We start from the raw sequence: 208,991 nt of genomic DNA, 5'->3' as shown, positions 1-208,991 counted from the left end.
GTTACGTCCTTTTTTCTTCTGCTAATGACGAGGATCCCGGCCCTGTCCTCACAAAGGTGAGGGTTTGACTTGAGGTCACTGAAGTCCTGCTGCCCCTGCCCAGCAGCACCCAGCCCGCTGCCCACGAAGAGCTCTGAGATTTCCCTGAACTGCTGCGATAATTCCCGGGCAGTTCTTGCAAAGCTGGAAAATTGATGTTTTCCAGGCAAACTCTGGGCTCAGCACATGGGCTGTGTGTGGGAAAAGCCCTTCAGGTCCACACCGGGGTGGAATCGAGCACCCGGCACCTTCAGCTGCTGCTCAGCACCAGGTTCCCTGGGAAGGCAGAGTTTTGGGGATAGCAGGTCTTCTCCTTTCAGCATAACCAGCTGAACAGGAGCCAGATGATATATTTTAAAGTGTATAAAGGGGAAGTTACCGCATCTGAGGGTTCCCTGTTTTCCTGCATAACCCCAGACCTTACCAAGGCTCTTTCTCTCACATCCTTTCAACACCACTTAGGCAGATTGGTGGTTTCCCAGCTCAGCACCCAGGCTGGAAAGAAAGAAGCATTCTTCCACATTAAATCCACATGAAAAAAAATAAAAAGCAGCCACATTTGTGAAGGCAAAGACCCTGTTTAGCTAGCTGTGTGCTCATCTTCCCCTCCAGACATATCCACAGGGAATTGGAAGGCTTTCTTCCCCCCGAGCTGATGTCACCCAAGTGGCTGGGGATGTGAGGCACGCACAAATAGGGAAGTTTCCTCCCGTTCGACCAAAAACCCATCCCCCAGCACTTCCTCACCCCGTGAAATCTATGAGGAACTAAGAGCAGAGCAACAGCTCTTAATGGAACTTTTTAAACATTTAGCTGATGCCAGTTAATCCAGCCTTGTCCCCCACCCTTCCTCGGAAAACAGGTCTCTGGCAGGGGGTGTCGGTTTTGCCATGGCAGAGCCGTTTCATGGACCCAGCTGAACCTTCCCAGCATCCAGGTCCCTTGCCTTGTGTAAGACAGCAGCTTTTTTCTTTTTTTTTTGTTTTATTTTTTTCCTCAAAGTTTGCTTTAAAATACTTTGTCACAAAGCATTTCACTTTGACTTCCCCTCTCCCCCGTTTTTACCCAGCTCAGCTCAGTGCCGGCCCAAGCGTTCAACACGTTTGGTCACAGAAAGCTTATAAATAGGAGCTCGCAGCTGCATCTTTGCTGCAGTTAGAGGTGTGATTACCCCTGTGCAGACTCTGGCAGTGTTATTTTAGCCGTGGTTCAGATGCTCCAGCCCCTAAGGGTGGTCTCAGGAGCCTGGAGGGTCTCCCCGTGCCCCCCCAGCCAGCTCCACAGCTCGCTCCTGCTCCTGCCCGATGCTCTCGTGGGGTGGGCACGGGTTTAGCTGCACACTAAAGCTCGTTATCGCCAGCATCAAACAGCCCCAAGAGGATAAGGCTGAGGCAAGATATCTGAGGCTGCTGGAAATGGTGTGACCACATCCTGCCCGTGGGCTGGCAGCGGTAGCTGGAGCTCAGCGGGACGGGCAGGAGGGGCTCTTGTGGAAATGGGCGAGCATCAAACGGGGAGAGAGCCTGCATTAAGAGCTCACAACAAGGCCAGCAGCATCCCAATCTGCCAAAAAAACACCGGCAGGGACGTCAGCTGAGCTGCAGCCCGACATCATCTCCCTCACCTGCACGCGAGGCAGATATCTGAGCCCGATACCTTATCAGCAGCCGCACGTTTATCAGCGGGTGGTGGCCGAGATGTGCACAGCCAGCAGCGGTTTCCGTGCATCTCCCCGGAGGAGCACTCAGTGCAAAGCCTCTGGCTGTGTCACCGAGCCTGCGACTGCTCTTTAGGCTCAACCACTTGGGAACGGCAGGGCTACAACCCCCTGGCACCCTGCTTCTTACCCCTGGCTCTTTAGACGTGGCCAGAACCAGGCAAAAAAAAAACAGCCTCCCGACGAGGAAGCTGCCTCCAGCAAGATCGAGCCGGGCTCGCCTCTGGGCTGCCACGCGTCTGTGGCAGCAGGTGGCTGAGGTCTGTGCCGGGAGCCTGTGTGCTTGGAGAGATAACAGAGGCCGAACAATTCCTGGCCTCGTGCCACACGGGACCAGCTGCTCCGAATTTCCAGCTGCCCCGATGCGACGGGGAGATTTCCATCGAAGTGTCTTCACGCACCTGGGACTTCAACAGCTCGTGTCACTGTCCCCCATCCCTCGCAGCCGCTTCCCATTTCTCTGCTGCTCCTTCTACAACTGTTTTGCAACCTCCCATGCCCGGGACTGCTAACAAACACGGTTTAGACGCTGTTCCCCGGCTTTGTGTCAACAGCCCCAGGTGACACGTGCAGCGCGAGTTACAGCTTGCTCACTGTTGACACAAGAATTCCTGGACTGACTACAAACAGAAAGCAAGAAAACAACACAGGAGGGCTATTCAAAGGCTGATTGTGGATTTTCTGGCTATGAGGGACGTATTCTTTCCCCTCTTTCCTCCCTTCTACCCATTCTCCCCCCCCCCCAAAAAAAATAATAAAAAGATTAGGTGATAATAGCTCGTGCCATATCTCTAACAGAACTGGCATCACACTACCAGTACGCTGCCCTTTCATCAGTCCCTGCCAGGTGAATTTCTGCCAGCCTACACAAACGTGCACTCACACAACAGCTAGGACCACCCCATTCTTAGAGAAGCCAGGAATCACTCCAGAAGTAAGCTGCACTTACAGAGAAAAAAAAATAAAAATAAATATTTTCAGGTCCTTTACCAGTTACACAGAATATTTGATCACAAAGTTTTCCTTGCCAACCACTGCTGACTTTTCCATGGTGCCACTTGAGCGCGTTTGTTTAGCGATAACCAGCCTTTGTTATTAGCAGCTTACCCAAAGCCACAGGTAGGAAGAGATAAACTGTGGAAATAAAGGGGTATCACGCCGCCAGTGCTGCTGCTAAACCCGTACAAGGTACATTGTAAGCAGTCACAAAACATTTGAAATACAAAGATCCTACTCAAATCAACGAAATTCACCCCAGCACTGAGTTAACACGGGGGCCACTTCTGAGTCCCCAAATGGATTTTCTTGATGCCCAGGCCAGGAAGGGGCTGGCTGGGCAGGGAAGGGGAAGGTTTGTGGACCCGGTCCCAAGACAATAGGAACGGCCTGGTGATGGTGAGCGGCTTCAGAGCAGGTCTTGGTGCACCAGCTTTGGGAAGCTGAACACGGGGATGGCTGCAGAGACACCAAACCCTTCCTGTGGCAGTCGAGAGCTCTTCCCTCTGCAAATCTCAGCTACCACCTCCGAGGGACACAGCCTGCCAGGGTGCTGTTTTGGGAGAGGCCACATCCCTCCCTCCCTCCCTCCCCAGACCGATATTTCCCTGATGTTCTGCAGGTGGTGCTCACACAGCCCCTGATGCATTAAACACCCAACGGCAGGCAGGTGAAACAATAAAGACGTAAGACCGTGTAGAAAACAGCTCATGTATTTATTTTCTTGCTACAACAGGGCACCTCCCAGGCAATTCTAGATGGCAACAAGCTTTTTACATCTTCCTGGGTGCCTCACTTGCCAAGTGCCCGTCACGGTTTTACAGTTTCATTGCTAGCGAGATCAAGAAAGAGATAATTTATTGACCATTTGTCTGGACAATCACCAACGCAGCTCTCACTCGATTTGGGGCTTGTTACAGCATCCCTTCAATGTAAGAAAGCACATGCTTTGGATGGCCTGTGCCCAGATGCATGCAAATTTATGCAAACACATGCAAATATGTCTGCTCTTTTGTCAGAGGATGTTGGCAGGTTCGTCGACGTGATGTAGTGAGAAGCTGTAGCAAAACAGCAAGGAGGAGGGCTGGGGAAGTCAGAAGATCTCTAATCAGGATACCTGCCTTTCTTAAGAGCTTTTGTTCAAGCAGTTGTTTGAACAGACCGGGTTTGCATGACCCACAAGACCTTAAAACCTTCGTCTCTTTGAGTTAGCCAGATCAAGGAAATCACTGCAGTGATCTGAGAGATTTGCCCTTCGCCTCATTGTTCAGCCCTGTTAGAAGAAAAATAACTTGTGCAAGACTAAGAAAGCAGCAAAATTCAGAACGTGCACTGGAGATGAGGAACCCTCGGTGCAAGGGTTACCAAAACACAGCTTTCCCTCCCTGGAGGCATTTACCTCCACTCCTGTTGACCCGGCAGAGACTCCGCTGCCAGCTGATTGCACAGCAATTTACAAATCATTTCACAGAAAGAATAAGAGTTCACTAACATGCCCCCTTAGGCAGGAGTGGGAACAGGACAGCACTGGCCACGTTGCCCTCTGGCCCTCTGGGCAGCCCCACGTGCCTTAAAGGTTTTCTGCCCTGTCCCCCCCAGAAGCTGCTGCAGACCCCAGGGAAGGCTCCGTCTCCAGCACAGGCTTTATCTCCGGGGAGAGTTGAGCTTCTTGCCCCGAGGTGCTCTCACAACATTATTCTTTGCCATGCTGGGGTCGGATCAGACATCTCAGAGGCATCTCGTCCCCAGGAACCTGGAGCCACGCGGACCTGCCCTGCTCAGAACCTGCCCCAGGCGCTCACACTTCAGGCGTCTGCTTTCCTTTCTCAGGGTGGGGCGAGGAGCAGTGGCAGTGGCCAGCTGATTCAGCTTTCTTCCAAAGTGCTGAGAAACGGGATAGCAGCAGCTTGCAGGAACCCTCCCCTGGAGGCCTTGAGCTCAGACGCCTGCTCTTCAGGGGGAATACAGCTGTGCCATGCCGTGGAAAGCTCCCCGGGCTAGCTTGACCTCCTCCATCCAGTCCTTTCCCTCCCTCAGGTTCAGGATTCCCAGGCTAGCAGGAACAACCGAGGTAATTGCACATCACAAAGGCTTCAGCATTTCACCCGGTACCTCCGTACAGGAGCTAACAGAGGCACAGGGTGAGCGTGCCTTGGAGCAGCATTTCTCAACCTTTTACAGCCAAAGGACCACCTTGTGCTCTGCCACCACCACGGGGTTTCCACTGCCACCAAGCCAAAGAGTGGCCACACTCCAAATGTTTGTTAATTTGTGTAACGGGATTATTACAAACTAAACTTCTCAACCATTTCCAATTTCATCTCTGGGTATCTTACGTGCTACTCACGGTCCCCAGGCCACAGGTTGAGAAACGCTGTTGTCCCACTCGGGGTTAAAGATTTTAGGGGCACAGACACGTCGATTAACCGTCCTCACAGGGGTTTTTAAGAGGCTTTCTGCGATCAGGTGAAGTGGAAACCATTCCAGAAGGAGCAGGCAACCTAGGACCTGGCATTTCGGCGGCAGGAAATAAATGCAGATGCAATTTTCCCTTTCTTCAGCAAATGCCTGATCTGCCAAAAAAATGTAAAAGTTTATAGTGTACCGGGTGAAATTGTGGGGGGTGCACACATGGGCTGCGTGCAGACACCCAGATGCACATACACACACACTTACATACATGTATAGGAATACGTACACACATAAAAACATTTTGGAGACTAAAATGAGCTCCAGGAGCCTTTTCAGGCCTGTAGGCATGAAACTTGATCTTCATTTGAGTCTTGCTGCCATTGTGAAAGAACTATACATCGGTATCTCCCCAGGTGTGCTTGGAGTAGCTGCTAATGCCCACTTTGGGCTCCTTGATGAGGGATTTGGTGAAGTGGGAGCCCCCAGCCCACACCACCACAACTTCAGGCCCACGTCACACAGCTCGGCCAGGACATGCCCTCAGTTTCCCTGGGGACGTACCTGGTCCCCGGCCTTCCCAGGAGGAGCCATGTGGATGGGCTGATCGTTGTCCAAGTTTCGGATGCTCGGGTCCGCCCCGTGGTCGAGGAGCAGCTGGATGATCTCCTTCTGGTTCTTGTGGCAGTGCAGGGCAGCTGCCATGTGCAGAGCTGTGTTGCCATGAGCCTGATGCAAGGGGAGAAGAAGACCAAGTAAGAGAAGCCTTCTGAGAAGCTGTGCCGCCTGCTTACAACTGCCCTGGGAGCGAAGACTTGTGAAATGAGACGAAGAAACCTCACACCATTCCCTAACTGGAGGTGAGAGAGTGTCCCTGTTCTGTGTTCCCCACGTTTGGCTGCTCACAGAGGAAATTTAGGGATTTAGATTTGTGTGTGTGATGGAATAGTACAGCTTTCATCTTGGGTACAGCTGCTTGGCCACAGCAGCACCTCGGGGCCAACAAGCAGCCCCGTACCCGCTCCTGCTGACCTGTGCATCCCCAGGCATCCCCTTTGACCGTGCAAGCCCCCAATGTGCCCAGACCCCTGACATTACCCAGAGCTGCTCCGAGGGGTACCAGGCAAGGCTGAGGAGCAGCAGCCGTGTCCCCACATGGCCCTGTGCCCCAGGCCAGCTGCAGAGCCACCAGAGGGTTCAGGGCACCCCACGGGGGCTGCAGCTGGGGCACCCCAAACGCACACCCCTGCCCACTGGGGTATGACCCCTAACGGCTCTAAGCAAGGAAGAGCTCGCACGCAGACGCAGGAGGCGAGGTGTTTTTAGTTATTTTTAGCCTGCACCAGGTCTCGCTGCAGCAGCTGCGTGTTTTTTCCTCTCCGAGGTGATCACACGTTTCTCGTTGCCCTTGGAAGGGCTGGGCCCAACCTGCGCCCACAGTGCTGAAAGGGGTGCCCAGGGGTCCAGGGTCTGCTTCCCAGAGAGGTGGGGGGGACGTGGAAGCACCAAGCAAAACAGGACATTAGGATGGAAACCTTAACAACTATTCCCAGTCAAGGCATTTTTACAAGCCCTGAACAGGCAGATCCTTGTCGATTTTACCATCCCATAAAGTCCAGGGATAGTTTACAAACTCTTTATAGGATTTCTTATTAAAAAGGAAACATCTATTTTACTTTTTTTTTTTTTTTTTTTTTTGCCACATCTTTGTGGCAGAAGCATTTGATGGCTTCCAAATCCAAGCACGAGGCTAAGAAACCTCTAAGGGCAATCTGGCAATGCCTGATCTTTGAGCCTCTCCACTGACTATAATGGGCCTTACGTGAGACAACAGTTCAGAGCTTTAATATCTGGGCTCTAGAAACCTTTCAGGTGAAAAATACCTCAAAGCCCTCAGTGCCTTTCTCACTGTAAAATCCCCAAGGAACTGAATTTGGAATGAAACAACCACAGCAAGCAGAGGGTGAGCCAGGGAAGCCAAAACACAGCGTCCCTGTTTTCTTCTCCTTGTCATACTTGGAAGAGCTAAAACGCTGGGATGGGGACCGGCCAGCCTCGCTGTTACATTTCTCACTGTCCCAGGCATCTCAGCAGCAAGACTGGAGACTCCAAGCGATGCTATCGCAGCAGGGAGCTCTCACAGGACTGCGATCAAGAGACAAGAGCTCCCACGGACAAGATAGCACCTGCCTAGAGGGTCTTCAAAGATACAGCAGGAATGTAGTGAAAGACAGCGCAAGGCCTTTCACCTTGCAGAAAAGCAAAACCCCAGTGCAATTACCCCCACACAAAGCAAAACATGTTTCCTCTCCTCCAGCCCAACAGAAATCTGTAGGGGAAAAAAAAAACGTGAAGCTGCCCAGTTTCTGCTTCCCAGTAAAAACTGTGTCAGCAGCAAATGTTCGATTCCTCTCTGATGGACACAGGCGTGTGGATGCTCCAGGGACTGCAAGGCTGAGAGCCTGTGAAATTCTTGAAATGCAAAGCAAATGCACTGCCCCCTCAGCACGGGGAGCCCTGGCCTCCTCCTCTCCCTCTGCGCTCCCTGCTCAGGTTGGGTTTTCTGCCAGCAGCTCCCTCCCCATCCTGCTGCGGGGTCAGCTCAGCCTGGGTGCAGGTTGATGGCTGTACTGGGTCTGGCTCAGCCATGCCAGGATTTCTGCTCAGGACGGCTGCAGCTGATGCTACAAGATAGTGTCACTGCCTCCTGCTTGCTCCAAGGTGAAGTGGGGGGCAGCAGGGGTGGGAACAGCAGCGCTGGGAGGGCTTTGAGCTTGATTTCTGCAACCCGGGGATGGCTGAGCAGGGACACTGCACTCGGGGACTGACACTGAAAAATCTGCAGGTCTGGAAGTGGGGCTATGCAGAGTGCCTAAAGCCATGAATTTAGCATCCTGAGCTCTCAGAGCCAGAGATCTTTCACTTGCCACAGCACCCAGGCTCCTGCAGGCTCGGCAAGGGTCCTGCCTCCCTCTGGGGAGCTGATTTCTCAGCTGGCCCAGGTCAGCCCCCACCTTGCTGCCAGCAGCATCTGGCTGTCCTCCCTCACTGCTCCCGACAGCTGGTAGAGATCTGTGGGCCCTGTTTGGCTTCTCCCTGTTCAAACCTAGAGCCGTCACAATAAGCTGTCCGTGTTCCGGCACAGACAGAGCCAGAACACTTGCAAAGGAGGCAGAGAAGTCCCCATCTCCCTTCCCTGAAATCAGAGCTTGCTCATGGCCCCTCCGAGAGGAGAGGTCCTCGATGCACAGCCCTCAACAGCCATCCCTCAGTGTTGTTGTGCTGCCAGCAGCAAGCCATTGCATCACTGCAGATCTGTTTTCTCAGCCTAGCATAATGAAGTTCGCGCTCCTTCTCGAGTAACCACTTCCCACTCCCTCTCTTCCCTGCCTAGCTGCTCTCCTTCTGTCAGCTCTTGCTGCTGGCAGAGGTGCCTGCGTTTCACGGCAATTCAAGCACATTTCCAGGTGAGGTGCCTATTGACTGGAAAATGCAGTTTCAGGGCATAAAAAAAAAAAAAAAGCTCAGAAGCACGAGCTGTTGTTCTTTTCCCTCTAGAAAAATGAGTACAGGAAGAGAGTGTCTGGTTTCTGCAGGACCCCGAAGATCCCCCGATGGCTCCACATGCTTGCAGCCTCCCACTGCAGGCAGCTCGGTGCTCTCAGCACCTCCTCTGCCCAGACACTGGCACACAGACCTTGTCCAGGCAGCTCCTGACTCACCTTGCTGTTGACAAAATCCCTGGATTTGAAAGCGTTCAGCTCCAGGAAGTACCTAAGCAGGGAGATGTTCGCATCCTGGACTGTGTAATGCAGAACTGTCTTGTTGCTTTTCACATCCTAATTACAGACAGCGAAACAAAGCACAATGAACGTCCTGCAGAACAACTTAAAGCCATTATGTAAACCCAGCAGAAAGGCCTCCAGGCCAGCTCTGCAGCTCAGGGGCAGCACCGAGGTACCTCCTTCCCTGCAGCACCCATCTCAATCCCCAGCCTTTGGCTCAGGCTGCGGGGAAGCAACCCCAAAAGGCAGGAGCTGACTCTGCAACCAGTCCCTTGCGAGGGAAACAGGCTTGCTCCTCCTGCCAGCAGTCCATCCTCCTCCAATTTGATATTTTGAGTGCAGCACAAGTGTCAGAGTTCATACAAATGAACAGCACGGGGGTGACTGAGGGACAGACAGAAGCAATTCCCTACCCGGCTGTAGATGGAGGCTCCCGCCTGCACCAGGAGCTGGATGCAGCTCTCCAGCTCCTCGCTCTGGTGCTGGAGACCTTCCTGCTGCTCCTTCGTCACCCCTGGGTGCCCCTGCTCCCGCAGCAGGGCGTTGTGGGCCAGGACAGCACAGTGCAGGGGGGTATGGCCTGGAAAACAGGGAGGGAGGGAGGTGACGACAGCCCCAGGGAAGACAATGATGGAAAGAGAGGACATAAGTGCTTGCAGGGACAACATATATAAGTGTATTCTTAAGGCCCTAGATCCTTCTCTGATCCCTGATTATTATTTTTTTTTACCATCACGATAAAATATTTGTGCAAAGAGTCTCACCTTCAAAATTCTTCATTTCTAAATCAAGAGGAAAACCGAGTGACAGTATAACCTAGACGTGACAGAGAAATGGAAAAGGAGAATTTTAGTTCAGCAGAACATTGTCCAGGCTAAAAGCAGTTAGAACTAGCAGCAGCGGAGAGGGGGGTGGATGATCATATTTGCTAGGTCTCTCAAATCCATCAAAGTATGAGATCCTGTTAGATCCTATTAGATTCTCAACCCCTAGTAGTAAAACTCAGCTCAAGGGTGCTAGTCTCCCCACTTTCACCCTGGATTAAGCAAATGTATGCCTTCGTCACACCAATTCGTATTTCTTCTGAGTTATCCTTGGCAATGATAAATGAAAATCTCTCCCTGATACGTACAGTAAAACTTTATTACCTAAAAGTTTGCTGACGGTGGAAATTCACAGGCTGGGTTTGCTTTTCATTATTAATTTTTTAATGTGCGGCAGGCTGAAGCTGTAGCTTGTTACAGTGGCTGCTTGGGTTTTGCAGAGCGAAAAACTTGAAATCTCTAACTTAAAACCTTATAGATCTGGTGGGATGCAGCCAGGCCGCTCCTCGTCTAAATTATTACAGAGCAGCACTTTTTGCTCTTGAGTGAATCAAGCGAGCTGCTCGCATTGCAGCATCTTGGCTGAGGATGCAGCGCCGTGACTCATCCAGAGCCTCGGCAAGTTGGACAAGGTGCAGGAGGATTATCCAGGAACGTTAGGGCTTGTGCTCTCTTATCATAACAACAATATAATATATCCAGCTCAAATATTGACAAGTAGCTCTGGGCTGCCTGATGATTAGAGATTAGATGCTTAAGCCATTAGAAAACAAAACAAAACAAAAGAAACCCTGTAGCACTGCATGGCTTTGACCCCAGCGAGAAGCAAAGCTGTGTGTATTTTTCCTTGTTCTCTCTCATTCCCTTTCACAGGTATTAAAGAAAAAAAAAAAAAAGATGCATTTCTACCAGAAGGCACTCTGGGAGGCATTGATGGAATCATCTGAATGTAAAACACTTGTCCCCATTGAGCGAAACACCTGTTTTCCAAGGAACCCATGACGTTACACATTAACTGCCTGCTCGGGCTTCGGTGCAGCATGTGTGCCAGGCAGAGCTCATGAATGCTGGAGCAAACAGCCAGCGTGCCAGGGGACCTGCAGCACCTCCAGCGGCACCTTCCTCATCCTCAGAGGACCCCGTGCCCAGTGCCCAGCCCGCAGGTAAACCCCTCGGCAGCCCTGGGGCTGCCATGAAGCTCTGCAATGGGGCTGCCCTCAAGCAGCCCTGACACGAATCAAGGCAGTCACATTTTCTTAATGCTATTTTATGGCTAAAAACTACACAATGAAAAGACACACTCCAAAATGCTTAGCTATGCTGTGTAATCCCTCCCAAAAATGGCCCCAGTGCCTTTTCTACTGTGCCAAATTCCTCTTTGGGGCTATCAGAGCCCGGCTGGCACATTGCTTAGGTTTAGCCCCTGTCCGTGGAAAGATCTGGGGGGCTCTAAGGGTTACTCAGGATGATCATGGTCATATGTATGCCTCTCCCTCTGGTCAGATAGCTTGTGAAAGCTCTAGAAGATTCTGCCTGTACAGGAGCATCTGGTTTCTCCCATGCCCTGGCAAATCTTCCAGAACGACTCCTGGCTTTGCTTTAAATGTGAAAAATGTGCCCTATTATGTCCCTGCTCTGGCTCTGTCTTCACATCTGCTCTTCCTTCAGCTGGTTTGAACCCGGACACGGTTTGTTGCTCGCCTCTGGCTGGCACTGGACTCACAGAGAGGGTTTTGGCCTGGCATTAGTGCTTCTTCTCCCCACACCCCACAGCTGCCTGCAGCCCCTGGGGACCCTGCTCCAACACAGGCAGCAGGGCGCAAGCATAGCCCACTGTGCCTGGCCCCATCAGCAGACTGAGAGCCGTGGTGTGCAAAAAGAACTTATTCCCCCCCAATTAAGCTGGAGCTATTCCCTCCATAACAGGAGCTGATGTTAGCTGTGAGCATAATCCTAAATGAGGAATATCCTAGGAAGATAATCCCTAACACAGTGATGGAAATAGAGACTTCTGTGTGTCTTCATTGCTTACTGACACCTGAGATTGTTATTTAAAGACACTGCTATTGAGACTTTAGTGTAGGCTTATACTGCTAGCAATTAAAACCATAAGAGCTTTTCCTACCTGCAGGACCTGGGCGTACCCGTACGTTGCAGCGAGATGCAAGGCTGACTGCCCCTTGTTGTCTACAGCACTGACATCTGCTCCTGTCTGGATCAAATCATAGACAATAGCTGGCTGCCTGGCCGTGACAGCCACCAGCAGAGGAGTCTGAAAATAGCACAGCAGATAAACTGTGAGAGTCTAGAAGCAGAAGCATCATTAAAAAGAAAAAAAAAAAAAAAAGAGAGAGAGAGAGAGAAAGGGAGAGGCAGACTGGCTTGAATGCTATCTAGAAGGCCAAAGGTGCACAAGCCAAAGATTGCTCACAGGCAGATTCTGAATGCCATGTACTAGGACCCATGGTATCATAGCAGAGGGGACATTTCTCAGCTCCTCAGAGCTCCCTCTAGTGTGCTGCAGCCCTCATTTGGCTGACAACCCGAGCCCAGCATTTGCAAAACATTATTTATGCCAGGTGCAGCACTGCTGGCATAAACCTCCAGCCTCAGAGACTGCTGCCAACGTGCTGGCATCTTCCAGGACCAGTGTTATCTTAGATCACTCCGTGAAGCACGGGCTGAAAAGCCATAATGCCTATCCTCATCCCACCTAACCTGCAGAATCTGCCAGGGGCACCTCAGCAAGGCACGTCACTGCCCCAGGCTTCCTCTGCACTACAGAGGGGCCGAGGTGGATTTTTTTGTGGCATCGCTTTCCTCTCAGGCATGCAAAGTCTGTGCCCAACCCAAACGCTGCTGCTTGCAGGAGAAGATGGTGTGCGTTACCTTTCCTCGGTGTTCTTTGGCATCAAGTCTTCGCAGCTCTTTCATGCGCTCTGCAGCTGCCAACGCAAACGCCCTCATACCTTTAGCTGCATAAATATGTAGAATTCTAAGACAGTAAATAAAGACACTGATCACTGCTTGGCCCTGGGAGCAAACGGCTTTACAGGGTATCATTGCTGCTTTGGGGGGTTTATACCCAGAGGGCCCCAAAACCATGCCATAAAGCCCCAAGGGCTCGACACTGAAATCACCCACTCCCCGGGAAAGGGCCTCCTACCTCGAAATAAATGCTGCTTTCAAGAGCCCTTAGCACTCCTGAGCTTGGACACGCTGTCTCCTTTCCACTTCAGTGCTTTTGTGTGAGATTTGCCCCTGTGCCAGGGGGTTCCTGAGCCCTCCCCAAAGCCCTGTGCTGGGCCCCAGCGTGCCATATCACATGCCCCCACTTGTTTGGGGTGATGCACCGGTAGTATCTCACCACCCAGAGGTGCAAACAGCCCCTTCCCATCAGGGTATTTGTAAACGGAGCCAGTTAAACTCTATTAAAACTGCTGTTGGGTGGACCAGGTCCTTACCTTGTGCATAAGACACAGAGCTGTCACGTCCCAGAGCAGTGACAGGCTTGGTGGTGATGTGACAATGTGGGAAATGCTACGGCTGGTGCTGCAGAGCACTGCACAGAGCTACGTGCCACTTCCACCCCTCCATGGCCCATTTCCAGGGCACTGGGCAGGCCTGGCAGCACGGGGAGCTGTGCACTTCCCCTCTGCCCAGGGGAAAACAACGGGTGACTGTTTGGGGTGATTCCCCCGGGGTGATTTCATAGCCCAGAACCGTACCTTACAACTTTGGGAAGTAGAAAGGCAGCTCTCTGGCTGGTCTAGAGCTTTCAGTCAAGCTCAGCATCAGATCTGACTGCACACTCACATCCCCAGGGACACCGAGGGAGGGGACCAGGGATCAAACTACCACCCGAGCAGCAGGAGTGCTCGTGTGAGTAATGACTACGTGAGCAAATACTGCTTCCAAGCCACACTGGGGCCATGGGGTTCCTCTTTAGTCTGCCTTGATGTGCAAAATGAGCAGAAAGCCCAGCAGCTGATCTGTGGCTCTAGCCTCTGCGTAGTTGTTGAACTGACTAACTGCTGAACCAATGCTGGATTATGCTTTTGGACAGGAAATAAAACACTCTAGGCATGTGAAAGTTACCGTAGATCTTTATTGGCAAAGATTTTGTCTTTTTCTAAACCAGAACAACCCAGAAAGAAATTCTGAAACAGTTCATCTTTGTTTTATATCCACACACAGAATTTACATACATTGAAGTGAAAGAAATTTAAAAGCAATCTTAGCAACCACAGGCTTGGTTCACAGCTGCGTTACCCCAGCTTTACCTACTGAACGTCTCTGTGCTCATAAAGCTGGAGTAACCAGTGGTGAACCAAGCTCCTTCTGATTAATTTCTTTGCTGGGTTTTTCTGCAAATGTAAGCCACTAATGACAATGCGCCTCAACTACTGCTATTTCCAAATGACTTTACGATCACTTACATGATCTATTGCTCGTGTCTAGCAGATTTGTTAATATTAAACAATGAAATATGCTTACAAGTCCTCAAGACTTTTGTTGTGAGCTTGCAAACCTCACTCAGGCATAAACTGTAAAGTTACTTGAAATACTGCCTGGGTGGGAAGCGGAGTGCTGGGCACCAGGTAATAAACAGTGCAATAAATTATTTTGCATAGTCTTGCAAACACTAAAATCACCTACGGATCCTGGGCTTTAGAAAGCAGAAAAACCCAGAGAAATTGTGTTCATCAGTCAAGACTCCCTCATTTTTAAAGGAAACAATAAATGAAGTTAAACGGGGGTACATCTCCTGCAAGTCTGTTTGTTTGTGGCATGGCACTCCTGAACATCAGCAATAATATTTACAGTTGCGTCAGAGGAAAAGGTAAAGCTGCTCATTCTCCAGGAAAGAAAACCAGAAAGCCATAAAGCAAACGTGTGCACCTGTGAACCTGGGAAACTACAGCGGAGAAACTTTCCGTAGCGGTAAGGCACAAGAGAGGTCACTGAGGTCCCCTGTCTCAGCACATCACCAACTTCACGCTCAAATGCTACAGAAGAAATGAAAGCATTGCCAGCTAACAGTAATGCCATGAATTTGTTGTTAGACCGAAGGCCAGATTTTGGGAGACCCTGTCTTCTCAATCATCTCCTGACCTCGGGCCATGTCTTGCAATCCTGACTCAGGCAGAGCTCCCGGTGAGTTCAGTGGGCCCAGGACCTGTCCGTTGGATTTGACCAGGACTCCAAAGCACTGTCCCACACCTACGTGTCTGTCTCGCAGTTACACACAAGGTGAGACCTTCAAGTTTCACCTTCTGGTGAAACCAAACGTTTCACCTAGCCCACTTTGGGTTGCTCTGTGCACAGGGCTGTCCAGCTGCACTGACACTCAGTTCAACTGCATTGGCATCTTCAGACCGATGCATCTATCTGCACCAGTACACCAAATGTTCCCTTCATATTTTCTGGTTTTCCAAAGGGACAATTCAACTTAGACAAGAAAAATCTCTGTTTAGGCCCCCAAAATATTTTCTAGTTGCCTAAATGAGGAAGAGGTTCCTTCATGGACAGGGCGAAGACACATACAAGGCATTACACTGAGCTCTAGAAAGCAGTCCTCTGAAAAAGGTCTTGGAAATAATAATTAGAGGTGAGGTACCCTCACCAAACACTACAGCTGGCCATGGCTACACTACGGGTTATTGATTTTAGGCCGTGCCCTGTGCCTGAGGATGAAAGTCACCTCGTGCTGAGGCTGAGCACAAGAACTATGCAGCTTGGAAGCCTGCCTGGGAGAGGTGGCAGGAGCTGTGACAGCACAGACATCTTGTGCTGGGCCCCAGGACAAAGCGAGTTTCACTCTATGCATGTGCTAGAGGTGGACAACAAAATCCCAAGCCAAGTTCCCACCCCCACCCTCCCCGCCTGCTTTCCTCTCTACTCAAAACTCGCTGTGACGCCAAGGGGAGCATTGAGTAAGTGAGGACCAGGCCCCAGATGTGCAACTTAAAGCCCTTCAACAGAGAGAGCGTGGTTTAAAACATACGTATCATTGTCTTCGTCTTCTAGGAGCAGCTTCTCAATGGGCAGCGTGCCGATGACCCGTCGGGCGTCCTCCAGCTCCTGGGGGGCCGGCTCGGGGATGGAGATGGGCAAGGGCACAAACTGGGGCCCAGGGAGCGTGGAAGAAGCCGGCTGGTACTGCAAGGTGGAGGCTGGCAGCGCGGAGAGAGGCTGTGCCCATGGGAAGTACGTGAGGGGTGGCTGCTGCTCCGCCACCTCCAGCTGCGGCACCACGGCCGGGGTGGCACTTCGGGGCTGTTTGAGTGGGAGAGAAATTAAACGAGATCAAGTATTCGGTTAGGTGGGGCAGGGGGAGGACGCAAAACGAGGTGAAGGATGCTCAGTCTCGCTTTTAACATCCCTTTTTCCTGTCCCTCTGGGTAAAGCTTCACACCAGCGTGACACTTTTCCCACGCGGGCTCCCATGAGAGCGGTGGTTGTGGGTGTCCCAGGTGCTTGCGAGCAGCAGCTCACACTCACGGCAAGTTCCCTCGAGCTTTCTGTTCCCGCTCCCACCCTCAGGGTAAGCCCATGAGACAGCTACACCCTGTGCTGACAGCACCTCTTGCAAGGCAAACCCATGGGCACAAGAGTTGCTGCCATAGGGCTGAAGGAGGTTAATTCTGGCCTCCGTGAGCACCTGTCCTAAACAGCCCATCCATCAGCTAACACGGGGCCAGGTTTGAAACGACAGCCCTTCCCCAACAGCGAGGGCCACTGGCTGACTTGGGGTGCCTCGTTCAGCAGATGAGCTGAAACATTAAAGGGGAAAATAAAGCTGCTCGAGGTTGGTTGTCCGTCTCCCCTAATGAAGAAGGAATTATCTTGGGTCTGGTGGCCTTGCTCTTTCATCTTTAAATAGCAATTTTTGATAAACTTATCACCACATGATTTTCCTGGTCCACCCAGTGGATGCTTCCTAGAATTCCATTTACTTTGTTAAAAGTTTGGAATTAAATAGCAAAAAATCCCCTGAAAACCACTCAGATCTCTGGAGAGACTGCATCCCAAGTACTTGCCCAGACGACAGCATTTATCAGCTATTGAGTAAACCCAGTCAGAACAACTGCGTTCTCAGCAATTGCAAATCCAAGCTGAAATACACCTCCTCAGATTGGAATTGATGACAACAGTAAAAGCAACACATCTGATATTCCCCTACAGTAAATAACTGGTCGCAGAGCTGAACAAACTCAGGGCAGTGGCAGCCCTGCTGCTGACTTGATTGGAGAGGACTCATTTCCCAGGACAACAGCATGAACGGGCTCTGTGTTAATGACACAGAAAGTGCTGCAGGAGCACTCGAGAGAGCTGAGAAATGGCAGTGGGGTCTCTGATTTCAATACAACTGCAGCTTTTTGTCCCCCTCAAACCACTCCAATGCCCAGCTCAGTACAGAAGGGCCTACGCTATAACAGCTACGTGGCACGGATGCAAGAACAAATGACATTACAATAACTAAGTTACAGTAATTACATCCTAAACTCCCCGTGACATTTCTTGGAAGGTGGGGCCTTGGCCATCATTTATAGCTAGGGATGTTGGACTTACTGCAAAATTGGTGATCAGTGGCTGCGAAGTGTAAGTCAGAACTGACGAGGGTCCAACCAGCGTGTAACTGGGACACATCGGCTGCACGTACATGTCGGCGCTGTACGGACAGCTGACTGCTTCGTGGGACACGTAGTCAGGGTAAGGGGTCCACTGGGTTAAAGGCTGCAAGGATGTGGGAGAGGGCTGGGAGAGCCAGCCGGAACAGAGAGCTCCTTCATCTGTCACAGGCAGCGCCGGGGCAGCACCGTCCATATCGGCACAAGGCTGGCCTGAAAAACAGGAGAGGATCGCAACTCAGTCCAGTGTGGCTTTCCCTGCAGCAGTGCTGACAAACACTTAGAAAGGCAGGAAATCATTACCCATTGGTGAATAGGGAGGGAGCGTCTGATGGGGCAAAACAACCTAGAAAAGAAAAACATCCAGGGATTAAAACCATAAGCATTAAATTCAAGCCCTTCTCAGAAGGGCTGAGTGTGCTTAAATCCCAAGCCACCTTCTGTTTCTAGGAATTAGATCCTGCCAAGTGCAAAGCACTTTCCTCCTTCAGCTAAGTCAAAGATGATTGAAGCTGCTCAGCACCTTAAAGGTGAAAACATATTTATTTTATTTGCATTAAATGTATTTATAATATTTAATTGAAAATCTATTTAGTGGTATCTCCAGGCAACGTGAGGCTCCACTACCTCCAAGATTTCTTTCATTAATGAAGTATTGCCAGCTGGTGCCAGCGCTGGTCAATCACTTAGCTACCAAAGAAAAAATTTCCTCCTGAGTTTGTTTCTTCTCCTACCGTTGTAGCTGCTGTGGTACTGGTGTTGTGAACATTTCCCCGTTTCCTTTTCAATAGCTCCTTCACTGGCTCTTTGACGCGGACACCTTGGTAGGGGCGAGGCTGCGGTTGTTGTTCTGGAGCAGAAGCTGAAAAAAAAAAAAAAGAAAAAGATGCAGGTGACATTTATTTTCCTTTCCTGCCACTCAAAAGGCCAAAATCCCCATGGCAGCCCCTTGTCTGCAGGGTGCTCTCAACACGGCAGTGTACGTGCACATTTCTTAGCTCGTGATGTCTTTTTGCCAACAGATGAAGTCCGAGGTCTCCTCTCTGCCTCTGCTGCTCAGATGCTGCGACCACACAGATGGATCACGAGGACAACCCAACCTGAATTAAGTAAGCTTGCAGTTCCTTCCAGCTGTGAATTGGCTGTAGGAATACTGAGGGATTCAGCCTCTTTGTTGCCAAAGAGCATTCAGAAAGCAGAAGAGCTGGGGACGGTCTGGAAGCAGACTGCGGTGTCCCCACTGCACAGGCAGGTGTTGCCATGGTCTGCAGGAGCTGGGCCCCATCAGGTGCAGGGTGTGATGAACACGCTCTGATAATAAATAGCTGCATCACTCTAGACGTTTATGAAAGCCGGGGAGGATGTAGTGCACAGAAAGGGGATCACTTGCTCTGCAGAGGATAACGCTGCATTCCTAAAAGTGATGGCTATCAATAAACCCACACACCTCTACGTGGACACATTTCTTACACGTGTGAAACACGAGAGTGGTAGTAGTGAGCCACACGCTCTGAAGGGACATGCAAAAGGGTGTCCTTCTTCACAAGTTATCAACTAGCAGATTAAAATAAATAAGAGAGGGGCAATGAACAATCACTGTTACTCCTCAAACTGCCTCTAGACTGAACGTTTCATTCTGCTGTCTTCAGCGAGGTTGCAGTGTGTTCATTTTGATTTTCCACTTTGTTATTTTTTTTTTCCCCTTAACTCCTGAGCACGATATTCTGATTTCTTCAGGCTTCTGCCAAAAATAGCTTGCTTGTTTTACTCCTCCTGAGACTTCACTTTTGTGTATCTGCTTTACATTGCTTCAGTGCCACAGACTGGCTGCGCAGTGATTTACATCCACTTGAAGGACAGCTCAGACTGGCTTTATCTGACAGGCACATAATAACGATCAGTCAGCAGATACCCAGCATATTAAATAACCTAAATGCTGGCCAAGTAGATGCATAAATGAGTAGACAGTAGACGTTCAAGAGAAATACTTTATTGTTGCTGCTTAGAAGCAAGCTACAAACACAACCAAATCAGAGAAGCACCCTCATTTCGAAAGCCATTTAACCCATCACTAGTTTGATGACTGTACATCTATTTTTTGGGAGCAGGCGGGTGTACCTGTGCCTCTGCTCCACACAGAGCTGTGCTCACCGCCTGCCCAGCAGGTTTGTGGCCTGGCCAGCTGGGCCAGCACACAGCTTCATGGACAGCTGTACTGACAGCACCTCTCAGACCTCGACTTGAAAAGTAAAGCCCAGAGCCAGCTAAAAAGCCCTATCGCAAAGCCTTGCGGCAATGAAAGCAGAGGAAGCCCAGTTCTTCGTAAGCCGGTATTATTGAGCCATATTTTACATCAAGTATTCGGAGGCAGTTAATAGCAGGAGGCCAGAGGATAAAAAAGCTCAGGAAGGCCCCTTGTTTGTAAAACCACCGATAGCAGGACTTGCTACCTGCCCCTTTTAACTGCACTTTGATTTGTAAACATGCTGGTTGATAAGTCCCCATTCCTAAGGATCGCAACAGGCCTTTGGTCTATGAAGTGCAGCTGGATATCCGGCTCAAACCTTCAAATTCAAGCCTAATTCCACCCCAGAAGTATTTATTCAAATTTTCTGATTAAGATGTGGATGCTTTGCAGCACAGAACAAGAGGAATCGCTTTAATTCTGATCATCTCCTCCAGTTATATGCAGTCATATGCACACTTAGATATTTCCTTAACACCTTCCTGGAGGGCGAAAAACTGAGTCTAAATACAAATATTGCAAGTGAACCCCAAAATATTTAACAGAATAAACTTTTCTGCTTTACTTTCTTCCAAAAGTGAAGTACTTATTTCCCTTCAACTGTGCTGTACTGTTGAGTTTGCTCTTTCTGCCTCACTACATACCACTTAATCATGAAATCTTGAAAGGCCATTATAAATACCTTTGGTAGCAGATAACCCTACAATTATGTGTTGAACTGTTTTCTTTGTTTGTATGCTAAAATATGTTTAAGCGTATTGGGAAAATTCCATGCTTTAAAGCAGTAGCTGGAGGAGATGGCATTTCAGCCTCTGCATGAGCTGCATTTGCTTTCTCTGGACATTCCTGGTGGGACTTCATCTTGGGTTAGTTGCAGTCTCATAGAGCTTGTGGCTTTGGAAAAGCAGTGAGCAAAGGGAATGAAGGTCACTAATTCTGCACACAGGAATGCGCAAGGGTTTTTAACGCAGCTCACATTTTGCTTTTTAAATTTTAATTGATATTAATTTATCTGAGTGCTAATGAAGACAGTGCTAAAAAGTGCTGTGACATGAGCTGTACTGATAACTCTGAGAATGAGCTCAGGAGGTCTGAACTGAAGACCATCCTGAAGGTGCTTTCCTGGTCCTATAAGGGATTTATTTACATTTGGAAATGATTTATCTGTACTTTACTGAGAACATTTCAGAGTCAGACGATGCTAGTGCTGTTTATGCTGAGCAAAACCATCGACTCTGCCAAAGCAAATAGGAGCTACAGTGCAGCCTGCAGGGGAGGCAGAAGCGTCCCTCTCGGGCAGTGTCCTGTCCCTGAGTCATCGCACTGACTGCAGAGAGCCTCCTTGCAGAGTTAGGGTGGGGAGGGATGGCAGTTTCTGGCTCCAGGTTTGGGGGATGGGGAAGAAGAAATTTACTGTAAAAGCTGACAAATATACCTATTCAGAGTTTCCGGTGTAAGCAGAGTAACCAAAAAAAAAAAAAAAAAAAAAAGATAGAAAAAAGAAAAAAACCAAAGTCTGCAGAACATATTTCGGTTCCCCCCAAGCTGACCTCCAGAAATAAAAATAATGCTAGCACAGCTGCTTTTCCACTGTTAAATGTGTACCATGTCTGAGTATTACAGAAGAACCACAGCAAAATGACTTTGGGCTTCAGTGGACAATTTCTCATACAGCCAAAGAAATGTGATCTTTTAAAAATAAAGACATTTTGAGCAATAATAACCATTACAACAACCTTATAAAGAATGTACCTGGATTTAGTATTCCTCAACTTCTTACACCAGGGTTGGCATAGAATAAACTATTTTGCCTGTCTTGAACTGACTCGCATTAAAATCAGACGGGTACATTGTTATTTAAGTTATGAGCTGCAAATGCACCAACATCCGCATGCCCAGGTTCCATTCCGACAAATAAACAGCACCATTGTGTTTTGGTGCTCAAGTGCATGCTGTGCTCTGGCTTCTTTTACACTTTGTGCACCACAAAACAGCCACATGCCCTCCCTAACAGGCACCAGGGTTCGATTTGCAACCGCTCTCTGAAGCTGGAGCAGTACAAAGCATCAGGAGTCGAGAAAAAAGAGGGCAAATTTAATGCAGCCAGTAGGAAGCTTTGCAATAGTTTCTATGTGTAAATATGTTTTAATTCATTGCAATGCTTTTGTCAGGCCGCCTTACAAATCCACGGTGTGTGCACATGCTCAGGCTCCTTTCATCAGCGTTATCTCTCGCTGTATTTGCTGAACATCGACAAAAGCCTAGCACAAACCCTGAAGACTTCTGAGTAATCCTTCAAAGTGGCTGGATAACACTGCAGCTAATGAGAAATTCCGTACCACAGCAGTCCCCCAGCTCTATGTACCAAGTGACAACAGCAAAAGTCCTCAGTGATGGTTGGAGCCAGACCCCTGTGCCACCCAGCCTCTGCAGAGAGAAGCCTGCAGGGTGCCACTTTCAGTGGGCTCTGGCTGAAGATCTGACAACTGCATTGGTGTTGTTATTAATTTCAATACACTTCTCTCTCCAAATATTCTTAAAATTGGTTTGCACCTAGGAGAAAACGGAATTTTGTCCTGTGGGGCCAGCTCGTGCTGCATGCAGCAGGCAGTGCCAACAGGGACCTCACTGCTGGCCTTTTGGGGAACAGCTCCAGCCCCAGCTCATGGGCTGACAGGAGCTTCAGCAAGGTACTGTACAATACTTGCCCAAGGTGAGTAAAAAGCTGAGCAGGTTAGTGCTTTGGGCAGTAATTCTACAAACTCTGGCCTTCAGTTGCCTGCACGTTGGAGAACATAACCAAAACGTGTCCAATAGCATCAAGAGTACCTATGTTCAGACACAGGCTTTTAAAAGATGTCTTCTTCTAAATAACATCCAGGAAATGTTGGTCTGAGTAAAAGATCAGATAGAGAAAGCATGCAAAGACATTGCCAAACAATTAAACCAAGCACCTACAAAACGCTTCTTCCTCTACATTTGTATTTAACCATTGCCGAAATTGGAGGGAGGATAATGGCAAGCAGCTGTTGGAAGGCTACAAACATTGAAGCGTGACAAGTTTCAGATCACTAAACCTATTAGCACCGCTGGCCTTCACACCCCTGTGAACTGCAGATCAGTTTAAACCTTTCAAACAAGTCAGAACCATTTCCCATCAGGCCAATTTTCAGTTTGAAATACACTGCTAATCTTCCAGGGCTTGCATGACTGCCTGCCTGCCGCAGCAAGCGACGCACTTGCCACTGCCTCAGAAGATTTACTTTTTCTTTGCTCACACACTGGTGTGTGATAAGCTTATCAATTGATCAGTTACCAGTGCAAATAGTTTTCTCTTTTCCTCTTTCACCCCCAACATAATAAAATATTGAAAAGAAACACAATAGAAATCTTTTTTCTTCTTTACAGTAGCATCAAAAAGCAAACAGTTACCCTTGGATAACAAGAAAAAATTAGATTTCAATTAACAGGCTAGTGATTTTCTGACTTCGATCTCGAAGAGCAAATTACATAAGGCAGCTGCTGACACTTTTATTGTACACTGTGAACTTTGGATAATAAAAAGAAAAAAAAAGTGGCTTGGCTTTGGATACACTACTTGGATGCTTTGACTGCAATCAAACAAAACCGTTTTAGAATAAGACACCAATGCCCATTTAGCAATATTTAAGTGAGGGACTAAAAGTTGCATTGTATTTGTCCACATTTTATATTTAATTCAGACAAAGAATCCTTCAAAGATACTTTAAAAATATTTAAAAGTATTAACCTAATAATATTATTTTGAATCTGTTGCTTTGGAAATGAATCATGTGATCAGAGCTGACAGCAGAACTGAAACGGCTGCTTTTATGGTATTGATAATGTTCCAAAGTACATCATGGAGCACTGTGAAAAGTATTTTCCTTTGATAAAATGCAGCTCCTAGCAGCTAGCCAGGCAATCCCTCCTGTGTGTGTTATTTAACCAGCTCCCCTCGTATCGACGTGCAGCCTACCTGACTGTGCACAGCAGCAGACCAAGGAGGAGCAAGGAAACCTACGTGCAGTTCCTAGTGCTGCCAGGATCCCTGTACAAGGCTGAAAGGGTCACTGAAAGGTAGATCCCCACGCTGATCGGCTGCCCAAGGGGATGTGCGTTATACAAGTGGTAAAAGCACTTTCCAGTGGTTCTCAAACTCCTGGTAAAGGAGGGTCTGTAATTCTTAGGCAGTTAGATTCCCTTTGAAAACTCAGCTTGTTACAAACCTATACAACCAGGAGAAAACCAGCCCTTAGCCCGTTTGGCTTCCCTGGGCTTTCCTGGCTCCTGTAGCAGCACCCTGCCAGGCCCCCCCTGGGGTATTTCGGCACTGCAGTGCATGGCCCGAAGGCTCCAGCTCCATGCACAACCCCCATACCTGTTCATGCCAAGGAGAAAATGGTTCAATATTTGTTCAGGTCTCCGTGCTCCTTCGAGCACAGCCACCCAGCTGGGAGGCTTACAGTGCACTGGAGAATGAGGCTTCCCTTGTTACGGCCAGTGAAGACCACCCATCTTCATTTGCTCACTAATTAAATGGTTTCCTACAATATATCACTAGAAGTAAGAAAAAAAAATAGCGACCCTTCTTTGTCTTGGCTTGGTGATAAGTCCAGGGTAGGGAACCAAAGCACAGAAACCCCTTGAACTGCCCAGGATCCCGGATGGCAGCCAGACAAGGAGTCACCCAGACGAAAGGATCTTCACTTCACCTTCATCGCTAGCCCTCAGCATCCTCCAGGGCGTGTCCCTGTCCTAACCGATCAGAGCAGTCAAGAGTGAAGTTCCCTGAAGTGACCCACCTGCAACCCCATGCCTTTTCCTGCACCTTGAAAGGGAAACAAAAAGCAGAGTTATTGCTACCAAGACCCATTTTAGAGATGTGTTGGTGCTAACAGATCTGGGAGGCGAGTAGGTACCGGGGGGTAACGACTAACAGACCTCTCTGGCCAGCACTGAGATTGAATAACCTGCAAACTGTTCTCAGATACATAACCACGCGTGCATTGCCAAATAAATCACAAAACAATATAAAAAAAAATATCTGTATTGCATTCGATTATGCTTGTATTATTATCTTGTCAATGGCTTTTCCCTCTGAAATGACACGTCTCAGGACCCCATGCTTGCATGTCATCGTGCATTCAAAGGGCTGAGCACAGAGCACTTTGGGTATATGACACATCCCAGATCTCCTTTGAAGTGTTACTGTTTTATTTTTTAGACAGCCCTGACAAGGAGAACTGAACCAGAGTGGTTTTGTCACACTAAGGGTGGGTATTTCAAAAAAGATGTAGTTAAATGCAAAGCACTAAGCAAACATCTGATCGGAGAATGTGCTCTACACCAAGCAGAAGGACTCGGAGCAAGAGCAGAAGAGACAAGCAATGGTTCATTGCTCAGCATAAGGAAATGAACTCGGGAGGGTTCTTAGCATAATTAAATCAATAGACTAAATATTTCACCTGCTTACCAACAACTCGGTCCAGCATTTGGCCCGTTCTCTCTCTGCCCAGTTACACAGCACTGTACCCACCAAAGCGAAGCAGATTGGGCTGACAGTGGTGTATTTCAGCATTATGCCCAGCACCTTTATTTTCAGATGTTTATCTGCAGCTGGAAGATCTCCAAGACTAAAATTAACCCCGGATCCTCGCAGATCCATAGGCCGTTGTCCCTGCTTGGGTCATTCTTGTAAGCAAAGCGTGCATTTGCATGGGGTCCTCCTGAAGCAGCTCTCTTTCCTCCAAAAGACCTAAGTCAGGGGGGCACCGTGCAGAGCCTACCTTCTGCTCCAACACAAGGAAGATGTTGCAGATTGGCAAACAAACACAACTTTGTATTTTTTCCACCTGGATAGAATCAAAATCATGGGGACACTTGGGAACCCGTATGAAAGGGTGGTTAATCATCCCTACTGCTTCAGTTCTCCTGAGTGAAACAGAGCTTCCAAGTGCCCAGTAGAGGTGGCTGCGTTGGCCATGTAGTGGCAAGGCTACTAAAAATGATTGGTTTCAGAATAAGAGAACCCCTGCTACAAAGGGGAAGCTGAGATAGACAGAAAGTGTCTTAACCATAAGTCTCACCCGCACGTCCCAATTCCTCCCAGCCCATAATACTCTTTCCATTTTAGTAATGCAAGCTTTCCATTTAATTGCTTATGTGGTCATTCATAGAGCCTGACACCTGCTTTGTAAGGCATGGATGGACTCAGCTTTTGTACTATCCATCTTTCCCACTGGGGCTTTACCAAAATTAAGCCTCACAAGACGCAACATATTGCAGTTTCACCTCTCAGTCTCATTTTCTGATACTTTCAGAAGAGGTGTATAGAGCCCGACATCTGTTGCGGGCAGAAAAAGGCTTCAAGGACTTAAAAAGCATTTGGGAAGAGGTTCTCAAAGGTCCACATTGACATATCTCAGTTGCAGGGGAATCCAAGCAGTCGGTGGGACAGCTACGTAGCCGAACACCTGCCTCGTCTGCACAAGTCCCGTTGGAGCTCACGAAGAGCCGAGTGTCCAAAGCATTTTACCTTCACCAAAAACACCTCCAAAACGTGAAACGCTTTGAGAATTTCAACCTGCTTGCCTACCCTCTCATAACAGAAATCATTTGCATGGAAAGCACGCTCGTCGTGTCTCCAAAACACAACACGAGGTAACTTTCTGCATAAAGACACACAAGGGAAGAGAAGCCCACGGCGCCGTGCCTTCGAAATTTCCCAGCTCTGCGCGGCGGGCCGGCTTCCATTCAGCAGAATCCTGCCAAAAGCTGGGAAGCCCCTACCAGTCACTTCGCTCCTGCCGTGGGAGGGGATGCTTTCGGGCCCAGAGCCTCTCTGGGGTTTTGCTGAGCGGAAGCTCAGGGCCCCGCTCCTGCAGAGGGGTGCAGCGTGCCGTGACCCCGCGGGAAGGATTTCCAGCGTGCAGGAGCAGCCATGCGAGGCTCCCCGGAGGACGAGGGCCATGTGAGGGCCACAGCAGCTGGGGGCAAGGCTCACCAGCGGGCCTGCTGCCCCTGCAGGGCTTTCCACAGACAGTTCCCCTCCAGGAGGTGCCGGCGAGAAATGCCCTCCGAGGGGACACCTATTTAAATCAGCCTTCTTGTGTCACTCCGGTTTTCAGTTGGTTTGTGTTTCTGCTCTTTGGTTGCTTTGTTTTCGTTTACTGGGGAAAAGCATGGAAATGACAGCACTCTTTTGAAACCTCCTGTTGTGCCAAAGGACAGTTTTAATCCATACCAAGTTTTAATCCATACCAAGGCATCTTGGAAGAACTTCTCTTGAGTCTCCTTTCATGCAGGTACAGATGGAGCAAAGATTTCTGCCCCGACATTTACACTGAGGCTGGCACTGCCTGTGAGCTGAACTGCAATTACAGCTCTGGCTGGGTAACCAGCTATGCACGGCTAAGGCAGGACCGGGTCAGCATCCAGCAGGCCCTTTGCTCCCTCCAGCACCATAACAGTACACAACCTACATGGATCTGACATTCCCTACTCATCTTGTTGATTAAAATATGGTGTTTAAGCATGTAAAGCTGGACTTACTAATTGCTGTTTTCGCATCCAGCCTCCTCCAGAAACCAGAGACATACTCCAGGATTTGCAAAGAAGTTTTTGGAAGTTACATGCCCAACTCCAGTTGATTTTCACTGATGCTTGTTTGTGCCTCCTTTTGTTTTTCTTTTGGTTCAATTCGTCCAGCATCCTGCCGCCTCAGAACCCCAGTGGGATAAATTCTCTTTTCCTTGTGCACCTGTGGGTCCTACACCTACGAGCTATGCCCCTGTACCGTGGTTACTGCATAAAGCAGCAGCTTGAAGCCCAGAGAAGTCACTCACCTGCTGGTGAGCACTGTCAGACCCTGACATCCGTGCCTACAAGTGCATACCTAGGTGTGAGCCTGGGGCACATTTACCTGGCTCTTCAGCCACACGGTACCACAGGTCTGCAAACAGTTGCTCTTGCAAGGGATAAAGCCATCTGTTTCTAGACTGAACATGGGATGCTCCATCCAATATGTGGGGAAAGCTTCACCCACACCTCAGAAGCTACCTGCGGACTTATTGCCCATCTCTCCGGGATGCCCTTTTGCTAAAATACACAAATATCTCATTTTAAGACTAAGTATAATGAAACTCCCTCTGTGGCAGAGGAAAGCTCTCCCTATCTCCTAGGTGGGGAGCAGAGCAGGGCAGCGTTTTTACGCTATGACATTAGCCCAGGGCTCATGCAAGCAGACACCAAGCTCCCTGGGCACCCAGACTGCCTTTTTATTAACTGAAATCTAGAGCAAGCCAATGGCTTGCATGTGGGCACTGGGACTTGGTGTGGTCCCAGGTGGTTTGAGCCAGGTGGTGCAGGAAACTTGAGGCCACAGCTGGTCACACTGCCAGAGACCATAGGAGCACCAGAGAGACCACATGCAGACTCACAGAGCTACTGAGAAACCTGACTTCCACTGAAACTGCTGAGACCTGGCACGTGAATACCTGCACGGGCCTGAGCAATCTGCCTGCAGTCGCATAGGGAGTCTCCAGTGGAGTGGGTAACTGAAGTCAAAGTCATTATTAATGGTACAGGAAAGAAGCAAGATAATAGTTTAATGCCAGAAAAGCAATCCCGTCTTTAGGTTTAGCTAAAAAAAAAAACACTAAAGGTCCATGAGACTGAGGAAGCCCAACCATGCCATGACACAGCAGACAAAGACAGCAAAGACCAACAGCGGAGTCACCTAGACAGCCACCTACAGAAATTTCCCCTCAGCTCTGTCTGTGTCGTAGTAAACACACGGCCAGGCTGATCTAGCAAGCAGCCCAGGAGCCAGAGACAAGTCTGGCTGCTTCATCTGACTGACGTGAAAAGGCTTTCATCAGCAATAGAAGCCAAGTCTAGGCAGCTGCCGTGTCTCATGCAGTCTTTCACAACAGCAGAAAGCAGTGCTGTAACAGCCGGCTCTGGTCTTGAGAAGCTCAGAGGGCACAAGGGGACAGGCAGGTATGGGCAGTTGTTGTCTGGAAACTCTCACAGGGGAGATGGCTGACTTCAAAATACGGGGATTTTATCTCCTCTGATGCAGGCTTGTAATTTCTGCTTACCTTTGAAAGCACTGCATGTATCAAAGAAACAATGCAAAGGAAAAATATCGTATCAGTTACCAATTTGGTTCTACCTAAGACATCACTTTGTTAGTATTGCTTTGTCATTGCAGTAAAGAAAAAAAAATAATAAAGACTTATACACCTCTCAGATGGAAGATAACATCTGTATCTAATCATCTTGCAGTATGTTCCACATCATATACCTACCGATTCTGAAAACAGCCCAAGATAATAGGAAACAAGGTGTGTTGCCATAGCGCTCCCACTTGCTGCTTAATACTTGTCAGACAAATTGAAATGTGATTGAATAAGCACTCAGAGCTTCTTAATTCTGGATGTTAGACTGTACAACGTCATTTCACAAATAGACATTTGAGCTTCCAGTTTTCAAAGCAAAAACGTAACAGAAGTACATAGCAGAGAAAACTGGCTTTATAGTTAATAAGCTCAGAACAACACGCACAGTAAACCCATTGCTGGATAATTACAGGTTATTATATAAAGGAGAAGAATATTAATGTTAGTTCCATATTAGATAAGTCAATGGTAAATGTTTAAGAAATAAGCTTCTTCCGCTCAGATATATTATATATATATTATTTATATTCGAGGTTAACTGAACAGCATGGTGAAGTGCAAAGGACGGCAGCAGGGCTGCAGAAAGGCACATCTACAGATCCACGCAGTGAGAGCGAGAGTTGCACAAACAGGGCAAACACCTACCTGTATCAGGATCGGTAAACTACTCGAGCAAAGGTGGGCCAAGAGGTGTAAAATTATCTTGAAAACAAGAAAACTGATTTCCTGTAAACTCATAACTGTATTGCCTTCAACTGCATCGCTCTTTAGCTTTATTATTAGTTGAAAAAAAAAAAAAAGTACATATCAAAAAAGACACAGAAATAAGATTTCTCACAGGTTTCACTTTTAAAAAGGAAAATTCTCTGGTAAGTAACCACTATAACCTTTGATATAATACCTGCATCCTGTTATTGTTTTTATGAATCATAGTCTTCCACTTGATTCATAATGACGAATGCCAACAAAGCAGCGATGCTGCCCTGTCTTAATATCCCTGCTGGAAAATTAGCATCATGCCTTCTCATTTGCCTCTCTTGAGACATGCCGCTCTTCAAGAGTACTGTCTCCCGTGCTATGCTAATGCTCACTTATCCACTACAACCTTCATCTTTTACCGCAGTTAGGAAAAACAAAGGCAATCAGAGCTCACTTACATTTTTGCCAGTGCATATTCTGTGGCAGGACGGAGTCTTTTTTCTCTTTGATGAAGACAGTTGGGCTTTCTAATGGCTAACGTGTGTTTGACTCCTTTACGGGGGATGTGATAACTGACTGTCAGGATGTTTCTTTCAGCTTTTTAAAAGCCCCGTGTTCCCGCTGAAGTCTGTGATGTCATCACATCCTCCAACCACAACCACTTCTATATTTTCCCTTGCTCTGTGTTGTTCTTCATGACGCTGAACAGTTCCTCCAAGACCAGGGCGCTCTGGAAGATATTATGCATAAAACAGCACTTGCTATCACCAAAATTTATTTAAACAAACAATCAAGCCTGGAACCTGCCTCTCATGGGGTTTTTGCTGGAGATTTTTAAAAAAACAGGTCAAAGGGTTGCGCAGCAGAAAAAGCACGAGGGGCTTTTAACAGGATCGTGACCGTCTGTGGCACCAAGAACGGCCTCGTCTCACGTCGGACAGCACTCTCTGCTTCAGATGGCATAACTACAGGCTCCAGGCACCTCAGCGAGCCCAAACCTTTACGTACGCCAGGTCTGCATGTCCCTTTAAATGCTCAACACTTCTAAAACACAAAACTTGTGTGTTTGCCCTTGCCTTATGAGAATCTCAACTCCCTGGGGCCACTAAATTTGAACTTATGAGGAAACACCTGTAAACACTTCAAGCCTCATTAAACGAGGACGTCCTTCATTTAAAAAAGAAACCCCTTTTTTTTTCTGTTTTGTTTTTATCAAAATATGACGCTTCCTACTAGGGAAGAGCCGGCCCTTCCAAAGCAGCTTGTGGAGCTAAAGGGAGGCCGAGAGACTTGGCATAGGAGCTCAAGTAAGTTCTTAACATTAATTATAACAGGATCGTTGTACCTGACCTATTCACACCACTCCATGAGCACAGCCTCTTAAACCTCTTAACGTTGTTTCCTCTAAAATTCAGACCATCTCAGTGACTATTCTCAAGCAGCAGTGACTCAGGAGCTTCGTTCTCAGAAAAATATTTGTTGGGGGCTGCACAGCGGCTTTAGGACCCTGCCGATCCTATCTCCCAGCTGGTTTTTAATCAAGGAATTGCTGCGGCCCTGAAGTTTACTCTCTCGAATTTCTCTTCCTATAAAACAATTAAGATGGGGTCTGGACAGTCCTTTTGGCCAGGAGTCTCTCAAAAGGGTGCCAAACACCTCTCAGAAGCAGGTCCATACTGTGAACCATTTTGCAACCTAACATTGGCATTGCATTTAAAGAAAGAAAACAAAACCAAACAAAAAGCAGATTGATGAAACGAAGATGAAAGCTTAATTATTATATTCCCTTTGGTTCAAAGATTTGCCCCAAAACCACAAAGAGAAAACCTCCAAAACAAGCAGAGTGAAGAGAAATGAGGCATATTCAGCTCCCCACCGCTGCCCTCCGCGTTCCCAGGCGCGAGGGCATTGTTCTGCCACGCTTTGCATATCTGCATTAATGCTCACTACCAGCCACACATTGTAATATCCTCTCTGCTGTTAAAGTGCTTAGTAATAGCAGGCAGCCTGTTAGCTAACGCTGCACAGATGGACAGGTAAGTGTAAATCACAGCCCAGTGTAGCCGGATAAATTGGGGAAGAATATTGAAACTGGCTTCGGTGGCATTTCACTTACACCAAGGTAGGAAGAATTTGTGGACTCTCGTCTCTCTGATACAAATATAGTATCATGTTTCTCCTTAAAATAATGAAATAACAGAACTTCATCATTAAAAAAAAAAAAAAAGCAGCAGCCTCTTAACCTTGTAGAATTACAGGTAAATGTTTCTAACAACAGGAAATCTTTTCCTGACAAATGATGTTCTACAAAAACCAGGGCTCAAACATTTATTCAGATTTATTTAAGGCTTGTTGCACAAGGCAATATCAGGAAGTGCTGGGAGAACTTACAGGTCTTTGGCTTGAGTCAGTGCAAGAGACAACGTCAGAGCATCCAGCAGTGAGGTCTGCTGCAGTTTTCTGCTGGAAATGCCTATTTCTGACATCACAGAGCTACTGGGAAGCAGCACAGTGAACCAAGGCCTTGAGCAGGTCTCTGCCAGGAACAAGACCTCTATTTTTAAGTGTGAGAACACACCCTGCGTACATCTGTGTTCTCCAGAGCAGCAAAAGCACAGTCTGAGACTTGTACACAGCAGGCTGTGTGCATATGTGAAGGCAGACTGCATGACATTAAAGTAAATATGCAGTCTCATACTAACTTATAGACCCATCAGCTAACATGTAACTGTGCTTTAGTTATGCTTAGAAAAGATGAGGATAACACTGACTTACTCAGGATTAAGCTCTTTCTTAGTTTATATCAATACTTTAAAAGAGCAGGCAGATAAAGTCAGGTTGTAATAAATATCTAAAATGAGGAAGTTGCAAAAAAGGGGCATGTTTTCCACAGATAAAACAAGCAGCACTATTTTGGTGGCAGGTAATCATCCTTTTCCATATTTACCTACAGTTACTCAAAAAAATTTCAATGTATTAATGAAGAATCACACTCTCCAAAACAACTTTAGAGGTATACAAGGTAAGATATAAAGGAGCATGTGCGTAAGGTGAGCCAACATGCCAGGCAAAAGACAAACTGTCAAATGTGGTCCTCTTCTCATTTTATGTCTTTTACAGAGAAACTATTTGGTTAAGCACCATTTTACTAACAAAGTCCAAAGGAAGAGACTAAAGTAGAGCAAAAGATGAAAAAGATTGCTTAGCAAGTATCGTCTTCGCCTCTTCCTCGGCCAACTGTTTGCAAACCATGATTCAAGTCTATAACCACGGCGAGAGCTCAGCTACGGCTAGATGATCAAACAGCACCGACAGCAGGAAGGCTGCTTGTGGACAGCTGCTCCTTTAAGACACGCTCAGAAAATGAGCTGCAGCCTGTCTCGAGATGCAAACCCAGCTGCCTCCCAGTCATTCCTTGACCAGTTCACCACGAGACCAAAGCAACAAGCAGTAAAACCTTGGTTCGGCACGGAGCATCTCTGCGCTGAGTCGGGGTGCAATTTGTCATGTTCCTGGTGGCCACGCTGCGAGTTCACAGACCAAAAGGCAGCATTAAATTTTGTCTGACCGCCACCCACAGCTGCTCCACGGATAACTGGAAAAAAGCTGCAAAGCTCTACATTAGAGCACCCACGCACTGCACGCGGGGTAGAGCCAGAGCTGCAAGCAGATCCCAAGGATCCAAGCAATCGAACTCAGCAAGGATGGAAGAAGCACAAAGCAAGGATGACACAGACTGCATGTGCCTGATCCCCAGTTCCAGGCAAGGTGATGTGAAGCAAAGACGAGTGCCCAGCACCGGTCTTCCCTTTGTTAGGGCTTTGGGAGTGTGCACCCACCAGGCAGCGCCGGCTAGAAAAGCAGCACCGTGGCCACAGCACCCAGAGCTCCTGGCCAGGGCGAATAAAACCAAGCACTGCTCCTACTCTGTCTGCAGGGCTGGCAACAGCACAGCCCGGTAAAATTTTCAGCACACAAACTATATAAAATCATAAGGACATGTTGCATTTGACAGTCAGAACCTGAGCTTTACCTTAGAGATTATGAATTAGGCACTTCCTCCCCTCATCTCCTTATTATTGTTTTATTCCCAGGACAGGAGTTGAGATCATAGGTAATTTTCTTCCAAAACTGGATTACTGCTGTTGACGGATACCTTTTTTTTTTTTTTATTAAAAAAAAAGAAAGTGTCAATATTATCACTTTAATCCTACCATACAATGCGAGAAGTATGAATAAGCAGTAGTCTGACATTTCAGAAAGCTTTGTGGTCTGCAAATACAAACATTTGTCTTTGAGGATACAATAGCTAAATTAATAAGAGAATCTCTACCTCGGAGGTCTGAATGAGCTTAAAAGACAACCACATTTAGAAAATGTTCCTTTCTCATACTTCTTCCCTACTCAGCCAAGAGAGGGAACAGAGGAAACAAGAAGCTGAGCCTCATTTGAGGCAGTAACAACTGGCATCTGTCAGAGCCAGAACAGACTTTTCAGCCTACAAATTCTATGTCCCACATCTTTATTTTGTTGCATGACATTATATGTGAACACACAACAAAATAATCCAGGATCAAAGCCTACAGAGCATGAGGCCAGGATTCGTTCCAGAAAACTTATGTAAGCCAAGTCCTTCAGCTCAGGAGCATCCCTACCTCTGTTGAGCAACCTGGGCAGCACTGAAACAACCTCCAGAGACACGAGTCACTTTGTGGAGACACTCGGGTCTTTTTAGGAGACCGCAGAGCAGGACTAGTGCAACGAGCACCCTGATTCTGGTAGTTTGATTAGGCTTCAGAGGAGTGGGATGCATGAAGCTTTAACTTTGCACCTGAAGCCCTTCCCCGCAGCCTAAATCTTCACCAACAGCAAGGAGCTGACTGCCTTGAGAAGTATGAGAGATGCCAAAACTATGGTGAACAAGGGCAGAGGACACAGGCACCCAGCTGCATAGCTCAGCTCACTTGTGTGTCACTCACTGATGGCTCTGCAACCTTTTGAGCTGGCCCTGCCCAAGAAAGAGGAAGAACGGGGACAAATTTTCACTTTACTCCAAAACTCTCCCCTGTGATTACACCAAGGACTTTTGGAGTTTCTGGTTTGGTTTGGTTTGGTTTCCACAAAACATTTACACCACAGAAAAAAATCCTTCCTAACCAGGAACTTTCACCCTTCCCAATTGCCCCAGCCTAACAACCACAAAATAAACGCCTTGCTCTTGCACAAACACACCCAAAAAATCCCTCCAGGGGCTACGAACGCCTCAGGCTGTCCCCAGGTGAGCCACTTTTCGTGCTGTACCTGCTGTACATTTAGAGAACACTGGCAAATCCTCACACACTGCTAAAGCACGCTTGAAGCAAAACGTTACTTCAGTCGACAAGAAAAAAAAAATAAGTCAAAAAAGAAAAATAAAAGAAAGTTTCCCATTTTCAGCAGAAGCTGGTGCGAAGGTTACCAGGACTGCATGAGTCACAGCAGGAGGCAGATCACAAACAACCCGATCAGATAGGTTTACAAGGCAGGGCCAGAGAGACTCAATGAGTGCTGTAATAAATCTCATAAAGGCGCTCAGGATAATGCCAGAATTTACTATATGCCCCGCTGTGGAAAGGTCTAAAAGGAATGAAGACAAGTTTCTGATTCCACGCACTCAGGAAGTGTCTGATGCAGGTAGAAGATGGCATCTGCTGGCACGGCTGTTCCATCAGCTTTGGAGGTTACAGACTTGGAGAAACACAGAGACACACTCATTCTGCAGAAACCTTTCATCAATACCCACAAATGTGTTTGTTTTCCCTTGGAATTCTGCCCCTGTAAAGGCAGGTACACTGCAAGGCTGAGCCAGGAAGGGAGCTGAAGGAAGAGGAACACACACCTCTCCATGCTATGTCTCATTTCAGGATTTCCTTCTCTACCTATACAGCTCTAGTAATGCCGAGACCCCCATGAAAACAGCTTGCTGCAAAGTCAAGAGACAGAAGACAGCTGCTGTCTCCACAAATATACTTCCTAAACAAGGCAGAGAGGAGAAAAGAAAAACCGACAGTTCTTCTTGAAGGGAGAAACCGAGGCAGCAAAGGGAAGTTCAGTGCTTTGCTCAGGGTCACATCAGAAGTCTGTATCAGGGCTGGGAACTGAGCCCAGATTTTGGGGTTAAATTTACTCACAAGACCACTCACTCATTCTGTGCTTCCTTAGGACAACGTCACCTTTTTTATAATACTACACACATTAAAACAACTATAGCACAACAAACTCCAGGTATAGCAGGGTTCGGTAATATTTTTATTTTTTTATGCGAGCCTCACACCTCCCACTTCGTCCTCAGAAGCAAGTTCTGATTCATACCTCAGTTTTGATAAGGAACAAATGAGGCAGCCTTCATACACGTTCAGCACTAGCGATTAAGTGCTTGGGCAGTGTAAATCACCGTCACCCTCATGACCTCTCAGATGCTGAGGATCTGAACCTGGGACATTCCACATCCACTCCCTGGTTACTGCACACAGTTTTTTCACACTAGGAGATGTCCCGTGCTGCTCAGGCCTAAACATCAGGCACAAAGGAGAGTATGAAAGCCTTCAGAACTGCATGCAGGCACCTAAGGGGACCCATTTCCCTGTGTCCTCAAGAAAGTTCTGAATTTTAGGGTAGAAAGAAAGTATACATAAAAAAAAATGAGCCAACTCAGACCACTCTGCACTTGGAGACAGAGGTGAGTTCCCCATGAACAAGCACTTGCATTTACTGACACTCAAAAAGATCTGGAACAGACCTTTTTAGGATTTCTTTGTACTTTATACCCTTCAGAGATCATCTGGTCTGTTCCTGAGCTCCAAGATGCGATCCATTTCCTCTCCAAAGTTTTCCTGACTGCTGATACTTGTCTAACACAACTCCTTGAAGCTGAATACTCGAGCTGTTTGCAGCAGGTAGGCGCACAGACTGTTACAGCCCTCCTGTCCCTGCCTCTCCCTTCCTGCTGCTCACACATGCCACGCTCAGCACCAGCTGCTCGCAGCCTACCCGTTCTCCTCAAACGCTCAGGGTTTGGTCTGTGAACAAGCAGCAGTCACATTTAGTTCAGAAGTTTCCAGCGCTGAGTCAGGCAGGGGGAACAACAGCACGTAACACACACCGTGTCCGTGCTGCGGGCACGATGTGAACCAGCCTTGTCTGTGACAGCACCGTGACCAAGAACTGTGGCAGTGCTAAAAACGTGGGCTTCTGTGCTTGCTGGGACCACCACGGTGCAGCTGATGTGCACTGAAATGCCCGTCCCTGCAGCTGCTCTCTGCAGTTAGGTGCTGGAGGAGTTTGTGTAAGCCCATACATCTCGCAAGCTTGCCTCTGCCTGCGGTGCTGACTGGTGATCTCAGGTGAGCTAGGGTTGGCAGCAGTTGCACAGCCTTTCCCCTTTCCCGTGTCACAGTGGCTGATAAGGCAGCTGGTGGTAAGGGAGGAAAGGAGCAGGGCATCCTTGTAACTCCCCCACCTACAGCTACACCACCCTGCTGACTCGCTGGCTTCCAGGGTTGGCGCGCACCAACATGGTGAAAAACCACCCGTCCCATCTATCTGTTGAGAAATTACACACAGAACCATCCCCAAAATAAACCTGAAAATTGGCAGAAATCAGAAGAAGATCTCAAATGATTCACAAAGAGAAAATACAATCAAGAATGCCATTGAATGTTACTCACATGGATCGCATGACTAGCTCTGGAAGCTGGCAAGGTGAGGCAAGAAAGCTGGGGCTTTCACCAGTTACAAAAGCAATGCAGCAGAAAGGCTTGTCCCATGTTTCTACTGGAGTCTCAATGCAGTCTTAGGCAGTGGTCCAGCACAAAAGCCAGTAACGTGCTGCAGTAAAGACTTTGGTCCCTCTTTGTTGAGTCTGTTGAAGAAAAAACATTTTGTTAAGGAGCTCTCCTCACCAGCACATTTTCAAATAGCCTCTCTTTCACCCCACAGAAGCAAAACTAAAGGTCCACAGATGAACATGATAACAGTGATACTTCTTATGACCTATATTCACCATTTGTAAAAGTTGTTTTCATTCAAAACCCGTGTAAGTGTTGATGTGAATTTCAGATGAAACCCACTTTCTGAGAGTCTCTCATTTGACTGGAGGCAAATGAAAGCAAGTCCTAGAAAGGCGCCTTGCTCATTGCTCACAGACATGCTCTGCTCACACCATGGAAGGAACCCTTCCCAAACAGAATTATTAATGGCTAAAAAAGCCACATTCGGCCAAAACATGGGCCCGAGCTCAGCAGAGCAAGCCAGGGACTTCGACGCTTCCTTTCACATTCAGATTTTGGCCCAAGCTTGCCAAAACCTAAGTGACCAGCATTTATTTCTTCAGGTTAAGAGCTTCGAATGGGTGCCAGAAATTCTTATCTCAGCAGATCAGATCTGCCAGGAACCGCACCAGCAGGCTGGTTCACTGTGAACCTAGGCACTGTTACCAAGGGAAAGACTCGAGCCCAAACTGTGTCACAAGGAAAGTCAAATCACCTGGTCCCCTCTGGAAACCACTCACACCGAGAGCCCTCTCTGAGCACGTGTGGCCCCAGAGTTTCACAGAGAAACAGGACTCAGCAGCTTTGGCAGCATCCTCACCCTGAAACCCGCAACACACAGCTGCAGAGGAGTGGGTAGAGAGCTACAGAGAACAATAGGACTGAAGCAGGCTGTGAATCTACACAAAAGTTCCTACTGCTTCATTCAGCATTTACTTTTCCGTGGTCTCCTCCAAACACCTGGGAAACCCCCTCAGAGGTGCAGCTGCTTCTGAAATCTCAGGACGCTTGCTTGGGACGTGAAGAGCATGGGAGGCTGGACAGCTTTCTGTGCCACCTCCAGGACCACCTGCAGACCTCACCTCATCTCTCCATTAACTCCCTGCCCAGACTGAGAGAAAGGACCCCATTAGGAAGTCTAGGGAAAAATAATTAGGAAAGGGTTGGGGCAATTCCCTATCAACAACGTCCCGCAGGATTGTATCTTTGGCTCACTTCCAGACCATGCTTTTGAATACAGTTTTCCTCCCATCTTATTTGGATTCTTGCTTTTTTATTTCCCTTGGGAGCTTCTGTCAGATTTTAATGACACATTTAATAATTTCACCCTGACACTTTATCTTCAGTCCTTTGCCCCATTGTCAAAAATTCCTCCTCTTCACTGCTGGTCACTGATTTTGTATAAGGCCACTCATACCCCACTCAGTTTAATGACTTTAACTGTAAGTAGCATTTATTTGTCGCATTTATTTGTCCCTTTTCATCATCAACAGCAGGGATGGAGCTGTGTGACCCACCTCCAGAGCTACCAATGGGACCCTGGGATAGTAGAAACACACAAAAAAGAAAGCTTTGAACCCAGTTCAGAAAAGGAAACCTGTTGCATCTTCATTTGGCCCTCCTGTTTAAGAGAGGGCACAAGATGTTCAAACTGATTTTATATCTAGATAAAGAAAAAGGAACTAAAACCCACCCCTTTACCTTATCAGCTCTGGTTCCTGGCCAGGCCATGCTCAGAAAATCTGACTTTCAGTTTGCAAAACTGCACTGTGGGGCCTGCAAGGAGAATTTCTGCCTAATTGACAACTGATTAGACAGAATGGGAAAACAAAAAACAACCAAAACAAACAAACAAAAACCAGACTGAAATGCAGAAATAAAAGCTTGGTAAGTGGAACCATGACAGTCCCCATAAAACAAATGTGTAGAGGTGAAAGTGCTGCACTGGAAGGTAAATTATGAATGTTGATTGTGGTCAGCAGGAACAGAAGAAATTGGGATTTCTGGTCAGTGCCAAGGGAGCAACAACCAGCATGTGTTCTGAAGTGAGGTGAAACTCTAGGATTGACTGTTGGGATTCTTTCTGTGTCCTTGTGCAGAATTGCCTGCAGGAACCGACCCTGGATTCTCTGTAACCAGGAGCTCAAGCCTCTGCTACAAGCAGACCACCCTAGAACTGCCTCTGTGGGGTTTTATTATCTCCACTGGAAACACGGGGCTCCCAGTCACCCTAAGACAAGGTTCCTGGCATGACTTTTTCTCAAGTCTACTCATTTCACTATTATTTTAATTCCCAAATAGCAACAAGATTAAAGGCTGGTTTAAAAACATCATACCTCAAACTAGAGAAATCCTGAAGACTGAAACACTCCTAGGAGAAGGCACATTTATCTGGCAGCTGAGGAAGTTGAGAGTTATTAATTACATGCTCCAGGAATCTGGATCCGTATCCAGGACATTGTTGTGTGTCACTAAACAGGCAAATCAAGGCTCAAAAGGGAGTGTAATTATAAGACCCAAAGGCTCACACTCTCCTCTTTCCACCCCATATTCTCCTTGCAACACTTAATACTACACTCGCTGTTCTCCACACATATACCCTTTCATTTTTAGTGTTATTATGACAGTAAAAAATCAGAAAAGCAAACTGTTGGCATTAAGAAGGGCTATGTCAGAAAGCGTGAGCGACAATTTTTTCTGCCGTCACGCAGTTAGTGAGATAAGGGCTTCATGTCATGAAACAAACCTGCCTTTTTCTGATTAAAAACACATCACTTTGGGAAGAACACTGTGGTTGCAGCTCTCTTTCAGGACTCAGTACGACACAGATGTCATCTTGCAGCCTCTGCAACTCAGTGGAAAGATTTCCACTTTCAGAGAGATACCCAAATGTGCACTAGTCTTTAGACCCAGAGGTATCTACCAAATATTTCTTGTTTGTTGAAGGGAAACAATCCCTGTGATGCAATTCCCGAGCAATTCTCCTCTGAATGCAAACCACAGCACTGCGTTTGAGTCCAACACCGCTCTCCTGGCTCCAGCAGGAGCTGTGTCTGCCACTTTCTGGCAGCGCTCCTTGTCTGAAACTGTCATCAACAGCATCCAAAGGGGCAGTGCAGCACAAGCAAAAGCTGGAATTTAGGTAAAACCAGAACCCAGCTCGTGCAGTTGGTGGTTCCCCTGGAGGTGCTGCCGGTGCTATTCGCTGGGTGAAGCTGCCACCTGCCGGGCAGCTCCTCTCCTCCTCGGGGCTCGAAGGGGGCTGGCAGGGCAAGGAGGAGATTTGCAAATGCAGGCACCAACTCTTGCAGCTCAGCCTCAGCAATGTGCTCCCTAACACTCACCGCAGCCAGCACTCAAGTGACAGCCCAAGGGGAAGAGAGCACCTTGCCTGCCAGCCTGCCCCAACTCCTCCAGTCTTCTGGTGCCAGGGTGGTATCAGGAAAAACATCCCCAAAGGCAGGTAAGAAAATAAGAATGTCTGGAAACAGAGCAGAGGAACCGAAGTTACCAGCAATTACACGCCTCAGGACAGTATGATGGGTGTTGCTGTTCAGGAAAGGATGATGAAAATAGCACAGCTGCTGTGACTGTGAGCACTGTACATCTCATGATGGATTGAATTAAGGAGAGAGAAGAAAAAAGGAAAAAAAATGCACTCATAATAGTTCTCAGGGAAAATGCAATGCCTTCAGCTCGACGTTTCAGGCATGGCTTCCCACAGGCAAGGCCCTCACCAGATTTTACAGCACAGAAACTGTAGGATGTGAGAAGGCCACATAGCCCTTGCATGCTCAGCTGCTTTCATGAATTACTGTACATTTTACAGCTCCTTGCTGTCCTGCAGGGGGAAGGGGTTCAAAAGAGACAAAGCCATGCCAGGCGTATGGTTTGGGCAGCCGCACACCTCCGGCAGGGCTGGCAGCTCGCAGCTCACGTAGCTGAGAGCCAACGACAGCTCCAGGGCCAGCCAGCAGCTGAGAACAACGGCCACTCTGTATGGGGCACGGCAAGAAAAGGGCTTCTCACAAGGGAATGAGCTGGGAACGCATTGGAGACACGGCATGTGCAGCGAGGAAGCCAATCCACCCTTGGCAAGTGAGAATTTCTGAATGGTTTCAGAACCCCTCAGGCACGGGAGATTTTCCATGAGTCGCACAGGCTGCTGCCAACACGTCGGTGAGGGGAACAATACGGCCCATTGCTGCGGCTCACGCGCTGAAATCCAGGAACAAGCTCAGATTCAAGTTCGGAGATAGCCTCTTTTGTCTCCCCAGATCCTGTACTGTACATGTGTTAGGATTTGAAGCCATTTCCAAGGCGAAGCAATGCAGCAGCAGGCTTAGCCAAACGCGGGTATGACAGCGGCAGCATTCTCAGGCAAACTTCTTTGATGTTCTGCTCTGATTTCTGTTGAGAGCAGTCAGCTAAACAGCTGTCTCCAGGCAGATTTATGGCACGCTGCTATGAAACAGAAAAACTATTTGCAGCCCTGAATTTTCCGGTATCCATCTCTGTCTATAAACCTTTTATTTAACCCTGATAAAAATGGCGATTTAAAATACAGCAGATGTTTAGAAATTTCATCAGCATAAGTCATGTAAGCAACATAGCAGCAGCACTCAAAGAATGCATCTAACAAGAAATGCTCAAGCCACACATTTTCATTTATAATACAGCACTGACTGCCATCTGATCATCTATGCTACGCATTTTTGAGTAATCCCTCACCCATAGCAGTGCAGAATGATGGGCCATTTTCTTTTACTCCAGCTGTACAGAATGCATTTAATTAATATTGGCAGTTTCCTGGAAATTCAGGGACTTTCCTTCTGTAGGGCTCAGCTGTGAAAACTGCCCGCTTTTTTCCAACTCTCACTGCATGGCCTTTTATTGTATTAAATGCAAGTGCCAAACCAGCAATTATTGTGCTCGAGGATTCTTGTGTAAATACCAATAGCAGCACCTAAGTTTCCACTTTACCCTCTCCATCATTTCTCTTTCACTTACCTGTCCATAGTTTTGCCCTCACTATCTTTACAGCTTATTTTAAACACGATTTCACCTCTAGGTACACTTTGAGCCAGGCAAAGACAAATGCTGAACGTTTGCCACGTGAGGAACTCAGTCCTGAGGAATCCTCATCCATAACGGGAGGCTCCATCACCAATGTTTATTCATCTCATACTCGCTTCTCTAACCCAGGTCCCACAACCTGTTGCTGTAAGGCCCAGCGTCTTTGCAGTAAGATACTGGTTACTACAATTCCACCCCTAGCTTTTATAGCTTACTTCAGACTTCACAGGGGTATCAGCACAGCAAGAACACAAGAAGAAATAACAATGCACTCACAAGTGGAAATAACTTCTGCATTTGGTAAAGATCTTGTTTTTTTTTTTCTTTCTAAGTTCATAAACTGGGTCACTGCAAAGTTCCAACACCCGATACAAACATCAGATAGCAGCAAACATGCAGATTTTCTCTTCTTACTGCTCTTTGGTCTATGGCGGAACCTGTCTACTTCTGCACCAGGCCTAACTGTAACCGTTTGGGAGACCTAAAACCAGACATCAGGTTAACCAAACATTAAGAGAGTCCATCAAGTTTCCTTTTCAGACTAGACCAGGCCAGGTGATTTCCAAAGAAATATTTTCAAGTTGCTTTTATGTTTACAGAAGGGCTGGATTTTCATACTGGGCAGAGCTCAGCACAGTTTGGATTAGACATTAAACTACTGTATTAATTTATTTCCTTACAATTGCAGGTAACGATGGCACAAAGCCTGGGTCCCTCAGAGTTCAAGTGCATCGCACAGAAGCGTGCCAAACAGAGGCACGCCACGGCCAGGTGAATAAATTCACAGCTTTCTGGCAGAAGTTGCCAATGCTGACCTGAAAACTAAATCCAGAACTTTGCTGACCTGAAGACTATGGGAAACACTCGGCTATAGATCACGTTTTCTACGCCTGGCTTCCTCTCTACTGTTGGCCAAAACCTCGATCTGGGCTCTGCTGCCCATCTGCAGGACTCCAGCAGCTTCACCTCTCGTGCCCTGTGTGCACACACTCCCCAGCTGCCCCGTGCAAACCTACAGGTACAAAGGTGGATGCTTGGCCCTCCTTCCAAATTTTGCACATTTAGCATAGTCAAATCTCCCACCAAGGAAAAGGGGAAAAAAATAATAATCACTGGAATCTGCAAGACAAAAATGTGAACTTGGTGCATTTACCAAGAATGAATTTTCTCTGCGGCCAGCAACCTTTCAAAGTCACAACGCTGGTGCAGGACACAAACATGCATTATGCTGGAGGTGCTTTGGGTTCTCCTGTATTTGTCTAATGTTTTCTGTTGTATCTGATAACATCAGAGAAAAACGAAACAAATCAGATCATACTGTTCCACTTATGAGTTGCTGCAGTGAAGTTAACCTGGACTTTCCCAGCTAAACATCTCAATATTGTGAAAATATTTTGACTCAATTCTTCTCATTTGTTTCTCCCAGCTTTTTACCATCTGAAAGAAACATCTGAAACAAAAGAACACACACTCAAATAAATCTAACTGAGAAGCTCAAGACTTTTATAAAACAAAAAAACATAATTTTCAGTTTCACTTGCAAACTTTGTCAATCCTCAGTGTAAGAAAAGGCTTTTAGTTTTGACTAACAGCCTTAACAAATTGGACATTTCAGCCCTGGAAATGAGGCACAAAGACCCAAAGCACAAGAGCAAATCCTCCTCTGTTATTAAATCACCAGATACTCTGAAACTAAACAAACTTTGTGACTGGCTGTATCCAAAAGCAATGACAGCAACAACAAAAACACGCTGCACCCACCAAACACAGGCAGAATTCCCAGGTACAGGGCATCACCTTCTGGGGTCAGGAAGGAAGGGCACCTTTCTGTTCCCACCCTTAGCAAAAGATGCTTTTGAAAATGGTTTATCTTGCCTTTTTTTCAAGTTTCTATGATCTGGTTTAACATCGTCTGAAAGGCCCCGATACATCTGGGACAGGCATTCTGCCTTTTGGGAAATCAGTCCTTTTAAGATACTGCAAAGCAGGCACCCCTGAAATTATTTAACTCACGTGACAATAACACACAATAAAATACTTACTGCCTAAACTTCTTAAAACTAGCTTAGTAGTCGAAACTGCTCTTGTGTCATACACGGCCCTTGTCCAAGGAAATCTCAGTCACCACAATAACGTTTTGTTGCAATATCACACTTCTTAACCCTTGTGATTCTTTACACCTTTGAAAAGTCACTACTGCTGCCTTCCTCCCTAGCTGATTATAGGAAAGGAAAGATCAAAAGATGAAAGTACCAAGTGCTTTATTGCATTAGCGCTAAATTTGAGCTTTATTTTATGCACATAGTGCTTGCTGGGCCGTAGTGTTAAGCATGTGCTCAACTTGGAAGTCCTGCTCTCCATAAACTTATTCTAGTCTCCATCTTCTGCAATCAACAGCCATTTTTGGCTTGTACCTTGCCTTTACTACTTTGGGAGAAGACCAAAACAAGAACATTTCTGGAAAATAAACCTTCACAAAAGAAAAACTACCCAGCGTGGCTGGGCCCTAGGAAATCTACCTGTCCAGGAGGGTTCGGGTTAGCTTCCTTCTCCCGAATTCAGGCAGAAGCCCTACTGCACCAGCTGTTGTCTCTTCCTTCCTACACAAAATGTATCCCAGGCTCCAGCAACTAAATAAGGGGAAACTTTGGCTGTCTCATGTAGGTTCTGCTGGGGAACAGAGAGTTAAATCTCCAGTAGTATTAACACAGGCCCCGGGGCCACACAAAATCATCTATTTTAGAGCTTTTGCAATAACACACATCACCTTAGCAGAGGAGAACCTTGCTGGTTAATTAACACAGCCTAACGAGGCATGCTGTGTGCTCTGTGCTTTCCAGGAAGCATCTCAAAGCTCTCCGCTGGGAGACTTCTGCTTCTGGAATTACTAAAGCACAAATCACCGCAGCAAGGCATGCAGAGTATTCTGGGTATCTCCAGGCATTAAAAGCCCATGCAAAGCTAGCTGCTGACAGCAGAAAATAAGCAAGGTGGGGAGGAGAAGAGGCTGAGAACAGGCTGTAAAGGCAGAGGAAGGGCCAGCTCACAGCACAGCACGGTTCCTCTTTCCTCATCTGAGCGTACTTGTGGGTAACACCTCACCTACATCCCCCACCCCGGATGCCTTCAAGCCTCGATGAAGATTAATCCAGCCACCCTCTAATGCTGGTTTCACATTTACATCAACTGGGCTTGTCTAGTGCAAGAGGAAACCCGCTTCCCAGAATATCCTGAGAGCTCCTTTTGCAACCCACCCAGAAAGATAGCAGCCAGCAGCCAGGATGCCTGCACTGGAAGTGCAGTGGGGCAGGACACGGCTTGTTTTATGGGGACCATTACATTTTTCTGACCCTTTGGATTTGGCTCAAGGCATAAGAAATAATGCTCCTACTGTAGCCTAGCTTGCTCTTGTTGACTCATGCTGAAGATGACCACTTGTCCTGCAGGAGGAGGAAGGTTTGCTTAATCTCAGGAGCAAACTGGCAACTCGTTGAGACAAATGGGCGAAACAGTATGAGCGAGCAAAATGTCCCTTGGTACTTCATTGCTAGGTCACAGGCGTCAAGAGTTTTCATTGTTTTTCCTTCCCAACTGTACTGGTTTATTTTGAAATCTGTGACGTTTATCTTAAAGATCCTGCACCTGGAACTGAATGGCTAGGAATGTATTGCCATTTCATTAAAAAAGGCCACCCCCAGGACTCAAGCGTGAAGTACTTGCAAACATGAGCCTGAGTATATTTAAGAGTCAAAAATAGACTACAAATCTGAAGAGCCTACAGTTTATTCAATCCTGTTATTCTCAAAGCAATCTTAGAGTTGTGAGGATTGGATTCTGGATGTTTTTTTAGTACAGACAGCTGGTGACATGCAAGAGCCAGACACACTCCTCTGCAGGTAGTCAAACCACCTGGCACCTCGGCTCTAGCATCCAGAGCAACATCCTGCATGGTACCAGAACCATCAGCGTGATGAGCCCCGCTGTCCTGGGAGCACCTGTCTGCCAATGGGGAGCAGTGAATGTGTTCCTTGGTTTGTTCTGCTTGTGCACATGGCTTTTGCTTTACCTAATAAAGCTGTTTGTGTCTCAACTCATGAATTCTTGCACTTTTACCTTTCTGATTCTCTCCCCTATCCCACCTGAGGACACTGACTGAGTGTCTGCATGGTGCTGAGCTGCCTGCCAGGGTTAAACCACAACAAGCACAAACAGAAAGGGCATTCAGCAGCATGCAAAACACCACATAGACATCATTCCTCCTCCCGTGGGTTTCTCCCATGAGAGTGACCAAGATAACAGCTCACCCGTTGCCCTAAAGCACAGTTGGGTCTAGCAGCATCCCCAGGAATGCAAAGACTCAAAATTTGGAGTAGTGTCTGAAGGTTACAGCTCTGACATTTTAAGGAGCAGCAGGGCTTGGAATGAAGCAGTTTGATGGTATCATATCCACACTTTGTTTTCAAGCCTGTAAACTGAGAGCACAAGTTATCCTATTGAGCAATACGTACACGATCGTCCATTGCTTTGTTAAACTCTTCTCTCCCTGGGAAGAACAAACACAGCAGCCAATGCAAGTTTCAACCTTGCAGAATTATTGCTCCCAGGACGACTGATTAAATCAGCTGCCATTCAGTTTGCTGTAAAAACAAAAACAAAAACAATTTGTCCTGGGAGTAAGCAGCATGTACAGAGAGCTACGGAGCACGATGGCGTACTGGATGAAGCTCCCTGTTACTGAGAGGCGTAGTGTTACCCCAGTGCCTGACACGAACACTCAGCTTAAGCTTTAGCAGAAAAACATCTCTCTCTTACAGCCTGCCATGCACACCAGCATTCATCTGCCCTCTGTTTGCATCCTTGACAGAGAGGGCAGGAGCTACGCTAACTGAAATCCTCTTGTACCTACAAGTGGCTGTTCCCCAAGCAGCCAGGACTCAGGTTATCTTGTTTTCAAGGGAGAAACAATTTTTCCACCCACCAGCTCCACACAGAACAGGGACAAGAGTCTTGTTTCCAGGTCACTCTTTAAAATTCAGTCCTGCAATGAAATGAGACATACCTTGCCCATACCTTGGGCAGGTCCCATTTCCGAATGGCATTATCAGGGTTGGGACAGGATGTTTCTTGCTGCACATCCCACAAGCCATATCCAAACAGTACTGCTAATCTGCTCCTCTCAAACAGTCTACCTACATAAATACCTGTGTTTAATCACCTGAGACGTAAAAACCAGCTCACTTCAAACTGCGAAGGCACCCAGCAAGAGAAGCCTCAGCAGCCTCCTTCTCCCATGCACTCACTGATTAAGCAGCAAGAGAGCCAGCCTGCCAGAAGAGGGGATAATTAATGAGAACCACATCTGACATCTGATTTCCAGAGAAACTTTGCTAAACGAGGAGCCACTCATTAATGCACAAAATTCAGGAACAATAAAACTAGTGTAAATTCAAAAACATTCCTCAGCAGATTCCAGTCTAATCTGCTGAACGCAGAATATTTCCGTTTGGTTTTTATTAATCAAATGTCTAGCTAATGATGCTAAATGAGCAGTTCTTATTTGGACTGAAAAGTACTCAGCGCCATCTGATGCACAGATCTCCAGTATGTTTTATCTAGACAGAAAAAATGTTTGAGGCCACATCTAGTCTCTTTTCACTGAATACCAGGCTCAGCCCCTCTCAGTGGTTAGAGAATAAGATCTGAGATTTACCCAGAGATTAAAGCAGCAGCCACAGATGTGAGAAGGGGCTGAAACCACAGGGTAACTTCAGAAACAAAACCTAGAGCACCCACCATTCACTGAAGCTCGAGCACACCCCAGTGCTGGAAAAAAAACTTTTTTGTGGTTCACAGGCACATATCCACCAGGACCCACCTGTATTTCCTGGATCAGGCCAAAGCTAACAGCAAAACCATCACGGATGTCTGCCCACACATTTACACTAGTGACTGTAGCATCAGGCTCACAAGGCTGTCCAGGTCCCCCAGAAATGGTGTGGCCACGTTGGCCGGGTCTGTCTCAACAGAGGAATGACCCTATACATTTATTACCTGAAAAATTAGGTGTTTGGGTTCCTCTTGTGAATTCCTTTGGTCCATACAAGAGGCAAGAGAGAAAAAAACAGAACCTGAAGTGGAGAAGGATGCAGACAGATTGAGTAACAAGCACAGTGCTTGCAGGGGCCCTGCTCCCTAGGGAGGTGCAGGTGGCAGGTCTCGTCTTGCTCCGCAGAGGTGGAGGCTTGTACCAGGTTTTTGGTCCCCTCTTAGCTCTGACTTTTTGTTCTGCTGGTATTTTTGGAATGATAACAAAGAGACTACATATTTAATCTGCCAATTGGCATTTCTTTCGCTAGGTAAATATTTAATTCTTTCTTTTTTTTTTTTGGTAAGACCTCCTTGCTTGAGTTGTACTTCCATTAGCCTCTTGACCCTGGATAAAGAGGAGTAAACTCCAAGCAACCTGTATTTTTGCATTTTCTCATTTCCCTACACAAACTTACCCCCAAGTCAGTTACATACCCCAGAAAGTTGCATCATCTCCCACCTCTGCTCCTTGATGGACATTTTTTTGGAGCATGCGATGCAGCAATACAGCGCTCGTGCTGTGCCTTGGCTCAGCTAGCAAAGCCTTGCTGGAAACAGTGGAGCTTCCCTAATTCAAAGCAGCTAAATGTGGTCTGAAGGGAGACAAATTCACTTGCTGGTGATAAAACAACATCTTGCGGGCATTTCCATCAGCTGGTTCCTGGTCTCTAAGGGAGTGATCAGAATGACCCTCAAAAAAAAAAAAAAAAAAAAAGAAAAGCTGTGTACTGCACTATGGAGTCATTTGTTCTTTACATTTCTTCTGTGCCTGTGTTATTCTTAAACAGAAGGACTTGCTGAAAGAGGTAAGAACTCCAGCACTAAAGAACGAAATCTTTTAAGAGCAGAAATTGGAGGGGTGCTAGCTGCAGCATAAGGAAGTAGTACTGGAATTTACCTTGCAATACAACTGACAAAGAAGAGTTAGATGCAGGTTTACATTTCGCAGAGAAATTAGGTCAGACTCCACAAAACGTGAAATGATTTATGTTAATGAAACATTAACTCACAAAAAGGGGGAAGATCTTGGTGCTTTCATGGGAACTTATTGCTCAGGAAAAAAAATAAACGTGGCAATAAACCAACCCAAACAATCACCAAGTTAAACTGGTTTGTTCTGAGAGTCTGATCCTCAAAAGCTGTCAGATCATTCACTTATTTGTTCACGGCTCAAGCAAATGACACGAACTATAGCAAGAACAATCCTATGTACATACCACCTATCACTAATAAATATGTTTCTGTAAAATATACCTACTCAAGGGCAGCAATTTTCTCATTTGTCCTCTTGGACAAATTTTCAGGAGATGTCATCTCCACAGAATGCAGATTTATTCACAGACTTCTCGAAGGGCTATGAGATGTGTGGTGTTCACCTCCTTTGCCCTGAGGGGTGCGCTTTGCTCAGCTCTGGACCACCACTCCACATTTCTGCGGGTTTCACAGCTGCAGCCAGATGTTGACAAGCTGTAGGTGCGTTGTCATTCAACAATTGCAGTGAGGATTCAAGAGTTCAAAGCCATACAGTTGCTACAGCACACATCACTCCTGGAATTCAGCTATCAAATACTTTGCAAGCTGCATGCAAAAGCTTTAAATTCATCTCTCTGTGTTTTCTTCAGCTATGGTTACCACCAACATCTCCGACCACTTTCAGGCTTTCTTTGCCTCCAACATAAAGGGAATACAGTTCTAAAATATCAGGGGAAAGAGATAATTTAAATGCTGAATGCTTCAAGCACATGCTATCTATAACAACAGGAATAGACCTCAAAGATCAACAAGAATTCTCTTAAACTTAAGTGCTGGGCTGAGACTAACGTTGCCTTTACCATCTTGCATAACTCTACTCTTCGGCCCCTGTGAGATCCCTTGTACGTTCCCATCGTATTGTGATATTTCTCCAGAAATTTAGTGCCTGAGCTTAAGAGAAAATAAAGGCTTGGTTATTAAAGCTATGTTACAACTGAGATGTGCACACACAAAACTCTTCAAGATTAGGCTATTCTACAAAGGAACTGGATGCAGCTGAATATATTTCTTAGCTTTGTTGATTAATAAGGTGTACTTCCTTATTTTTAGATAAATACCAGATGTCACAATTATTAAAGGAAGCTAAAGAGCAATACTATACACAACCTTGAACAAATAAAGTAGTTCAATACTCTCCACAAAATTTTAGAGTTGTTTTTCAAGGTTCTGCTCTTATTCATTGTGTTATTATCCAGAGATTAGCATAGCAATGTCTGGATCGGGTTTCACAGTTAAGTGTTAACTTCAGATATCATGAACTTGATTCTCTGGGATAAGAGGGGTTTTGTTTGTTACGTCCTCTCAGCCAGAAGCTTATGAAATTTCTGCTCTTGATTTCTACAGTTAAAAAAATAAACAAAAGAAATGATTTTCCCACTTGTAAAGCAACTGGTTTAGGTCTTCAGTAAGATCCCTTGAGATTTACAAATGAAAAAAAAAAAAAAAAAAAATTAGTTACTATGATTACCTGAATGTGTAACATTTCTTTGTGTGCCACACAGAGAAAGAAGCATTTTCGGATCTGCATGAGACCACCCCTTTCTTTTCTTTTGCAGCCATGGTAGGGCTGCACTAACTGACCTCAGTGGGAGTCATTTCCCTTGCGCTGAAAAAAACCTGGATGAAGTCCACTGGGAGCGAAATGAAATCTCAGGGTATGGGAAAAGGACTCTGAAACCTGACCCCAGATTACAAGCTATTGTTGCCTGCGACTTTCACTGGTTTTGTTCAGGAGGGAAAACTGCATTTAGGGCCCTTATTTACTTGTCTCCACTTATGTATTATTTTAATTATTAACCTTAAATAAGTAAATTGTTATGTAGCTAATTTGTAGTTAATAGGGGAACATTTGCTGTTTGGTCCCTCTCAATTCTTTTGTGACAAATCGGCTGCCTGTCTCTTTACAGACTCCCCAACACGCAGATGTTAAGGAACATTGTTTAAATGGATTTTATTTGAGATGAGATGTTCTCTGAGGATTTGGTTGTGGAAGCATGAAGTTTCTAGCCAACGTCTCCAGCTAAAGGTTTTTGGAGGTCGTTTCAAAGGCAGTAAAAATCCAGCATCAAGGTACTGAAGTTACTAGAAAAGAGTTGTGGGCTAATAAAAGTAGTGTTTGCATCAAATTTGTCATTAAACTAAGCAGTTATATTCTAACACAGAAGTGGCACTTGGAGCCTTACCTCCCTTCAGCCCTGACCTGAAAGAGCTCGTGCTCTTTAGATGCAGAGATGCATTTGAAAGCACATCTTCAGATATCCCACAGACAATTACAGGCCTTTTCTTCATGCTTATGTGCAGTGCATTACATACGTCAACATCTCATAGCTACCCAAAATTTCCATTTTATTGTTTTCTCACCTCACTGAGGTTATCAGTCAGGTTGAGAATTATCGAATCCTTGTGCTTGCCAGAACCTAGTCCATGTCAAGTCCAGCCAGATGCATTTAGCTATTCAGGCATCACACATCTCTGAAGAGCAAACATGATACCTTTGTGGATAAGCCTAGCTTGATGTGAAAACTGATGTACCAAGAGACTTCATGGAATATTTAACCACCATAAACAAAAAAAGTGGAAGGGCCCCAATTCAAATAGCACATGTTTATGCTTAATGTCAGGCTTGCACTTAATTTCCTAACTTAAGTGCTTTACTGAATCCCTGCCAGAAAAGGCAGACCAAAGACAGCTACAAGATAAAACACGACAACGAGTAACTTTGTATCCTGAAATGACATTCTCCACTATCACCATCAAACCTGAGCTTAAGCAGAGCAAATAAATAAATAAATAACAATTATTAAGCGTTTTATAACCATATCAGCCACGATAGGACAAGAATAAAGACAAAAGGATTTGCAAATAAAAGTATGAAAATAATCTTAAAAGTTAGTATTTGGGGGCTCACTTTCTCCACCTTTGTTCACGTGCAGTAACTCACTTCTCAATGTAAGCAAGCAAAACCATGCAAGGAGCAACATATGGTTATGTCTGTCAGGGACAGGACTTAGAAGACAAGAGACACAGCGTTATGAAAGTGTTGGAGAAATGGAGTATTTTGACTGGCTGCCAGCCATGTCATTGTATTTTAATAACTAAGCAAGTAAATGATCCTTTAAAAAGAAGACTGTAAATAGAGAAGGTGGCTCATGTACCCAGTGTAAAAAAAAAAAAAAAACGTGTTTGTGGCTCTAGCTCACGGACACAAAGCATTAACCCTGACTGTGCATCACGAAATTGAATTTATCCTCTGCAGAGCCAGCAGAAGGCCTCTGTTTTCCTGAAGAGCTCCTTAGGTCTGGATGCACAGGTCTAAATTAGCTTCACACCCAGTAAGAATCCCTAAAAGACGCAGGGAAACAGGAAAATTCTAAAAGGCAGGAAGCAGAGTAATTAAATCTGGGGATTCAGAAATGTAGAGATGGTATTAAAACCGGGGAGTAGCTACAGTATTTATAGCAGAATATTACAGAGACGGAGTGAGAGGCAGCTGCCTTGCCGTGCAGAGATGCCTTGGGTTAGCCAAGACAACCACAGGGGGCTGGTAGATCTGTCACAGCACTCACAGGAGACCTGCAGCATCCTGAGAGCTGTGGGGCACTCAGGCTGCCTAAAATGACACAATGCCAAGTTCGGGCATGTGAGTTGAGCCATAGCTCACATCAGAATCTGCACCACAAGCCCTTGTATCATCCAAAATTCACATTAAACGAATCTTCTATGAATCCTTTGAGATTAATAATTTCATCAGACCTTCCACATAGACCGCTCTGATTTTCTAAGATTAGCTGCATTTTAGAGAGCACTGTCCCTTTCACGCTGACTTCTAGTTACAGTTCACAGTGAAACCATCAGCCAGTTCAGAAACTAATACAAATACGCGATAAGTCTGAGTCAACAATTTTACAGACAGAAATTCATGTTATGTTTGCCATATTCCTCACTGAAGTATATTCTAAAACAAATGGCTGAAAACAGGGAAATACATCAGTTTTGTTTCAACATGAGATTTGGAAACCCTCCTATGGATTTCCCCTTATGCCTCAAAAGAAATGGTGATGCTTCTTGCTGATCTCTCTTCTATTTAGGTGGCTTTGTTTGATTATTTATTAATCTGATTTGTCTTGTTTGCTAGGGAGGGATTCCTTCAGTCTAATTCACAGCACCATCTAGTGACAGACGCTGGGATGTCAGGAACAAAATTTTGTATTTCTTAGCTTGGTTTTGTTTTTTAATTGTTGGAAATGACAAGGATAGAGACAAATACAAATAAATTCTCAGGAGAAATGAAGGAGGCTGCACTGAATCATCAGAAAACGGCGTTGATAACTCACTGGTTTAGCTCCCTAGGTGCACCAAGTAAGTTAAAGTTGCTTTAGGGAGTTCACTGGAACAGGACTAAATGCTTTCCTGAATTTGTGGATTACACACAGTATGCCAGGATAGTTCTAATATGTAAAAACCACAGTACATCTAACCAGACCAGAAGTCTTGAGGCTACAAACGTGAACCCCAGTTCCTGGAAGAAAATGGGCAAATAAACACTGACCTCAGTAGGCACTGAGGTCTGTTAAGTGGCCTTAACAGAACATCAAAAGTCTTTTCCATGCATAGATTCATGATCTGTTTGTATCAGTGCATCACTGCTCAAAATCCTTGCTCATGCCTGCAAACATGGATGAGTTTTGGCTAAATCCTGTCAGCCTGCTACAACGCGCAAACTGGATCGTTCCTCTCTAGAGCTCAGCAATGATTTTGTCTGGATCATAAGCCTATTCTATGACATGTAAAAGCAGACTATGATGTATTTTATTCACTAGCCCCCATTTAAAATCCTCTGGGAAAGCAACCACATTCTGTTACCAAACCAGCATGTGGCAGTACTTTTCAGCTGAGAAAGCACAGACAAGCTTTTAAAAGCAGATTTTCATAGCCCAGATCCATTCTCTACAGGTCCTAAAGGTTCACCTTGGCAAAGAAAACAGAAAAGAAAAAATTCAGGAAACATCTGGAAAACCTTTCTTGCAACAGTTTTCTCAAGTCTGTCAGAATAAGAAAGTTTTCTTATGGAAAAAAAAAAAATGCTTAAAAGGAGCAGATCCCAAAGGCAGACCCATCACAATTTTCCAAACAACAAGATTTTCCTCTTTTCACTTTGTATATATGTTAGGCCCCTACTTCTGCTGTCAGCTTTGCTGGGTAGTTGTGATGGATATAGGTTGGTGAAAACCTGTGCCAGAAAGCTGATGAACAAACAAGGTTTTAATACCGCATCTGGCTGGTTATTCAGAAACCTTGGGATTAGGTGATCAATTCCATAATGGATTTGTCAAGTCAATAAGACAGAAAGAACATACCACTGACAGCTCATCTGTGCCCATGGGAGGTCACTGTTGCTTCACAGAGTGGATCAGATGTGCTAACTTCAGGTTAACAGCACAGTTCAGATCAGAAAAACCTGGAAACCACTTTATAAGAGTTCTGAGTTTCTCTCCTTAATTATCTTCTCCAGAAATACACCAGAAAGCAAACATACAATTAAATACTTTTGAGTCAGGAGTGATATTTCTCAGAGCTGTACGAAGAGGAAACCAAATCACATGCCCTGCAAATGCACTGAAAATAGAGATACCAGAAAATAGCTTCTTTATCCTCAACAGCCTGCAATTCTTTGATATCTGGCCACGCAGCTCAGAAGAGAGCTGAATACCATCAGCAATTAGCGGCATCTGATCACTACATGCAGTGACGTTAGAAATTAGTGTCACACAGCATCAGAAGGAGAAACAGCTTGACTTGTCACAGAGTGAAGAGGTGCAAACAGCGTGAGAAATTTCTTGGTTCCTAACTGTGGGGGACTGAGTCAAACCGGCAGTCTAACAGGAGCGAAAAATTCATCATTGTTGAATAAAAGGTGTTTCAGGGAAGTAAAAATAGTCTGAACACGCCATCCCTGTCAGTGCTGGGGAGCTCTGAATCCAAGGAAAACATTTAGAAGTAACCATGGGTCATCATTAAAGATGAGTCATTGGCAGGCAATTATTGGGAATTTACAATAAAAATCACGCAAAAAGTTACAACGACTGCGTCAATTATGCCTTCAGTAGAGCTGCAACCCACTTGTACTCTCCTGCCTTCGCTATACATTTCCATCTTCCACAGCAAAGACTGCTCTGCAGGCCAGACAAGCTGGGATGTCCACAGCCCTCAGGCACGTGGCTGTGGGAAGCACATGGGGAAATAACTGTCATGTGCACGAAGCAAGCAGCTTCCCTTCTTTGGGACTCAGTCAGGTCTGCTGGAACTGAGGAAATACGCAGGAATCCTTCTGGTACCCTCCCTTCCTAGGAAGGGTTGTCATTCCAAAGGAAATCACAGAGGAGATCACAACATGCCGTGGCACTAAGGAACGGCAGAAAGTACCTGGAACGTAAAAGATATGAAGGTGGACCTTGTCCGTGTGATCTGAAGGCAAAACAGAGCGTGAATGGTTACTGAAAGACAATAATCACTAAGTGCAAACACACCATCTGTCATCTAAAGACTTCAGAGCCCTAAGAAAGCAGACCTCAGTTCCCAGGGAATGCCTTTCTAGCAGATCTGAGTGCCTTTGCGACTGGTAAGGCAAATTCATTTTGTTTTGCAACTCCGTTTTGTACTGCAGCAGGAGACAAGGTGAGTTCATACTTCATGGTCACCAACATGACTAAGAGTTATGTTGGTTACTCGGGTTCAGTTGCACGGCCCTGACCTCCGTCATTAAAAGTTTTTTTCTTTCTGAAGCATCATCTCCTGGCTGCCGTCAGCAGAGACCCAAGATGCAATTACCCAGTGGCCCATCCCAGCATGGCAAATTAGGGATTCCTGTTTGCTATGAAAATGTGAGACTGAATAGCAATGTCACAAGGCCATTTCGTTGCCAGCACAGGTATAAAATTTTAGAAATATGCACATTTAGAGCACAGCATAATTTCCCCTTGTCACTGAGGGCAAGCAGATGGCACCGCCGCATCACAGCACCAATTCCCAGGAGGGACACCCCAAAGGAAAATCCCAAACACGTGCTCTGCACTGGTTCTGAATATTAAGGTCATTATTCAGTGATTACCTGTTAAATTACCGGACAACCACTAAGTTCAAGGCCTACTTGCACAGTACAATGTTCACCCTTGCAGAGAATTACATGCAGCAGCTGTTTTATTTACATTCTAATCAGACCCTGAAAGCTCGTGCAGGGAAAAGCCTTGTGCTTGCTTTCTGCACTAGTGCAAATTCAGCCCACCATCCCTGATCCCTACATGCTTGAAAAAAAAGCATTAATAAAAGAAACCTTTGCAACAAGGGAGTTCTTAGTTGGGTGAGTTAACAGTTGGCAAAACAACAGCATGGAAGGGGAAAGACGGACAAAAACCTACCCTGGTGAATGCCGTTAAAGTGGGTGTGTGCAGTAAAAAACATGTAGCAACAAGGGATGAAGGAAGCTACAGAGCATTCATCCTGCATTGAAAGATATAAAAGGAGCTGCACCCACTGGCAGCATAACCTGAAAGTTTACATGGAGAGAGGTTGGCAGAGCTGCCCATCATAAACCAATTAGGCAGGAACTGCCGTAACTACAGTTAGCCACCGGGAACTTCCAGACGGTGACGGCCGTTTTTCAGAAAACATGGCATTGACACACTCAAAAAGGAAAAATGTCCCCAACGCAAAGATCTGGCATGCCATTTTTTCCCCAGGAGAGGGCAAACAAGACAGGAGGCACAAAGCAGCCTTTCCTAAAGGCTCAGGCAGCTGTTTATGACCAAACCAGTGTCTCGACCTCATCCCCTGCAACCATCACTGAAGACCTCTACCCAGACGCTGATACTCATGCCCTCAATTCCTTACATTCCCAATGCTTGAAATTTTCTCCTTTTCATTGATAAATGGTAAAGAGAAGGTTAAAATAGCAGAAATCACTAAAGATACAGAAGATTATGAAAACAGTCTATTCCCTGGCTAGAAAATACTTTTTCCAAGCCAGGTTTCATTGGGCTGTATGCTAAACAATTCTGTCCACAGCTGTGGGAATTGGGAGGTACCAACTGAAGTAGTATCTACAGATCCTAGAAAGCCTTATTATCAATCTCTCTACTTGCTGTGCATGCTACAACTTGCCTTGCCTTGATGTCTACAGGAGGACACGACTTGTGGCATTCTCAGTGGGTCCAAATTTAAAATTGCCATTGACAGAACAGAGCTGCAGCTGCGAGTAGACAGCTCGTTTCCAGTTTGGGCCGATTCTAGTAACATTTGTAGAATCAGACTCACAAGAGGTATTTAAAATTACAATGCTAAAGCGTTTGCATAAAATATCAGATACCTGTAGAATTCAGAAGCAAAAGAACCACAAGATTCCCAGTTAAACAAATGCAAAGCCTTGGAGACAGTTTCTTGCAGGGTCCACATTCCAAGGTTTTTGTTGCCAGTTTTGCAAAACTGCTTCTCTTCTCATGGCTACGGGAATGAATTTTGGTCTTTTCTCTATCAAAAACAAACAAACAAACAGCCTAATTCCTGCTGTGAATGTAAGAGCATACCATAAACAAGCAGTGAAAACTGTTCAAGATATGGGTTGGAGTATGGGAGAGAATAAAAGGATGAGAAATCTCCAGTGCAAATTACAACCCAATAAACGCAATGATTCATTGCAGCAATTTCCTGTGTGCAGTGGGCCAAATTCTCCCACCTCTACAAGCATTGAGTAGTTCCCTAAGTGACGCCTCATCCTACTGAAGAGAACGGTAACATTTACAGAAAAACACACTGCTTCACGTCGCTCTAAGGAAGGCAGGATTGAAGCTTGGCTCCAGCTTGTCCCAGACTCACGCAATCAGCCAGGCAAACTGGGCGAGACAGGAGAAAAGTATTTATTGAAGCAGACCAGAATATGGCCTTCATTAAAAGCAGATCTTCTTTGTGGCTTGTTAGAGAGAGAAATAATCTACTAACCCCTGAAATATCATTTAACCAATCACTTCCCTTGGGCAAACTGGTTACAATCCACTAAGGGAGAAACTGGAACATTAGCTCTTACGTGTCCTTCATTTCCAAACACCACCTACAAAGCCCTGTGCATTTCCCAGGATTGCTGCCTTGGGCCTGGTAGTTGAGCCCATTGGCAGCCATGCTAAGATATTGATGTCTTAGCCATGTCTCTCCCCATGCCTTCGTATTTTGGGATCCAAACTCAGTAATGTCACTAGATCCCAGGATCTATGGGGCAGGAAGCCAGGTAACAGCCTGCCCAGCACGGCTGCAGCGTAGTTTGGTACCTGACTCTACCCTCATCTTGCAAGCACCAAGTCTCCTCATTCTGATCCATATCTAAATAATTCTTCCAATATTCCTGAGACTGGAGTTATTAAGTGCAGAGAAAAAATGGGTCACGGGGATTGCGCTGGTCTGCAGAGAGGAGTCAGGACCAATTTAAACTAAAACTATTTGTAACTCTGTTCTTATAACTTGGTCCAGAAAGTCTGGCTGCTTTCTGGTCAGGCATACATGAGACTATGCTGTTCAGGGGTAACCTGGGCTGCTTTCCAAGGCACAGATATGTGAGCTGCTGCATTTGATAAACTTTGCTATCTTTTTCCAAACAAGGAACTTGAGAGAAATATCTGTTTGAGCTCAAACAGGTGTGTAAAATGAAATATAATTCCCAGGGACACAAGAAAGGAGTTGAAATCTGGTACAGCAATCTCCCTGCGACAAGGAAGCACCTCCTGCAAGAAGAGTGTCCATCCAAAGAGATTCTTACAGGGAGTTTTAATAGTTGCACCTGTCACAGTATTTAAGCGTAATGCCTTGCTGTGAACACAGCAGACAAACAAAAACCACACAAACAGAAACGCTTAAATCCTTATGGAACATATAACTCTTCTCTCTCATCACAGACTTAAAACTATGCAGCGAGTAGGGGATATGTTTCCTGAGCTGAATTTTTGTGCTTAAGGGAGGATTATTTTTGCTTCTTGAAGGCTGTGAGCAATAGCTCTCTTCTTACACAACCTTGGGAAAACTGCCTTTTTCTTTTTTTTTTTTTTTTTTTTTTCTTCCCCTAACACAAGAATTGACAAAATATATGTTTCTGGATCCCTTCCTCATGTGCACAATCCAACCTATTAGTCTAAATCAGAGGTCTCTTTCCCTTCCGGTGTTATTTGCAGTAAATCTAACAGCTTAATTATGTTTTGTACCTAGGGAAAACGACTTTTCGACTCATACTCGGTCTCTTCATGGGAAAAGTCATTTCTTCATCAGCTGCTGCTGCAGTTAGGAAAGAGGGTGGGGCCTTCCCAGGCTGACGTCCTTGAGGCCATACCTGACTATAAAGAGCGAGGGAGGGTTGCACCAAGAAACTCTCAAAAGCAGTTTGCAGGGACTGCCGGGATCCCGAGGCGGGCTTTATCCTGCAACTGCTGCAATTTGCTGGGAAGAACAGGGGAGCAAATTTGGACACAGCTTTGAGTGGCTGACTACACTGGAGAATTAAATACAGCTATCATGTGCTTGATGTGAAACTTGATTTTTTTCTTCTTTTTGCAACCAAGTTTTTTTCTGTTTGTTTGTTTTTTGTTTTTGTTTTTTAACTTGAAAAGCTCCTTTTTCACCTTTTCCTCCACACGCAGAGGTAATGCTGCAAACAGTCTGCATGAGTCCTGAACTACTGGTCAATCAAAACAGCAGTGAAAATGAAACCTGTGGCTACAGCCCAGGCCAGGGATCTCCTCTGCCTGGAGAAACTGCCAGCCCCAAAAGCTCTTTTCAACAAAGCCCATCGTTGCCAGACTCTGGATTAACTGAACTTAACATTGCGAGCCCCGAGATCTACCCTACACCTCCACGTAACCCACAAGAGATGTCTGCTCCTGCTGGTAAGATCAAATCTTTATTCGCATTTTCTATTTTATGCTGCTTTTGCAAAGCAAAAAAAAGTACACTGCCTCACAACTCCTTCTGTGCCAGCAGAGAGCTGTGCTAACAGCAGCACACACCAAGTTTCCATGCCAGTAACGTCAAACAAAGATGCATGGTGCTCTCTCCTACTCAACTCTTGTTTTTATTTTGTCATGGTCTGCTGCTGAAGTCAGAAATTATTCCCTTTCGTAAAGGGTTGCTCAGCACTCCATGGTTTCGGTCTCTCTCTAGCATTCTGCTGCTCATTTATAATCTGAATTGCAAGTTTGGTTCTGAATTTAACACCAGTGTAATAGATATGACCTTCTGAGTTATTAAGATTACAAAATCATATGAAAGGGTGCATGATGAATCATTGCCTTTGCCGAGTTCTTCACTTTCAAGGATACATCTGGGCATGTAATCTAACCCATCATCTAGCATTTTTACTGTAAAATAGCTTGAAGATAATAACGTGCTAGCAATTTAGCCTTTTCATGATTCTTTTCACATAGGCCTTTAAAATGCTCTACAAAGACTAAATCATTCTTCTTCAAGCACCAGTCTAAACCGGGGATTATTCCCGTTTCTAGAGCAATCTGAGAAATAATCTACATTTTTGAAGTCCCAGTGTTTTAAATATTCAGTGGTAGGTCAGACATTCACAAAGGCCGGGGATATGAGCACAGCACAGCAGCTCCATGCACATCCGTAACGCGCTGCTGGCTGCTTGGGATCCGGCACCCACCCGCCGCAGGGGCGTCAGCCTCCCATCGCCCGCAGCAGGGAAGAGCAACACCGCCACGTGATGCAAAACCACATCTCGTGCGGCTGGTTTCCATGCCAATCCTGCCTGCTCCGAGACATCCCGAGGCTGGGGAGATGATGCACCGTGCACATCTGCTGAGCTCCTGCGCACCGCCTCGCCCGCCAGATGCCAGCAGCTGCCACAGTGTACCCCAAGTTTTTCTTACCACTGACTGTTCCTCTAACAGAAGCTGCCTGCCTGAGCTGCACGCACCTTTTCCCAGCCTGCTGTGTTGTTTAATCGTTGAGTGTCGTGACCTGCACGAGGAGGGAAGCTTCTCCCTTCTCCCTGACCCCTCAGCAGCCTGCACAGCGACCCCAGCGCCCGCCTTGTAATTGTGCATCGGCTCTGCTAACGAGCTGGGAAGATGCTGAACTAAGGCAATAAAGCTATCATTTATGACGATGATAGCTGCTACTGAATGTGTTTTATAGGAAGAGGATCGTGCTCAAGGAGCGGGGGGCGGGAAGCAGCGTTACATAAAAGGTATTTCAAAAGCGATGCGTTTAAGCTCCTAATCTGGGCAAGTCTTTCAAGTCTGGGGATTCAAGTCTGAGACGCAAGAAGACCTAACACAAACAATTACAGAGCAGCTTGTTTTGACGAAGACAAGCTTGTTTGGACAATTATATATATTCTCAAATAACCATTGCATTCCCCTACCAAAAATCCTTGCTTCCCTTTGAATCGCACCGTACTGACCTCTAAATACACCGAGAACCGCTGCAGAAAGACTGTGGGCATGGCATCACTACCTCAGCTCTGAAACAACTCTCATTTTTCACTCCTGTCAATATAAGAAAGCACAGGACAGAGGTTCACTGCAACAGAAGTAAGACATGGCTGAGAGGAGCACTGACCTGGATGTGCCTAAAAGCAGAGCAATGTGCTCTCAGCCAGTCTGGCAGCCCTGAGCTGATGGGCAACAACAGGAGCTGCCCAAGGCCAAGTCTCAAGATAGCACCTTTATTTCTGCACCACTGAAAGTGCCAGAACAGAAACACCCGATTCCTTTCCTTCTTTTTCCCAACCACCCATCTGAATTTCCTTCTGCGTGGCTGCGCTGCTCCTTGTTGTCCTGTTCCCACTGCCAGTGCCACGCTCACACGTGGGACAGCCTCTCTAAAAGCTGAAACCACCCCTGCTCACTGAAGCCTGACCGTGGCCTTCATGTGGTAACGTGCAGGTTAACTCAGCTCTCTGCCTGTGCCCTGGGACTGAAGATCCCGCAGCCAGCTTTGGGGTTTGTTTTTGTTTGGTTGCTCCAGAAAAGAATTCCCTTTGTGAGGCCACACAGGCGGTTGTAGCCTGAGAAGCAATGCACTGGGGTATTTGTGCAGCAGGAAGTGTTTTAATAAAAGGCCCGAGCTAAGGGACACACAGGGTGAGGTGGAAGTTTCCCACAACTGATGATGAGCATCCGAATCACAGGCTGTCTCCCAGGGTGACCTCACCCTCCCACTATTCCAAGCAGCTCAGAATTATGTTACTTTAAGCATCGTGTTATGACTTTTCCAGAGCCTGCACTCAGCTCCAACCCCCCTCAGAAGCGTTACATGGGCGTGAGGGTGAAGATGCCAGTACGGGAGCTACTGAAAAAAATCCGGCTTTCCAAAGGCCTGGAGCCAGCTCAGAGCAAGGTAAGGACGCTCCTGGGGTTTAGGAAGGTGGCTCAGAGCTGTAGCATCCTGTACACACGTCCCACTCCCACCCTGTGAAGTTCTGGAGAGGTGACAGCTACAGCTGCTGCTTCTTCCACCCACCAAGTGCATTAAGCTCTTAATGAAGGAGGAGAATATACCAAATTTTACAAAGAGCCTGTGCTAGGAACACCGCTCCTTAGTGACATCAAGAGATCCTTGTCTCTGGATACTGTAATCCAAAGACAGCCTGAAATCAGCAGCGATTTTGCTCTCGCAACCCAGACCTGCGAACAACCTGCAAAACCAGCCCACGAAGCTGGTAGGCTCCCAGCCACCTGGTCTGCTCTAAAGGCTACGCCGCTATCTTTGTACGGCTGCCATGGGTTACCCACTCATGAAAATTGATTTGCTTACAGCCTGCTGTGCAAAGTGCATGGTGCAGGACAATTTACAAAGTTTCTGTTATGCTCTTTGCCTCTGTTTCACTTTCTCTTACCTGCAAGAATCTCAAATCGAGTTTTATTTAATAGCTGTTTTTTTTTTCTATGTCCTCAGGAAGCCTCATTAGCGAAGATGGCAACCAAAGGATCCTCAGGAAAAGCAGGTTAGGAAGCTCCTTCCTCTCTTGGTAACAGCCTCCTTCTCTAATGGGGACATCCCCATTACGTACCCAAAGAACTGAGCCACTTCTCTCCCAGGATCAGTTTTCCGTGCCAGCTCCTCGCTCCCCTTACATTACAGGAGCAGGACAGCTGTGTGCCAAAACCCTGTATGTTAAAGGTTATCTGCGACAAAATTCCTGATGAAAATACCTTCTGCGTACTCCCCCCATAACTCAAAATAGATTTTCTCTTCCTTTCTTTCCAGCAGAAAAGAGAAGAGTTCACCCTTATACAGAGAAACAGCTTAGACAGGTATGCATAACACCTTCATCGCCGTGCTGCCAGCCTCCCCAGGCGTATTTCATGTTCTATCACTGAGTGAGAACAGGACATTTCATGTCTGATTTCCCTCCCCCATCTTCCGCCCTCCCCGTTTTTGTTGCTGTTTCAGAGCAAGCAGAGCATTGGGCAAACGCTAAAAGGCTTAGAGGACCTCGACATCCTGGTGGAGGTGCTGCAGGAAGACTTGAACAAAAGCCAACTGCAGAAGGAGTCTCTGTGCTCGGTGCCAGATGGCTTCGGGCAGGGCTTCTCCACGGACCCGCAAGCCTCTCGGTGGGAAAGCAGGGGAAGCAAGCAGGCAGCTGGTGGCCTGCAGGAGAGGCGCCACGGCTTCACCAAGTTGCAATCCCAGTGCTGTTTTAAAGAGCACGGCTCAGCCATTCAGGAAGAGGTACAGACTTCTTCACACGACGGTCAGAAAAATGTGCAAGAGCCCAGCTCTCAAGGAACCTTCCCAAGGACAAGTGAGAAAGAGAGCGGCTGGTGGGTGCAGGACGCCCGTGCCAGTACCCAGAAGGATTTCTGGAGACACCCTGCACAGAACACATCTCCCTGCTTTGACCCATCAGGACACTACCTGGAGGCATTTCTGGAAGCTAACGCGGGCTCTCCAGATGCTGGGGGACACGTGAGGTTGGCCTCGACTTCCTTCACACAGCAGGATCTCTCTGCCATCTCTTTCTTCCAGTTCCAGCTACACAGGGAGGAAAGTTTGCTGCGAAACATCCCAGCCGACAAACTGCTTGCACCTGATGAAAATGGCAACAGGTCTCCACTTTTTCCTATAGAAATACATTGCTTTCTATTTCCTGGGGCCTCGCTTGTCCTGAGGCTTTGCTGTAATTTCAGCCGCTAGCTGAGGGCATACCTGCAGCAAAGGCTTCCTTGCTCCATGGGAGGCTCAGATGTGTTTCAGGATCCACAGTTGTAGACAGAATCAAAATTAAGTTATGAAAACCAGAATCCGAGTTAAATTAGTAAAAATAGAAAGATTTCATTTTTGCAGTAGGATTGCTACACTACAACTGACATCAGGAAAAAATCAGTCGGAACAATACTCAAAAGTGAGTTAAAAATTACAGGTATTCAAAGAAAATTAAACCAAGCAAAACAAATAATTGCCACAGAAAAAGATTTGCAAGAGATCTTTTTCCAAGCTGCATACACTCTCAGGAAAATTACTTTTTTTATTAGTTGGCAATAAAACTGGGTGGGAGGATTACACCTAAATATACATATGCTGCCAGTGTAGAGCACAGACTTCCAAAGAACTGGGAGTGGCTGTTTTGTTAGAAATTAATTGAAAGCAAAGGTTTTATTGATCTCATTTTGCCCAGCATGGCGTCTTTATTTATTTTTTATAAACGACTACTTGCTTCATATCTCTTATTTTGTTCCATGAAGTTCAGCTAGTTGGAAGATACTACTATCAAATCAGACTGACAGAGCATGTAACTTAATTTATAAACTGTCCTAGGCTTGCTGGAAAAGAGATTCTTTCCTGTTCACGTGGACAATTCTGGCCCCAAAGTATTCACAGACCCCACAGAAAAGAACAAGAACTGCAGTGAGTTGCAGAATTATAGAGATGTCATCAAGGGTACCTTGCTACAGGACAAAAAAAAAAGTAATAATAATAATAATAATAATAATATAAATGCCTACATCAGCTGCATCAGTGTTTCCTCCAGGAGGAAAGGAAGATGTGCCCACATTTACAAGAACACAAGTCTTTTCTGTACGAAGTTCAGGAGAAATGTACTGTTTTGAGTAGTTCAGTGAGACTGAATGCACAGAAGAAATGGAACTCTCCTGCATAGGACTGGGAATTACCTTTTAGAAATACTTCTTTAAGTGCAGGAGAAAGGTTTCCCTTCTCTGGGTTTTTACGTGTCTTTTACTCCTCTTCCATGTACTAAAGGATGCAGGTAAAAAAAAACGGAGGTTGGTAACAAAAAAGAAGCATGGAGTAGCTCTTGGAGAGGAGAGAAATGGGACAACAGCAAGAACTAAGGACCGAGAAATCCTGGCAGATAGATTCAAACAAAGCTGCAAAACCAGCACCTCCCTCATTCATATAGAAACTAAATAAATGCTTAAATACCTCAAGCTTTTGGCCTTTATGACCTTCAACATTTCGCATTTTAAATTACACTCCTACTGTTACTTTTGAGTAATTTAGCCATTCCTTTATCTCCTACTTATTTAAAGTGGTGTTTTATTCCAGGCTGCTGCACAAGGCTGTTGCACAAGGAAGAAGAGCCCTGACTTACGCGCTTGCACGGAGATTTGCAGCCCTAAATAAAATTGATGAGAAGGATGCAGAGAAACGGGTAGGGTGCTATCCTGCAAAGAATGGGGACACTTTCCATCACACATAAATGTCTTTCAAACCCTGATAAACACCAAACATCCTGTTAGGCGAGGAGTGTTTACGATGCTTGTGTAGAAACAAAAGAGGGAGGAAGTGATCCGCCCGAGCAAATATTAACACAGCTGGGAACTGAACCCCAAATCCCAACTCCAAACCTCATTCTCCAAGTATTGTGGAAAGTGAAAATGGTTTTCACTTTCAATGAGTTTCTCTCATTCTTCTCTTCTCAGACTGCGTTACATCTTGCTGCAGAAAAGAACCAACACCTGATGGTCAGTGACCTTATATCCCTGGGAGCTAACGTCAATGAGCAGGATGGTCTGGGGAAAACTCCACTCCACCTGTGCGCAGAGAATGGCTACTTGAGAGTTTTAGAGGTAAACTGGTCACTTATGTTGTGCAACCCTAAGTGCAGGGATAGATTAAAGAAATCAAATGCATTTCATTGTAAAATACAGGAGGATTTTATGTACATGAAAATTAGCTTTGGTCTGATGTGGTTAAAGTGAGATAGCTTTAATGGGGGTATTTTGGCAGTGCCAAAATCAGAATTTATCATCTCAAAATCTTCTTGATTTCAGGTTTTGAAGAACTGCAAAGACAATGGCATGCGGGTAGAAGTGAACCTGACTGACCACTATGGTAAGAGGAAAAGCTTAGCTGCATGGATGCTTAGCGTAGACGCCAGAAGTTTCAAAGTACAGATTTTATCTCAGCCAAAGGATGATCAATTTTGTGTTCAAACTACAAGTTCTAGGAGGTGAACCAATCAGTCTTGATAGGGCATCCTTTACAAATAGCCTAGTGCGGGATGGTTTACTCCAGTGGGGTGTTCAAGTGCTGGATTTGCCTGACCTGCCCGTGCTGTTCCGTTCAGGTTTAACCCCGCTGCACTGTGCTGCTCTTGCCCATACCGTCTTAGCTCTGGAATCGCAGAAAACTGACATCAATACCGACACGGGAAGGTTTCTCAGACTACGCAAAGATCAAATTCTCGAGGGAATTAACTGCTTATTGCAAATGGGAGGAAAACTGGAGATGCAGGTGAGAACCAGCAACAGGCTGTTTGTTGTGACTTTATGCGTTCCTATTTGTTTGCAATCACAGGTTTCACTGTCATTTGCAGGTACTAAATTCATGTCAGATTACCACTCCCTATTTGAAAATTGAGGAGAATACTGAGCTAATGTGTTTGCTCCAGACCTATAAACCCAAAAGAGAGCATCTTCTTCAAGAGGTAAGACTTTATATAGTGACTTTTATGCAGACTCTGGCATTTATACATAAGAAACCAAACAGACATTACCAAGAGCAATATAAGCCATACTGCTTTGGAAATGGCAGTAGATAATGCTCCCAAGCCTCGCCCATGCTGACGTAGGGTAGAGCGTCCCTTCTTCAGGAAAAAAGCACTGTAGGAACTCTTACCACATTCGTTCAAGGGGCTGTTACATTTGCAATAACTCCAGTTGCATGGGGAGGCTGCCGTCACACTGCTCACATCTGCCCCCGCTGTGATTCCTCCCAGCAACAACAAATTCATTGCCAACATTTCAGATGGAGACGTCTCGGTAGCAACACCAAGGGAATTCCTCCAGTCCCACTAAGGGAATGCCACCATCCCAAATCCTGCACTATGTTGCTACTTTCAGCAGCTTCTTAAAAGACGAAGAGCTGAATTTTATCATTTCCTCCATCCCTTTGCACACCCATTCCACACCAACACCAGCCAAAGCCTGCATGGACAGAGCCAAAAAATAGATGGGTTCTCCTATGGGTATCAGCAAAATTTGCTAAATTTTTGGTACAGGAATCAAGGCACCAACAATGAAAAGCAGAAGCTCGAGTGCGTAACAGAGGACTAAGATTCTAGGGTGCAGTTCTGCTCTGCTGAAATAATGCAGAGATTAACCTCAAAGATTTGTCCAAGATTAAACAAATATTCAGTGCTTAACACTGACAACAGCCCTTTCACTTTTTCTTGCGTCTTTTTCTATTTCTCTATCAGATAAGAGCTCTCACTTGTGCACGTGTACGGAAACTGATATCACAAGATTTTTAGATAGGAATATAAACATACAGTCATGTTTCAGGTCATTTAGGAACCTAGCTTCTTACCAGTTATGATCTGTAGGAGATAAAACACAATAGAAGCAATTAAAATAATTTCAAGCCAGCTCATCGCTGACTGAACCGACTGATAAACATGCCACCCCCTCCCATCTTTGGGTAAGGAGCAGAATCTAGGTTTCGCACAGCAAAATCAGAACATGTTCTTATCACAAAGCACGCGTGACTTCTGCTGGGAATTTACTGTTCTGGTTTCTTCATCCGCACAGAGTAACAGTTTGCTGGAGGTTCCAAGAATGCCTTGTCCCTCATCGCCAGACAACTTTTCTGAACTTCTTTCCATTTCATCTTTGGACTTCATTGACATCATTCTTAAAGGTATTTTGTGGTTGGGAAATAATTTTACCTAGTCAGAAGCTTTGTTGTGAGCACAACAGCTGTCATGTACTAGCTAGCTCTGGTGTATTTCCTGCATTGCTATATAGCCATAATTCATCAGATTCACATGAACTGATGGAAAAGATGCCCAGTGATTTATAATAGGCTTTGAATCAAGTCCAGAGCTCTGCACAGAATCTCTTTTGCTTGCAAAGCTCCTTACCCAAAACCAAATAGAAAATAGGGCACTGAGTATTTGGCATTAAAGAAGACTTAACATGTTGACTGAACTGAGTATGTGTTGGCTTATTGCCTTCCAGGGAAATGCTGATAAGGCTCGTTATCTGTATCTCACGGTCCACGTGCTGCAGCTGTTGCTGAAGAATAGACCAAGAACAGACAGTAAAAGTCTTCAGATGTAATATAGCTTGAACTAACTGTTGAAAATATCTCCTCAGTACCCAGAATTAAAGAGTAAATACTAAACAGGGAAGATCCTTAAGCCATGTTTTAACAGTGTTAGGCATTCAGTGTTAGATGCTCCAGTCAATCAATAGGTCTTAATTTTCTCATGAAACTGAGCGCTTGCACTTCTTTTTGGAAGTCTCTTTGAGCTGTAGGTGTTCTACGTTCTGAAGCTCTGACAAGGGTGTTTACACTGCTGCCTAATTTGAAAAAAAATAAATTGTAGCCCTTCAAAGCCTAGTCCTGAGCGTATCAACATACAGTCTCTGAACTTACTGTTCAGATGTGCTGAAAACCTCAGGCAACATCATTTTAGACATGAGCTACGGGAAATCAGAATCTGATGGGCTGTATTTAATGCTTTCAGTAGTCCGGCTCTCAATTTGTTCAAGGCTGGAGTTGTCACATTTCAAGGCAGTCCCATTGGAAAAAAAATCCCTCCCCCTCCAAAAAAAAAAAAGAAAAAAGAACACCCCCACACTGATACTGAGCATGTTTTTTCAACAAAAGTCAAGCTCTTTATTTATGCAATCAGAATTTGCCACTAGTAATGGAACGGAGGTGAAGTCTGGGACATAAAACATTTTGAATCAGTTCATTCTTGGTGATCTAACAGAGGAAAATATCTTCATAAAATTCAAATGATAAAAACACCTCAAAGAATCCTTTGTTGTACTGAGCAACTGTGCAAGTTGGAAGGCTAACAGTAGCCTGAATTATTTCCTACTGCCAGATACCCAAGTATTCAACAGGATTCCTAGAAATTAGGTATTAACTGTTAAAGAGAAATCTCTTCCCAGACTTCACATAATTTGAACTTCTGATTGTGAATTAGCTGGTTTCTATGAAACTTCCTTGTTTGCTACATATGGAGCAATCTACATTGACATAATCTACAAAATGATTGATCCAGCAATTAGCTCACACACGTCCCTCCCATTAAACTGGGAGGTTTTTCACATGTAAGCATTGCAGGATCCAGTATTAAGTACTCAGCATGCTTGGGGAATTTATCTTTAATGATCCCTTTGAGTCTCCTTGTTGTAAAAAGGTTTCTTTTCTCCTGTTGGATATCCTTAAGTGTTAAGCTCCAAGAGCTATGTTGCACAGCATCAACCAAGTTTTACTGAAAAATGACAGTGTTTAAGTTAACTCCATTGGGACTTGGGTCATATCCTGTTTCTCATGCCCTGAGCAGCTAAACAGTGTTCTTCTGTATTGCATTACTCTGCATTTATTTTCTCTAGTGTGAATGAGACATGGTACATCAAAATTCTTATGTATATTGTAAAATTTGTGTGTTGTTATTCACGTAATGAGTTGTAAAACACTGGAACATTCATCCACCTCCTTCAATAGGCGTTCTACATGTTTTAATCATATAAAGTCTTTCCTTTCCCCTTTTGGGTTTTATGTTTAAGTACAAAGATTTTCCTCTTATTTTTTTTTCTGTCCTCCCTATTACCACTCATTCATGTTTGCATTTTAACTCACATCTGAGCTCACAGCTCTTTTTATTCATCTGAAGAGAATTAATGAGGATCTTCTGAGTTACTCAGACTCCATTCGTGAGACTTAAGGATCAGATCCAACACCCATTGAAACTAAAGACTTCCTGTGTTCAGTGAAAACTAAGAAATTCTGTATCACAGACAAAACCAAGAAAGAAGCGGTACAGTGAACAAGTAGGGAAGTACATCAATAAGCATTTTAAGAGAAAAAATGAATTGATTTGCGGGATATCTTTAAAGAGTGTAGAAAACTACTGTGTACGAACACAGCATTAATCAAGTTCATTTATTCACAAGGACTCCATTCAGGTGAAAGGAGGACAGGAACTTTAACCTATTAGTCTGTATCATTTATTCAACATACCTAAAGCTGAACTAGCCTGTGAAGTATATTCTACGAGTTATATCTTAATTGCATTACCATTAGTAGGTACCCTTTACGTTGTTTCATTGTTCCTTCATGCCAATAAATACATGATTTCAAGCAGTATGTATCTTACTTGTTTTTATGAATTGTTATTGTCATGCTACACTCACAGCAGAAGTGACTATCATAGGAAGAGCAAATCAGGAAGACTTCATAAAAAATGACAAGCATAAGAGTGGGTTTTTACTAGTTATTGCTGGGGGTTTTTATTTAAGAGTACAATTGTAATAATAATAAAAAATAATTAAAAAACCCCTTCTCTTCGAGCCATATTAATCAACCCACTACCTCTAGCTAGGAACTAGAATACTATTGTTTCAATGAACTTGAAAAGCAATTCCCAAAAGTTTTCAGCACTAGAATTTTTGTCTACAACTGATCTCAAATCAGAAAAAAAAAAAAAGGACCTAAGGAGATGATCAATATAAGAGTTTGCTGAAAAGCCCATAGCTTCTCATCCATTTGCATAAAAATAATTTGCACTTCTACAGCAAGATTTTTCAGATTTTTTTCCCTTTGCGAAGAGAGAGAGCTGTTAGCATTCAGACAGGGGCTCTGCAAGTACTGCATTTTCCCTACTCCTCATGCAACTGCTACTGCAAGTGGTACACCAGCTCTTTACAGACAATTGGTCTCAATAGCTGGACTAAAGAGGAAAAATAATTACAATCGAGTGAAAATTGTGGGGCTAATGCTTTCTAGCCCAGTACCTGCTAACGGATATTGTAATTGTGGTAGGGCCCATTACCAACTCAAGACTGTCCCAAAGGAAAGGATAGCACTCACTGAACTGTTAGCATCACTTCCTTCAGCCCCCACACCCTGCAAGGCTGCCCACAAATCTCTTTAGACAGTCCCAGCTGAAAGCTGTTAGCAGCAGTAACAAGGTCTTAGCAAAACATTTTACAATACTCAGAATACTCAAAGGTTTCACCCACAGCTGTCTTTAACATGAGGTTTGGAAAAGGCACGCATGAACACCAGCCTCCTGTTCTGGTCATAGCCCCATGAAATCCTCGTTAGCACCAGAAACTGTTTTCCATGATCAGTTCTTGTGCCTACAAGATTTCAGGTCACTGAAGCCCAAAAAGCAACCTCTTGACCAGAAGACCCATCCTGTGCTTTACCCACCAAGGGTGCTACCAGGCCAGAAGGAGAAGGACAGGAGCTGCCATCCTGCACCTGCAGCAGGGTACGGGGGGAGCAGCCCAGGGCAGAACCCATCCCTCGCAGGGCTGCATTGACACTGTCAGCCCAGCCCCAAACTCCCCAGCCCTGGGCCCCTTCCAAGAGCAGCCACACAAGGTTGGAGGTGTGCAGCCAGCCCGTGGCACGCCTGGGACAGAGCCCCGAGCTGCTGACACCCAATACCAGTTACGGTGACCAGCCTGGTTTTTGCAGTGTGAGTCCTCCAGCTAATTCATTCCCAGGCAGCTCCCGTGTGCTCCCACAAGCTGTGGTCATGCCTTTGAACTACAGCACAGGCCATACTTAGAGGAGCTGCTTCGCTTCTTCACCTCCCTTCTCATCCAGCATTACAAACTGAGTGTCACTCACCGGCTGGTGTGGTTGTTTAGGTTCCCTGCTCCTTTGAAGTTACATGAGCACCGTCACACCTAATTATTTTTAAGTGCAGTGTAGGAGCTTTGCCGCTGAATTAGCAGCAATTCAGCACAGAAAGATAAAAATAAGTAATAAAGTAGATCAGAGCCAGTACTTACAGCAGTTCTCAGGGATGTTCCTGATCCAGAAAGAAGAAATTCAAGAGATCTGCAGTAGATTTGCAATGGCTTGAAGGTCCTGGCAAGGAGAGAAGCTCTGTGTTACTGACAGGGCTCTCTGATGTGCACTGCACATACTCACCACCAGTGCTAATTGCAAGGCCACACTCCCTGCACTTAGAAGTGAGTGACAGAGCAACCATGGCCTGTCAGACATCAACATAGGATGTACAGAATCCTACAGTAATTCACATCGACTCCCCAGGCTTCTATCTCTAAGAATATCCATACAGGCCTGAGTGAAAAAGAGGTATCTGAGCCAGAGCCCTAAAAGCTGAAGTTACCTCAAAGACAAGTTGCAAGTTACAGCAAAGATGAACAACTGCATTGTTACAACATCCTGAGGCAAGGGAACAGGAACTATATCCTAGGTGTTACCTCAGCAGGGCTCTGGCTGCATATTACTCCTTTCTCCTACAAAACCAACATCTTCAGGTCTCACAGGAAACAACACCATCGCAGGTGCTTGGGTGCTGCTGCCACAGTCCTAAGTGAAGCAAGTCCTGAAAACAAAAGCCTTGGTGCACACAGATCAAGTTCCAGCAGTTTTCATAAGTTATCAGCCACACACGTACTTACAGACCACTATAAAATGCTGTGAAAAAAGAAAGTACAAGCTTTGCTACCAAGCAGCTTGTATATGTCTATGAAACATACACAAAATAAATTGCAGAGGTGGCAGAAAGCATTTGCAAAAGATGAAAAGATTAGGGAAGATATTTTGTGAACGTGAAATTGCACTGCAGACAGATGGAAGCTCTTTTAGGTATAATGCACGTTGAACTAGCAGAAACAACACAAAAAGGGGAGCGCAGCAGAGAACCTGGCCCAGATTTTCAGCAGCACTGAATTCTGCAGTCAGCAAGAGAGCGTGTTACAGACCATTAACTCTGGAAGGTGCGTTAGGCAAATGGCTCTTCTGGGAGCTGCTTTCAGTAGCTAGTGATGACATGAATGCTCAACTATCCTCCTTTCCCACTAGTTACACCAAATGGGACATGAACAAATTCTTTTTGACATAAGGGAATCCCAATCTGGAGGAATCTGGCTGCTTTCCGACCTACTTGCCCTAGCGTGGTGTTACACCAAGATGGACCATAGCAGAAAATCCATCTCCTGTTCTGTTTTTATCCTCCCAAACGTGGCCTTGAAACCATGCTTAACCATAACCACTGCTTCAAATGATCCCTAAGGGTGCTAGATATTGCAAAAGCAAGCTATTATCTCCCAGAGCCTGAAAACGTAACTGAGAAGCACAGACTATTGCCTGTTAAAATAGGTAATGTCAGATACAGAACAATGCCGTGATTGCAAATAACACACACAAAGACAATTGCATTAGAAAATAAAATCCCAGCTACACTCACAGCAAGAATTTAAGCTTCAAGACAAATTAAAAAAAAAAAAAGTTGGGGGTGGTGGGGTGGAAGACTCTGAAGAAAGCCCTCCCACAACTCTGTGAGAATACGGATCAACAGCTGCTAGTCAAAAAACACTGACACTTCCTCTACACCACCCTGCATCCCATTTCCCACAACTCCACATCTCTCCCTCCACGTGATGAAAACTAGGCTGAATTGCAAGCAGAGCTGGAGGAGCCAAGTTTCTGAGCCAAGCAAGAGGGAGAGGCTGAGCTCTTGGCTGATTCAGATTCTTTTAGAGCAGTCTCACCCATCAAGTTTTATTTTTCCTGCTTTGTTTGTGGCTGGAGAAACTTGGAAACCAAATGATTCAATTCAAAACAAGACAAGTTTCTGCAGCGGCGCTGAACAGGACAAATGAAATAGATGCAGAAAAGGGAGCCCCAGCGACTGAAAATTGCGTGTCTCAGTTGCTGTGAAGAGGAATCACAGTGGGGAGAGGCAGGAAAAGGAAAAAGGTCAGGACACGGGCTCCCACTCATCCCAGACAGAGCTCCCAAGCTGCAGTAATCGCCGTGACCCACACAGCCCCAGCCACACACACCCCAGGAGCTGCAGCTTGGTGCTGCTGCACCCTTCATCAGCCCGGTCACCCAGAAGCTTCCCTTCTCCCAAGGAGGAGCATGCTGTGCAGCTCAGCATCCCACAGCTTGAAGGATCAGCAAGAAGTCCCTCCTGTCCCCAGACAACCTAAGCGGGTTGGAGGTTTGGGCATCCATGCCTGTACATGGACCCAGCCCCAGAGCATCTGTGCCCTCAAGCACTGCACCATCAGTGTCCTGTCCTTTTTCCCCCATCCTTCATCCCACACAATTTCCAGGAGGAGGAAGTAGTTGAGATTCAGATTATCAGGAAAGGTTTTTCCTGAAGAAAGATGATGAGGGGAAGGAGATTCCTGCTGAGCTCCCTGCCATGCTCAAGACACAATGATTATTCCTGCTATCCAGGCTACAATTTTTTACTTGTCATCTGCTTTGAAGCCACTTTGCCTTTATTTCAGTGATGCAGTTTCAGGGTTCACTTGGTATAGCAGCAAGAGATTAGTAATCAGTGGATAAAACATCATTTGTTGGGAGTAAAAACCTAAGATGTTAACCAGTTATCAGAAAGGCCCCAGGCACTGCTGTGCTCCGCACTTGGCCATACTTCACTGCTCTCTATACCCATGAGAAGCCTGTCTAGGGAGGTCCCAGCTCTTAATTATCTCCATTTGTCATCTCTATACATCATCACTGGCCCAATAAGTTTACAAGTAATCTCATTTTTTGGAACAAAACAAGATCGCCAAAGACAAATATTGAATTCTGTGTGGTGTAATAAGTACATGCAGAAATCACAATACCATTACCTGAGGGTTACTGTGTAAGCCAGAATAAATACTCACTCCAGATCTAAAGGTAAACACACAGCATGAATTAATACAAAAACACAGTGACAGATTACAAACAGTAAAATTGGTTTGGGTTTGCTTCATTTTAAATAAAACCCTACAGATCCATTTGCTGCTTCTTAATCCTTCACAATTGCTTCTAGAAAACTATTCACAAAGAACTGGTCACCAGCAGCATGGAAACACAGAACAACCTGCTTTTAAAGGTCCACACCAAGGCTCCCAAAAATAAAATTCCAGCCTCACAAGCAATGAGACTTAACAAGGCATTTTACAGTCCACAAAACACAGTCCCCTTACAACTTCAGCTTTCACTGATCTCGCGGGACTTCTTTGCATCTCACTCTGCCACTTCCACAAAGCTTTTTTAGAGAACAGAACTTAAGAGGTGTATTCACAGTTCTGCTCAGGCTGTTGTGAAATCACATCTCAATTAAGAAGTCTCTGCCAGCTAGAAAGGCTCTAAGAAATACCAGGGAACTGAAATTCTGCTAGGATTTAAAATGGTTTTAGTTTCTTATTTCATTTTGTAAAGGTTCCAAGGTGTGCATGTTTTGAGTCCTAGTTAACACGACCTTTCCATTTCACTGGAATTATTACTCACACACAAAGGCAATCTCTTTTCTGATATAATACAAGATAAGCTTCTGCAGAACCCAGCAGTTCTTCGAGTTCGCAGCCAAAGCCTATTTGCTAAGGTGAAACACGTACATTGCTAAAGTCCATTGTGATGATATTTATGTATGTTAGGGAGGTCATTTTGGTAGTGGAATTTTACTTTGTGTTCATAGTAGCCTATTTCCTACAATATACTCATCTATTTATTACTAAAGCCTCAGCTACATTCTCTTACGGATGAAATAAAGCTTTCCTGAGGAAACAAAAGCTATGGACTGCTGTATTCCATACATTGCCTCCTCATCCAGAATTAGAGCTCAGCTGCAAAGATGTTCATATATGTCATCCAAATTATGTCCTTTGAATCCATCTAGATATAAAACACTGCTGTTACCAAAAAAAATACAACTAAGAAGTAAAACGAAACCCGCAATTTCTCTGCATTGTCCCCAGAATCTGAAAAATCTGGTCTCTCTTTCACCAATAAACCTCATTAACTTGAATTTCAGTTGTGGTACAGCGAGCTTTTCAGCATTATCTCAGAACAAGCAGTCTTCAGGTGTTCTGTTTTCTAGCACAGCGATCAAGTCCCAAGTGCCAGAAGCCTTACATTCATTTGATTCCCACAGAAGAATGAATTAGAACAGCAGTAAGTGCTGCAAAATGAAGAGAAATGAATCTTAAGCCATGGAAACAGGAAGGAAAATAAATGAGAATCTTTCACATTTGGTCACTTTCACCACTGCAATTTAATGGGTGTTGTTTGTTTTTATGACCATGATGACAAATAACCCTGGGAAGCTCCAGGTTACACGACCGTGTTTGTATTCTGTGTGGAAGAAGACTCCTTTCTCTTCTGCATGGGTTAGGTACCTTGTAGACAAAACAAAAACCAAAAACCACCACACACACAAGCCTGGGAAAATAAATACACGTTGTGTTGCCCTAATAAATTTATGAGTGTAATATGTGACTACGATCCGACCCGTGACCTACTGCTCCAGTCAGGGAGGATGTTGGCAGGACCCAGTTGTAAGCCCTCGGGTTGGGCAGAAAATTACCTTCAGCCTCCCCTCGCAGTTCAGCCACCTGTGAAACTGAAGGGGAGCACAAGAAATATCCCACTTTTGTCACCATGTCCTCGGTCTTTGCTAAATGGTGCAGTTCAAGGTACATTGCGGTTCTGAAAATAGTGATCCTCAAGAGTCACTCATTGGTAATGTGACTAAGAACCATCAAAATTGCCTTGGCTTTGTCCCAAGGTAAATTTGTGAAAGCCCAGCCTTTCACTGGAAGGCTTTAAAACCATGTCAGCTTTCGCATGAGCTTCTCTTAAGAAAAGCCCTACAATTGTAAAGCAAGTATTACCTAAAAGCAAGTGGCCTTCTTTAGCAGAGTCAAAGGCTACACAGTAAGCATTATCCGGAGAATAAAGTTTATGCTGAAATATAATAACATGGTACAACTATGGACCAGGTTGGTCAAATATTTTCCAAAGAATACACACCACCTGTGTCCGTGTTAACATAACCTTCCCTTTATTTAGAAGCCTTTATTCAATTTAACAGGAAAAAAAAAAAATTGCTTGACTGGCTTACTATAGTATTATAAACACATTGGTACCTGCTTGTTCAGATGTCATGTCATCAAAATAACAATGACTTCTCAAATCCCAATGACCAGAAAGAAAATTGCTAAGGATAACGTGAAGTTTGTAGCACAAATCTAGCGTGGTGTGCGCTGGAAACACCAGTGATTATGTTCAATGAAGGGAAGAAAACAGCACTCCTAACCAAAATACTTACATGAGGTGAAGATGAAAAAAAAAAAAAAGAAAAAGAAAAGCAAAGCACCTGCTTGTTCATCAGGTATGGTGAGTCCCATACCAGAGAAGAACACTTTGCCCTCCCTCAGGCAGTATTTGAGGTGTGAAATCTCTCACTTCTGTCTTCAATAACAGGCTTTTAGTCTTATTCATCCAATAAGCCTGCCCTCTTTTTATCTTCTTTAAGAATTCAATGGGAAAAAGGGGATTGTACTTAGCCTCTCCCTCTTTTTTTTTTTTTTTTTTTTTGTTGTTGTTGGTGTGTGTGTCCTTTTGCTGAACTGAAAACTTAAGATAGACAACAACTAAAAAGTTACCTGCCTTTGTCACCAAGTCAGACAAGCCTTGCAATGACTCAGGTACTAGCTATTGCTCTCGATTACAGTCACGAAGCATTTTATGAGGATGTTAAATTCAAGTCCCCGCCAGGAAAATGACAGCTTGACATAGAGAGCAACATCATGTATCAGTTCTGTGGAAAAGGGAAGTGGCGTAGCTGATAGCAGCACCTATTACCACCCTAAGACTCAACAGAGAAAACGCTATGGCGAGCCATTTCCTTGTTCAAGACCCATCACCACCACACACCAGTTTGTACAGCAAACAGCAGTTAGATAAAATGCTTCCTGTATGAAGGAAAGCTGCTAACTTCTTGTGTTGTCTATGCATCCTGACATCTCAGGGAGTCCCTGGTGTCATTTCCACACCACTGTGCATGCTGCATGCCCGGGGCAGAGCTCTGTCTGATCCAGGACTGCAAAGCCCATCCAAACTAACCTTCCCTGGAAAGTATTTCTGCACCAGAACTTGCAGAGGAACACAGAGCTATGTAGCAGCTGGTTGGAAAATAGAAGTACTGTTGAAAAGAAGGAGCTGAATGTTTAACCACTCATCGCTTTCTCTAGAATTAGCAGCTGTACAGCTCCAGCTGAACAGAGCAGTGTGATCAGGTTGTTCCTCTCTGCTCCCCCTTTTCCTCTCCTTCCTCTGCTCAGAGATACTGACAGCAAGGTAAGAGATGTGGACTGAAACCTCTGGAAAAGAAAGGAACTGAAAGCATATTTCTGTGTGAACGTGCCAGCTCTGCAGATGTTGGCTGGGAGATGGCTCTGGCTCTATCTGGGGTTAAGGAAAAAAGGAGGAGGAGGAGAAATAGCTGTGTTTAATTTGGCAATTCCCAGAACTCACTAGGTGTGCTCTGAGACTAAGCACCAAGGCAAAGCCCTGCAGGGGACAGAATCGGCAGAAGCAAAGCTAGTTCCTGCATTCCAGTCTGTTTCAGGCAGGACCTATGCACAGGATTTCTCCAATGGGGACAATTCCAGGCATGCTCAGAGACAGATCTCTGTGCTTGGGGAATGCAAACTCAAACAAGGAGGTGAGTTTAGGCATTTCCAGCATTAGGCAGCCACTGAGAGGAAACACTTTGGTCTGTAATTTAAAATGCAGGCAGTTCAGATCTAATTAAGTCTTATGTTAAAAACCAAAATATTTAATAGATATTCTATTGCGCATCCTCCTATAAAGCGCAATGTTTGGTTGGGGACTTCAGCCATTACTGTGTATAAAACGTGAATACCAACTAATCCTTTCATTGTAAAATCAGATTGGCACAGCAGCACCACCAACAACTGGCAAGCTGCATGTTGCCAATTAAGATCCATTCCTAACTTTGGAAAAAAAAAAAAAAAAAAAAAGAAGAAATCTCCTCTACCTGAATGCACTCCTCCCCACCCTCATTTTTTCCAGGCTGCCTATCCGATAGTACAATGATTGCCTTTCAAAAATGTATCTGGAAACCACTCTTTTACTGTGTCCCTAAAAAGGTGAGCCTCTTTGAACTAGTAGTTGTGGGAAACAACCTTCACAAACACGTGGGCATTAAATACCACCACAAAAGGTACAAGCAGAGGAGAGCAACGCGAGATACCATCCAGAAATGCTTTTGCATAGTTATTTCACAAGAAAACAGAGGTCTCTGCTAGACATATGAGATCTCCATGGAGAAGGAACCCCCTTGATTTTAGCTCCTTGCCTGCTGGTGCCCAGGCACCTGCCGAGTACAGGGACCCATATCGGTGCTGTGCAGCTCCCTGGTGGCAGCAAGCACCCTGTTATCCCCTGCCACGGGGCACAGAGCTCTGTACCAGCACACACGCCTCCTGCTCACCTGCCACTGCTCCAGAGCCACTCAGCAGTGCTGCAGCCTTTGACACCCCACCCCACGAAAAATGGGAAAGCAGAGGGTGTGCTAAACCAGGTCCCCAAACTGTGTTCTAGAGTCTGCCACAGATGTTGGAAAACAGAGGGGACAAAATAACCATAAATAATGACATTTTCTATAACAAACACTGGAAAACACCGATGGCTTACCAGGGGTTTTGTTTTACACTCATAAATTATTCAGCCTATCCCCAAAACAAACACAGCACATCCCACACTTACTGAGGATTCCTTATGGTAAATGAGGATTCATAGAATTTGTAACATCACGGCTGTTATAGGGACCCTGAACAGCTCAGATTACGAAGTACAGCAGCAAATTGTCTATGATCCTGGATAAGCATTTATCTGTGCTGCAACATTTGTATTTCATATGTAAATTCTTTAGATTGGACAGAGTAGAGCTTCTGTTATATGACCACAGGGGAACACAATAGGCTTAAGCAGCTGCCATGAATATTTTACACCAACACATTAGCATGTTTTAACTTTCACTCACCATTAAATATTCAGTGGCTGAAAAGAAAGCTCTCTCTATGCCTTTCTGGTACCCACATTTGGCACTTCATGACATTCAGCACAGTAGGCGGATGGGATGGCTTTCTTCCTCTTCATTTTCACCATTTTCTCAAGTTTGGCTTGGGACAACGGGGAGCGACAACTTCCAGATCATGAGGACTGTCAAAGTGGAATTCCCTGCAACAGAAGAGAACAGAACCTGACGGTCTGTCCAGCAGGTACTTGGAGATAATATACCCAAGATTATTAGCTGCTTTAGGATGCTTTTCCATCCTATGCTGCTCAACAAAAAACTGTAGTCAGACATTAATTTTACTGAATGATGCAGGAACCCTTAGATAATCGATGAGACTTGCAGAAATTTGTATTGTAAAAGTTAAGTAGGCTTAAACAACAAGTATAGAGCATTTAGTGTTATTATATGAGATTCACATATCCAAAGACTTCCTTTTTGTACTGCAAAATAAATCAATATTGACACTGGCAGTACTTTTAAATGAGGCAGAATTCCTTTAACTGATTTTGGTGTTATGACATGAATAAGCCATCCTTTATATAAACTGTAGAGACACCAACTCTTTCTAATCTACACAACATAGCCACATTATATAAGAAAAATTGACAGCTTGTTTTGGTTTTGTTGCTCTACAGGCTTTTTCTGCCCTGAAGGAAGCATCACACCAGTCCCATGTCCCCCAGGTACTTTCCATCCCGAAGGAGCAGGGACATCACCCAGCTGCTTGACGTGCCCTGTGGATTTCTTTAATCCCATGCCTGGCCAAAAAGCATGTCTTCCATGCGGCTCCGAGGCAGCTCAGCCTGCAGAAGGGCAAGAGACTTGCGTCTGCCTTGGGAAAGGGCAGGTGTTTCAGGTACAGAAGCAGTCCTGCAAGAACAGTTCAGTCCTAACACATATCCCATTACTTCAGACATTGATCTTCACCTGTCTTACCTCATGTGCACTGCCCTAATCAGTGTCTCTTTGGCATTGGCAGCTTGCAGTTCTACGTCTCATTTCCAATTACACTGAGCCACTGGTGTGGAAACACCACACCAGATTTACGCACGTTCTGAGTTTTAGAGCTACACTGATCCTTCTCCTTTGTGGGAAGTAAAGGGAATGTGCACAGACAAGAAAGTTTAATCTGACCTCAGTGAAATAAGGCGCAATGCCTAATGCAGCAAGGTACAGAACAGCATCTGCATGAGGCTGCAGGTTGCTAAATAAATATCTGGTTTTTCTTCCAGGCCCGTGATGCTCACTGCACATGCCCTCCAGGTTATCAGAGCTCCTCCGACGGTGGAAGACACTGCGTCAAACGAACATATGATATCTGTCGGGATGCAGCCTCTCGAAATCAGGAAGGACAGTGTTTAACCAAGAAAGAATGGGCTCATTATTGCTCAGAAAAGGTAGAGCTTTTTTCCACTAGTTAAATCCAAGGTACACGCAGAAACTGCCCTGCAGCAAACTCCCTAGCTCTTTCTTCACTGAGCACAGACAGCAGAACCAAGTGTGTTAGTGTTTTCACAGGAGGTTTTGCTGCTTCTTCAAACTGAAAAAGGAAGCCAGACAAGAAGCCAGATTTCCACCTTCACTCAAGGAATACCTGGCTTCTAAGGTATTCTAATTTATCTTCTAAGCTGCTATTTCATTCCCTTTTTCCTCCTGCAGGTTTGTGCTGTCCCCAGGGATTATCAAGGCTATGACAAGGTTCTTGGCCTCTGCATCTGTCAAGCTGAGGATCTGGAGAGTGTGTGCAATTCGCAGTGTAGGAGACAACAAAGAGAGACTCTGCGGGTCGCTTGTACCAAGAAAAATCCTCAGCTCATTATCACTTACAGAAATGGGAGCAAGGTAAAAGCTGCAGTTATTTTCACCATCTACTATTTTTTGCTATATTTATATTTTCATTTTTCAGCAATTCAGCAATTTTTCAACAAAAGAGAAGCCTCATGTTTGTTTGTTTGTTTCCTTTGAAAATTATAGAAAGCAACAAACAACCCCCCACCCCAGACACTAGTCTATTATATGCAGAGCATTTTTTTTTCTACCTGGCCTTACATTGCAACCGTGTGAAAAAATCCCATGTTTTCCAAGTCCTTTTTCTTTTAGGTTGCCGTTGTCTTGGAAGAATTAGGAACGGTTCTACTAGGACCATATTTCCCTTTAAAAGATGTCTGCACTTCAGAACAAAGCAAATATTCCCATCCAGCATACATCGTCAAAACAAGTGGTAAGGGAAAGGCTAACAAGAGCTATAGCGTTAGCTGGCGTAGAGTTATAGCTTGGTATTGCATGTTTTTTATAAATACCTGCAATTTCCATATTATTTATAATGCAAACAAAAAATCTTGATACACTGTGATAGCATAAAGTAATATTAAGTCACTCTTCTGTGCACAATTCACCCCACTCAGTCCCAGAACATTGATCCGAGTTCTATACATTTCCAATATTTTGGGAATGTACAGATACTCAGACTCCCTCCCACTCCCATTTTCTAAACAGACATGAACAATATCTTCGTGTGTTAAGGGACTCCCTTCTCACATCCTTTATCTGAAGGGATTTTCATTTGGGCTTCAGATTTTAATGTGAATTTACCAAGTAGAACTAGAAGTAGGTAAACTTTTTTTTTTTTTTTTTTTTTTTAGCATTCTAGAACTAAAGCCATAAACACTATTTATACAACCACATGAAAATTTAGTAGTAGCAATAGGATGCAATCATTTGCCCATGGTACCTTTGTACAGTTTCATTGACTTCAGCCAAGTTAAACCAGTTGCTGCTTAAGGAACAGGTCTTGCAACACCAAACAAACCCTAAAGCCTTTGGATAAGGCCCAAGTGTTTTTAAGCACTGCCCTAGAATAAGAAAAATGAACTGAAAAGCATGCAGTTTAGTTTTAGGTTCTGTAGACTTTATTTGGGGGGTTGGTGAGCTGATACTCTATAAACTAAAAGAAAAATAGAAGTCCAACTTGTTGAAAAACAGAAGTGACCAATACTTTTTATACTGCTTCAGGGAAAGGATTTTTAGGAGCGTATAATCCTGACCCACACCTATTTCACAACTTCATCATGCTAAACAAGGCTTCATCGCTACAGAGAAACTGGCCTTCCTCAGCAACAGCTCCAGGTAAGGTCTCAGAAAGCTGCAGAGCATATATTTAAATACAGATTCTCCAAGATTTAATTGCTTCCTCAAATCAACCATCTCCAGTACTGAACTAAATAGGAAATAGCAACAGTTCAACAGACCTTACCATCCTTAAATTCCCAGAGAAACTGTTCACACTAAGCACAGGGAAGCGAAAGGAAAAGCTCTGACTTCTCTGCACTGCGAGTCAGAGCCACTGCACTCACAGCTGCCAACAGGCTGCTTCCTCCTGGCCCCCGTCTCTCCCCCAGGGGCAAGGAGGAACAGCTGTGTGGCAACTGAATGCATAGCACCTGGCACACAGCCCCCTACCTTCCACCACATCCACAGGGCTGCAGAGAGGACAGAGCCCAGGAGCAACTGGCAGGGTGGAGCTCTCCTCAGATCCTGATCCATGCTTCTGCTCCATTCCTCAATCCTAATTTACGCCACCGTCTCCATAGCTTTGGGCAATTCAGATGACTTCCTTAGTAGGAAGTCACTTGCATTCCTCTTGGAGAGCAGGACTTGAGTTCCTCCGTGTCTCCAGAGATATCCTCAAATCCATAGCCAAGCCAAATCTGACAAAAGACAAGAAGACAGATACCTTACAAAGGCTGCAGATTTTACAAGAAGTGCTGCTTCTTCACTAGACATGCTTCAGCAGAGCCATTGCAAAAAGACAAGAAAACGTGGTGCAAAATTAGCCCATGTCAGGAAAATGCCAGTTGCATTTTTACGTGCTGTCTTGACAGTATGCCTTACTCTGGAAGCCAGACTTGCATCTATAAAGCTTAGTCATAAAAATGAATATATAAAAAGGAAATGCTGTATTCTGCAGCAGTTCTGTAGGCAGCAAATGATCGGTAATGATCCAAACCTGTGCTTTTACAGGTAACTCTAGCCAGAAAGAATCCAGATCTCCCATGGAACAAAGCCTGAAACCTTCAACTTCCACATCAAAAATCATATTTACTGGCATCTTAAATCCTACCACATGCATTAATGCTAATGTTACCATCATGTTCATTGTCTCCAAGGAACATTACCCAGTTTATGATGTGTAAGTACAAGGCCTGAATGCAGAACTTAGCTAATGCACTTTTGCTTAAGCTACAGAGAAACAGGCTGAAGTTTTCACTTTTCTCGACACAGAACTAAGAGGAAACGTGACTAGGAAGACTAGAAGTCTCATTATTAAGCATACTTCAATGTCTTTTTCAAAGAGGAGACACTGTGGCACAGTAGGAAACAGAGTGCAAGACTTCAGGAAAGCAACATTCACTTATTAAAATAAGCAAAAATAAACGTTTACATGTTGTTCTTGATACCCTGCTGGAGCTATTTCTGACCCATTAAAAAGCATACCCGTGCTAACACTTTGCAGGATGACTTCTCACTAGCTTATACTGTATAATTGCTCCAGTTGATCCTGAGTTCTCTTCCCTTTTATATAGCCATTGAGTTTTAGGATCTTATCTGAGCTAAGGATTAGATTTTGGTAAACTAACCCAAATGGAAACAAGCCGTTTCTACTGCACTGAAAGCCTTGGGAGCTCTGCCTTTGCTGCTTTTATTTCTGTGGGTTTCTTCCCCTATAGCCTATTTTATTTCTGGCATTCATCCAGCTTCAAAGCACCAAGTAACACGTAATGAATAACAAAACCTTCACATGGATTCCGTGTTGGCATCTGTGGTGTTTAAACACCTACAAGGGGTCCCCATGACTGTTTCTTCACTGCTAAATAAACATCCATGCTGCTTAAGGTTAATTCCTGCTACATCACATAGAGAACTGGCTCGAGCAGCCCAAACCAAAGTAGGGCTGAATTAACAGTGCCGCTGTGTGGACAATTAGAGGTCCAGCGCCTAAATTCGTGCTGAGCCTCAGTTATTTAATGACATAGATGAACCCTAAGTGGCAACTATGCCTTGCCAAAGCTCTGCTGTAGGTATAAGTCTACACAGACACACAAAACCTAGTGACAAGAATGGACTTTTGTACTTTTTCTCCTAGAAATAACCTGTACAACACGAATGCTGAATTTGACTGGGGGGATTTTCGAAGGCTCGCAGAGGAAATGAGAGAGGCCTCCGCAAAAATCCTCTTCTTCCTCTTCCAGTTCCAGCACCCTGGTACCTATGTGTTACAACTGAGCAGCAATCAGCACAAAAAAATGGTTTGTATCAAGGAATCCTCTATTTGCATTTATAATGTCCCTCTTAGCAAAGCATTTCATGATCCATTTGATGGCTTGGAATCAAAGGAAATATTAAAAATATGAATGAGGATTTTTCATTTTTGCACATCATACTGCACAGGTGAGCATGACACTGAGCATGTGAGTTTGCATGCATGGGCATTACGTGTGTAACTGCAAAATGGTGCAACAGCTGCACAGCTTAAACTTGGTGTAAGAACCAAAATAACACCTCAGATTTAAATCAGCATGCACATTTGAATCATTTGCACTGACATGGCATTTCTATTTATGCTCGTTTCATTAAGTACATCAGGGTCATGCCACTTGGAGGACAGTGTTACGAAGAGGGGCCATTCTTCCCCACAACTCCCAGATACGCTGTACAGGTGGGCATTGCAAAAAAAACAAGACCTCCTACTGAAACCTGACTGGACAGCAGTTTTTGGAGTAATCACAGGACTTCTCACATTGCTTATTACCTGTGTGGCACTGACAGTAAGTAGTAGATACCAAAAAAAAAACCTTCTTAAAAGAATATTACAAGACTTCACACAACAAACCTCACCCAAAGAACTGTCCATCATTAATGAGTTTATTCAGTTGTCATTCAGGTGGCTTTCTGTTTTTCTCTACTTATTCAGACAAAAGTCCCCAAGGCCACAACATTTCTGAGATGAGATGTGCTATTTCACAATAAACAAATGAAATGGTCCTTCAGACTGCAAATCCCCCAAACAGCCATTCTTTTACATTTTTAGTATGTCCTGAAATCAGCAGGCTTTTTCTGCAACCAGACTACTGAAGTAATGATAGCAAAATGTGATTTATTCCTCCAGCAGATCCAAACAACAGATAACTATACTTCCTTCCCCTTGGTTTCAGCCTCATCTGCTAAGATTAATAATTCTGTCTTAGAACAGACCACTCTAATGATGTACATAGAAAACAGATCCTCAGGGTCTTTGCCTAACAGGTGATGATGCATCCTACTTGTTGAGTGACTAACATGTGAATCACATAATAGAACATGTCAAAATAAGACAAGGAACTTACTTCTTCAATTTTCTTGTGTTTTGCAGCTTTTTTGTCAGGGGCTTAGCTGGTCACAGAAAGGCACTGCCTGTCCTCCATTTCGAAGGCAGCAGCTGAAGTATAATCTAGACAGATATTCTTCCAACATATCAACAGTCTTTCCCATCAAAAAGTGTCACCCCTGGCTGCAGAACAAAGGTAGTACGGATGCTGACTCTTGCAGCACTGATGGAACAGGTCAGAAAACAAAAATGTTAAACAACAGCGGGTCTACCTGGTTACTTGCATATAATGGAGCCATGATCCCATGTCTAACAATGTGCAGCGGGCCCCAGATATAGTGACCTGCATGTATTCTTTATTCAAAAAACAGTTGTAAGTAAAAATATTAATAAATGAGTATTCACATTTCAGCCTGCTTCCTTAAAAAGAGTGATATTTGGGAACCTGAAGAAGAGATAGACCTCGAGTCCTTTAATACCAATGTATTCTTCGAACTTTTGCTGAGACAGTCACAGTCAGTCACAGCCAAACTGGGGCATTTCAAAGAAGAGGTAAAAGCCTAGAACACATAACTTTGCCTGTTCCATTATTTCATTAGCCTTTGGCTGTTAAGCGTGTACTTTATTTCAACTTTAGTATTTTCAGAACATGAAAATACATGTATGTACCCATATTCTTAATAGTGTTGTTTATACCTTATAACATAGTGTGAGGAGTACTGACCTTAAAGCAAACATTTTGGTTTCCTTATGGTTCTGCTCTGCACTGATACCGTTTTCAGAAAGTGACTTCATCTCCCAGCTTCTATTTTTCACCTGTAAAATGAAAATAATATAGATTACCTGGTCAAATATTTCAGAACTGCAGATTAAATTAAGGAGAACTAAACATAAATGAATTTGCAGTTACACAGATATGGAGTCTCACTCATTTGAATGTTATAATAATCTCACAGCTGATATCAATGGGATAACATTTCACAGCCACGGAATAACTATGACGAATCTATCTGTACCACTCATCTGACTGCATTTGTGGTTTAAAGAACAGCAGAGGGAGCTGGCATTACAGCATGGTTAGCAGACAGGTTGCATGAAGAGATCATTGTACCACAATCCAGGAAACCTAGCATGAATGTGTTTTGTATTGAAAACTCATTACATGAAGAGGCATGTACAGAAAATTCACTGTCTTCAAACCATATCTTACAGTCCTACTTTTTTTTCTTTGCCTAAGGTGAAAATGATGTATCGCAAGCTTACGAATGAAATATCTTCACTGAAAAACATTTGGATAATGACGCTAGGTATCCCTGAAGAGATGGAGTCTTATGAGAGCACAGTGACAGAGAATTACATGAAAGCAAAACAGCAGGTAAGGCTCAGTTCAGCATTATTTACACACGGAATAACAAATGACATCCATGGTAGTCTCCTTTCACAGTTTTGGCCACAATCATTTAGAACATCACTTTTGGAACTGTAAATATGTTGTATCTCAACAACATTCCTCTGTGAACAACAGGCTACAACGCACCCTTAAAGCATTTGAAGTTGCTGCTGTTGCTTCATGCTAACACGAATATCTCTTTGAAAGATTACTCACTTTTTTTCTTTTCTTGATCTGCCTGATGGATCTATATGTCCCAGCTCTTTGTTTGGGAGCCTTTGTCTCTCTGCTTCAGTAGCAGAGGTTTCTGCTTTCAAAACAGCACAGGTTTGTATAAGCACGTTACAACTTTTTTCCACTTCAGAATTGGATTTGTTTACATTCTTACAAAAGTTCTAAGGATGAAATGATTTCATGTCTTATAAACAAAAATACACTTGTTTCCCTTGGAAAAATGTGTACTCTACACAGTAAGGAGTTGAAAATATGTATATATTTTTTTCCTTAATGACCTGGTAGAAGTTCTGCAGCACTTGTTAAAAGGATATCCTGAATTACTAGCTTAATCAGAGCTGGAAACATGCTTATTACTTACAACCTAGGTAACTGCAACTCAGCATATTAGAGTTATCAGCACATGCATGCTCAAATTCAAATAAACAGATCAAGATTTTATTTTATTTCAAATCTTTGTCATTTTTAATAAAGGGAGAAAAAGTTGCAATTTCTGTTTATATTTAGATAAAACAAAAGATGACATTTGGATCTTATATCCCACTTAGGCAGAAGAACAGATACAGCAGAGGAAACAGCTGGCTGCTGAATACGAGGAAAGTATGAACAAACAGATGCACTTACTGCAGCATGACCTGAAATGTCAGGAAGAGCATTATGTCACGTTCAATTCTGCGCTGCGAGAGGCAGTGAGACTAGCAGAGATGCTGACAAATGAGGTGGCTTGTAGAGGAAGCCAAACAATGTCGTCTCAGCTAGACTGTACAAGGTAATAAACATGCTGAAAAACTCTGCTGCAACTTTCCATTTGCTAGCTAGAAAGCATTGTGGCAAGCGATTGGGTGGCTTGTGTTTGGCAGCACTTGTATCCAGAAGGTGAAAGTTGATTCTTCATGCAGAAGATCAGACAATGCAGTTCATAATATTCATATTTCTGTAAAGGAAGGCTAGAAAATCTCAAACAGCTGTAAATTGAAGACACTCCCATCAGAAAATAGGGGACAAGTGTATTTTGAGGTTGTTTTCTTCTGCTACCAAATGATTTGTCTCTGGGATGTCATGCCAGCTAGAGATGGTGTACCATCCATGTTCTGGCAGGTCTTACAGAGGTCAGAATCAGAATTGAGTGATTAACAAGAAAACAGAGAAAAGAGAAAGTGGCATTTTTTACTGCAGTAGCCAAAGCAAATACTCATCAAGCTCTCTATTTGCCAAAGTGCAGAGATCATTTATATGTCCTTCAAAGTTCTTCTTACACTGCTCCCTTGAAATTATTTTACCTTATCTTCAGATGGCAAGTAACCATCTTTATCTCTTGAATTCCAGCCTGTTAGCCCACATAGATGCTGCAAGCAGCAGGATGTCAAGCATGATAATAACAGAGAGTCACCGCCTCAAAGCATGGGGAGTGCTGGGTGAAGGAACAGGAGCTCAGCTTCTGAACAAAGCTAAAACCAAGATCCTTACCAAGCAGGAACTCGTGGGTAACTACAACCTCTAGAAATTCATTTCAAAATGATGTTAGCATGTAAGGACGTATAGGCAGGCACGAGCAGGTATGCTGCTATTGATGCTTTTGTAAATAGGTCACAAAAGAACCAATAGCAAAGTGAAGAAAGAATGCACTTAAAAAAAGAAGTCCTCATTGAGATCCCAGCAACAACTCATAAATAGAGGAACTGCTAACAAAAGCGTAGTCATCAGTAAACTTTTTTTCTACGTTTTTTCTCAAAAAGAATGTCAAAGCTCATCAAGATCTTCAGGTACTTACTAACCATCCCCTAGCAACACAACAAGGGAGTGAATAGTCTGTAGCTGAGTCTCAATGAGTTAAAGTTTTTCTTATGTGTTTGTCTCCTTTATAATATTGCTGCATGTGTTTTGAGACAATAAAATGTAAGAGGTGCCCTAGCACTGACAGGCATCTTTCACCCTTCTATAAGGAACAGGGAAAAAAAAAGACTTTGCATGTTTAAATGAATGCTGTAGACTAAGGCAATAAGATATAAAATCCTGAAAACACATTCATGAAACATCATTCTCTTTACTGTTATGAAACTTATGCAGACATGGTACAGAGAGACGCAAGTCCCCATGTGTCCCATGGACAACATCTGTAAAAGGCAGTAGAAAGATCAGTTTCTTTATTCTCACCCCAGCTCTGCCCTCAAATATGATTTCTGATAAACTCACAACCCTTCTCTGTGATCCTCGTGGGTAAGTGGATTTCTGCAAGGATTACAGGCTGCTGCTTTTTTCCCCCTACTGCTTTTAGACTCAAATGGCACTGCCCGAGCACCTGAGGTTGTCTCTGTGGATCCTGTCACTGGACTGCTAATTCCCAACCCGCAGAGCACCGTGCTGCTGACCAGCCAGAGCTCCGGGCCAGTACCGAGCAATCATTTCCTGCATCCAGAGACTGGAAAGGTACTTCACGTAACTGGGAACGTCGGCTATGATCCCATCAGGTCTAGGCTGGTCTGTACTGTTGATTCTTCTTCAGGTAAGGTCACTGGTGTAAAAGAAAAAAACCCAACACCTACTTATATGTATTTTTAAACTTAACAAAAAAAAAATAAAACTAAAGGAAATCTGAGAAAGCTTCTCATTAGCATGGGCACTAGAAGATACTTCTCTTTAGCTAAATCCGAGACTTACTGTGAATAAGAAGTATTAGAAAAATTCCTTTTTCTTCTGACCTATTTCTGCCCATCTGCCCATTAAATTATAAAAAATAATAAAAAAAAATAATAAAAAAAAAATTTAAAAAAAAAATAAAATTAAAAAAAATATGCCAAGAAGGTTGTCATTCTAAGGGAAAGGCAAAGCGAGAATGAAGTTAAAAACCTAACCATACAACTAGAACAGAGGACTTACAGTCATTCATTCAATTCTGGACCTGAAGATGACAAGCCTTTAGTACGAGCACTCTCTGAAAGCTCCATGGCCTTCATTCTGAGCTCCCATGCCTCCCTGCCATCGGCATTAGTGCACATAACCACGTTAAATTTCTTCTGGTTCTACCTGCAGGTGAGCGTCACAGGCCTGAAGTGCCCATATTTCCCTACGTTCCTTACCCAGTTTGTCCTGACACTGGCCTCCCCGTGAAGACAAAACTTCCAGTCCTGTGTCCTGAAAAAGTGTTTGCCCTGGGAGGACTCATGCTAGATCCAGCGACAGAAATAGAAGTACCCGTGCTGGGGGTTACGATCCATCCTCACACCGGGCAAAAGCTGAGTGTCGGAGGGACGTACCTCAACCCCATCACCGGCATGTTGACACCCCTGGAGATTGGGGGGCCTATGACTGAGCCAGAAGGAGGCAAGATTGTTCCAATACTCGGAGTCGGTTTGGACAGCAGCACTGGTAGGTGAATGCTTCATGAACCGGTAAATGTGGGATACGCTGTTCATTTTACCTGCCCCTAACACCCTGACTATAGGCACAGAGCAGAACAAGCCTAAAGCCTTCTCTTTCACCTTCTACCTTTGCCTTGTCTGGTCGAGCCAACTGCCCAACTTAGCTTTTACTGACAGAACTCCTTCACTTTTCTGTAACTTTACTTTACAATTTATCACTTTAACAGTCAATAAAACTATCTAATGAAACCATAAGAGACATCTGAGGTGCTTCATTAATGAATATAGCTATGACACAAATGACTGAAGTTGATTTGACTTTTGAAGATGGTCCAATTGCTCTATTAAAATTAAAAAAAAAAAAAAAAAAAAAAAAAAAGCAGCAAGAAATACATTATTGGGTGGGGGTGAAGTTCTAGATTTTCAGAAAGCATTTTCACATACTTACATTCTTTATAATTTGCTTTCAAAGATACATAACACCCAGAAAAAAGAATTGGGAGCCTTAATCTTCTGAAGTAGAAACTAGGAGACTTCATTTAAAAGCATTTTGTAAGCCAAACTCATTTTACAACCAGCATCATAAATGTTTGTGTTTTATTTTCACGTGTCTCATTAGACCGATTTCTGCTTCCAACGTGCCTTTGATCATTGTGCCTTCTTTATGGGAAGGACCCGAGCATAATGAGCAGCTGTCTGGTGATATTCTGACTCTTATTTCCCATTTATTGACTGCAGGAGAAGCTATACCTGTAGGTGGGCTGGTGGATCCTTCTGGAAACCTAATGCTTCTTGGGGATTACTTCACCGAACCCCTCAGTGGGAAAACTGCTCGGGTACATGGAGCTCATCTCCTGCGAGGCAAGGTGCTGCCCCACGGTGGCAGTTACCAAGCGGTGCTGGAAGCTGGCTGCCTGCAATCACAAACCCATGTGGTGAATGCCCTAAAGCTGTTTAGGGCATCAGTTTTGGAAGATACCCGTCTAGCAGCGGACAGATTGGCAGCACTAAAGGCTTCGGTAGAAGATATGAAGAAGTCTTCCACCACTAGGTTATATCATGCAATGTATTGCTTGCAAAGCCTCAAGAAAAAACAAGAAATAGCTTCAAACCTCAAGAGTAATGGTGGTAATCTGGGTAGGTATAAAACAGTCCATTTTAAAGAGTAAAGGGCTGTCATTACATTCATAGCTGCAGCAATGAACCCAATTCCATCACAGGATTTGGCAAAAAAAATAGCAGGTTACAACTTAGGAAGCTTTTGGTCAAAATAGCCACTCCTAAGCAAATCCTATGTTGAACTCAACCAGGTATTAGTTGGAAGCTGTAGCAGAAATAAGAGCATTCACCCAGCATTTGCCAGCCTCTTTTCATCACAAAATATCATTTTTGTTTTGTTTTGTTTGTTTGTTTCTTTGTGCAACCTAGGTATGGTCAAATACCCCAACACAGAGATGTGGATCCCTGCAGTGTTCGGGATGAAAATCCCAGATCCTGGTGGGTCCAGTCTGATGGTGCCAATTCTGGGAATAGACTGTGACAGGAACACGAGACAGCCTTCCCCACTTGCAGGAACCATGGAAGATGGAAATGGAAAAGGTAAGGCAGGAAATTCAATTTGATAATGTAAACAATAAAGAGGCAGGGACAGCTCTATCCCCACCAATATTCACATTATTTTCAGACCCAGGAAATCACCCTACCAATGCAGATTAGTTACTGCATCAACACTGAATGGAAAATATCAATTTACATGGTGTTTATATTCAAAACAAGCAAAACTATAAAAACGGTGAAGGAGAGCTAGGACTGAGATGAAATCACACTGTGCCTTTCAGCCATTCAAAACTCTACCGTACTCTTCAAGAGAACTACTCAGAAGTTCTTTTCAGTGAGTGAGCTGTAAATAGACATTGTCTCAAAGGGAAGGTCCTTGGTCCTACTCTCCTGCATTTGGTAAATAGCATTTACAACTCAGGAAAACTCAGTTTTCATTAGGAAACTGGAAATCATTATTATTATTATTTTAAGTTTAATGGGAAAAAAAGCTGGTGACTAGATATGCTACTGGAACAGTTTTAATCATGATGTAAATTCTAAGGATTATATTTAATTTTTCTTTGTCCACAGGCCTTGTCCCTATCACAATTGGTGCCAGAGCCATAAGTCCAGTTACAGGTGAATTTGGACCTGTTATAGGTGCTCAAACCCACCCCTGGACACACAATGTAATTCCTGTTGTCCAGTCCTTCAGAGCTTTACCAAGAAGAGCTGCAGATCCAGATCTGGTAATTACTGCTTCAGAAAACCAGGTCTGATAGCCTTGGGAAACTTTTTGCTGATACATGTATGTTTTTCCACTACTGTGAGGCAATTTCACGTCTTCCTATGCCCCACAAATAATATTTTCTTTCAGTACAAGATGAACTGAAATATATGTATGTCATTTCACTTATCTCCTTTTGTCATTATCCCTTTTTCTCTCCCTTCCATCTCTATCTTCTGCTGCTGCTTTTTGTACCTTCTCTTTTATATCCTATCCCGAAGTACACATTGTATTATAACTTTGAACATGAATTATGCACAGACCTAGCACTGCAAAGCACTCACCCCCCATGGCAACCAAGTTGGATACATATTCTGTTGTTGAAAGCACTGAATGGAGATTTCATCACTAGCTTCAATGGAGTTTATAATCTACCTTCACCTTCCTGCAAAATCTGAGCTATTATTTCTATCATTGCCTTTCAGCTGGACCTTCTAGAAAAGGAAATAAATTCAAGGCAAAAATACTGGCATGGAAGAATAAAAAAGGAAGAATGGCTTCTTAAAGAACTGAGCTCTCTATTTCTTCACATCATTCATGATGCAAAAGAGGGAAAGGCCCAGAAGGTATGGTGCATTCCTTTTGCAACCGGCTTTAGTAAAATTCTTTAAAAAGTCTTGCCCACATGTATCAAATGAAGAGATATTTGATGCTGCACCCAGGATGGTGCTGGTCTGACTTCGCTCTCCAGTAAAGCGCAATCTTATAATGTGAACTGATGTGTTACTATTTCACTGCAGCCTTTCCCACCTTAACAGGTGTCTAGTCTCATAACAGAATAACCACCAGTTCCAACTCAGAATGTGCCTATACATCCAAGGACAACACAATTCATAGTAGTATCAGAAATGGGGGAATTGCAATCAATTTCTATGCAAAAAAAAAAAAAAAAAAATAATAATAATAATTAAAAGGCTAGGAAAAAGCTACAGCCAAATTAGACAACCTCTTGCTCTCATCTGTCAGAGGAAGAGCAACACAAGAAGTCACCATCACACAAGTTTGCAGCATTATCTGAAACACTCCTCCATTTCTTACAGATAAAATACAAAGAGGAAATGAATGACATTGAGGAAATGTGCCATTTTCTTGAAGGATCCTCTCTGCAGGAAGCTGAGAGAAGAGCTTCAAAATATTTCAGCAGCCAGCTGGGCACTGAACTGCCCTTACTATTCAAAGGTACAAAAGGTTAACTACAAACAGAAGAGAGGGAAGCAGGGTTGTGCATCATTTTCTGTGATGCTTGCTCCCTCCAACAGGTTAGCTTAAACCTTAGAAACTCCTCATGTCCTCCTGAAGCAAGACGATAGAGAGGTAGGATCTGGTTAACGGGGCTGTTCTAAAAGATAAAGAACACAGATGTGGTGAAGTACATTTAGAAGGCGTTTCATTTCAGATTTGCTCTGTGAATTTCCACTAGATTATCAGATGGGTACTACTGCTAATATTTGCTGTCTACAGCTGACAGAGATGAAAAGGACCAGGAAATACAGGTTCTGTCAGAGATCAGAAAGGCAATGGAAAACTTGATGCACTTCATTAAAAAGATGCAACTAGAAGAAAAACGAATGTTCATGCAGATGACTGAGAGAGAGAAGCAAAGGAGCCATGTGTCAAGTACTGAGGCAGCAACAAACCTGATGTTCAGACAGGTGAGATCACTGCCTTTTTTTTTTTTTTTTTTGGCCCTTCTTTACATCATTTGCAGTTTTCATGACTGTTCGTCTGTTCTTTACCGTATACCCATATTCCAGTGCTCTATAACCATTATACAGTCACACCAGCTTTGTAGCTAGTGACCTGCCATATTATGTCTAAGAATGAAAATGAAAGGTGGGACTTGAAGTACCCTTATATCTTGTATCATTTCTTCCAGGTCATATTTGCCCTAGCCTCTGAGTTTCAGGAATGCATACTGAAACAACAAGCTGGTGTGGACACTGCATACACCAAACTGGATTTTTTGAGGGATGTGTCAAATATCCAGATCCAGCAGGCAAAGGTACTGACTTCACCCTCAGGCACAAAAAAATTGGTCAAGTTACTTACTTTCTAACAAAAGCACGAACAGTTGCCACATTCTGAGAATAATCCTCGAGAACACTTCCACAAGAAATCAGAGTCCTGTAAAATAACCAAAAACTTAAATGAGAATTTCATTTATAAAGTACATTTAAAGGTAAATAAAATTTAATTTCAAAGGCAGTTTTTCCCACGGCAGGGTTAGAAAAAAGTTCTCAGCTTCTCTATTTTCATGAAGATTTTAAACACCTGGACACCTGAAGCTCTTTCCTTCCTAGGGAAGAAGCAAGAGATTGGACACTCCATAATTACTGTGATTTTTTTTCCCCCAAGGATGCAAAAGTGATTTTCAAAAATGCTTGAGTGCAAAGGATCATAATTGCCTCTGTGTTCAAGGGACATTTCAAATCCCATCCCCTATAATGTCTAAAGTACTGTAGGCCTGAATCCTCTTGACATGATCATCTTTCCATCAATTCAATAGACTCAGGACCTGATACTTATATCAGTTGGCTTCTGTATTCTATTTTGGACTACTTGCATAAAAATAGCTTCAAATTAACACATTTTTCTAATCTTCTTCCTTTTTCTTCAGAGTCCTTCCTTTAAAGCTCCCTTGGAGCTATCTCTGTCTTCCTCTTCTGCTCTTCCATTCCCATGAGACATTAACTATTAACTGAATTTCAGCTTATTAGTCTAAATGAGGCAGGATTATTAGACCACAATGTTGAACAGAAAACATTTTATCAGATGTACAGCACTTACAAATGGATTCCAGAGAAACAGAGGACATTAAATACAAGTAACGCAGTTCAAATCATTTGTCTTACAACATTCAGATCAGCTTGAAGGATGCAGAAAAATCAGAGTTGGGTGCTGTGGGACCATAACCATTGCAAAAGGCTTTTGAACTGCTGAGACAAGCTTGCGGTAGCATCTTACTGGGTCACCAGTTTGCATAGGATGGCTACAAACCAACTGTGTAAGGTTTTCATGAGAAGGCAAAGATCACCGGGATGCTTTTCCTATGGGCTTTTTGACAGACATGAAACACAAGTTGTGTGTATTGTCTTTTGTCTGCTTCGTGCTATTTCAGGTGCTTTTCTCTGGTTCACAACAATGCTTTGAAAACTATGAGACAACCAGATTTTATGGCAGTAGTAGGATCTCATACAGTCCATGCAAGGACATCCATCAAAATCTGATCCCTCTGCTCAAGTCTGTGGTTCAGATGCTGGAAGAAGATAGCAGAAGCAGTGCATCACCTGAGACACCCGGTAAGAGGGGAAGTATTGGTATTCTCAGTTATCTTGTTTTACTCTGACCTTTAAAGACATATTGGAACCTTTCAACTTTGAAATCCTAGAAGAGATATTACCATCTGACAGCTGGAAACCAGACTTCAGCTCCATGTTGTAAGTACTAAAAATCTCCTGGGACTTAAACCCTTTATCATCTGTGTACACTTGCTGCCAGGTGGGATCAGGCCTGAAATCAAAGCTTAAAGGTTCTCTTTCCAGGCCTCACAAAAGTTAATGCATATGTTGCAAAACAATCCATCTCTTTCTGCCCACGTATAGAGTTCCCATAAGAATAAAAGTGATTTCATTAGACTAACTTGTTATAAGCTGAAAGTCAGTTAACATTAAAAGGGAAGACTGAGAAAATGGTGGTACTATCTGATTTTGTACATTTTTTATGCATTGGAGCACAGCTGGCTTACCTGGAAAACCTAATTAAGATGATTTAATCTTTGGAAATCAAAAAAATTCATTGTGTTCATGAACCTGAGTTGGCTCCATGTTTTTAGTCCAGCAACTCCTGCAGGTCAGAAAACCTAACCTCAGTTTGACATCTGAAAACATGGTTCAAAACCTAGAAATCAATAGCAAAGATTTTACTTCCCCTGCTGCGAACATGCAAATTTTCAATTACATTGTGACGAGGCTTTTAGGTCTACCTGCTAAGTGTGAGCAAATGGAGATATAAAATGCAAGTTGTTCAGCTGCTGAAGAGATATCGGTATGCAAATTACCATACAGTTAATTGGAAGTATGTGATATAAGCAGTTTCCTTTCTCAATAAGCAATACAGACTTTCAGGATTCTTGTGTCCAATTCAAGACAACCGTATAGGAATTATTGATAAGCTACACTTTTGATAAATGTATCTATTTTGGTAAAATGCTCTTTTGCAGAAATGTAACTAGAATGGACTGATGAGTGACCTTCTGAAAGGCCATTTGGTTTCCTTCCAGCCAGGAACACTGCTACTTTTACTACTGCATACTGTAGAATTAAAGGGAAAAAATTCTAACGGTGCAAGAGGGCTTAACCATACTCCAAAAATAATGGTTCAGCAGTAAATATATTCCCTGATTTCTTCTACAGGGTACTCATCAAGAAGTACTTTAAAAGCATCTGCTGCTCATTCAGAGGCATTAAGGACTGAAGCAAGTCAGGAAACTGCTTCGGCTTCCACAGTATCAGCTCTTCTGCCCACTTCACATTCACAAAAGATCAGCCTTGTACAACAAGAAATCCAGACAAAGTAAGAGAACCTTATTCATAAAATCATAGAATGGTTATTGTGCCTCGTTTAATTGCCTCTGTATTATTACTTATAAAATATATATTCTACATGAGCTTAGAGGTATTTCCCCTGCCCTCAAAAGGCTTACATTTGGGTTTTATGGGTGGCTCAACATAAGGTACCTGTTACAGCCCACTGTTTGTTCTCAGGCAATATACACACAACCATGACAAGTGCCACGTAGTAATGAGGAAGTATACACAGTATACAAAGTAGGAATCTTCAGTCCTGTTCCATGCATGTCTGGTCACAGGTTTCTATTGGAGAAGCACGCTTCTGAACTGTTACACCTGGAACTGTCTTTAATGATGGAAGAAATAAGTGCATTTTTTTATGAATCATCCAAGACTAAGGAAGATGAATACCATAAAGGAAATGGGGTAAGGTTGGTACCGTATCAACTTAGAGGGCTCAGCTGATACACAAGAAAATAAAGTTTTCTGTTTTCTTTTTGAATTCCTTTCAATTATCCCACATCACTTCAGAAAAGTAAATAAAAGCAAAAAGGAGTTTGTTAAAGGAATCTTCTGTTCTGACTACTGCAAAGCAGAACAAAAACAAAATTATGCTCCCTTCTCAATGTTAAGGCACAAGAATCAGTGGCTTTATTTTCAGTAACTTGTGGGTACATAATCCTACAGTAAATCAGTCTACTTACGTTACTTAAATGAACTTGAAGATCTGGTTTCTGGCTATTTTTAAAGCTCAGTGTGACTCATTTCTCATCCCTCTGATGCTCCTGATCATGAAGATGTTGCAGTTGGGCTGTCTATGTTTTCAGGGAAAGACCAGTAGAAGAACAGAAGCAGTCATCGCCAAGGACTCACTCCTGAAAGAACTGTCAGAACACCACCACCGTACTGAACAAGTCCTCTATCAGAAGCATCGGGAAGAAATCAAACATTCTGGCCTCAGCTCCCGTTTAACAGCACCCCATCAGACCTTACATTTTCTGGAAGAAATTCCAGACCAGTTGTCAATTTGTGGTGCTGGTTTTCAGATCCCAGACTCTGACTTCACTGAACAAGAAGTAAGTTCAATGCATTTTGCTTATGCTACTCCTACTATTGTCACTTCACTGCTTTGAAGGATGAATGCAACCTTCACTGGAAGGTATAGGCATACACATTAGCTTTAGGCATTACATAGGGGGCTGTATTATCAGAGCAGCTACATGTACAACTTGAGTGTTTGGGTCTCCTTGTATTGCACTACATATTTTACTGCCTCAGTACATTTTTTTACTACATATTTTTATTGCTTAAGTATAGGTTAAGTCATCTAAATTTTAAATTATCATTACACAGGAAAAAATAGTGACATTACCAGCACAAAGCTTTTTTCTTTCCTCTTTCTTTCTAAGCCAGTTTCCTGCCTGAGTTTGTTTTTCCCTTGCTCACATGTATGAATGTAGTTTTTCTTTTTTTCTTCATGCTGCTTTAATGATCCTTGTTCCATCCTCCAGTATCTTAGGATTTTATAACACTGAATGCATCTACAATTACAACATGCTGGTTTTCCTCTAGTGCGCCCTGGGCTTTGCTAGGAGAGTATCACTAGTAGACAACAATTGAGGATTTGAAAGTAGAAAAGTTCCCTGTTATAATAACAGTATTTCCTCAAAATACTTTGAGCTAACATCTCCTTTACACTTGTACACATTGTAGAAGGGGCCACTGCCATTTCTGCAGTCTCAGTGCCCACCAATGGTGCTCTTTTAGCTTTTATGAGTCTACATAACCACAGACTTCATGCTATGGTCTGACAGGAAAACACTGGAGAGATAGCTTAAAAGATGGTCAGGTAACTTAGGCATAGAGCTTCTCTTGTGGGCAAGCTCCACCTTTGAGATGACCTTGTTTATACACATGGGTTTTAATATGGCAGAGTCATTCTCCAGTCAGACCATATAAATCTGTTCTGAGAGCAGATGTCTGCCTCACATTACGCTAACGACAAACTTCTTGATCCATTGTCTGATTTCATCTAACTTTGCAGGGGCATAAAGGGCTCAGGAAATAAAGCACCCGTAAATTTTATGAAAACAAACAGACAAGCAGAGGAGAAACAGAGAATTTACATACCCCTCTGAGGCAAAACTGCAGTGTGACTTCATGCCTTACTAGGTACCAAAACACTCATCCAGCAAAGACCTATACGGATAAAGTTTCCCTTGGAGCCCCTATAAACTTGGAGGAACTAAATCTACTTAGACTACTAACTTAGAACTTAGACTACTCCAAACTGAACCACATTTCCCACCACAAGTCCATAGGAAATCAGGCTTCTCAGGCTTCACTAGTTCTGGTAACTATGGTGCTATTTGTTGGTGTAGAAAATCCTTTTTTCTTTTCTTTTCTTTTTTTTTTTTTTTCCCTCTTTCACTTAACAGAAACCACATTGTCAGGAAGTCAAGCTTTCTCCAGACTCTCTAACTCAAATACTACAAGCTTCTGCAGTGAAGATAGTAAAGCTGGAAGCTCTGAGGCAAGCATGTCTGTACAGAGTCCTGGATCTCTACAACAACCTTCAGGTAGAGGCAGTTCACACTTTTCACGCCTCACCCCTCACCTGCAAAAGCCTCGTGGTAATTCAGAAAACCTGTAAGCTTGCAGCTGCCCACCCTGACCTACAGTGCAGTTACAGGAACATCCTAAACAGGACATCCCCACGGTCAAAGCCTTACCAGTTGTACCCACTACAACCCCAATGCAAGAGCAAGTTCACTTCTGTACACAAAATTCATTTGCTCATAGCACTGTACTTCCCTTCTTCAGATTTTGACTTGGCCAGAAAGCGTGACAAGGATCCTGAACAGCTTTGACTACAAAACTAATGGTGAAAGAGTAGCTCGAGAGGTTGCTCAGAGTAAAGAGAAACAGCAAATGGCGAGAGCTCTGGCTTTCCTCCAGAAGCATCATCAGGAAGGGGATTTGCTTGTCGGTTTAAAGGAAGAGTCAGAAGCTGTGCTGAGAAACATGCAGGCAGAATTTAGACTGGAACTTCACACACAGACGGAAGAAAAGGTACATCAGCTGAAGCGTTCGTATTTTCATTTGCTAACAGAGGTATGTGGTGGGATGAGGCTTCAGTAAAATTTCTGGTTATTTTAGGTTCAGAAGTGTTTTATGTGGTTCACAACTATTCAAGTCATTATGCAAGAAAGGATTTTCCAGCTCTAGCAGGACATGCTTTGGGAATCTTTCTAAAGTCCCATGTTAATTTGATGTGTTCCATTATTCTTCAGGGTAGTTCTCTATTTTTTCCCTGGACTCCTATTTGCAAACCTGCATTGAGAATTGGAATATTTCCACACTTTCACAACTCTGCCAGTAACAGAATCTATATCATTTTGTAACGCTTTCTTCACAGATACAAGCCAAAGAAATGCAAGTGATCCAAGGGACCGAAGGAGAATTAGGGAATTTGGTGGCATATTTCATCCTATCTCAGAGACACCTGCGGCAAACAGTCGTAATGCTACAAGATTGCTACAGGCTCCAGAAGGCTACACTGAGGTCCCAAAGGGAGGGCACTGGCCTGGAACAGCTTGCTGTAGAAGTAATATTCTCCTGATACTTCGGTTTAGAATTTGGAACTCCTCCAGTGTGTTGTTACAAAGCTTTAAAGTTTATAAATGTCTCCTGAGGAATTGTTTCTGTTTATAGCAAATGGACAGCTTGCTCCAGATTTAAATAATAATAATAATAATAATAACAACATACTGTAATCTGCAACAGTTGTGTATATGAAGAAATTGAAAATATCATGGGTTTAGCTACTAAAGATCAGACACTTCAAATTCATTTCTTAACAGAAATTTACTTAAGGCTCCTTTGATGATCTTAAACTTACTTTTGACAGTTTATTTATTTATTTTTAAATAACAAAAATTCAGGGTGCATGGGACTGAAAAATACTGTTATCCATTTTCCACTGCCTTTGACATCATTTTCAAAAACTCTGACTCTTAAATCTGTCTGTTCTCAATGAAATGTACAAAAAGTAAGATAACCAAATAGCACGGTATGTGATCAGAATCACACTATATTTCACATCACCATTTTACCTTTCAGGAGTTATCAATCGATGATGACCTGTGGGGCATGTTGCATCTGCTGAAGAACAACACCGAGTATACGTTGTTAGTGCTTGAATATATACAAGCTGTAAGATTATTACAGCTGAGGGAAGCACAGTTTAAGGAAATAGGCAGAAGCCTAAAAGGCTACCTCCAGGAGAAGGTAAAACTGAAAATATGTTACCTGTTGATTTTATTCAGAAAATGCTAATTTGCATTGCTACTGTTACTCTGTAGAGGACTCTGTTCTGCAAGTATCACCCTTTCCAGAACAATATCAGGATCTTATCGTCTTTTTTCGTGTTTATTTATTTTTTTTCCCTTATGTATCATCTGTAGTTTTTGAATGAAGCTAACAACATAACCAATGAACTGAAAAACTTCAGAGAACAGAAAATTAGAAGGCTGAAGGATCAACTGAAACTCTTCCTGGGAAATAAAAGAATGAAGAATATTTCAAGTAACTTTGATCCACTGCAGGTTAGAAAAGCTTAAATCCCAAAAGTTTTCCAATTGAACAGGCTGCATCATATGCACAATATATAAGATTAATGGTATAATGATAAAGAGACTGTGAATGCAGCTAGTTGTGTGGATTATGTTCTGTACTATGATAATCACAACAGATTTATGAAGACATTGGTTGAATATAGAGATTAGCAACACAAAACTTGAAGAAGCTTGAAAGGGACAGGAAAAACACAGCTTTTAAAAGTAGCTATCCTCCCAAGTGAAAGCATAAGGGAAGAAAGAGCTTAACAGTTTTCTTCTTAAGAGAAGAAAATAGCTACCTTAAAAACAAAAGAAACATCAGGAAAAAAAAAAAAAAAAAGAAAAGAAAAAAAGGTCTCTGGCAGACCTTCAAGAGAAGTATCTGGACCTCAGAGAATCTCACATATGGCAAGTACCAGATGAAAGAGCAAAGCTGCAGAATCACCTGCTGTGTGGAGAGCTGAAAAGGAGGATGAAGCACACGGGGTTTGATTCAACAGCACACCCTGAGCAGCATGATAGGAGGGTACATGTACTCCCTGACCACATCACTTCACATAACCACTTCACTCCACCCCGCAGTGCTTTTGTGTTTGTTCTGGGCATCATTTGGCTGCTGTTTTTGTTTGTTTGTTGCTTTTTTTCCTGATTTTTTCAGTTATTTAGAGACTGAGGACTGGAACCCAGAAATGCCATATGTAGTCCAAAGTACTAATCACTGTACAGTCTGAGAAGTTTAACAGCAGAAGGCAAGCTAAGCAACTAGTGTCTGCCCTAAGCAAAGCATATACAGCCTGAAAAATGAGATCCTTAAGGTGAAAGCCTGCTGGATGTCTCTGTATTTGCTTCTTAATATTTCTTTTCTTGCCACTAACAGTGTGAGAGAACATAAGTTTTTAATACACAAAGCCTAAATTTATGCCAGAGAAGTAGTTAAAAATAAAGAAATCTGTAATTATCATTATGAATTTCATAGGCACTTTTACACCTCCTTACCTTTCTTTGTAGAACTTGATGAATATATGCAGTGAAACAAAAGGGAAGGATTTTCATCCAGATCTGGAAAAGCTGAGAATGAGATCTGAAGAGGAAAGAAAGATGCAGCAAACCAACAGTCCTCCGTTGTCCATCACCAAGTCTTTCTGGATTCCAGGGACACATCATAAGGCAGATGATGAACTCTTAGAGTTCTTGACTGAGAGTAAGCTCAGTTTGTCATAAGAAACTCAAGTGACTTATCATTCCTTTTTGATGTTCATATATTTCCTGGAGGGCATTAATGCTTTGGAAATGGGAAGAATAGGGAAGAGGTGGGGTGGAACTCAGACAATAGTTAACAGTATAAGATGAAGAAGGCTTTATGTGTTTCTAAAAAGAAAACATCCTTCTCCCAACTAACCATCCTAGAAACTGAGCCAGCGTGAAGAGTTTACATTAAAAAGGCATTTTACAGCTAGGACTATATTAGCGTCCTCTCAATTAATGGATATTATTGAAATTTAAGTATAAATCTGGATACTTACCTGGATGATTGCTTTTTCTGGCAAGAATATAATTCTTACCTAGATAATCTTTATACATCTTCAGAGCTGAATTTCTTTTATCCTTAGCGTTAAGCACGTGTCCGGGGATTCTCTTGAAACATCAGCAGCTCTTTGATAAGCAGCAGAATTTCCTCCTTTTTGGACCGAAAAAAAAAAAAAAAAAAAAGTTATTGGGAGCAGGTAAACTATCACTTGTGATCAATTACATAGTCTTTACGTTTTCCAGCACCTTCTCTATGAAGCAAACAGCTATTTATTTACCCCCTATCTCGATGAAGCGGTATGTAACACAATCCTGGAATTCAACTAAACACAAAGAAATAAAACAAAAGAAATCAAGGCTAGCTTATGGAACAAGAGGAATGGCTAGGAACATCTGGAATTATTTGCAATTATTAACTAGTGTATACTACTCTCACAGACATCAAGGTGCTGAAGCAGGCAGAACACCTGATGGCATCCAGAATTATTCTTCTGAATCCACAGTACACGACACCTCCTCTGTACGGTAAAAAGTTTAAATCATTTTGCAATCAATGTTGCATTAATTAGTTAAAAAATAAATCCTACCAATTAGGTGAGATATGCAATAGAAAGTCATTATTTATAGACTCAAAGGCAGATCATCTGTTTTTTCATCAAGAAAAACACACTGGAAACAAACACAACACTGTTAGGAAAAATTGCCAGGAGTATTCTGTAAGAAGCCCAACCAAAATCTGTGGGAATAAGAAGCACTTAGGTTTTGGTCTTGTTTTGATGTTGTGTTTGGGTTTTTTTTGGTGTGGGAGGGCAGGATTTTGAATTTTTGCTTGTTTTGATATTGAGAGTACCATCTTCTTGTGTAAAGAAAGACTTCCATATATTATTTGAGGTATATGAAAAAAAAAAAGAGAGAGAACTAGCCAACTGAATACTGTAAAGTGTTTTTGAAAGAGAGGTTTTCTCTGAAATGTTGACATGTCTTTGCCCGGACTTCAATATTGTGCTCCAAACAGCAAAACTATTTACCCATCTCACCTTGCTTATATAATTCCTTTTTGGAATGATGGTTTAGAGATAGATTGTTTAAGAAAGCAGCATTTCTGTATTTCTTTACACAGGTGGTAATAAAACTAAGTATCTAGAAACCTCTTTTCTTCTTGGTCTTCTGAAAGATGTCAATGATGAGCTCCAAAGTCATGCGGCAGCAACTGGATTACTACAAAGCCAAAAGCTGGACAAAAGTAAACCTCATCTCTGCTCGTTCTTACAAGAAATGTCAGAAGGTGAATGTAATGTAATGATTTGGGTTTCATCATTCATTTCGTTGTTTTTATTATGATAAGATTTTACTGGACAGGCAACTTAGATTTACTGTCCTCTGAAGAAAGTGCTGTAGCAGTGGAAGACAGACCCAGAATCACTCAGACATTGCTGCTGATGAAATCAGAGGCACACAAGTCATCTCGCTATTTTAGACCTTATCTGAAATTTCAGAAGGGAGAGCAAAGTTTTGGGGGTTGCATGAGAATAAAGCATGGCATGACTCTTGAAAAATCTTCTAATGCATCAGAAGGGCTTAATTTTATAATGAATAATGACAAAGTGTTATAAGGTGAGAAATGCAGCATATTACATGCTTGTGTTGCAATGTTCTCTCTTGGACAAACAAAATGAAAAACAACAACAACTATTTAGTTTAACAAAATGTTATTGTTCTTTGTAGAAACAGCAAATTCTTATCAGGGTGTACAAGATACCTTGATGGATCAAGAAGGAGAACTAATAGTAGTTGATTCTGCAACTCTTTCTACAAGGGAGTTTGTCATATATCAGTACGGCATCTCCATCCTGCAATTTCTCAGACTTCACATTGATGTAAGTTTTTAAGATACTGGTGTTCAGTGATCAGTGCTTTCAAAAGAATACAGGTATCCAAAAAACCTTTCACCAACTATCAAGTAAGATCAAGCAGAGAATAACTAGTGTGAGAGCATCAGGAAGTGCAATCCATTTGTTTTCTCCACAACGGTATAGGACGGTTTTGAAGTCAAGTCTCTGTCCCACAAGATCCACGGTCCATTCTTTTATTTGTCGTGCCATCTTTCTTGAGCACATCACTTAATTCTTGCATTACCTAATTGCTGCATATGCATAATACTAGTACTGCCTAATATTAGGATAAAGCTTTTCGTTTTTAGTAATTTGGAGCAAGGAGTCTCATTTTCCTTTTACTGTTCTTCGCACATTATGGCTGCAGTCAAGGTAGACTCTGCAGGGTCTTTCATAAAAATATCAAATAAATAATAATAAAAATAATGGTGACTACAGTCAGAGCTCCAGGGCAAGAGTACACTTTCATTTATTTAATTAGAGAACTGGCAAGATGAACTGCTGTGATATGCAAGGGTTTTTTAAACAGTCTCCATTTCCTTGTGGTATTTGTTGGCTCTGTGTACTGACTGCAAATCAAAGCTGACATTTAAATGAATTTATAACCCATTAATCCCTCTTACTTTGCAGATCTAATGTGCATACATACTTTTTACAGAAGCAATTTGCCTTCCCTTTGCAGGCTCCAGAAATTAACCTGTGTGTTGCCTCCAGCATACCTCTCTGTAACGCCACAGGCAATGCCTTCAGAAACTGCTACTTTTATCAGGTGTGTCAACTTCACGTCTAACCAGTCTGTGTAATATTTTCATACCCATTAAATTAGAGAACTAGGGAGGACATTGCAGAAATGGTTCATATTTTTAAGTCAGGGTATGCTTGATGCTTTCTAGGAAAATATCTGAAGCATACCATTGACATTATATTGATATCTCTGAATGTAAACTTAATAGAGCACTCCAGGATACAGAGATTTAATAAATGTTTTGTATGAGGGTCATACTTAAAGCATACTTTATTAAACAAGCTGTGGTTACCTAGTCTCTCATATTCAAGTTACACCAAATTATGTACAGGTCACCTTCATAGAAATCAACAGCTGATCAGCATTTTACATGCTATAATTAAATAATACTAAATAGTCAGATTCTATATTTCTAAAATTCCAAGACATTGAGGGAGTTTTCTAAAGCACACAATACAAAAATAAAACTCTAGAAACACCTCATGTGAGAATATGCTAGATTTCACACAAAGGAAAACAGAAAGCCTTACAACAATGCTGCTTTCTTTAGTATATGGATATTCACCAACCAACATTCTCTAGTTTGAGTCTTTTAACTTCTGTAAAATTGAGACCAACCCTTGGAGGAGTTGCATCAGCTGAGCTGACTGCTGCTGTGCTCTTATCTCAACTCTGGATATTTGTTTTTTCTCAGAATTCAGAGAACAAGCTGTTCATTCTAAGGAATTGCCTGGGTTCTGCTGGAAGCTTCCTCCTGCTCCTCGTGCACTGTTTAGCTCATATCACTGCCGCTGACTTCAACCAAGACACCAACCCAATCTTTCTGAGGCTTTTTTATCAGGTACATCAATATGTTCCAAATGTAATTACATCACAGCAGTGTCAGGACAAAAAGCACCATTTTTAAAAGAAGTTGTTTTTAACAGTTTTGTACAACTTCTAAAAACAAAAATCAAAGGCAAAAAAATAGATGGTTAAAGGCTGTTTTCTGAACTGCCATCGCTGTTGCACAAAGGTTGTTCACAGAATGGTTCACATTCAACATCTAAATAATGCAGCTTCACCTCAGCTGTAAGACAGCAAGACAACAACAACAAAAATCTACCATAAACTGTATTCTCTTTTTCTAGGCACTAAAGACTTGCCTTGGCGAAATGTTCTCTCTTAGACTCCAGCTGTCAACAGTTCTCCAGGGTGAAAAATCCTCTGGGATATCTCAGATGTTACTAAAGGAAGAACCATTCTCCAAGGAAGAAATAACTCTGATCTCACAACTTTTTGAGGTAAAAGCAAAAAGCTTCACAGGGATGGAAGCCTTTGAGAAGGTAATAAAAAAGGTCATGAGTCCTGGTGTGGTTGAAAACTCACCATACTTATTCTCATTTCATTGCAAAATTGCAATTCAAACCTGCTTATAGGTGTCCGGACAAGCGTGTGACTGTTTGAATCTAAAAGCCACACAAATAATATCAGAGGCTGTTATTTTTATCTGAAAAAAACTTACTGAAAGAGATTTTGGGCCTCATGCCAATCACTAGGACAGTATAAATCATAGCACCATGAAAAAATGTATTTAAAGAGTCTATAAATGGTTTTTAAAATTAACACTGATTTGCTCTCTCCTCTTCTGTGCTTATTGTATGACACATTTGAGGAACCACTAAATGGCAAGTTGTTTGTGAAGAGGAAAGAACATTTCCTTCATGCCTTAAGCAGCTATGAAAAGGGCAGTTTGGGATGGAGGACACGGTAAGAATGATTTGAGAGGACGTATTATGAACTCTTGTATTTAGATATCAACAATCAAACAATCTGGGAGGTTGTAAATGAAGCAAATCATGACACCTCTTCATTATGACCTCACTCTACACTACAAAACCAATTTCCACAACCTGCTACGTTTACTGACACTGTATAAAGGACAGGCTGAATGTGTTGCCTGATTGTTACAAAGACTGATTGCTTCTCTCTAAGCTATCATCTTTTGAGTAACAGAAGTTAAATTTCTGTGAAATTGATCTTTCTGGCTTGGTCTTGTGAAAAGTCTACAGATAGCACCATCAGTGTCACTTTGTCTGATTTTAAGCATTCCATTTCTTTAGCTCAGCAGAGGAGAGCTGCACTTACTTGACCTCTTCAGAACTTGAGGATAAAGTGGACACATTAACTGAAGAGCTGGTGGATATCATAGAAGGTGAACGCCGCTTTTTGAACAGTAAAGGCAGTGAAGACTTGCTTTTTGACCACCTTGAATTAACAAGTTTGGAAAAAGACCATTTGGTACAACAAATACAGGCATTAGAAGAGAAGATAGCCCTAGGTAAAAAGTTTTAATGATATTCAGAAGACTTCATGAATTGGTTCTAAATTGGTCCTCTGCTTTTGTCTTCAGGCTTTACATCAAAATAAATCTTGTGTTTTCATTTTATGAGACTATGTTTTTCCTCTTCATACCAAAGGCTCATTAAATTGAAAGAGAAAGCAATACAGTAATTTAAGTGACAAGATTTTAGCCTACATTACCACATCCAAGTAGTGAAATGACAAACACTGTTGTAAAAGCTCACCAAACCCCCAGCTTTCAGGAACAGAAGCAAAATTTAGAAACAGTATTTAAGTCTCATTAAGTATATATATTTTAAACTCAAGTATCATTTTGCTACATGTTTTGAAGCTTCTACAGACATCAGCTGACACTGACGCTTCAGACTTTAAGACAAAGAAAGCTATAGACGTAATCAGCCCAAGTAACTCTACCCATACAATCGCACAACAGGAACAGAAAATAAAACATCCACCACCAAAAGCAGCTTGCCCAGTCTGGACAACCTTCACTCTTCCTGATGTCACCATGCATCAACTGCTCTGTAGTACCAACCATAAAGGAATGCAAGCCCTATGCTGTCAAAGACTAGCTCCACTCTTCATCTTAGAGACACAGACTTTCCTCCTCCCAAATTCAAGAGCAAAGCCCTGAAAGGCACGGGGAACTTGACATCCAATAGTAAATGAAGCACCTGCCCACCACAGCCTCTAGTTTAGGTAACAAGTCACATGAGTTCTTTCTCACCCCATCAGTACAACAATTCATGAAAGCACAGAGCAAGAACTTTAAGTTATTTCATGACCCATTCAATAACTTCATACTAATGCTGTTACCTCATTAAACATCAAATATTCAACACTAAGAAGTGGCTAGACTATTAGAACTTTAAAAATTGCACACTCATTCTATTCTGTCAGAATTAAGTCAAATATACACGCTTTCACCCTATATAAAGATGCTTACTTGGACCTCGCTAGGTAAAACACTCTACTGATAACAATAAATGGATCAAATTGTTCAAGTCTAAGCTCTATTATCAGAGCTGTAAGAATTAGTTGGAAACACTGCTTCTGACTCACAGTAATGAAGAAGCCTCCCACCTTACATCATCTCATTTATTTAGTTTATGCAACATCACACAGATCACAGCATTCACACAAAGAGCAGACCTCAAAAAGAAGTATTTTAAGAAAGAAATTCTCTGTACTTACAGGCAGTGTAGGACTGATTTTTTGTATGAGTGATTTACTGAATCCTATTGACAAAGTTTATTGCAAGAAGTCTTGTGCAAAAGTACATGTGACTCAGTAGTGTGGGTTTGTTCTTAAGAAATACAGACTAAGTCATGGTGAAGCATGACTGAGAGCACCTCATTGTGGAACAGCATTACAAGAATTGGCCTCCTAATTATCCCCCATCCATATGTACATTATAATAAAAAGGTAACTAAGATACAGTTTGAGCACCTGTGACTTTATACAATAAAACTTAATACAAGTATTATCTTTTACACTATGAGATTTCTTGAAATTTACATGCTATCTTTAATACTTTTTTGTTTGGCTTCACTTACACAGGCAGCCCTCCAGCTCTTGAAGTGGCTCTAGCTTTCTGCTTTCACAGTGTCTCTTTCAGGACTGCTTTTTAGTTGTTTCCATCATTGTTTATTAGGTATCAAGAGGTAGAGTAGAGCAAGTAGAAATAGCTGAAGTAGCCATGTATTTACACAAGCTACTGATTTTTGACACACAAGTTTGTTGAGCATTTTCAACAGATTAGCCAGCAAGACAAACTATTGACATGGCTTCTGTTACCCTCACATCCCTGTTTAATAAGCAGATGGGTGGAATAGGTGACACGTTGAGTCAGTAGGAAGAGATACTGCAAATCAATACAAAAGCGAGTGTTTAATGTAATTAAACAGTACCAGCACTGAGTTAAAAAAAAAAAAAAGTGTTTCAAGCAGTATCCTAGAACACAGTTTAGGACTCCAGTATCTTTCCTACTGGGAGTGTAGACTCCATGTGTCCAGTGTTGTGGACTAGTTGGAAAACAGCTCAAGTGATTCAAGTTGTCCCACAGCTACAGGAAAAGCTTCCCAGGGGACATGGTACTGCAGACTGGCAAGCTTATGCTAACTTACAGCTGTGGAAAACTACAATGCCATGTATTCATCCTTCTCCTGTCCACGAGGCTGTGTTCTTCTGACAGGTAAGCTACAGGCTAAGAAGCAGAAGCCCAGCTGGAGCCATAAGGCAGTCTTTCACAGCTGCATATAGCAAAGCTTCACTCAACCACTTCTGATGTGTAGATGTGCAACTACAGAGTATGCTTCTGCTCTTGCTACTTTTGCCAGGAGGACGCAGATTACCTTTCAAGGCAAGTCACTTTTTTAAAAATCTTCCTTGACTTGCTTGTGACTTCACTGAAAAGCTTTAACTGCCTTCAGGACACTGATAGCAGATCAGACAGCTTTTAAAAGAACATGATTAGATTTATTGATATATGCATTTCCTTTTTAACTTACAAGTAGAGTCACATTAATTTTCAGTCTTATGTTAACATTAATAAAACATTAAAAAGTTACATAATAAAACTCCGAAGTTCCAGATATACAGAGTAAGAGATAGGGAACAGACAGTAAGTGCTTTCTGTTTTTATGAAGCTTTGTAGTGCCAGACTTCATCCCATACCATAGCTCAGTGCTTCAACAGCCTCTAACATGTGCAGCCACAGATCTACCGCTTGGTATTGATCCAGTGGTATCTATCAACACGTGGTCCTATGAAAGCAGCTGTTGGCCTGTAGGCTTTGTAACCCCTGTGCTGGGCATAGTATGAGCCATCAGTCATGTATGTCTTCCTGTGAAGATACTGCGACCAGGGCTGCATGGGTGGCTTGCAGTAGTCACTAAACTAAACAACAAGAAATGAGATGAAGTTAAAATGTTTTTGGATAAGAGAGGGGAGACTAGTCTGGCCATCAGCTGTTAGTTTACCATACTCCTCCACAACAGAACCTGCAGGGCAGGTGATAGCTCTGACCAGAAGCTACATACCATGACCATATTTACCTGGTAGATACTGTTAGGGTTACTGACAGTAGGGATAGCTTTTGGTTCCTTGATGAAGCTCTCCTCATCAGAAGAAGTGCCAGACTGATAGTCTAGAGCTGCTCTGTCAACAGCATAGCTGATCTGCTGAGGGAGCTCTGGGTTCTCCTCTCCCTCAAAGTGGGCAATTGTGAATGGCCGGTTCTTCTCACCATACCTGGAAGAAACTGTATTTGTATCACGCAGCTCTGCATGAGCAGTACAGACATTTGCTACTACTCACCTGACACTAATACAGAAGTATACCTTCAGACAGTTTCTGTTGGTAAGTTTGGCAAGGATCAAGTCAGTACAGAACACGCGGCATGATGCTAGTCACAGGTTCTCAACTCACCTGCAACATACCTCAAATGGATCAACCCATAGAGTCATCTCTTTTGGCAAACCAAGATTACTGAAGTCCACATCACTCTCCACACAAGCTTGCTCCAGCAGCGGATCTCTTGTCTGATGTTTGTTTATCCTTATACACCTAGTTAAGAATACAAGGGCAGGTAGAACATTGTATTTCTGGATGAGCAGAACTTGCAAAGCTGCATCTGGAATTCAATCAGGTTCCCTACAGTTTATTTAACACAGCTTGTTGATGGAAGTTATCACAACTTGAAGAAGCAAGTTAACATAACTAGCTGACTTGTATGCCCAAACAAGGCCTCTGTTACTTGTTCATTTTAAGACATTATGCAGCAACTCACTCTAATGGTCATTTTTGGAGACTTGTTACAATTCGGAGTCATTAAGGCCACTTAAGTTCTGTGCTCAAGAAGTCGTAGGGGTAGTCAAGACACAGTGCACATTGCCTTTGGTTTTCTACCCTGGCTCTCTAGATAACTCCAGACACATCCCAGGGAACTACTTTCAGAGTTTTTTTTTTTTTTTTTTCCAGTTAACAGCTAGCTTTCATTTAGTTACATTTGCTGTATCTTCAATGTCGTGCAAAGACTCCAGTCTGCCTCCTCTTCTGCTGAGAATCCTCTTACCTGAAGGCTTGTCCTCTGGATGGATTGTCCAAGTACCAGTGATTCTTGTACTTCTCAAACAGTATTGTTGTCAACTTAGCTGCAAATTTCTCAATTTTATGCTTACTCAGCTTGTCTTCCCTTTTCACCAGCCTTGTGATGAAGAAGACCGTGGCAGCAATTTCATCTTTCATTTTAAATGAAGTGTACAAAGTGCTTTGGCTGTTGGAGAGCCATCAGTAGAAATGAGACACTACACTAAATAAGTTTGGTAGCACTAAGGCAGTATCAAATTCCAAGGATAGATATTACAAAACCTACATAAGCCACATGAGATAAAGCCTAGATAAGCCCAGATGCTAAACAACCAGTCACCTCAGTTCAGGACACTGACACCAGCTTAACATAGTGCCAGAAGACTCCCATACTACTACACTTGTTAAAGTATTAATGAGTGTAGAAAATATTATTCCTTATTACACATCACACACACATTCCAATGATGAACCAGCAGTACTTACTTACAATTACATAGTTCTTTTACTTACAATGAAAATGAAAAACGTTACCTTCTCAGACCAAAGCTGTTGAAAATCTAAGATATACCTTATATACAACTCCAAATAGTCACCAAGGAGACAGATTTAATACTACAAGAACCTATGTAGTTGTTAGCTTGTTTTTTCCTAACAGAAACCCCACAAACACCCAATTTCTCTCCCCCTCTTCTAAACAATACACCTTGCTTAGGGGTTTATATAGAAGAGGAAAAATCAAGGGGCTCTGTGAAATTTAACGATATTCAGGTGTGCACCATTACACTTATCAACATGCTGGTTTCAAAGGTATTGCCAAGCTATTTGGTGTTATCCCAATATCAGCATCATCTTTTAAGGTGTATTTAAATCAGCACTGTGTGCTGTTGTGTCCATGAGCCCATCAGATAAACATCAGTTTAATATTTAAGTTAAATATTCACCATGAGAAAAATAGTACCAGGCTTATTAATAATTTTTTAAAATTGGACTTGACTGCTGCTAGCTGACTTTGCACAGCTATTACTTTCCTTATGAAGCCCTCACATTTGGTACTCTTCATTTTGAAAATTGTATGACTCCGTATTTATCATACATTAATCTTGCTAGTGATCTGTATAAACGTTCATGTTATTAGTAAAGTTTCATTTAATTTTTGAGGCGTTCTATAGAGAGTGGAAATGGCTCTGTTAAAGGGTTTTTACAAAGGCAGTTTCTCAAATATGAATGCTTCACTGTTTAAGACTTCAGGCAATAATTAGGGGGGAACATTCAGAGAAAAGCTGATGTGTTCTTTTTTTCCTTTTGCTGTCTCAGGAAGTTGTGCCACCAGTGTCAGATATCAGGAACTGTCAAGACAAAATTACAAATTAAGGTAAAAAGAGCTGAGTATTTAAACCGGCTCTTGATTTGATTGTGGATGTTGCAGCCAAGCAATTCAAGTGCTTACATTTTGGTTTTGTGAATAGATTGTGATACAATACACCGGATAAGCAAAATGAAGCATGAGGACACAACATCGCAGAAGTACACATCTTTGCAGAAGTGTACCACAATCCACACATTTCTGGCTATTTCTGGACTCCCCTTCTCCTCCGCCCACACAGTTACTTCCTTTCTCTTTACAGTTTCGTTCAGTATCACAAAACAGACTTACCAAGCCATTTAGGAGAAATTCTGGCTTTAGAGAATGTGTAATAAAAGGGAAAAAAACAGTGTCTTCCCCTTCCTTTTTTGACATATCAAAATACTTCCTCAAGCAACAGGAACCCTCCAGTAACCACTCAAATGAGAGGAAAATCAAAGGCTGAGATAATGAATCTTCAGGAAAAGCATACAACGGTGCCAGGAGTTGAGATTTAATGTCATACACCAGTGTTTTGACCACAAGACAGTCCCTCGTGTGCTCTGCACTGCGTTCAGTTTCTTGTTACAACAAATAAGGACTTTGTTCCATATGCAAGCCATGAGTTATTCCTTCCCTTACATACGCAGCAGAAGAAGGCAATGGTAACCTGTTTTATGCTTCTGGAGAAAGTTGGGGGACAACAGGAAATCTCTGTTGGGCATTGTTGTAAAGAATTCCCATACAAGGTCTTAGGAGTTGTTCGCCCCTTTCCGTGCAGCCTATGAAGATTTTGACATGCCACGGACTGTCTGCTGCCTGCACACCAAAATTAGCTCCGGGTAACAGGTGAGAATGCTGGAGCAAGCAAACTGGATTTTTACGCCTGAGGCTGGAATGTTATTTTACAGAGTAAACTTGCTTTAAAAATGTCAGACAATTGATGGGTCTCTCTTTCTGATTCTCATGTAAACCCTGAGGATGCAGCTGGGAACAGCTACCACAGATCTGGATTCTTCAGCTCTGCAGACAAAGTGGTGTCAAGGAAAATACTAAATAAGAGTAAGATCTACCTCCTAAAAATGATGGATAATGCACATAATTATAGTTCAAGTTCTTCCAAATAACAGTTTAGTCCACTCAAGGCTTCATGCACATTCACAGACCTACAGACTGTGAATCCTCTAGGGATGATGTTTTCTTTCTTGCCAAAGCTTCGTCTGCTTTCTTTGTCTTCATGTCATTTTTTCACATTATCGTATTACAATCTAATAAAAGAAATGACTTTTACCTATAAACCTTGTTTTCCTTTTATTCTTAAACAACCAGGGCTAAAATAACATTCCCACTGCAGAACAGCAGCAGGCATCTTACGGAGTCCATCCCCTGCCACTGAAGTCCCTAATTTTTTCAGTTTCCATGTGGGATCGGACACAGTAAGGTCTCAGGGATCATCCCATTGCTGTCTTTCCTTCAGTAAATGCCGAGCTGGTTTGGGTCAGTTGCAGGGTTGTTGAACTGTCTGCTGCCTTCCTACTTTCTCCAACTCTAACTTGCCCAGGCAGGCCCTGTGAGTTAGGAAATTCTGTGACAAAAGAAGGGACCAGATTCCACAAAGGACAGTCAAAGAGAAGTCTGAATCCCTACAACGCCTCCTTTTGTTGAGTTAGTTGTTCCCATAGCTAACATATAAAGCACAGGTCAGCTGTAAACAAACTGCTCACCTGAGAAACCCGATGAAGCAGTGCAATCAGTCATGCAATAAAGTGTATTTCTTGGAAGTTAAGAGGCTGAACTACACACCATACCAACTTCTGCATCGGACAGGGAAAAAACAACAAAAAAGGGGGAATTTAAGAAAAGATCCTGGCAACCCATCCAGTTGGCTCTAATTATAAAGATTGCCACTGAAATAAGGCAGTGAGAACTTTTTAATTTAGTATTTTTAATATGCAGGAATTCAGAAGTATTTCTGCTAAAGACAGATACAGCAGAGTACTTCTGGCCTCCCATTTCACTGACAAGAAAAGCTGTCTCTTTACATCAGGTAGATTCACTGAACACAAATCCTTTATAATTCTGGCACATGTCACGGACCTGAAGAAAAGGCAGCCTTGGGTACCCTATTTGGATAATAAATAGCTGGGAAACAGTGTCAGAAAGAAAATGTGAGCAGTCCATCCCAATGTGAGACCCATTAGCAGTTCAGCAAACTGTGCTCCCAGTCATTCCCTGTTGCATCCAGAAAGAAATTGTTAGCATCCCAGCAGCTTCTGCAAAGATCACAACGAATAGCCAATTGTTCTGATCAGCAAGATGCATGAGATAAATGAGCAGACGTTTATGCCTTTTGCTAAAGGGTGCTGCTGTTTTTTTTAAACATTATTAGGAAAAAAAAAAAAAAGAAAAAGAAAAAAAAACAAGAAAAAAACAGTGCATTGCTGTGCCTGGATATCCATGGGAGATATCCAGAGCTCTGTAAAATCAATGGAAATCTGTCCAAAGACTTCAGTGGGATTCAGATCAGGCCCCTAACTCAGCACAAGCATTCTTAGCTAGATTAAATTATGGGTCTCCTGGGTCACCAGGCAAGCCTAGGCATGAACTACAAAGGGAAAAGAGTCAGACAGTTTCTCTAGTAACTGTGGGCCAAACCAAGAGCGAGCAGTTTCCCTAAACACACTACCAGCAACAGTTACCCCTGAAGATTCTTTTTTCAGATTTCTTGTTTTTCAGGATTGAGTTCGTGGAGCCAAAAAAACAACACACAGCTTGTTAGCGGGAATCTTCCTTCTAAAAGCCATTTGGGTTTTGTGTATGCTCGGTGCCAGACGCCTTCTCCAGGTAAGCAGCCAAAGTCCTAACTATTGATGTAAGAGCAGTAAGCGCGAACTGTTTCTGTATGGGAAAACATCCTAGATGACAGCGTTCTTAGAGAAAAAGACTCCACTTTTCTTTTGTCAGGCTAGGTCCTGCCCTGATCTCATTCATAAGCACCACCAGAGCAATGTATGAGCACCAGCAGTGCTGCAGGAGCACAGCAGCAATTCAGCTGGCTCTGTTATGTTGGAGGGCAGATGAAGCCGTGTATCTGGAAGCGTGATGTTTATTCACATCATGCAGTCTCTGTGCAAAGATTTATTTTTGGATGGAACAACACAGTGATTCCGATCAAAGCCACAAACTGCACTTTTAATATGTTGATGGCTCACAATTTTTTTCCTTTTATAAATAGAAACTTTCTGGGCCTGATGAGAGAGCTTAAGAATATTTATTTAAGAAATGAATCACGTTCTGATTAAGGCTTTCATCTTTACTTAATTGCTTAGTAACTCAGTGGGTATTCTGTAAACACCTAAGTGACAGGTACTTACAGATAATTTTTCTGCATAAACACTTTACCACGAGTACTGTATTTTATTATGCAAAGCACATAGGACATATGACCGCGCTAATTACACTGATTAGGAGGGGCCTAACCCACACAATTTACATGGGCCTGTTAGAGGTAGGCAGTTCTCAAAGGGGGTGAGGTGCACTGAAATTTCTAAAGGAAAAGCTCTTTGAAAGCATTTCAGGTCATTCCTCTAAAATGAGATACCCCAAATCTCTAGACACTCCTACCCATGCCGCACGTGTGGATCACATCACCAGCTAAGCATCGTGTCTTGCTAAAGCAGCAGGGAGGACCATGCTGTTTTACTCTTGCATTTCCACCTCCCACGCAACTAAGAGCAATGCAGAACAGTTTTCTCCTCCTCCAGTGTGGAGCAAAGGAGATCCTGCAGTGCGCACAGTCCATATGGGCTTATCTACCTGCCTCCTGCCGCTCCCCATGTCAGTTGTGACAGGCTGAGGTCATGTTGGTGCAGGTTGTCAGGAAGAAATGAGCAAAGAATTAAGCAGGGAAACATGACCTGAAATGCAAGGGAGTGAGAAGTCTGCAGTGAGCTGAACTGGTCAAGAGCAAGCATACAGAAATGGCCGGCTAGGTCCCCAGGGAATGGGGAGAGAGGTGGTCTGGACACCCGTGGGTGAAGATGTGCAGTATGTGTCTCCCACTGGAGCCCAGTGCCAGGAGCACAAGACATTTGTTCTCTAGACCCGTTTGCCTGTCTTTTGGGGCCCTCCTTCCATGGAACCTAGGCTCCTGGTATGGCGCTGTACAGTCCAGGTAGCAGCCTAGACTGCCACACATAACACCAAAACCTGGATCCCCCCATGGCTGCGGCACAACCTGCAGCCATTCATCCCCAGGAGAAGGGCAGAAACTCTGTGCATGCTCTGTATTGACTCTGCCCATAGAAACCTCTTTTGCAACAAAGCTTTCTATGGCAAGAGCCATCCCGATGGCTCGAAGCAGTGGCCCTTCCTCCCTGTGCCAGCCCCAAGTGACCATGACGACAGAGCGTACACACAGGGCACAGCCGTGGGGCTGACCCACGGCCCAAGCTGGGGACACTCCAGCCCAGCAGTGCCAGGGGGAGATGTGGGGCACCCTGGTGCCACCTTCGGGTCCAGCCCCACAGACACATCTGCCTGTGAAAGCCTGCTGGGTGCTCAGTGGATGGAAAAAGGAAGGAAACGAGGAGGGAAGACATCCATTTTTTTCTTATTCCTTTAAATCTTCTTAAGCATTTTATCATAAATTCAATCCTTATCAGGATTTTTACAAGGTAAGCTTCTGAATTATTTTTTCTGCATTTTAGGAATAAGGCAGTTATGGATGAAAGCTAGCCAAAAAAAAAAAAAAAAAATTAATTTGAAGGCAAAGTCATTCTTGTAACTTCACAGGCTCTGTCTCACTGCTGAATTAGGAATGGCCTGATACATCTACATAAAATGTTTTTATCAAATTATTAATTGCATACACATATATTAGGCACAAGGCATAATTACTTATAACTCCTTGTACATATCCAGTTTTGTTCTGTAGAACAGGTTTGCTAACTTCTTTAGCTACCACAGACTAGCACAAACTGTCTGAGCAGCCTGACATCTGACGGCCAGCACAGACGGGGTTCCTGCACCACTGGGAAAAAGGAGGGAGAGCTCTCTGTAGGCCAGGGAAGCAGTGAAATGCTACCACTCTTACTTCTGCTGTAGTTACATGCAGTTTCTTCTGAAAATCTTGAAATGAAAATTGTACGAAACCTAGAATGCAACAATAAGTTGGACCACTGTGCCATAACCATTGACATCTGACATGCTGTAAATCGTGTAGTTTACTGGTCTTGTTGAACATCTCGTCTCAGCCAAAATTGGCAGCTGTATTTGCACATCCAGCTCTGACCAGAGCTACCACTTAGTCTGCATTCATGCAGCTAGGACTGCATGCCCAGGCTTTTCTCATTTCCTTTTTCCATTGTGGCACACTGTAATCATTTAAAAGGTGATATTTTATTGTTTCTATTCCTGACATGATCTGTGTTATGCATCCACTGCACTTTTTAATTATTTAGAATAATTAATTTATGATATAAAGACTCAGGATTTAGTGGAGTAACACTAAGGATGGTATGAGCAATGTTTTCCATTATTATCAATTGATTGTCACTATAAGAACATGTCATGTGGTAGACTAAATTAATATAAATTATCAAAGTGCTTTCTTTTTTTCCAGGTTTGAATGCCATGACACCATCACAAGAGTGGTGCTTGGTTTGCAGGCAGTGTAGTTAGCTGATTGTATCGATTGCTTCACAATCACTAAATTCACTGCCATCAAAACAATGCACAGGATTCCTTGCTACAGCCTCGCTACAGAAAGCTGCGTGCCTTACAATATCTTTATTCCTAGTGCAAAAATATTAATAATGTTTATTTGTTTACGGCTTTATTTCCAGAAATGCTAGCTGTCCAAGAGAAGTGTGTGTTATATGTTGCCAATATCAAGTGAAATCTGAGATTTCCTGAATTGGTGCTAAAATCCTTAGGAGTGTTCCTGGAGCAAGAATACTGTCTGCTGTGTTTAAATCGTTTAGCCACATTAAGACTTTTAGTATACTTAATAGTTTATGCGCCAGGAATGGGCTAAGAATTTGTTCTGTTCTGCCATTTAGTTTATCAGTCATGTATAAGGAAAGTAATTCTCATTTAGCTTTCATGTCTTATTTAACAAGCTAGTAAGTTAAGGAGTTTCTAATCAATGATTAAATATTAAACTCCCTGAATACTATAAATGCTTTTTACTATGATCACTTTGCTTAATGTCCAATAGTTTTAATAATGGGAAAAATACAGCCTTCATAGTGTTAGAATCTGTTATAATAGGTTTTGTGGGTTTTGTTTGTTTGTTTTTTAACAAAAAAATCAGTCTTCATAAAAGTTGGAATTGGAAGGGAACTGTCTCTTAGATCAGCCTAGTTACTAGGCAGTGTAGTTAGCTGATTGCCAAAAGTAACAATCACTAACCACACAGCCAGGTAAAAAGGCTTGGAAGATATCTCAGTGGAAATTAGACGCACAGGAATTTTGACTGCAGAAGGCAGGCAGACTGACCTCTTTGAAGAAGCATCTAAGAAGCATTGGTCTAACAGACATGCAGGGCAGTGGAATAAAACAAATGCGATGTTCTGGACTGCCTGTCACACATGGAAGAGACCTCAGTGCATTTATCAAGGCAGTGTTGCACAACTGTTTATATGCACCTGAATGTGTGTTACATTTCATTCACAATTGTTTTGCCTACAGGACACTCAAAAAACATGAGAGCAAATTGGAAGTTTTATTCTTTCTAAAATGTGTAGACATCAGCTCCAGTTCTGATTGTGCTCATCTCAGCCTTACACTTGCCTAAGGCCACTGTGGCCAAAATTCACTTCCATTTACTCTTGCTGAATAAATAAAATGCAGCTTTGTGATTTTTTAATGAAAATGAATGTTGCTTTAGTCAGTGGATCGCTCTATGCTAGACACTGTACAAGTGCAGACTGAAAAGAGTTCCATGGATGGGACTTGTAAATTCACTGGCTTCCAGTTCCACGTTCCCCTTTTACATAAGAGCTTTAATAACATCAGCCACAGAAATACAGAAGGAAGTTGTGACTTCACCTGACGTTTGCAAATAAAGTTTTTAAACCAGAAATTCAGTAGTCTGGAATAAGCATCCTGGGAAAAAGTACTTTAGTGGAATGTTTTGAGACCACCAGGTTTGAGGGCAACTGGCTACCTGAAGCTGATGAACTAGAGGGAGGGTGGTGACAGGAATTCCCTGTCCCACAGAAGCCTGTGTCTAGGTGTAAATGAAAGATGGCCTGAAGACACTTGAAATGAGATGTGCAAAGCTGTCAGCCTTCTGGTGTCTCATGCTTACTGTGACAGGCAGTGTGTCACACAGCTGGACCCAGACTCCCTGGGCACATCTGTGGTGCTGTGTCCTCCTGAGATGGCTGCAGTGTCCCCTGCTGCCACCCAAATGCCCGTGAAAAGGGAAGGTCCCCAGCAGAGGGGTGACGGGTACCTACCGCAGCAGGTGACAGTGACAGGAACGTGTCAGCAGCGTGGGCAGCACCAGGGTCCAGCCGTCCTCTCTCTTTCTTGGGGCCGCAGGCCAGGAGCGGGCAGGTCAAGCTGATCACGGCCACCTGATGGAGAGGAGACACCAGGCTGCAGCCCCAAGTGGTGCCATGGGCACAGAGCCTGGGCACTGCCCCACAGCGCCCGATGGGCTCCTCACCTTTGCTGGCTCGAGCCCAGCTGATGTGGAACATGCCCGTATCTTCTGGAACTCAGCCACGCTCCCGCCGCCGCTCGAGTCCTCTCTAGGCCCTGCCACCCTTCGACGTGAGGGAAACCTTCCCGAGGGGGACATGCCCCCTCTATGGGGGAACCTTGCCCCTTGGTGGGACCCAACCTCATGAGGGACCCAACCCCATGAGGGACCCAGCCCCATGAGGGGGCCCTGCCCGCAGCCCCCATCCCCTGGGTCTGTGCCTTTTCCAGCCCTATACACAAACACCCTGCCCCACACACCTACCCTAGGGCCCCATGCTCACCTCAGGGTCCCCAAAAACTTCCTTAGGGCCCCCACCCACCCTGCACCACCACCCACCACCTTCCCAAGTGCCCTTAATGTCCTTTTTCTTTCCAGGGAGAAGTAGTGCTCTCCAGGGCCCGCTGCTCCCTCGCAGTAAGTATGGCTACTGTATGCCCCCAGCTCATGAAACCTTAGTTGCCTACATTTCTGTGAGGAATTAATTCGGAGGAATTAATAAGTCATGCCAATAAGCTGTGGGTGACAGAAGAGCCACAGCTCCTGCTTGACAGATATTTCAGCTGATCCTTGCTGTCTGGGGAGCCAGACACTTTCTGAACAGCCCCACAGCCTGCTACAGTTCAGTTGCCCTCTGCAAAGGACAGTGGTAGCAGGAGCACTTGGTCATTTGCCTCTCATTTGTCCTAATTAGAAAGTGAGCAAAGCAGTGAGAAAGAGAGAATCTCCGAAGCTCAAGATGTGCAGAAAACTAAAGTAAAAGAAAAATACCTTCAGCAGGTAAAAGCCAGTAACCCCAACTCTTTTCTCATAAATATTCCCGTTCACTCTTTGTATGCCATTTGGTGGAATTCTGCAGTTTTGGAAATGCAGTTATGAACAGTAATAAAAATGGCCTGGCCCTGGCCCACAGTTAGCTTTGCATGATGCAGCCCATTTTTTGATGTTCAGCTTAAATTTATTCCCAGTTGGGAATAAGTTTGCTTGGGACAGGGCTGAAAGGAGTAGGCTGCATAGTTAATTTCTTCCTAGTAAGCACATAATGTCTGGTCTGATTTAATATCTAATAGAAGCCAATTGAGAGTTCCCAGATCCAAAAGTGGATAATTTGGGGGGGGGGGAGGGGGGAAATCTACTGCTGCATGCACTTTCACACAAAAAATCCTGGCATACAGACGTTGAAGCACAGCTCACAGGTTAGGTTAATTTCTTAGTCGCCTTAGTTATTAATAGATCTCCATTACTCTGTGCCCAGCAGCAGCTAGTGCCAAGAGTTCATTGAGTGTGAGATGCGGGAAACTTGGTAGTGAGTGGTTATTAAATCAGCTTCCACAGGACTGCTTCTGCCTTGTCCTGTCACTCCGGGACAGGTTTAGGTGATATTTTTATTGGTATAATTCATGTGCTGCTTGACCAAGCCATTACAAGTTTTCTAGAAACTACTCAGCTGCAGAACAAACTAGATTTTAGCAAATAACATCAAAATTGCATTTATAGATGACACTGCCTTTCCAAATGAAGGTGCAACTGGGATATTGTAGAGCCTTTCAGGCTGGACTCTTCTGGGCTGCAGACTGCTGCTGAATTCAGTGGGGTTTTACATAAGCAAACATCAATCTGCCATGGCACCACCCAGTCAGCACTTTAGTTATTGGTTCCTGTAGATATTCAATATTTGTGTTCATAAAATGCACTCTCCATTTACACCAGATTGGTAGGATTCATGTTTAAAAGTTTGCTCAAGCATTAAATTGACTATGAAAAAAAGCAAAAGAAGTGACATGGTATTCAGATCTTCAATGTTCATCTCCTCCAAAACAGTGGGGTTGGACTGTATATAGAGCTTGGGGTTTCTCCTACTGCTTTGCTGTAAGATGCAGACAACAGTTGTGCTTGCTTTCAAGGCACTGATGTAGTCTGTAGATAAAAACTTTTCCTGAAGTCACCATTAATCTAAATCATGAATTGATGTTCCACATATATATCATGAGTACAATTCACATAAGTAGTGGAAACTAAAAAAACTAGTAATAAATATATGATAACTTTGTCAGCCTGACTCTGTAATGATACTATATTTTTTGCATTTTAGCAAAATGTTCCACATTTTTACTGAAAAGCCTCTAGCCTATATTCGGGAAGCAGGCCAGATGAGAGCAATCTGCAAGAGGTGCAGAAAGGCGCTGAGGTCTGCAAGTCTTTCCTGCAACTCAGCAATCCTCCTTTTCTAATTAATAACACCATAATGCATCTCATCCATTATCGTCAATTAGCCTTCTTTCTAAATTCTGGCTAAAGCCAGCAACAGTTCCCTGATTCTTCCGTTCATTTTTTTTAAATTCAGTAACAATAGATGATAGCAAGGTTTTGCAGCTTTGGGCATCTGGCAGCTATACGGATGGCTGATTAATTTCAGTAAGTAAATTACTTTCTAGAACTACAGGACATGCTATAAGCCTCAAATATTCTAAGAAAACGAAAATTAATGCACTGAATGAAATAAGAATAATGTACATGTTATTATCAGGCATAGGTGTCATTTACTGTTCAAGCCCAGTTTTCAGACTTGATTTGGGCATTCTGTTCCTGCAGCATGGCCCCTAGGTGAGCAAAACCTGGAAACCCTGTTGTGTGGGTCCAGGAAGTGAATTTTGGCTCCACGGTAGAACAGGGTCAGGGTTTTTTTAGAAGGAAATGTTTACTGCATTAACACTCTTATTTTACAAACTGACAGATATTTTTTTATCAGAAATGCTTATTTTAATTAGCTAATTTCATCTGAAATAGGACTGAAGCACATGGCAAAATAGCTGTTGTCTTTTAGAACATTGGGCTATTCTGCAGTTTAATTCTCACAGGCTTTACAAGGTACTTCATGATTAATAAAGATTTCAAAACTATAAATGCTGTAAATCTGAATAATCAATGTAATCCATTTAAAATAGGAACGCCTAACTTATCCGACTAGATCTGTGTATTATTACTAGATGGTTATCCACTCTGGCCACTCCTTTTGATATTGGTCTTATTTGCCTGTCTTTAGCTAGTAAGTGCTAATGCTCTACCAGCTCATTTTATCATCAGGGGTTTTGGGTGTGCTCAGCAGGGGCCTGAGGGTACTAATAGCCCTTAATGGGCATGAGCATCTTCCCTTGGGATCTTATTCACCCATAGCAAGAGCTCATGTAAGCTCAGCCCTAGACTCTCTTTCCTGAGTTAGTGGGTAGGTATGTTTGCAGCTTTTTCTTGGTAGGGTTGTCCAACTCTTTCTTGGAGTGTCTGTTTCATAAAGTTTTACCAGGAATTTTTGAAAATGCTGTAATGTACTTTTACTCAGCTTCAATAGGAATGTCTCACTGTATCTGAAAGGTGTTCACTTCCATAAAGAACAATGTATGGGTGTGCTGAAGTGTCTGGAAATCAGAATGCTAAAAACTCTCAGTAGGAACTGAAGCATTGTTCCTTAGAAATTAATTCTTTCCTTCAACTGTATAAAGAGAGGATCTTTAACGAGTTCTGGGATGTGTGCTTTCTTGTAGAGAGGAGAACCTGGACCACTGATTGAAAGGAATTGTTAAACGTTAAAACTATCACCATTTTATATCACTTCTACACAATATCAGAGACTGGTTTAATCCAAAACGGCATAGTGATGACAAGTTATCTCTGGTTGCACCTTTCAGATAAAAAAAGGTTTTGTAATGAGTCATTATGCAGATGGAAGTCCTTGAATTAACCCCATCTTATAACCTCTACATGCTCATGCTAGTTCTTAGGTTGGTAAGGATTTTCAAGTTTACCATGAAGCACAAGCTTTTAATTCATTTTTCTGAGCTCATTGTAGTAGATGTTTCTTTTCAGGCCAAGAAAAGAGAAGATATACTAGCTTTGCTGAGGAAGCAGAGAGAAGAAAGGATTGCAGTAAGTTTTTCATCTGATTATGTTCTAGATGCATCTCAAGGTTTGTGCATCCTTACAAGATGGACAGTGTTGCAAGGACAATGATTCGATGTATGAGGGTTTATGGCGTGTTGCAAGATGTACCATTACAGCAGTCTTGCATAGCAAAAACACCTCGGTTGGAACTGATTAAGCATGAAGAAAAGTTGGCTACATTTTATGAACTGCTAAAGCAAGGAGGATCCTGTAAGCTGTGTGATCATGAAGGTGTTAGGCCAGGCAGTAGGAAGCAATAGGTGTGGAAGCTAGAAGAAGTTCAAGGCAGCTGAATCTAGTTATTATGGCTATCCACAATCTGAAAAACCTCAAGTGGCAAGATGTTGATGTTATAAATATCTTACAGTGCTTGGAGATAACTGTTTCCATGCTGCTTTACGTATGGGTACATGTGTAATATAGTCAGCTGCAACACGATGGCCTTTTGCCAAGACAACAAAATAGAAGAGTCTTTGAGACCAGCTTGTGCATGGTCTTGCAAGACAAGCTATCTCAAAGGAACAACTATGAACATCAGAATTTCCACAGAAAATGAGGAGATGCTTTTGGGAGAAGCAGCTGGGAACTGAAGCTGACCTCACTGGTGGAGGCAGGTAGGAGAAAGGAAAAATGCTAGAACAACATGGGACTGAGAAATACAGCAGAAGCAGTAGCTAGTGCTGTCAGAATGGTGGTGAGGAAACCGACTTACAGATGCATTATGACAGGACTTTAGCTATTTAAATTACACCATCTTTAATACAGTTATGTTTAAGTGGCTATTTTTTTAGTTTAACTTGTCAAAAGAATCTTTATGGACTGTTCATTGTAAATGTTATTGCTTAGATTGTTTTTCCGTTGTTGTCTCAAGCTTTTTTCCACTGAAACGCTAAAACTTGGTTTAGAATAGAGCTATAAAATGGGCTGTAGGTTTGGCATGCTCTGCTCCCTAAAAAGCTTTCTTAAACTGAATTTGAGCATTAAAAGGAAGAACTCCAATTAGGGATTTTTATTATTACTATCAGTAGTGAATGCTAGATTTACTGATTTATAATGTTTTTCTGTGGCATGGACGGATGTTTATCAGGAAAAGAAGATTGAAGAATAAGAGGTCTGTATTATATTAGGCAATCCTTTTTTTCAGTTGTAATTCACAAGATACAAAGCAGAGATAGATGAGGTTTTGCCCCATATAAGGTTAAACATCTGTTCTTTTGAAGAAACTACATATCCTGATTAATACAATTTAATTACACTCGATAGAAGAGAGTAGAACTGACATTTTTAAGCTGATAAGTGTAGTGATTTGAAAAGTGACTTGGAAAACAAGATTTCAAAGGATACTTCCAGAAATGACGTGTTCATTTTGGACATAAAAGCATTCTTTTTTTCATTTAAGCTTTTAAACTGGTAAATATTAAATATTTGCTTTTCTCAAAGTTCATTAAAATGCTGACCCAAGTATATCTGCTTTATCCAAATTCCATGCATTAAAGCTAGGCCTGAAACAGAACACGAGACTCTGTTCTTCTTATACAATAACTCATACAAATTTTTTATTCCTGATTACTCAGGTACCATATTAGCACATAGAAACCTCCCATACTATTGCTAGAATAATCTTTCAGTGTTTGTATAAAGCTGTCTTCCGGGATAAGCAGTAAGTTTAGAATGAGCTAGTGATAATCATTGAGTCTTTTTCTTTGTAGAAAGAACTGATTTCTCATCCACATAAACCGAAGATCAAAGCTGATGAAGTAAGGTAATGAAAATACTCAAAAATAAGTTTTCCTCTGTCTAAATAGTCAGGATCTATCTGGGGAGAAAAGATGCTCTGTTTTAATTACTCTTATTATTTTGAAAATAAGTTTGTTTTATCCTGTATTAATACCTATTATGAAAATTAGAAAAGGCAAGGCTGAACGGCCGACTACTGCTATTGTTCTGTACTTCTTTACTCTCTATGTGTTCCATTTATTTTTAGATAGGGGTTGAGGAAGGAAGTGGAAGCTCAGACTTTTTTTTTTTTTTTAAAGTCATGAAGAGTTCAATTTTGCTATTCTGGTTCAATTGCAGAAGTCAGGAAAAAGATCAGTTGTCAGTGGCTTCTATATTTTTGAAAGGGTCAGGAAATATCATAAAGCCTGTTTATTTCCAGTGCCTATCTTGTCTGAATGAGAAAAAGCACGAGTGTGACCTTGTCAGCTGCATCACACTGTATGGATGCTTTCTTTGGTTATACTTCGCACATTTTAATCAACAAGTCTCCTTGTTTATTTCCCTGCTAGAGATCCAAAGAAAGATCACCATAATAGCATGTTACATCAGCATGTCATGCTGTGGAAGATGAGTCTGGAAAGGATCTGGAACAGGGAAAGTCAGCCTTAATGCACGAATTGTTTGAGGCCAGTGATGTAGATGTGACAGTTGCTAAACCAGGTGGTGAAAGATTCTTTTAACTTCCAGTAAACATTAGGCGTGAGGTTGCTGACAGTCTGTTTATGTTAGGTCAGACAGTTTCCTTTTTGGCACTTGCCTGTGGCCTCCTGGATGATGTAAATACTGTTATTTTCCAGTGTCAAAAGCTATCTGTTAAAATAAACAGGATCCCTGCAACTGTCAGGTGGGTACTATGCAAGCAGAAACTCAAGTTTAAGGTCATCTGCTGTTACTGTTAGTCTGGGAGTGAGAAGGATTGGAAAACTGCCCCGGCAGAACTACAACAGCATGTTTTGTCTACTGCCAGTGTTGCAGTTGCTTCCCCTTTATGTTGCCTTCATAAAAGGGATCTCTGTTTCAGATTAAAGGGTGGTTTAACTGGTCTTAACAAGTTGCTTCTCAGTTTCAGAAGGGCAGGGTTAGTGGTTTGCTTTTTCCACTACTGGCTAGTTGATTCTTTTCACATTTATCACTAATACTTTCTGCTCTGAATTCTGAAGCTGAGGCAGTTACTTTTGCTTTCACTGCCCCATCCATAGTTGGGTCAGTCAGGTGGGACCTGTGAAGTCAGTTTTAAATATGCATTTGGGTCTCGTACAGTGGTAAGTGTTTAAAAAGTGTAGCTTTTTTTTTTTTTTTTTTTTTTAAGAAGTTGCTCTTTGTTCTTAAAACCATCTCATCTTTGAAAATGCTGACAAGGTACCTCACAGCCCTTGATTTAGCAATTTCTTCCTTTTAATGAATGGCATTTATATAATATAAGTGAGGCCATTTTTCTCGCACTGGCACCAGTTAAAGCAAGGTGGTGTCATTGAACGTCCACAACTTAAAGGCTAAGCAATGAATCTGCAGCTTAGATCTTCCTTCCAACTTACCATATGGATATGAAAGCCGAGAAACGACTGTCAGCAATTCATTTTGAAAGCAAATGCCTCAGGAAAACACTGGGCATTAGACAGAATTAATTTTTAGCAAGACTATTACCTCTGGAGCTAGCTATAAAGGAAAAATAGAAGTATCTGGAACAGGTGAAAAGGCTGAAGGTCAATGTCTGCTGAGGTGAGCAGCTGTGGGAGTAGGCATAAGGAAACGTCCACACAAATCTTCCAACCATCATAGGATACGTACTAAAAGGCAAAGCTGTCTTGAACCTGTGCCAAAGACAGCTGTTGGAGCTCTTTACCTAAGCAATACTTGTTTGTACGGGTGTAGGGTTGAGGTTCACGTTTTAGATAGAAGCTTATGGCCTGTGAAGAAAGCTACTCTGGCTTATTATCCTGTTATTTTTTTTTTTCATTTAAACATTTTAATGTTTGGAAAATAAGTATCACTATTTACTGAAGCAAAGTCACCCAGAGCACAGGGTATTGATTATTGCTGTATTTAATTAGAATAATTGTGTTTTTGTAATGGTCTGTTAGCACTCATTACTGGGAAATATGATCATACCAATTTTACTAATGTCTTGTAAGAGATTTATAGCCTGTATTGACCAGGATGATTCCTGTTTCAAGAGGCAACTCAATGAATAGCTGAGAAAATATGATTTCTAGAAGAGCTACATTTGTCAAAATGTTTCACAGAAAATGGACTCTTCCTGTTTGTTTCTTCCTTCAGTAGCTTCTCTTTTGTAATTTCTCGTCCCATTCCTGATTTCAGCGGGCTCGTGATTTGTGCATGTGTTTTCATAGACCTTCACTTTCCAAGTGTTTAAAAATAGAAATACTGATTTCTTCTTTTCTAGTGTTCAGGGGAAATTGCCTAAATCATTCAGTGGTTTGGCTTTTTTGGCTTTGTTTAACTAGCAGCTTGGGGATTTTGTACTGAATTCGTGTTGCTTGAAATGTACAATTTAATTAGTCCTCTCAAGTGGATACAGGTCTATCAATGGAAAGTTGATAAAAAGAAAAAACATTTCCATGCAGAAAGGCTTTAAGCTAGTATAAGGCACCTCTATACTGACACATACATAACTGCAACCCTATTTTGAATAATATTGGAGTAGTTTTAAAAAGAAATCCCAGTAAACTATATATCTGTAGCGATAAACTCATGTAAATGTAATGTGTGTTGAAAGCTTTTAATCCAACCTGAATATAGAAAGTACTGAGGGCTGCAAAGTGAGGCTGTGATATTCTTAGCCCTGTATTTATAGTCCTCTGCGAGCATGTCTGGCAAGTCACATTTGGTATTGTTTTGGTGTAGGTCAGAGAAGGTTTTGCCTGCTGTGGTCCTCCAGCTCAGATTCAGGGTGCTATGCCATTGTAGGTGTTTGGGAAGATGTGATCATTCAGGTTCAACTGCACTGATTTGTACAATGAAGGAAGCTGAATTGCTTAGAGTAGGTTGTTCCCGTTGCCTTTGTACATCAACTGTCTATTTCCCCTTGGTCTAGACTTGATTCTTTTCCTGCCTATGAGAAACGAGTAGTATGTGCCTCACCATTTATTTAAGTGTGTGGCAAAACCTCAGCTTCTTGCTAGCTAATTTCCTCTTAGTTCCTCTTTTTTTTCCCATCAGTGTTTGGGAACTCCTCTCACCGCCAGTACAGTCAAACTTTTGGCTGTCAAGTTCCATCAAAGCTGTGAAATCTTCAGAGCAGTCTGCTCCATGTGAGGCTTGGGTACTGTGTTTTCTTGTGCTTACAATTTTAATAGAACTCCTCAGTTTGACAAGAAAAAAATCAGAATGGGATATGAATCCTGTGCAGTAGTGGACCTGACAGAATGTGGTTTTCCTGTTAGCTTGATTTTTCTTAATAGACTTCTCTGTAACTTTTGGTATTTATATGGGTATTCCTTTGTGTGGATTCTCCGAACTTGTGTTCTGTAAATCTGTTTTCTACATGTAGTTAGGCATTTACAAGGCATCCCTCTTTAGGGATACACATATAAGGATGTGATATTATGACACAGAATGGGTTAAAGAGCTCTGCACCCTGGCAGCTGTCTTGCACTATTCCTTGTTGTACATTAGCTGCACTTTCCTCATCAACAGATTACCTTCTGACAAGGTTCTGTTATTTCCAGCAGGCAGAAGGTGTTTGAAGCAGACCATCAGGATCAAGAAGCGGTGAAGGCCCTCAAATAGTTCAGCTAAACTCTGATGAAGACAATGAAAAGTTTCTCTGTTCCAGGAAAAAAAAAAAAAAAAGTAATTGTTATCAAAACTGTGCTGCTCTGGACTTCGATAAATGTACGTTTCTAATTTGACTACATTTCTAGTTGCTCATACTGAGACATAACATGATGGACAAAGACTGTGATAGGCTTGCAGCAACCTATCCATCATTTTCTTTGTTTTGCTGAAGTTGAAATAAATACTTAATTGCTTTACTTACTAAACTGTTAGGTCCTAATGTGATGGTAGTGGCTTGGGAAGTGCTGTTTGTCCTCACATTTTTCTGTTGTCTTGGCACTACAGCAGTAAACAATGTATGTGAGTAGCTGTTTGTCAATCTTGTCCAAGTCCTTGTCCAAGCTGCTGCCTAAGGTAATTCAAAGGGATGGCATAACAAACATCTAGTAAATTGTTTTCCATGGACTAGAGTGGTCCTGGGATTTTTGACTTGTGGGCTTTGAAGTCTCATGTACTTTACTGGTCAGCATTCAAACAGTACACTTCTGTGATCTGAAGGGTTGTTATATTGAATATATTCATTTTGTGTGCTCAATTCTCCAAAATTATAAATGGAGAGCAAGTGTTTTACCTTTGTGAAATTGCTCTTTAAAAGTACAAAAGAGGTCAAAAGGAAGAGTCTGTGGCTAGTAACAGTGTTAGGATTATGCAATAAACACAGCAAGCTTTGTTATCAAGTGTCTGTAGTGTTCGAGTGGTTGGAGTTGACCTCTTTTAATAAAAAGATCAACGAGGCTTCTGTCAGCTACTGCACTTTCCTGCTGAAAAGAGCGAGGGCTTTGGTAATCGCTTCGGGGTTCTATGGTACTGTGTTCACCAGTTCTGCTCTTGCTGTGGGACAGACTAGAAGAAACTAATGCCATGTGGCAGAATACTTACCATTAATTCAAGAAAAAATGTTTATAATGCTGCCACTACTTGTCATGCATATATATCAATGTTTGTTTGTTTGTTTTCCTTCAGAGCCATTACAGAAATGTTTTCCAATGAATTTAGTATGCATATATGCTAGAAAAAGGATAGACTTCTAAAATGATGAGCCGGGGGCTTAAGCTTTGTTATGCCAATACCTGCAGCTGTAAAGAGCTTGTTTAGTCTCGAGGAACACTAATTATTTGTGAGTACGTTGCTTATTTTCTGTGAAACAAGAAAAAAGCTCTCTAAACAGGATGTCCTTTGTGCTAAGCATTCTTCAAAGACCTCATGCACTGGCAGAGCTTTAAGATGATGAAGCTTTGGCTGGTAAAGGCGTGAATTCAGTCTTAAACCCAGGCTACTGCCAGTTGAGCTGTTCAGTTCTTCCCTGTAAATTGAGGAAGAATTGCTCCTATTTGTAAAGTTGCTAAAGTGCTTAAGTATTTACTAAACTATGCTTGTGATCACCAAGGATTTTGGAATTGCAAAAAGTATGCCCTGGATAACTATTGCTCTGTTTCAGAGGCATGACAGACTGCAAAGCCATGGCCTCAGTTCATATCCAGGAACTTTCCGAGTCCTGGTGACCTGGAGGGGAATGTCTGCATGGCTTTTTGAAGGACCTTTTTCTGTTTAAGGTACTCATTTCAGAAATCGTTTCTCCAACTGTATTGTGAAGAGTTGGTGTAGGTTTGAATTGTTATAAAACGATTAAATTCTTAAATTATTGACATCAGTGTCTGAGTGGAATCTGTAGCCCCTGGAGCTCCTGTTCGGTGTCTCCTTGCTGCTCTCCCCCTCCCGCAGCCTGCAGAAGGCTCCGAGCACAACTTCAGCTGGAGACAGCCAGGGATGCCGGAAAGAGGCGCGCACCGGTTTCCTCGCCAGCAGGAACCAGGCGGGGGAAATGCCGGCTCAGCAGTTATTCACCGCTGCTGGAAGCCAAGTTTTCTCCCGTTTTCGGTCTTCAGACGGTTTCTGAAAAAGCAGCCGGCGGAGGGGCTGCAGGGGGAGCTCCTGCCGCTTCCCCACTGCGGGTGGCGGTGCCAGCGCCGCGCACACCTTGCCGGGGGCCGGGCGGCTGCGAGGGGTGAACTGCGAGCCCAGGAGGAGGAGGAGGAGGAGGAGAAGAAGGCTCCTCCCCATCCCACCCCTGCTCCAGCCGCGGCCGGGCGCTGCGGGGAGCCGGGGCGATGCTGGCGGCTGCGGCGCTGGGCTTGGCGGCGCTGGGCTGGGCGACGGGGACCCGGCTGCCCGGCGGTAAGGCTGGGGGCGACAAGGGGCAAGGGGTGACAAGGGGCAGGGGGTAACAACGGGCAGGGGGCGGGTGGGTGCTCCCCGGCACGGAGCTTTCCCCCCCCGAGCCGCCCGTCCTGCCCGCACTCCGGGGGTTTCCTTGCGCTGCGTCCAGGCTGCGCTGGGATGTGGGACTGCTCCTCTGCCAACTCGTCTCATCTCTCAGCAGTCATGTCTTTAGCTCGGTCGCCTCTTATGGGATGGCAGCTCGGGGTGACCAGCAGGATTTGGGGCTGTGTCCCCCCCCCGGGCGGTGTCAGCTGCCTGCAGAGCGTGGGATTGGGGTGCTGGGGGATGCCCGAAGCCTGGCCGCTGTCAGCACTGAGATGCTCCCTTAGTCCCACGTAAAGCAACTCACACCTAAAAATATTCTTTTAAAATTCTGCCCTGTCCTTGGCTGCAGCAAGACTTCTGGGGCAGTGAGCTCTGAGGCTGGCGATGTATTTTTTTTCTTTCCACGAGCTCTTGCTTTTGATGTAACTGAGCCTTTCCTAGTCCTGGAGCCAGCAGGCATGGAGGCAGGTCCCGTGTTAGCAATGAGGAGGTAAGGGGAAAATGTGAGGGACCCTTTTAGCACTGGTTAGGGCTGCATATCCTAATCTGTGTTTGGAAAGTTAACCAGCAATGAAATCTGGACAGTGATCAACTGCATGAATTTTTTCCTTATTTGAAAGCAATGGCGAGTTTGGCTAATAAAACACAGATGTTCTGCCAGTTAATGGAAAAAAAAAAAGTGTTTGTGTATCAGAAAAGAGCCCAACTGTAGTTTGTGACACTACTTCTGGAGGCTTGCTGCAGATTTATAGTAACAATGTGCCATCTCTGCTTTCCTCCTGGCTTTCACAATAGCAGTGGACGCGTCCCTTAGAAGAGGTAAGGGTTCTTGCCTTTTTCACCAAGCGTGCATGAGTGTTAAATGACCAAGAGAAACACAGGTTCTGCCTAAAGATGTATTTTTAAATGCTGTTTTTGCAATACAGCCAGTTTTAATTTCTGTATAAGATGTTAGCAGACTCTGTGAGTACTTAACTGTTTAAAAGCTCCACTTTGAAAGGTGTTGGAAGTTCCAGTCTCAGAGTAGCCATGGTAGGACGTGGAAGAGTAAAGAAAAGCCAACATAAATCCTGTGGATGGGTTTATAATGACCTGTCTGTGCATGTTCTTGAGTACATGATAAATTGCTTTTCTCTTGTAATCCCTAAACAGTTTTCTTCTGTAAAAGCATGGAGGTTAGCAGATTGTGTCTGTGGTGTGTTTGAAAATAAATATTTACTAAGCAAAACAAAACTGTTTGTTTCCGTAGCCTAAATATTGGGACTCTTGTGTTGAGAAACAGAAGTGTATAATTTTTAGATTATGTATCTTCTCGCTTTGATCTTTATTTTCCGTATAATCAACATAAGACGTGCTGCTTCATGCATGAGTGTCCTTGCTGTATGACAGTACGAAACGGGCACTGGGCAGTCAGTAACATTGCAAAGCAGGGCGCTGCCTACAAATCGGACTGCCTGAATGCACCTTGATACACTGCAGTACGCTCCATGGAACTATTAGACCCCATAAGCTAAATGATTGTTAGGTCTGCATGTAAAAGTGGGTCTCTAATCTTAATGATTCGAAGCCCCTTTTTGGAAGGGTAGAGAGGGAGATGCATTCTTGAACTCTTGTAAAGGAAGTCTCTTCAAAAGGCTGCATAGGTCAGCTTGCTCTCTGGCACAACGTTACTTCTTTGTAAGGAAATCCTGGAGTCTTCAAACTGCAGAAAAGTCATAGGGAAATTGAGGTGTGCAGGACATGAGCACTGTTGTGCAGCATTACCGAAACTGCTACATCCAGAAAGAAAAGTTTGAAGATACCATTAGTCATTTGAATTATACAAGAGGCTTTTTACCTCTGTTGTATTCTCCATGTGAACAGTCAGAAAGTGCAAAGCTCAACCAAATAAAAGCAGTAGTGTCCACTTTCGGTATTAGTAGGTATGATTTCTGTAACGGGTTTCTTTCCATTTCTGCAGGACAGACAGTTTGCCGGGGTGGAACGCAGCGGCCGTGCTACAAAACAGTTTATTTTCACGATGCTTCACGCAGGGTCACCTATGAAGAAGCGCACTTTTACTGCAGAGCTGACGGTGGACACTTAGTCAGTATTGAAACAGAAGCGGAGCAAGGATTGATTCAAAAATTTATTGAGAGTCTCGTGGCTTCTGATGGAGATTTTTGGATAGGGCTTAGAAGGAAAAAGGCAGAGGTAGACAACAGCACAGACTGTCAGAACCTCTATTCCTGGTCTGATGGCAGCTCATCCAAGTTCCGGTAGGTACCGGGGAGTGCGACTGACTGGGCAGCATCTTGGTCAGGGATTGTCACTTGCCTTTAGCAATCAAGAAGGGTTCTTTCAAAAGAATCAAGTGATTTTGTCCCAGCTGTCACGTATGTTCCTCCTGTAGTCACTGAAGAGTGGTCGTATCTCCTGGATAGGATGAACTGCTCTCTGGTGATTCAATAATTAATCCAAATTTGCTGGAGCTGTCCTCACTGCTTGCACACGTCTGTTCATCATTGAACCCCAATTTGTTTAGCCTCAAGTTATGATTTAATTTCAAGCATAAGTCACTGTTTTCTATACAAAAGATACTCTTAAATTCATGAATGTAAGGTCTGCCTTGGTGGTATCAAAATAGATGAGAATCTGCTCTAAATATTGATGGGTTGAGGAAAGCCTTGGCAATAAGGTGCCAGCTCCACAGTGAACTTCAGGCTCAAGAATTTTGCCTGGTAGATGTTTACTATCAAACCCGTAATTAGTCTTGGGAAAACAAACTAACGTACCTATACAACGTTCACTAATCATTGTGAATTTCATGCTGCATTTAGTCATTGAACCACGGATTTAATGAAATAACCCAAATGTTATTGAATATTTTATAGCAACTTGTCACCTAACTGCTATGGGAACCCACAAGAGATTTTAGTTGCTCTGGACAGAACTGAATAAAACTGAAAAACTGAGCCAAAGAGAAGATGAGTTTTCTTGAGAGGGAGAAGTAGGGTGGTGGTAGGGTTGTGTTGGGAGGAAAGGGAGTACAGGGATATGATGATTGAATACTTGGCATATCTGGAAGTATTTCTACGTTATAGGATCAGCTTCCAAGAAGTGCTTGGCATGCAGAATATTGCTTGTTCCAAAATTAGTGGGTATTGAACATTTATCAAAATCAGGATATATCATCTTAGAAGTGCTTCTTAGAGATGCATAAAATGCCTTTTCAGTAATGATTATATTATAGAGTGTTAGATAGTGAAACCTACTTCCTACATCCCATGTGGAAAGGCCTTCCAAGTTTTCCAGTGGTGAAGTTTCTTACAACCTATCTTTAAAAAAATCTTCATTTTATGTTCGCAGTTTCCTAGTTTTAGGTAAGATTCTGTCTTACCTATTTCATTTTCTTATTAACTGCATGTCAGTTTTGTAGGCATTGGGCACTGATGCCAGAAAGTAAAATTATTTATGCACTGAAAGTCAAAGTTCTGAGTTTTCCTCAGCCTCGCAGGGCTTCTGCAGTATCATGGAAAGAGACTTCAGGTCTTACTTGATATGTTTGTTGTGTTTTCTTAGGAACTGGTATGTAGATGAGCCATCCTGTGGGAGTGAAATCTGTGTTGTGATGTACCACCAGCCATCTGCCCCACCAGGTGTTGGAGGTCCTTACATGTTTCAATGGAATGACGACAGATGCAACATGAAAAATAACTTCATTTGCAAATATTCTCTTGGTAATGAGTCATTCTGTTTTAAAAAACAACCTGCTCCCAGTTCCCAAGAGGAGGTATGAGGAGATTACGGTATCGATGTAAAAACAATCTCAGTATCTAATATCTGTAGGTACTTGTCTTGTGACTTATGAATTCTGAGATTTTTATAAAATATTTGAGATTTCAAATGGAACCCGAGAGGGAGAGAACATAAAAAGGGTGCTTGCTTGGACAATATTCTGTACACTTGGTCTCCCTACTCAAACTTACAAGAAACTTATCTTTTTTTTTTTTCTTCTAGAGAAGCCAACAACTGCTCCAATTGAGAACTCTCCAAGAGGTCAGTTACAGATACTTGCTTAGGGCTTTTTTTAACACTGTACTAACTTTGAGTAGAAATCCTTCGTTAACGTTCATTGTCAAGGACCCTCACAGACTGCATGCCCCATGAGCAAGAGGCATCCTTGTGGTTTGCATGTCCCTCCAACCGTTCTGTAACCCAGCCTGCAGAAGCGTGGTCCTGCTGTTGCTGCAGTACCTGGGGCTACTGGACACGCTGCAGAAAGCTCAGCAGAAGGGCACCAGTAGACCTTACACCTCTTGGCAGCTGGCAGTCTCTCCCATCCTCTCTCACCCTCATCTTTTATGTTTCTTAAGCGCTTGCAAATAACACCTGCAATATTAACTAAGATGCTTCTTTCCAGATGTCACAACAGAGCCTTTCAATGCACTATTCCCAGAAGAACACCATAAGCAAGATGCTAATGTAACAGTTAAAGAAGCCAAAGGTACGCTGCTCATTCAACACCTGGCCTGGCCTCTCTCTGTCTCTGCAGGCCCACATCTCACGTGTGGCTGCGAACGCTCAGCACTTCAGTTTGAAGTGTTTGACCTTAAATGTAGAAGCCTGAATTTAGGCAACTGCATCTCAAAGGGGAACGGGACACCTTCCTGCAACTCTCTTCCAGTACAAACCTCCAATGATTGCTTTCACTACCAAAATGTTCCCAGTCTACAGCAAAGTACCTAAGGTCTGAAAAAAATACTTTAAATTTATTGAATCACTCTTGAAGGTCAGAATTGTTAATATTTTGCTAGTAAGCTTAATATTATCTATTAAAAACTTCCTATTCGTTCTTGCCGTGCTGACTTTCCCCTCCAAATTCACAGATCATAACACTCCAGTCTCTGGAAACTTCTGCTTTGTAAGTTTTCAGAAGACAGCATATCCCTAACTTGTGCTGCTGTTGCCTTGTCACAGTGAGACAGAATAAGGGTTAGTTTCTCATCATGTGGGTTTGAGCTTATTTTATTTTAACCTGTGTTACGAGATGATCAGTCTATTGGAGTTGCTGGCTTTGCAAGGGTGTAGAAAATGCTAGATTATGAACAAGACTAGAAATCCATTGAGGTGTGATGGTGCTGCCTTGTATAATTTAATTTTTCTATGTAGTTCTGTGTGTGTGAAATGCAACTAGAAGTGAATAAAAGCTGGAATCTCATTTTTACCCCAGAACCTGTTCAGAGTCTTGCCTACATCCTCATTCCCAGCATTCCTGTGCTGCTTCTCCTGATGGTCATTACAGCCATCTTCTGTTTTTGGATTTTTGCAAAGAGGCAAGTGACATTGTTCTGTAATAAGTGAACCTGTGATATCTTGTCCTGGCAATAATTTTACAGCTAGCTACAGACTTCTGTCAGATGCTCTGGAGCTGACTGCTTTCAGTCAAAAAAAAAAAAAAAAAAAGTAGCATGGATTCTCCAGGCCAAGTTATTTATGAATAACATTTTAGATTTAAAAAAAAAAAAAGTTATTTTATTCTATTCACAGATAGTAATTAGGGAATAATATAAATGCTAACCCTTCAAAATCACTTTGTTTTAAGCTTCTTTAATACAGAAGAGATCTGAAATATCAGAAGATCCCCTTCAAAAGTGAAAACCTAATAGAAATAGGAGGATGTGTGTGGTTGGAGCAAATAATATCGATCAATTTCTTCTTGCTTTCCCTGGGTGCATAGTCCCTTTGGTGGGGATGGTGGTTGTGGTGTTGGGGGTGTCAGCCTTGAGCTCTCAGTGTGCCACTAACCTGGAACTCTAAGTAGTAACGAATGTCATCCTGAGTCCAGGCTCTGAATGTCAGCTTTCCTGAAGGGTCATCTTTAGATTATTTTAAGAGAGGTGTGGTATAGTTTTGTTTGCCTCTGTAAAAGAACATGTTAGACTTGTCCTCTTTTCTCTATCCCTCAGGAGAAGGGAACAAATGGAAGCAAGCCCCAAGGAGGAAGATGCCTGGCTCTCTAACCACAGGAGGAACAGTCCAAATCTGGAGATTTACAAAGTAATCAAGAAGCAATCTGAAGCAGATCTGGCTGGAACCAGGCCTGACATTAAGAACTCTTCCTTCCGCACACAAGAAGAGAAGGTGCTCGACAGCCTCTCCAGGGATTATGATGATGTGGCAATGAACACGTCGAGCGGCTTTGTGACGTTGGCTAGTACTGAAAGTGGCTTTGTGACCAATGATATCTATGAACTGTGTGGAGATCGTGTGGGGAGGAGCAAGGAATCAGCCTGGGTGGAGAATGAGATTTATGGATATTAAGGAAATGGACAAAAGAGCCTGAGATGTGGATGACAAAGTGAATGTCAACACAAGTTAACCTGCCCTCCCCACGCATTTGTTTGAAAGATAGCATATGGGAGGTACGCAGGTTTTGCACCATCCCTGTATTCTTCTTTTTCTCTGGAAGAATATGGGTTTTAAAGATCCAAACTGGAAAGTATTTATATATCTTGCTCTGCATCAACCCCCCATTTTGCCCCAGCAGTAGCTCCAGTCTTGATACTTCTTGCACTCCGAAGAAGAAAGTATTAATGTCCTTGAAATTAAAGAACAATACAAAATACCTATTTATTTAAACTGACCCGCACATCTTCAGAGGCACTGAAAGTCAAAAGTCAATCACTGGGCACACCTTGCTTTTTTCCTAGGTGTCCTAAAGGGAGCTGCTGTGGTTGCAGGGTGGTCATTCTTCCTATGCCAGCCTGTCCCAGCTGCGTGGCTTCCATATGACCCTGGCAGGCACTTCACTAGGGGAGTACTGTGGTTTCTACTGTTTTTCCTCCTAGTTCTTACTGCCAAGGTAGCGTGTATGAGTCATAGCACAGAACTGTGTTACTTGCACCTTTAAGTTGGTTTTTAAAGAATCTCAGTAAGTGCAAGGCTAAGTTGTCCCCTCACTTAATCTTTCTGGAAAAGGAATTGCCAAGCAAGCAACAGGGGACTTCACTCCAAAGCTCAAGGAAGAGTATAGAGTACTCCAAAGCTTTCTGGTCTTGGAAATTGTTATTGGAAACTACTGCAGTCTACTTAGCTGTCTAGAGATGTGTTAATCTGACCTAAGTGACAAATAGCAGTTCCTTTCTTGTAAAAGGAATAGCCAGTTGGAGGGTTTTTTTTTGCCGCCTTGGGCCTGAGACCTATACTGAGTTCCCCAAAGACTGACATTCTGGTGTTAGTCTCCATACAAGTAGTTTTTCAAGAGGTAGGTGAACATGAAACTGGATTAAAAGTAGTATTTTTAATAGGCAAACTACAGTATTGTGCTAATCAGTTATAATAAACTCTTGTCTATTTACAGGGGCTTAATGTATTCCAGTATGTAGATTAAAAAAGTATCAAGGGGAAGTACTGAGGAGATGGTTCATGAAATTTCCACATGAAGTGGGAGAAGAAATGGTATTTTAACGTAGTTTTCAAGGCATTATTTTGAACCCAAATTAGGTATCTACATGTATTTTCCACACATTTGAAGGAGTAGAAATGAATGATAAGATGGTATAGCTGTCATAATTAAATATAAACTCAGGTGCAATGAGAATTTTCCTGAAAAAAGTTCAAAAATTTCCAAAGATTCATTTTCAGTGCATTAGGAAGAGGACACAGCAGCATCTCCCATACAGGCTTTTAATTTGTGATGCCACGGAGTAAAGAGCATCACAGTATATGTTCGAGAAGAAAGACTGTGAATGGGGGCTCAGGAGCAGTGCTGACAAGCTGGGGTCATAATTAATTTGTTTTTGTTGAGGTCTTTCTGACGTGTTTTGTTCACGAGACACGATCAGATCAATGTTTGTGTCTCAGAAGTAAGGCCTTATTACAACAATCTCTATAGGAACTTGCAGCGAACTCTTGTGGCAAAGTCATCTTTCAGTGCAGTGAAGTAGCAGAGGGGTTTGGATAAAAACATAAATTCAACTCAATGTATTGAGCTGAATATATTCAAGGTAAAATCCCATGTGCTGCTGGATATGGCCTTTCTTTAGCTGAATGCAACTGTAAAAGTTAGCTTGTGGGAAGCTGGAAGTATGTGTAAATTTCAAGGTTTTTGGAAAGAATGGGAAGGGAATTGAGATGTATCAAATGAGCACACTAGTTGCATAAAGGACTATTTTCTGTAAGATGTTTGATGTTGGTATGAGGCTTGCAAAACTGAAAATACACTAAGACTGCCCCACTGAAACAAAAAGGGACGGTCCATTCCTCTGCTCCCCAGTTGCTCCAGGCTATAGACAGGCATCACAGTGTTGTTTTGCTCTTCTGCTTTTTAAAGAGGTTTGTCCTTACCTGAACACACAGGTGCTAAATGAATGCGTGGGATTTGGAGTACAAGTTCTGCAGACTTTGAGGCCAAGTCAGTGGCCATGCTATACTGATAGCAGTATGGCCTCTGGATTATTATTATTTTTTAAAAGTACAAAACTAGCCTGAGTTTCTTATGTGAATTGAGTCCAGCTGTTAATACTGAAGTCAGGAATATGCTTGGAGGCTTGCATTCAGAGCTGCACAGATTTTTGCTGGAAATCTTTGCATGCTCATAGCTGTGTGTGTAGAAAGCTTTGTGAGGTTAGGCCATTAACATTTCTGTTCTGTCTGTTCTGATGTCTCAGCTGTTTCATACATCTTTAATATATTCTGAAGGCAAATATGTTCAGCTTTGAGTAAAGCAGCTCATTTTGCTTTGTCTGCGCTTATTCTGTTTTCAATTACTCCAGCAATGGAGATGTTTCTTAACTGGTGTTTTCATTTGAGTGTATCCCATTGGACTGAGAGAGAAGTGGGAGTGTCACACAACCGTGTCAAACACTGGGAAGCTGGACATCTGCATTGAAGAAAAAGCAGTTAGGACGTTCTGATGTATTTGGGGCCACTTGGATTCAGTTCTATACTGTCTCTGATCTTAGCCACCCAGTGCCTTGGTTCCATGCGGAAAATGAAAATAACAGCATTTCACAGGCTTTCAGGAATGCTTGGAATTGGAAAATGAGTGACTCCAAACTGATTTTGAGACTACAGTAATAAGGCCTTATAATTGCCAGAATTTTAATTTTTCTTGTCCAGCAGATCTGTGGAGCAATTTTGAAGCGCATCTGCACTAAGTCATGAGGTATTAAAAACTTTGGATTAAAGACATGGTTTGATTGAACAGTTCTGGTACCTGACCCTGTGTGTAGCAATTCATGTTTTTATTCTGTTGGATTATGTTCAACCTTTTCATAAGCTAAATAAAAATAGTAAATTCCCATTTACCTAACTAGACTAAAAAAAAAATAAATAAAAATCTGCTATTCAGTATTGGTTGCAATTATCAGCTTTTCAACAAAACTTTTGTCTATAGATCTCAAGAATACAACTCCTGAACACAGTATTTACTGCAGTAGGAACTACTAGTCACTGACGTTTATCCTTAGTGTTATGATTTTAGGGAAATTTTCAAGCTTTATAGCCCTGTTAAATCTTTAGTTCAGAGTTACCGAGTGGGGTCTTAAGCAGTTGTGAAGATTGTCGTGTAATTCTTGGTCATTTCTCAGCCAAACACTCCTATTTAACAGCCTGAAATAGTGTGGCAAGGAAAGACTTCCATTAATCTCTCTCTTTTTTTTTTTTTTTTTCCTGGTTGAATGTTTTAATTAAGACTATTTCCCTTGTCTGGGATACCTTGTGTACACAGTGATGGACAGTGTAGATCTGATGTGGTGAGGTGCCAGGCTTCTACTGGGTGAGTTCTGTCTGAGGGCATAAAGAATATAATGCAGAGCTAAAAGAAAGGAGCAGATGGAGGCAGTCTTGATGCTATGAAATGGTTACCGAGGCCAAAACTATTCAGAACATATAGATCATAGAATATTGTAGCTGCTTTGTCTTGCTTTACATCAAGAAATTTGAAGGACTTTCTGAACTCCAGGTTTTGGATCAGTCTTTTGTTTTCTTTCATTAGACACCAGGTAATGGAGGGAGAATGACCAAGCAAATAAGGCATGCCAAGCAGGAACACAAATATTATCCAGCTATTGCTCTGCAGGTGAATATTCCCAACTTTGATAGTGTGGTTTTGCTTACAAACAGTGAAGCATCTGAAATGATCTTAGCTCTTGACAGAGTTTGCTCAAAGTTTGCTCCTCATTGCATGGAAATAAATAGGAAAATGAAGCAAAACCAATTTGCACAGGCCACCAGGAAGCAAAGATGTGCCAAAAGCTTTGGCAGAAAGTGTTCTGCGGGACTGAAACAACAGCAGAACTGAGTGCAGGACGTGGCTGTGAGCATGCTCTGCCAATACAAATACTCAGGAAGACATTTTTGGGACTGTGTGCTATTGCTGTGTATTGCAAGCGTGGAAATACTTCGGTCATTTGCCACAACTGCTTCTCCCACTTCCTGAATGTTATAGGCAAGGGTTTTGTGCACAACACTTTTCCTGCATACCTGCAGCGTAACGGTGTGTGTGCCAATCTGAAGCTGCTCCTTCAGTGGGCAGTGGTACAGCATCAAGCCTTGAAACAAAGAAATAATTCTTAAAAAAAAAAAAAAAAAAAAAGTCTTCTGCATGTTTTGAAAATGATATCCAATTAACCATGTCTCCTGGGCAGCAAAATCCCGGTGGAGGGGAGTTGCCGGGTGCTACCAATCTTCAGATTTTCTAAAGCAGTGATCAGTGTTTTTTATTAAGCAATTGAGTGTGTATCCACTTCTAGTCCAGCAGCCTCGGTGTTTTGTCTCTCCCCACCCCTCCCCCCTTTTGGCAGGCTCTAAGCATCTTTTAGGCATTGAAAAACAGGAAATGAGAGAAAAAACCTCAAGCCAGATGTTGGAGCTTAGGTGTGTAAACATGTAAAGCCGTATTTTGGCAACTAAATGTGTGCCCTAGTCTTTGAGCTGCTGACTTACTGAAGTCAGGCAAACTCAGCTGCATGTGCTCAGTGTCTCTGAAGTCAGGCCAACTACTTCGCTGCAGAGATAGATTAAGTAGGTATTAAGTCATGCATAAGTGACCCAAATTAGTGTTTTATTAGTAATGGGGCCGAGTAAGGCTATTTATGTCCTTTCCTTATTTTGTGCACGCAGTTTACATTTCAGAGGGTTTTTATTGTTTAAATTGTGTTGCGCTGGAAGTTAACGTCCATGGCGTCCAATCACAGTCACTATTTTTCTCACCTCAGGGATCTTGTCTGATTTTGAGATTAGAAAGGTAAGCAGAAGTATGAGAGTTTTCCCTCCTACCTGAATTCACTGTAAAAAAAAAAATAAATAAAATATCTATCTTCTGTGCAGAACAGCTGATTGTGATGAGAAAAAAAAAAGTTCTTTTTGAAATGAGGGTAATTGAAATTCTTTGAAATACCCATGTCCCATTGCTGTTTCTCTGGGGATATTGTTTTTTACACAACTGTGGCCAGATTGTACCACGAAACAGATCTTGTGGAAAGAGATGGCTAGGGAGTGACAGATATGCAAAACTTAACATTCCTCCAAAAATTAGCTCTTGCCAGTGCCTCTAAAATTTGATAAATTGAGTTAACTGTAATATTTGTCTCTTTTTGAAATGCATTCATAGTAACTTCTTGAGAAAGTGTGCTTTCGTACTTGGAAACTGCATAGCTTTTGAGTTATCATAGGGAGAAATTTTCTCTCTGCTTTACATGGTGCCATAAACTTTTCTGGCCAGCTTTACTTTTCACATCTGGAACAATTTTGCCCTAATCTGTTACAAAGCAGCTTGTAATAAACTGCAGTTCCTTGAATGCAACTCTTATTATTGTCAGTGGCTTAATCCCCTACACAGCCCGCTATTGGTACCAAGGAAAATTGACACTGAAATTAACATACAAAACAAGAACACTTTAAAGATCAGCTGCTGGATACTCCAGCACTTGTAACTTACCAGAGAAGTCTGTCTCCCTGATTTCTCTTCTTATAAATTCTTCAACATGCACATGACATTCTCCCAGCAGTTTGTTTGCCTGGAACATGTCTTACTGATGGTGAAACATTCTTATGCTTATTTTAAGCACCAAGAAATGGCTTTTCCACTGAGTCACTGTGGAGGTTATTCAGCGTTCTAACACACTGGAGTTTCATTGCTGATGAACGATGTCTTGTACCAGTTTGGCCCTAGAGAGAAAATGGAATACTTTAGCATTGTGTCTTATCCCCATTTTACAGATCGGAAAGGTGGCCCAAGGTTACAGACTCTGCCAGAAGTGATGCCACCCAGTGACTGAACTGGAATTAGGAGAAAGTAAGAATGCATGCATCTAATCCACCACTTTAGGTATTGATGGCAGTGCTTGTTCTTAACCTGGCTTTGTTTCCGTATACCACAGGCCACTCTAACCTCTGTTAGGCACATAACCTTGTGCACAAAGGAAAACAAGAAATTAAAAGCATCTGTCTGTAGAAATTCAGATAGGTGGTATCATTTCTTTGGCATTGAGTGTTTGCTAGTGTTGGGTCTGCAAGAATGTGAGTTGCGTTTACAACTGTAATCCTGATAAAAGGAAAATCTCCCATGAAACAGCCTTAGTAGGATATACAAGGAAACTGCTTCTCTGTTTAAATCTATTCTATTAAACTCTCATTCTCACTGCTGAAATCCACTCCTAAAATCACACCAAGGATAAACCAGCTAAGAGAATTTAAACTTAACTTTGAAGGGTAATGTTGGGTTATGTGCTTAATCCCCCCTGGAGATTTATCTCAGACCTTTATCGTTTTGTTTCCCCTCATACTATAAAACGTTACTGGGCAGTGAAGTGTGCGTTCCTTCGCTTATCCATCTGCAGTGCTTTTGTTCTAATGCGATACCTGGGTGAGGAAAAGGTAATTTTCTGATCTTTGACATCTGGGTTTAGCAGAGCACCATAGCTGCAGTGTTATGTGGCAGAAGCAGCGGCCACTAGAGGGCAAATGTGCTTTAAAGTTGCTGTCAGTCGGCTGTTGATAATTGCCTGGACGTGCTCCTCTTATTTTGTCCAAGAAAAAAAATATTTTGTTCCGAGGAGCACTTGAATTACCTTCTTTGAAGCACAGCAAAAGCCATTAGTGGCTCTGGACAAAGAGTGGTTTTGTGACTGCCATTCCTCCAGCAGCGGCATGAAGAAATGCTTTTGCAACCTGAATTTTCGGGCCAGAAATGACATTACGCTGTGTGGCATGAGAAAGTTTCTGCAAACAAAGTTTTCTGTTGCAAATGAAAAACATTTTATAATTGATACTGGGCCAACGTTGTCAAGTTTTACATGGATTAGAGCGGGCGGCAATAAAGTTAACTTTTGACTAGTAAGATTTTGTATAGATACGTGACTGCGAACAGGAACCAGGCAATATTTTGTCCTTCTTTCGGTGGTACAGAGCAGCACGATGTAGGGATTTAGAATAAAAAAGCTACTTTTAGCATCGTGAGCTTCATCGTGCTAGCATGACTGAGTGGCTGGTGGCTGGGGTTTCTGGAACCGCCACGAGGCGTTGTCAGGTAGGTGAGCAGGAGGGAAGTTTCACAAGCAGCAGCCCGGGCTTGCATCATGCTTGGTGCACGCAGGATTACGGGGAGCTTGATTATGGGGAGCTTGATTACTGGGAGCTTGCTCACGTCCCCATCCATCACCACCAGGAAGGGTGGATGGCTGACTAACCCCCCTCAATCCCCACCAGGGCTTTACGTGGGGGCTGAGCGGGGCGGCAACCCCACGGTGCTTTCACACAGCAGCGACACCATGGCGAGGCACACTGCAGGAAGGCCCCCACATGAGGCCAAATTCCCCCATTCCCCCTTTTCCCCTCCTGTCCCCCCCCCGGCGCCATTTTGTCCCGGTTGCCACGGCGACGCCGCGCCCGGGCTGACGCGGGCCGTGACGAGAGGGGCGGGAGCGGGGCCGGGGGTTGAGGGGGGCGGGCCCGGGCGGGGCGGGGCCGCGGGGCCGCAGCCGGAGCCGGAGCCGGGCCGGAGCCGCCGCCGCCGCCGCTCCCAGCATGGTGATGGCCGAGCCCCGGCGGCCGCCCCCTGCGCTGCTGCCGCTGCCCCGCGGGGCCGTGGCCGGGGCCGGGGCAGTCCGAGTGGGCTTCTACGACATCGAGGGCACGCTGGGCAAAGGCAACTTCGCCGTGGTCAAGCTGGCGAGGCACCGCATCACGCGCAGCGAGGTGAGCGGAGATCCCCCCCCGGTGTCCCCCCGGTGCCCCTCTCGGTGTCCCCTCGGTCCCCTCACGGTGCTCCCGGTCCCCTCACGGTGCCCCACGGGGACGGGTCGCAGCCGTATCCCCCGCGGCCTGCAGCCCCGCGGCCTGGGGAGGGGGCTCCGGGTGGTCCCGGGCTCGGTGCCCCCCGGGCTCGGTGCCCCCCGTGGGGCTCGGTCCCCTCCGGTGCCGTTGTGCGACCCCCGGAGCCCGGGGGGGACACGAGGGGCAACGGCTGGGGTCGCCCCCCGGCCCCGGTGCTGTGCTGGGAAGGGCTGCCCGCAGTGCCCTGCACCGTGGGGAAGGGGTTGGGGAGCAAACAAAACCCCAAATCCCGTTTTTTTGAGGTCAATAATGGGAAAACACCCTTAACCAGCCGGTTACCGGGCGCTGAGGTGGTAAGCTCGCTCCTCGCAGCGATAAAAAAACGCCCCTGGTTTGGACTTCTAAAAAAAACAAACACGTTGTTCTCGCCCTGCCGCGGCGGCCGAGCCTCGCATCCCAAATATTGAGTTTCTCGTTCCTCCGCTTGCCCAACGCCGCGGTAATCGCCCCTAAATCCTTCCTCGGGAGTTGAGCAAAGACCTGGCGGCGTTGGGGCGCTCCGTGCCGAGTTGGCTGCCACATGCCCAACTTCCAAGGGCTTGGCTTGCAGGCTGGGGGTGGCTGTTTGCTCTGCGGCCCCCGGGCAGGCTGTGCGATGGGCATAAAAACTTCAATCCTGAGTCTGAGTTGTCATTTTAGAACATCTGCTTGTTGGCGATTAGCAGCTCCCCAGTCCAGTTTGACTTCCCCACCTGCACCTTAACAGACCACTAAATTCCCGTGCATCCTGATCAGTGCGAGCTTGAGTGTTGTCAACCAGCTTTCCTTTATTGAGGAGCCAGGGCTCTGGTCTGCGGCTTTTTCTGCACCGTTTTCACAGCAGGTTTGCCTGTGTTAGGGGTCTGCATCCAGGTCTTCTTTTCCTCAGTACAGCTACGTTGACTTTCTGCAGCCGGAGGTGCAAGCCTGGAGCTTAGCCGAGGTAGTTGCTGGAAGTATTCACACGGTCTTTGAGGAAGAGGAACCCTATCAAGAGCACTTCTGGTGATGTCAGGGGAAACTTATTCCAGCCAAGAACTACTTCAAATAAGTGCTTCAAGGTTGGGCCAACCTCACTTAATTTAGTGTTAGCTGACTGCACACGTAGGAAAGTACAAGTCCTGCTAATGCTGTTTTTGGTGGAAGACTGTTCTTATTCCAGGCTTGTTCTAAGCTGTAGTTTATGTTTCTTGAGTTGCTAACTTTTCAGTTCATCTGTGTGCAGAGTAGGACAGCCTCTATTAAAGTTCCAGTGGAATAATATGCAGCTGCTTAGGTTCTGGCACGAACTCACCCTCAGGTCTGTACTGCAGGAAGATCTGCAGTGTGCTGCTCTGAGACTTGCTCAGAGAGTCCTTAAAAGAAGCTCTTCCACTGTCTGAGGTCCTCCTGAATGTTCCTGTTTGAACTGCCCGAATCCCAAGCCTGTTTGTTGCTTGGCCTTTTTACTGTAGGTACTTGGAAACCGTGTTTAGGTGGCTTTGACATATGAAAATATATTTGCTTGTTTTTTTACATAACTCTGACTAGCCAGTAACTGTCAGATTAAAAGAAAAGATGGCATTTACTATCTTGAAAGATCATAATTTAGGCAGTGTGTAAAGAATCCATCCTCTTTATGGGAAATCTAAGCAAAACATAGGTCAAAATAAAAAGAAACCAGGCCTGAAGCAAAAGATACCCCATCTCCTACCCTGTCTTGTGTGCATACAATCTCAAAAACTGCAGGTTGAATCCTACATTAATGCAACAATGAAACTGCATGATTAAATAGTCAAACAGAAGGGTGAAAGTTGACAAAAGTGGGGGGATTGAATACATGTTTATAGTGACCCTCCTTAATGACAGACCATGCCGGGTGCTTCGGAGGGGACTGCGTGGCTGAATGTGACCTTTGCTTTGCTGCCTGTTTGTGTTTGTTGCCATTTAAGTTAATGACACGTGTTTTCCTGCCATGCTTATTTATCACGTTGCCAAGAAATCCTGTGATCTCAGAGTAACTTTTGTTAACGAAACATGCACAAATAAGCAACTTTTTTTTTTTTTTTTTCTTGGAAGGAGGAGAGGCTAAGAAAAGACAACATAAATGATCGGAAACATAAAGTTGAGGAAGGTTTGTGTTTGCTGCTAGTGAAATATGATGAGGTGTGAAATATGAATGGTAGCAAGAGACTTTTGCTTGCTGTTGCCAATAGGTGAAGGTAGCAAAAAGCAACGCACTTGAAAGATGATGGCAAGTCTTTGAGAATGATCTGCATGGGAGAACTACGTCACTTCCACCCCTGAGCTCTGCACTTAACATCCCCTGGGGTTTGTCACCCCCAGGAGAGTGCTGGCCGCTGCCTCTCAAATGAAAATTAAACCCTTCCGACTGATAGTTCCTCGCGGGGCACAGTGATGCTTTTAGCTATGTTACGTTACGGGTGATTCATGCTGTTCTCTGAGAAATCCCAGCTCCTGGTAGGAGACAGGAGGCTGGTTTACGTGCGAGTGCCTGCGCTGAGGAACGTGTAAAAGGGAGTGACAAAGTAGAGAGAGCAGCTCCCTGCGCTGTGCAGCCAGCGGTTTGGCTTAGTGGAGTAATTCGGTGGGAAAATGAAGCTATTGCCAAAAAAGACTCCGGGTGCGGATCTGTTTGCAGCCGTGGGCTCTGTGGATGTGTCGCAAGGGGCACAGGAGGAAAGCGTTTGTGCAGGCAGAGCAGAGCAGCCCTGCAGGTACACTGGGCTGCAGCTCCGGCAGGTAACGCTACACAAAGCCCTGGTAGCCAAACCCTTGGCTGTTGCAAACTGGAGTTGCTCCAGATTGCGGAAGGACACTTGCTAATTCCAATGCCTCTTACTTCTCTGATGCATTGGGTTAGCAACTCAAGTCTGAATTTCTCTAACCTGGGTGAACCTTGAAGCTTACACTGATGCGGACAAACTTTGTCTGTTAACTTGTCAGGCCACGTTAGGGGGATGTTCTTGGAAAGACTGGTTAGAGAGTTAAATGGATGATGTGAAACCAACGGAAATTGAAACCTGGAGCAGCTGAAGGACAGAGCAACTTTCTTCTAACAAGCCTTGCAGCTTTGCTGCTTGACAGTTTCAGTTCCCAGATGCCAGATGAGGGTTGAGCAAACTCCAGTTCGCTAGCTCTCTAGCAAAAGAGGGAAGGAAGTGTGTGCTATTCCTAATATTTTTTTTTTTCTAAATTAAAAATAAATAATGTTCAAGCATGTCTTTGCAGCGTTTGTAAGTTTTTAAGCAGCAAAAATGGGCAAGGGGGGAAGAGAAGGGAAGGAACAGCCTAGCAGAATTTCTGCTTTTCTCATTTTCTTTAGTGACCTTGAAGTTGTCTTGGAGTACATATTCATATGTCATGTTCGGTTGTACTTTCTTGTTTTCTTTTTAGGGGAAGTGATAACTTTCATTTAAAAAATAAATAAAAATAAATGCTAGAATCACAGAATCTGTGTAACTGTCCTTAATCTGGCATGTGCTAAGTTGGCTTATTCGTGTTGAGGTAATGATTGAGCATAGTAGAGAAATGAGAATTCATTGCTGTGTGCAGTCTCTGCTTTCAGAAGATCAAAGTGATGCCACAGCATCTCTAAGACGCTGGTAGTTGTTAGCAAGATGTATATTCAGGAAGAAAACACACTTTTCATTGAGGAAACTCTTCCCCATCCTGAAGCAGCTTCTCCACCTCTAAGAATTACTTCCCCTTTTCCTCTCATCGTGACACAGCTGAGATTACGGACAAAAATGAGCTGCTGCTGCTGAATGCACTGTTCCTTCCCGTGGCGTTGTGAAGAAGTGGCTGGATTTTAAGTATTTCCAAGTGCTTTTTCTCTAAACCTCCTAGGGACCTGACGAGATGCGTGAGAGCTGAAGATTGAGAATAGGCTGAGATATCTCATCTGCATTTGACTGCAGAAGCAGCGGTGCCAGCTGCTCCTGTGCTTCTTTTCACATAGAAGCCTGCTGCTGTGTGCATGTACATAATATGCACATTGAGAGTTGTACCAGGATTGCAAATACCTTTTTTTTCCTTCAAGTAGCCACACGCTTTTACTGTGTGTTCAAAAAACAACTGCTTAATAGTACCAAATAATTCCACGTTATAAGGCAAAATGCGGTTTGCTCTAATGTGTTTTTTGTTTTAATTAAAACCCTATTTCAAGTGCAAGTATGGCTTACTCTTCATTATTTTGCTTGACTTCCTCTTGCATCTCAAATAACGTATTCCTGATTAGTGGAGAACTGTGCTTGGGATTATTTCAGATACTTGAGGTTGAACTAAGGTGGATAAACAACACATCTAAGCCTTTATGTATAGAGAGCCGTCCAGTGGAAGTATTCAATCTTTAAAAGTGAAGAAGGAGAAGTGAGTTTTATCTATTTTTTTTCTGGGGCAATAGATACTTCTGTAATCTGGGCCAGCAAAGTTAAAAGCTGCTTGGAACTCCTTGCGGACGTTAGGAGCTGGGAGCTGCAGCGCTCCGAGTTGTGCGTGGTATCTGGAGAAAGCTGGCAACAGCCATCGGGAGACCGGCTTGGAAGTGGTAACAGGCTGTATTTGAAATATTTATACTTTCAGTAAAAGGAATACTTAAAATTTAAGAGCAAACTGTGGAAGTGCCAAACTATACTGGAAGAAACGCCAAGAGTCTGTGTACTTGCAAAGCTAGATTGCTTCAATAGGGTGAGGTGATGGGAGTCGAGCTTCGATGGAAAAAGTGGCAACAGCAAGCCTTAAGCTGCACAGCCCCCCACAGCCTCCTCTGTTCAGCAAGAGCCACAGAGGGTGGGCTGCTGTTACTTGCTTCAAATTGCCCAAAAAACTCTTTAATTTATTACTTTGCAGTCTCGCTGTTGTTTTTTTTTTCTCTTCCACGGTAGACCAAGCCCCTTTTATTTGAAGTTCTGTATAGGTTTGCTTTTAGTAGCTTCTCTGCACTGCATGCATTCCGATGTGCAAGAAGAGTAAATAAGAGAAAGTTACTCTAAGTTACTCTTTTTTTTTTTTTTTTTTTGCTTGCTTTTTAAGAGAGTTTCATAAATGAAAATGCTCAGTGACAAGAAGGAGAAATTAAATGGACCGGAGCCGGGAGAGTCCAGAAATTAAGTGCTGTGGGTTTTAGGAGAGGTTTCTGCACTGTGCTGTCTGTGTGAAGAATCATAGGAACAGAATATCCGAGCTGGAAGGGATCACAAGGATCATCGAGTCCAGCTCCTGGAGGTGAAGAAAGAAGCTGCTGTGAATGCCTCAAGTTAGCAAGACTGACGCTGTGTAAATCACTAATTAGGGTGCCAGTAAAGTTTAAATACAGAACAAGGCAGCAAGATTTTATTGCATTACACTAGGTCGATGAAGAAGGCGTTTGGACTGTCCAGAACACCAGATCTACCCAAGATGGGAGAGAGCTTGTTGCTTGACTGAAAGATGCGTTACTGGTTTGTGATGGGAATGCAAGATTGCCCCAGATTGATCTTTTCATTGGTTTGTAAATGAGAAAGAGTGGTTTCCATTTCTTTTAATTTTGGAGGTCACCCAAATAACAGGTGTAAACCAGGGCAGATGTGGAGAAGGAATAAGAAACTGTCTTGTGTCTCTGGTTGTTTCCAGAGAGGCAGCAGAAAATAAATTAGAGGAAGTGGGGAAATGAGACACGTGGTTTGTTTTTTAATAAATATTTCCTGATGTATGTTTAAGAACTTGGTCTGGCTTCAGTGGTTTGCTTTGATTTCTTTGATATTTTGCAACTTTCTAGCAAAGGGATTTCTTCGAGCTAATAAATTCTGCCCGGAAAAAAACAGTCAGTTTATTAGGTGTGATCTTACGTTAGGCTAGGGAGATTTAAAGAGGGGGGGGTGTGGTGGGTTTTCTGTAAGCTGTAGGAACGAGGCTTTGCATCCTCTGCTGCCACACGGCATGAAGTCAGGCCAAAAAAGGAAGCAGTTTGCTGCTCTGCCTGGGCCAGCGCAGGGACCTGCAGGGAGAGGAGCTGCTGGGGAGCAGGCTCAGCGCGAGCCTGGAGCTGTGTTGGGACAGCCCCGTCTGATGCACCCTGTTCTGCTTCCTCTCCTGTCCTGTTTCTTTGCAGGGGTGAAGTCAGGCATTTATTATCCAGATTTATGCGTGCACTGAGCATCAGACAGCAAATAGGTGGTGTAGCTGGAAGGAAGGGGAGCAGGACGGGAGGGTAACGGGTCAGAACAGAAGCAGGTTATCTGTGTTTACCTGCGTGCTTTAAAGGTGTTCTCTTCTGAGTGAAAAGACCAACTTCGAACAGGAGATGCAAAATCTCTTAGGACCTGTTGTGGGCAATACAGTTCCTGAGCAGTTCTCAGTGCACACTGTAACAGCATGTGGGAACAGGCAGGGGAGGTGCTGCAAATACAGGTAGCTGGCAGGAGCATGTTTTGAAAGAAGACAAAGACATTTCCGAGACATTTTTTGAAGGGAAAACGTGTTTTGACAAGATCAGGCATCAGGATCCTCTAAGTTGGCGCATGTCATGCGGGGATGGAAGGTGAGAGCTGGGGAGGTGGAGGTCAGTAGGGAGTGTTTGAAAAGCATTTTCAGTGCTTTCTTCGCAGGTGTCCACTGCTAAACTTTGATAAATAAAGGCCCTGGAGGTAGTTGAGTGTTTAATGATGAGGGATATGGAACTTTAGGTTTCTTTGCTTTATCTTTAATGCGTCATTAAAAAGCATATTGTTTTTGATGAAAAAGTTCACTGAGTGGCAGTGAGTTCTGCATTAATCAAACATCGTTTAAAAACAAATCCATTAAAAATATTTGATTTGAAAAGCTGAACCTTGTGCTGTCTCATCTAAGTAGGAGTGCATCCTGCATCTTAAAACCAAGCATTCTTCATTGACTATAAGGCTAGATCAGTTTACTTGCTCATAGCAGAATCTTATTTTTCTGGTGGTTTGGTTAGACAAGTAGACCTCTGAGGAGGCTGTCAAGGAAAAGCATACTGAAATGAAGTCAGTAAACAGTTAATTCTGAATTCAGGTGGGTCCATAATCAGCCTTGCTGGAGATAATGAGGTTCACCTCCTGTGGATTTTGTCTCCTGCATAACAGCTGTCTCCTATAGTTCAATACCTTGTGAAATGCAGTTATAATTGGAAGCATTTGTGTGATTTGCATTGTTTGCTCCTGCTTCAGCATTAATAATATGATATTCAGGGTGAATAAACACTATTTTATATTTAATACTTAGTATTGTAATCCTTTGTGTGATTTTTAGCAGCTATATTTTTGCTCCTTCTTGGTGTAAAAAAAACGTTTAGTTTCTTACTTTTTCCTGTTTAAAATGTTTGGTCTCCTAACCAGCTGTCACTCTCTGCAATTCACTTTGCAGATATTGACTAAAAATAGTCAGTAGGACCCTGATCTGTTCCTGAACTAATTGAGACGAGGTTTGACTGACAGACATATCCGTAGAGGTTTTTCCCTGAATGGATGAATTGCAGTTGTCCCTTTATAATAGCATATTAATTGAAATTAAAACAAGCATATAACAGTTGAAAATACCCGGATCCGCTATGTTTTGATTCTTTGTGTTGAGCCATCAGTTTTTCTTTTCAAATACCACTTTTGCATCTGTGGAATTCAAATGGACTACCTTGGCCCCAGAAATGGATATCATTAGGTTTCCTATAAAGTTTTTTGTTTTTTTAAAACACTTCTGTGTGTCCTCAGTTGTTCCCACCTGCTGCTGATAAATTTTGGGGAGAGTTTTAATTTCACTTTTGCTATTTGGCTGCAGGTGGCAATAAAAATCATTGACAAATCTCAGCTGGATGCTGTGAATCTGGAGAAGATCTACCGAGAGGTGCAGATAATGAAGATGCTCGATCACCCACACATTATAAAGCTCTACCAGGTACGGTTAGCAGTGTCTTTTCCTTTCTTGTCCTCTCTGCTCCTGTTTGAAGAGTTTGCACTGTTGTCTTCTTGTAGATTAGCAGTCCAAGACAAGCTCAGCTATTCTGGAATTGATTTGCGTTGGATGGGTGTTTAACATTTTTGAAAGCACATCGGTTGTGGTCTTGTTCATTCTACTGTAGCAACTAGGCTGCCCTTGTTAGATGCTGAAAAGTATCTGAAATCTGCATGAAATACACAGAAAGTAAATGTGATGTTAGTGAAAGAGCTGAGTTTGAGATACCTGGTGATGAAACTTTGATGTGTGTAATTAGAATAGGTACGATGTAAGCTAGAGCAGGGTGGGAATATTCAATGTGATGTCTACAACGAGCACGAGCTAGAAGGATCGCTGCGGAGGATGTCATGGTTTTCTTCGGTCGAGCCTTGGCTGAGAGAGCAAGCTGAGAAGTACTTGTAGCTTTTCTTATCTTTGGATAAGATATGAGGATATGTCAATCCAGACTCTGCAAATGTGTTCGTGGTGTAAATGCACGTACCAAGCAAGAGGTACCCAAAGACTTTATCTTGAAGTACATTTACTAGAAGACAGATAACTAGTTGTTCAGTAGGTTTGTTTCTGCTGTGTGAACATTCCCCTTGAAATTGCTGAGGTAACTTGCAGAAACAAATTGAAAAATTGTGATGATTGGATGTCCAAGACAGACTTTCACCTCTTTACCAAGAGAATACTATGAGAATAAGTAGTCTTGTGGCTTTGTTTGCTTTTTGCTCTTCCTACAACTTACTTAACGTACAATTTCTCCATCAACAGGTGATGGAGACCAAAAGCATGCTGTACCTTGTGACAGAATTTGCCAAAAATGGAGAAATTTTTGGTAAGCAAGAGAATGTTTCAAATGTTAAGTTCAGTGCTTTAACTTCAGCAATTTGAAAACTGTATTTATTTTGCCCAAGAATTCATTTTTATTTTAGCATGTAATTTTCTTTTCTCTGTCTAGAAAAACGCGTGATAACTGGCACTGCTGCTCTTTCTAGTTCTAAAAACTTTAGGAAAAACCATTACAGTTTGAGTTTCCAACATAAATTTTTGCTGTAAGGCAACTTAGCTGCTGTACAGTTGGAATTAATATGCTCTTGATCTGGAACATATATTGTTGTGTCTCACCTTCAAAATGTGAGTTGAAAAATGACAAAAGGGATGATGAAATATGAATTTGCATGGGGAGAGATGGAGTTAAAACGGCTGTTAGTCAGGTTTTGTTGGACACCTACTGAGTGGAGTGACCTGTCTTTTGTGGTGCTAGATAGAAGTGTTAAAGTACTATTTAATAGCAAGAAGTATGTTTCCAGGAGTGATGCAAAGGTAAAGTGACTGGGGTAGTAAGTTACTACAGTGAGACAGTGGGTTTTGACCTGAGTTTGTTGGAACTGGAAAAAAAACTCATGGATTTTTATTTCACAATGCAACATAGCATGTGCACAGTACAGTTGACTCACTTTTTCCTGTCTTTCTTAACACTGAGTTAATTTTTCATCCAAGATGGAAACAAGATGGATATTTGTCATGTGAGCCTATTTAGGCTTAGCATAATTTAACAAAACGTAGCAATATGCAAATAGATTTATCATATCAGCGCAGTGGGAGACTAACGACCGTGTATGATCATCTATTGATGACCAAACTCCATCGTGCCGTTACCAGCTGAGGGTTTAACAAAGCAATGAAGGGATTATACTCGGAGAGAGAGGAGCTGGAGACTGGTGACCCTTGGGCTTGTGTGAACGAGGCGGTGAGACCTGTCTGTAGAAATAGTGCTTCCAGGTATGTCTTCTTGCTTGGACAACGTAATACCAGCACAACTCATCCTGAAAATGTTGGTCCCGTTCTGTTAGAGCTTGTTTGGCCACGTTATTTGTTAGCAATATTTGAGTGTAGGTCTAGGAAAGCTGGAAGTTGGAAAGAGCACTGTTAAGATGCATGCTGCTCATGAACTGTTATGTGTTGTTTGTAGAGTAAACCTACAGGAATCTAAAGAGATTCCTGGAGGAACTCAGATGTCTGAGGCAGTACTAATGTTCTTGTTGATTTGGAAAAATTGTGCAGTTACTGTTACGGAAAGGCAATCATGCTGATGTGTGATTCAGACTTCATGTAGCATCTTCCCGTAACTTGTGAGAGGTGGAGATAATATGCAATGAAAACAGGATAAGAGATTGAAATACCGGTGTGTTGTTTGCCTTACAAATGCCGCCAGGGCCCCCTGGAGGGCCCTAGTGATTGGAGAGCAGAAGAGGTGGAGCGTGACTGATTTTCATTTTTTGCACTGGGGGACGGGGGTGGATTTCATGGAAACAAATAAAATGTTCAAAGTCCCTTCTTTGTTTTCTGGGTTATCTCTTTTTTTTTTTTTTTTTCCCCACCTTTAGGTCCTTATCTTTGGACTGTTTGTAATATGCAGGATATCACGTCCGCGGCAATTTCAACATAACTTGGAAGTAGAGAAAATCTGGGGTAGTATTTATAAAAAAAATATAAATATTTAAATAAATAATTATAAACAGAAGTAGAAAGGAGACTCAAGCTGCACCATGTTTTCCTTTTTTCCATCTTGATCATTCATTGGGTGTGCTGAATTTGTCACTTCCAGACTAATGGGGTATGAAATAGTCTCACTTTTCCACCATTAGTTTTCAAACAGCGCAGACAGTGGGATGGTCCTCTGCAGTTCTGTACCCAAGTGTCTTTGAAGTTTTTAACGTTTTGCTGTGTGTCTTTGTGGTCTGGAAGTTTTTACTTTTTCTCTCCTAAAGCAAGATGATTAGAAACCTGTGGAACCTGCTGTTACTTCAGTTAATCGGCCTCCTGGCATCATTTAACTATTGTGCTCAGGTTTGTTCTTTGACTGACCTGTGACTGCACTGGAGGGGGATTTAAAACAACAACAACAACAAAATCTCTAGGTTTGTGACAAGATTTAAGTTTTTACCTGAAAAGCTGATGCCTCTGTTACCCGCTGGGAGTGAGAGGCCTCTCGGGGGTGTGGTTCGGAGCAAGGCCTTACAGAGCTTCGACTCTCCCTCCACAGGAGCCTCTCCTTTTCTGACTGCAGAAGGAGCTGAGAGAGAGTAGACCCAGTAAGTTGAAGTTGGCCTTTGTGGTCAGTCCTCCGAGAAACTCAATGATTTAGAAATTTTTTGAGAGTATAAAGTTGTCCCTTCCGACCTTCCCCTTGCAGGAGGTGCTGTAAAGGGCACAGCGTGCTCTTCAGGATGGGTCTCGGGAGATTGTGACTGGCGAATGTTCCCTTAATGCCTTGTCACACTTTCAGGATCACTCTGAGTAGCCTGGTGCTAACCTCACTGAGGCTTTTCAGTTCTGCTAACCCATCAGTTCATAGTGCTGACTGGTGGTTCCTGGACAGGATTACTTTTATCCCCTACACCGATATTCTTTGCTGTCTTCATAGCTACAGTAACGTTTTCTGCACTCAGCAGCTGTGAATTTTACCTTTTGCCAGCTAATATTGTTGCAGTAAATATTGTTTTTAGTCTAGGCACTTCAAATGTGGTTACATTTTTCTTTTCTTTTTTTTTTAAAAAAAAGAACAAGTCCTTGGACTTAATAAAATATTTGAAAAAAGGTTTCAGTTGTGCTTATTCTACTTTACAGATCTACAAAGTTTTAAACTCGCTGTTTCTGCTGTTTTTTTTTTTTTTTTTTTTTTTTTTAAAGTATCTTTACAGCCACCACCTTGTAACCTTCAACATCACTCACCTGAAGCCTCTTAAACAGCTGAGACACAGATTAACTGTTAGCTAAACTAATTACAGTCAACCTATTCTGAAGGGCTAATTCTCTATTTTTTCATTAGTGACCATTGGGTTTCTTTATATTACAAAAATCCAGACTGTGGAGGGTGAAGCTGACTATTAAGCCTAAAAATAACCCAACTGTTCAGCAAGGGGAAAATGAATATCCAAGGCTTCGGTTAGTTTTTTTCCCTACTACTGTGAAAGTAGTTCACCCACTCTTGCCTGCTGTCTGGCATGCTCACTACAGGTGTATTTTTAAAGCAGTAAACATGACCAAAACCCAAAAGAGTTCAAGACTAACAGCTTGTGTGACTTTTGTCTGGTTTACCTTTTAACTATTTAAAGGAATTTGCTACTTTTGGCTGACATTTAAGAAAAATTCATTTGATCTTGTCCTTCAGTTTTCTGAGGGTGACTGTACCCATGTATGTACTTTTCTGGTACACTTTTTTTATACTACATCCTGGAAATGTGAAGGAGAAAGAGACTAAAGCATAAGTAAGAGGCATTTCAATTACCAGCTATGGTCCCTGGAAGAACAGCTTAACTATATTTGCCTACTCACTTCTGTTATCTTTCATCTCACAGCTGACTTTCCTAATGTGTTTAGGTGTTCCTTACAACCTTCAGCTTGTTTTGCAACTGGGCAGTAGATACTGAGGACCTTGCAGCCTTTTAGAGAAGCTGCAGGGAACAGAGGGCTAGTGCCAGGCTGTACTCTTGTGCCCATAGTACAGAGAGATAATGATTCCCCTTGTAACTAGTACTTTACAATATTGCAGTATCCTTGCTCAGTAGATAAAGACAACAGCGTCTTCCAACTACTCTAGACTATTTCAGCATAAATATTAATCCTTAGGGAGGCATTTGAGACTATAAACCTCTGTACTTACATTTTCAGCTTCTCAGAATCTTGTTCCTGTTTCAGTGAACAATAACCTTGCAGTCTCTCCAGAAACACTTCTCCATAAAGGAGACATTCAGGCATGTCTTTCATTTGTTACAGTATTAATAATTATGTCTGTATCTGTAAGATCCTAGCCTTACCTAGCGGTTTGTCCTGGACAATTTCATTTGTTTTTGGGCAGAGTTGGAAAGCTGGACTGGAATAGGCTTGAGCAGCTCTCAGTTTTGTCCTAGCCTTGGCACAGGATCATCTGTCTCTAGAAAGAGGGATATTGTAACATTGTTAGACAAGAATATACAGGATCTGATTTTTTTTTTTAGTTTAATAATTATTCTTCCTCGTGGATCATCTGGATTTCCTTGCTTGAAGTTTTAACCCATTATTATCACTCGTGTTAATAGGCATTCATAAGACTGGAAATGCAGTGTGTCCCCCTAATATGCAAATAGTCATTCTTTTACTAAGCTTGAACTGTGTGAGTGATGTCTTGCCTGTCTTACGCTGAACCCAAATCACCAAATAGTTGAGGCTGGAAGGGATGTGTAAGGAATGTCTAGTCCAGCCCTGTGGCTCAGAGCAGGGTCAACCAGAGCAGGTTGCGCAGGATCACGGGTGAATACTCTACAGTCTCTGTGGCCAACCTGTTCTAGCATTTGACAACATGCACAGAGGGAAGAAAAAAAATATGTTTAAATGGGATTACCTTGTTTCAGTTTGTTCCTCTTGTCCTTTCACTGGTTATTGGTAATAAAAGTGACTTTTTTTTCCTCCTGTCAAGTATTTATACACAGCTATACAATTCCCTTCTGAACGTGGTCTTCAGGCTGACTGCCCTCCGCTCTCTCAGCCTCCCATCGTGTGATGGGCACTCCAGTCCTTTACCCATCCTCATTGTGCTTCACTGTGCTCTCTCCAGCCTGTCCCTGTCTCCCTAGCAGAGAGAACATAGTAAAAAAACATACGCAGTTGTTCACCTAGCTGAAGGACAGTAATTTGAGTGAAAAGCACTGGCCAGTGCTTGACAATGGCTCTGAGTCATGTTTTGAAGTGGATGCCATCTTCATGTTTCACTTACCCAGTAAACAGATGTACTCTGTGGTACTGAAAAGGTCGGACAGGAAGCTGCTTTTGAGCAAAAGTCCTGCTTCTGCCTGCTGTGGATCCAGCTGAATCTAAGATGACTTCTGGTTTCTATCTCACTACAGAAAAATGGACGAAAAAAACAACTTAAAGCTTGTAGATGAAGGGTATGAAGTGAGGATGAGACTCACCAAACTATGTTTATAAAGGCACATAAAGGCTTTGTCATTTCTATAGTTGCAAATGACAAGGGGGTGCTTTGCTCTTCACCTAAGTTACTCCTGGGTGCTAGCTCCAGAACTACACATGAGTGTGCAACCAGCATCCAGCCTTGAGCTGTCATGGCAGGATGTCTCGAGCAAATTTCAGCTGCCTTAAAGTCCTTGCTGAAAGCCAGGAGCTGGCACCATGCGTATGTCCCAGCCTGTCCTATTTGAAACTAGTTAATGTACAAACAGTATCCTTGCGTGCACCAGCTTCACCTGTTTAGAGAGATCATGGCGTATTCTACTTCACCAGGAGATAAAGTAGCGTATTTCAGAATAAATTACCCATTCCACGCAGGCTGCTAGACTTGGTGGAAAGTGCAAGGCCAAGACTACTGTTAAAGGCAGTTTGGAAGCTCTAAATGAGCCCTGACAGGCTAAAGCTGTGAAAGCAAATGACAGTTTAGGTCCATTAACCTATTTGCTGCATTGCTAACAAAGGATGGATTAACAGCTTACAGGGCTGGCTTGCATTCAGTGTGATTTAGTTTGTGTCTTTGATATCTGACTTCACCTTGCCATCATGTGATTTGTCAGTCACTCTGTGACTGAGTGATATTTTGCTTGCAAATATTATGATCTCCCCTTGCTGCCAGGCTTTTGTTTGTTCTCGTGCTTTGCCAAGTTAAACCAGCTGAAAAGGCATTAAGACCCAAGCAGGTTAGAAGCTCTGAGGAGAGTTTTTAGATCTGCAGCTTTTGTAGATCAGATCGAACAAAGTGCTTAAAAATGTTTGTGAGGGTTGCTGAAATGATTGTACTGCAGCTGAAGTCTCTCTTGTTGCACTCCAACTGAGATCCCCCAAGAAAACATCTTTGAAACAAGCCTGTTTTACTGAGCATATTAACAGGATGGTGAATGATTGCAATGGTTATTTAAACCATATGAGTGACAATGTAATTCAGAACTATCAATTCTTCAATTATCAATACTCCACGCAGTAGCAGCATTGCCTCGTTGCCCAAGTAGCAGCAAAGAACTTGTCATGTACAAGAGCACGAGGTCAGTGAGGTTGCTGGTCTTACATGATCCAACGACAATATTTTTTTCATGTTTTTATTAATTTCTGCAAGAATTCTCCTGGTTTGTGCTCCCTTCCCCTGAGCAGCATATTTCTTCCTTTGTCTTTTCTTCTAGTAACGTCAAAGCTGACGTTCACCTTCTGTGAAGTTTTACTGGAAATTTACTTTCTGGTTTTAGTGTGCTTGATACGAGCTGTGTATCACAGAGAAAGCACAACAGCTTAAATGAAAACATCACGAGCACCTATAACGCCCATAAACAATATGATGTTAGTTTAAAAAAACAAGCAAACAAACCACACAACCTAACAAAAACAGGTATTCTGTGTTACCTTGCTGCTTTGGCATTGTGTTGGGCACGATGATCCTTTTTGGGTCATTGAGGTTACGTAACTAGCTTGGAAGAGCTGATTAATCATTTACTTAGGGATTTTGTCACATATCCTTGTAAGTAAACAGAGGTAGACCGAAAACCTCCGTTCCGTTGTGTTCTTTTTCCTGCTTGCAGAAGCAGCTGTTTTAACCTGCTAACTGAATTCAGACTGAAATGGTTGTGCCAGCTGGTCTCTAAATGATGAGTCTTGTTCGTGGGACCTTTGCGTAAATGATAATTAGAAGGGACTGGTGGCAGCTCAAACAGTTATTTTAAGACTTATTTCATAAATTTCCTAGTTTTGCGTCATTGAATTTGAACATATTAAGCAGTGGGTTTTTTTTGTTGCTGTTTGTTTTAGTTTTTTCCTCACGTATTCCTTAGCTTTGAAAGAGCATTTCAAGACAGGACTCCATGCTGATGGAAGGCAGTGAGAGACCAGGGACTTGAGCTGTAGTCTTCCACATTTTCAGGGTACTGCCTTCATCCTGCGTGTACCTGCAGGCTGGTGAAATCTTCCAGTGATCTGGCTGGTAATGCCAGTAGGGAAGGACAGTGTTTCTTGCCTCCACTAGCTGTATTCAAGTGGAATTTGTTAGCTGGTGTTCTGTGATGCAGTGAGATACGATCTTCAAGTCATCACTGCATCGCTATGTTTTATTCTGTATCTCCTAGATATTGCAATCAATTTTTTTTAATGTTAAATTATTAGCTCTAGCTTCACTGCTGATATATTTTTTCATGTTGCCCAGATGCCATTAGTGTATTCTTAAACTAATGATAAGCTGGTTTTAAATTGTTACTGTAAATAAAAAAAATATAAAAAAAGTTTTGCTTGCCTAATCTGAAAGGCTTTGGCTTTGCCAAAACAAATCAAACAGCTCAGCGCTCTGATGTAGAGCTGAAATGGCACAGGAGAACTGCTGACAGCACAGTGAAATTGCTGAAACAAAAGATACACAGTTGTTTGTTTTTTTAAATCCCCAATTTAAAATTGTTAGGTAGTTGAGTATCGCTCGGTGGCACTCCGTTGCACGTCCTGTTGCAGTGTGCACAACAGCCCAGCTTCCCCGTGGGTGCTTTCCGTGGTGTGCCGTACAGCATCGGGGTATTCAGGGGGTCACGTAAGCATTTGTGGCAGAACTGAGGAATCCAGAGCTGATGAGGAAACCTTCTCCTGATGGCACTGCCGTGATGCAGTTTCTACACATCTTCGTACTGCTGTTCCTCTGCATTTTTTCTAGTTTGTGCTGAATGTTGATGTCTTTGCGGTATGCTAAGGCCAGTCGTCTTGCACAAACATGAGTCCAAAGTAGTTCTGCTACATTTGGCTAATTTTCCGTAGCTTTACAGGTAACTGAAAGCACAACTCTGGTTGTCTCACATTCCTGTTGGTCCTTTGCCCGCTTATTTGCCAAATATCAGTAAAGCACCTTCTTTAGTGTTTTGGAAGGTTAATATTCATACAGTAACTCATAAGGCTGTACTTCATCACCTCACTGTGAGTACAGAGTAAGCTTACCTGCCATGGAAATGAAACGTGGGACTGCAAGTTAATGTAACAACATTATAATGTTATTAGGAACCAAAGTACCAACTTATTTTAGGAACATTAGATTATATAAATTTAATTTTGTCTTTTCTGATTTATCCGAGCAGAAATCAACAGTCCATAGGCAAGCTTTTCCAAAAGCTTATTGGGTCATTGATCATCATATGTGTGACTTAAGTGCATTATATTGTAGATCATGGGTAGCTGTTACTGCCCTGTCCAGCTAGTCTGTTCCCAACTGCATTTCTTTTCCTCCTAGCCCCTCTGATAGATGTGGGGAGAGGGATGAAAATCCATGCACAGGTTGTGTTACGTGACTGGACATTCTACGTGATTAGCACATTCAGAACACCTCTGTATGTGATGCCTGATAACATCACGTTACGTACACGAGTAAATAGTCCTCACAATTAAAAGCTGAGCTTGTATCAACTTGTACAAGGGGAGGTGTGTTTGTGTGATGCAGGAGGCCATGGCATAGCCTCACATCCCTCTGTCATCTCACAGAAAGAAAGGGGCACCGATTGTGCATCTTGTAAACAAAATCTGCTTTTTTCAATCTTGGAAAAAAATAACCAAGCTCTTCTAATTCATCCCATAAGCTCATTTCTTGCTCTCTGTTTTGCTGTTTAATTTCAGTGTTAGTTGTGCTGCAGCAATTGGCTGGAGATTGGTTAGTGTTAGGTCAGAGGTTGGACTCAATGATCTTGAGGTCTCTTCTAAGCTAGACAATTCTGTGAGATACACCCAGCCTTTGCCCGTCATCCCTGCCCAGCACACCTATGTGCATTTTCTGCACCTTGGCCATTAACCACGTTCTTTGTGGGATGTAGGAGGCAATTCTGAACCCATCCTAATGGCTGGTTCTTTGCTTTTTCTGCATTGTAAGAGCAAGAAAAGAACTGGCTGTAGAAGCTGTTTCTGTCAAGACTCGCACAGCTGCTGCTTCGCTTGTTTTTGTTCTTGGGGATAAATGACGTCGTCAGCTTCAGAGCTATCATTTGTTTCAGGGCTAACATTAGTTTTACAACATAATCAAATATGAAAACAAAATGTTCTTTCTGCTTGTGATGCAACGAAGACGAGAGAGGTCAGGATGGGTACCTTATGGTTATTTGTTTTAATTTCCAAAGGAAAAATGCTTTTAGCCACCACATAGCGTGCTGAGGCTGGGCAGGAAGGTGTGTGGCGTGAAGCTGCTGGGAATTGATGAGAAGCTGAAAAGCACCTGGTGATGGGGAAGCAAGATATTCCAAGTATTCCTCATTCCACAGGAGTTATATGAAAATATTTATCAGAATAGTCAGCCATAAAAGAAGGAATAAAAGGTTGAGTTTCACAGTTCCACTAGGCAGCAGCTTTTTTGTCCCTACTCTTTAGGAGAGGAGAATGCAAGAATAATGTGTTAGAAGCTGGGATCGGCTGAAATTTTGAGTAGTTGATGCATTTGAGTATATTTGACAGAAATCACTTAATTTCCAGGGTTACTGCTTGCTGTCTAATCTGTTTAAACCAACTTTATTTTAACAGATTACCTCGCCAGCCATGGCCGTCTGAGTGAGTCTGAGGCCAGGCGCAAATTCTGGCAGATCCTCTCGGCAGTGGAGTATTGCCATGGCCGAAAGATTGTGCACCGTGACCTGAAGGCTGAAAATCTTCTGCTCGACAACAACATGAACATCAAAATAGCAGGTACCCAGAATGCAGATGCTATGCAGTCACACCTGATTTTTGTGAAGGTTGTTCCAGCAGTTCCCTTGCTGCTGCCCAAGAAATCCTGCTGTGCTTAAGGCAGAGAAAATCAGAGTGGTAATGCATACAATATCTTTGCACGATGGATATCACAGTGCACATAGCTCAAAGAAATCCTAGATTAGCTCTATTATACTTTCAGGAAAAAGGAAATAATTTTTAGAGTTATGGTTGTTTTTTTGTGGGTGTCATAACATGCCTATAATGCTGCCAGATGTTCAGGTTAAAACAGAGTTAATCAAATAACTTCTTTCAACGTTAGAAAAACTCAAAATGGAAGCTTATTGATTTTTTTCTTTTTGCATGCATGATTTCATTTTAATTATAAATTTAGACACAGCAGATGTTGCTAGCAATGGAAATCATTTTGTCGGTTGTCAACTCATTACAATTCCACGAATCCTTCCATACTGACTTTAGCCTGGAGACACTTGAAACGGCAAGGCTAGATAACATCTTGATTTGGAGGACTGTTGAACTTCAATCATCAATAATACAGGAGCAGGAAAGGAAGACTAACTGCTGGAAGAAGCTGGTTTGTATTGGTGTAAGCTTGTGAGTTGTGAGAAGGAAGTGTGAATAGACTTCCAATTGGCTGAGAAGGATGAAGTGATGAAACATTTCTGAGTTATAGATCATGGCTGGATTATTTTACCCTTAAATTTCCTCTCTGGCATTTCTGAAATGGATGAACTGAAAATATATCTAGATCTCTAATGTCTTCTGTAAGGGTGAGGCTTCAGAAAAGTGTTACATGTACCAGCAGATCTCTAAAACATGTGCTCCTTTTTATCTATGGAGTATGAAGACAGCATCCCGAAAGATTTTGAAGGAAATTTAGCATCTGTTTAATTGGTTAGCATCTGTCATGAAGATTCACCCCTTTCTCAGTGATACTACAGAAGATGTTGGGAAGACTAAGCATTCAATCTATTTCTGGGGATTAACTTCCTCCTTAGGAAAAATCTTTTAAATTCTTTCAAGTCACCTTTATCAGAATGGGAAATCAACACAATCTTTTACAATGAGCACTTCACCTTTGAGATCAAAACTATTGCTCGAGCAAGAAATTTTATCCTTCTCTTAACCTGTAGCCATTGCTCACAAAACAGGTTATCGTTGGATATAATATGTGGTGTTTCTGATGGACTAAGAAGGATTTCTTACCAGCGTGTGTATCAAAGGGGCAGCTTTCCCAGTTCCTGGATGTGTTTGTTGCTTTTGTATTGACCTTTACTTTTGTCTGTACATTGGAAACATTCCGTTCTCCATTCCTGTACCCCCACCTTCCCACCTCTAGCATGTTTTCCTAATGGCTGAAGAGTTTACAGAAAGGTTAAGTAAGGGAAAGGTTACGGAAAATTGTGATGTGCGTTGGAGAACTGTGATTTGAATAGATTATTAGACTAATTTTTGTTAGTCAAATCTGAACGTCAGGCGTTTTGTTTTGGCAGAAGGAATGGTGCATAAAACAGATTCTCTGAAGCTAAAAAGGGAAGCCTAGTAATCTGCTCTTTGATGACAAGTGCTCTGTATTTCATGGCTCTTTAGCATGTCAGAATGGGAATTCTACAGAAGGTTCATGAAAGCAGTAAAAATGGTTTTGTTGTTTAATGCTTCATATAAATAGCGGAGGTTTTGCAGCAGCCTCTATTTGATTTTATATTAAGCTATTTAAGGCTAACTTTTAATTTTCTCTATACTCTATTGTTGGGTTTCATATTACTGTTGGAATGTAATGATATTAAAAGTTACTATTATGAATCAATATATATGAAGCAAAAGGATTTTACAACTGTTGTAGCAGGAAGGTGCAGTTCTGGTATGAGTTTGAGTTCTGACTTAGGGCCTTTGATGCCTGAAGAAAACAAAAGAAACCGTGTAGGATAGAGATGATATCTGGACTTGATGCCAAAGTGGCCCAAGTATAAGTCACGGAGCGGGGCCCTCATCAATGGTCTCTCTTCGTTAGCACTGTAGGCAAGCACATTCCCTGCCTCCATGAACACTGCAGTGCGAGCATAACACAGGCTCCCAAAAATACTTCCTCAAAGGCATCTCAGGAGACCTGTTACCCAGGGAAAGGCTAGAGACGTTGACTGCTCTGTCACAGGGAATTTCGATGTACAGGTTCTCCAGAGACTCGGTAATAACCGAAAGCACTGATAAATGGTTGTTACCAGATTCCATCAGCTGCTGCTGTCTCTTCTCTCCTCTTGGCTGCTCTTGTGCTCTACCTCTGTATTGCAGAAAGCTAATTACAGATGGTCTGTATGTAAATGATTACATTAACTAGTGGTGATTCACATGGTCTGTTTCTTTGGCGTAGCTTTGTTGAGCTTTATCAGATTGATAGCACTTCCCGTGTCCAGCTGCAGTGATAAAGTAACTGGAGAAAAGTTAAGCTTGCCAGAAACCGTGTCGTGATTTGTCCCAAACCAGTTATTTTATTTTTCTCTGCAAAGGAGATAGATGATAAACCATTCTGTGCAATTCATCTGAGATTTTGGAGTTAGCCAGCACTGCACAGATCCCCGAGAACAGTCTCTTCCAGTGGCTCATATTCTTCATGGTTCATTTATCAAATTGTGCAAGAACAAAGGGCAGCCAGGATCCCAACTCTGATAGCTAGAATTACTCTCTAATTAGAATTAATCTGGCAATTTAAAAACAGCACAGTAACTGATGAATTATTTTGATAGAAAGCTCTGCAGCATCGGTGTCTGCATTGGGCCCAGCGCTTAGTGTGGGGCTGGACCTTGCTGAACACTCCAAGCAGCTACGAAATCCACATAGATACTCGTGGCCATTCCAGGCTCCTCTTAACTTCCACAGGATCTCTTGATTTATTCTGATGGCTTCTAAGTCTTTTACTGAAGCTTTTAATCTTTAAGAATACAACTTTTTCAGTTAAATACTGAAACATGCGTAAAGTTATCTCTGTATTTCAGCTAGTAGGAGAATCAGCTAAGACTCGAAAGTAAGCATTCCTAAAACTATAAGCTGATGAGACTGCCACCTTTTATGTTGAAACAAGTAAGCTGGATTGAGATGTAATGCTTTTGTGTTAATACTGCTCTAAAAGAAAGAGGATAGATCGAATTCCAAGGATCTTTCATTTCTACCCTAGTAACTGGGCAAGAAGCAGGGGATGCATTAAGGAATTGAGATGAGAGCTTTGATACTGTTATTTTCTGGAAGATATTAGGGAGTTGGGAGCAAAAGCCTCAAACTTAAATTTGAGCATATTTAACGTAAAAAATAGTCTTAATCGGATAAAATGGCCAGTGAGAAAATTACAGCTGAAGACTTCCAAACCAGGCATTCTCCATAAAATTTGGTTTTAGTACTGGCAAGGTAAAGCTCCTTTGTTCTTCTCAAAGTTATTGCCTGTAGGCAGCCAGTTTGTTCGTGTACCTTTTGCATTTTGCTGGTTTCTGAAGGGATCGCAGGGGCTGGATTTCAGTGGCTGATTGCTGATAAGCTGTGCTGCCATCAGATAAAACTTGTTCATTTTCTATGCAGAGAGATGCCTCTGCAGCTGTGAGCAGAAAGTGCAGCTTAGAATTGAGGATGGAATAGTGAGGTTCTCTCCGTGTCCTTCCAGCCCCACAGAACCGCCAGATTAAGATGCTTTCTAAATGTGTCTGCAGAAATCATTGCATCCTGGTGGTAAAGCTGCTGCGTGCGAAGCCGATCAGGTAGGAGACTGTTATTTTGAAGGAGGTTGTAGTGCTGGCTCGTCTTGCTGGTGGACAGTAAAATATGCATTGACGTCAGAACTGGCTGATCAGCATTCAGTTCATGAAGTGGGTCAGGTTTGTTTCTAACACACTCATACCTTTCCTTTATCAGTACCTCTCCTCCCGATTATCTCCTCTGCTCGCTCCTATTGCTGTTGTAACAAAAGATCCATGTGGCTCTGTGAAGCCAGGCTGATTGAATCCTTTTGGCAATTTAAGAAGAGTGGATTAATTAGAGCTCGGAGGCTAGAATCCCTTCTGAAGGGTTTTTAGAGGTACAAATTAAAGACCACCTCATATTGCTAGATGCACAGCAGAAGTTGCAGTGGCTCTGGCAGGGAGCTTCTGTTTCTCAAATTGCAAACTGGTCTGAAATCTTACTCTGTTTCCATTTTTAACGGGAAAACAGATTCCATTTGAATGATGTATGTGCAAAAAATTATACCTTCTAAATTCAAGATTATTCTAAAGAGGGTAATGAGATTGAGAAACAAAATGCCCCAAATGTTGAGAGGCAGTATTTGCAGATTGCACAAACACGGAGTTTATTCAGCTGAACACAATGCCATAAATGACTGTATTTTTTTAACGTGCAGATTCAGGCAAATGTTAAGAAGATAAAGATCACTCCATTATATAATCTCAGTCCTCTGGTAACAAGTCCAATTTCGGTCCTTTTAGATTTCCGTGGTTGGGATGTGTTTTGTGGAGGGCTGGCACATGTTCCTTTAAATGACAGTAATGTTCTTAAAATTCGTTTCTCTGTTATGAGAAACCGTAACACCGTGCTTAGGTTAAAAATGGTTACCTTTGATCCAGAATGATAGCGGTAGATCAGCAATTGCAAAGCAGAAACAAAGTAGGGGGGAGAGAAAGAGAGGCTAATGATTGTTTTGTGCTTAATTGAATCCTGGCTACTCTTAACACTTCAAAAAGTGGGACAACCACTCCGACAGTGCAGTAATTAAACACTGAGGAAGCCCAATGGATCGAGCATCCAGTGTGCTATCTAGACCTTTAACTTCTTCTTTGAAATGGCTTTAATGGATCCTATTAATTCTTGAGGTCCTAAAAAAAAAGGTTTAGCATAATTGGAAGAAACAAGTGTGGAAAGTATGATGGAAACACAAGGAGGTAACTGTAATAATTTATGTACCCTAGCAAATAATGGTGATCTCCCTGCACAGGTAATTATTTTGTCTAACAATAGAATGTAATTGGATTTCTAAAGATAAGAGCAAATTGCTGAAATAGGCATCACTGTGTTTTTAAGTTTTATGTCATGTGAAAAAGTACAGCACAAATTAATAGATACCTGGCTTTTACTGTACTTTTAATTGTTGATGCATGCTATTTCTTCAGCAAAAACTTCAAACGGAAGGATAGTAGTATTCTTTGCCCTTGAAAAAGGGGAAGAAATTGAAGTTACAGAGCTGCAGATCAAAGACAGCGTAAAGGAACCGTTTGCCAGGTTGTAAGACATACACTTCTAGGCAAGGTGCACAGACTGGTGAGGAAATTCCCTACTGGCTCAGATCCATCTGGCAGTGACTGGGACAGTACACAAAGCTGGCCACTTTTTGCAGCCTGCTGCCCTTGTACTCATTTCCCTGAACCCCAGCAGCCAGTATTGTTTTATTGGAGCCTGTATAGAGCGCACCCTTGCCTTTTCTAGTATCAATTTATAGACCTTTCATTCATGGATTTGGCTAATAAAACTTAATCATCTCTGCCATCACAAGACCATCAGATGGAAGCAGACTGCTGCTGTTGCACTAGTCAAGCGCTGTCTTTATGGCATTAAATTCTGTGATTTGTGGCTCAGGAAGGGAGCAGAAGGTCGCAGCCTTGCAAGGACAGTGCCAGTAAGTTGTAAGATGTCCCTGCTCTTGAGCTACTTACGGTAATTGTAAAGAAAACTATCGTGTTATGAAATTAAGCATGTAAAGATAACAGCAAAAAGCAAAAATCCCAGTTATAACATAAACCTGCAGCTCCTCTAATACTGACCAGTCATACTTGAAGGCTTTGTTCTGTCTTTCGCTGTTTGGATTTGTTTATTTTTCTTCCTGAATTGGCTTCAACATGTTCACATTTACCAGAAACCTAACATTAAATCCAGTCTGGATAGGCAAAAAGTTTCCCTTTCTTAGGAGCTGAAATTTAATGTGTTTCCAGGCAGGTCATGCTTCCCATAGCTGTGTTTACAAATATACCTACACCTACTTGTGAAGCTGGTACAAAGACTGAGGAGGGTGGCACCTGAGTAGGAGCTGCAGTTCAGAGATAAAGATTGATATTTATCTGCAGTGCTTAGAGGATGTTGAAAACCTGACAAACTCGAGATAAGTGAAAGGAGAGATCAAATCTAATGACACCTATACAGACAGCAAAACGCTTCTGAGAGAAGAAATTGCTTCATGTCTCCCAAGTATTGTCAAGGTTGCTAAGCCAATGATGTGTGAAGAAAAGTTTCCTCAAAGAAAATAAAAAAAACTCACAACAAAAGTCTGGCTGTGATAAGAAGAAGGCAGGTGACACACAATTGGGGGATTTTATCTGTTTTAGGAGATTCTGTTGTTGCTCCCTCTGTTACTGCGCTGTTATGGATCTCCTGTGTGGTCTGACCTTCAGACGGCTTCTGGCATCGGAGCCTTCTCACGGATAGGCACTGGGGCTCTCTGATGATGACCAGGTCGTAAAAGTTCACTGCTGTGACGCTGGGTATCTGATTTTCAGGCTTTGAGCCAGTACAGTGACCTTGGACTGACGCTGGAGATTGTACTTTCTTGAGAGTTTCACCTGGAACAGGTCTTTGCAGTAGTGTAAGATGGTCTCTTGTAAGAAATGTTAATTTTCTGGAACACTATTTTATGTTAAGGTTAAGTGTAGTGTTAATTTTAATTTAACATTGGGTTACATGGGAGTTTGGAGCTTAAATATTTGTCTTTTAAATGTCCAGTCTGATTGTTAGCAGTGCAAAGATGGTTGAGGGATGGGAGTGTCCCACGTCATCGCAAAAATAATGATCATTAACAGTCAGCACGCAGATACACAAATCCTAAATCCCTAAGGAGCTGGTGTGACTGTGGATCTGATTGAATCAATTGATTCAATTGATTGAATTGAATCGATCACTGCGGCCAGCAAGCTCAATGATCTGTATTTGAGCGAGCGTTTGCTTTATAGAAATCCTTCAAATTTTTATTTAGACTTTTAAAGTAATCAATCCACCCAATGCTGCTCTGCTGACCTAGGAGATGATACTAAGTCAAACAGGGTAAGATAAATCATTAAGTCTAACAGTTTCAAAGTTATGTATGCCCCAGAGTCCCTTTATCCAAGCAGTTTGCTTAGGTCTGAAGACTCTACTCATCATCTTCCTTCCAGCAGATTCTCATGATTTGTTTCTTCCAAACTAAAGCTTTGGGCTGCAGCTCCTTAGTTGTCCCTAGGACTGCTTGAGCAGGTCTGGTGTCGGATCAGACTTACTGCTCTAGTCTTGAATGGAGGTTGACAGGGCTATCTGATGATGTTCTGATCACCTGTTGCAGAACGTTTTTGAAGATGCACTTACTGTGGAAGAACAACGCTGACAAGTGGTGTTGGTGAGGTTAGATGGCATTGCTGTATCGAGCTGTTCCTTCAGGATTACTACAAGTGAGCTTTAGAAAGAGGAGAAACACAAGGAGGACAGAAAGACATGAATTATGCATGTGTAGCTGTGGCTGATCTGCAGTTCCCAGCTGCTTACCTAAATCAAATGGATCACCAGCACAAGGTGTGTAGAGGAGGCTGGTTTGTATTCCGCGTGCCCCCAGGAATATAACTGTTAAATGCAATAGTTATCTTTTACCTTATGGTGTGTGTTACCCACTGTAGAGATTTCCATCCTGAGAGCTGGTTGGTTGCATAGTCTTGGCTCTCCATAATTCCTCTATTCTTCCTAATTAGTGCATTTCATTAGAGACAACTAAAAATATCCTACTTAGATTAGTGGTTCTTTGCAACACAATGGAGACTTGCAGTGCGATGCGGTAAGGAAGCAGAGGTGAGGAAGGCATTAAAGGGGAAGTCTTTGTCATAAGAATGAGCCTATGGTACAAAAAGACTTGGGATCTCCTTCCAAGTCGTGTAGATGTCTTGCTGAAATCATTAGTGAACTCATAGTTCAAAGAATTAATGACAACAGCCAAAAGGCCTGTGAGGTCATGCTTTTTTTTTTATGGGACTCAGATAACTTTTGAACCTGTTGCTTGGCTGTAACCAAATTCGACAGAGAGTAAAAGTCTCAAAGGGCAAAAACATTCCTGCAGCTCGTGTGTAGGTGCTGTGGCAGTAGGTGATAAGTCTTGCCCATGGATGCAGTTGCAAAAGGAGCCTATACCGTGGTACACGCTAAGGAAAATTGCTCTTAAAGGCAGTTTTGGTGTTCCTGAAGCTGCCTCTTCTGCCTGTGTTCACTTTTTGATGTACGCTGCAGGAGTTCTGTTCAATGAACTGCTGGAGCTCGTGTCCTTCTGTTAGGAAAAAGCAGCCAAATACCTTTGTGAAGTTAAACAGAAGGTACAATTCCCTTTCCACACTGCTCCTCCACAACAATAACAGGTTAGCTTTATCTAAGCCTAGAAAGTTTTTCTGTTTAATATCTCTGTGTTGCTTTGATTCCGAGGGCTGTCTCATGGTTTATAGCTCAGGACATAAAACAGGAGCCAGGCCCTTCCCTCTGCATAACACAGCCCGTGCAAACAGCAGTAAAAGAGGTTGGACCAGCAGCGCCTCTACGGTGTCTGGTAACCACAGCGGTTATCAGCGCTGCTATCTGCTGATCAGCATTGTAATAACATACCTCTGAGGTATTCGGGGGTTGATAGCACTAAATCAACAGCCTGATTGCTGTACATCAGCACTGCCGAATTTCACAGGATTCCTCGAGTCACACCAGCATTACTCCGCAGGAGCCTGGTGAGCTCCAAGGGTAAAAGCATGATCACTTCAGAAAAGAAACACAAAGCAACTTGTAACCAGCTGCATGCTTTGCTCCAGCGTGCAAAAAGTAGCAGGGAACAGCTAAAGCTCCTTCACCCAGGAGCAAACCAGCCTTGAACAGCAGCAGTGTCACTGTGCTTGGGGGTCTCTGCATGTCACACGCTGATGCTCCGCTCTGTAGTTCCCTTGGAGATGCAGCTGACTTGTCAGTGCATTGAAGCAAGTTTGCCTGAAAGTCTTAAATCCAAAAATCATTTGTCCTTGTTATCAGATCTGTTTCCTTAGTATTAACAGTGTTTGTTGTCACAGAGAGCACAGAGAGTGGGCCACAGCAGAAGTGGAACAGAGGGCTCAGCAGTGCTGCTGGGAGCAACAGGGAGAGGTGCTGGCTTTGCTGAAATCCATGAGAAAACTGCTAGGCTTGAGCAGAGCCAGGATTTTGGTTCATGGCGTGAACAGGTCTCCCCTAATGTAGTACTTCAGTGGCTTTTATTACAGAAGACTGATGAATAAGTGGAGCCATGTATGAAAATTCTGAGTTGTGTTACTGAAGGAGCACGTTCAGGATGTGTATCTGCAAGGGATGTACAAGAGACCATTAGGAGACAGTAAGAATAAAGAATGCTGAAGCAAATGATGTGTGAACAAAGCAAAGGGAGCAAGAGGGATAGGATATAAGAACTGGAAGGTCTGGGCTGTGAAGATCTCTAAAACACAGATAAAGGTGAAGTGAATGGCAAGACAGCTACAGGTTGGCCACCAGGGCATGGTAATGCCTACCTGGAATCCTGCAGTTTGAAAACGATCAGCTTTAGATAAGCCAGTTTCCTCAGTATTGTTGTTGTTGCTGTTTTGTTGTGGTAAAAAAAAAAAAAAAAACAACACAAAAAACATGCAGTGAAGCTGAAAAAATTGCATCAGACTCTTTTCTGAATTCACCTCTCTATTCAGTAGTGGCTGTCATTTCGCTTTTCACTATTGGATTATTACCCATTGTGACTAATACCGAAGTCCCAAAGCCTGGTTCCATGTTAAGCCATAAAAAGCCATTTAAAAGAGCGGCTCAGTTGTAAAATGGCAAGTTTCACTTGGAGAATGAAGGGGCTGTAGACAATCCAAGGAGCAGAGCTTCCTCCCTAGCAGAAGGCTGCGTGTTTTCCCATGCCTGTTGCTTTTGGCAGAGTACCCTCCTCCCTTCTCCAGGATTGATGCTTTTGTTGTCAATATTTGTTGTTGGTTCAAGGCTAGAGAGCACCTAAAGAAAACTCAAGAAGTCTCAGATGCAGTGCTGAATCTCAGATATCTCTTGGCAAGTAAATAAGCTCATATGTATGCGATGTGATTGTCAGCTCGTTGAATTTTAGTGATAGCTGTTTCTAAACTGGGATTTAGCAAACTGGTAGAAGTTTACTCGAAGTTCCTACAGGTTGTGAAGTTTTGCAGAGTATTTTAATAATCACGAAGTTGTGAAAATAGCTGTATAGGGCATTCAGCATCCTAATAAATGCTTTCAGTGGGCGTAATGATAAAAAGGTCTGTGATAGAGCCTTTTGTGAATGACGGTGAATTTCCACGTCCAGCCTATGCATATAATTATTAGGTTTGTTGTGCAACTGGAGATGGGAGTGACTGTCCCCTTAATTTCTTCACAGATTTTGGATTTGGAAATTTCTATAAGAGTGGCGAGCCTCTGACAACATGGTGTGGAAGCCCACCATACGCAGCCCCAGAAGTCTTTGAAGGACAGCAATATGAGGGACCCCAGCTGGATATTTGGGTATTGTTTTTCTTTTTTTTTATATGGATTCAAGTCAACTTCAGGAAAGTTGGAACAAAGTTTTACCTTTGAGTTTTCTTAAGCTGCAGACAAGCTGTTCTTCTTTGGCTTCATTTCTTGACTGTCATAAAATGCTTCGTAACACTAAATGAAATTGAAGTTACCCATCCAAGTGGCTATTAAATGTACGTTGTAGGTCTACGTAAGCACAGCAGAGGAAAAACTGTACCTCCTCCAAAAGCTGTCTGGACTGAATGCATGCACTTTGCTATTTCAGTGCATTTAGTATCTTCTGTATTAAGTTTGAATTGAACCTGTAAGGCTGGTAAGTTCTTGACTCTGAGCAACTGAAACATGGTAGAGATGATGAGTGTTTTCCTCAGCCACAGTTGTGCCACAAACATTTGTAGTGCAGGCAGCTGCACAGTTTTGAATCTGTGTGCGTTCATGGGTTCTCTGTGGAAGAGGACAGAGAGAGCAACCACATTCCTGTGCAATGGAAAAGGGACTGAAAGGAACTGAAGAGGTTCTCTGTACCCTTCGTGCATTGTCAGAGTTTGCTTTGCATTCCTTTTTTTTAAATTTATTTCAGTATTCTGGTACTTACAGTGACAGATTCGTATTCTGAAACAAGCAGAGACAGTGCAAGTTGGCAGTCTCTGATCTGGCATTAGGCTTGCAGTGATAACGTTATACATTTCACAACACGCATGCTGACATTTTCATCAGAGCCTGGTACGCAACAGGACAGTGCACGATAAGTCACCTTTCAGCTGCTAACCTCATTTAAGTTATTCTAGTCAACAAATAAACACTGTGCTTTTATGGGCATATGTGTTTATGCATCTGTCTATCGTACATCACACACATATATATGTAAAACCTGTAGTAACTGGCACATAAACCTACAGCAGACCTCAGCTCCATTATTCTTCTAAGCAGCACAGGCACTGTTTGAATGGCAAAAATGAACCTCCAAGCTTTGGTAAATATTTCTTTAAATGCATTACATCCTAAATCATGAACTGAATAAAAGTGCTACAAAGAGAAGCACATGTGCATTTATAGGTGAGATAAAACCCATTATCTTCTTCACTTATCTTCTGAGATAAGGACTCTCTATTTCTTTTGCGACATCCAGTTGCAGAATAGGTCTGCTGCAAGTGCTAAGCTGGCAGGAGGAATGCAGCAATCCCCAGTTCAAATTTTGTCAGGGCAAGGAAGGAAATGACTTTTTAAAATACATATTTGATTTTAAAATCTCTGTGTACTTAAAAGGTTTTAAGGTGAATATTAAATACTTGCTTTTTTCCCTGGAGGAATCCAGTGCTGTGACTCTCTGTGCCAGCTGATGGCATGAGGGTTTGGTGTGGTTATTTCATCTGCTGTGGTTATTTCGTCTAGTGTGGTGCTGTATTTCTTTTGGCCTATACTGCAGGACTATTTCCACTTGCAGTGCCAATTAACTTGCATACTTTAAAAAATGAGTCTGGCAGTTGGATGAGGGCTATTGCCCAAATTGTCTCCTTTTGCTCATTTTACATAATCCCTCGTGCTCAGCACCGTATGCAGCAAGGCAGAGTCATTAGGTGGTGTTCCCCTGAAGCTCACTGTTGGTGAAGTTATTGGCGTGCCTCTTACCCAGGTTTTGCAAGCTGGTAAATGTGAAAAGTTGCAATTTCTAATTTTGGGTGGCTGTTTGAGGTTTGCTTTTGTTTGAACAAAGTTCAGATTAATAGCCTCTAATTGTCACCTGAAGTGGGGGCTCACTTTGCAGCTATCATTTAGTCACATGCGGCTCTAGCATCCTGCTAGAGCCACTCTCTGACCCATTACACTTCACCTTACCTGCTTATCAGCACGAGGTGCTGCCAGCCTTAGCTGTTTGAAGTGAGCTGACAGTTCCTAATGCCTAGGGATCTCCAGAAATGTAACTCCATTTTTGTATAAATTTCCTGTTTCTGCAGAACATAATTTAATTTTTTTCCTCTGATAGGATTTACCTAACCAACCCCAACAACCTTGCAGGTAGCTTGACAAATGAAACGAATATTCTCTTTTTTTTTTTTTTTTTTTTTTTTTTTACAGAGCATGGGTGTAGTTCTTTATGTTTTGGTCTGTGGAGCATTACCTTTTGATGGGCCAACACTCCCCATCCTGAGGCAACGAGTTCTGGAAGGAAGGTTCAGGATACCTTATTTTATGTCAGAAGGTAACCATTTGTCCTCTCCTACTCATATCAAAGTAAACCTTGAATAAATTCTAGAATAATCTCTGTTGTGATACAATGAAGGGTGGTGCACTTGGCCACCAGACTAGAGCATGGCAGACTGTTTTTCATTTTGCTAAGACACACAAGTAAGCCTAGGTGAGTTGTATACCTTTGCTGCTAGGTAGGGAAACCAGCCCATCTTTCCTAGAGACCACAGTGTGGCTTGCCCAAGGGCAAGGAGAGATCTGAAATGGAAGGTGAAGGACCTCTCATCCTACAGTGACCAGAAATATGGGGGTGCAGAGGGAGAGGCGCATTTGTGTAGCAATTCACTTTCATTCTGCAAGGCCATAAACATTTCAATTGGGATAGAAAATCCACTGGGAGCAGTGTGGCTGCCCTACTGAAGCTCTGCGTTGGGTGTCTGCTAAACAGAAGCAAAGAAGTGCGCAACCAATTCATGTGCCAGGCTCTCAGAGTCACGTATCTGGCACTCCCACACGTGACAAAGAGTCTATCAGATCTCTCCCTTGATTAATTGCTGGGTTTCACTCTCCCTCGTGTCTATTCAGACAAGAACAAATGGGGCCATTTTTGCACAGGGCTTGATGGTGTCCTTCAGCTTCCCTATACTAAAGGGTCTAAAACCTGAGTACTTGATACCAACTTTGCTGAATCAAATCCCCCTTTCAGTATACTACTTTCTATGAGATTATTTTTTTCTTTTTAAGGGAATTAAAAATAAGTTTTCAGCCCTGTTGTTCAGGATTCTGTGGTGCAAAACATTCTGTTCCTCCCCTTTTTCTTCCTGGCTGCGTCTCAAAATAGCCACTACAGAGTAGCTATAGCTCAGCTAGTTAGCTCAGCACTTGGTCGCTTTTAGCAGTGCAATTATGGCACCACAGCAAGCCTTCAGCTTCCTGGCACATTTTGCAGCCTGTGCTGAGCTGTGTTTGTGTCTGTGACTTTGCTGACATAAGTACACGAGCTCGATCCAGGTACCTTGGTGCAAGCTGCGGTCCTCGCTGTGCCTGCAGCGCAGATCTGCTCTTTCACTTCCAGCTTTGCTGCTCCCCTTGCTGCTCACCCGGCGCTGCAGGGAGTGGGGAAGGGTGTGCCTGGTAGCAAAACATTGAAACCGAAAGAGGTCAATGGGAATAAATAGCCAGAAATCTCTCTCTAAACTATTCGTCATAGCTACCTGAGTGGCCTGACTCATGGCAACTGCACTGAAGAGATGTTTTTAACCCTGTCTAATGTGTAGTAGTCAGAAAGCAGCAATGGCCTGGGATATTCAGAATTATTTGGCCACCTACAGCACCGATTGTGCTTTGGTCCTGGAATTAAAACAGATAAACCTGCTGTCATAGTCACCATCTGCTATTCAAAGCCACAGAGGTGTTACTTTCACCTTTGTTTCTGTGACTACTGGTGTGGAAATTTAAAACAAAATTAAAACAGAAGACAATAATAATCCAGATTTGAAGTGCAGCTTTGCCAATCCCTTCCTCCACGAGCCTGGACAAGCTATTTCAGACTGATAGGGGAGAGTGTGAATTAGTCCACACGCACAATTCACAGAGGATTTTTGAAGCTTTATCAGTCAATGTTGGCACTGTACTTAGAAAAGCACGAGTGGCTTCAAAGATGTATTAAATATTACCATTACCCTTGTGCAGGGGGCTGTGTAGGGGTAATCACTGGACCCTTCAGGTTGGAAAAGACTTCTAAGATACCTAGTCCCCCCTTTACCCTAGAACTGTTGAGTCCACCACCTAACCATGCTCCCAAGGTCTGCATCTACACGTTTCTTGAAGCCCTGCAGGGATTTTAAGTAGTTGAGTTTTTGTCCTTTTAGGTGTGACTTTTAATCTTGTTTTGAAAGATGGTTTTAGCCTCCAGGAAATGTTTTTAGCGCAGAAGCTCGGCAGCTTCCTGTTGTGCCCCGTACCGGTGGGTGTCAGGTGAAGCTCTGCAGGTGGGTAACGTGGTGTTCTGCCCAACAGAGTGCGAGCATCTCATCAGGCGAATGTTGGTCCTGGACCCATCCAAACGGCTGACGATTGCTCAGATTAAGGAGCACAAGTGGATGCTTGTCGAGGTTCCTGCCCAGAGACCCGTTCTTTACCCTCCAGGCCAGGAGAACGAGCCCTCCATCGGAGAGTACAACGAGCAAGTTCTGCGGCTCATGCACAGCCTGGGGATAGACCAGCAGAAAACCATCGAGGTAAAACACACTCCAAGGGTTAGCTGTCCCTGGCAGGAGGGCTCCTGCTCCATTTCAATGGCTGGAACCTATTACTTGAGTTCCTTACAGCATTCTTCATTTCAGCACTTGAAAAAATCAAAACTGGTGGTTTATTTTCTAGGTCAGACACCAGAAAAAGGAAGCATTTTATAAGGCTCTGCTGCTTTCTTCCTGTCCTGCTGATGTCTTGGTCTGTGCCAGCAGGCTGGTGAGGAAGAGGAGAGTCATCCCTCTAGAAAATTTCCTAAAGATCAGCCCTGGCAGGGCAAAGGTGTCTGTGTTATGCAGGCAAACCAGTTGTGTGATGGCCCCCCAGACAATTTCACCTGCGTGCCTCACTCTGGCTGGCCACAAACAGCCACAGTCCAGTCCAAGGCATTCTTTGCCCACCACAGGAAAGCATGCTGCTGAAAGGGCAGTACTGTGGGAGGCAAGATCCTCCTCTGTGTCAGGAATCCGAAGCAGAACCCATGGGAGAGAATAATGCGTTCTGCTTCCACATCCCAGGGCTCCGTACTGTTCTTTTAGATTTCCTGGGTGGGGATGGATAAACCAGAACTTGTCAAAGGGAGAGAGAGGAGGGAAAAACAGAAATCAAGTTAAATTCATCTTGAGCTTCTAAGAGGTTGGGAAATGAAATTCAAAAAGGAGCATAAAAGTACTGAGCAGTTCTATGTCTCCCTCCAATCCCAAATTGTGCTGCTTGCCCAATGTAAATGCTGAAAGACTCCCCGTGGAGTTAACAACCATTTCCTCTGGCCTGGCTGATATTTTTAACCAGCGTGGAGGTTACGTTTGAGCACTTCCTGCCAGCAGAGGCTGCTTTCTCTGCTTTGCAGAGGCTCAGTTCCCTGCTGCTTCGAGTGATTTGGAAAGGCCAGGTATATTCAGGAGGTCCCAGAGATCAGTCTCTTCTCCAGGTTCAGATTTAGGGGGCTCAGAACAGCACCTGAACGTGAAATACAAGCTCTGCTGACTTACAGGGGCCACTAAACTAAGGCTGATGCCTTTCGTTGCCTGGCACTCTGGATTGAAATTTCTCAATTCAGAACAATATTTGCCTACTTGGACACCTCTTAAATATCTTTTTTTTTCCTAGTTGACAACTCTTTCTTATTCCTGGTCTCACAGAACAGAAAAGGTAACACGCATTTGGCCACACACAAACTCTTGTGCTTTTCTTTTCCAGTCTCTGCAGAACAAGAGCTACAACCACTTTGCTGCTATCTATTACTTGTTGGTGGAGAGACTCAAATCCCATCGAAGTAGCTTCCCTGTGGAGCAGAGACTTGACGCTCGCCAGCGCCGCCCAAGCACCATTGCTGAGCAGACCGTAGCCAAGGTGAGGTCTCTTTCTGAGCAGAGGTGGGCTTAAGGCTGTGCAAGACATTATTTTCTCCCGAAATTGTTTCTATATTCACTTAGAAGTCACTGCTATTTTCTGATTTCTGTAGCATGTAGACTTGAGCATCATTTTGGAAAGATTTTTTTGCATTTGGTTCCTGTCAGACTTCAGTTTTTGAGAATTTCAAAACTTTTGCTGGGAAGTCAGTGGTTGAAGTGTTAGAGAAATACAGGTTCTGGAGGCTGCACAACACTTGGACTATCTTTAATGTGATCGACAAACAAGATGTTGAATTTATGGAGAGCTCTGCTAGCATGGGGCTAGGAGCATGCAGGCTCGATTCAGTGTTATTAAACATAGGTACCCTAAAGGGACCTGTTGAAAATAAAATCACTTTCTCCCCTGCTGTTCTCTAGATACACTTTCTATCTCCCTTGAAATGAAGCATGGCAAGGAATAGGAAAGAGGTACCCAAGAGAAAATATTAGGATCAATCTATCAGGTTAAGATGCCATATCACTGCGATATCTGTGTAGGAAATATGAGTATCGCTGCTGTGAGACTCCGAGTCACTCAAGATTTATAGACATGTCCCTAAATAATGTCATTTCTGCCAAAACTTGCACCACTTTTTACTCCTGCTGCCCAGCAAGAGCCCGATTTTGCAGGAGATCTCACAGCATGGCTGCAGAACCTCCGTGTGCATCGACCACGGAGCCATCGCGACGACTAATTGATTTAGGTCTTAAGGATGTCATGTGTGTTTTATCAAGAGCAATTCTGGGTGCTCCTTACATCTGGTGCCAGCCCATCCATTGCAGCAGGCTGTCCACTTAGCATCCTCTCTAATTATCCTGACTGATTCAGCACAGGCTCTACGGCTATTCAGCCAGCTTCTTCCCTAGTAATTTCCATCAGAAAGAAAGGTCACGTACAGTTTATTGTGTCTTATTCCAATAATTCTCAGATTTTTTTTTTTTTTTTTTACGTTCTTTTGTTTCATTAAGATACACAGACGTTGTACAGCTTTTGATTCCTTTTAATGCCTAACTGGAAACATGAAAGACTCGACCTCTTCAAAAGACTTGGCCTAAGATGACTCAGATTATCGTGGGCTCAAGTAAATATTCTCCCGAGTTCACAGCCTCTTAGGTACTGTATTGCTGCCGCATGGAACAAGGGCCTGGATTCTGCTTCCAGGAGAAATCACAACCATGCTGCTCCTTTTTCGCTTAAGGCAGCAAGGCATTATTTGGTTTCGCATTCTGCTGAAATGGAAGCCAAACCACTTCAACTGCAAAAAGCTAAGTCCAGGAACAATCCGGCTGGCAAAGATTTAAACCAGCTATTTTCTTAGATAGTAGTTCTAATGGCACAAAGACACAGGACAAAAAAAAAAAATCAGATTATTAATTACAGTATTAAAAGCAGGTGAATAGAGATAAGGAGCAAGGAAGAAGAGAAAAGGTCCAGAAGGTGGGCCTTTAGTGTACTAAGATCGGGTTCTGTGTGGGAAAAACATCTGGTTTCTGATGGGATGGGTATTGTCTTATTTGTGACTTTGCATGCTGTTTTCTACCTAAAATTGTTCAGTTTTTGGAGTTTTTCATCTTTTAGGCACAAACTGTGGTGCCGCCAGTGAACCTGCGCTCACAAAATGCGAGGTTGCTGCGGTCTCCAGGACTTGCCCCAGCTTCGGGAGCAGAAACCTTCTCGTTCCCTCCCTCCAACTGCCAGACAGAGACAGCGTTTATGGAAGAAGAAAGAGTTGAGACGCCAAAGGTACACAAAAGCATAAAATCACCCAACTGTTGTGTGAAAATTTAGTCAAACTACAACAAGATTGCTGCTTGTTGAATTACTGCCTAGCAAAAGCCCAGCCAGCGGTGATACCTCTGGGTTAACACCTAAAGGAAGATCGCTTCCTTTGCTGACAGGGAAGGATGACGTTGGTCATCCTGACACAAAGCTGGAATCAAGGCCAGAACCTTTACTAATCCAAACTCATGTCACTTCCTTCACCTCAGTACCTCAGTATGCCTCCTGTGTCTTTTAACCATAGGTTTGGGTGGAAGGCACCTCCCGAGGGACCTTGTAGTCCACCATCCCATGGGCAGGGATGTCTTTCAGAGGATCTGGTTGCTGAAACCCCCATCCAGCCTGCCCCTGAACACCTCCAAAGAGCCACGATTTCCCTGGGCAGCCTGTTCCACTGCCTCACTATCCTCAACATAAAAAAAATTCCTTTTTATACCCAATCTAAGTCTACCCTCCTTCAACTTAAAACTGCTTCTAATCCTCCAAAACTGACGGCTGGTCTCTGCTCTAACTCCCTCAGCACTCTTCATGCTCAAAATCGAGAGGAACCTGCCCAGCTCCTCCTCCTAAAACTCAGAAAAATGAGAACAGGGGGGATGCAATGGAACACGCGCTGCCCTTGCCAGCTAAAGCTATTAAAATACCACACTTAAAAGTCATTATCTACCAATTTCATAATAAGCCAGCCAAAGGAGTTACATTTTATTAATTTTTGTGTTGAATGGTAAATAGCCTGCAGGACCTGCGGGCTGTCAGAAACTATCAGAGCTGCAGCATCTCAAGCAGGCGGTGGCGGTTCGCAGCTCGGCCGTTCCTGTAACTAGGACTGCCTGTAAAGTCTCCTCTGGAGACCCGTCAGATTGCAGTCCCATCTAATGGGTTTTGTTTCCTGTAATCAGATGGGAAGACTTGGTGTAGGCTTCCCACACCTCCCAGCTACCAGCCCGAGCTGAGCTCACCTAATGGGACGTGACGGCTCCGCAGCCGTACAAATGTAGGGTTACAGCCGCGGCTCCCCGAAGGGAGCTTCGGGCTGATGCTTTTTGCCATCCAGCTCTGAGCTCGGTGACAACTCTCTGCAGGGCAGCAGAGACCGAGTGAAATGCGTGGGAGTTGGCAGCGGGGATAAAACTCGGGAGCATTTGTGAGGAAGGGGAAATTGCTTACGAGAACTATTTTTATGAAATGTATTATTCCCGTGAAACTTTTATTGTTCTCTATCACATCATATTATAACTTTAATTTTAGCATGTTGTATTCTGCCTGCTGCCAGACAGGGTTTTGATTTCATGCTTGCCGTTTTGAAAGTTTTATTTGTCATTTACTGGTTAGTTTCTGACACTAAGAGCATGGCCCTGGATCTCATCACTGTTGTAAGTAACAACTTGTGTGGTCCCTTGCAGCTGGAAAGCAAAAAGTGGTTCAAAGAGATTTGGAACTTAACATTTCAAACTTTATTTCCTATTCTCCTTTGCTTTCATGCTTTTATAGATTCAGTTTGTCCAGAGTAAAATCAATAAGTGGTGACTACAGCGAGGTGTCAAATCAGAATTGACTAGGGAACATTTCAGTGTCTGAGTATTACAGACCATAGCTGCTAAAACTTCCAAGCTCTGGTCCGTGTGCCATGGTAAACTGTAAAAAGCTGGCTGCACGCGTGCCCGGCTTTCCCTTTTAGCAGTTCACTAAATATTCTTTCCAGTGCTTTTGCTGCTATATGAACAGGAGGCATTTGAATGGGAAAGTCACAAATGGAAAAGGACAGTGTGCAAGAAATTAAGCTGAAAGATAAAATACATTAATTTTAAAATAGAGACACCAGATCCAGAATTTTCCTGTGCAAGTATCATCGTTGTACTGAAGCTCAGAATTTCTCAATACTGCTTTAAATACTTTCCCAGAATAGGAATTCTTCAATATAGGCTGCTGCTAGGATCCTTTGTTAACAGCCACTGTTAATGCAGTGAACCTTCTTGTCCAAATACACCAGTCTTGGAAACACCAGAGCTCTTGGCTGAAGAAAATCCAGGAATGGTTCATGAACAGTTTTACATAAGATCACCTGGAGCAGTGTAGTTTTATGCTAAATCAGGAGTATAAAAACAGAGTAAATAGAGAAATAAAATTTTTGGAATATTTCAGATAGCAAAGGTTCGTCTAAAGGCCATCTCATCCAACCTCTTGCTAAACACAGGGCTTCAAAACTAGGTGACGTTGCTCAGAATTGAGTGAATCCAAGGAAGGGGATTCCACAGCCTCTCTCTGTTTGTAGAAGAGCAGTTAAAGTCCAAAGGACTTTTGCTGGAAAGGGTGCGCGTATTGTATTATTCTTGAGCACATCTCTACAGTTCTGCAAGAACGCTAGCAAATTAAATACAAGACAACTTTTTTCCATACTCATTTGAGCAAGATAAACGAGGAAGGTAAGTATAGTAAGCGGAAATAATAATGTTGTACATTCTGTAAATATTCGTATTTGTGACTGAGCTGGCAAAGTTGGTTTGTTGTTTTGTTTTCAACAAGAAAGAGAAGCCCTGGAGAACACAGCTACTGGGCAAATGAGAGTGTTTAGAGGTAGGGAATCAAGTACCAAGAGAATGTCAGTGGTAATACCACCTGAAGGATTCATTTGTCTTGTGCAATTCTTAGCAAGTCCTACTTAACTCAGCAGGTTACGGGGAAGTGTTCATGCATTTAAATGACCAGGCTGCCTTCAGCCTACCTGGGGGTGATGCTGTGTGCAAGCAATTGAAAGCTGTCCGTCTTCTCCTCGTGACATTTAGGTAAATGGCTGCCTGCTAGATCCTGTACCTCCCGTGGTGATGAGGAAGGGCTGCCAGTCACTGCCTACCAGCATGATGGAAACGTCGATTGACGAAGGGATAGAGACAGAAGGCGAGTCAGAGGATGACCCTGCACAGGCATTTGCAGCCCTCCAAGCAGCTCGCTGTGGGAAGAGACGTCACACTCTGGCAGAAGTTACCAACCAGCTGGTGATGGTGCCAGGCACAGGTACGGAAGTTAGCACGGACGTCTCAAAGCCCATTTCCTGCTCTCACTACTCAATCTAATAAATTAGCCCAGGAGGAAAAACACTGGGTTTTAAAAGTGACAAGGACAAGACAGAGTCTCTTGGGTTTTTCACTTTGTATTAGAAAGGAGAAAAAACACAAATGCAAATGTGCTGTACAGATAGTGTAAAATTAAAGCTGCAATTAGACAGCTGGCTATGGCCATGTATCAACAGCAACTGGTGAGGTCTTTCAAGCTGGGGACATTTAGTTATGTGAGAAAGAACAAGACAAACTCTTCATCCCCTAAAGACATGCTGGGAGAGAACGGGGGGGAAACAAAAACCTCTGGATTCTTGTGTATCCCAAAACCAGCAAGGTGACCCAGCCTTGCAGCTCAAGCTATAATGTTGTCAAGATCACCTACAAAAAATACTGAATGGGCTCCTAACTCCAGTAAACATCACCTGCATGGTGTCTTTATGCTGCAATAGTGTAAAAACATAAAATTCAAAAAAAATAATCCAGTGCAGCATGTGTTAAATGACAATTATTTTATGAAACTTGATTTTTTTTGTTTCATTTCTTCCAAGACAGTCACTGGAGACACTATTGGCAGGAGTAGCTCAAGTCTGTGTCACTTCTGCCTTGCTAAAGCACTGCTGCACTCTCCTATTCTGCCTTTTGTGCTTTTTTTGTCACAGGGAAAGTCTACTCGTTGGATGAGAACTCATCTCTGGGCAGCATTGATGCAGAGTATGACATGGGCTCCATTCAGAGAGACGTCAGCTTCCTGGAGGACACCCCTTCCCTGAAGGAAATGGTGCTCACCACCCAGCCAGCACCCAGGATGACGCCACCGTTCATCGGCCTGAGACCTGCCAACCCGGCCATGCAGGCCCTCACCTCCCAAAAGCGAGAGACCCACAACCGCTCTCCCATCAGCTTCCGAGAGGGGCGCAGGGCTTCCGACACGTCCCTCACCCAAGGTAACAAACGTGCTGCGTGCATGGAGGCACCGAGGCACCCTGGCTGTTGTGCAGCTCATCTCGCGTTAACCGATTTTCTGACGAGGAGTTTTGCTCTACTCTGGTACAGGAATTGTAGCATTCAGACAGCACCTCCAGAACCTGGCACGAACCAAAGGAATCCTGGAACTGAACAAAGTCCAGCTGCTGTACGAGCAGATGGGATCGGAAGAAGAACCTTCCCTGACATCAACTGCCACCCAGCTTCAGGACCTCGTCAACAGTCCTCCGCAGGTACTGAAACCACAAAGAAATCAGCTCAGTCTTTCAGGTGCTAATGCTCTGGGACAGACAAAGAGAGGATAAAGTGTTCTGGAGATCTGAGGAGAGCTATTTTACAGATCAAGTTCCCTCCTCTCCTTTCTGGCTCCTGCAGAATGGAGACTGGGCATTTGCAGGTTAGCCTTTGTACCCTCATAGAAAGCTAACAAGGCTATCTCGTGGACCTGGAGTCCAATGGTCTGTTATTGCTTCTAATTGAATGTTGTTTTAGATTTAACAAAGCCAAACTAACACCTTTCTGTGTTGGAATCAGCCTGCCGTAACTAAGAAGTGCAAAAGCTGAGAGATAACAGTTAGCTTGATTTGTATAGTGAAATGCTAAATAGCTTCTACCATTTCCCTAATTACTTGTTTGGAATGGAGCAGGTTGCAGGAAGCAGGAATAATGCCTTTGTTAGACCCCATGAATAAAATGAGTAAGCAGCACGCAGGCACTGTAAGCACCTCATGTTCCAGATTAAGGCTGCTGTCCTTACAGCTCCAGCTCCATTTCTGTCTGCCTGTTTGCTGGAAAACTTCACCCTGACAGCCACGAAGTTGTGATGTTTTCACAAGAGTCTCCCACTTGCCATAAACATCCTGAAGTGCTCGTGGTATCCTCTCAACAACAGTTGACTCCCCTCCCATTTCAGCACTCCTCCTTGCTGGAGAAGCTGCTCTGTGCTTATCCTTTCCACCACTGGAAAGCTTTTCACAGCTTCTAAACTGAATGCAAAGCCACAGCGGCACAAAAGCACATGCAGAGGTTGGCCAGTGCTAACTCAGTACTGGTGGTTTTTCAGAGGGAAGCGAGTCACAAAATACATTATAAATATAATGTTTTGCTTACAGATGTAAACCCGTAGCGTTATGCAGCACAGATAGTTCAAAGCTTTGTAATTTAGGCTCCGCACCATGGAGGGAAAGCGGTGAGTGACGCCACAGCCCCACTTCACACGGCAGCTGTGGAACCTCTGGCAGGGGAAAATCCTTAAAGAAAGGCTTGAGGCAGAAAAGCTTTTTCTGGGGATGAAAATTCTTCCTCTTCTCTCTGCAGGAGGAAACATCTCAGCAGCAGGAGGCTGCATCTGCTTTCCCTAGTGGTGCACATCCCCCATTATTATCCAGACGGCAGAGCTTAGAAACCCAGTTCTTACAGCACAGGCTCCAGGTACCATGCCTCCCCTCCGCTGCATTAAGCCAGACGCTGCTGCTACATGGCAGCCCAGCCCTTCAGCTCCTGTTATTCTCCTCGAGAAAAAAATAATCAGTCAAAGGCTAAATTAGCAGAACTGCTGAATTTGAAATTATGCTGCGTTTGTCTTTTGTCAGATGCTGACCCTAATTATACAAAAAGCATACTGTATCGCTGCTGTTTTCCTACTCTGTTACTCTACAGTGCTATTAAAGCAATTTGAGGTAACTGCTAGTGAATACATATTATCTGTGTTGCACCCCATAAGGGGCATACATCAGGATCTGAGGAGCATCTGCCCAATTCTGACCCCCTGGGGCTTACTGTTTCTCTTCCCTCTTCTCTCCTCACTACTCCCACCTCTTTTTTTATAAATCATTTTTCACATAGCTTGAGTTTATTAAAAACAAACTTTTTTCCTGTACAGCTTCTCTTTCACTTGGGAAGAAACCTTACCAAAGATTGTATTGTGCAAGTCCCTCATGTAAAGATCCTCTTCAACTAAGGAGTAGAAGTCAGTAAGCAGTAGGGACTGTGATTTTAGACAGCTCTAGTGACAGCTTCTGAAAGTGGAGGTGGTCACTTAAACCATCATAAGGGGAGGCAACTGTCATTCACTTGCTTTCTGGATCGACGCATTAAGACAAATAAAATTTAAAACAATACCACTTTTCTTGCAGAAACCCACTCTGCTATCAAAAGCTCAGAATACTTGCGAGCTGTACTGCAAAGAACTACCCCGGAGTCTGGAACAGCAGTTACAGGAGCACAGGTAAGAACCACTCAAACTCTGCAGCTGAGTAATGGAAGAGCTGAGACAGTCTTGATTTAGGAAGTCTTTGAGAAGGAAAGCTTCGCTTTGGAAGTTGTAATGTCACTGTTCTTTTCTTAAAGAGGGACAACAACCCTGCCACAAGTTTACAAAGTGCTGTGCAACAGGCTCTTTGTCAGCTAATGCTGCTACAGTGCAGGTAGACTGCAGCTGCCTGCATGCTTTGTTTACTGCTAATGGACAAATGGAGGCATAGGAGAAAGCTACTGTACTTATACTGTTGTATTCATTTTCCGCCTCATCCCAACTACTCATTACATGTTGCAGTATTAATGCTAAGTCAGAACGTGGCTCATGGTTTTCCACCTGCGCTCATTTAGGAATTTCCTGTCTTGTTCCCGTGATCCATCAATTTTGCTGTCAAGAACACAAAAAGTGAATCAAACTTTTCTTATCCCTGAAAGATCAGAAATGATGCTTCTTTGAAAAATACACAGTAAAATAACTTAAGGCAGCAGATAGATTGCAAGTGTACCTTCATACCTGTCTGTATTACAGCAGACTAGATCTTAATTGCCAAGTTAAAGGGCGGTTGGCTCCTTATGAATGCATCATTTAGTAATCATTAAACAAGCAAGCAAGATAGATACTAAACACAGTTACTATCCCTGATTTTTGCAGAAGAATCGCAGAAAGAGATAGGAAAATAACAACCCGGTTACATGCTCTATAAGACTAAAAGACTGAGGACTTGACTGTAATCTAGAATTACTCTTTGATTTACGGCCACTCCTGACAACTGATTAATTCTAATCAGGACCTTAACTGATACAATTGACAGCATTCAGAGCAGCTTGGTATAGTCCTGCAAGAAGAGGAGGTCTGCACAGAGAAATAAGCTGAGAAAGAACAGATTCCTTTTGTGAATGGTGTCAGCATGCAGCAGTACTCGGTTTCCTATTTCTACATGCTTTGGGAACTGGCTGGTGGGAGACCTCCCCTTTGTCATATCGCAGGAATTTGTTAAAGGTAGCTGTGTAACCGGGCATTGTGTTGGAAATCCTCCCTTTGTAAAGGGTCAAAACCATGGAGCGTCATAAAGCTTCACAGGGAGGAGAAAAGGAGTATGGGGGAAGGAGGCTTCGCTTGCTTCCTTTCCTAGCCACAGACACTCAACTCTTCAGGTTCCCAGAGTAAATTTCAATAAACAAGCAAGGCTGCCCAGGAATTTTCCTGCTGGAACCATTTGAGTGACTAGCATGCAGCACTCGTGCTAGTGCCTTAACACTTCAAAGGGCAAAAATAATTGCTGTTCGTGTCCTTGATTCAGGTTGCATCAGAAGCGGCTCTTTCTGCATAAGCAGTCCCAGCTGCAGGCCTATTTCAACCAGATGCAGATAGCCGAGAGCTCCTACCCACGGGCAAGCCAAATGCCACTGTCGTGCCAGGAGGAGCAGCAGCCACCGCCGCCAGCCCAGCAGCAGCAACCGGCCCCGTTCAGCTTGCAGCAGCCCCTGAGCCCCGTGCTGGAGCCTTCCTCGGAAGGAATGCAATACGACCCCTTCCTCAGCCACTACCCGAAGGTGCAGCTGGAGCCGCTGCCGCCCTCCCAGATCACCAGCTCGTCGCGCTTGTCGGCACCCATCCAGGTGCAGCAGCCGCCCCAGCCCTTACCGTATTCCTACCAGACTTGTGAGCTGCCCGTTGTCACCTCCTCTGAGCCAGACTTCCCCGAGCAGTGCCAGTATTCCCTGGAGCCAGCACAGCAGAGCAGCGCGGCGCTGCCCGACAGCCCGAGCAGCTCCGCGTCTCACGAGCCCCAGACAAACTACGACCCGTTAACCCTCTCAGAATTACCCGGGCTCTTTGACTGCGAAATGATGGAGACTGTAGACCCCCAGCACAGCGGCTACGTCCTGGTGAATTAGTACCCCAGGGTGTCTAACATCGGAGTGGAAGATGGGACAAATGGAGAAGCATGTGAATTTTTGTTTTTGTTCCAACCCAAAAGTTTTCAACCCTTGAAGCACCAGGGGAATTAAAAGTCCTCCTGACTGGGAAAAAAAAAAAAAGCAGGAGATGGCTAGAAGGGTTTGGCCACTAGCTCCTCTTGCTAGTGGTTGGAGCTAGAGAACAGGCAGTGCAGTTTGGTCCCATAAAGAACCAGTTTGCATAGAAGGAGAGAGGAAAAAAAGTGAGTTTTAAAGGAAGGAAATGGTCCCTTCCAAAAGGAAAAAATAAAAAGGATAGTCTGGCAGCATTCACTAGGAGGAAGGAGAAGGAATGCATATTGCATTCTACTTTTTGGCAATAAAAGCAATAGTTTTCATTGAAATTCAGACTAGCTTTGGGTCTGAGCTGATGGCAACTGTCATACCCTTGAAACAGTAGCGTAAGGTGGATTTCAAGGGAAGTTGCACTTCAGCATCCAATTGCTGGTTGAGCTCCTGAGCTGCGACTCCTCCACGGTAAATTGGAGAGCAGCAGGCATCGCAGGAGCCTGCGCTTCCTCCGGCCAGCCAGTGAGCAGTTATTTCCCAAGCCCGACAAGGAAATTTTAATTGTTCACTAAGGGAAGCTTCTGCATCTTTGCTAAGTGACGTACTGACTTTGTCAAAAGATACCTGGAACTGACACAGGGCACCACGGTGATTTGTAGAGACCTCGGGGTGGGGCTCAGGAAACTGAAAGATAAAGGATTAGCTAACAGAGAAGGGGGGGAGAGAGAAGTACCATGAGAAAATCAACAGCTGTAGCCAGTGACATCAAAAAAAAAAAGCCACCGGGGTGGCGTTTGCAATCAACCCATTTTGCAGACCGGCCTTCGTGGAGGGCTTGGTCTGGGAGAAGTTCTGATCACTGGAGAGGATCCATCTGTCCTGCGGCATTTGAAAAACAAGCAAACAAACTGTGTTTTGAGTTTGCAGTATGTGTTGCTGGTGGTTTATTGAGCTTTGTATATTTGGACAATTATTTAGGGTTTTAGAACTTAAGGATAAAAACAATGAGCTTAAACAAACCCCTGTGAAGTGATAGTGCTGTGCCTTTTTCGGTTCTTTATCAGACTATATGCTTTTTTTCTGAAGAAAGTAGACAATACCCCATTTATATCCTTGCTACAGCCAAAGTCCCTTCAGAGCACACGTTCCACCGTGTGGAACATAATGTTTAACTTCGTTAGTGTTTTGATTGTTTGTGTATATATAACATTGAAAGTATTACAGCAATATTTAGCATCACGAACTGTTGATGTATCAACCATTTCACCAACTACGAAACCCAACACGCAGTTGTGTCCCCAGAGCTTTCCATCGTGAAGCGTTAGGCATAGGAGGATTGTTCAGGAATCTGCAGAAAGCTTAGATCTCTAATTAGGGTTTTGTCTCAGGTCTTGAGATCTTGTGGGCTGTTGTCTATCAGCCTGTAAGATGAGGCTCCCAGCTAGACAGTTCAACCCTTTTCTGAGCAAACTTAAAGCACAATTACAGAGTCATTAAAGCACAAAGAATGGTGGAGAAACCGTGCTGATAGCATACACAGAAAACACCACTATTTGCTGGAAAATTTCTCTAGTATTAAGTTTGGGGAGTTAAGGTCCTGGACACTACAAATAAAGAAAGAGTAGTCACCAAACACAAAGTTTGGGTGTTCAGGACACGTAGTCACTTAAAATGGATAGACAAATATTGTAGTGTTCTGGATGCCATAGCAAAGCACTGGGTTGAGCAGGTAGCAGAATAGGGGGGGGGGGGAAGGTACTTCTGATCCATTGGGTCTTCTGTGCATGTGTCAAATCAGAGATCTTACCTAGCTAAAGGAGTTCTCAAAGCTGCTCTCTTTTCCCTCGGCAGAAAGGTGAAAAATCAGCCAGCATTTACAGCAATAAGACCCCAGTTAAATGGAGGACAGGAGGACTTGAGGAGCATTGCAGGCTCTGGTCCAGTTGTGCAGCTGGATTCAGTCCAGGAGTGCCCAGCTTCTACCTCGGCTAGCGGAGCGATTCCCAAGGCATCAGCAAAGAGGAATTTTAAGAGCAGGGATCCCAGCCACACACTGATTGCTTATTAGATGCAAGATAAAGAAGGCTGGAAAGCTCTAGTTTAAAGAGCTGATGTAGACCAATTTCCTTTTGAAGGGAATTCCCACAATAATCCCCTTTTCTGGCAGTGTCAATAGCTGTGGCACAGACACCCCCACCCCAGGTGCCTACCAAAGGGCCGGGGACTAGCTGAAGCACACGGCAGCATCACAGACCAGGCATTTCACTACTGCACAAGAGCAAAGGAGGCAACCACAAGCCCTGTCCTTTCACTTCCTTGTCCACAGGATAACACAATTTACCCTTTCTGTGATTCTAAGATCAGACGAGTGCTCGAGGAACTACAAAGCCAAAACGCGACCGGGACGCAGCTGCAGCGCCGGGCTCAGCTCTGCACCAGGAGCTGGGTTACTGCCCTGACCACCTCCCTCCCCATCCAGCCCCACCATCACCTACATTTCAGGACACAACGAGAACTAATTCTGAGTTAACTGATTCTTTAATCAGAACGTGCCAACTCGTCTCAGCTCCTCTGAGCTTGGCAGTGCTGGGAAGGGGGAAGCGACATTTTTTGAATGTAGTCTAGGCTCTTGCCCTCAACCAACAGCCTCTGTCACATCACACGTAATTTCCTTTAAGACAATTAGAATAAAAGGCTTCTAATGCCTTCTGATAGAGCAGAGGATCCACTGGGCACCACTTCACGTTCACGCTACTTGGAAGTGGCTCTTTTGTTCCAGTCTGTTACGTCTAACATTAGAGGACCGCGTACACTACTGTTAGAGGAATTCTTAGCTTTATTATCTCCTATTACAGGCTCCTTTGAAGAGACTTTGGTGTGATGTATTTGGGGTAAAAAAATTTCATATGGAGAAAAGTGCAATATATGTGTGTGTGTGGTACGTTCTTTAATGTATTTTTTTAAGGAGTTAGAGGGTTTAGTCTCTGCTTTGGGATAAATGCACTAGTATTGTGAGCTCCAGTTTGGCAAGTTCATCTGTAGTATTTACATGCAACTGATACGCTGGACTCTGTAAAGCAATTACAGTGTATTAATACAAAATAAAGAATATGTACATTTCATTTTTAAATACGTAGTGAGCTAACACAGCCTCCACAGCTCTGTGTTCTTCAGCAGCCTCTTTGTGCGTTCCTCTCTGGCACACCGAGCTGCAAATCACAAAGAGAAAATTCTGCCAAGGCTGGCTTCTCTACGCTGAAGTTGGCTTCCTATCACTGTAATGCACACAGGGCAGTTGACACCACAAATTTCTCAAGGCAAATGGAGGAAGCTTTCTAATAGCTTCACCAAAAATAACCGCATGTCTTTACTGCCTGCGCTGCCATGAAATCTGTCTCGTGTTTTCGGAGTACGCCTCCACTCTGAGAATCCAAGACAGCTCTTTATGAGTTGCATCCTGTTTGCTACTTTCCTTGAAGCCTTTCACCTTGATCTAAGGTGTAAGAGGCTTACTTTGACTTAGCCTAGGACAATCTGGGACTTTCCTCTTAGAAAAGTTTTTTTTTTACTCCAGAACTATCAGCAACAGCCGTGAAAAAATCATCTTTTTCTTTTGCTTGAAGCACTACACCACTGTTGAGGTAAAACAAAACATGGAACCACATCAGTTCTCTGATAATTTAGGTAGAGAGGTCACATTTACAGAAAGAATGGGCAGCTCCCAAAGAGGCTGTGGGGGAAAGCAAAATGCCAGGCTCTCTATAGGAGGGAGCATCAGAAACAGGAAAGTACCTGAAGCAGGCAAAACATTCCATCACAGCTTCTGCTGTAGGACTGCAACAAGAGCTACATGCCAGGAAAGGTCATACAAGCGTGGATACGTGAAAAAATCTCAATAACTCTGTCCTTTACAACTCTAACATCACTCTTGTGACCCCCAGGCTTTCCTCAGTCAGAAATGCACGTTGCTCAGAGGAACTTTGAGCAGAATTAGCGTAGAGCCGAGCACATTGACCTAGCTCCCCACAAACCCCGCTGTCCCCGTTGCCTTTGTGCAGCGACCTCAACTGCAATCGGCCATGAACAGCTGCAGCTGAGGGCAGCAGTTCTTGGTGTGACGCACGGGGACACAAAACACTTGGCACCAGCTCTGGGGTTTTTGTTTGTATGGGTTCTGACCGACCGACTGATCGGCCTCCACGCTGCCACCAAACACCAGTGCCAAGGAGCCCTGAGGCTACAGCTTCGAGCTACCAGAACGCGGTGCCTTAACCCTACCCAAGGTTGATTAGTGCGGTGCATCCCTTGTGGCTGCTTTCCCACCTACTCTGCTCCCCTGCTGTCTCCTAAATCTCCTGAGAGTGTCTGGGGTGATGATCCAAGCCAGAAGGGTGAAGCGTGGTGCCCGCATGCCCCACTTATCCAGAGACATCAGCCAGAGACAGGAGGAGGACTCAAGCTGCAGGGACCAGGGCTGTTAGGCACTCCTCCAGCAGCACAGAACTAGGATGTGCTTTCCGTACACACTCATTTGCTGCTAGCACTCAAGGCAAAACCAGAGAAGGTGACACCTCGAGGGGTTACCTCAGCCAACCTTACGAGCTGCCTGGAAGCCCCTCTCCCCCCGAAACGCAAAGGCTAAGCCCTCCTTATCCCAGCAGAGCCAGGAGGAAGCCCTCCCCCTCGCCGGGATCAGTTCTGACTTACAGACTAGGTCACAGCCTTTAAACCCCGTGCGAAGTTGCAGAGCACAGCATTTCTCTGCCGGGCTGCGGGCCAGCAGCGCTCTCCTTTTCAGCGCTGCCTGGCTGACACCGCTCAGTTCAGTCCCTGGCAGATGGACCAGGGGCAGCCGGGGGAAACACAACACGCACGGGGCAGCAGCCGACCACGGCACAGCTTACGCACGGGGCATGAGCAGAATGCACACACGTCACTCCTGCTGTTTGGGTTTTGGCAATCTGAACAGTGAGGTGTATCTTCAGAGCTCTTTGTCTGAAGGTCGTGCCTAAGACTTGTGTGGGTGCAAGCTTCAGCTGCTTCTTACCTTCCCCCAGTGTCCTGAACATATTTAAGATAAGCTTTGGAAAGCTTCCCTGAGTCCTTTGGTAGAGAGCAAAGCAGCAGCGAGGGAGATAAGCTGGTGAACGAGTGGAGAGCCTATGGAAGAACGGCTGCACGAGGGAGAGACAAAGGGAGATGTCCAGGAGACGGCAGCAGGAGCTGACAGCCCCAGATCAATAGCCCCAGACAGTAAATACTCTAAAGAAAGACACAGACAAAACCCACACGTGCTGCAAAACAGATCCTCTGTGCATAGAGAGCAGGAAAGGCTCCCGCAGCCCAGAGCACAGACACGGAGCCAGCAAAGCTCGAGGAGCGATACAGCTGCAGCTGGAAGCTTTGGTCCTGCAAGGCAGAAGCCAAATCTTGGTTCCTCGAGGTGCAGGCAGGTCTGCCACTTGGGCCAAACAAGAACGGGGCTGCTTGCAGTGACCTGGGGCTGTACTGACGCAGGCACTGCAAGGACCAGGGGCCCCTGCCCAGCTGCAGGACAGAGCTGGCCAATTCCCCACAGGTTGGTCAGCTCAAGGTTAAATCTGTCCCCAGCTCTGCTCTTGGACACCAACCCAGGGTTATCTGGCACAGCGCAGGCAGGCTGCAGAGCTCAGCACAGCCCGAGTACACAGCGGTGCCCAGTCCTTGCCACCCAGCACGTCACAGCCCTGCTTCTGCCCAGCTTGAGTCCAGCACCACCTGCATGCAGTGCCTGCACACAACACTGATCCGCCTTTCAGTCACGTCAGGGGGATGTGGGACTGGGAACAGCACTGAGAGGAGTCCCTGCCTTGCTGGGAAGAACAGCCCAGGAGATGTGTGCAGGACACCACAGCCTTCGCCCCATCTTCCACCTCTGCCACTGCAAGGAATCCCAACCACACCACACGGATACACGCGTCTGGTGCTGTGAGCACACGGGCACGAGTGCAAGTCAGAGCCATTTTATTCTAAATTTAAACTCCTTTTCCTCCCCTGTGAGATCTCACATCGTCACACCAGCGTTTTCCACACTAACCCAAGAAGGTGCAGGCGTGCTATCTCCTGACTTAATTTCTGGACAACACGAAAAGGAAACACGTTTGCTATGCTTTATGCTAGGGATGTTTTGGGATATTTAAGGAAAAAAAACAACAATCAATCAGTCTTATCCTTAGAGATTAATGGCTGGTATTTCAAGTAAGACTGGAGCAATGCTATGTGGCAAGCAGCAGACAGGACTACATTATCACCTTTGTGTATTTTCTAATAAGGGAGCAGAGAATGACTGCCCAGCCATTGCTAAGAGCACCTTAAACATGAAATTGAAACAGATTTGAGACTGAATATAAGATTATAGCAGAAATTATTCCCCCCCCACACGCACTGTTTGACATTCAAAGTGCGTCAATGGAAAATGCTAAGTGGGTTCTGCAGTCATGACCCTGCCAGGGACAAAGTACAAGGAACATTGCCAAGCAGGTCAGCCCAGCGTGGACAATAGCACGTTAGGACAACAGAAGTGCTGTGATTTGCACGGATTCAGGTTGTTTTCTGATGGGAATATTACATCGCGTGGTTGAAGTGGAGGTCAGACAGCAGAAAGCTCGTTTTAAATACGAGGAAAAGAAATGTCTAATTGGGTGAATCTCACAGGGAATCAGCTGTGAATCAGGTACAGAAAACCTCAGAGGAATACTAAGCAGAGAAATTGCAGATTTAGCTACTCCAGCAGCAGCCAGCCTGGGGTGCACAGAGCAAATAGCAATGGCAGCTAGTTCAGCACAATGGCACCAAGGCAGAAAGGAAGAGGGGAAATTCATAAATTGATGTTGGAACATTTTACCTGGAAACAGAGACACACTAAATAATGGCGTGGGACGGTGCAGAAACAGGTGTCAAAAGACTGGATCCAGAACTGAGATGTGCATGATGTGGTGTGTGAAAACCAGCCCATGCTAATGCACACTGTCTGGTGATTCCCTGCTTAGAGGGTTCAGAGCCTTCCAGCACCTGTGTATGAGAAGGAGGAGACTTAAATATTCAAAATTGACACCCTAAAAGATACAATTTGCCAGCTACAAATACCACGGCTAAAGTCAAACAGAAGAAAGGAACTGGAGCGGGATGATCAGTAGAGAGATAAAAAATGCAGGGAGGGAAAAGGGAAGAGAAGGGAAAGAAAAAAAAAAAGGATTATCCAATTTGAAAGCTTTGCCAAGCAAAAGAAACTCTCATTGGAGACAGACATGCCTCCTACTGTTAATGGCAATGGCAAAATTAGAGGGTTATAGGAAGTGATTGCCAAAGTGTGTTCTTACACCTCAGGATGCAAAGAATAGCACTGTGCCACTGACTGGGATTTCCAAGTCTGCAGGAATATACATGTACTCCGTGAGGACTAGTAGCAGTATTGACCTGATTGGGACAGGTTATTCTGATCCTCGGTGGTTGAAAATTAGTGTGACGTGGTAATTATAACGGAGCATAGGCATCCAGACAGACCGGGAACTTTAAGGTTAAGCCAAATGAGAAATCCCAGGACTGCACAAAACCTGAAACCAGGAACGGGACACGTCTAGCCCACCATAACATCTAATTTAAATTAAAGACACCTAATGAGAAATCAAAGCCACCATTTTAGCAACAGAGGAGACCATTCAGTACCATAATTTACTATCCATAAGCAGACATAAACCAACAAAACTATGTATTACGTTAAGAAACCAACAAATACTACACAGGACAGTAAGTTAATCCTGGTGGCTCACATAGGAACCAGAGGGGCAGGGAGTGGGGGGGCAAAATTCAGAGGCTAAGCCTTGTCAGCTCCTAAAGGGGTTGGGAAGGTGTATCCAAACCTACATGCCACCACCAATCTCTGAACAGCAAAGGAGCTGCACGCAGGATGCCTGTCTTCAGCATCACTGCAGGGAAACCCAGACAAACCTCATGGATACGCACATCATGGCACCGTGCTCGTGAGCGTGTGGGTACAAGGCTGTAAGCAACCCAAGTCGGGCTTGTTCCACACTGAAATCACTTTCCCCTCCTGTAACATCTCACTCTGTGGTTTGCTACTGCCACAACTCTTTCTAAACAGCTCAGCCTGCGTGGGCGATCTTCCCTCTTCCCCCAGCAGCAGAGCACAGGAGCACACACCAGGAACCTCTCTTGCCTCCCTCGTGGCCATGCAGAGCTAGAGGCGAGGAGGACAGCTCAGCACGTAGCTCAGCACCATGCTCCAAAGCCATCTGCAAACCCAGGCAGACAGCTCTGCTGCAGTGACACTCAGCTCACATGAGAGCAGCTTTCTCTACCCTGAACTGCTAGAACCAAATGTTTTTCATCAAAGCTGAGTCTGAAATGCACACTAGCAGCGCCGCATGGCAGCACTGGGGTGCCCAAAACATTCTGTCTGAGCTCAACCTGCAGCTAAAAACCAAACAGAACCACACCATGAGACAATCATTTTTGTTCCCGTACGGGCATCGGTATCAATTAATGTTATTCAGGGAAATCGAGACTCACACACCAGATATTACCTTCCCAGTTTATTTCTAAAGCTTTACCTGCCCATTTTTTCAGGTCTTTCAAGCAAGGATTCAATACATTACCCCTAAAGGGAGGGCTCCATTTCCCATACAGCTGCCACTCAGCGTTAGGGAACTTGAAATATGGTGGTTTTGAGAAGAGATCTCAGTGCTCAAAAAGGTACATTAATGGGGTAATTTTCTGCAAGGAAAATGCCATAATACAGTTTTATATAACAGTGCCTGCTGAACTGACTTATCAGCAAATAAAGGCTACAGTGTTTTGATAAGAAGCCATGCGGTGTTGGTTTGCAGAATAGGAGCAAAATGAGTTAACGCTTTGGAAAGCTAATAGGAGGTTTGATCCTAAAATACTCACAAATGGACATTTACTTAGCCGAGAATTATATGCTGAGTTCTGGAAAGGTTAGGCGCATTTAGGGAGTTCATAAGCTGTCTGCAGCTCGTCTCCTGCAGGCTGCTATAGTGGAGAGAAGCCGAGAGCATGCAGCTGCTGACGTCAATAGGGTAAATAATACTGTGCACTGAAATCACCTGGGTATGCATTACCCTTTCAACAGAGCCTGCTGAGCTGCAAAGCGCTCTGGGAAGCCCAGGTGTCTGCTTGCATGGAAAATACCACAGCAGATCCAGTAAATATTCTTCAAGACCACCACCCCCCCACGGGAAAAAAAAAAAAAAAAAAAAGGAAAAAAAAAAAAAAAAGGTAATTTCAGCACCTCAGACCTTGTTATCTCTCCCTTTGCAAGCACAGTTATCATCCACATGCTGTGACACGCACACCAAGTGCCAAAACCCCATAGAAGAGAGGGCCGCTCCAGAACAGGCTGTTCTGTTTGCAATTAACAGCTTCCATTTTAATCACTCGGTGAGGCCACTTCGCTGCTGCTCCGGGGAGCTGCCACACACACACCCTGGGGTGCTGAACTCCATCCTAGGGCCGTGCAGGCACATTGAGCTCACTGCCCAGGGCTGGCACCACGACACCCCAACAATCACACTAACAGCAGATAACCACAAGCAATTAATTACCTGTTTTAACACGTATGGGAGCAGATTGCCCCCTCTGCTCGCAGCAGCAGTGCCAGAGCTGAGCACTGCGCTCGCAGCATCCCCCAAAGCCCAGCCTGGTGCCCTAGCCACTAGGCCACATGGTTTCTCCAGCAAGCAAGGTCTGCTGCCTTCCAAACAGGCTGAAAAGGAGCCGAAGGCTCAGGTCCTGCTTGGCAGCTCCCAACCCAGCTTCCCATCTCTGCAAGATCCAAGCTCTGAGCACCTCAGCCCCTCTGGGACAGAGAGGGGAGCAGGGATCAGACCCACCGAGCAGCCAGCCTGCCTTTAACCTCCCTCCCTGTCACATCTGCTGCGAACAGAAGCAGGAGGACGTTGTTATTAACGCAGCAAATTAGCAGCCGGGTCCCGTTAGAGCTGTTCACGTCACGGCAGCTGCATTAGAGGCTGCTCGGGAGACGGATGAATTATTCACAGGGATTGGGGCGCCCAACAGCGAGCTTGGGGGGCACGGCCGGGGCAGGCCTGCGGCACCTCGCCGTGACGGAGGCCAGCTGCTCCCCGCTCCTGACAAGTGTTTCCTTGGAGCCGTTGCCATGTCGACACATCTGTCTAGGCCATCCTACTTGGAGAAAGTTGAAGGTAATTTAGCACAGAAAGCCAAGGAAGGTTCTCAAGCGCTTTAACCCTTCGGAGGCACTGAGCGAGCTCTTCCCCAGAAGAGTGGCTGCGAGCCGGTTTGCAGAGCTCCTGGAGGAAACAGGCAGGACGAGCTGCCACATTTCCCCTCCCGAGGGAACGACTGACTTCTCAAGATGCTGCAAGGTCAAGGGAAAAGGAAGACAAAAAAAAAATGAGGAAAAAAAAAAAAAAAAAAAAAAGAAAGAAAGAACATGACCTCTGTGACCACATTACCCCTGAAGGAAGAGCTAGGGCCGGCTCTGAGGGGTTCAGGCTCCTGCAAAGCCTACCCCGTTCCCATACAGAACAGCCAAAACCACGTACTGTTTCCTCAGCAAGCCTGTAACAGGAGCAAGCAAAACTCAACCACGGTATCACGAGGCCCGAAGGCTGTTTCTCCCCCGGTACCTCAGCTTGCCACATACTCACTCGGGTGCCAAGTTGCAGCTAAATAAGCAGGGCCATGACCTCCTCCTGGAGCCACACAGCTCTAACCTTTAGCCCTTCTGGTTTCAGCCAGGCCCTTAACCTCAAGCTCCACAGACACTCTTGTGGTCCCAAGCACTTCACCTTGCTTTATTAATGTTTATTTAAAGTAATCACATGTTTGGGGAGAGGCCAGAGCTCTGGTTCAGTGCTGCTGGCCTAAAAAGATCAGATGTTTGTCAGATCCCCAGCACAACTGGGCCCAAATGCCGATGAATGACAATTAATTAATGCTTTATACACCAAGGTGGACTTGGAAGGTAAACTCTTAGAGTGCCATTTGCTTCTTTTCAGCAGAAGCTGTCACAATGACAAGAGGAATTTTGGGGAAGCCACCACGAGGAAAGGCCACACAACATGCTACAAAGAACCCCTGAAGAGTGTCTGCCCCTTGAGAAACCACTCATGGAGCCCAGAGGAGCCCTGCTAGCTCCCTGCTTACCTGCTCAGATAACAAAATCAGATCAAGATAAACACAGAAGCACAGCACGAGCGTAAAATGGGGCTCATAAGCACCTCACTGATCTGTTGTCACCCCACCTCAGAACTGGGGCCTGACTTCGGTAACAAAACCCCATCCAGTGTTAAGGCCTACCCAGGCATTTTTGCTTTATTTTGAACATGTTGCCTAGAGCCTTGGCACGACATACCCAGATTTTTTGTCTTTCCCTGGGGTATTTGTCCCAGAATACCAGTCTTTAAAAGGGCTGATTTTTATATCAACAGTTTCTTAGAAACCACAACAGCATTTTTTTTTTTTTTTCCCTGCAAGAGAATTAATTGTAAATTGCCTAAAAATAAGCCTGGAAAAACTCAGAGGGGAAAGCAACGTCAGCTCCTGGCAGCTTTATTGCAGCAGTCTTGGTGCCGTGTGGCCTCCATTGTTCCCAGCTGGGTCACTGGGGGATGGGGGAAACCTCTGAGGCGAGCCAAGGGACCTCCTGCGGTCACAGTGCAGCTCGGACATGGAGATTCAGAGCAAAGGGGAAGAGCTACACCATGCCAATGGCCACCAGAAAAACCATATTTAGCAGCCCCTTTTCCACAGCAACCCTCACCTCTGAAATCCAACCATACGCATGAACAAGGGCAGCCTGTCTGCCCTGAGCATGGAGCAGTGGCTATGGTGGCTGACCAGGAATTACGTGCTAGGACAGACTGGAAGCCACTGAGGGCAGGGACCCCACAGCCTGTGCAGTGCCCAATAGAGATAGCTATAGAGAGGACGCAGGAACACAGCACCAGAGCCCCAGTCTGGGGTTGCACAGAGCCACCAGTGTGGTGCCACCCCACTTCCAAGCCCCCCTCACTCCTCCAGTCTTACCTCCAGCTATCCACGAGCTCCACACACCCTGCCTGCCTTAGGAAGGACTACAGAGAAGCTTTGAGTGCCCTCAGTGGCACCTAGGTGGTGGCAATTTGAGTGCCCTCCTGGCACCCAGGTGGTGGCAATTTGAGTGCCTTTGGTGGCATCCAGGTGGTGGCAATCAGGGCTCCGTGCAGCAGCCCAGTAGGCAGAGGAGCTCCAGGAGCACAGAGCTGGTGCTGTGATGCCCCACAGGGCAGGGAACTGTGTCTGGGGACTGTGCATGCTCCGGCTGCTGCACTTCTGCCCTGAGGTGTGTGTCCTAACGGGCTTCATGGTGCAAAAGCCACTGGTGTGAGGCTGATGTGATCCAAATGTCACCTCTGGAAAGCACAAAGCTGCAGGACGAGCTGCTGTAATGCACATAAAGGGCTCTCTCTTACGACCAAATGTCCTAGTCTGTGGCGAGCATCCCTTGGTGGGGATGCTCTTGCTAGCATCTAGGGTTTGGTTCACAAAAGAGAAACATGTCAGGGTGTTGCCCTCACAGGTGCTGATCCTAGGCAGGGACCTTCCCATACCAGCAAGGAGCCCAGGAGCTGGCTCCTGCCGGGTGTCACCCACCCGCAGCGCAGAGCATCCCCCTCTACCTTCCAGGAACATGGAGCTGGGGCAGGAGGGGAGGCAGCAGGTGAGGGGTTAAGGGAGCAGCACACCCATTCGGGCTGTATCTAAACAGAAAGGAGAACGGCCAAAGCATTTCTTAAGAGGAGAGGCAGCTGACGCCAGTAGCATCTGATCTCCTGCTGCCAACAGGCAGTTCAGGCACCCGGGGGGGTTGCAGCCAGGATCAGCTGCTGCGCTTTGTTGTCAGTTGTGCCCTTCTCCCTCTTTCCGAAGTAGGTCTCAGTCACACGGCAGGCGAGGCTAAAACATTTGCTGGGAGGGATTTGTCTTGTCAGAGGGGATTTTGGAAACAGTGCTACCAAGTCCGCTGTCTGCAAGGGTTAGAAAGGCTCAGGAAGGTAATTTTTTTTTAAGACAAAAGTGACACTCCCTATTTTATAACAGAGAACATCCAAAAAACTCAGCACCGGCTCTTGAGTGGTTTTAAAAATCCAAGTGGGAATAATCTGACTTTTCTAACCAGATCATGAAGATAAGGCATTAGTTGTTAGCAACGAGCTTACCACCAGGCACAACGGGTATTTCCAAGGTCACCCAAAAATACCCAGCAAGTGAGCCTGTGGGTAAATTTAGCCGAGTCAGATCCCCGGTGCTGCACAGCACCTCGCTGTGACGTACCCACACATCTCTGAGGGTTCCCCTGGAGCAGGTCCAGCAGTCGCCCCGTTTATTGGAGAAGCAAGGTGAAGGTCAGACGGAGCAGGGAGAGCCACGTAGTTGGCCATGCTGGCTCTAGCAGTGATCCAGCTCTGTGGGGCTGCTGCTGGGGCCGTGAAGGATGAACTCAGCTCCCTGCAGAAGCTGCTGCTAGCTGAAGGCACATCACCTGCTGTACCCCATGCTGAATGGCTCACTTGAGAATTATCTTGGGACTCCAGCCTTCCCTGGGCACACAGGTGATACCTTTTGGCTTGCTGAACCACGGTTTCCTCTCTGCAGGGGTCTAAAAACATTGCCCCACCTGCAAAAGGGAGCTGTAGGATCACTAGAGTCAGGCAACCCAAAAGGATAACCCTTCTAAGCCACATTTTCCAGTTCTGGAAAGCAAGTTCCCTGCCTGCTCTGCCCAAAGACAGGGAGAAGCTTACAATTTCTCAGCCACGATTAATTTCATTTTAACGTATTGCTTGCAAGGAATGTCCGTTCCCATCCTTGTTTCAGCAGCACTTGCTGGGTGAATGATGTCAGTGCCAACAGCACTCACCGACGGCAGCTCTGTAACAACCCCGCTGCGTTTCCCCGTCACACTGACCAACCTGTGCCTGTTGTACCTTCCAGGTACAAATCTCTGAGTGCCTAATACAAATTTTCATCTAAATCAGCGATCACAGCAGCTCAAGAGGCAGAACAAAAGCTCAAGCCCTCAGCAGTGGAGCAGTCCACTGAAGCCAGACCATTTCGCTGCAGTTTTCAAGGATTTTGTGCTTTGTCTTCAGGGAAGTACACACTTTGGAAGCGGAGCTGTTTCATCAGCACAGTCTTTCCCTGATGTTACTTCTTGTTAGAGGAAGCGTCCTTGAAAGCATGCAGAACTGCTGCTGGAGGTAGAGCTCCTGCCCTTTTCACTTGTGTAAGCAGGTCACGGTAAGCACTGCTGGGAGGTTTACATCACCCTGCTGGCGTCTGCAAATCCTGCGAGCACCTCTTCCAGGCTAGGTCTTTCCCAAACAGTTTTCC

The 208,991-nt window shown here is 43.7% G+C and overlaps 8 protein-coding genes across 9 annotated transcripts; 5 read left to right on the top strand and 3 right to left on the bottom strand.

The window, feature by feature from the left end:
• Positions 1-5,253: 5,253 nt before the first annotated feature.
• Positions 5,254-12,737, bottom strand: NFKBID (NFKB inhibitor delta). Its single transcript, XM_032201729.1, has 7 exons — positions 12,660-12,737; positions 11,896-12,042; positions 9,711-9,762; positions 9,360-9,526; positions 8,884-9,000; positions 5,726-5,890; positions 5,254-5,325 (listed from the first exon to the last, which is right to left on the bottom strand). The coding sequence occupies exons 1-7, from the start codon at positions 12,735-12,737 to the stop codon at positions 5,254-5,256; spliced, it is 798 nt and encodes a 265-aa protein (XP_032057620.1).
• A 1,137-nt stretch (positions 12,738-13,874) lies between these two features.
• Positions 13,875-84,594, bottom strand: POU2AF1 (POU class 2 homeobox associating factor 1). Of its 2 annotated transcripts, XM_032202049.1 has the most exons (9): positions 84,365-84,594; positions 80,870-81,066; positions 37,258-37,451; positions 30,010-30,281; positions 18,139-18,266; positions 17,708-17,750; positions 17,346-17,617; positions 15,778-16,049; positions 13,875-14,779 (listed from the first exon to the last, which is right to left on the bottom strand). In XM_032202049.1, the coding sequence occupies exons 4-9, from the start codon at positions 30,023-30,025 to the stop codon at positions 14,773-14,775; spliced, it is 738 nt and encodes a 245-aa protein (XP_032057940.1). In that variant the 5' UTR covers positions 30,026-30,281; positions 37,258-37,451; positions 80,870-81,066; positions 84,365-84,594; the 3' UTR covers positions 13,875-14,772. The 2 variants fall into 2 exon arrangements, with proteins under 2 accessions (XP_032057940.1, XP_032057938.1); XM_032202047.1 differs by having other exon boundaries at positions 13,875-16,049.
• Positions 82,066-85,208, top strand: LOC116497794. The gene is made up of 7 exons (XM_032201728.1): positions 82,066-82,075; positions 82,169-82,302; positions 82,565-82,747; positions 83,006-83,126; positions 83,918-84,031; positions 84,926-85,094; positions 85,187-85,208. The coding sequence occupies exons 1-7, from the start codon at positions 82,066-82,068 to the stop codon at positions 85,206-85,208; spliced, it is 753 nt and encodes a 250-aa protein (XP_032057619.1).
• A 1,477-nt stretch (positions 85,209-86,685) lies between these two features.
• LOC116497793 lies at positions 86,686-105,861 on the top strand. The gene is made up of 24 exons (XM_032201727.1): positions 86,686-86,730; positions 87,315-87,504; positions 87,682-87,821; positions 88,507-88,644; positions 89,442-89,662; positions 90,220-90,377; positions 91,169-91,396; positions 91,924-92,259; positions 93,681-93,851; positions 94,383-94,540; positions 95,619-95,757; positions 96,040-96,230; positions 96,455-96,580; positions 97,697-97,877; positions 98,991-99,150; positions 99,446-99,572; positions 99,974-100,222; positions 101,585-101,725; positions 101,970-102,260; positions 102,565-102,753; positions 103,269-103,436; positions 103,613-103,753; positions 104,774-104,966; positions 105,731-105,861. Exons 4-24 carry the CDS (start codon positions 88,513-88,515, stop codon positions 105,859-105,861), a joined length of 3,831 nt encoding a protein of 1,276 aa, XP_032057618.1. The 5' UTR covers positions 86,686-86,730; positions 87,315-87,504; positions 87,682-87,821; positions 88,507-88,512.
• A 7,132-nt stretch (positions 105,862-112,993) lies between these two features.
• Positions 112,994-114,520, bottom strand: BTG4 (BTG anti-proliferation factor 4). Its single transcript, XM_032202050.1, has 4 exons — positions 114,348-114,520; positions 113,702-113,839; positions 113,329-113,524; positions 112,994-113,170 (listed from the first exon to the last, which is right to left on the bottom strand). The coding sequence occupies exons 1-4, from the start codon at positions 114,518-114,520 to the stop codon at positions 112,994-112,996; spliced, it is 684 nt and encodes a 227-aa protein (XP_032057941.1).
• Positions 114,521-123,334: 8,814 nt separating this feature from the next.
• C22H11orf88 (chromosome 22 C11orf88 homolog) lies at positions 123,335-132,885 on the top strand. Its single transcript, XM_032201726.1, has 5 exons — positions 123,335-123,491; positions 124,115-124,200; positions 127,282-127,341; positions 129,066-129,118; positions 132,825-132,885. Exons 1-5 carry the CDS (start codon positions 123,335-123,337, stop codon positions 132,883-132,885), a joined length of 417 nt encoding a protein of 138 aa, XP_032057617.1.
• A 2,156-nt stretch (positions 132,886-135,041) lies between these two features.
• Positions 135,042-144,490, top strand: LAYN (layilin). Its single transcript, XM_032201725.1, has 8 exons — positions 135,042-135,108; positions 135,994-136,017; positions 137,159-137,456; positions 138,760-138,917; positions 139,198-139,236; positions 139,601-139,684; positions 140,411-140,513; positions 141,147-144,490. Exons 1-8 carry the CDS (start codon positions 135,042-135,044, stop codon positions 141,499-141,501), a joined length of 1,128 nt encoding a protein of 375 aa, XP_032057616.1. The 3' UTR covers positions 141,502-144,490.
• A 4,718-nt stretch (positions 144,491-149,208) lies between these two features.
• On the top strand, positions 149,209-194,779 carry SIK2 (salt inducible kinase 2). Its single transcript, XM_032201920.1, has 15 exons — positions 149,209-149,379; positions 157,267-157,383; positions 158,200-158,263; positions 167,932-168,093; positions 178,538-178,662; positions 180,751-180,874; positions 182,881-183,101; positions 184,312-184,464; positions 186,085-186,249; positions 189,069-189,297; positions 190,001-190,285; positions 190,395-190,558; positions 191,643-191,756; positions 192,461-192,552; positions 193,883-194,779. The coding sequence occupies exons 1-15, from the start codon at positions 149,209-149,211 to the stop codon at positions 194,478-194,480; spliced, it is 2,784 nt and encodes a 927-aa protein (XP_032057811.1). The 3' UTR covers positions 194,481-194,779.
• Positions 194,780-208,991: the final 14,212 nt, after the last annotated feature.

The sequence above is a fragment of the Aythya fuligula genome, chromosome 22, assembly GCF_009819795.1.
Source record: "Aythya fuligula isolate bAytFul2 chromosome 22, bAytFul2.pri, whole genome shotgun sequence".
NCBI lineage: Eukaryota > Metazoa > Chordata > Aves > Anseriformes > Anatidae > Aythya > Aythya fuligula.
The sequence above is the reverse complement of the archived record's forward strand: the minus strand, read 5'-3'. Positions and strand labels throughout refer to the sequence as shown.

Bases quoted from the DNA above. Each gene is read 5' to 3' on its own strand.
- C22H11orf88 (XM_032201726.1), top strand. From the start codon at position 123,335: ATGGGCACAGAGCCTGGGCACTGCCCCACAGCGCCCGATGGGCTCCTC. The intron at 127,342-129,065 runs GTAAGTTTTTCA...TTTTCTTTGTAG, and splicing joins AGAGAGAAGAAAGGATTGCA to AAAGAACTGATTTCTCATCC. The intron at 129,119-132,824 runs GTAATGAAAATA...TGTTATTTCCAG, and splicing joins ATCAAAGCTGATGAAGTAAG to CAGGCAGAAGGTGTTTGAAG.
- LOC116497794 (XM_032201728.1), top strand. The intron at 84,032-84,925 runs GTAAGGTCTCAG...GTGCTTTTACAG, and splicing joins TTCCTCAGCAACAGCTCCAG to GTAACTCTAGCCAGAAAGAA. The intron at 85,095-85,186 runs GTAAGTACAAGG...TTCTCGACACAG, and splicing joins CATTACCCAGTTTATGATGT to AACTAAGAGGAAACGTGACT.
- SIK2 (XM_032201920.1), top strand. From the start codon at position 149,209: ATGGTGATGGCCGAGCCCCGGCGGCCGCCCCCTGCGCTGCTGCCGCTG. The intron at 158,264-167,931 runs GTAAGCAAGAGA...TTATTTTAACAG, and splicing joins CAAAAATGGAGAAATTTTTG to ATTACCTCGCCAGCCATGGC. The intron at 183,102-184,311 runs GTAAAACACACT...TTTCTTTTCCAG, and splicing joins ACCAGCAGAAAACCATCGAG to TCTCTGCAGAACAAGAGCTA.
- POU2AF1 (XM_032202047.1), bottom strand. The intron at 17,751-18,138 runs GTAGGAGAAGAA...TTTCTTTTCTAG, and splicing joins GTACCACAGCAGCTACAACG to GTTGTTTTGCCCCATCAGAC. The intron at 17,618-17,707 runs GTAATGATTTCC...CCTGTTTTTCAG, and splicing joins CCCTCCCTATTCACCAATGG to GCCAGCCTTGTGCCGATATG.
- LAYN (XM_032201725.1), top strand. From the start codon at position 135,042: ATGCTGGCGGCTGCGGCGCTGGGCTTGGCGGCGCTGGGCTGGGCGACG. The intron at 136,018-137,158 runs GTAAGGGTTCTT...CCATTTCTGCAG, and splicing joins GGACGCGTCCCTTAGAAGAG to GACAGACAGTTTGCCGGGGT. The intron at 138,918-139,197 runs GTAATGAGTCAT...TTTTTCTTCTAG, and splicing joins CATTTGCAAATATTCTCTTG to AGAAGCCAACAACTGCTCCA.
- LOC116497793 (XM_032201727.1), top strand. From the start codon at position 88,513: ATGATGTATCGCAAGCTTACGAATGAAATATCTTCACTGAAAAACATT. The intron at 91,397-91,923 runs GTAAGGTCACTG...TTCTACCTGCAG, and splicing joins TACTGTTGATTCTTCTTCAG to GTGAGCGTCACAGGCCTGAA. The intron at 102,754-103,268 runs GTAATATTCTCC...TTTACCTTTCAG, and splicing joins TGGAACAGCTTGCTGTAGAA to GAGTTATCAATCGATGATGA.
- BTG4 (XM_032202050.1), bottom strand. From the start codon at position 114,520: ATGAAAGATGAAATTGCTGCCACGGTCTTCTTCATCACAAGGCTGGTG. The intron at 113,840-114,347 runs GTAAGAGGATTC...ATTCTTAACTAG, and splicing joins TCCAGAGGACAAGCCTTCAG to GTGTATAAGGATAAACAAAC. The intron at 113,171-113,328 runs GTAAATATGGTC...CTTGTTGTTTAG, and splicing joins ACCCTAACAGTATCTACCAG to TTTAGTGACTACTGCAAGCC.
- NFKBID (XM_032201729.1), bottom strand. From the start codon at position 12,737: ATGAGGGCGTTTGCGTTGGCAGCTGCAGAGCGCATGAAAGAGCTGCGA. The intron at 9,001-9,359 runs GTAGGGAATTGC...GTCTGTAATTAG, and splicing joins GAGCCTCCATCTACAGCCGG to GATGTGAAAAGCAACAAGAC. The intron at 5,326-5,725 runs GTACGTCCCCAG...TTTTTTTGGCAG, and splicing joins CTGGGAAGGCCGGGGACCAG to ATCAGGCATTTGCTGAAGAA.